The sequence below is a fragment of the Artemia franciscana genome, chromosome 1, assembly GCF_032884065.1.
Source record: "Artemia franciscana chromosome 1, ASM3288406v1, whole genome shotgun sequence".
Lineage (NCBI taxonomy): Eukaryota > Metazoa > Arthropoda > Branchiopoda > Anostraca > Artemiidae > Artemia > Artemia franciscana.
In genome coordinates this window covers 4608469-4865381 of record NC_088863.1, presented here as the reverse complement: position 1 = coordinate 4865381, position 256913 = coordinate 4608469, and the positions used below count along the sequence as shown (strand labels likewise).

At 35.6% G+C, this 256913-nt stretch overlaps 4 protein-coding genes and 1 long non-coding RNA gene across 7 annotated transcripts; 2 read left to right on the top strand and 3 right to left on the bottom strand.

Annotated features, from left to right (window-relative positions):
- Positions 1 to 25240: 25240 nt before the first annotated feature.
- LOC136024763 (uncharacterized) lies at positions 25241 to 50988 on the bottom strand. The gene is made up of 2 exons (XM_065700217.1): positions 50937 to 50988; positions 25241 to 33647 (listed from the first exon to the last, which is right to left on the bottom strand). The coding sequence occupies exon 2, from the start codon at positions 33604 to 33606 to the stop codon at positions 32467 to 32469; it is 1140 nt and encodes a 379-aa protein (XP_065556289.1). The 5' UTR covers positions 33607 to 33647; positions 50937 to 50988; the 3' UTR covers positions 25241 to 32466.
- On the top strand, positions 49040 to 66798 carry LOC136024771 (uncharacterized). The gene is made up of 3 exons (XR_010616906.1): positions 49040 to 49302; positions 63123 to 63327; positions 66631 to 66798. It is a non-coding gene; the product is annotated as an uncharacterized LOC136024771 (long non-coding RNA).
- A 670-nt stretch (positions 66799 to 67468) lies between these two features.
- On the bottom strand, positions 67469 to 105911 carry LOC136024749 (sprouty-related, EVH1 domain-containing protein 2-like). Of its 2 annotated transcripts, none has more exons than XM_065700207.1 (6): positions 105819 to 105911; positions 90187 to 90393; positions 84477 to 84687; positions 82686 to 82854; positions 73583 to 73641; positions 67469 to 68764 (listed from the first exon to the last, which is right to left on the bottom strand). In XM_065700207.1, exons 2-6 carry the CDS (start codon positions 90204 to 90206, stop codon positions 67919 to 67921), a joined length of 1305 nt encoding a protein of 434 aa, XP_065556279.1. In that variant the 5' UTR covers positions 90207 to 90393; positions 105819 to 105911; the 3' UTR covers positions 67469 to 67918. The 2 variants fall into 2 exon arrangements, with proteins under 2 accessions (XP_065556279.1, XP_065556270.1); XM_065700198.1 differs by lacking the exon at positions 105819 to 105911 and adding an exon at positions 105560 to 105741.
- Positions 105912 to 111796: 5885 nt separating this feature from the next.
- On the top strand, positions 111797 to 243918 carry LOC136024740 (tau-tubulin kinase homolog Asator-like). 2 transcript variants are annotated; one of them, XM_065700177.1, is made up of 19 exons: positions 111797 to 111882; positions 124654 to 124765; positions 127197 to 127344; positions 134021 to 134232; positions 139171 to 139612; positions 144367 to 144654; positions 150734 to 150912; positions 152411 to 152534; positions 156327 to 156471; positions 158854 to 159269; positions 164179 to 164347; positions 168812 to 168974; positions 184079 to 184201; positions 201501 to 202331; positions 205064 to 205335; positions 206401 to 206541; positions 222476 to 222565; positions 233268 to 233402; positions 238673 to 243918. In XM_065700177.1, exons 2-19 carry the CDS (start codon positions 124709 to 124711, stop codon positions 238728 to 238730), a joined length of 3993 nt encoding a protein of 1330 aa, XP_065556249.1. In that variant the 5' UTR covers positions 111797 to 111882; positions 124654 to 124708; the 3' UTR covers positions 238731 to 243918. The 2 variants fall into 2 exon arrangements, with proteins under 2 accessions (XP_065556249.1, XP_065556258.1); XM_065700186.1 differs by lacking the exon at positions 222476 to 222565.
- Positions 243919 to 251126: 7208 nt separating this feature from the next.
- On the bottom strand, positions 251127 to 252266 carry LOC136033702 (piggyBac transposable element-derived protein 3-like). The gene has a single exon (XM_065714557.1). The coding sequence runs from the start codon at positions 252264 to 252266 to the stop codon at positions 251127 to 251129; it is 1140 nt and encodes a 379-aa protein (XP_065570629.1).
- Between the last annotated feature and the right edge of the window lie 4647 nt (positions 252267 to 256913).

The window sequence follows — 256913 nt, the reverse complement described above, 5'->3', positions numbered from 1 at the left end:
GGGAGGAGGGAGGGTGTCAAGGTAATATGAAGTATATCGGGGCTTTTCGAAACTTATTTTAACTGGAAAATACTCAATGTCCACGGGGCGGGTGTATATTTATGGTTTTTCTAGCTTTTAGTTGAAAGCGCTAAAAAATAAGTCTTTCAGTAAAAATTATCATATAAAAGGGAGTTTTCATCATCTTTGTGTGAACAAATCCTTTTACTCTCCTATTGTTACCTGGCTACAAGCCTAAATAATTGGCTGTGTAGTTAAGATGGTAGTAGTTAAGCATGGGATGTTGGTTTACCAAGGTAGCAAGGTCTACCAAGCCCTAACGAGTTTACTTTGGACCAATGTTAGTCTCTAAGCTAAGGATGCTGTTTCACAAGAGCATATACCTAGTTATGGCTGATATTCACTTTTACCTAGGCTACAGGTACTCATGTGACCACTATGATAATCTAAACAATGTTGAACAAATTCACAAAGAGTAAGCAAATAGCAGTTAGTATTTTGAAAAAAAAATCGGATTAGCGACGCTTCTTGGCTACTAAGGTCCCCGTGAGTAGTATCCCGTCAATTGATACAAGCTGGCCAATATCATGATGCTTTAAGCGGGCCCATATCCCATCATTTGTACTAAACATATGGTGTTATCAAAACTTCTGGGTGATAAGAAAATTCTTGGTTAAAGTTCTAGGAGAGTCTAAAACATTTTCTGGGAACAATAAATGCATTTTTTGCTCTGAAACATTGCCATAAATACAAGCGGCCAGTACCCCATCATTCCGATCAGATACATCTCGACGTTATCTCAACTTCCAGGCGACAAGGAAATTCTTGCAAATGCATGTTAGATGCTATTTCTGAAACAATTCTGTTGATGCAAGAGCCATGTACTCCCATTGTAAGGTATCTCAGACAAATATTTTGAAAAAAAAAAAATGTTCGTCCAATTTACTTTCATTAGATGAAGTGCACTTAATCTAACAAGATGCCTAAACAGAATCTTAACAAGGAATCTAATATACAAGAGGTTTGTGATCTATATATTGTTTTTATATGCTTAGAGGATGGGAACTGTTTCATATATAGTTTCAGTTATATGAAATGAAATTCACATTCCCCTTTAGTTACCAAATTGTAGGTATATCATCTATAGATTAAAATCATCCTTCTAAACTAGCCATTCTTGAGCTATTGACTTTATTCCATGGAATATTTTGAACCTGGACATTCAGGGGACGCTAAAGAGCAAAATCAAATCTAAAGAAAGAGCATCTACTGAATTTTATATGTTTGTACATCGTACATAATCATTAGTTTTAAAACACACCTCTACCTACTAGTTATTCTTAAACTTTTGAATTCAGTCCATAGTTTATTTTTGAGCCCAAGCCTTAACATGAATGTTAGTAGAATATGTATTATGAGTACGACAGTATCCATCTCCCCTTAAAATGTTGCTATTGGTAGTAAAGGAGACGGATAGACACAGTATCGTGATAAACATGACATGGCTTCATACCCCTCGGAGAAGGGGATGGGTTGTCAAATTTTTAAGGGGGGATAATATTTTTTTTACTTTCAAAATAAATTAAAAATACTTGTAACAAAGAAAACTTACTTGTGGTATTTTAAAAAATACACAATGGATATGATATAAATAATTTCCGAGACCACACTGGCTAATCACGATAAAACATAAAATTCCGAAGAAAAGAAGAAAACGAGGACAATAAACAGCCAGAGAAAAATTTGAAAAACTATACACAAATTTCCGTCAAGACCACCGTTTGACCATCCCCAATGCAGAATAAAACCAATACAAATATAAAAACCAACCTTAAAACAAAAAACAAAACTAAGATATGATGACCCTTTCTTATTAACGGTGAAAGGGTAGCTGAATAAAAAAGCAAGTCTAAATGACATCTCAAAATTCCATTTTTCGCACAGCACTCTTAAAGGCTAATTGGTGTCCAGGTAAATTATTATCAGGTATTTTATATGATTGCACAACATTAATATGTGGATGTATGTGAAAACAATCAGAATTGATAATTTCGTCGTAAATGGGACTTAAAGAAGTTTCTCAAGTGTCTCCATTGAGTGCTACTTTTTGGTGTACGGACTTTTCTATCTTCATTACGTCCCTGAAAACTTGCATGACATCTTTAACAGGGACAATAATTGAGGTATTGTCAAGTAAGATGAAATGGTGTGGATTGTCATACAAATGTTGAGCCAACGCGGAATCAAAAATCTCAGGGCTTTGGCATAGCCCCATGGTCTTGTCTTTTCAGGACCTATGTTCTAATAACCTCTCCCCTAATTTCTGTTGGGTTCTTCCATTATAAAACTCGATAAATGTATCAAATTTTTTATCCGGATGTTTTGGCCGGTCCTAAATTTGACGGCCTTCCAAATATCCACAAAGATGGAGTTCCTTTATGCCCAATTGTGGCTTCTTATAGCTCTCCGACTGCCAGGTTGGGATCATGGTATCAACACTTTTTCGTCCCCTTATACAAACGCAAACTTCACACATTAAAAATTCAGTTCACCTTGTCGAAAAATTACAAGACCTTGATGTAAAAAAATGATATGATTCTGGTCAGTTTTGATGCCGTTTCTATGGATACATCTTGTGATATAAAAAAATGTAAACTGGCTCTTCAAAGCAAAATTAGAAGAAAATATTGACCAAATAGACTAAAAAAGACTGGATATAGAAACTATTGTGTGTCTTGTCCGTCTTTGCAATAGTACTTCCTTATATTTGCGATATAATAACCAATTTTTCACCCAAATCATGGGTCTGCCTATGGGTACGAACCTGCACCATTTTTGGCAACATTTTACATGGAATTCATTGAAACGTCTGCTTTGGAAAATTTTACTTCGAAACACCGGTTCCGGAGTTAATTTGTGAATGATGTTATTTCTGTGTGGGATCATGGAAAGGAGTCACTTATCTACTTCTTTACTCATCTAAATACTTTGACCTCTAACCTTCAGTTTATTTTAGAACTAGAAGGTAACCACAAACTTCCTTTTCTAGATGTTTTAATTTTTTTTAAGTCTCCTAGCCTTGAATTTTCTATTTACAGAAAACCTACGCATAACGACAGCTATATGCATTTTTCCTCCAACCCCTCTCCCTGCATAAAAGAGGAGTAGTTATTTCTTTGGTTGGGAGAGTTATAAGAATATGCTCGGAGCCTCACATAATATCCGAATTTAACTATATTAAGGACATTTTATTTTACAATGGGTACACCATAAAATTACTTGAAACCATTATGGACAAAGTACAAAAAAAGGCAGAAAAGAAGTCATCAGCTCCACAAATCCCAACAGATATCATCCCATTGATGGATGAGAAATAACTTTTCACTGTGCGACCCTAAATTTCGAAATTGAGCGACAAACTGAAAAGAATCTTTAAAAAACATAAACTTAACGTCCTCTTTAAACATTGATATATCTATATATAGATATATATATATATATAAACTAACTGTTGGGGTGGCGCTTCGCGCCACCCCAACACCTAGCTGGTGGGGGCGCTTCGCGCCCCCCAAGCCCCGCGCGCGCGTAAGTCGTTACGTACCATATTAGTTACGCGCCATTGTAGCTGTGTCCCTGTGTCCCACCTGTGAATATTGATATATATATATATATATATATATATATATATATATATATATATATATATATATATATACATTATATATATATATATATATATATATATATATATATATATATATATATATATATATATATATATATATATATATACATATATATATATATATATATATATATATATATATATATATATATATATATATATATATATATATATATATATATATATATATAACTACGTAAAACTTGCGAATGTACAACATTCTTCGATGTCCCATTGCCTTTGCATATAAATAGATTGTCAGGTTTACCGACTCTTGAACATGCAACATATAATTGTCCATGGGAAAAACAATCCGTATTCAGATCTATACCTCATGATTCTAATGATTGCCCTTGAGCTTTGTTGATGGTGATTGCTAATCGAACATCCCCTGTGTCGCCGTCGTCATTTATATATCCCCCTGTGCCCCCCGGCGTCCCTGTTGTAGTTGTGTCCCTGTGTCCCGGTCGTCATTTATATTCCCTGTGTCCCGGTCGTCATTTGTGACCCGGTGTCCCAGTCTGTAATTTCTCTTCGAGTATCCCGGTCGTCATTTATATTCCCGGTATCCCGGTGTCCCGGTCGTCATTTGTGTCCCGATGTCCCGGTCTGTATATACATTCGTTTTTGAATTGGTCTTTTTTTTAGTTTTTTACCTTTTTTAGTTTTTTTTAGTTATACCTCATGATTCTAATGATTTCCCTTGAGCTTTGTTGGTGGTGATTGCTAGTCGAACATTCCATGTGTCCCCGTCGTCTTACATATCCTCCTGTGCCCCCCGGCGTCCCCGTTGTAGTTGTGTTCCTGTGTCCCGGTCGTCATTTATATTCCCTGTGTCCCGGTATTAGTTTTGTTTTTCTCCTTTATTTTTCAGTTTTTTTTCTTTTTTTCTTTTTTTTTCGTTTTTAGTTTTTTAGTTTTTTAGATTTTTTAGTTTTTTTTTATTAATTTTTAGTTTTTTTTTCTTTTTATTTTTTTGTAGTTTTTACCTTTTTTATTTTTTTTAGTTTTTTTTTTGGCTTGAATACATTCGTTTTTGAATTGGTATATGATGAAATAATTCAGACGTCATATGTGGACAGACAGACAGGCAGACATAACACACAAACAACTTATTTTTATATATATAGATATACTAGCTGTTGGGGTGGCGCTTCGCGCCACCCCAACACCTAGTTGGTGGGGGCGCTTCGACCCCCCCAAGCCCCCCCCGCGCGCGTAAGTCGTTATGCGCCATATTAGTTACGCGCCATTGTAGTTGTGTCCCTGTGTCCCGGTTGTCATTTATATTCCCTGTGTCTCGGTCGTGATTTGTGTCCCGGTGTCCCAGTCTGTAATTTCTCTTTGAGTGTCCCGGTCGTCATTTATATTCCCTGTGTCCCGGTGTCGTAAGTCGTTATGCGCCATATTAGTTACGCGCCATTGTAGTTGTGTCCCTGTGTCCCGGGCATCATTTGTATTCCCTGTGTCTCGGTCGCGATTTGTGTCCTGGTGTCCCAGTCTGTAATTTCTCTTTGAGTGTTTCGGTCGTCATTTATATTTCCTGTGTCCCGGTCGTCATTATGAAAATTATATTCCCTGTGTTCCGGTCGTCATTTGTGTCCCGGTGTCCCAATCTGTAATATCTCTTTGATTTTCCCGGTCGTCATTTATATTCCCTGTGTCCCGGTCGTCAGTTGTATCCTGGTGTCCCGGTCTGTATATACATTCGTTTTTGAATTGGCTTATGATGAAATCATTTTTTTGTTTTTTTCCTTTTTTTGTTTTTAATTTTTTTTTTTTGGTTTTTACCTTTTTTAGCTTCTTTAGTTTTTTTCTTTTTTCTTTTTAGTTTTTTTTTGTAGTATTTACCTTTTTTAGTTTTTTTTTTTCAGTTTTCTTTTTCTCCTTTACTAATTTTTTTTTGTTTTTTTCCTTTTTTTCTTTCTAGTTTTTTTTTGGTTTTTACCTTTTTTTTAGCTTTTTTGGTTTTTTTCTTTTTCTTTTTAGTTTTTTTTCTTTTTACCTTTTTTTAGTTTTTTTTCTGTTTAGTTTTTTTTGTAGTTTTTACCTTTTTTAGTTTTTTTTCTTCTTTTGTATTAATGCTAAAGCCAAGGTTCAAACCTGGAACCTCTCTGACCTAGAACCTGGAACATAACGCTTTACCAACTCAGCTACTTCGGCTTGAATACATTTACCTTTTTTAGTTTTTTTTTATTTTTATTTTTTTTAGTTTTCTTTTTCTCCTTTATTTTTGCTAAAGCCAAGGTTCGAACCTGGAACCTCTCGGACCTAGAACCTGAAACATAACGCTTTACCAACTGAGCTACTTCGGCTTGAATACATTTGTTTTTGAATTGGTATATGATGAAATAATTCAGACGTCATATGCGGACAGTGACGTCACTCGACAGACACACAGATTTTTTTTAGTTTTTTTAGTTTGTTTAGTTTTTTTATTAGTTTTTAGTTTTTTTCTTTTTATTTTGCTAAAGCCAAGGTTCGAACCTGGAACCTCTCGGACCTAGAACCTGGAACATAACGCTTTACCAACTGAGCTACTTCGGCTTGAATACATTCGTTTTTGAATTGGTATATGATGAAATAATTCAGACGTCATATGCGGACAGTGACGTCACTCGACACACAGACACACAGACAACTTATCTATCTATATAAAAATAAGTTGTCTGTGGATGTGTCTGTCAGGTGACGTCATGTTTGTGTGTTGACTGACGTCATGAAGTTAGTTGTCGTCATTTTTGTTATGACGGTGACGTCATTAAAGATATATAAGACATGCGTTCACGTAGAAATCCATTAATGTTTAACTTTAAAATGACTGATGAACTTACAATGGCAACAGCCGAGGAAGATGCTCAAAGAGTCTATGCCAAAAAACTTGCTACTGATAGAGAAAGTCAGAAAAGAAAGCGTGCCGAGGAATCAAAAGAACAGCAAGGAAACAGGCTTGAGGCTGATAGAGAAAGAAAGAACAGAAACCGTGCCGAGGAACTACCAGAGCAACGCGAAAGCAGACTTGCTGCTAAAAGAGAAAGTGAAAAAAGAAGGCGTGCCGAGGAATTACCAGAGCAACATGAAACCAGACTTGCTGCTAAAACAGAAAGTGAAAAAAGAAGGCGTGCCGAGGAATCACAAGAACAGCAAGAAATCAGGCTTGCTGCTGATAATTAAGAAAAGAAAGCGTGCCGAGGAATCAGAGCAACCTGAAAGTTATCGCTTGGCATTCAGGTACAGCCCAGTCGATGATTATAGCTTGAGTAGATGTGTTCAAATCGGGACTATGTCTAAAATTTGTCCCTATTGCAAGGCCTTGAAATTCAATGGTGAAACAATGGGAATGTGTTGCGCCTCAGGAAAAGTTAAACTTCCTCTATTGGCTGCACCACCAGAGCCATTGAAGACTTTCCTTACTGGAACTACGTCAGAATCTAAGCGTTTTTTGAAACAAATCAGAAAATATAACTCATGTTTCAATGACGTCGTTTGGAGCCCAAATCGAAAATCCAGATCAATTTATGTCTACTTTCAAAGTGAAAGGGCAAATTTATCATAGAGCAGGGTCCCTTCTACCATTCTCAGGCGAGAATCATAAATTTTTACAATTGTACTTCATCAGTGATAGCAATTCTGAATTGAATGCACGTTGCGAAATTTCTCCCAACGTTGAAAGGACAATCGTTTCCCAGTTGCAACATCTTTTCCACGAAAATAATAATTTGGTGCGTCTGTTCAAAACAGCCATCGATTTGATGCCTACAAATACGCATAAAATTGTTATTTCCGCTGACAAAACGCCTCCTGGCCAACATGTGCGTAGATACAATGCTCCAACTATCGGCGAAGTGGCAATCATTATGGTCGGTGATCAGTTTTTACCTCGAGATATTATTCTTCATAAGCGAAACGCTCAGTTGTTAAGAATTGCTGAAACTCCTCGATGCTACGATGCCCTACAATATCCTATCATTTTTTGGGATGGAGCCGACGGCTATCACTTTAATATTAAATTGATGAATCCAGCCACTAACAAAGAAATGAATAAGAAATGCAGTGCAATGCATTATTATTCCTATAGACTAATGATTCGGCAGGATGAAGAAAATTATATTTTAAAATGCCGTGAATTGTTTCACCAATTCGTCGTTGATATGTATGCTAAAATTGAATCAGAACGTTTGCTATATATCCGCCTGAATCAGACCAAGCTCCGCTCTGAACAATACATTCATTTGCAAGATGCAGTTATAAATGACGGTAATACCACAAACGTTGGAAGATTAACAATTTTACCTTCGTCATATGCTGGCAGTCCCCGTCATATGCATGAATATGCTCAAGATGCTATTGCGTATGTTCGTCTCTATGGTCGTCCAGATTTATTTATTACATTTACATGTAATCAATCTTGGGACGAGATACTGCAGCTTTTACTTCAAGGACAATCGGCGGTTCATAGACATGACATTACGGCCCGTGTCTTCCGGCAAAAGTTGAAACCACTGATAAACTACATAGTAAAACTTGAAGTGTTTGGGTCAGTGCGATGCTGGATGTACTCAGTGGAATGGCAAAAACGAGGTTTGCCACACGCACATATACTAATCTGGCTACATAAAAAAATTACTTCGAACGAAATTGATGATGTGATTTCCGCTGAAATACCTGATGAAAATGTCGATAAGGGGTTACATGATATTATTGTAAAAAATATGATACATGGACCTTGCGGTGCACTGAACGAAAATTCACCATGCATGGCCAAAGGAAGGTGCATAAAGCAATATCCTCGACTTTTAGTATCCAACACAATTACTGGCAATGATGGTTACCCACAATATAGAAGAAGATCTACTGAAGATGGCGGTAAAACAGCAATAATAAAGAAGCGTAATGGTACCATCATCGAAGTAGATAACCGGTGGGTTGTTCCATATTCCCCATTATTATCAAAAACATTTAATGCACACATAAACGTTGAATACTGTAACTCCGTAAAGGCAATCAAATACATATGTAAATACGTCAACAAAGGCAGTGACATGGCAGTTTTTGGCTTGCAGCCCGAAGCGTAACGGTACCACCATCGAAGTAGATAACCAGTGGGTTGTTCCATATTCCCCATTATTATCAAAAACATTTAATGCACACATAAACTTTGAATACTGTAACTCCGTAAAGGCAATCAAATACATATGTAAATACGTCAACAAAGGCACTGACATGGCAGTTTTTGGCTTGCAGCCCGAAATCAAAGATATCGACGAAATCGTACAATATCAGGCTGGAAGATACATAAGCAGTAATGAAGCTGTTTGACGAATTCTTTCATTTCCGATACATGAACGTAGTCCAGCTGTTGTTCACTTAGCGGTACATTTACAGAATGGTCAACGTGTTTATTTCTCGGAAACCAACGTGCAACAAAGAGCCCTGAATCCACCGGAAACAAAGTTAACCGGTTTCTTTTCGCTTTGCAAAAATGATTCTTTTGCAAAAAAACTGCTGTATACTGAAGTGCCTTCGTATTACACGTGGAATACTAAAAATAAAGTATTTGAACGTCGAAAACGGGGTAAGTCAGTCGACGGCCAACCTACCATCTTCAAAGATACCACGATAGGAAGACTCTACACCGTTCACCCCAATCAACATGAATGCTTCTTTCTACGCCTGCTTTTGGTGAATGTACCCGGTCCGACATCCTTTGAGTATTTGAGAACTGTAAACGGTACTATACATGACACTTACCGTAGTGCATGCCAAGCTCTGAATTTGTTGGAGAATGACCAACACCGGGATAACTGCATCAATGACGCGTGCAAAACGTCAACCCCAAGTCAAATTCGTGCATTGTTTGGCATCATTTTAACAACTTGCTCTCCATCAGCTCCTACAGAGTTATGGGAAAAATATAAGTCAAAAATGTCCGAAGATATACTCCATCGAAAACAGTTAGAGACGTCAGATATGACTTTTGATTTTACATCAGAAATTTATAACTATACTTTAGTTATTATAGAAGATTTGTAGGTACGTATGGCAAACAAACCTCTTCAGGATTTGGGAATGCCTTCACCTAACCGTATCGCTGCTGTTTCGACATGTGTAGAATTGGATCGTGAACACAGTTACAGTACGAGTGATCTATTGTCGTATGTACAAAATAACATTTCCAAGTTAACGTCGGAACAAAAAGACATTTATGATACGATAATGCATTGTGTCGATAACAACGCTTGAGAAATTTTCTTTTTGGATGCGCCAGGAGGTACTGGTAAAACGTTTGTGATAAAACTGATTCTGGCATCAATTCGATCAAAAAATGATATAGCGTTGGCAATTGCGTCGTCCGGAATAGCCGCAACATTGCTGCCTGGTGGAAGAACTGCTCATTCCGCTTTGAAATTGCCTCTTAATTTGCATTCTACAGAAACTCCCACGTGCAATATTTCCAAATCATCTGGGATGAGTAAAGTATTGCAGCAATGCAAACTTATTATTTGGGATGAGAGCACAATGGCACACAAAAAATCGCTCGAGGCTCTGGATCAATGCTTGAAAGATTTGCGAGGGAAGTCGAAACCCTTTGGCAGCACATTAATATTGCTTGCGGGAGATTTCAGGCAAACATTACCTATAATACCTAGATCAACTCCTGCAGACGAAATGAATGCTTGCCTGAAAAATTCTAATTTATGGGCACACGTAAAAACATTAAAATCAACTACAAATATGCGTGTCCGATTGCAAAACGATAACTCTGGTCAAACATTTTCAGATCAATTGATGGCAATTGGAAACGGAAAGCTCCCAGTAGACTCAATTTCAGGACGTATACAACTACCTGCTGATTTCTGTAATTTAGTGATGTCCAAAAATGAATTGATTGAAAAAGTATTTCCGAATATTCTAAGAAATTATAAAAATAATAAATGGCTAAGTGAAAGAGCGATTCTCGCACCCAAAAATATAGACGTCCACGAAATCAACAATATTGTTTTGACCAAGATTCGAGACCAGGCAGTCCTTTACAAGTCAGTCAACACTGTTTTGGAACCAAATGAAGCGGTTAATTATCCATCTGAATTTTTTAATTCCGTGGATCTTTCAGGGTTTCCACCACACGTGCTACAAATAAAAATAGGCGTACCAATAATACTTTTAAGAAATATCATATCTAAATATCAGAAATATCAGAGAATATCAGAGAAATACCAGAAATAATTAAGAAATATCAGAAATATCAACCCAACAAAGCTTTGCAATGGCACGCGACTTGCCGTAGAAAAAAACAATGGAAAACGTAATAGAGGCCACAATCTTGACAGGGCCTTTTGAGGGTGATGCTGTTCTTATTCCTCGCATTCCCATGATTCCAACGGATCTGCCTTTTCAATTTAAAAGATTGCAATTCCCAATTCGATTAGCAGTTGCAATCACCATTAACAAAGCTCAAGGTCAATCATTAGAAAAATGTGGTATAGATCTTAATACTGATTGTTTTTCCCATGGACAATTGTACGTTGCATGTTCGAGGGTCGGTAAACCTGACAATCTATTTATATGCAGCGACAATTGGACAGCGGAGAATGTTGTATATTCGCAAGTTTTACGCAGTTAATTTGTATTGTATCTATCTATCTATCTATCTATCTATATAAAAACGAGTTGTGTGTATGCATGTTTGTTTGTTTGTAAAAAGAGCGTTTGCATATGACGTAATTATTAGTACATACGGCTTTGTATATGCACAGACAATGGGAAAGCCAAGAATGTTGTATATTCGCAATTTTTACGTAGTTTGAAACACATATATAAATCTATCTATATTCACAGGTGGGACATAGGGACACAACTACAATGGCGCGTAACTAATGGCGCGTAATGACTTACGCGCGCGGGGGGGCTTGGGGGGGGGCGCGAAGCGCTCCACCAACTAGGTGTTGGGGTGGCGCGAAGTGCCACCCCAACAGCTAGTCTATATAAAAAAATAAGTTGTCTGTGTGTCTGTCAAGTGACGTCATGTTTGTGTGTCGACTGACGTCATGTTTATCAACTGACGAAATTACAGACCGGGACATCGGGACACAAATGACGACCGGGACATCTATCTATCTATATATATATAAATAAGTTGTCTGTCTGTGTGTCTGTCTGTCTGTCAGGTGACGTCATGTTTCTGTGTCGACTGACGTCATGAAGTTAGTTGTCGTCATTTTTGCTATGACGGTGACGTCATTAACGGTATTTAAGACATTTGTTCACGGAAAAATGTTTAATTGTAAAATGACTGAAGAACCTACAATGGCAACAGCCGAGGAAGCTGCTCAAAGAGTTTATGCCAAAAAACTTGCTGCTGATAGAGAAAGTAAGAAAAGAAAGCGTTCCGAGGAATCACAAGAACAGCAAGAAAACAGGCTTGCAGCTGATAGAGAAAGTAAGAAAAGAAAGCGTGCCGGGGAATCACAAGAACAGCATGAAAACAGGCTTGCGGCTAAAGAACGCAAAACCGCGCAGTTAGATGAAAATCCACCTGGACAGCGAGAGTCAAAACATATCAAAACTGAAAATGATAGCGATGATGATTGGGTTTGGGATTTTGACTTGGATAAGGTCATCAATGCCTACCAGATTTAAGTTAAAAAAACAAAGGTTCGTCGATATGTACTTCATAGTGACGCTGAAAAATAAAGAAGAAAAAGAAAACTGAAAAAAGAAAAAAGGTAAAAAACTAAAAAAAAACTAAAAAGAAAAAACACTCAAAGAGAAATTACAGACCGGGACACAAATGACGACCGAGACAGAGGGAATATAAGTGACGACTGGGAACCTCAAAGAGAAATTACAGACTGGGACACCCGGACACAAATCACGACTGGGACACAGGGAATATAAATGACGACCGGGACACAGGGACACAACTACAACGGGGACGCCGGGGGCACAGGCGGGATATATAAATGACGACCGGGACACAGGGATTGTTTGAATAGAAATTACAGACCGGGACACCGGGACACAAATGACGACCGGGACACCGGGACACAGGGAATATAAATGACGACCGGGACACTCAAAGAGAAATTACAAACTGGGACACCGGGACACAAATGACGACCGGGACACAGGGAATATAAATGACGACCGGGACACAGGGACACATCATTAGAATAATGAGGTATAGATCTGAATACGGATTGTTTTTCCCATGGACAATTATATGTTGCATGTTCAAGAGTCAGTAAACCTGACAATCTATTTATATGCACAGACAATGGGACAGCGAAGAATGTTGTATATTCGCATGTTTTACGTAGTTAAAAACATATATTTATATCTATCTCTATTCACAGGTGGGACACAGGGACACAACTACAATGGCGCGTAACTAATATGGCGCGTAACGACTTACGCGCGCGGGGGGCTTGTTGGGGTGGCGCGAAGCGCCACCCCAACAGCTAGTCTATATATAAAATAAGTTGTCTGTGTGTCTGTCGAGTGATGTCATGTTTGTGTGTCGACTGACGTCATGTTTGTCAACTGACGAAATTACAGACCGGGACATCGGGACACAAATGACGACCGGGACATAGGGTAGGGAATATATAAAAATAAGCTGTCTGTGTGTCGAGTGACGTCATGTTTGTGTGTCGACTGACGTCATGTTTGTCCACTGAAGAAATTACAGACCGGGACATCGGGACACAAATGACGACCGGGACACCGGAACATAGGGAATATAAATGACGACCGGGACACTCAAAGAGAAAGCGACCGGGACACAAGGAATGTTCGATTAGCAATCACCATCAACAAAACACCAGGACACAAATGACGACCGGGACACAGGGAACATAAATGACGACCAGGATATTCAAAGAGAAATTACAGACCGGGACACCGGAACACAAATGACGACCGGGACACCGGGACACAGGGAATATAAATGACGACCGCGATACTCGAAGAGAAATTACAGACTGGGAAACCGGGACACAAATGACGACCGGGACACAGGGAAACAACTACAACGGGGACACATATGACGCCTGAATTATTTCATCATATACCAATTCAAAAACGAATGTATTCAAGCCAAAAAAAACTAAAGAAACTAAAAAAAGGTAAAAACTACAAAAAAACTAAAAAGAAAAAAAACTAAAAATTAATAAAAAACTAAAAAAGTTAAAAACTAAAAAAAAACTAAAAAAGAAAAAAAATAAAAAAAAGGAAAAAACTGAAAAATAAAGGAGAAAGAAAAATAAAAATAAAAATAAAAAAAACTGAAGAGGTAAAAACTACAAAAAAAACTAAAATAAAAAAGAAAAAACTAAAAAAACTAAAAAAAAGGTAAAAACCAAAAAAAACTAAAAAGAAAAAAAGGGGAAAAACACAAAAATTTATTTCATCATATACCAATTCAAAAACGAATGTATATACAGACCGGGACACCGGGACACAAATGACGACCGGGACACAGGGACACAACTACAACGGGGACGCCGGGGGGCACAGGGGGATATATAAATGACGACGGCGACACAGGGAATGTTCGATTAGCAATCACCATCAACAAAGCTCAAAGGCAATCATTAGAATCATGAGGTATAGATCTGAATACGGATTGTTTTTCCCAAGGACAATTATATGTTGCATGTTCAAGAGTCAGTAAACCTGACAATCTATTTATATGCACAGACAATGGATATATATATATATATATATACATATATATATATATATATATATATATATATATATATATATATATATATATATATATATATATATATATATATATATATATATATATATATATATATATATATATATATATATATATATATATATATATATATATATATTCACAGGTGGGACACAGGGACACAACTACAATAGCGCGTAACTAATATGGCGCGTAACAACTTACGCGCGCGGGGGGGGGCTTGGGGGGTGCGAAGGACCCCCACCAACTAGGTGTCGGGGTGGCGCAAAGCGCCACCCCAATAGCTGGTAGGGAATATAAATGACGACCGGGACACTCAAAGAGAAAGCGAACGGGACACAAGGAACGTTCGATTGGCAATCACCATCAACAAAGCACCGGACACAAATGACGACCGGGACACAGGGAATATAAATGACGACCAGGACACTCAAAGAGAAATTACAGACCGGGACACCGGAACACAAATGACGACCGGGACAAAAATGGCCACCAGGACAAAAATGGCGACCGGGACACAGGGAATATAAATGACGACCGCGACACTCAAAGAGAAATTACAGACTGGGACACCGGGACACAAATGACGACCGGAACACAGGGAAACAACTACAACGGGGACGCCGGGGGGCACAGGAGGATATATAAATGACGACGGGGACACAGGGAATGTTCGATTAGCAATCACCATCAACAAAGCTCACGGGCAATCATTAGAATAATGAGGTATAGATCTGAATACAGATGGGGGGAGCGCGAAGCCCCCACCAACTAGGTGTTTGGGTGGCGTGAAGCGCCACCCCAACAGCTAGTCTTCTATATATATACAAATGTAGTGTCCGTTATACGAGCTCAAAAAACTGAGGCTCTTTTTAAATTTTATTAAATTGCTTAAAATGTAAAAAACTGGTGATTGCACAAATATTTCAATACATTTTGAAAATGGATTAAAGCAATTCGAAAACCTTAAAACAGAATACCAAAAGTTTGAAGTTTGAAGCCGCCGGGACCCAGCACTGTCTGTGGTTAGAGCACAAGGGACAATTGGAATCCATATATAGAAGCCTGCCGCGTGCCATGCTTGGGCCCGGTGGCGAAGTCGCCGAGACCCAGCACTGTCTGAATTTAGAAGACAAGAGACAATGAGAATCCACCCAAAAGGACAGGTGGCACAGCCGCCGGGACCCAGCATTGTCTGTGGTTAAAACACAAGGGACGATGAGAATCCCTATATAAAAGCCTGCCGCGTCCCATGCTTGCGGTTAGAACACAAGGGACACTGTCTGTGGTTAGAACACAAGGGACAATGAGAATCCGTATATAGAAGCCTGTCGCGTGCCATTTTGGGACCCGGCGGCGAAACCGCCGTGACCCAGCTAGTGTTAAAATACAAATCCTATGCATACCCTCCGATTTCCTTGAACATATTCATAGTTCTAAAAATACCATTATCATTATTAATAGTAATCCGTCGAATCTGCAGAAGGGGCACTGGCTTTGCATCTTTCAACAAGCGAAGAATATAGAATTTTTTATAGTCTTGGTCTATCATATGTTTTCTACACACCTAACATTAAAAACTTCCTTGAAAGAAGTGGGAAATCAATTTTCAAAGTCGGAAGTGAGTGCAAGATTTGTCAACCAAAAGCTTTGGTTTTCATGCATTATTATATGTTATTTTTCGATGTCGTGAATATACTTACAATGAATTTCTCAACATTTATGTAAAAAATCCTCGACTGAATGACTTCATAGCAGAAAATACCCTCTCCTACCTATATAATATGGATTTCAGTGCCCTAAGGATACAATTTTTTGCTAATATTTGTAAATGTGTTTATTAATAAAACAAATTAATTTATAGTGATTCAGCATTGATTCGTAGTTGAAGGTGAAAACATCTGTCTAGAATTGGATATCATAAATTTCAACCAGTAAGCTTTTTCAGTGAATTTGAATCCTTGCGAAGCTGGATTTCGCAATAACTGGCAAAGGATTAAAGCTCGTGACCTTGAGTAAAATTATTACTCAGCATTTCAGTAAGTGAGAGATAATCCTATGGTCATAATTATCAAATCATATAGGCTCATCAATTATTTTTACTAATAAGCGAGCAAAGGGGGGGGAGGTTTTCTGTAGCAAGCGTCGTCGTACCTGTCGGGAGTGTGTCTCCCTTAAATTACGGGGAATAGATAGCAAGAGCCTATGCCTCACACTCGCTTATTGGCATTTCGAGCTTCTGAAATTTAGCCAACTACCATTCAGCTTTCGTGCGGTTAAGACGTGTTTTGCCATGTTTATATTTTTGACTCGGAATTGGATTAACAAACTTTTTGCATGAAAATGGACTCTGATTCGGATACGGACTGGTTTGTTCATGCCTCGGTTCTGAACTTTGTGCAGTATAATAATCAGAAAGGTGTCGAAGCTAAAGTGATCATAAAATTTGCTGTCAAATTTTTCGAGTCAAGGGATTTTGGCAAATCGGAGAAAATTCTAAGGGATTTGTTGCCGAAATTGACCGAGCCCTATCCATGGTGCATGAGTTCAAACGCAGCTCTGAATCATTTGAAAGACATGTTAGAACTTCTTCAAAATCAGAGTGCTTCTTATCAGTGCTTCTAATCAGAGTGGTTGAATATTTTATATTCAGAGTGCCTGTCTTTGTTATTTGTTCCCCAGCTGAAGTTCCCTGTATTCCTGCAGTTGCTTACTCCAGGATAGCTTCTAGGCTTAATGGAATTCAACAGAATCTTTAGCAAGTTAATGAGAAAATGTCAACTTACGATCTGAATTTCCCCAACCTCCCGAGCAGTGCTACTGGTAGTGACATAAGCAAAGTCACTGTTATTATCACGAATGTACCGCGTGATCCCGATAATGCATCTAAACGGAAGGAAAGAATTGACTGTATTTCTGGTCACGAGTGCATTGATACTGTGCGCGCCTCTTGTGGTAAATTGATTGTGAAGATCGATAGCGTGGGCACTGCTGACTTTTGCAAATCTGCGCGCTCGGTTTTTCGTGATTGTGAAGCAAAAATGGTGGAGAAAAGGTTTTTCGGTATAATGAAAGGCGTTGCATAAGATCTTGATTTTGCGCCTCTTAAAGCTTGCAGGGGTGTTCGAGATGCTATGAACATTGGGAGCTCAAATTGTGTGTAAACTCCGTTCGAAGACGAAATTTCTCTTTCCTTAGCCCTTACATCTGGACTGAAGATAGGCTATGAACTATTTCGAGTGTATGAATATCGGCGAATTCCTAGGTGCTGCAGGAAATGTCAATCACCTGACCACCTTGCTGTAAAATGTCCTGATCAAAACTACAAATGCTCACGGTGCTCTGGTCCCCATATGAACTTTGGTGACTCACCTTGCAGTAACACCCCCAATTGTGCAAATCGTAGTGGAAATCATGTTGCTTACAGTTTTCGTTGCTCCAAACTAAACGCTAATACTAATTCCAAAGTTCTGCGACCTTATCGCTTGCAATCATGACTGAGTATAAAGTCCCAGTGTGCTCTTTCAACATAAATGGGACAAAAGATAAAGTGTTAAGCCTTGATGAGAAACCAGCTAATCATGATGTTGTTCTCTTACAAGAACACTTGCTCTCAAGTTGCAGTTAAAATTTTCTAAGGCGAAGTTCTCAACATGTTGTGTTCACCATGAATGCCCGCCGTACCCGAGGCAGGCCTTCTGTCGGTCTTGCCTGTATAATTAAGCGATCTTCGCCTAGCTATTTGTCTCCTAGATGCTACCAATCCTCTGAACGCTATCTTGCAATCGGGCTTGCATACGTGATCCTAATCAACGTCTATTTGCCACATGATAGAAGATCCGTTTCTTCCTTCTCCAGTTATGCGAATACCTGCAACAAATTAAAGTCTCTCATATCTGGTATTGAGCGTCTGGGATACAAGTGGGTGTTTATAGGCGACTTAAACTGTGACATCACCGTTTCCTCGACACGAAAGGATGCGCTTTTTCTGTATCTACCGTCAGCATTTAAGGTCCTAACGAAAGACCTCAGTTTTACATATATCCACTGTAGTGGTTCTGTCTCAAATTTGGACCACTGTTTTTGCTATCATTCATTGCAAACTTCAGCAGTACATGTTGATGAAGATGAGAGAGATTATGATCATTTACCTATGTATTTTGATATTACGGTTACTTATGACGAATACTCGAACCAACCATCACTGTCGCATAAGTGGTTTGAAAAACGTGGTTGGTCTAGTGCAAACATGCCTCTTTACCTTGCTACACTTGGAGCTCTATTGTCCACCGTACCTGTCCCTTTCCATCTTCTTTGCACAAATGCGTACTCCAGTATTAACAATGCTCGTGCCGATTTGAATCGCTATTATCGTGACATTATCTTATGTATAAAGCAAGCTGAAGATTTGGCCGTCCCGCTGATCCGTGTCAGGCGGAATACCCAAAAACCAATGTGGAAGTGTGATCCTTTGCTGAAAAAAGTCAAGAATAAGGCCAAATTCTGGTTAAGAATCTGGTCTGCCTATGGTCTACCTTCTTGGGGTACTGTGTTTGATCTAAAACGAAAGACGAAACCCGAATATGAACGCCATTTTCGTGCCGTTCGTTACTCCGGTAAAACTTTTCCGAAAAGTAATAGTGAGTGGCGTAAAAGTGATAAATTCTTCCACGTTTCCGGATACAAGTTCTAGCGATATTATATCTTGTCCATCTTGGATCGAACATTATTCAAAAATATTTTCGAAAATTAATAATGCAGTGCATAAGCGTTTCTCACGTTTGCTCGAAAAAAAATTGCCGTTAAGTTTATGTCAGGGACATGTGATTACAGTTGAAAAGTGGGCTATCGTTAAAGGTATTAATGATTTAAAATCAAAATCTTTGGATATTGATGATATTAGTGTTTCGAACCTTGTTCCCAATTCTTTTGAACTGGTATCTCATCTCCAACTGTTTTTTCAAATGTGTTTTAGTAGTTAATGTGTGCCCGACTCGTTCTTATGCATGAAGTGACGTAGCATTACGTCACTTCTAAAAAAAAGGAAAAGACTCGATTTCTTGTAGTTCTTATAGGCCCATAACGGTAGCTTGTACTCTTAGCAAGCTTTTTGAACACATCCTACTACCTTATATCCCTAAGCTTGCTCTAAATGATGATAATCAATTTGGTTTTAGATCTGGGCTAGGCTGTCAGCATGCTCACCGTGCTTTGACTTCTTTATTAATCGATGCCCATCGCACTCGTCGCGTACTTCATTTCACAACCCTAGACTTGACTAAAGCATTTGACAGTGTTTGTCATACTCAAGTATGGACATTATTATGCCAGAGAGAAGTAAATCCGTCGGTAATTCACGTGCTTCGTTTTTGTACTCCCATTCTTACCTTCGCCTTAAGTCATTAGATAATTCTTATTTTTGTTATATCTCTGTTCGTTGCGGTGTAAGACAAGGGGGAGTTCTTTCTCCATATATTTTTAATGCTTGTAGTGAAAATGTATTATCAGAAACATCGACTATGTGCCAACTAGGACCATCTGATATATCATATCTAGCTTATGCGGATGACCTTCTTCTGATTAGTCAAACTGAGTGAACAGAGGAGCTTTGGCACAAACATGGTCTTGCCCGTTCAGGTAAGTCAGTTACTTCTGCTTTCCGTGAAATCGGCCTGTACCTAAATATTGACGAGTGCGATTTTCTCGTTGTCAACGGTAATAGTTGTTCATAATCACTATATTTCGTTGGCTTGGTATAACAGTTTGCGATTTTATGAATGCTCTACGGTCTCGCGCTGTCAAAGATATTAGTGACAAGCTGAGGCTCGGTTACTCTAAGATTGTAGCAAATCGTGGACACTGTAGGAGAAGAGCGCTAACTCGACTTTACTCAAATTTTTGTGATCATTCTGCACTCTTCTGTTCTGGTACTAGGCCACTTCTGTTGACTGGTGATATAAAACGTATTCGCATAAATTATTACCGGTACTGTGAATTTCTTTTATATCTACCTCGTTCTTACCGGAATACAAAACTGGTTAAAAAGTATTTTGCGACATATATTACTGGTGTTTTCCAAAAATTATCTGCCAAGCTAGCTATTGAAGTGCTTTATAGGCTAGGATGTTTTCATCACCTTATCCGTCTTTTTTCTGTATGTGATTAAATTTGTTTCTTGTTTTACCTTTGCTGTTTTTCTTTTGTATTTACTCCTCTTAACCTCTGTTTTGTGAAGTGGGTGATAAATAAATTATTATTATTATTATTATATGTGTACATTATAAAATCTTTTGTCTTCATCATTTAGGTTTCTTCTTCTTATTCGTCATTTAGGTCGTGCTCGTCGACAACGGTTAGTGGTGGCAGATCATTGAGATTCAACTTGTATTGATTTTGGTGTGCAAGGTCAGGGTCACTGATACTAATATAATTCATATTGTAAAATTCACGTGTTTCAATTTGCTTATTTGAAGTAATGTCACACACGATATTCTAATCTAATATTAAGAATCACTTTCTGTAACATCCAAATTAAATTCATTAGGTTTACAATCATAACTACCATTGTCCTCACAACGGTGACGTAAAAGCCATACTCTCTTGATGTTTTTACAATGAAAACGTGATCCAAATTCTTCTTCCCAAAACAATTTAAATCCATGACAATACCAATCCCTTAGAAATAAACTGAAATCACATTTAGGTTTCTTTCCAATCATACCAGGGTAAGTATTTTCCCATTGATCACAGGAATTAAAATAGTGACAATTGGAATATAGGTATCCTCTAGGATTAGAGTCATAAACTTCTTCAATACAGAAATTACAGTCCTTAAGTTATCAGTATATCCTCTATTTAATTTTCATGGATCGCATAATCGACACTTTTTGTTATAGTCACGAACTATATTCCAGTTCTCACACGACGAGCAGCTGCTCAGTGTACATAAACATAGTGGACGTGTTAAGAACATTCTTTCACTGTATTGACTCTCACACCACCAAATATGAACTGACTTGTGAGCAATCAGAATGTTCTTTTTAATTCTAGGGAGAGAGAGAGAGAGAGGAGTAATCGAGTGACATTAAAATCAATTATGTCTGTTTTGGACAGGATTTTTTAAATTGTCGTCTGTTTTCACGAAAAAACAGAGATTGAAAAAACAACACGGAAATTTGAATGTTTATAGATAGTGTTCAACAGCAAATCTGCAATATTATTTTGTTTAGTTTCAATTAGTACGTCAATAAATTGGGTAAATGCAGTTGGCCCATAGCATAAAAGCTTCATTCAATAATCCAAAGTTGGAGAGTCATTTTCCATGATAATATCAAGCGTTCTTTCAGCAAATATTTTACTTTGCACGGTTAACTTCTAAAATTAATCATTTAGATTCAAACACTTTTCCAATGTTACAAGATTCCGCATGATTTTCTGTTTTTTGAAATCCATCAATTTTTTGTTCGTGACGCTCCCACTGCCGATTATAGACTAAACTAACATAATCAAGTTTCCACTTTGTGTAAACTCTTAATGCCTATTGGTTCCTTAGAGAGAGAGGAGTAAACGGTCAACTAAAATATCTAACAAAAAACAAATAATTATAAAAAAATTTTGCTGTCAGAACTTTAATAGTAGAAACATATATTTTTAATATTTTTATGAGGTGAGTGAATCCATTATCCTCAATGTGCTTCTTGATTGCATTCAAGCCATGTTGTAGTCTAGATGTATTCATTTAAGCTGTGAAACATGATTGTTCTTCTGGTTGAAATTTACTCAAAGATGCGACATCCACAAATGTCTCATCCCATCCAAATGTCAGTCGACAATCCTTTCCAATTTTAACCCCGACATTGCGGGCTCTTGTCTTCACATCGTCACTTCAACTCCTTCAAGTTCCAATAGTATAAAACGACTCATTTTTTAAACATTAGAACGTTTTCTCAACTTGAAACAATATAAACTAATCAAATGTTTAGCCTAAAAGGTGTTTCTGTAACAAGTTCATTGGTATTGTTAACTGGGAATCTTTTCTGAAGATAGGTACTAACTTAAAAAAATGGATTGTAAATTTGGCTAAAATCCTTTATCCGCAAGAAGGCCTTACGAATATAGAGAAACAAATTCTAATAACTTGAAACATCTCGCAAAGCTAAGACAAGCATGCCTTCACAGACTCTTTCAATCCACAGCAATAAAAAAGGGTGCATAAAAGAGCTCGAAAACACCTTCTCTGATTTTAATTTGTACTAATTGGGGCTATTTTGGTAAGTTGCACAGCAGCAACTTCTAGCCTTTTACTGCAAATAAAAAAAAATGTCAAATTTATAAGAAATTATAATCGCTACTATCCAGAAAAAAGGCAACTGCAATAGTTGCAGATCGTTTTTATTTACTCTTACTTAGTCAAGCCTGCTCAATTTCAGTATCAATATTGCTTGTTCAGTTCAAACATACTTCCCCTTATACAGGAGAAAGTTTTCTGCAAATGTCCAAATTAAGCAGCATTGACTCATAATAGATCATTCTTGTTACTGTCCACCGACTTTACAGTGTAGAAAATTGGATTAAGTAAGGATTAGCTAAAGACAGCTGATTTGTTAATTCTAGAAAGTGGACGCTTCTAAAGGCAGAGGAAGATATGTGAAATCCTTTACAGGAAGTGTCTAAAGAGAGTTTTTGATATTCGTTCGACTGACCGTTTGTCAAAATTCTTTAAAAAGGAAGTTGCTCTATCTGACTTTGTAGTGCTGAGATGAAGCAAAGGTTGAGGAATGCAACAAAATGCTTTACAAAAGAAGTTGCGTGATCTGAGTTTGTAGTGCTGGGATGAAGCAAAGGTTGAGGAATTTTGAAAAGGTTGAGTCGCTATTTGAGCTTTTAGGCCTTAAAAGTAGGGAAACTGTAGGGGATAGGAGCGTAAAGCCACTTTCCCAAACCCGAATTCTACTGTACGTTTTCCAAAAAATGAGTTACAAAACTTTATTTAGTACCTTTCAATTCTCATTCAACCCAACACTTACTACTTACTCAAATTTTACAATCCTTGAGTCTGTACCTGATAAAATCTCCTTCCGTATTCGTGAGGAGTCGGTGTTTCTGAGAGGATAGGGCGGAACTGAAAATTCCAAAAAGCCTTTCTAAAAAGAAAAAGTCGTATGTCATATTGGACTCCACTGCCTGATTCCCTGCGGATCGTTCTTTATTGACCGTACAAAGAAAAACACTAAAGCTTTTTCGTGCGCGTAATATATTTTGAAATCGAAGAGCTGGTGATGAAATGCCATGGTATTTTCCATATTATTTCAACAGAGCCAATGGACTACAATTTTAAAAATCTGAACACCAAGTCTCTCCTTACCTAAAAAAATGTTGTAAGTACTGGTACAAACACTCTAATGAAATATAACCAAACGATGGGTAATTCAGAAGAGTGAGAACGGGTGCTAGTATCAACAAAAAACTACCGACACCATCTTGTGTTATGGTGACATCTGGCATATTTTTCAGTGTAATAATAAAAAAGACTAACTTAGTGAAATTGATAAAATTGAGATAATAAGAAGTATATGATCTCAGTTCCTAACAGAAAATAATTACAGAGCTGGAAGAAATGCCAAGTGTCGCCACACGCTAAATACCATTGATATTTTGTTTTTATCTACACTAGCACTAATTCCCATTCTTATAAGTCACCCATACTATTTTGGTAAGGCTTTCTATCTTTAAAAGGAATGCTCATTACTATTGGCAATCAACTGTAATTTCTTTATAAGTGTCAAATGACAGTACAGAAAAATAACAACGTGTAAAACTTTTAGAAAAAAAAATCTTTACCACGTCTCTCCCCAAACCTTTACCACGGAGCCTCATATCCCATACTATCCTGTGTTTGTATCAATATCTATTCCCTATGTGACTGTCCCTCATCTAGTTAATCATCTAGTGTTACTTCATCTAGTTAAAATCTATCAGAAAATGTATGAATATCCCATTCAGTTATTGCTAGCTTTCGGCTTTTTTAGCTTGCTTAGCAACATTAAAACTTAAAACGAACAGGAATTATTGCGTATATGAGGGGGTTTGCCTCCTCCTCAACACCTCGCTCTTTAAGCTAAAGTTTCAATTTTGTCCAAATTCTTTAAGAACGACAAGGGCAATCTAATCAGAATAATAAGCCTTTTTTAAAGTTATAAATTAAACTTGTATTGGAGAAGTATTGAAGAAGGGGCAACCCCCTCATATACGTAATAGCTTCTGTTCTTTTGGAGTTTTGATATTGCTCCTTACTTTCAGTCGAAAAAATTTGTTTTTCTTATTTAATTTCTGATCGTTTTTGAATAATGCAGGGAAATTTAGCTCCCTCTCCATGGCAAATTCCTTCTTCTCACGGTAAATCTCTTCATGGAAAGTTCTTCCCATGTAAAAGTTCAACCCTAGTAGAAAGTTGCTTCACAGGAAATTTGCTTTGCAGAATTTATCCTATGAAAAATACCCCATGGAGAATTTTTAAGGGGGTAAATCCCCCACTGCGTCAAGATAAGTCTATTGGAACCGCAAAAAATTTTCCACGTGACAGTTCACCTTAGCTTATCCACACGTAAAATTGAATCGGCAAAGAGAAATTAAGACGAAAGAAAAGAATTTCTTATAGGAATTCTGGCTACTTCCCTCAGGATAACATTTTCCTTGGAAAGTCCCCCCCTGAAACTTCCCTCTCCACGAAAAAATTATCCTCGTAGAAAATCCTCCCAGCAGAAAATTCACTCCCCCGCTCGAAATGTGTCTTTATACTTCCAATAACAAATATTAAATATAAACAATGGGCAAAATTCACAGCTTACAAACTTTTCTCCAGGGGCTGTGGGGGTCATGTTATCCCGAAAGGCATAGTTACTGGGCTTTTCAGCTATGCTGAACAAAAGAAGTATCTCAAAATTTTGATACGACGACTCTGAGGAAAAAAGGGGGATGGTTGCCGTTCAATCGTTCTGTTGTTTTGGATGAGAAAGAGCACAATATCACCAGCAAAATCATCATCAAAGACAATGCAGCTCTCATTCTACGAAGGCCCTTTAACAAAGGGACACGACTGAAACGTGTCTTGAATAAGAATCTTGAAGAGCACCGAGAGGATACAACCTTGTCGTACACCAGAACGGTCTAGGAATCATTCCATAAGGCCTCCAACATTGGTTCGTACAGCACCGAGCTGGTCTTTACATAAATAAACAACAATTCAAATGATTTCAACCAGGATGTCGTAATGTCATTGTATTTTCCATGGGGATTCCCTGCGTACAGAATTAAAAGTTTTTAAGAAGGCGATAAACGCTACAAAAATTTTCGTCTGCCATTCTGAGAATATTTCTGATTTTCCTATTCATAGTCATCGTTTAGTGTCTCTTGTTTCACAGAGGGGGGGGGCATTGTCTCCTGCTGGTGGCCATTGGGAACATCCCTGCAAATATCTTTATACAAAGAATTTGCCTTGGAGGCCTAGAAAGGAGTGACACTGTAATTAGTTTTGATACTTAGAGGAGTACATTTTTTAAGGGCTATTGTCATTCTAGTTAATTATTATTTGTTTTTGGCTAATACGGATTATTGACCATTATTACACAATCTGAACAAATCAGATAAAAACAACAAAATTGTGTAGTTCTGAACAAATTTTAATATTTCTTCCAAAATTTTTACCATGCAAATGACTAGCTATGATCAACGACAACACAAACTAAAAACAAATCACATAAATTACAGTCAATAAATTTCTGCTATTTCTACAACTGTTATCATTTCAAACAATAAATTCAATTGCAATTGATTAGAGATAAAAATAAACAAAAGAGACTAAAAAGTAAGAAAATAAGATTCGGACTGGATTTATGGAAAAATACATGATGATGGAAAGCTAATATAATTAATTATACGAAATATTACAGCAGATATGGGAAAGCGACAAATTCAAAGAATAATTATGCCAACTTATATAAAACTAAAAGGGAATGAGAAAAAAACATTTAATATAATATATATTAATATAACATAATTAAATTAATTAATATAATTAATATATTATATTAATTATTTATATTATATTAATATTAATTAATATAATATAAACACCTACATTATTACTAAAACAGCAGAACATCATGGGTTTTTAGCAAATTTAAATAGTTCTTCTAAAATGTTAACCATACTACTTACATAGATAAGCTAAATGAAATCACAAACAAAAAACAGTCAATAAATTCGCCCTACTTCTGCACCTGTACTCATTTCAAGCAATACAGTATACATTGTTTAGACCCATAGACGAAGTACATTAGTTTCTATCAATAGATTTTGTACTATTTCTAATGGATTTGTGCTCTTAAAAACAAAGTGCATTCGTTAGTGTCAATAGATTCGTGCTATTTCTGCATCTGCACTCATTTTAAACAATACATTAAGTATAACATTGATTAGAGGCAGGGACAAGGAAGAAGAACTAAAAAATCAGAAAATAAGAATTAGGCTGCTATCCTATTGCTCTGATAATCAGCAATAAAAGCATAAACATGGATAGCTGACGTACCTGATTTTATCAAATACAATAGACATGATAAAATATTTCTTACATTACACTGAATTTCCATTAATAAATCAAACGAAATGAAAAGGGGCATTATATTTCATATATGACAGTGGAAAATAAAATAAAGTTATTTTTTTTTTACTAGTAATGATGCAAGTCTGATGCGTTTTTAAATGATATTTAAATCAGAACGATTTTTTCATTAATTTACTTTTTGTATAGAATTTTTAGAAAATAGTAAAACAATAAATTCATACCAAAATCATTTGTATTCAAACAAGCGTCGAACTTTTATTATTACAATTGATTTTTTTTAATTTCAATATTTTATTTGAAATATTATACCCGTTTTCATTTTGTTTTATTCGTAACAATATTTATGATATTGATAATAAAAAAAAAACAGTCAGAGTGAAAATAAACTAAAGTCGAAAAAAAGAAAATATTTCTCTTCATAAAAATCTGCATTTATTACATGAGATCATGTAAACAGAAAATGTTTGAGAACCAAATTTGAGTAAAGTAAAAAAAAGAAAATAAAGAACAAAATATCAATATTACAGAAACCAAATAAATGACCTCTCTACAACACTACAATTCGAACACCAGAAGTATCATGACGTCCCAGTGAATTTCCAAACATTAGAATGGTCAATAGTTCAATTTTGAATTATGTCCAACAGCGTTACCACTATGATAAAGAAGAAGATGAATAAATTGCTTCTCAATAATAGGCTTCAGTGTTATCAGAATAATTTTAACTCTTTTAACTAATTTAACTCAGAATAATTTACGCTTTTATGCTCCAAAAACTCATACTTCAAGTACACTGAGGCTATTATTGAAAAAGTGCATCTTTTCCATAAGAATTGTTACGAGAAGGTTTAGAGATCGTGCAACAACTATTTAGGTTCTTGGGAAGCAAACAGCCCCTAAAAATCAGCATCACCATGATCGTGAAACAACTATCTAGGTTCTTAGGAAACGAACAGCCCCTAAAAAATTTTGTGTTGTGCCTGGTTTCACCAGTATGACAAACGAGATAATGAAATAGCTTGAAAAGCTTTATCAGCATCACCATGATCGTGAAACAACTATCTAGGTTCTTAGGAAACGAACAGTCCCTAAAAATTTTGTAGTATCCCTGGTTTCGCCAGTATGACAAACGAGATAATGAAATAATTTGAAAAGCTTTATCAGCATCACCATGATCGTGCAACAACTATTTAGGTCAAACGAGATGATGAAATAATTTGAAAAGCTTTACCAGCATCACCAGCATCACCATGGTCGTGCAAGAACTATTTAGGTTCTCGGGAAATAAATAGTCCCTAAAAAATGTTGTACTGTACCTGGCTTCACCAGTATGGCAAACGAGACAAAGAAATAATTTTTATGTTGTAGGTTAATTTGCCTAAAATAATAAAATTTATGTCGCCAATACAAAAGCTAAAATTATCGAAAGATAGAGCCAAAAAGTTCCATTCAGAATCTAAATACTTATACTAACATTTTTACGGTGCTTAGATAATTTCTGTGTTTTAGACCATAACGTAATTATGTCAGTCATCCCTTAAAAGTTCAAATTTATAAATGTAAAATAAAAGATAAACACATATGCTTAAAAGTAAAATTAACAGACAATCATTCAGAAAAATACACAAGGTAAAAAGAAAGTTAACTATTGACACATTAAACCTTTAGTTTTTTGCAGTCTGAATCCATGGAGGATTTAAAACAAGACAACGCTAGTTTCCTTCAGGTTTTCATGGAAGCCAGAGTGTTATACATCCAATAGATACATCAAAACTAAACTAGGATTAAAACACTATTTGAAATTCAGATGAACAGGCGCCTACAGGGGCTAGACAGGGTGCCCCCTTTGTAATACCTAAGATATGCAAAAAGATTTTTAAAACTTTTTGCAGCCAATTCTTGTGAATATCGTTCTGTTTGGTTTCCGGTAGTGACGATTACCGGATGAAAAGCTCTTATTAGAAATCGGTCTGTTGCCAGCTAACATTTTGGCATTAGACATATTGGCGTTCGTAAGTCTTATTGTATATGGGACTTATTTAAAGTAATTGGAAGCATTAATTGCAGCCTAACTTCGAAAATTTTCAATTTCAAAATCTCTTCTTTTTATCTGATTTGATTATACTTTATGCAAGTAGCTATTATTCAATTAGGAGCTATAGAAAGACACTAAATATAAGGTATTCTATTATAATCTATTTAGTGGTATTATTGAAGGATCTATTATCATTATTTATTATATTTTTATTTTTGTGGGGAATAGGAAGAGGATGAAGGATTGATATGTTGTAAATTATGATGTTATTACGACTTTTAGTTTATTAATTTCATCAATAAAATTTCTTTAATTTTATAATTAAAATTTTGAAATATTTGATTAATGAAATTAAGCAAAATTCGGTACACGTATTTTGGTAAAACATTAAAAATACAGTTTTCTTCAGTAGTCTATTTAGTGGTATTGTTGAAGGATGATGGTACTGTTATGATATTTGTTGTAGTAGAAAACATGTTATAACTTTATGAAATTAAGTTATTATTAATTCATTTTATCATTATAAGTCTTCTGTAAGTTGATCGTTTCATAAGCAAAAATGGACTGAAATAGAAAACAAAATGCGAGTGATGTAGATTGTTATTTGGTTGAGGGTACACCTTTTTTTTGTGTACTGGACCCCCTTTTCGGACCATCTGGAACCCGGTTTTTTTGGGCAGCCCGGAAGCGATTAAATACGGACTTATTGGTTATTTGTATTGTAAATATTTTGCTCATTGATTGACAAAAAAACTTTTCGATATCAGCCAATTAAATAATTAATCTTTAAAACGCCCATAATTAGTTTATCAATGACGACAGGGGCGAATCTCCAGCATTTTTATTGGGGGGAGAGGGGTCCATATCCGGATAGTCAAGGGGCATGAGCTATATAATAATTTTTTCCTCTAAATTATTGGGGGGCAACTGTCCAGCCCCTTGCCCCTCCAAACGACGCCCCTGAATGACTATAAAAGCCTAAAATTTTAAGACAACTAGGAGAAAAAAGAACATTTTTAAATTTGATAAAAAGGAAATCAACTAATTGATTTTCAGAATGTCCATACTTAATTTAGCAATAACATGTGAATCCCGAAATTTCTGAAGATCATAGCTGTAACAAGCACTACAAATGGCGGATTATAATTTCTTCTTTTTAATTTTGCTTCATAGCAGTATACTGTCTGTTGTGCACGTGATTTTCCTTCCCATAGAAACTATATTAACGCAATGTATGTCGGCTTTCATCAGCTGTCATTTCAGTCGTTTATTTTTTTGGGGTTATAAAGAAAATAAAACTGTACATTGAAAATAAAAAGATTAATATTTACAAAACAAAACAAAAAAATCTGAGGAGCTGAAAAACAAGTTCCCACCAACGATTGTAAAATCATCAAAAATAAATTTTGAGTTTTGTTAAAACTTTGTTTTGACAAAAGAATGCATGCACCTTTGTCTTGCATGCACCATGCACCATGGTGTCTCTGATACCAGCAAGGACATTTTTTTCTGGAAGGCCGTAAAAAAAAGGATATATTAACGTATAAAGACAAAAAAAAGCAAAAATGACAGAGCAATTTTTCAACTGAACTAGACATTTCTGCAAAACTTGATTAAAACCCTGTAGGCTATCGCAAATCTTTATAATTAGGAACAAAATCCAATAAGTGAAGAAGAGGAGTATCACGACAGAACATTGCCAGTTATTCATCCAGTTTGACCACATGAATTGTCTCGACCTTCGCAAGTAATGTCTTTTTGTCCCTAAATACTATCAGTACCCTATTTGAAAATCTACACTGATATTATCAGTTTGGCCACTTAATATCGCTCTTGTTTGATGATTTCCCGAAGGATTTACGGTACGCACTAAATTAGCAACATCATTTAGCACAAAAAACAATTGGACTACCAATATTCCTGAGATAAACAAATTACACTAAAACTTTAAAACCTCTTGTAAAAAGCAACAAAAAACATAAAATATATCACAAAAGAGATCAAAACAAAACACTAGCTCTGTTCAAAGGCATATCCATAATTTTTGTTCGGGGGGGGGGGGGCATTCTTTGGGGTGATTTTTACAAAAAAAACCTTAAAAAACGCATCAGAAATTTATTTATATGCATTTTTTACATTTATACGAGTCAGAAAAAACTCGGAAAGGAGGATCAAACCCGGTAACTCCCCTCCCCTGGTTACGGCCTTTACTCTACTCTTGGCACAAGTAATTTCCAAGAATATTTCACCAGAACCTTTTAATAAATTTTTAGTTCTGGTGCAAGTTTTGTTTCCCAATCAGCTTTTTTCAGCGCCCTAAAATTCCAAGAATATTGAAATATTTCCAAGAATATTTGACCAGAACCTTTAATGAATTTTTAGCTCTGGTGCAAGTTTTGTTTCCAAATCAGCTTTTTTCAGCGCCCTAAAATAGGCTGCTATAAAATTTAGGTGAGAGTATATTTAACAAAAATTATTAGAGTAAGTTTAAGGGTATTTAATAAGATAAATCATCTAAGGATGTGATTATTTTTCAGCAAACTACAGTTCTTCATCAAGAAACGGTTACCAGTATTATTCAAGTTCACAATTTTTTGGTAGCTTATTATAACAACTAGGGTACCCTCAGAACTTTTCTAGCGGTTGGACAAAGGTAGGAAATATTTTTTTTTGTTTGTCAGAAAAGTATTACATTTCCACCACATACTACAATACTACATACTACGTTTTTCAGGGGACAGAGGAAAACGCAAAACTTCCACCAAGTATTGTTAAATTTGGCACTTGTTTCATACTTCTAGTTTTCCAAAAATTTTCCAGGGAGGAGTTGAAGCTTGAAAACGAGATTCTAGAAAAGAACTACATGGTTTTAGAATTTTAAATCACATTGAAATGTTGTATGTTTTAACTTTCAAGAACAAACGGGTGGGGGACTATGCACGGGGTGTACCCCTGATAATAAGCTAAAATAATAGGAACAATATTATGTTTAACTAATAGAATAAATCATGAAAGAATTTGATTACATTTCAGAAAATTATATTATTCTGTTAAAACATCATAGCTGATACTACTGACATTTTCATAAAAGTTTAAAATTTATGAAAAATTGTATCCTATCACATATATTAACAGTAATCAGATCAAGCAACAAGTGTCCTAGAAATATTAGGAATTTCAATTATTTTCAGGCCTTCTCCATTAGAAACGATACTAAATAAAAGAATTGCTTAATTTGGTAAAATTTCCGTAACAGCTTAAAAACAATTCAAATGATTTATGAGTCAAGTCAATTAACTAACATAATCTTCCACTAAATCTGTTAACAGTAATCGATTAACTGATGAATGAGTCAATCAATCGAATGAAGTAATAAGATTATTTGATATAGTAAATCATGGAACAACTTCATTATTTGTCAGCATACTATAATATTCTGTCAAGAAATAATGGCTAATACTCCTCAAGTTTTCATCAAAATTCCAAAACTTATGAAAAAACAATTTTTCATTACATCTATTAACTGTAACCACGTCAAGAAACAAACAATCTGGAAATTCCAGTATTTCAACCACAGTTTGCAGGCCTTCCCCATTTGGAACTTTTAAAATTTGAATCTGTTCAGTACTATTTGTGAAATTCCCCTTACAGTCACAAAACACTTTACTAACTGAAAAAGAATCTCTACTTCTACGTAGCAGACCATTTAGGGTAAATTCATTTGAGTGGTAAATAATATCACTTGAATTCAACAAGGCTACCCATTGAGTACGACCCATTGACTGGAGTAAGCAATCCAGCTTGATAGCAACTTTATCCAAAGATGGGTCATTTATAGGACTGTTCCAAGGAATAATTTGAACTGAAATATCCAAACTGGTTTGTAGTAGAGAAATAGCTTCACCAAGTTTATCTGTCAACCCTTTTGTGTAGTAGAAAAAATGTTTAACTCCTATTGCAGAATGGTAAGCAAAGAACTCTATATTCATTTCTAGCTGGAAATCATGTTCTTTATTAGAATTTGAAATACAAATTCCCATGTTATTCCGGAGATATTCAAATTGTACTTCATGCACCGGCAGTTGAACAGATTCTCGTGATTCATCATCACTAATTTTAATAAAAGATATTTTATCAGGAATCTTGGCTGGCTTACATTTCACAAGAACAATTCGAAAATCTTCTTCCTCACTTTTAGCACTTAAAAAATCATACTGTATTGTAAAATTCGAAAGCAAAACACCGTCACTGTTAGGCAGGCTACACACCTTGGATGACATTAGACCGGTTGTTATACCAATAATGATAAACTCATTGTCAACTAAATATGCTGTCTTGACAAATAAGTTCCCAATATTCTGCCACAGTGAAAATGTATCAACGTCACACATGTGCGGCGTTACAGGGCTTGGTGCATAAAAACCAATAGATTCAAGCATTTCCGCTAACTGGTCATATCGATGTTTGTAAAATAGGAATGAAACAGCACATATGATCAAAACTCCTGCTAAAAGTAGACGATAATATTTTCTCATATTTGACGTTGTCTTGCTCAAACAGTACTTGAAAAGTCAACCTGAAACAAGAAAAGACGTCAATTCATCTGTTTATTCCCTGGCGTTAATATTTTGTAAAAAATGGGAGCCGGCGTTTACACCCCTCCCCCCGCGATAAAAATTTTCATACGCAAAATGTTGAAGTCAAAGAGAAAGCACAGAATAGGTACCTCAAAATGTCGATCAGATGTCCTAAGGGGTAACAAAAGGACCAGATATCAAAAATAGTTTTAGGAGAGGGGCTGGTTGGTCTCTAGTCACTTTCAACTTATAGAAAAAGGACTAGATCACTAAAAAACGTCCAGATTTTTCTCAATAGCAAATAATATCCGTCAGCAATTGACAAATTGCAAAATATAGAGCCCTTCCCTAAGGGCTGTGAGGGTGGGTGGGTCTTGTCATCCTCAGAGGCATATTTATTGGTATTTTCAAATATGATGAACCAGATAGCTATCTCAGAATTTTATTCGGATGTCTTTGGGGGGAAAGGGGAAGGAGAAAGAGAGCTAGTTGTCTTCCATTTTGTTTGGTCACTTTAAAAGACACTTGAGCTTTTAGTTTTTTTTCGAACGAGGCATTTTCGACGTAATACTTTAAACTAGGTATCCTTTTCCCAGACCACACTGCCTTTTTATGACGAACAAATAAACATTCATGGGGGATGAGACCAATCAAATATATAACTATAAATTCCAACATTTCTTTTGCAATTAGAAGACATAGAAGACTTTGCCACCTTCATTGGAAATTCATTTTACATTTAAGCAAGATTCAAAAAGAAAAATTACATCACAAAACTTTATTTTACCCTGTTTATTGAACTCTCTGAAAAAAAAATCTAGTGAATGAACCGGAAGTTAATAATTTTGTATTTTATAAATATGTTAGTTTTAATTTTAATACTATAGCATTTCTACTAAGGACGATCGCTGCATATGTGATCAAATATCTAGACTTTTGTGTCTATTTTCACTGTTTAAATAAACGGACTTTTCCCCATTTGAACGTTTATTTGTTCTTCATAGGAAGGCAGTATGATCTGGGAAAAAGAAACCTAGTTTGAGGTATTACGTTGAAAATGAGTCGCATGGGGAAATGAAAACAATCAAGTATTCAACTAAAGTAAGGAGCAACATTAAAACTTAGAACGAACAAAGATAACCCCGTATATGAGAGGGGTTGCTCCTTCCTCAACCCTCGCTCTTTATATTAAAGCATTAAAGTTCTTTAGGAATACATCTCATTCAAATTAAATGACCCTTGTGTTTGAACAATCTTTCTAAAAATAAGAGCCAAGAGCTCATATGGTACTCGTGACGAGGTCGGAAGAGCCAAGAGCTTCTTCCGGCCAAGTTTCATTGCGATCTCTCCACTCTAAGCGTTTTCCAAGATTTCCAGTTTCCCCCTCCAATTCCTCCCAATTGTCACCGGATCCGGTCAGGATTTGAAAAAAGAGCTCTGAGAGACGAGACCTTTCTAAATATCAAATTTCATTAAGATCTGATAACCCATTCGTAAGTTAAAAATACATCATTTTTCTAATTTTTCCGAATTAACCCCCCCCCCCCAACTACCCCAAAGAGAGCCAATCCGGTTTGGTTATGTCAATCACGTATCTAGGACTTGTGCTTATTCTTTCCACCAAGTATCATCACGATCTCTCCACTCTAAGCGTTTTACAAGATTTCCAGTTTCCTCCTCCAACTCCCCCCGATGTCATCGGATCTGGTCAGGATTTGAAACATGAGCTCTGAGCCACAAGGTCCTTCTAAATGTCAAATTTCATTAAGATCCAATTTCGTTCGTAAGTTAGAAATACCTCATTGTTATAATTAATTTTTTTTGAATTACCGAATTAGGTCCCCACACCAACTCCCCCAAAAGAGAACGGATTCGGTCCGTTTATGTCAATCACGTATCTAGGACTTGTGGTTAATCCTCCCACCAAGTTCCATCCCGATCTCTACACTCTAAGCGTTTTTAAGATTTCTGCCCCCCAAACTCCCCCCAGCGACACTGGGTCCGGTCGGAATTTAAAATAAGAGGTCTTAGTTATGAGGTCCTTCTAAATAGTAAATTTCATTAAGGTCCGATCAGTCGTTCGTAAGTTAAAGATACCTTATCTTTTCTAATTTTTCAGTACTACCCCCCTAAACTCTCACAAAGAGAGCTGATCCGTTCCAGTTATATCAATCACCCAATCTCTCCACTCTAAGCGTTTTCCAAGATTTCAGGTACCCCCCAAACTCTCCCCAATGTCACCGGATCCAGTCGGGATTTAAAATAAGATTTCTGAGACACAATATTCTTCTAAATATAAAAATTTCATTAAGATCCTATCGCTCATTTTTCTTATTTTTCCGAATTAACCGTCCCCCACCCCCTAGATGGTCAAATCTGGGGAACGACTATTTCTAATTTAATCTGGTCTGGTCCCTGATACGCCTGCCAAATTTCATCATCTTAGCTTATCTGGAAGTACCCAAACTAGCAAAACCGGAACAGACAGACCGACAGAAATTGCGATCGTTATATGTCACTTGGCCAATACCAAGTGCCATAAAAATTGTGACAAAAAGTCAAACTTGAGCATAAAGAGTATGGGTTGAGGAAGAGACAGCCCCCCATATACACAAAATAATTTCTTTGTTTTTTTTTTACCAAAGGAGCGTTCTCCTGATCTTCTAATACCAGTGATTTGATACAATATCCTCTGAGAATGATACTTCTGATAATCATACTTCTGGTTCTCTGATATGCTGAATCTGATGGTGTGATTTTAATTTAGATCACTTGACTGTTTCCAGCCCCCCCCCTTTCAAAAATTGGACAAGTTTTCTCAAGCTTTTAGCTTTTGATGGGTAACATTAAACTTAATGAATTAAAAGCAAACTTTCAGGATAAAAAGCCAATTTTGTATATACCTATTGTTATCAAAATTCTGGTTTAAAAAGTTTCGATCACCATTGAACCGAATCACCTCTTGCTCATAGTTTGTTACCACGAACTGTTTTATACCTCTTTGAGGCTGTATAAAACTTAATGACCTCTTAAGGTAAGGAAATTCTAGTAGTGAGGAAATTCAAAAGTTCCGTTATAAACTTAAGGCAATGCAGTACCTTAAAGGATCGTCCTGTCTCGTCCATTATAAACTTTTTTAGTTCGTGTGACCAAACTATTCATAATTGATTGGGTGGTCTTGTCATAACTTGTACAACTTGGATAAGAGATCCAAATAAATGACAGAAAACAAAAAGCCAACTCCTAATTTCCCAAAAATCTTGGGAAAATCATCTAACTTCTCACGTTCTATGCCGGAAATATTCACTTTGAAAGAAACTTGCACCATCACAAAATATGAATTCTGTTTTTTCGATTAAATGAAGTAGAATTTTCTTTTTAAAGTTCAGGAAAGGGCAATCCCTAAAAATGTTCCAGCAAACTGCTACTACTATTACTAACTAACGACCTGCTTTCCGTTTAGCCCTAGACGGTTGGCCGAATAGGACAATCTTCGGCAATCTGTCATCCATCATCCCTTAGAACGTGCGTTAACCATCTCAACCTTTCTTTCATTATATCCCTAGAAAGCGGGATTGAACCACAGTTCTCGTTCAGCCTACTTTTTGAAATACGATCAGTCAGAAACCTGCTTGAAAAACATTAAAATCAACTCAACAGAATTATCACTTGACCAACATGGCCACTTTGGGAATTCCCTGTTGTGTCATCCGCTTTGATTGACTAGAGCACAAACAAAAGTCTTATCAGTCACTGTCATATCAGTCTAACGTCGGCGGTTCTTGATGATAGCTTGTAAAATGGAAGAATTCACTAATATCCCCTTTGTTTTTGCGATGGTCATCTGATGCTGAAGCTCACAAAATGATTTTAACGGACCACATCCCCTTAAATAACTTAACTTAAATTGTCCTGTTAGTCGAATGATCACACCTTATTTCCAAAAATTTAAAAAAAAATGTCACTATTAACCCTTGCAAACTATTTGATTCTAATTGCAATCATAAACTTTGCTGTAGCCTAACTGTCGTAACGTAGCGTTATGAAAATTCCTTCGACCACCACACGTCGAACGCGTAGTTCTTTAGGACGAGCTGCTTGTTTAAGGCCTCCGCCAACAGAATTTCACCCACGACATAAAAGTCCATGATTTGAGAGGTAAAAAAAATCCTGACGGTGCGTAAATTAGAAAATTAAAATATTAATTCATTTAAATGCTGCAGTCAAATGCAAAATTTTTCAGACAGACATAAGAACCATCAGTTTCAGAACTGAATTAAATAAAATCAAAAAGTTTTATTTTTCAACTGAAAGTAAGAAGCAATAATAAAACACACAACCAACATATTACACCATATATGGGGAGCTATCCTCCTCAATCCACCTCCCCTCTGTCTTTCGACTAAATCCAAGTATCAAAGTAAACAAGAATCAAAATAACAATACCAAAGTTCCGTAGCTCAGAGTCATTTCCCCAAGGCTGGAGGGGGTGTCGACCCCAGAAGCACAGTTATTTGGCCTTTGAACTATTTTGACCAAAATGGCTATCTCTAAATTTTGACCAGATGCCCATTGAGAAGGAGGGGCATGGGCTAGGTGGCCATTGGACACTTTTGACTCTTAAAAAAGAGCTAGAAGTTTCATTTTCCAATCGAATGAGCCCCCTCCAAAGTAAATATGACCACCCCTTCCACAGAACCTTATATTCCAATAATGGATAACTTACATAAGGTACAATCCTTGCCCCTGGGACTAGAGAAGAATTCTCAAACCCTAAGTTACAGTAACTCGAATCTTAGACTATTTTGGGCAATTGGCTATTTTTTTATGGCTATTTTGGGCTATTTAAAATTTTTTATAAGATGCATTTGGAGAAAAAGTACCCGCCGATCATTTTTGATGACTCTTAAAACAGTAACTAGAACTTTCAATTTCCAATCAAACGAGCCATCTCTGAAGTTTAAAACCTTACAAAACTAGCCCCGGGCTCTGGGGAGATGTGTCGACCCCGAAGTTTTGTTATTTGATCTTTAAACTATTATGAACAAAATAACTATCTCAAAATTTAGATTGGATGCATTTGGGAAAAGAGCCTTGAGGGGTGGGTGGGGGGACTAGTTACCCTACGATCGCTTTTGACTCTTGAGAAGGGCACTAGAAATTCTTATTTACAATCGAATAAGTGTCCTCCGAAGTTTATATGACCACCCTTTCCATAAGAACCTTATATGCCCCCAGCGCACATTTAACAACAATTGCCCCGGATTCAGGGACGGGAGCGGTTTGTCCCTGGAGTTTTTCGTTATATTATCTTTGGTCTATTTTGAACAAAATGGCTGCATAAAAAATTCGACTGGACGCATTTAGGGAAAAGAAGGTCAGGAAGGAGGGGGGAATAGTCGCCATCGGATCACTTTTGACTCTTAAAAGAACTTTTAATTTCTAATTATTTGAGGCCCTTCCAAATCTTATACGACCATATCTTCCATAAGAACCTTATATGCCCCGCAACGTAAATTACAACCCTTTTCCTGGCTATGGGGGGGGTGTTGACAACAAAGTTTTTGTTATCTTATCGTTGGATTATTCCAAACAAACTTGCCAACTCAAAATTTTCATTTGATACATTTGGAGAAAAGAGGGAATTTATGTCAGGGGGTAGATACCCTCCGCTAACTTTTTACTCACAAAAAAGTAACTAGAACTTTTAATTTCCAATCAAATGAGCCACCTTTACAGTTTATACGACAAACCCTTACATAAAAACCTTATACACCTTCGGGGCATAAATTAAAACATTTGCCCCCGGGCTCTGGGGGTTGTGTCGACCCAGAGATTTCCAATATGATGTTTGAACTATTTTTAAAAATGGCTATATTTTAAAATGGCTAAGTTTCTCCAACATACAAATAGCAACTCGTATTACGGATTCTTATAGAAACAAACTGATATTTTTTTCCTTTAAAAAGACTGTGCCAATAAAAAACGAACAGAAATTAATTTAAAAAGCTTTTTCCACAAAAAAAGTCTTTCAAAGAAAACTAAAGAGCTCCATTAAGCCAGGAATGAGCAGAATTAATGTCAAAATCTTCCAAGAGTAAAACTACCACAAACCACTATCAATAAATAAATGAAACTCAAAACGAAGCAGAAATTACAATCAATAGCCAAGTCAAACTCAAAACGAGCAAAAATTAACGTTAGTAGGGCTGATAGCCCCCGCACTTTCTCAAGACCAGAACATAATTTGCGTTTTACTGAAACCAAACTACGTTTTAAACGTCTCCACTTTTCTTACTTTCATAAATAAAACATTATCAACATTTTAAGGAGTAAATATCAGTATATGACAATTAAACTGACAATCCATGGTCATTTGTCATTTTTTCGGGGGGTTTGTGTTTATTTTTTAATCAATTTGTAATTGGTCAGTACAATTTAACAGCAAATAGCAAGGGAGGGGTATGGGGTGATAGCTCCCATCACTTCCTAGATAGGCCTGGGACATGATTTGAAAAATGATCAGAAATTGAACAAAAAATGTAAGTTTTTGGAATGAGAGTAAGAAGTGAAAATAAAATCTAAAAGAAACAGAGATCTTTTCGTATATGGAAATGGGGCTATTCCTTCCTCAATCGCATTTTCTTAACGCTAAATTTCGGCATTTTCTTCCAAATCTTTAAGAACTAATCCTTGAATAAAAAGAGTGTTCAATTGGGATAATCAGTATTTTTAAAGCACTTTTAAACTTTAGTGTAATTTACGTGGTAACTTCGATTTATGGTGTAAGGTCTGCAAGTTGTCAAAGTTGCTTATTGTTACTTCCATACTTTGCTTACTTTGATACCTTGTTAACTTTGATCCTTTTTTTACTTTCATACTTTGGTACTTCGTTATTACTTTGATACTAGTTTTGATACCTTTATGAAAGTTTGATGTTGAAGAAAAACTTATTTTGAAACAAGGAGTTTTTTAAAAGCTTGAAACTTTTTGCAATTGAAAAATGAACAAAAATTAATTAAAAAAAAGTTTCCGATAGTTTTTCCCCAATTCTTTCCAAAAGAATTGGGGTTATGTACTTCTAATGAATGATGTTTTCACTACAAACAAGAGTATGGCTACTGCCTGTTTCCTTCACGGTAAAAGTATTATTCTCTTGCTTAAATAATCAGTTATCTTTCTTAGAATTATCATTATCTTACTTAAGTGGCTACAAAGTTCTGCAAAATTAGTTTACCTTATTTTTATTATAACAATTGGGAGAAAAGAGTTCAAACACAAGTGAGAATTGGAGTAAGGATTGGTTGTTAGACCATGGTCGTCTTCAGGAAGTATGGGTTATGAACTTCTAATGAATGGTGTCTTCACTACAAAGAAAAGTTTGGTTACTGCCTGTTTCTCTTATGGTAAAAGTATAAGGCCTACTGCGTACTTGGCGCTTTACTAATACGAATTATATTACAAACAAATTCTTTCATTTTACTACAACATTGAAAATAAAATGAAGATTGCAGTGAAACCAGACAAGGATTTACCAAAAGGCCCTTTAGGCCCTGCAGGTTTCACTATTCCCAAAGTCTTTTGGATTTCCCCAAAAATTTTGCAAAAACAGATTGACAAAAACGCTTGGGTCTAGAGGCTTCAAAGCTTAAATCCGGCCTGGTTAAAGCACCAACGACACAGAAGGTTTTAGACTTATACAGTGAAAAAAGAAGGCCAAATTCAAACTCTTCTTTGTAGATATTTTATTCGTTTCAAGCTCGATTTGCATATTCAATTTAAGTTTCACTCGTTCTAAGATTTATTTACTCATTTATATTAGTAACTATTGTTTGTTTATTTGCTATGATTGTTTATTTTATTTCTGTTCGTTTTCAGTCTCATTTATGCCTTAATAGCAAAATATTTTGTTTGTTTTAAGCTTGATTTGCATGTTCAACTTAATGTTTACTCGTTTTGAGATTTATATATTCATCTATATTAGTACCTGTTGCATGTTTTAGGCATTAGGCATAGGCATTAAGCATGTTTTGCTTGATAATGAAACTTTCAGCAGAAGTAGTTTGTTTTTTAACCACATCTAAAATACATTAGTAACTAGTATTACCATAATAGAGTGGGGCTGACACTCTCTCTTGGAATTAGTGAGAGCAGAAACGACTCATTCTGCAGTAACTACTATTAATTCTGCAAAAAACATAGCGATTTGCTGCCTGGAGGCAACTGAGTACAAAGTCACGTCAAATTCTTGGCTATGTTAAAATCAATAATCAGCCCCCCTCAAGGGAGAAGACATTGCAAAATACCCAATTGAAATACAGTTCCAGATGCTGTGTTTTCCTCTGCACTGCCTGTATTCTATGGTAACATATCGATACTCTATACTCACTTGTTTTTGTGGAGAATAATGCCCAGAAATTTGAAGATTAGTTTTGGGAGGAGACCAGTTTAACCAGAAATCTTTTTATTTACCTTCAAATGGAAATATGGGGTTTTATGTCTATTACTTATATAAAAAAAAATTATGTAGGAATGACCTGTAATCAATGAATATTTATACTTACAGTAACTAAAGCTTAAAATTTAATGCAATAAATACACTAAAAGAATCATTCTTTTGGTAACTTCGAAGATATAAAATTTGTTACGTTTAAGGTTACCCAACAGAAGTTACAAGCCAGAAGAATTTTGTTTAATTTATAAAAAAAAAAAGGGTAAAAACTTTTCCACCAACGTTTTTTGTTTGCAAATTTAACAGAGTTTCAATTTTGCCCTAGCTAATCCTGTTGTTCATTTTTTCAAATTCTTTCAACTTTTTCTTTATTCAACTTAAAAAATACAAAAACAATATTATGTCCCAACAGACATATAATGTCAAATACATTCAGTTGCTTTAGTCACTTGTACTGATGCATTCAATGCAGTCTGCAATACATTTGATTGCTCTATTTACTTGTTACTATGTAAAACAAAGTTACATGTTACAAGTAAAACTTGTTACTTGTAAAACAAGTAAATGCCAGAGAAATAGTGTTAATCTTCTCACAAATTTTTATGCTACTAATCTGGGATGCTACCAATCAATTTAAAAGTATTGATATGTGGAACTTAACAGCAAACAGTAGCTATTACCTTATCTTGGATAAGCCTGGGCTCAATTTGAAAAATGATCATAAATTAAAATTAAATAAAAGCTGTTTTTTTCAAAAGAAAGTTTTTTCAAAACAAAACAGAAAATGTTTTGTAAATGGGAGATATACATCAATCCACAATCCCCCACTATTTACACTTGAATAGAACTGTTTTCCCATTTTTTTAAGCAGTTGTTATAATTTAAGAGACAAATTTTCGGAATGTAATGAAGTAATGATGAAATTATGAAAATGATTTTTACAAGGCATGGGGTTTGGGGGATAAACCAGAGTTATACCAGACACACACTTCCCAAAACCATCCTAGCAAAATTTATGCTCTTATTTGAACCTTGATTATGAAGGATTATTCTATAGAGCCCAGGGTAATATCTGATCTCATTAGTTGAGGGAAGAAGGGGCAATGCAATTAGAACAGTTGTGACCATTTATTGTATATAGTTATTGTATACAGTTTATTGTATTTATTGTATACAGTTGTGACCAAGATTATTGTATATTGACCAGGGTTATGTCTGGCCCCAATAGGGGGAGATAAGAAAGGGCAATGCAATTACTATGGTTGTGACCATTTATTGTATATAGTTGTTGCATATAGTTTATTGTATTTATTGTATACAGTTGTGACCAAGATTATTGTATATAGCCCAGGTTATGTCTGACCCCAATAGGGGAGGGAAGAAAGGGAAATGCAATTTCTACACTTATGACCTTCGACAGTTATGACTACAGTTGTGACCATTGTATTTGAAAATAGTGCTTAATGAGGAGTTGAATGGATGTAACTCTTTTGTTATGATATTGTTTAGATCAGAAGAGGCCATGGACATAGACTGTTACCTCTGAAGTCTTATTTATATAGTTTTAAAGAACTTAGAAACACATGTCAAATTTCCAAAAAACATGTCAAGAAACCTTAAAACCCTAACTTAATCATTATAATTATGTCTTCAAACCAACCATTTCTAATGATACCAACAATTCAAAGCAGCACCAAGCCAAATGAGGCCAACAGAGCTGTGCTCACTCCTTTTTCACCCCAATATATTTGAAGATTCCCCCCCTGCTATGAGGTTCTAATTTCCTTTTCATCCCTTCTAATTTGTCTATAAGACACGGATTATTCGTTTTAACCTTTCTTTCAATATAACCCTAGAAAGTGGAGTAAAACCACATTTTTACTATAGCTTATTTATTGATATATGGTCAGTCAAACTAGTACCTAAGATAACCCCCCTCAAAAACATTAGTAAGTAAGTAATTGGACTAACAATGCTTCTTGACTACTAAGGTCCCTGGGTTGGTCCTGCAGTGTGTTGCTACAGAAGGGTTTGATCTCTGGGTCCTGTATTACTACACTAAGGTCAAACCAACTGCACCACTACAGGACAAAAAAAAGCTAAAAAAATTAAACAAGCTTCCTAGGCTTTTTGAACCATCTGTATATCAGAGCCACACTTGACAACTGGTCATTATTGTGGCTTCCAACATTCTAAACCTTTTCAACTGTGAAAAAAACACTATGTGCCATGGCTCTTCTACTTTTCACATGTTTGCTGCATCTGCTATGTTTACTAACAATACTACCCAAATAAGTAAAGCTATTGACTTGATTGATTTTCTCACTATAAAACTAATATCACCACTTCACCCTTGTTTATTTCTAGTGTAAACAATTTAGCCTTCTTAACATTAGTTTAATAAAGTTTACTAACAATACTACTCAAATAAGTAAAGCTATCCACTTGATTAATTTCCTCACTACGAAACTACTATCACCACTTCACCCTTGTTTATTTCTAGTGTAAACAATTTAGCCTTCTTAACATTAATTTCCAAGCCAATTCTTTTACTCTGAACTCTCCACAAATTTATTTATTCCACTGACATTTGTTCCCAGGACTCTCAGGTCATCTGCATAAAATAAGTCTTGAGGAGGTTATTAACCAATTTAAGCTTCTGATCCATTTGTGAGAGTTTCAGTCACCTATCTTGGTAATACTTTGATCCAACTTTTTTCTTAATGAAAACGCAATAATAGCAAAGAGGTGCCATTTGATTCCTCAGTCAACATTTTTCCTAAGTATGATGTTCATTGTCACTACAAAGACATCTTGACTGCCATGAACCCCTGTAACAGCACCAGCATAGTCTTATATAAAGTTGTTACCCAGTGTCTTTTCATTTATGTATATTCATGTTTGGATCTGAGGCTATTTTGTTGCTATCTGTAGCCCTTATTTTCAGGTGGAGGGTTGCTAGCCAAACCAACCCTAGGCCTGGAATCTGATTAGAGCTGGATTAATCTAAGATTAGCTAAGATTCATGGGGTGGGCTCCACCCACTTCAAACAGTTGCAGCTACCCTGATTAGAGTGTTTAGTTAAAGGAAACCCGATATCCAGAGGCATGTGGTCAGCAGACAATGTTTTCCATCCAAGCAGCTGAGTATATCTAACAATGGTTTAGACACCTATTTCGAATGTCCCTGCACTTACCCACAAAGATGAGCTTTGTCTTTGACCCTATGGAATCCAGCTGGAAGCAACCTTGCAGCTGAAGCAACGGTCTGACAGCCTGTCAGAGCAAGAAAAGCACAAAAGCTCACACTGGACCAAAGTGGATGGAGGAGACAGGCATCCACTCTCTACATCAGGCAGCACCTGGCAGGAGACTTAGTAAGAAAGTAGTTATGTTCATGTATCTCTTTGTTAATGAACATTTCTATTTCTAACTTAATATTAATGTGTCAATATCATAATGGCATTGTAATATAGTGAGAGCAGTACCCTCCCAAGGAGTTAGTTGCTCTGGAGCTCCATTCCACCATTTTACTTTCTAGTTGAAAAAGGTGAAAATTTTACTTGAATAGGCACTAGTTCCTCAATGTCAAACCTTGATCATATTGTCTCTGCTTTTCCCTTGAACCAAGCCACAGTCTTGCATGAAGGCTTTAGCTGTGATCACCTTCTGATCTGTATATATTGAGTGCATCAATACTACCAAAGCTTCTAGCTTCAAAAAATGGTTTGATATCCAAGATTGGAGCCGCATTAATTGTCAGGTATTTATGTTAGAGTGTGACTTGCTACTTAATAAAATCAAGGTTCCATTCCATCTCCTTAGCCCTAACTGTAGTTCTTATCTTAGGGAGTGTCAGATTGAAACTCAGATTACCAGTTATCTTGTAGAAATGAATCACACACTTTGATATGCAGAACTTATTACAGTTCCAACTAGATGTGTTTGCAAAAAAACAGAAGTGGCTGATTGGTCAAAAAATTCAAATCTTGTTTCAGCATGTGAATCAGCTAAGCTATGGCTCTGAATTTGGATGAATGTGATTAGCCACGTTCTGGTATAGAAAACAATTTGCATTTAAGATCAAAAAGAAAATTTGCAAGAGCTCTTAAGGACAACAAAATCATGCTAATACAAAACAAGAGCTAAGAGCTCATATGCCACTTGTGACGAGGCAAGAAGAGCCAAGAGCTCATATGGTATAAGCTCTAACAAATTTCTATGAATCAATTGATTGATTTAAAAGGAACGTCAGAGGCTTAATGCCGGTCAGGATTTAAAACAAGAGCTCTGAGTCATGATGTCCTTCTAAATATCAAAATTCATTAAGATCCAATCACCCACTCGTAAGTTATAAATACCTCATTTTTTCTAATTTTTCCTCTCCCTTTAGCCCCCCAGATGGTCGAATCTTCTAAAACGATTTTATCAAGTCAATCTGTGCAGGTCCCTGTCACACCTACCAATTTTCATAGTCCTAGCACGTCCAGAAGCACCTGACTCACCAAATCACTGAACACCTGCCCCCTAACTCCCCCAAAGAGAGCAAATCCAGTACAGTTCCGTCAATCACGTATCAAGGACATTCGCTTACTCTATCCACCAAGCTTCATCCCGATTCCTCCACTTCAAGTGTTTTCTAAGATTTCCCACTCCAACTACCCCCAATGTCAAAGATCTGGTTGGGATTTGAAATAAGAGCTCTGAGACATGAATTCCTTCTAAATATCAAATTTCAGTAAGGTCCAATCACCTATTCGTAAGATAAAAATACCCCAATTTTCCCGTTTTCCAAGAATTCCGGTTTCTCCCTCCAACTCCCCCAATGTCACAGGATCTGGTCGGAATTTAAAATTAGAGCTTTAAAGCACAAGATCCTTCTAAATATCAAATTTCATTAAGATCTGGTCACCCTTTCGTAAGTTACAAATACCTCTTTTTCAAAATTACCCCCCCCTCCCCAACTTCACCAAAGAGAGCAGATCCGGTCCGGTTATGTCAGTCATGTATCTTAGACAGGTTTTTATTCTTCCCATCCAGTTTCCTCCTGATCTCACCACTTTACGATTTTTTCTAAGATTTCCCCCCCCCCCAACTACGCTGGATCCAGTTGAGATTCAAAATAAGAGATCCGAGTTACGAGGTCCTTCTAAATATGAAGCTTCATGAAGATCCGATCACTCCTTTGTAAGTTAAAAATACATCATTTTTTTAATTTTTCAGAATTAACCCCCCCCCCCCCCTAATAGAGCAGATCTGTTCCAGTTATGTAAATCACGTATCTAAGACTTCTGCTTATTTTTCCCACCAAATTTTCATCCCGATCCCTCCAATCTAAGCGTTTTCCATGATTTTAGGTTCCCCCACCACAAACTCCCCCCAATGTCACCAGATCCGGTCGGGATTTAAAAAAAGAGCTTTGAGACACGATATCCTTCTAAATATCAAATTTCATTGAGAACTGATCACCCATTCGTAAGTTAAAAATACCTCATTTTTTCTAATTTTTCAGAATTAACCCCCTCCCCCCCAACTACCCCAAAGAGAGCGGATCCGTTCCAGTTATGTCAATCATGTATCTAGGACTTGTGTTTATTTTTACCACCAAGTTTCACCCCAATCCCTCCACTCTAAGTGTTTTCCAAGTTTTAGGTTTCCCCCTCCCAACTCCACCCCTCCAATGTCACCAGACCCAGTCGGGATTTAAAATAAGAGCTCTGAGACAGGATATCCTTCTAAATATGAAATTTCATTGAGATCCAATATCCTGTTTGTAAGTTAAAAATACCTCATTTTTTCTAATTTTTCATAATTAACCCCCCCCCCCCAACTACCCCAAAGAAGGCGAATCCTTCCCGGTTATGTCAATCATGTATCTAAGACTTGTGTTTATTTTTCCCATGAAGTTTCATCCCAATCCCTCCACTCTAAGCATTTTCCCAGATTTTAGGTTTCCCCCTCCCAACCCCCCCCCCCCAATGTCACCAGATCCGGTCCGGATTTAAAATAAGAGCTCTGAGACACGATATCCTTCCAAATATCAAATTTCATTAAGATCTGATCAACTGTTTGTAAGTTAAAAATACTTCCTTTTTTCTATTTTTTCCAAATTAATGGGCCCCCACTCCCCTCCCCAGATGGTCAAATCGGGAAAAAGACTATTTCTAATTTAATCTGGTCCAGTCCCTGATACGCCTGCTAAATTTCATTGTCCTAGCTTACTTGGAAGTGCCTAAAGTAGCAAAACTAGGACTGACAGACCAACAAAATTTGTGATTGCTATATGTCACTTTGTTAATACCAAGTGCCATAAAAATGTAGACAATATTCCAGCAGTCTACTTTCTCAATTACTCCTTCTGATGTAAAGTGCTCTTTAAGAGAGATAAAAAAACATCCACTGGTATTGATCTGGTCTCTGCTAAACATTTTGAAAATGCTAATGATTTGCTTGAGCAGCACCTCTTGCTGTTGTTTCAAATGTTAATTTGTTTAGGTGTGGTGCCAGAACAGTTTTGTATTGGCCAGATCACTCCTATTCCCAAGAAGGGAAAAAGATATCTTGAAGATTGTCAAGCATACTACCCTATAACCATTTTGTGTACCTTGTTCAAAATTTTTTAGCCTATTATTTGCAATAAAATTTCTTTTAAATGTTATGATCCTCCAAATCAGTTTGGTTTTCAAGTCAGGAGTGTGCTCTTATGCCCTTTTTAATGTTCTAGCTGATGTGGAAGGATCTGGTGATTTCCTTGTTCTTAGCAAACTTGACATATCTAGAGCATTTGATTCATGTATAATTGCCCAGATCTTGTCGGAAGCTATAAAAAGAGGATTTGATCCTTCTGTTATTAATTTCTCTGTTATATGTATAGTCATCTTAAAGCTAAAATAAAATATGTTTTGGATGTTTTCAATATATTTAAGGGTGTCAGGCAGGGTGGTTTAACTTCCCCTACTCTTTTTGATAACTCAGTTTCTGCTCTGTTGAGTGCATGTGTATTTATGGTGGAATTGATGTTTCTTCATTTACCAATGCTGATGAAATTTTGAATCGATTTTGATGATGATGATGATGATGACATTTTGAGTTGCACCTTTTTGGGAAGTAAGAGAACTTTTTTTAACTCCTGCATCAATATCAGCAAATCAGTCTGAATTTTAATGTTGATAAAACTATAGCAATTGCTTTCAATCTTAAGGGTAACTATGACATGCAACATTAACTTTCTGAAACATCTATTGTGCTTTCTGATAGCTTTATTTATCTTGGTATGCCCATTGGAAGAAGTATTAAGGAAACCATTAAGTTTGTAATTTAAAATCTTGCTAAAAAGACTCAAATTGCATATGCTTTGCTTGCATCTAATATCACAAATTTTAGTGAGTTTTGCCTTTTCAAACTTTACAACAGTCTAACTGTGCCCCATCTTCTTGCTATGTCCCTCATTTCAATTTTTTTTTCTGCTTTAAGTAAAAAAAAATGTTAACCCAATCTATTTTAATTCTTCTCTGGTACAAAAATTTCAATTGATTCTACCTGCAAGCATTATTAAAAGAGTGGGAGATTTCAAATAATCTGCTAGAAAACTCAAACACCAGTGATCACCACCTCTTCATATACTATGTAGTTATGTTTGTGTTTGTTGATTATAATCTCACTTTTTGCTGATTTGTTTATTTTCCCTTTTAATTTTTTTTCTCTTACTCTGCCACTAAGGCTCTGAACCCTCTTTTATTTTGTTGATGGGTCAGAAATGAATTGATTGAAAATATAGATTTTAATCTCCTAGCTACAAAATATGGAATTTTGTATTTTTAAAAGAAACATCATCATGAATGCATGTTTATTTGTATGTTCAAGGTCTCATGTCCTAGATTGAGCAGTACTTTAGAAGTTTATGCTTAATTTTGAAGTGTCTAAAATTAAGTTTTACTGTTGACTAAAATTTAAAGTAATCTATTTGATTCTCTTTCTAGGTTGCATAAGACATTTTACAGTTAATTAATGGTAAAATTCTAGTTTAGCTTCTTTTAGGGAAAGGGTTAGGTTAGGAAAATTTAACTTTCAGGGATGGGTATATAGACTAAAGTATGTCCCAGGAAGGTATTTTGGAGTATACACCACCACTCCTCTCTCTAGAGGTCAGTGACCTTTGAAAACCTTTGTGTAATGAAAGAAAAATCTAAAAAATACATTTTCTGCTTAAATGAAGTACAAGAAAACTGTTTTCAGCTTTACAACTTTGCTCAATCCCAATTTATGATGTTTCAAATATCTGTGAATACTTTTACTGAATTTAGAATAAACCATTCATATGCCTTAAAATTTGACTCAAATAACAGGAATTAATTTTCAAGACAAAAACCAGAGAAGAAGAAACTGAAAAAACTTAGCATTAAGGTAAAATGTTGTTTACTCAAAATTCCAATAAGTATGGATCAGTCAGAAATCAAAGACTTAGAAATCATGGAGAAGATTAACACAAAATCTATAAAATACATTCTCCAAGTGTGTTTATGGCCCCAGACTCATCCCAGAAAGATTCATTCTCCTAACCTAACCCCTTTTCAAGATAGCAAAAAGTAGCAAAACTAGAATCTTACCTAGATCAATCATTTTTGTAGTATTGTTTAACTTGGCCTACAATGGCTATTTTACTGTAGGCCTAGCCTGGCCTATCTTTTAGTTAGCAAATTTGGCTAATCGAGATAAGTTTATCTCAGTTTGTTTTAATTCTAAGCCTTTGAAATCGCAAATATTCATTAATTGGGATCGTTCATCAATATTTAAGAGGATTTTAACTCTACTGCCTTAATTGCCTTTCTAAAATTACCTGTAATAGTTTTATTGCTATATCGTTTTTTCATTCCTCGCCTTTTGAAGTCATAATATTTTGCCTCAAGATTTTTTCCGATTAGAGATGGCATTGAAGTAAAAATTTCGCTTTGATATGCTAGTATGGATTCTACTGTAAGAAACCAACATCTAAAAAACATATGAAATCAACATAAAAAACCAACATAAGAAATCGCAGCAGTGGTGCTGTAATTTCGTGCAAAATCCTGCGACATATGAAAAATGACACGAATCGTGCGACAAACGACGCAAAACCATCCGTTTTGCTGCAATGTCGGATGCGTTGAATAATTTCAACTTATACGACAAACCGCATACGTTGTTCAGACTAAAAAAAAAATAAATAAATCGTAACCAAAGTCATGGAGCTGATTGAAAAGCCAATTTTGGCCAACCGATATTATATTCCAAGGATCACGATGTGATCATGAAGGATCACTAGTTTTAGAACCTGATTTGAATTCTTTTAGAGTTTTTCGCACCGACGCAAAAGCCTGGTTTCTTTGGGAACCTCCATCTGATTCTTTCGTGCGTCAGTTTTGCCAGAAAAAAATCGTGTGGGGATTGAAGCAACATTGGGTACTATAAGTAACGAGTAACATCTCCAGCAAGATTACTACCAAAGTACCATCTAGCGTCTCATAAAAAATCAAGTCGTAATGATAGGATATGGAGATTCCTATATATTTTTTAATGAAGCAAACGGTTGATAATAAGACCTTCTGATTAACTGGCTTCAACTGACTGCTACTAGCTAGCTCCGGAATTTAATTGAATCTTACTTAAGAGTTCAGCGTTGGATGACTTTTCGGTAACAGAGACATGCCATTCTGAATGGGTTTTCAGCATTACGGAAGTTTCGATATTAGCTGTTAGTTTAAGAAACTTACGGTTAAACATATTCCTACTAGCATTTCGTCCCTTGAGAGGGGTTTTGTCGTAACTAAGGTTTTCAAAATTCGGATAAAAACAACTTTGAAATTTTCACCTTTGCCGGAACCTACACGGTACAACAGATTTTCTTCGCAAATATATCAAAAAAGAGAAAAAATAACTAGGAGGGTCTCCTGAATATGAGAAGGAAAAGCTGAAGTTTTCATTATTGAAACTTGAAATGAAATACAGATACGACAATCCGACCTTACCGAAATTTTAATAAACTTAGATACGACAAAATGGTGTGGGCTGCTTATTCTTTTCACCATGAAGATACGAAAAACGGGTTCTGATGCAGCAATACTATTTGAAAAAAAAAACCTGAGAAAAGTTCATTTTTTTTTAGTTTCTTTGCTGGCCACCGTTTTGCTTCAATAGAATCCTCCTCTGGACATGGATCTCGCGCAGACTGAGAGGCTTCCAAACGTTTCCCCCTTGGCCTTGAAGTACGTTCACTCTTGGTTTCAAAATACTTCTAGTCTTGATTGGAGATTGAACTTCAGGAGATACTTGACATCTTTGATTTTCGCATGAGGTAGATCAAAATTTTTGCCACAAAAATGTTGGGACACTTTTTAACCGAAGTACATTCTTGTAATATAGTAGCCATTTGTAAGTCTCCAGAGAAGGAAGTTTTGAACCAAACTCTCTTAGCGTTATCCTGACGGAACTCAAGTAGTTTTACCTTTGAATACGGTACCAACGAATGTTTTGTACAGCTTTGCTGGCTTTTGAAAGTCAAAGAACTTTGACTGGGTTACTTGCAGGACATTCAAAGGACGTGTCTTTCTTACTTTCAGTAACTTCCTCACCAGATCTAGTGGAGAAAACAAATCAAGGTGCTTTAGCCCTCACTCAATAATGCTATATACAGCATCAACCTCCTGTATAGTCAAATGATCTGGTTCACAATACTTCATAACCACTTTTTCTAAGCGTGGAAATTTTCTTAGAACATCTGGATGGCGAAGCTTATAACTGAGTTTCGGTTCTGAGACACGTAGGAGTCCGACCAAGAATTAACTAAGAAATATCAGGGTAAGTATCAAGAACTTTTTCTAGTATGGCAACTAGTCAATTAGTTATTTCGTTTGCTCTACGTCCAGCCTCAAACTCAGACCAAATGCAACAGCATACCTCATTGATTTTCTTACTGTTTCAGATTGTTTGAGAAACTTACTGTTTCATCATAAATCCATTTTTTTAATGTTATATCAAACAGTTCGTGGTAACGAACTGTAGTAAGGAGCGACCCGGCTCAATAGTAAACAAAACTCTAAAAAATGGAATTTTGATACCAATAGCTACATGCAAAAAATCTCATTTTGATGCTGATTTCAAATATATAACTTTCATCAAGATTAGTCTGACCTATCAAAAGTTACGAGCCTGAGAAAATTTGCCTCATTTTAGAGAATAGGGGAAAACACCCCCTAAAACTCATACAATCTTAACGAAAATCACACCATCAGATTCAGCGTATCAAAGAACCTTGTTTTAGAAGTTTCAAGCTCCTATCTACAAAAATGTGGAATTTCACATTTTTTGCCAGAAGACAAATCACGGATGCGTGTTTATTTGTTTTTTTTTGTGTTTTTTTTTCCCAGGGGTGATCGTATCGACCCAGTCGTCCTAGAATGTCGCAGGAGAGCTTATTCTAACGGAAATTAAAAGTTCTAGTGCCCTTTTAAGTGACAAAAAAAAACTGGAGGGCACCTAGGCCCGGTCCCACGCTCATTTTTTCCCAAAAGTCACCGGATCAAAATTCTGAGATAGCCATTTTTTTCACCATAGTCAAAAAACCTAATAACTATGTCTTTGGGGACGACTTACTACCCCGCAGTCTCCCTGGGAGGGGTTGCAAGTTACAAACTTTGACCTGTGTTTACATATAGTAATGGTAATTGGGAAGTGTACAGACGTTTTCAGGGGGATTTTTTTTTTGGTTTGGGAGGGAGAGTTGAGGTAGGGAGGTTACGCTGGAGGATCTTTTCATGGTAAAATTTCTCGTTAGGGAAGAGACTTTCAATGAAGGGGGCGCAGGATTTTTTTTTTGCATTATTTAAAAAAAAACAAGGAAAAAATAAATATGAGAAGTTTTTTCTACTGAAAGTGAGGAGCATCATTAAAAGTTACAACGAGGAGAAATTATTGTGCATATGAGGGGTTTACCTCCTCGTAATACCTCGCTCTTTACGCGGAAGTATTTTTAGTAATTTCAACTATGTATTCTACGGCCTTTGTGATTCAAGGGTCATTCTCAAGGAATTGGGACAGAATTTAAGCTTTAGTGTAAAGATCGAGGTATCGACAATGGGTGAACTCCCTCATATACGCAATAAAAATATACAAACATAGAAGTTCGTTACGTAAGTTAATTTGTAAATTACGTATATATTTTTTAATAATGAAAATATTCATGAAACAACTAAAAGTTCTAGTTGCCTTTTTAAGTAATCAAAAAATTAGAGGGGAGCTAGGCTTCCTCCCTCTCTCCATTTTTCTCAAAATCTTCCGATTAAATCTATGAGAAAGCCATTTAGCCAAAAAGAAAATTAATATGCAAATTTCGTTTTAATTATTTATGTGCGGAGAGCCAAGATCAAAACATGCATGAATTAAAAAACGTCCAGAAATTAAACATAAAACAATTTTTTTAAATGAAAGTAAGGAGCAACATTAAAACTTAAAACGAACAGAAATTACTCCGTATATAAAAGGGGCTTTTCTTCCTCAAGGCCCCGCTGTTTACGCTAAAGTTTTTTCCTTTTTTAAAAAGTAGAGCTACGAGAAAGAGTCAATCTTTAGCGTACAGAGCGGGGCGTAATTTTCATGGACGACGTAATTTTAGTGGAATTATGGCGAAAGTGAACTTGAAGGTTTTCTAGAACATTTAAATACTTACGATAGAAACCTGCAATTCACTCTAGAGACCGAAACAGATGGAAAAATACCTTTTTTAGATGTATTGATAATACGCAGTGTGAATAAACTTGATTTTACGGTTTACAGAAAACCTACGCATAATAATAGATACCTTCACTTCAAATCTAACCATCCTCCACAGGTTATAAGAGGTGTGGTAATATCTCTTGTGGATAGAGTTCTTAGTATCTGTTCAGAACCGTATGTTAAAAAAGAATTAAATTTTATTACAGACATACTTTTTGGCAACGGGTACCCAGTTTCTCTCATAAATACTGTTATTGCTCAAAGATTAAAGATGCATTCTTCTGAAGCCTTAAATCCCACACCAGTAAATGATTTCTCTCATAAATACTGTTATTGCAAAAAGATTAAAGATGCATTCTTCTGAAGCCTTAAATCCCACACCAGTAAATGATTCGAATAAACCCACAAGGACGATTTAGCTACCTTATATTTCGAAAATTACTTCAAAACTGAAAAAAGTTTGTTTAAAGAAGAATTTACGTGTTGTATTCACAAGCAATATAAGTATAATGAATCTTGTCAATTCTGGTAAGGATAAAACCCCAATTACTCGTCTACGATGGGTGTATCAAATACCATGTAGTTGTGGAAATTATTACATTGGTCGAACCCACCAAAATTTAGGAGCAAGATTACAGCAACACAAAGAAAGTATTGAAAAAGCGTTAATATCTAAAAATAACTCCATGTCTTTCGATTCAGCTTTAAGTAATCATATTTTTGAAAATCCAAACCATTATGTTCTATTTGACGAAACAATTCTAATTAGCAATGACCTAGGAATCAAACAAACTGTCCGTGAGGCAATCGAAATCAAAGGAAACTTAAATAATAATACATCCCTAAATAGAGACTTGGGTGAATACACACTCAACCCTATGTACACAAAATTAATTATAGAAAATAATCTAATTCAAAAAAGCTTTAGGTTTAATAGAGAGTAGAAGGGGTTTGTATAAGAATTATCTGAGCGATAGGTCGTATGAAAACAAAAGGAATGTAAAGAAAGTGGAGAAAGCATTAAAATATGAACTAAGGAGATGTGAAATGGAGGCGATGGATAAAATTGCTGAGGATCTGGAAGATGCGGCTAGACGGCATAATAGTAAAATATTATACTGGCATGTTAATAAATTGAAAGGGAGTAGCCGATCCGGACTAGTCCCAGTTAAAGATAGAAATGGGGTCACAATTAGTGATAAGGAAAAAGTTAAAGAAAGATGGGTGGAACATTTTGAGAATGTGCTAAACCGAGATACAGTTGCAGGAAAAGATATAGATGAAAATGAAAAAGTTTGTGATACCTTGGATGTGAAGGAAGATTTGTTTAGTGAGGAAGAATTAGCGACAGTACTAGAAGGATTAAAAAATAATAAGGCCCCAGGTGCTGATAGTATGATTAATGAGTTCCTTAAATATGGTGGCTCTGAGGTTAGGAATAAGCTACTGAAGATTATGAACATGATTTTTGAAAAAGGGGAAGTACCCAATGATTTTAGGAAAACCTTAATTAAACCACTGTATAAGAAAGGTGACAAGAGTGAATGTCGGAATTATCGAGGCATTAGTCTGGTCTCTGTAGGTAGCAAATTACTGAGTAATATGATACTTTTTAGACTGAGACATGCTGTAGACAAAGTTTTAAGGGAAGAACAATGCGGTTTTAGAAAAGGTAGAGGATGTGTCGACCATGTTTTCACTCTTAGGTTAATAATTGAGAAGTCCCTTCGTTGTCAAACACCTTTGGTCCTTAGTTTTATCGATTATGAGCAAGCTTTCGATTCTGTTGATAGAACAGCGTTAACAAAGGTCTTATCGTTATATGGTATACCAGAAAAATACATTAAAGTGATTTGCGCTATGTACGAGAATAATACTGCTGCGGTTAAGGTAGGAAATGAGGTTAGCAACTGGTTTTGTATTAAATCAGGAGTTAAGCAGGGTTGTGTTCTATCCCCCTTTATATGGATCATTTTGATGGACTTCGTCTTAAGGAGCACAGGAAAGGCAATTGGAGACCATGGAATCAAATGGGGAGGAAGAAAGCTCCTGGACTTAGATTATGCTGATGATTTAAGCATATTAGATGAAAGTGTGAGCAAAATGAATGAATTTTTAGAGGTTTTACGAGTTCAGGGTGCTAAAATAGGCTTGAAAATTAATGTTAAGAAGACTAAGTCACTAAGGTTAGGAATAAGTGAAGATGAACAGGTGACCTTAGGTAACGAAAAGATTGATCAGGTTGGGAGCTTCAGTTACCTTGGTAGTGTTATTAGAAAAGATGGTGGGAGCAGTGAAGATGTTAAAAGTAGAATAGCTAAAGCTCAGGGTGTTTTTTCACAGTTAAAAAAAGTTTGGAAGAATAGAAAGATAAGCCTACAAACCAAGATTAGAATATTGGAAGCTACAGTGATGACAGTGGTCAAATATGGCTCTGAAGCATGGACACTCCGAAAAGCAGATGAAAATTTACTAGATGTTTTCCAGAGAAATTGCCTACGGATTGTTCTGGGTACCCGGCTGACTGACCGTATTTCAAACAGTAGGTTGTACGAAAAGTGTGGTTCAATCCCGCTTTCTGGGGCCATAATGAAAGAAAGGTTGAGATGGCTAGGCCACGTTCTACGGATGAAGGATGACAGATTACCGAAGATTGTCCTTTTTGGCCAACCGTCTGGGGCTACACGGAAAGCAGGTCGTCCTTGTCTGGGTTGGGAGGATGTCATAAATAAGGATTTAAAGGAAATGGGAACTTCCTGGGAGGGTGTAAAGAGGGAGGCTTTAAATAGATTAGGTTGGAGGAGGAGCGTGCGTAGCTGTGTTGGCCTCAGGCGGCTTGGTGCTGCAGTGAGTTATTAGTAGTAGTAGTAGTAATATCAAAAGAACTATCAGATTAGCTGCAGAGAAGGCAAATATCAAACAGTTCGTGGTAACGTAAGGAGCGACCCGGCTCAATAGTAAACGAAACTCTAAATAACGGAATTTTGATACTAAAATATACATCAAAAGAATCGGATTTTCATACTGATTTTAAATATATAAGTTTCATCAAATTTGGTCTTTGTCATCAAAAGTTACGAGCCTGAGAATATTTGTCTTATTTTAGAAAATAGGGGAAAACACCCCCTAAAAGTCACACCATCTTAACGAAAATCACACCATCGCATTCGGCGTATCAGAGAACCCTATAGCAAAATTTTCAAGCTGCTATCTACAAAAATGTGGAATTTCGTATTTTTTGCCCGAAGACAAATCACGGGTGCGTGTTTATTTTTTTATTTATTTTTTTTTCTTTTCCCCAGGGGTCATCGTGTCGACCAAGTGGTCCTAGAATGTTGCAAGAGGGCTCATTCTAACGGAAATGAAAAGTTCTAGTGCCCTTTTTAAGTGACCAAAAAAATTGGAGGGCACCTAGGCCCCCTCTCACGCTCATTTTTTCTCCTAAGTCAACAGATCAAAATTTTGAGATAGCCATTTTGTTCCGCATAGTCAAAAACCATAATAACTATGTCTTTGGGAATGACTTACTCTCCCACAGTCCCTGGGGGAGGGGCTGCAAGTTACAAACTTCGACCAGTGTTTACATATAATAATGGTTATTGGGAAGTGTACAGTCGTTTTCAGGGTATTTTTTTTGGTTTTGGGGGTGGGGTTGAGGAGAGGGGGCTATGTGGGAGGATCTTTCCCTGGTGAAATATGTCATGGGGGAACAGAAATTCAATGAAAAGGGCGCAGGATTTTCTAAAATTACTATAAAAAAAACAATGAAAAAATAAACATGGAAAAGTTTTTTCAATTGAAAGCAAGGAGTAGCATTGAAACTTAAAACGAACAGAGATTATTACGCATATGAGGGGTTCTAAAAATACTTTAGCATAAAGAGCGAGGTATTTAGGAGGAGATAAATACCTCGCTCTTTATGCTATAGTATTTTTAGTAATTTTAACTATTTATTCTACGGCCTTTCTGATTCAGGGGTCATTCTTAAAGAATCGGCACAAAACTTACGATTTAGTGTAAAGAGCGAGGTATTAACGAGGGTACAAACCCCCTCATATACATAATAAAAATTTAAGAATATAAAAGTTTGTTACGTAAGTTAATTCTTAAGTTACGTATATTTTTTACTAATAAAAAAATTCGTTAAAAATTAAAATTTATAGTTGCCTTCTTGTGTAACCGAAAAATTGCATGGCAACTAGGCCTCATTCCCCATCCCTTATTTCTCAAAATCGTCTGATCAGAACTAAGAGAAAGCCATTTAGCCAAAAAAGGAATTAAAATGTAAATTTCATTTGAATAATTTATGTGTGGAGAGCCAAAATCAAACATGCATTAATTCAAAAACGTTCAGAAATTACATAAAAAAAAACTAGTTTTTCTAACTGAAAGTAAGGAGCGACATTAAAACTTGAAACGAACAGAAATTACTCCGTATATGAAATGTGTTGTCCCCTCCGCAATCCTTCGCTCTTTACGCTAAAGTTTGACTCTTACCACAATTCTGGTTTTTAAAACAATTAAAAGCTTTAGCATAAAGAGCGAGGGATTGTGGAGGGGACAACCCATTTCATATACGGAGTAATTTCTGTTCGTTTTAAATTTCAATGTCGCTCCTTACTTTCAGTTAAAAAAAAACTAGTTTTTTTATTTAATTTCTGAACTCTTTTGAATTAATGCATGTTTTGATTTTGGCTCTCCGCACATAAATAATTAAAACAAAATTTGTATGTTAGTTTTTTTTGGTTAAATGGCTTTCTCATAGTTTTAATCGAAAGATTTTGAGAAAAAAGGAGTGGGGGAGGAGGCCTAGTTGCCCTCCAATTTTTTTAATACTTAAAAAGGCAACTGCAACTTTTCATTTTTCGTGAACGTTTTCACTTAGTAAAACATATACGTAACTTACGAATTAACCTTCGTAACGAAATTCTACATTTGTATATTTTTATTACGTATGTGGGGGGGTTCACCCCCTCGTCAATATCTCGCTCTTTACACTAAAACTTGAAATTTGTCCAAATTCCTTAAGAATGACCCCTGAATCACAAAGGCTGAAGAATAAATAGTTGAAATTAATAAAAACACTTTAGCATAAAGAGCGAGGTATTACGAGGAGGTGAACCCTTATATGCGTAATAATATCTGTTCGTTTTAAGTTTTAATGCTGCTCCTTACTTTCCGTTGAAAACTTTTTATTATTTATTTTTGCATTGTTTTTTAAATAATGTTAGAAAGTCCTGTGCCCTCTTCATTGAAATTCTCATTCCCCCATGACAAAATACTCCATGGAAAGATCCCCCCATGTAACCCCCCTCCTCATCTTCTCCTCAACCACCCCTCAAACCAAAAAAAAAAATCCCCCTGAAAACGTCTGTATACTTCCCAATAGCCATTAGTATATGTAAACAACGGTCAAAGTTTGCAACTTGCAGCCCCTCCCATGGGGAGTGTGGGGGAGTAAGATGTCCCCAAAGACATAGTTATTAGGTTTTTCGACTATGTTAATTGGAATGGCTATCTCAGAATTTTAATCCGGTGACTTTGGGAAAAAAATGAGCGTGGGAAGGGGCCTAGGCGCCCTCCAATTTTTTTGGTCTCTTAAAAGGAGCACTGGAACTTTTAATTTCCGTTAGAATGAGCCCTCTCGTAACATTCTAGGACAACTGGGTCGATAGGATCACCCCTGGGAAAAAAAAAAAAACAAATAAACACACATCCGTGATCTGTCTTCTGGCAAAAAATGCGAAATTCCGCATTTTTGTAGATAGGAGCTTGAAACTTCTACAGTAGGGTTCTCTGATACGCTGAATCTGGTGGTGTGATTTTCGTTAAGATTGTATTACTTTTAGGGGGTGTTTCCTCCTGTTTTATAAAATAAGGAAATTTTCTTAGGCTCGTAACTTTCGTTGAGTAAGACTAAACTTGATAAAACTTATATATTTAAAGTCATCATTAAAACGAGATGTAACTATTGGTATCAAAATTCCGGTTTTTAGAGTTTTTGTTACTATTGAGCCGGGTCGCTCCTTACTACAGTTCGTTACCACAAACTGTTTGATAATATTATGTTTTCTCAGGGCCAAAATTATTTATAGTTAGGTAGGTTAGGCCTGATTAGTTAGGTGAGGTCAAAAAGTGCTTAAATTTGCCCCCGATAGAAGCGATTATTATATTCGCAAAGAACATAAAAAAGGCATCGAGTGGTATGTTCACTTTATTTGTAAGTCCTTAATATGAACTGTGACAAATTTACCGACAGGCTGCTGCGTTACCAGGAAGCATTACCAAAATACGATCATAGCCAAGATTTATTCTGACCACTGATACGCAACAAAAATCATAACAAATCAGGTATTTGATAATATTAAATTATATTCTATATATGTACAATATATAATATAAGATATAATATATTCTTGGCACAAAATATTAGTCAATTCCACAAAAATAAGGTACTAGATTCCTGTAACTATTGTGTAACTTGTAATGATGTCAATAAGGCCTGTTTGTGACTCATTGTGAAACTTTTACCAAATCTTTTCTTCTTCAAAAGTGTACGTCGACGGAGTTACGACAAAAATACCCATGTAGTTTTCCCATATGAGATACGACAAAACCGCTCTTAACAAAACGGCAAAATGTGAGATACGATAAACGAGAAATCTAAAATTGAGGTACTTCTAGTTGAGATACAATAAAATGGTCGACGGAATCGGATAAAGCAAAAAATTTCACATTAGACGGCAGTCCACTTCCCGAAAAAGTTGCAGATGTGACAAAACCGCTCTCAGGGGACGATTTACATTTGAAATGCCAGGTGATACGGCAAAATGCCTGCTCCCGAATGTTTTAGCCTGTCTTTATTCGCTGTTTTGGTCAAAAGATTTTTCTTCTTCGAGGGTAAGTCCTTGGAGCCGGACTAGGTGTACACGATTTTACGAAGTCTATTTGGCATGATAAAACAAAACCATGTTTGGCTTGGGTGATTACTTCTTGTTCACCATTATGAGATCTCTAGCACTGGGATTTAAATCTGAAGGCAGAGAAACTCTGAGTTTTCGTTGGCAAATTTATTAGAATTGCAGAGACTGATTTTTGGTGCTAGACTTCAAGTTTTGATAGTAGATTGAGTCTAAATTGAGATTTTTGAGACCCTTAGTGCAATGCTTCTTAGAACTCCAAATATATATTTATTTCGCCATATGAGGATTGAATTCCAGGTCTACTCCATGTGGATTCCATGGTTTGGAATCCACAAGGCAGGGATGGGAAAATAGTGTCAGAGAGGCCCAGGGCCACCATTTCTGTATATAAATTTATTACATTTTTTTTTTATTTAACTGCAGCTAATAACAATGCAGTTTCTTAAGTGGGATACTTTTCATTTCTGAATTTCTTGTGATTTATCTTTGCCACTGAATAGAAAATAGGAATTCAAGGGGGAATCGCGGTCAAATTGTTTGAGACATTTTACGCTATAAGGCTTATTGCTGCCTCTAATTGTTCTTTAAGTGTTTTGTTAGGACGGCAGAAACATAATTATCAGTTACCAGAAAACCGTCTCCTAACAATAAGTGGAAATAAAACAAATGGGTCGGAAAGCTTGAAACTAAACTTGAAAATCTCAGGGTTCCTTTTCGGATCCAACAGGACCTTAAGATAGGGAGAAAGCATATGTAAAGGACAAATCCTTGTTCAGGGGAGGAGTTAGGAGATTTGAACACCCTTACAAAATATTTGTGCGACTCTACCCCCCCCCCCCCCTTTCAAAAGTAATAAACACCCCTTCCTGGACAAAAATTCAAGATACAGCCCTAGCTAAGAAAATGCTAAACGTAAGAAGTATTAACTGTCTTGCGATCTTTATCAATATTATAAGCATGCGATGTAGTCATCTTGCTTTACCACATTATCTAGTTGTTTAATTTTGTGCTTGAAATGATACAGCTATGATTAGATTTGCCAAAGGAATTCTCTAACAATTTTGGATAATACTACGTATGGACGGCGGAAACATAATTGTCGGGAAACGTATGAGCTAAGAATTTTGTTCGAATGACGGTAAAAAAAACCTATAGCTTACAACGAGACTTTATGATTTCAGGAGTGATAATTTGCCCCTATGTGTCAAAGTAGAATTTGCATTGCTAATTAATCAACTTGCCTTATAAAGGCAAAGAATGTAAACTAATTCTTATTAGTGGCAACCAATAAATAATCTTAAATTATTTTGATAACATCACAAAAAATAGTGATGAAGATATCCTTTTTTGAGGAAGAATTTGAATCTGATCCATTCTGAGACCACGTCGCAAACTTGAAGAACCATTAGATCAGACAGTTAGAAGCTCTTTTTTGGACACAAGGATCTTTCTAGTAAAAAAAAAGTCTCGTTAATAAATAGATGAAATACCTTTATGGTGCAAGTTCTCAAGTACCACTTTAGTTGCCTAATCTGAGTTAAAGGCCATCTCTGCAAGGTAAGACTATCTAAAAGCACAATTGTCCTGCCTATTTGATATATAATTCCTTTTGCTATTAAAAATATCAATTACATTAGAATTTTTGTTTTAGTGGTTAGATGAGATGCCACAAGGAACTATATTTAATACCAATTACTTCACAAAGGGTTCAAATTGGGTATTCAAAGTATTCAAATGGGACCATTTGTGTTTCAGGTTAAAAGAAATAAAATATAAATTAATTATCTGGGAATATTACAAAATAGAAGAACAAGTATCGAATTGAATAACCATTACAAATCAAACATTTAAACAATTAGTACTATAATTGCACCAGCATAATTGAAATGGCTTCTCTAATTTTGAAGAAAATAGAAAGTTCTATATAGATGGTTTTCGAAAATGTTCGATTTTCAATTGAAATAATCCGCTGTTTAAAACCCTTTCTACTTATTAAAAGTCTTACAGTATTCCGTGTTGGTGGCCAACAGATCGAAATGATCATCTTAAGTGAAGAAAACAAATGGTCATACAAGTAGCCAAATAGCAAAAAGTGGTACTTTTCCTTGCTGTATGAATGTCATTCTTTTCCAAAATCACTTTCAAACTTGAGCACCAGATTATCATTCCTGCTGAATACTTCACGGATATGAATCTTGGGGTAGGTAATAGGCTTTAAAAACCAAAACCAACATTTCCCATTTATCAGCAGAATCCTAGCTCATAACGTACTGCCGAAATTGCTCAGCTCTTTTTGTATTAGTTGTCAATGACATGACAGTGACTTAATAACAAAAACGATACTTTTCCTTGGTGGATAAACACAAACTTTTTTCCAGGAACATCTTTGAAACGGGAGCACGAGATTCTCATCCATGCTGAAGAAGCTTAAATTGGGAATATTTGAAGGATATGATTTTTGGGATAGGGAAGAGGCTCTTGAAATCAAGAGCAACATATGCCCATTTTCCGGCAGAATTCTAGCTCATGACTCACCATTGTCTAGTTCTTTTTGTATTGTTTCTTAATGACTACCCTGGGGGAAGAGATTATTTGGTCAAGACAATGATTAATTAGTAATACTTTAATTTGGTGGGTAAATATAGTCAAAAATATATTATTTTTGAAAAAGTAACACGAGATTCTCATATATGCAGAATTATCTTGAATTAAGAATCTTTTCCAAATAGGAGAGGCTTTAAAAGTGCAAATGAATTATTTGTCAGATTTTCCAGCTGAATCAAACAGTTCGTGGTAATGAACTGTAGTAAGGAGCGACCCGGCAAACTCTAAAAACAAAATTTTGATGCTAAAAGATACATCAAAAGAATCGGATTTTCATGCTGATTTTAAATATATAAGTTTTATCAAATTTAGTCTTTGTCATCAAAAGTTACGAGCCTGAGAATATTTGCCTCATTTTGGAAAATAGGGGGAAACACACCCTAAAAGTCATAGAATTTTAACGAAAATCACACCATCGCATTCAGCGTATCAGAGAACCCTTCAACAAAAGTTTCAAGCTCCTATCTACAAAAATGTGGAATTTCGTATTTTTTGCCAGAAGACAGATCACGGGTGCGTGTTCATTTGTTTTCTTCTTTTTTTCCAGGGGTCATCGTATCGACCAAGTGGTCCAAGAATGTCGCAAGAGGGCTCATTCTAACGGAAATGAAAAGTTCTAGTACCCTTTTTAAGTGACCAAAAAATTGGAGGGCACCTAGGCCCCCTCCCACGCTCATTTTTTCCCAAAGTCAACAGATCAAATTTTGAGATAGCCATTTTGTTCCGCATAGTCGAAAACCATAATAACTTTGTCTTTGGGGATGACTTACTCCCCCACAGTCCCTGGGGGAGGGGCTGCAAGTTACAAACTTTGACCAGTGTTTACATACAGTAAGGGTTATTGGGAAGCGTACAGACGTCTTCAGTGGGATTTTATTGGTTTGGGGATGGGGTTGAAGGGAGGGGGCTATGTGGAAGGATCTTTCCTTGGAGGAATATGTCATGGGGGAAGAGAAATTGAATGAAAAGGGCGCGGTATTTTCTAGCATTACTATAAAAAAAGAACAATGAAAAAGTTTTTTCAATTGAAAGTAAGGAGTAGCATTAAAACTTAAAACAAACAGAGATTATTACGCATATGAGGGGTTCTAAAAATACTTTAGCATAAAGAACGAGGTGTTTAGGAGAAGACAAATACCTCGCTCTTTATGCTTAAGTATTTTTAGTAATTTTAACTATTTATTCTACGGCCTTTCTGATTCAGGGGTTATTCTTAAAGAATTGGGACAAAACTTAAGATTTAGCGTAAAGAGCGAGATATTAACGAGGGGACAAACCCCCTCATATACATTATAAGAATATAAAAGTTTGTTACGTAAGTTAATTCTCAAATTACGTATATTTTTTACTAATAAAAACGTTCGTTAAAAATTAAAAGTTTTAGTTTGCCTTTTTAAGTAACCGAAAAATTGGAGGGCAACAGGGCTCCTTCCCCACCCCTTATTTCTCAAAATCGTCTGATCAAAACTAAGAGAAAGCCATTTAGCCAAAAAAGGAATTAATATGCAAATTTCATTTTAATAATTTACGTGCGAAGAGCCAAAATCAAACATGCATTACTTCAAAAACGTTCAGAAATTAAATAAAAAAACTAGTTTTTTTAACTGAAAGTAAGGAGCGACATTAAAACTTAAAACGAACAGAAATTACTCCGTATATGAAATGGGTTCTCCCCTCAGCAATCCCTCGCTCTGTACGCTTAAGTTTGACTCTTTGCCACAGTTCTACTTTTTAAAACAATTAAAAATTTAGCGTAAAGAGCGAGGGATTGCGGTGGGGACAACCCATTTCATATACGGAGTAATTTCTGTTTGTTTTAAGTTTTAATGTCGCTCCTTACTTTCGGTTAAAAAAAACTAGTATTTTTTATTTAATTCCAAGTCAGAAATGCATAGATCTTATTGAGCTATTTCTCCGTTTTTTTTTATCATGACAGTGATCAGTTAGCAATTCTTTTACTTGCTGGTAAATGTAGAATTTTTCTTTCCAGAAAAAATCTTTGAAAATGAAACAAGATATTCTTATTAATGCAGTTATCTTAGATTAAGAATATTTTACAAATAGGAGAAGCTCTTAAAGCGATAACACTTTTTGTAAAAGTGTAGAACTACATGTAAAAAATGCGTAGCTCTGTTTGTGCCATTTCTCCATTCTTAAAATTTGCGATGCCAGGTACTTTTAAGTGTCTGAGTTGCCACTAGTCTTATAATTGCTTCATCGCGAGGTTTTAAATAACTACCAAAACTTCTTTTCAAGGGAGTCACCAGAGAAACTTTCGGAGAAAACATGCCCTGGAATATGGTTCAAGTACAACGTCAAACGAAGCTGCACTTCAACTACTCTGTTCTCGGCTGTGTTGTTACTATATTTAAAATACATGCAACCTCTTGGTTTTTCTTCATAATAATCATTTTTTAATACAAACTGTTAAAGTTAAACCCATTAGTAGCGATTGATACTTCTGTTCGATCAATAGCGATTTAAGGTCAAAATTCTTAGATTTAACTAAAAGAATGGTAAAAAAAGGGGGTAAAGAATACAGCATTAGAATTTACAGTCCCTACCGGCGGTGCTGATATCCGTTTCTTGGCCCTTCAGCCAGGAAGTTGGGGGCAAACCATCCTGTACTTTCGCAAACCCTTCCTGTTTACCTTCCCCAGATTTCTCCAGGTATCCATTTAGAGTGCACTCCAAAAATATTGCCTTTTTTCAAGATACGTTCAAATTCCTGACCAACCCTAGAATAAAAGACTTCACACTTTGTTGAAAAGTGACTGGTACCAAAAACCTTGAGACGGTGCTACAACTTTTTAACAGTAATAGATAAAGACTAAATTCCCTACTCACCGAAATCAATCAATACTGCAAAGTTAAAATCCAATACAGAGAGAATCTACAGCAAAACTGGTTCTGTATGAAACTCTTAAGTTCAACCAGTGTGCGAAGTTCTACGGCGTAGTGTGAAAGCACCATTAGAAGTTGACGTCATTCCTGAGGGTTTAAATGTCATTCCAGAGGATTTACCAGCAAGCCAAATGGGAAAGAGAAGAGAATATTTAATAAAAATTAAATATGAGACTCCGGAGAAATTAAATATGACAGATATTCCGTTTATTAGACTGAAAAGACAAAAAAGAAGGAAAATATTCCACAAAGTGGAATATTATTGCGACACAAAACAAAACAAAAAAGAAATTGCGACAAATTGAAACTTCTATAAAGAACGAGAAAAAAAAAAGAAAAATAAAAGATCTCGTTTGTGAGTACACACCAATTCGTAGATTTATTAGTGAACTGGAATAACTTTTCAGATACATAACTTCACACAATTCTAATCAAGGATATGAAGTACCTTGAGCCCTAGTAGGTAATTCAGACCCTTGGTTAAGCAGACTATATAAAAAAGGGAGAAAAAATAAAGCTTCTTCAAGATCCTTAACTAAATATACAAAAAAAGCTGGAAGTCAAATTTCCAGTGGATTTGTCTTGCATCTAAGGCAGTTCATTTTGGAATAGCAAAGATTCCAAATAAAAGATTCTTGATTTAATTGGCTACATGTTCAGGACCACAAATCCTACAATAAACACCACACTTGTGGCATGCACGAAGAGGCAAATAACACCAAAGACATGGCACAAATAGAGATAACAAGGTTAACACCACTAAGCGACAACGATTTGAATTATCTAGCCGCCGCGGGTATTTCGCACTGTTCTGGCACAAGCACGGATTGGCACTATAGTCACTATCCGGATCTGGATAGCAGTGATACATTATACAATCAGCACAACCAATACACGATATTGTATCAATGGCATCTCGCACCGGATCCGGTCCGCTATCACAAGCTCCACGTCCATTCTCTTCTTCATTATAATAAGCTAAACAATTTTTACACTTGAGGCGAGGCGGGCTTTTTAGCTCCAGAGCTTTTCTACTACTCTGAGATTTCTTATAGGTAGACTTTGGAAGCCTAGGAGGGGGTGGTGTAGGAGCAAGAACTTTTTTTATGGAGCTCCGACGAGTAGAAGCTGGATCAGACAACACCGGGTAGCTATAATCATGGCTGGGTTCAACCACAGCTTCTTTTGAGAATTGCACATATGAATAGATCTCACTCCTCTTTGGGTCAGTCTCCCAAGAACGTCCAACCTCCCAAATATTGTGGTAATTTTTATCACTTTCTAACTCCTTTTGGCCAGCAAACTCAATTTCACACAGACTCGTTTCCTGTACAGTTGGAGTTCCAGGGGCTGACAGGTCAGGACTTGAAAGAATGGTCGTCGACGAAAGACCTACGGGAGATATGGCTTCAGGAATGGCTGAGTAGTTTCGCTGATCTCGATGCTTTGGTACAGTACTTCCTCCCTCCAATGGAAGGTTCAAAGACTAAAAAAGAAACAGATGTATTTTTCTTAGCATTAACATTGGATTCCAATACCATACTCCAAAAATAGAAAAAAATACATACTGACCCTGTACTATGATCTAGTTTATTTCTACATTAGTTATCTAGAAAGATATATCAATATTTGATTATTATCAACATGACCTGAAAATCACAGTAAATACACTGTAAAATTCAACTTTCCATATCCCCTTTTCATTTTTATACTCTTTCGACTGATCAAGCTTATGCTACTGAGCTGTTTTCACAAAAAGAAACCGAACAGTTTTTTTGTTTGTTTATTCATTTTCGTTCTCCAAATTTTTCTTCTCTGATACTTACGTAAAAAAAAGAAAAAAAAAAGTAAAGTTAAATAAAAAAGTGAAGATTGAAAAAAAAAAACTATTTAAAATGCATATAGAGAGCAACATTAGAACTTAAAACAAAGCAAAATTACCCTAGCCGGCATGCAACAGATCACCATCTACTGAGAACTTTCAAGTGGTTGCTTGCACTGTCAATATTTTTGATGTTTTGTTGAGAACATGAAACCAGTTCTATTTTTTTCGATTGATATAACATTTGTATTTGCGAATTGCGCATTTTTTAAAACGTAATAAATATCCCGCAAAACAAAAACAGTCACTTAAACGTTACAAACTAAGGTTGGAGGAGATGACCCCGCCCCTTTCTTATTAGGATGTCGCTCTGTACTTGTATTTGAAAAAAAAAGAAAGAAAAAATACAAATTATTTTCTACTTTTCATGTAGAAATACATTTTTACTTCTTCTTTTCATGTAATTATAGATTTTTGTGTCTCCGGCAAATAGTATAAAATACTTATTTTATTCTTGTTTATATTTATTTATTTAAATCTTTATTAAAACATTCGGATTATAAAATATTGTTAAAGTGCACCTAAGTAGGACTTACCATGTCTTAATAAGTATTATTTGGAAAAAAGACTGCAAGCAATAATTTTTTTAATTTTGTTACTATGAGGCATCTCCTCTTTTGTTGGAATCCCCAAGTTGAACGTAAACTCATAAACGAGTAGAAATATCCCATTCCTAAGAAACCTGAACAATCGAATCTTGCATATGTGAAAGCAACTCAAAAAACAAAGAAACACTTTTTTTTTGTTCTTTTAACTGGCTTAAAACTTCAAAAACAAATGATTGAAGTGAACAAATTGATTAAATTAAATAATAGATTAATTATATGAACAAATAAGAACACCAGAGTTAAATTTTTGTTAAGCACACAAAAATACAGGACGAGCAAAGCAAATATGTTGTGAGGACAACCGCCTCCTTTCTTCAGCGCTACAAGAGAAATTAGAGGAAAACGCAAAAATCTAAATGAACGAACTAGAATAAAACAAAACTGACAAAACAAACACAGGAGAAAATCAACAGAAAAAAACTAATAAAAACCAAAATTGGAAAAGATTGATAAGCTAAAAACCAAACAACACGGAGAACATACAAGCATAAAAAACAAATAGAATCCAAAATTAGCAAAAATAAGAGTGAGTCAATTCCAAGAGTGAGTCACACACAAATCTACGATTAACAAAATTCAACGCTACTGGCACAATACTAATATGTATGTAAAATATGTAAAATAATATGTAAAAATTATATGAAAAAATAAAAAAATATATAAATTAATTAAATTTAATATAAAAAATAAATATAAAAAAATAATATGTAAAATACTCATATGTGCATTGTCTTCTAATTTCTTTTACAGCACTGAAGAAAGGACGCGCTTGCCCCCGAAATGTTCGCTTTGTTTGTCAGTATTTTGGCTGGCCTTAAAAAGGCCATTCTTGATCTTCGTTTCTTTAATTTTGTTTTTGTTATAGCAGACCAATATGGTTTACAAGATTACCTTTGGCTTAAAATTTCATTCAAAAGAGTCAATAAAGTTTTGCACTCATTATACTGGCAGAAAATCCTATATAGGAACAAAAGGGAAGCACAACTGGGGGTCAAAGACGGTGTTATTATGTTTCTTTTTGTGACATACTTAAGAAATGGTTTGATAGGTAAAAAAAATTGAAAAATATAAGAACAAACCAATGGGATTAAAGCCGACTTTTTAACATGGCAAAATAAGACAATAATTTTTCTTTTTCTCTTTGGTCAAGATGTTAGGAGGAATCTAAAAATTGTCTTGAGAGGAGGCGACTATTTTTGACTTAGAATAGTTGGAACAAACCAATCAAAACCAGCTTAAGATCAAATTTCTCGAAACTCAATTAAGCACCAGTTACCAATGCCTTTTTTGTACCTTTTTTTACCCTATATTATAGTTCAAAGCTGGCCAAAAGAATTTACGACTAGAAAGCAAGTTGATTTTCGCAATTTTTGAAGAGCATGAACTGTAATTACATATTTTATCTTCTGATTTCATATTTACCACCTATTATAAACATTCTCTAGTAAGCATAAAACAAAACACAAGAATTTGTTGAACCCTTTCTTTATTCTAAGAAAGGTGCATCCCCATTCTTTGCTTTAAAATGAGATAGTCACTTTGAATCATTGTTTTTAGTACCGACTAGAAACATAAAAATGTTGCACCATAGGATACAAAGAAAAAGAAATAATAAGATGATCATGCTTGCTTGTATATATACAACAATTTCATTGAAAAATCTATTATCTGGATACAGCAAATAACGAAAAGCTATCAACCGCACCGACGTAGCCAGACTCGGTTCAGCTACCCCATATCTACCGGTAACCATTTGATTACAAGCCCAAATTGAAACTCTCAGCAAAAACTTTGTATACTTGTAAAAATACTGCTAATATTTCTCCATAAACAGCAACCAATAAAGGCACTAAAGACAGTACGTACGGGAATAAAAAGGCATTAAATAGACCGGCCAACACAACACGGCTATAGGGAGCCTAAACTCGTACATAGGCGCTCCCTGTGAGCATTTTATGAAAGTTGTGTTAGTACACTGCTAGTTCTTTCTAGAAAAGTGACAGGAAGCTCAGGGCTAAAGTGTGCATTATGATTGAATATATATTGCGCGCAATACATAAGTCATCTATAGAAACGCGGCCGGATAGCTTTCGTCATCACTCCAATAGCGCCATTGACTAGTCCCTTCACATTATCAATGTATGAGCATTACATCACCTTTACTCCTGTTCAATCCCTTGGGTAAGCCACTCGTCTTGTTAGTATCCACCAGGAAGATACTCTTATCTACGTTACTTGTATAAACTGATCTTTAGCCTCGATCTTGAGTATTTCCGAACCCCTGACTCTGAAGTGCTGCAATATCGTTTCACTGTGACCCCTGATTGGTTGGTTGTTTAGATAGATTTGTCTTGACTATGACAAACACACCAGTAACTTCCATGGTTGCTCTATTCTACAGCTCCAAGAAGGATTTCCGTGCGATTCTCTAGCTCTGAGGACATTCAAAATATATACAGACGTCATGTCTCCTTGTTATCACATATTCTGTTCCAGTTCTACTGCAATGAACAACCTCCATATGTGTGTGTAGGCCTTGCTTCGTTCGGGTTGATGACGGGTTCTCCAGCCCTCGTAGTTCCAGAGAATGGTCTCAATGAGTTCTCCAACTCTGGGCATTTAGAATATCTGACTACGTCACGTTTCCTTCGTATCTTATGTGCTGTTTATACTTACTAAGGCAAATAATCTCCATAGTGTGTAGCTGACATTGATTCACTAGGGGTGATAATGGGGCCCTCTGCATTCATAGTTGTCCCTCGCCAATTTTCTCAGGCTAATGTTATGGACCTTCAGCCCTCGTTTTACTCGGGCTATCGGCACTCGGACAGATTATACGCTCCATTGCTCGCGGATATGTATCCTTTGACTTTACGAAACTCCTAACAGTTTTTGTTTTTCTTCCAACGAAATTTACTATCGTAGTTCTTATTAAAATAGATTGAATGTAACTGCCGTTTTTTACATTTGAACACCCTGAAAACAGTCAAAAGGCATTTTAACCCAAACAATATCAATGAAGAGACTGATACGATCCTTGTCCTTTTCGCTGACCTGAACAGAGGAGTTAAATCAAAGCTTTTATAAATAAACTTTTTGAGGTATAAGACTTGTTCCAAAACGACAGATTCTGCTGATCCTCATAAATAGAAGACAAATGCAGACCAATACCTATGATAATACAAAAAAAAAAAAAAAAAAAAAAAAAAAAAAAAAAAAAAAAAAAAAAAAAAAAAAAAAAAAAACGGCAAAAATGGTAATGGGAAGGAAGTGTGATACACTGATGCATATTTGCTTAAGCCTTTCAAGTTTACCATCGCACAATAAACAAGATTTTTCTGTCTCTAAAATATTCATAAATTGAAAGTATGTTTTGTTGACTTTCAAAAAGCATAAGCAACATGTCTTCTAACCTGATTACATAGGAAACAATTACCCACAGGTCCAATGTGTCTGCCCAGAATAAATTACGACGGCCCTCTTTTTGTCATTTTTACTCTTCCCCAGGAATGATCTGCCAATACACCTAGGTAGGTCAAACCTGTGTATTGTCATATATGTCTTGTAACATAGGATCACAGACCAAGGAATTAAAAAAAAAAGAAAAAAAAAGAAGGCCAGCTGATTCGATACAATCAGATTTGTTATGAATCTCAATTTATCTCGTTCAATATGTTTATCCCTTAGAGAAGGATATCTTAGAATGGACACTTTCTGATACGGTCAGAACACCATCTCCCCCTCGCATACAGAAATGCCTTTTATGTATAATACCAATGTGGGTTCAAACAGACAAAAAAAGAGAGAAGTTTACCATGAAGACTTCATCCTCCCCATCGTCTACTTGTTTCAACGGTGACGTTTCACACAATCCTGAAAAGGAATAGACCAATTAGAATTATTCTTTATGTAATAAGAGAAGAAGGTTTCACCAAAGAAGAAGAATAAAAAGGTTTCACATAGCCCTGAAAAGGAATAGAGTAATTAGAATTCTTCTTTATCTAAGAAAAGAAGAAACAGGTTTTACACAATCCTGACAAGGAATAGAGTAATTAGATTTCTTCTTTATCCAGACTGGATGAATCTAATCGACAATAAAGACAATCTATTTACAACATTAAACATGATAAAGTGGTTAGATGAGGACATTATCCAACGAACAAATATTTGGACGTCACCTACAGCCTTGATTAATAGTACTGAAACTTCATCATCTTTCATTACAACTACCGTGACAGTTGTGCTATGACATAAGGTTGTAATTTGTATTAATAGCTGTTTTCAATAACTAAATTAAAAAATAAGATTAAATATTTCATGAAAGAAAAAATATTTAAGATATTAATTATATTAGATATATATTATATGTTAAAGTTTTTTTTAATAAATTAGATAAAAGAGATATTAATAAATCTATATATATATATATATATATATATATATATATATATATATATATATATATATATATATATATATATATATATATATATATATATATATATATATATAAATAAGTTGTCTGTGTGTGTGTGTGTGTCGAGTGATGTCATGTTTGTGTGTCGACTGACGTCATGTTTGTTGATTGATGAAATTACACACCGGGACATCGGGACACAAATGACGACCGGGACACCGGGACATCTTATATATATAAAAATAAGTTGTCTGTGTGTCGAGTGACGTCATGTTTGCGCGTCGACTGACGTCATGTTTGTTGATTGACGAAATTACACACCGGGACATCGGGGAACAAATGACGACCGGAACACCGGGACATAGGGAATATAAATGACGACCGGGACACTCAAAGAGAAAGCGACCAGGACACAAGGAATGTTCGATTAGCAATCACCATCAACAAAGCACCGGGACACAAATGACGACCGGGACACAGGGAATATAAATGACTACCAGGACACTCAAAGAGAAATTACAGACCGGGACACCGGAACACAAATGACGACCGGGACACCGGGACACAGGGAATATAAATGACGACCGCGACACTCAAAGAGAAATTACAGACTGGGACACCGGGACACAAATGACGACCGGGACACAGGGAAACAACAACAACGGGGACGCCGGGGGGCACAGGGGGATATATAAATGACGACAGGGACACAGGGAATGTTCGATTAGCAATCACCATCAACAAAGCTCAAGAGCAATCATTAGAATAATGAGGTATAGATCTGAATACAGATTGTTTTTCCCATAGACAATTATATGTTGCATGTTCAAGAGTCAGTAAACCTGACAATCTATTTATATGCACAGACAATGGGACAGCCAGGAATGTTGTACATTCGCAAGTTTTACGTAGTTAAAAATATATATATACCTATCTATATTCACAGGTGGGACACAGGGACACAACTACAATGGCGCGTAACTAATATGGCACGTAACGACTTGCGCGCGCGGGGGGCTTGGGGGGGGGGGGGGGCGCAAAGCGCCTCCCCAACAGCTAGTTATATTATATTATATATTAAATATATTAAGAAAAAATATTTCATGAAAAGCAAAGAGTGAAGTTAAACTTGAAACGAAACAATGAACAATGAAGTAGAACATAAAACTAACATGAGACGTGACAAAACGAGCGCAGTGTTGAAGCTTCTCAAACTCCTTCTCAAATGTGCTAAGTATGCTTTACTCTAAAACTAAATATATAGTTTAAATTGTAAGTTTCATTTAGTTAATTGATAGCCGATTCAAATGAAAGGAATGGATTTACAAGAATGAGGAGAATGATGAAAGCAAACATGGACAAAAGGAATAAAACAGTGAACCAATATTAAGAAAAATCATTCTTATTCGTCCTGTTTAATTATTTGGAGACGCTAATGCATAGTATCCATGCAATTCTAGGTCCAGCGGCATCTCGCCATGGGATAAATTATTGCATATTACATTAATAAAACTATACAAACTGTTACAAATATATTGGTACAGAAAAAAAAAATCCCTGAAAGTTCCAGCAGTATTATCTATTTTCTTTTGGAATGCTGATATACGGCTGGCCTTGGACTTGGACAACAAAATTATTACAATAAAGTAGACTTAAAGCAAAGGGTCAAAAATAGATGCCACCAAGTGATAAACAGCAGCAGCAGAGCCAAATGCAAAAAAAAAAAAAAAAAAAAAAAAAAAAAAAAATTCAACATATTATCAATGTGTAACACCAATAGAGTTTGACTAATTATATTTTTGGCTACAGTCGTTCATCTATGTCCAGAATTTAACATCCTCCCCCCACAGAACTAATAAGCCCAATGAATAGTATAGCAGTGACCATTTTTAGGCAGAAAACAGGACATGCCCAAATAAGGAAAAAGTAGTTCAGACACGTTATTTGAACTCCCCTTTTGTGATTTTTGTAACACAGATGGCGATAAATGCCACACCTTAATCGCTATAGCAAATTTGATAGACAGCAGTCATATTTGAAGGAGGCATGTATTTTCCTTAAGTTGTGATTTAGGTTATGCAGACGCTCGACGGTTGGTCAGAAAACTGTCCAACTGCTGATAAATTTTATTTCCCTCCTGTGATGTTTGTGGAGTAGATGAGAATGAATGCCATGTTCTAAAGCATTATAACTAATGCGATAGATAACAGTCCTATTTGAAGAAGACATACATTAGATAATAATAATAATAAAGATCCTCCTGAGCCATTGCTGGCACATAAGCCGTCGAGTCGACGTTTCAGTTGCTGAGTATTTTTTACATGGACAAGTAGCAAGCTTGTCGCCTAACTTCGCTGCAGTGGGTAACGAACTCGGGTGCTCCATATTGCCAAGCAGAGCATCAATCCATTGTGCTACAACCGGTTATGCATTAGATACTTACAGCTTTTTCTTTAAGGTTTGAAGTTGCCTTATTGATCTTTACTTCTTCTCCCTTGTATGGCACTGTCTGTAGTTACAACAACTTGGAAAATCTAAAGTGGGTTGCAACCTAGTAAAAAGTAAACTACCGCTCAAACTAAGCGAAAAAAAAAATCTTAATAAATTTCCCCAAAGGTAAAAGACTCAGCGCTTTCATACTGATTTACGAATGGTGGCTATTATCCATATTAAACTTATAAAGAAAAAGTAATGAGAGAAACAAATTTATTGGAATTTAAAGAAGGAACTTCAAACTTTCGAAAACTGTGACAGTTTGGAATAAAAGGTATGGTATTTGAATTGCTATGAGTTTGAAGTGTGATTGCTAATCACAATTGAAACTCAAAATCTAAAAAATTGAAGAAAATCTGACGACAGCTTGGGCAGCACTGAAGCATCCTTTTATTTGAATTAGCAGAGCAATGGAACATCGTAGACAGTAGTTGAAGGGCTCATTTGAAAGCTAGTGCTTATATCTTCGGACTTTTTGTAGATTTGTGTTAACTGTTTTTTTTTCCAAATAAGTTGCCGGTCATCGGTTACCCTCGCTTGCACACTGTTTTTGTTTTGTTTTTCGGATTGATATTTGCCAAGTGTCGGATGTTTTGTGGGTGGGTTCCCGTCTAGTGGTGAGTCGTGAATTTATTTATATTTATTTTATGCATTTGTTCTTATTTCTTTTTTTTGTCAAATAGGTGTGCTATATTGTTATACCGGGTCTATGTCAATTGACCTTGTGTCTCCGGCTTGACCCTTTTTTTATATTGTGTGTGTTGTGCAGAAGTTTAAATAAAAATCTTGAATCGTGAATCTAAAGTAAAACACAAATTTTTCATAAAAGACTACTTTTTAACTCTCAAAAAAAGACTTATTGTCCTCTAAATGGCGGCAGATCTCAATGAAAAGCTGGCCATTGAAATCACCATGATCGAAAACCCTAAACCATAGGCGTTCACCCTCATTTTTTGAAAATTCGAGAAAAGGATTTTAGCCTGTGTATCAGAAGCGCGTCTCATCTGTTCCTTTTCAGCACTAATATATATAATTTAATATCTCGGTATTGCTCCTGCATCTTGTTCAGCGTAGAGAGAGCCCAACCCCTTGATTCGTCTCACAAAATTTGTTTCGACTACATCAATGGCATCATGAACAGATGCAGCAGCTAACCAGTTCTCAGCACCGCCGAAAAGGACGCAAATGTAAATCCGCAATTGTGTTTTTTGGCTGGTGTTGGGCTTTGATCACACGAAACGATATAATCACACTAAGATATGTAAATATGGCTGCAATAATAACACTTAAATCGTGGTTTTATGAAGTTTTAATAGCATCAATAAAGCAATTCCCTTTTTCTTTTCTACGATTTTTCGTTTTTGACATAGTTGAATTGTTTTACGAAGGGTCAAAAGTGATTAAAGGGCAACTAGCCCCCCTCCCATGCCTAATATTCACCAAACACATCTAATCAAAAATTTTGACATAGCCAATTTGTTCAACGTAATTGAAAGGTCCAGAAATTATGTCTTTGAGGATGACGGCCCCGCCCCCCACAACCATCAGGGCAAGGGTTGTAAGTTATGCCCTGGGGCATATACGGTTTACATAAAAATGGTGATCGTATAAACTTTGGAGGGGGCTCATTGGATTGGTGATCAGAAGTTCTAGTGTCCTTTTTAAGATTTTGAGTGATCAAAGGGTGAATACCAGCCAGTCCATTTCTGGACTGAAAACAAAATACATTTGAAATGTTTTCACTTTTTTTAATTTCCTAAACAGAAAATTATCAAAAATTAAAAAAATATATCAGTATATGTCAATTAAACTGAAGATCCACGGTCACTTGTTTTTAATATTTCTCTTTTCGGTAAAGCACAAATTGTGTGCTGGCCTTTAGAAGGCATGGGGTTTATCAGCCCAACTCATGTTAATTTTTGCTCGTTTTGAGTTTGGCTCGGCTATTTATTGTAATCTCTGTTCGTTTTGAGTTTATATTTTTTTTTATTGATAGTGATTTGTGTGATTTTACGCTTGGAAGATTATTTGACTTTATTTGTGCTTATTCTTGGCTTAATGGAACTCTTTAGTTTTCTTTGAAAAACTTGTTTCGTGGAAAACGTTTTATAAATTAATCTTAGAAAAAACAAAGTAGTTTTAAAATGTTCAGGTATTTCTCTAGTTTGAATTAAAACATTAAATTACTGCTCAGGTAATCGTAATCAGGTCATCGTAAATATTTTTTGCATTTTACATAATAACTTTAGCGATTCTGAACTGAACTTAAAAAACTTTCAACATTCTTTTCATTTCAAGACATTGTACTTAAAAGAAAATAAATTGGGCAGTAATGTTTTTCTAACAATGATTTCTGCTAAACTTCAAACTTTTGGTTTCCTTTTTTATGGTTTTTGAAATATTGTAATCGCTTGTCAAAATATATGCAAATATTTTTCAATTACCAGTTTTGCTCTTTAAGCAATTTAACATAAACTTCTCCATATAATGAAAATCTTAAAGTTTTCCAACTAAATGACGTCATTAAAATGCCGATATATATAAAAATGACGTCAATTATATTAGTCGGGGTAATGTCTATATTAGTTGTGGGCAACGTCTATATTGGTCGGAGGGCATATAATTTTTTCTTCTTCTAAAAATAAGGCTTTTAACTAACTTTCTCAAACTTCTGACCCGTCTAGATCGTTTTTTACGCTGGAATATCCCAAGGATACCAATTTTCCCGAAAAAATATGGAGCCGCTTTCGAGAGAAAATTACATAAAAAAACTAGTTTTTTTAACTGAAAGTAAGGAGCGACATTAAAACTTAAAACGAACAGAAATTACTCCGTATATGAAATGGGTTGTCCCCTCCGCAATCCCTCGCTCTTTACGCTAAAGCTTTTAATTGTTTTAAAAAGCAGAATTGTGGCATTTTTGCGGAGAATTAATGCAGGTTTGATTTTGGCTCTCCACACATAAATTATTAAAATGAAATTTGCATATTAATTCCTTTTTTGGCTAAATGGCTTTCTCTTAGTTTTGATCAGACGATTTTGAGAAATAAGGGATGGGGAAGGAGGCCTAGTTGCCATGCAATTTTTCGGTTACATAAAAAGGCAACTATAAATTTTAATTTTTAACGAATTTTTTTATTAGTAAAAAATATAGGTAACTTAAGAATTAACTTACGTAACAAACTTTTATATTCTTTATTTTTTATTATGTATATGAGGGGGTTTGTACCCTCGTTAATACATCGTTCTTTACACTAAATCGTAAGTTTTGTCCCAATTCTTTAAGAATGACCCCTGAATCAGAAAGGCCGTAGAATAAATAGTTGAAATTACTAAAAATACTATAGCATAAAGAGCGAGGTATTTATCTCCTCCTAAAAACCTCGCTCTTTATGCTAAAGTTTTTTAGAACCCCTCATATGCGTAATAATCTCTGTTCGTTTTAAGTTTCAATGCTACTCTTTACTTTCAATTGAAAAAACTTTTCCATGTTTATTTTTTCATTGTTTTTTTTTTTATAGTAATTTTAGAAAATCCTGCGCCCTTTTCATTGAATTTCTGTTCCCCCATGACATATTTCTCCAAGGAAAGATCCTCCCACATAGCCCCCTCCCCTCAACCCCACCCCCAAAACCAAAAAAATCCCCTGAAAACGACTTGTACACTTCCCAATAACCCTTATTATATGTAAACACTTGTCGAAGTTTGTAACTTGCAGCCCCTCCCCCAGGGACTGTGGGGGAGTAAGTCATTCCCAAAGACATAGTTCTAATGGTTTTTGACTATGCGGAACAAAATGGCTATCTCAAAATTTTGATCTGTTGACTTCGGAGAAAAAATGAGCGTGGGAGGGGACCTAGGTGCCCTCCAATTTTTTTGGTCACTTAAAAAGGGCACTAGAACTTTTCATTTCCGTTAGAATGAGCCCTCTTGCGACATTCTAGGACCACTTGGTCGATACGATGACCCCTGGAAAAAAAACAAAAAAAAACAAACAAACAAACAAATAAACACGCACCCGTGATTTGTCTTCTGGCAAAAAATACGAAATTCCACATTTTTGTAGATAGGAGCTTGAAAATTTTGCTATAGGGTTTTTTGATACGCCGAATGCGATGGTGTGATTTTCGTTAAGATTCTGAGACCTTTAGGGGGCGTTTTCCCCTATTTTCTAAAATAAGGCAATTTTTTCAGGCTCGTAACTTTTGATAACAAAGACTAAATTTGATGAAACTTATATATTTAAAATCAGCATGAATCTGATTCTTTTGATGTATATTTTAGCATCAAAATTCCGTTTTTTAGAGTTTCATTTACTATTGAGCCGGGTCGCTCCTTACTACAGTTCGTTACCACGAACTGTTTGATAAATAACCACATGCCACATGCCACCAGGCATGTACGCAAGGTTTTACCCTGAGAATAGCATGCATTTAGGAGTGAGACACAATTTCATAAAATGGGATTTATATGGAAAATAGCTGATATTGTAGCCTATGAGCACGAAATTAAATTAAAATTGTTTTGTGAAACATACGAAAAAAATATATTTCATTTTTTACAATATTATATATATGTATAACATTGCATATATATTAGGGCCGTAAGACTTGGGTTAATCTCAAGAGGCAAGGTTTGTCAAAAGAGCCGAGTTGTCAGTCTTAAAATTATTAGGGTCATCTATCTTAAAATATCAAAAAAACCACACCACCAGTCAACTACACGAAGAACTCCTTTAGCCCAGACAGTTTAATAAAACATAACCTAATAATCTTCTGTTCAAGTTGCGACTTCAATAAGTGACGGTAGAGTAACTTATGTAGAAAATAAATATTTTAATAGTTTCTTCGTCATGAACAACAGAATATACCCATGCTTGATACTGCTGTGCAAGAATGTATTTGTCCACACGTATGGGCAAACACATTTTGTTGACGCATTGGCAATGACAGTGTGGACAACCAGAACTGGCAATCCTTTACCCTTTCGTCTCTTTCAGAATTAGGAGGATTAACAAATTCGTTAATGAGTGCTTGAAACTCTCAGGAAGTGGCATATAGCTACATTTTAGCGCCAATCTAATATGGCTAAATTTTGCACAATGATATATATGAACAAGTTCTAAACGAGTCAAAAAGAGTTAAACAGATGTACTTTTAAGCAAATATTTAAGCTTTTTGGCGTGAATTAAAACTAGAAACGATTATTCTCTGTCACTAATGTTAGCTGGTGCATAGAAATATTTCTATGGAGCCAACAGAGCCATGACAAAAAATGGAATAAGTAGAAAAATGAATTACGACAACGGGGAGCTTTGCCCCTCCCCTAGATTTTGAAAATACCCGTGTATTTTCACTGAACAAATTTGACGAATACCCACACATCGGCTCCCTCCTAGTTGTTGAAAAGCAGTTATTTGGGAGAGATGTGCCAACTAAAATATAGTTAAATGGCACTGGATATCCTGGCAGTATTCTATATAGATTTAATGCTAGGTAAGAACAGTCAAAAGTATTCCAGTTGATAAAAAAAAAAAAAAAAAAACTACAGTAGAGAGCTCGCATGATATAAAGAACCTACTAATACAGAGACAAATCTTTCAAGTCAAAACTAAAAAGGACTGACCATATCCGAAAACAGGAGAAAGTGAGGGAAGGGGATTCTCCACGACTGATCCTAAACGCCCCAAGCCAGGAAAAATTGATAGATGGCAGCCTAATATTAGTAACTAGTGCGACTTGGATCTCTCCACCGGTGTGCGCAAATGCAAAACCGAAACCCAAATATTCTGCTTTTTATTCAGCCTAACCTATTGATTCCTTAATGTCATTTCTTTTTCGTCAGTTAATTTGAACACTTCCAAGGTTTCAGCGCATCCAACATGCTATGCTGATGCATACAGTTCTAGCCTTCACTAACATATGCAACCCATCGAACCCGATAGTATAAGGGCATACTTTAATAAAGGTATATCTTATTTGTAATCTGTTCAAAAGCAATTTTATACCTTCAACAAGTTCATCGATAGCAATTCGTACTCCTTTATCAAACGCCCTTCCATCAGCTGCCGTAGTGAAAGCAAGACCAAATTTTTCATTCCCATTGCGCCAATGGTGAAATGTAGGCATTACTTTGTTATACTCGAAATCTTTCTTAATAGCACAACTGAGAATGACCTAGAAAAAAAAATCGAGCGCATTTAATCAACCAACTATCAAATTACTAACACCACCCTAGATCTGGATGGAATAAATACTCTTTCACATTGATTTTATTTCCCTTTCCATAGAGTTCTGTTCCAGATGATTTTAGCCTTTTTAGTGAGTATCTAGTCAGTATTTAGTGAGATAATAATATAAGTGCTACTAACGATGGCTTTTTAGCAGCTTGTATATCGTATTCAGAAGCACCAGCAGCATATGCGTATATTGGTTCGTCTTTAGGGAGGAGGGGGAGAAGAATAAGAGGATATTTCTATGGGGAAAGGGGGAAGAAAAATCAGTATTACTCAACATGTTGACTTTCCATTAGCTTTGTTTGTTTGTTCTCTTTGCCATTTTAGTCCTTCTGCAACGCATGTATCCCAGTGTTTATAATAATGCTCTCCAAATTTTGAATACTATCATTCTTTCAAGGTTTAACGCTTATCTACAAACACACTGGGGAAAACTTTCCACTGAGAAAAAACGACAATTTTTTCAACTTTGACCCACTACGCAAAGGAAAAATGTACTAGATACCACCCCCCCCCCCCCGCATTTTTAATGATCAGACATGGATACAAACATGTTTTTTGCGTCAAAATTCAATTTTTAAGTTCAATCTATTGTTTTGATTGTTGGTGTTATGTTTTGTGCAGGCCACCAATAATCATATGTGAAGATTCTATTCTTGTTTATCATGTATCATGAGAATTATAATCTCTACCCAAATCGACATTTAAAGTTAACAATTGATGGACGACTCTGGTCGTCCATCACGAAGCTGTAAGACTTCAAGCCTAAATTTAAGGACAAACTCGACTGGTTTCATTTTATTAGTATATTTTCTACATGGAAGAATAAATGAAATTTTTATACAAAAGAATCAAGTGCAATTGACTGAACGGTTATAACTTTTTTTTTAAATCGCACTCTATTTTTCACATAGTTCTAATATAGCACTTACCTTCCTACAAAAGTAAACCTGAAATAAAGTACTGAAAAACAAACTTACAATGCCACCATTGGTTGGTTGCAGAAGGAAGCGGCAGGAAGGGGGCGACAAAGACTCCACGTAGTGGACCAGCCCACATAAGACAGAGAGCCGGTGACGAACAACTTTTAATAGCATATTATAAAGCCAGGCGCGTGTTTCTGTGATTCTGTGCACTAAAACGTCAGGCGAACGTTTAACGCTAGACACCTGAGACTTTCCACAATAATCATGGAGCTATGAGCATTTTTGTAAACAAGTCTCCCAAAAAAATACAAAAAAAAACAAAACAGAAAACTTGACTTCAGATGATCTTACGAATCCATCAATGACCTTGATCAGATAACCTTTAAATTTTAGAACCATACAAGTTTCTGTAGATTATAAAACCCAAGATATACTTTATTGACAAGAACATTTTAGAAAAAAACGACTATGAATGACATCATGCGAGGGTTTGAGACCCGAGCTGCCTTCTGCATCATTCCAAACGTCCACAAGAAGACGACAAGACAACTTCAAAGCAGGTTTTATTAAGTATATACAAAAGTAGCTTTAGTAAAATCAAAACGGTTACTTTCTTAGTCTAGCATCATAAACTTACCGTTTGGTCAGAGATCCTTCTTCCGAGTATTCTATACTCAAGAGCTATAGGAGTGAATTCAGACTCCGAGCTTTTTGAATTCCTTGAAACCTTCGATTTATATCGTCGAACTGAGACTGTTGATAGACCACCTCGATCCAGTGGCACCCAGCCCCCAGAGCTATCATCCCTCGTCATTACTTGTGCACGGACACGAACAAGTGAGTTAACACTGAAAAGCAATACAAATGATTAGAAAATATATAAGGATTGCGCTGACAGCTAACAATACAAATGACAACAATGACAACACACTAAAAAACAATACAATTGATTAGAAAATATATAAGGATTGCACTGACAATATAGAAGGTTTCACAGAACAACAAATCTTGCATATTCAAATCACATTTTTAGTTTTAAACGTCATTAACTGGTAGCTCCCCCCCCCCCCCCCCAAAAAAAAAACAAATCCAAATACAGTCTTAGGAAAAATAGATGACAGAATCAATTCATTTTTTAACCAAATTATGTTCTTGGTTGTTGATTCTTGAAGAAGTAAAAGATTTTTGGTATCTGGCTACCGTTTAGACGCAAAATGGTAATTATGAAAAGGAAATAATATATGCAGGGCAGCGTTCTCCCAGCTAAATAATGTGTGGTGGTGCTCCAAGTACTCCCAAAAGCTCAAGCTACGACTATCGAATAGCAATGTTTATAAAAAAAAAAAACTCTTATATGGTTGTGAATCACGGAACGTGCCAAAAACTGTCGAAAAAGGACTGTTTGGATTTAAAAACAGTCTCTGAACCATACTTTTAGTACACTGGACTGAAAGAATACCGAGTATTCAGGTTAAAGCCCAGACTAAGCAGCCTTTAATCACTATTGAAATTCATATGAGACATTGGAGGTACTGGGGAGAACGAAAATGACAAGAACGAAAGAGGGCAGACTCCCATACAGTGTGTGATGCTAGAAACAACCTGGTCTGCAAAGAGGTAGGCAGCGTATAAATCAGTCTTTTCGTAAAAAAAAAAAGCATTAAGATGATCCAAATAAACAAGAATAAAGCATATCCATGTTGGAATTCTGATTTCGCCAAACACAACATATTTCCTTGCTTCCTATCTTACCTACATAGTACTAATCCCTTTCATTAATCTAATCCCTTAATCCCACACATATCTAGCAAACAAAACAAGAAACTTTGACTAAAGCTTTTCTATTTGTTACTTTAAATGCCTTTTCACACTTTATAAACATTCAGGACTAAAAACATCTAGCAATATGAATATATTTCAACTGTTAATCTAAGCAGGAAAACCAGAGCAAAATATCCCTCCTTCCCTCATGCTAAACTTATCTAAGGCTTTATCTACAACACTTCATTAAATATCATCATTATTAAGCAATTTACTTCCTAACAGAATCAAATCTATTACCTTAATAATTATTGCATTCATTTTTATTACCTTTCTTATGTAAAGAAAGGTTTCTCTAAGGTTCCCTAAATCATCAGATACTTTCCCTTTTCCGAAAATCATATTCATAATTATCAATGTCTAATCTATCAGACATATCCGGGTTGCAGCGATAGCTAGCAACTTAGTAAGAAATTATACATTAAAAACTCATTATCATATTATGAAAGGGACAGTAATATATTTGTCACTCCATTTAATATCTACTCTAGCAGTTCATTAGTAAATTGCTCTTTTCCCCTTCCAGATTATTTAATATTCGAGTGATAATTTCTAATTATTTTTTTTTTGGCTGATCATGGTCTGACACTATTATTAGCACTATTACCATTACTCTACAGCTCATCCTCAAAGTAGACAGAGCCAAGAAACTGACATGACGTTGTACTGCTGTGCTACCCTTGGGGAGTTTTACGCTGCAACAATTTACCCTTTTTTCTTTTAATAAAAACAATATATGTAGTTCTATTCCGCTTTGTAGGCCTATAATGAGAGAGAGGTTGAAATGGCCGAGACACCTTCTACAGGTGAAAGATGACATATTACCAAAGATCGTCCTTACGATATATGTGGTTCTATCCCTGTTTCTAGGGCTATGAGAGAAAGGTTGAGATGGCTGGGACACTTTCTGCAGATGAAAGATGACATATTGCTAAAGACCGTCCTTTTCAGTCATCCATCTAGGGCCAAATAAAAAGCAAATCGTCTCCCAATGGGTTAAGAGAAGGTCGTAAAAATGACTTAATGAAAACCGAAACTCGTCGGGAGGGTTTAAAGAGGCTTCCTATAGATTGGAAAAGAGGAGCGTGTGTAGCTATGTCGGCCCCAGTTGGCTTTGTGCTGCCTTCAGTTTTCAGTGGTGATAGTAGTATTCCTACCTGGGATCTTGTCTATTTGTTCCTTCAGCTATGTCTAAAACTTGTCGATCTGTCTAATTCTGTGACTTTACACAAATCCACTCCTATGGCCTGACTGATACCTTGGAATTTTTAGCCGTAAAATTTGCAACTAGACTGCTATTAATAACTCCTTTCAGAGCTAAACAAGGTCTAGGATCTTCTTTTTTTAATCAAACATCTTCCTCCCTGCCAATATGTGACATCCTTCCAATCTAAATAAAGAATATCTTTATCCAGAATTTGATTCCAATGATGATACTATGTGCAAGCATCTCCATAACAATCCAAACATGAAGAATACCTCCAGGTTTTTAACATTGGGGATTAGTTTTCAAAATTCTTCACATGTCTAGGCCATAAGGTTTAATTTGTCATGCAATCATCTTTCAACCTTGTTACACTCTATCTCCTTACAAAGCCTGGTCATATTAGACAATTTTTGGAAAGCATTAGAGCCTTTAGAAAGCAAAAGATGGTCTGCTACTTAAAACTCCTTAAATACATTTGAGTTTTAATGCATTCCTTTACCAATTCCACTCAATGAAAAACAAGAGAGGAAGCTCCTCAGAAAGTGAAGGTCCAAATAGACCCTATGATATCATCCAAAGCCTTAGCAAACTGAAGACATTCTACAGCCATTTAATGTGCCCAGTTCAGATTTCCAATTTTGATAGTAGTTTTACGCTATTGCCAAGTTAGATACATCTCTTCCCCTAAGAGATTTTGACTTCTTGACATTTCTAAGGTGTAATAAAGAAGGATAGCTGCACAGAAGAGGAGGGGAGAGGAGGAAGCAGTACTTCTGAAATTGGAAATTAAACAGTCAAGTACAATAAAAACATGCCTGGACACAAAGCAAGGGGAGTAGATTGTTTCCTTAAAGAAGGGTCTAACAATCTTGGCCCTCTGGAAAAATATTTTATTCATAATAAATTTTACTAATTGTGATGAAATCAAATGTACTTTTCTCATGATTTGATCTTACCCTTCCCCCCTTATAAAAACCCTCTGGTACCCCTCCCAAAGAGTCAGCTCCAAGTTAAAGGAATCAAACTACAATTTTTTCATAATAATCATATTTAACCTTCTTAATAAGCACATTTAGGCCTACAATAACACTATATCATGGTTGGGGTGGTGGCTGCAACCTAATAAATGAGGATTACAATATGGTCGAGACATCAGACAACTAGTTGGCCATATTCCAGTTTTGAGTCTCCCTTTAGTTTGATTCCTACTAGTTTTTCTTTTCCACGCATCTTTCACTGTTAACAGAGCTATAATTAATAGCTCCTTTGACAATTAATTCCATTTACAAAGCCTCAACAAGTAATTTTTAATCAAAATTATATAAAAAACAAGTTTTTTAATTGAAAGTAGGAGCGACATTAAAACTTAAAACGAACAGAAATTACTTTGTATATGAAAGGGGCTGCTCCCTCCTCAACGTCCCGCTCTTTACGCTAAAGTTTGACTCTTTCTCTCAACTCTACTTTTTAAAACAGTAAAAAACTTTAGCGTAAAGAGCGGGACGTTGAGGAGGGAGCAGCCCCTTTCATATGCAAAATAATTTCTGTTCGTTTTAAGTTTTAATGTCGCTCTTTACTTTCAGTTAAGAAACTTGTTTTTTTATTTAATTTCCGAACATTTTTGAATTAATGCATGTTTTGATTTTGGCTCTCTGCAGATGAATAATTAAACGAAATTCGCATATTTATTATTTTTGGCTAAATGGCTTTCTCATAGTTTTGACCGAATAATTTTGAGAAAAAAAAGGAGCAGGGGAGGAGGCTTAGCTGTCCTCTAATGTTTTGGTTACTTAAAAAGGCAACTAGAACTTTTAATTTTTAAGAATGTTTTTGTTAGTAAAAGATATACGTAACTTACTAATTAGCTTACGTAACGAACTTCTGTATTCACATGTTTTTATTACGTATATGAGGGGGTTCATCCCCTCGTCAATACCTCACTCTTTACACTAAAGCTAAAATTTTGTACCAATTCCTTAAGAATGACCCCTGAATCACAAAGGCCATAGAATAAATAGTTGAAATTACTAAAAATACTTTAGCGTAAAGAGCGATGTATTAGGAGGGGGTGAACCCCTCATATGCGTAATAATTCCTGTTTGTTTTAAGTTTTAATGCTGCTCCTTACTTTCAGGTGATCATTGTTTGTTTTTTTTTCATTGTTATTTTTTTTTTTTTAATAATGCTAGAAAATCCTGCACTCCATAAAATCCTGAAAATTTTCATGAAGGGAGTTTGCCCAACATATCCCCCTGAAAATGTCTGTACACTTCCCAATAACCATTACTATATGTAAACACTGGTCAAAGTTTATAACTTGTAGCCCCTCCCACGGGGACTGTGGGGAAATAAGTCATCCCCAAAGACATAGTTATTAGGTTTTTCGACTATGCTGAATAAAATGGCTATCTCAGAATTTTGATCCGTTGACTTTGGGAAAAAATGAGCGTGGGAGGGGGCCTAGATGCCCTCCAATTTTTTGGGTCACTTAAAAAGGGGGCCATATATATATATATATATATATATATATATATATATATATATATATATATATATATATATATATATATATATATATATATATAAAGGCACTAGTTCCAAGATGTTTTTCCTACTTTACCTTCCTAGAAAAATTACGTGAGTCCCTTAACTATAATGGTAAAAAAGCTTTATGTTTCAAGCGTCAAAACATATTATTCTAATGCAGATTTTTGGACTGAATTTGAATAGAGAACAGTAATTTGTCCATTACCTAAGTATATATGAAGTTTTTGTTCAAGTCGTTTTTCAAATTTTTATCTAGGAAAACTTCGTCTGCTAACTTTCTAGTTTCTTATCTTATCTAGTTTTGTCTGCTAACTTTAAAAACATAATTTTAATTTTTATTACATCATTAGCTTGACTTGTACAATGAGTTATGTAATCCTTTTTAAAATTTTCTGTAATTCAGCAAAAAAAAAGCACAAAAAAAAAGAATGAGACAGAATCTTTGAAATAAAAACCAAAACTGCATTAAGAATTTCCCTTAATCATTAGAAATAATGGTCTGTAAAGGTTTCAAAATGCTTTAATGCCCTTCCCCCTATCAATGGAAGCATGACAAATATTTTTTGTGTTTTTTTAATGATATGTACAAGTCTTGCTTCATGCTGTATGCATAAATAAAACAAGTTTTAGCCATTCCTTTTGAGATATATGTTTATTAGCAATTTTTTTTTACTGAATGTCTGTAATTATTTGCCAATGCTAAATAAAAGGAGATGATTATGTAACTATAAACGAAAATAATAATTGAAAAAACAGAAAGGCAAAAACTTACTCTTCGCCTTCCTGGTGCATTCTCTTTGCACCAGCAGATGGCTTTAAGCCAAAAAATGCACCACAAATATACACTTCTGGATGCACTTTGAAATGATTGATGATGCTGTAATATTTCCATTCTCAGGAGATTCTTTCAACCAAAAATCACAATTCATAGCACTCAGTCACAAACAATTAATTTTCCAAACGATGCTACATCATTATCCTGGAATAGAAAACACAAGTTAGTACCACCAATAAAAACCTTAAGAAAATCAAAAAAATAAAAAATAAATATGATCATAAAAAAATCGTCTACAACTTTGTATGTATCTACTCAATAAAAACTAGCACACAATGGCAGCTATGAGGAATCCCACCACATTTTAGCTGTGGGTACAGTTCCTTACATTCAAATCTCAAGAAAATTTTCAGGTCAATCTTGGAGAGGGTGAATTTCCACATTTCCACTGTGTACAGGTATAGGAGGGGGAGGTAGGTTTCCAAAATAATTTTCCAGAGAGAGAAGTTCAGTCAGAGTGAGAAATTTCAATCAAAGCAATAAAGGCATCTTACCAAACTTGTTTAGGGACACATTCTTATTATTCCTCTTAATTTCACATGTCCCAAAATTTGTCTATTTGACAGGCTAAGTAACCCAGGACCATCCAAAATAAATATAAAAGTCTTTCTATCCACAATGTGCCTAGCCTACTGTTTTTGATGACAATAAATATCAACTAAGACACCATGGCTTAGCAAATTGTTGACACAGTTATGAGCATCTCTAAGATTTGCTGCAGAAAATATCCAGTTCTGAAGTCATGTAGGCAATCTAATTTATCATCAATTGCATTTTTCATGATTGCAGGATTCCCAGCTCCCTCAAGGGTTTGTCAACTTCTGGAATGATGCCAATGGATTTAGAAATGGATTGGTAGGAATAATTAATAACAATGTTTCTACTCCCACCTTTGTGAGTTGGTGTAACATTTGTGTATTGCCAGTCTCGAGGAGCTTGTTTGGTATCAAGAGATTTCTGGAAATTTTGTCAGGGGAGGGGCAAGCTTTGCATGGCCATTTTTCAAGGTTAAAGGGTGAACCCTATTGGTCTCTACTGAACGTTGACCCATACTAGTATGAAATACAGGTTGAAATAAGAGTGGTGAAAATACAGGGAAAATAAATAATTGTGGCTACATATTTGCACATCAGGGGGGGGGGGGGGGTTTGAAGGTGGAGGTAAAGTATAGTGGAAACACCTTAAAAATGTATTAATTAAAAATTTTCTGTATATTTTGAAGTAGACTACGAATTGTTGTCTTAACATGTTTCTTTTCAATAACCAAAATTTTAGGCTTATACCAAATCATTGAATAATAGAACTAGCCTAATTCACTTTCTTCCTAACTAAATTATATAAAAAAGAAAAAGATTTCCCAAAATATACAAATCATAGACATATAAAAGCTATGTCCAAATTTGAAGGCAAGCATTGTGAAGTAGAATAGGCCTGATTCATTAGTGGTTTTAAGCCTCATAATCTGGGGGGAGGGGGCAAGGTATCTTAACAATAGTGTCAAAGTATAAAATAAAAGAAACTGGAGAAAGGCAGCATCCCCCCCCCCTGCAGAGGCATGATTGTGATGATCAAAATTATGTAAAATTGAAACCCACACATCCTGTTATCAAAGATGTATGGGAAGAATTGTATATATCAGAGAAAAGCTAAAAATCTAAGCTATACATCAATACGGTTATTACTAAAAATTGTTTAAGATAAAACACTTAAAGTTATTAGCTTATCAACTTACCTACAAGGACCTCTTTTTGGAAATACCAATTATTTTATTTTGATGCATACATCCTTTTAATGTTTCCGTTTTATTCACAAACTAACAGAAAGCTGACTTTTCTGATTCTAAAAACATAACTTCTATTACTTGATATTTATTCTATATATCACAAACACTAAATTTATTCTTTTCTTTTAAATTTGTTGTCAAAACAGACCAAATTTGTGATTTATGCTGACAAATTATTGGTGTAAATTTGACCAAAAAGGTGGGGTTCTTGTTTACTGCCTTCACATTGCATCATGCTGTAGTAAAATAGGGGTGGTCCAAAGACCCATTGCTATTTTTCTGGGATGCCAAAGAAAAGCAGTGTTTCACAAAAAGAGATCTTTTACTGTAGGATGTAGGGACAACTTCTGTTTAGGCTAAGTTTAAGGTGGATCTCCGAGATTTGAAGCAAATTCTATTTCCTATAGCATTGAAATACGCAACGAGATTTTCTCCTTTCTCATTGGCTTAATTGCTCTCTTGAGGGTTGTACCAGAATATTTAAATACTGTTGAATATTACGACCGGATTTAAAGGGAATTTAAATTTTTTTCACATGTCTAATTGGTAACAGCTGACCATTGAAATTTGGTTGGTAACAAGTCAGATAACAGTTTAGCATTTGAATTTTCACAATGGGCAGAGAAAAAGTAAGAACAAATAAAGGATTAAATAAAGAACAATTAAATAAAGAACATTGGTAAGTTCTATCCCAACGTTATTGTAGATTATATCACTTTTATTCATGTACAAGTTACATTTTCAAACAGTTCGTGGTAACGAACTGTAGTAAGGAGCGAAGGGGCTCAATAGTAACCAAAACTCTAAAAAACGAAGTTTTGATACAAATAGTTACATCAAAAGAATTGCATTTTAATGCTGATTTTAAATATATAAGTTTCATCAAGTTTAGTCTTACCGGTTAAAAGTTACGAGCCTGAGAAAATGTGCCTTATTTTAGAAAATATGCGGAAATACCCTCTAAAAGTCACATAATCTCAACAAAATCACACCATCAGAGTCAGCGTATCCGAGAACCCTACTGTAGAAGTTTCAAGCCCCTATCATAAAAAAGGTGGAATTTTGTATTTTTGCCAGAAGACAGATAACGGGTGCGTATTTTTTGTTTTTTCTTTGTTGTTTTTTTCCTCAGGGGTGATTGTATCGACCTAGTTGTCCTAGAATGTCGCAAGAGGGTTCATTCCAACGTAAATTAAAAGTTCTAATGTCCTTTTTAAGTGACGGAAAAACTGGAGGGCACCGAGGCCCCCTCCAACGCACATTTTTTTCCAAGGTCACCGGATCAAAATTTTGAGATAACATTCTGTTTAACTCAGTCAAAAACCTAATAAATATGTCTTTGGGGATGACTAAATCCACCTCAGTTCCCGGGGGAGGGGCGGCAACTTATAAACTTAGACCATTGTTTACACATAGTAGTTGTTCATTATGAAGTGTACGGACGTTTTCAGGGGGACTTTTTTGTGTTGGGGTTAGGGTGGTTTGGGGGGGGGGCAGGTTACGTGGGAGGATCTTTCCATGGAGGAATTTTTCATGAGGGAAGAGAATTTCCATGAAGGGGTCGCAGGATTTTCTAGCATCATTTATAAAAAGACAATGAGAAAGTATTTTTTTTCAACTGGAAGTAATGATCAACATTAAAACTTAAAATATTACTTAAATAAGGGGGTTTGTCTCTTCCTCAATACCTTGCTCTTTACGCTAAAGTATTTTTAGTAACTTCAATTAGTTATTCTACGGCCTTTGTGATTCAAGGGTCATTCTGAAAGATTTGGGACAAAATTCAAGCTTTAGCGTAAAGAACGAGGTATTGACGAGGGGGCAAACTCCCTCATATACGTAATAAAAATACACACATATATAAGTTCGTTACATAAGCTAATTCGTAAGGTACGTATGTTTATTACTAACAAAAACGTTTGTAAAAAAAATCTAGTTGTATTTTTAAGTAGCCAAACATTTGGAGGTAACTAGGCCTCCTTTCCCACCCCCCTTTTTTTTAGCGAAATCGTCCGATCAAAACTATGAGAAAGCCATTTAGCTTGTAATTAACATAAAATTGCTTCTCCAAACTAAACATCCTTATGATATATGGGTGGATTATAGCAAAATATATCGTGCAAAGAGTACATTCCGGCAGAATATGCTTCAATCTTTTGAGGATGCCAACTCCACGTGCAACTTTGGTGGAGATAATGTCGCTATGATGCTTCCACGATAGATTTGAATCAATATGGAAGCCGAGGTACCGCAGTGATTTAACTTGTAAAATAGACTTTTCACCTAATAGAACTTTACTACTTACATCAACAGAATCACCCACTCTACAGAATGTCAGTAAGAATTTTTCTTTACCTTCACACACAGCAAACTTATACTTGTAAACATCTCTAATCTTTTGAGAGTAATCTGAGCTTTTACTATTAAATCATCTGCGGATTTTGCAATTACTGTTAGCAATATATGTATCCTTTAGATAAACGCGCATCTTGTTCACATAAACTGAATAAAGTAAAGGGCCCAGCACAGACATTTTGCTATTTATAATGTTAGATATTGTCGTATGAGTGTCTACACCTGGTAACGACTTTACCCCATGAAATACAAGGCTATCAAGCATGGACTCCTGACCATAATTATCAAAATTTTTTTCTATTCGACCGATTCTCTCCTCCAAATTTTCAATTTGAAATCTCAGACTAACAAGAGCCTGCTCAATTTTGCAAACTTTCGATTAAACTCGAGCGTGATTGAATCATAAACCTGGCTGATTATCAGTTCAGTACCTTCTTTGTTCAATGAATTTGGGTCATTGGGTCATTGGACGGTTAATTCGAAAAAATGAGGTATTTTTAAGTTACGAAGGAGTGATCAAATCTTAATGAAATCTCATATTTAGAAGGATCTTGCAACTCAGATCTTTTATTTTAGATCTGGCTGAATCCAGTTTCATTGGGAGGAGTTGTGGGGGGGACCGGAAATCTTGGAAAACGCTTAGAGTGGAAAGGTCACGATGAAATTTGGTGGGAAGAATAAGCACACATCCAAGATACGTGACTGACATAACTGGACCGGATCCGCACTCTTTGGGAGAGTTGGGGGGAGGGTAATTCTGAAAAATTAGAAAAATGAGGTATTTGTAATTTATGAACTGGTGATCAGATCTTAATGAAACTTGATATTTAGAAGGATCTTGTGCTTCAGCACTCTTATTACGAATCCCGACCAGATCCGGTGACAGTAGGCGGAGTTGGAGGGGGAAACCGAAAATCTTGGAAAATGATTAGAGTGAAGAGATCTGGATGAAACTTGGTGGGTAGAATAAGCAAATATCGTAGATACGTGATTGACGTAACCGGACTGGATTCGATCTCTTTGGGGGAGTTAGGGGGGTCTAGTGCTTTGGCGAGTTCGGTGCTTCTGGACGTGCTACGACAATAAAGATTGGCAGGCACGTCAGGGACCTGCACAAACTGACTTGATAAAGTTGTTTCCCCGATTTGACCATTTGGGGGGCTGAAGGGAGAGGAAAAATTAAAAAAATGAGGTATGTTTAACTTACCAGTGGGTGATCAGATCTTAATGAAATTTGATATTTAGAAGGACCTGGTGTCTTAGAGCTCTTATTTTAAATCCCGACCGGCATTAATTATCTGATTTTCCTTTTCAATCAATCCATTGATTCTTAGAATTTTGCTAGAGCTCATACCATATGAGCTCTTGGCTCTTCCGACCTCGTCATTAGTGCCATATGAGCTCTTAAATCTTGTTTTTTTCAGGAAGAAAAACTTGCCCGAACAAGAAAGTTTACCAGAACAAGAAAAATCTCCTGTGTCTCCAAATTGTTCCAGGCTTTCCGAAACTCCGAATCCGGCTTTAACTATTATAGATGATTCTACGGTTAGTAAAAATGCGGCATCTGGTAGCTCTTGCGATTTGGTTCGACAGGAGAACACTTTGGAATCGATTTGTCTGGAATTCCTGATGCAAATTGTATAGTCAACTTGCGTCATCTGCTTAGTGAGTTTATAGAAGCAATAAAACATCAGTTCAATGGCAAGGACGGGGAATCAAAGCTTCGCGTTAAAGAAATTAAAAACACTGGACTCCAAACAAAGCTCTTCATTATCTGCCAAGACTGTGGCTGGAAAAAGCGAGTAGAAAGTGAGCCGGAAGCCCCCCTCACTACTGTAAAAGGATACCTAACAAATTTCAGTGAACAGATATTAGGTAACAAAAAAGAGAAGATCAGCAATTTACGAGGCAACGTGAACGTGAAAGCTGTATGGGGTATCATGGGGACCGGAGGAGGCTACGCATCTTTGAACGAATTATTAAGTGTATTTGGAATAAAAAATATGAATCCAAAACGTTTATGAATTTAGAACGCTTAGTTGGTAACGCATGGATGGATTCACTATCAGATGTCTTAGAAGAAAATGGTCGTGAATCCCTGAAATTAGCCATTCATAAGGACAGGTTTATCAACGATTTTTTCTGGACTAAGGTCATCTGTGATGGTGGCTGGAATAAACGCAGCAAAGGACACGATTATACTGCAAAAGGTTGTGTTGGGGTAATCATTGATGCCTTTACGAAAAAATTATTATACGTAGGAATAAGAAATAAATATTGTTACCTCTGCTTCAGCTCAAAGAAGGCAAACCAGAAAGTGAAAGATCATGTTTGCTTTATGCACTACAATGGTCCCTCAAAGAGCATGGAAACCGACATTCTTGTTGAAGGTTTTCGCCAAAGTGAAGCCATGCATAACCTTCAGTATTTACAATACATCGGAGACGGCGATTCTAGTGTTTTTTTACAAGCTAAGACAAAGTGTTTCATACAGATCATATATCCAAAAATAAGAATGTGCCAATCACGTGACCAAGAACTATACGAAATACCTCCATAATGTTGTGAAGACAAAAAAAGGGATGCACAGCAAATTTCTTTCAAATGACAATATTCTAAAGCTAACCAAAAATCTACGAGGTGCAATAAAAAAGAACTCGGCTGATGGTGGGTCTGCCGAAAGTCTAAGACAACTCTTACGAAGAGGCCCAGAGCATGTGTTTGGTAATCATAAACAGTGTGATTCTGGCTGTGCCAAAAAGAATGGGGTCTTAGAAACTGTGGAGAACCACAATAATAACCTTCCGAAAACTATTTTGGAGGATGTAAAAGCTGGCGTGGAAAATATTTGTAAAAAAGCGGACTTATTAAGAAACGATGCAACGACCAATCTTGCCGAAAATATATGTCTGTTGCAGTGAAATTCGTCGCCGGAAAACAAATAAGCCGCTCGAAACGTTGGTCATACCATGCTAGGATAAGTGGAGCAAGCCTATCCTACTCCTTGGGCCCGAAATGGCAATCTTCTACATGGAAAAAAACATTTGGCTACAGTCCTTGCAAAATAACAAAAGAATACACGGTGAAAACTTCTAATCTTCGGAAACGGACAAAAACAAATCAGAAAAGATATTACGAAACCATGGGTGGGAGATATCTGGCCAAAAAGAAAGAGAATCAGAGTTTGCCTAAAGGCAATCAAAATTACGGACCAAATTGCAACAAGCCTGATATGAATCCAGAGGATTTTGAAATCGCAAAGGCTGATTACGTTGCAAAAAATATGAATCTGGATGGAGCCAAACTGCAGGAGATCTACGTAAACACAAAGGGGCAAAATGATAACTGGATATTTGAAAGGAGCAAAAGGATTACTGCCACTTATTTTCATAGAATAGCTTCTCGCAAAAAAAAATACTCCAACCGCACCCATAGTCAAGAATATCCGAATTAATTCTAATTTCAAATGTATTCCAATGCTTAGGGGAATTCAACTGGAGGCTATTGCACTGACGGCGTACGAGCAGAGAGAGGGAGTATCATTAATAAAAGGAGATCAAATGGGACTACTCATTCATCCAAATATCCAGTTTCTTGGAGCTTCTCTTGATGGTCGCTTAGAAAACGGCACACCAGTTGAAGTGAAGACTGTCCATAATACTCCCAGAGGAATGACCATAAGGGAAGTGGCATCCCAAAAAGGATTGGTAAAGAACTTTTTCCTACGGTCACACAATTCAAAATTGGAGTTAAAGAAAAATCATAAATACTATGCTCAAATTCAAGGTCAGCTAGAAATCACCAATCAAGAAGAATGTCACTTGGTGGTATATCACCATGAGCATGATGTGGAAATTTTAACTATTCCGAGATCAAAAGAGTATGTTTTGTCCATATTACCAAAGCTTCAGGAGTTTTGGAGCGATTGTTTACTTCCGGAGATATTAGACTCGCGATTGATTAGGAACATGCCACTTAGAGAGCCTGCCTTAGTCCGGGCTGCAGAAAATCGCAGAATGAAACGGACTTTGGAGCCAGAAGACAGTGGATGTGAGAAAATTACTTGGTCCGACACTGAAAGTGAATATTGAAAGTGAATTTTCCATTGACATGTGAAGAGCATTGACATGCGAATAGTATAGAGATTGTTTAGGGGTCATAATGTATTAGTAGCAGTATTGTTAACCTTAACCTATTAGGGTTGTTTGAATAGTAGACTATTATAGGTTAACTATTAGTGTTGGTGAAATGCATATAAATATTAGTAAGTAAATTCTATTTGAGAAATTTCAGCATTCTGTCGAGGTCCAAACCATGTTGATAAATAAACTCTAATTACGTTGAGATTTAGTTGCTACTTTAGGCACTTCCAGGTAAGATAGGACAGCTAAATTTGGCAGGCGTATCAGGGAGCGGACCAGATTAAATTGGAAATAGTCATTTTCCCGATCTGACCATCTGGAGGGGGTGGGGGCCGGTTAATTCGAAAAAATAATATTTTTTCGGGGGCCGGTAATATTTCAGAAAAATTTCGGTTAGTAGAAAAATGAAATATTTTTAACTTACGAACGGGTGACGGGATCTTAACGAAATTTGATATTTGGAAAGATGTTGCGTCTCAGAGCTCTTATTTCAAATCCCAACTGGATCCGGTGACATTGGGGGAATTGAGGGGGGAACCTAAAATCTTGGAAAACGCTTAGAGTCGAGGGATCAGGATGAAACCTGATGGGAAAAGTAAGCACAAGTCCTAGATACGCGATTGACATAACTAGAACGGATCCGCTCTCTTTGGGTGAGTTGAAGGGGGAGGGGTTGATTCTGAAAAAATAGAAAAAATGAGGTATTTTTAACTTAGGAAAGAGTCATCAGACCCCAATGAAATTTGATGTTTGGAAGGATATCGTGTCTCATAGCTCTTATTTTAAATTCCAACCGGAGCCGGTGACATTGGGGGAGAGATGGGAGGGGGAACCTAAAATCATGGAAAACGCTTAGAGTGGAGGGATCGGGATGAAACCTGGTGGTAAAAATAATCGTAAGTCCTAGATATGAGATTGACATAACTGGAACGGATCTGCTCTCTTCGGGGGAGTTGGGAGGAGGATGGTTAATTCTGAAAAATTAAAAAAATAAGGTATTTTCGAGTGACGAAGGAGAGATTGGATCTTATAGAAATTTGATATTTGGAAGGATATCACGTCTCAGAGCTCTTAGTTTAAATCCCGACCGGATCTGGTGAAGAGGAAGTTGGGGGGGGGACCTAAAATCTTGGAAAATGCTTAGAGTACAGGGGTCGGGATGAAACTTGGTGGTAAAACTAAGTACAAGTCCTAGAAACGGGATTGACATAACTGGAACAGATCTGTTCTCTTTGGGGGAGTTCGGGAGGGAGGGTTAATTCTAAAAAATAGAAAAAATTAGGTATTTTAACTTATGAAAGAGTGATCGTACCTTTATGAAATTTCATATTTAGAAGGACCTCGAAACTCAGATCTCTCATTTTAAATCCCTACCAGATTCAGTGTCATTAGGGGGGGGGGACCGGCATTACTGGTACGGATCCGTTCTCTTTGAGGGAGCTAGAAGTTGTTAATTTGGAAAAATTAGAAAAATTGAGGTGTTTTTAACTTAAGAATGGGTGACCAGACCTTAATAAAATTTTATAATTAGAAGAAACTCAGGTCTCAGAGCTCTTCTTTCAAATCCCGACCAGATCTTTTGACATTGGGAGGGAATTGGAGGGGGAAACTGGAAATCTTGGAAAACGCTTATAAACGGCGTAGATACGTAATTGACGTAACTGGACTGGATCTGTTTTCTTTGAGGGAGTTAGGTGGTGTGGTTCAGTGCTTTGGTGAGTTTAGTGCTTCTGGACGTGCTAGGACGATACAAATTGGTAGGCATGTCAGGGAGCTGCACTAATTGACTTGTTACAGTTGTTTTCCCCGATTCGACTATCTGGAGGGCTGAAGAGAGAGGAAAAATTTGAAAAATTGACGTATTTTTAACTTACGAGTGGGTGATCGGATCTTAATGAATTCTGATATTTAGAAGTACCTTGTATCTCAAAGCTCTTATTTTAAATCCCGACCAGCATTAAGCCTCTGATTTTCCTTTTAAAGCAATCTATTGATTCTTAGAATTTTACTAGAGCTCATATCATATGAGCTCTTGGCTCTTCTTGACCTTGTCACAAGTGCCATATGAGCTTTTAGCTCTTGTTTTTGATGAATACTATATAAATATAAGTAGTTTCAAAAATTTATTAAATACCCCTAAGGGGTTTCCTTCCTCCCTTACCTGTATTTATGACCCCAGGGCAAGGGTGCCTAATGTTTATTATGTACCTTCAGGAACATATCACTTTAAATGACATTAATTTAATAAGTATATGCATTACTCCGTAAAGCAAAGTATATGATTACCCCGGTTCCAAACCGGGGTAATCAGTCATTTATGAACGAGCTTATAAATCATCAACTATATGAGATGATGGGGAAAAACCAAAATATTCTAAGATAAGGCACTATTAGGAATAAAATGAGATCCCGTGGAACTAAAATGGACGAATATCCTACAACTTTAGATTTTAAAAAATAATGTTCGTATATTTTATAGGCCTACAATCGGCGTTTCTTTACTTTCAAGAGCCAATAATGTCTAAAATAATGTGTTTTAAAGAATAACGTTCTTTTAAAAAATAATATTCATACATTTTATAGGCCTACAATCGATGTTTCTTTACTTTTAAAGGCCAATAATGTTTAAAATAATGTGTTTTTAAGAATAATGTTCTTTTTAAAAACAATGTTTATACATTTTATAGGCCTACAATCAGTGTTTCTTTACTTTTAAAGGCCAATAATGTTTAAAATAATGTGTTTTTTAGAATAATTTGCTTTTTTTAAAATAATGTTCATACATTTTATAAGTCTACAATCGGTGTTTCTTTACTTTTAAAGGCCAATAATGTTTAAAATGATGTGTTTTTAAGAATAATATTCTTTTTAAAAATAATGTTCATACATTTTAAAGGCCTACAATCGGTGTTTCTTTACTTGTAAAGCCAAACTGTTATCTGCTTTGTAACCTAACAAATTCCAATTCGTATGGTGTTAAAATGATATTGCCTCAAGGTGTTGTTGCCAATTATACATGTTTTCAACTTCCTTTTAAATCTGGTCTTAATGCTAAAGAGATGTCAACATTCTTAATGATATTCTGGCAAACCCCTGAAGGAGTGCTTAAGCCAATGAGAAAGGAGGAGATCTTGAATACTAAGAATTATTGCTAAAAATCATCTTTTATAACTACAAACTTAACAATCTTTGGGATTATTTGTCGGTATAAGATCTACAAAACGACACAAAAATCAAGGCTATATGATTAGTACAACCCTTTTAAACAGTAAAGGAAGAATATCTTAAATGGCAAATTTTAAAGGAAACTGATGATAATAAAAAAAAAATTCACGGCCAAAATTTTTGAAATCTTGTGGCAAATGGAGAGGCTACTTTACAATTCTCTACGTCTTCTAAAAGTGATTTTATTTCTACTTTTAAAAATTAGAGGTGTCCCCACTAATTAATTTTTTATGAAGCTCTAATGAAAAAAAATGCAAATTTGTTCGGCCTATTCATGTCAAAGCTTTCAATGAAGCCACAGTAATTTTTTCATCAAAGAATCTGCTCGTGTCTGTTGTTAATACGCATTTCACTGCTATTGGAAAATAGCATTGGCTTCAAACCTCGGAGATCCACCTTAAATGTTAAAACATGTTTTCCTAGATTGTAGTCAATCAATCATAACTAGGGTAAAAGACCTTTTGGTAAAATTGGTGCAAACAGTATTACTGGCTTTCATATAAAGTGAATATACCACTCAATGCCTTCTTTAATGCTGTTTACAAATATAATAATCGCTTCTACTGCAAATTCAGATTTAAACACTTTTTGACCTCTTAAAAATGACCTATATATGGGGTCATTCCAAAATTTGGGCTATATATTTGCACATCAGGGGGGTGGGGGTAAAGCATAGCATATATTAAATATGCAAACTAACCATTGCTGTATTTTTTTATGTGTTTGTGCACATCAAATTTTAATGAGAAGAGAAATCACCAGTGCAACAGCACAAACAGCAATGGTTAGTTTATGCATTTAATGCCCTCTTCTTCTTGTTGCTGCCCTCACAAAGCACCATGCTGTAGTAAAATAGGGGTGGTCAAAAAATCCATTGCTATTTTTCTGGAATGCCAAAGAAAAGCAGTGTTTCCCAAAAAGAGATCTTTTACTGTAGGATGTAGGGACAACTTTTGTTTAGGCTAAGTTTAAATGTTAAAACATGTTTTCCATGTTTGTAGTCAATCAATCCTAACTAGGGTAAAAGACCTCATTTTGAGAAAGACCACTTTTCTTTGGCATCCCAGAAAAATATATAGACAGGTTTCTGGACCACCTCTATTTCACTACAACATGATGCAAAGTGAGGGTAGTAACAAGAGCCCTGCCTTTTTGGTAAATTTTTCACCAATAATTTGTCAGCATAGATTGAAAATATGGTCTCTGTTCTGACAAGTAAATGAAAAGAAAGAAAAATATTGACTATTTGTGATTTGTTGAATAAATCTTAAGCAATGAAAGTTACATTTTTAGAATCAGAAAAATATCAGTTTTCTGCTAATATGTGAATAAAACTGAAACACTGAAAGGGTATATACATCAAAATAGGATAATTGGTACTTCCAAAAGAGGTCCTAGTAAAATAGGTCCTAGTAAAATTATGACAGTTCATATAACTGACTTATCAATAAAGTGAACATACCACTTGATGCCTTGTTTATGTTCTTTATTATTATAGGCCTATAATAATTCTCAATTATTATAGGCCTATAATAATTGCTTCTACTGCAGATTCAAATTTAAGCACTTTCTGAGCTCTTAAAAACAACAAATTTTCAATTAAAGTATGAGTTATCACTTGATTTTGACATATATTTTCTCAATGCTGTTTTCTTGGTCATTTTTGACAAAATAATACTATATTCTGGTAAAATTATAGCAGTTCATATAACTAGCTAACCAATAAAGTGAATATACTACTTGATGCCTTCTTTTATGTTCTGTATAAATTTAATAATTGCTTCTACTGTAAATCCAAATTTAAGCACTTTTTGAGCTCTTAAAAATGACAAATTTTCTAAAAATTATAACAGTTCATATAACTAACTTATCAATAAAGTGATCATACCACTCAATGCCTTTCTTATCTTCTTTGTGAATATAATAATTGTTTCTACTGCAAATTCAAATTTAAGCACTTGTTGAGCTCTTGAGAATGACAAATTTTCAATTAAAGTATGAGTTATTGCTAATTTTCTGCAAAATAATGCTATATTTTCTTAGTGCCATTTTTTTCCATCATCTTCAAAAAAATTAGGTAGTTAATTGCCTTCTTGCTATCTCAGAAACAGTTTAGGTTAGGAAAAATGAAACATTCAGGGATTAATCTACAGACTAAGGTATGTCCTGGGAAGGTATTTTAAGGCAACTACCTCTACTCCTTCTCCCTCTAGAGGGCTGTGACCCTTGATGACCTTTGAAAATATGTGTTATAAAAGTGAAACCTTGCAAAATAGATCTTCTGCTTAATTGAAGTACAACAAAATTGTTTTCAGCTTCATAACTTTGCTTAATTCCATTTTATAAGGTTTTAAAGATATGCAAATATATTTAATTGAAGTACAACAAAATTGTTTTCAGCTTCATAACTTTGCTTAATTTCATTTTATAAGGTTTTAAAGATATGCAAATATATTTCCTAAATTTTGAAAAAAAAATGATATGGCTCAGAATTCTACTGAAATAACAGGAATTGCATTTACAAAACTAAAGGCAGAGAAAAAGCAACTAGTAACTGAAAATTAAGATAAAATGTCGTTTTGTCAAAATTTCAATAGTTATAGACCTGTCATGTAGGCAAATTTCAGGGCCCTCTAGAGAGAGAAGGAGTGGAGGTGGGTACTTTAAAATACTTTCCTGGGACACATTTTAGCCTGTAGACCCATCCCTGAAAGTTTCTTTTTCCTACCCTAAACCCTTTCTGAGATGGCAAGAAGTCAATTAACTAGAATTTTACAAAAAAATAATGCTACATTTCTCAGTGTTAAAATTATTTATAATAAGGATAGGTTAGGTTAAAAAGTGCTTAAATTTGAACTTATGGTAGAAGTGATTACTATATTTGTAAAGAACATAGAAAAAGGCATTGAGCAGAATGTTCACTTTATTGGTAGGTCAGTTATATGAACTGTCATAAATTTACTGAGGTCTTTGTAAGTGATTCAATAAACTAGCCTAATAATTTCAAGAATTTGATCTCAGATAATTTTAATAATGAGCATATTGATGCCTAGCTTGCAGGAACTACCTGGGAGGGTTAAAGAGAGAGGCTTTCAACATATTGGGATGGAGGATGAGTAAGTGTAGCTGTGTTGGGCTCCAGCAGCTTGGTGCTGAGGAGAGTTGTTAGCAGTAGGCTAGTAGATGCATAGCTTAAAATTTTAGCTATTCATTGATATATACAATTCTTCTCAATTCCGATTTGGTAACAAGGTGTGCGAGTTTTAATATTAGATATTTTTGTTCAATTGGATACTGGTTTTTTTACCCTATTCCAGTTTCATAAATCAGACAACCCTAACTATCTAGTACTATATAGATCATATCCATTATAAGGAGCATACTGTCAACATTTATAGCCTATGCTAGCATGTAGGCTTAGATACACACGTTTAGGCCTATCCAAGATTAGGTACGCCCTATTGCCTGAGTAACTGGGGTAGGCTACTAGCCTACCAAAGAATATTTTCATTTAAAAACTGAAAAAATGCCAAATTTATTTTGCCCCTAGAATTTGAAAATTGGAATGACCATAAATGATAACCTAGGTTTACTTATCAATGATAGTAGGCTAAGGCCTATGATTTGTAGGGTGGCCTAGTATACAGAAATATAAGATGTTTGTTTGTTACAGAGGTCTCAAATGGCAAACCCTATTACAGACCAGGACCTAACAAGTCTTGGTCAAGCCCAGCATAATGAACAAAGGTCCTCCCATAGATCTAGGGATAAGGAATAGGCCTAGCAAAGCATAACCTAGACTTACAACTTAGTTACTCTTTGCTATCCAAAATTGTCAATACTCCAGGTTAAGACAAGCAAATGAAATATCATTTGAACAAAATATCTGGGTGGTAGCCACTTTAGGCCATATCTTTTCCACTTCAGTCCTTAACCCATCCTCCTACAAATTGTCTTTCATTCATCCATTTTGCAAAACTGAGTTTGCAAAGAACACAATTAAATAAAGAAATAAATGAAATTGTCTTAAGAAAAAAGGTTTGAAGATTAAAGATAAAACAAACCCAAGCTTTCTAGATCTTTTGAGGCAAGATATATAGCTTAAGACACGAACTATTTAAAAGATTTCCTATTTTCATCCGCCTTCATTCAGAAAGCCTGGCAGGCAAAGGAAGTCCGCATTGGCGTAAAAAGACTTTTTTCCCGCTAAGGACTGACACAGTCATAGGGTACGTCTCCATTTGTCGATCTCCTACAGAAAGAAACAAAAAAATAGACCTTACACAAAATTCTCGAACACCTTTTAAATATATGGTAATTTAGCCGTTCTTCAAATTTTAAAACATTATTCGACTACTTGCAATTCAATAATGTAATTGTTATTCTTGGAAAAAACGCCAATTTTCTTTCAATAACATTCGATATAATGAAAATCCAATATCAGTTGGGAAATTCAAAGTATTTTCTAACTCATTTTCATACTGGTCTATGCTTCATCTTCACAAAACCATATTGGGAAGTTTCCAATTTGTCAAAAGAGCTCAGATTCTACAAAATATTAATCTGGAGTCTGTGCTGTTAGTAATTAAGTATGTACATAGTACATTTCTATGTGCTTAAATATGCCTTTCAAGAACATTCAAATAACAAGTGCATTTAACACAAAGCCATTGGTTCACACATATGCCTTTTCAAACAAAAAGGCACATTTCTGTGTGATCTGTAAAGCCATTAAAGTCGGTGTGAAACTCCGACTTTAATGTCGCTAAAGTCGCTGAAGTTGGTGTAGCGAAGAGCCTAGTTTAAAAATGTTGATGATGGATTGTACTGAGTTGTTAAATTTAGTTATGAGATGCTAGCCAGTCATGTATCACAAAAACTCTTGCTCATGGTAAATTTCATTTGATTTCAAAAGGAGCAGACAAAAGGTTAAGCTTACAAATGTTTTCAACCCCGTTTTTATTTTCTGCGTTTCAACTGATGTCAGGGACCAACTTGATATTACAGGTTTAACATTTTTACTGCATCCTTCATCAATGAGCCATTTTGTGTAACAGAGAGATGAAGAAAAAACGAATCTGTGTCACCAGAGTACACTTTTTAAAGACTATTGTGAAATTTGAAAAGAAAAACAAAATGGTAGATTTATTGTAACTAAATGACACAATATTCGAATATGCATAGCGATTATTTATGCGGCTATAATGAAGAAATAGTTGTCAAAGAATATATATTTATTTATATATAATAAAATCATAAGAAAGAAAAAAAAAATACTAAGCTTACTGCATGAGAAAATAGTTTCTTGCAAATAGTTTAAGCTGTCTTGTTTATTTGTAAGTGTTGCGACAAATGAAGTTTAAAAAAAAGGAAAGTAAAGAGCGATGTTGAAGCCTCAAGATAGTAGAAATAAACTCATTTAATAATTCAAATCTATAACAAAAAGTAACCACGATGAACAAACAAATAATTTTTATAAGAATATAAATTAAAATAAATGGTCTTGTTGAACTAAATAAGCACAACCTTAAATTTACAGATATTAAATGAACTTTCAATCAAATTTAAAACAAGCTGAAATTACTTCTAGTAGTACTCTTGCCACCCTCTTAAATTATCTAAGACCTGGAATTTACTAAAAACCATTTGGTTTCAAACATTGTATTTTTTGTAACATTAAAAGCAACAATAGTAAGTCACACAAAAAAGTAGGTTTGACAATCCTTGTCACAAATCCTCCAAAATACCTGAACAAAAATAAAATGAAATAAAGTGTATGCTAAGAAACTATTTAACTCTATAAAGAAAGTGCATTTGTGCTTAGCAGACGACAATATGTTTTTTTGAACAGCGTATTTCTAAATTTTAAACCAGAAAAAAGAAGAAAGTCAATGCTAATCTAGTATACGGGGAAATGTTTCTGATAGTAATGAAATTTGTGAATGTCCCTTAAGTTGTGCTATTTCAGAAGGACGCTTTAAATTTCAAAAGTTCCCATTTTGGGTGAGTTTCCCACAAAAGCAGAAAAATTGATGTTTAAATTTCAATTTAAGAAAGAAAATTCGTTATTTTGAAGCAGCTCTTTAATTTTTAAAAATAATATTTGGATCTGTGAAAAACAATTAATGTACAGAAAAAAAGAAACTGCTCGAAACGTAAATTGATCAAACAGTTCGTGGTACAAAACTGCTAGTAAGGAGCGCCTCGGCTCGAACCAAACTTTAAAAAAACGGGATTGTAATATCAATAGATAAAATAGATCAATAGATCAAAAGAATGAATTAATTATGCTGATTCCAAATATATAAGATTCGTTGAGTTTAGTGTTGCGCATCAGAAGTTACAAACCTGAGAAAATTTGCATGATTTCTGGGTTAGGGTAAACAGCCCCTAAAATTCAAATCTTGATGAAAATCATATCGTTAGATTATCTATCGGGAGAATCTTCCTTGTGGAGGGAAATTTCTGGGGGTTAACATTCCAGGAGAAATGATACATTGGAGGGATTTGACAGAATTACTATGCGAAATTCTTTTTTTTAATTTTATTATATTTTCTTGAGCATATTTTTCATGTGCAGATGATCCAGAGGAATTATCCAAGGGCTTTTTCCGCGCGTTTTGATTTGTAGGGAATAATTTTTATGGAAGGGAGCATTTCTGAAGTGATCGAGAAATCCATTAGAGATTAAAGTCTTATTCAAATGAAAGAATGCTAAGGAGAATTTTTGTGGCTGAATCGTCCGCAAACAATTTTACAGGGAAAGGGAATTCTCAGCGAGTATGGAAATGTCTGAAGGAAATTTGACTGGGGGGGGGACAATTTACGTTGGATGAAATTTCTACGGAGGAGTTGCTTGTAAGGGGGACGGATTTATTTCATAAAGGGCGAGCCAGATTTTCTGGCATTATTTGAAAAACGAATATAAACTATTCGATGTATGATGGGTTGCCCCTTCCACAACACCTTGCTCTTTACGCTAAAGTTTGACTGTTTGAAATTTTTTTAAGAGCTTCTACTGAAACACGGGGGCTGTTTTATGAAATACGAAGCTTTTTCAAAAGTTCTAACAACTTTAACTTAAAGAGGAAGGTATTGGGGAGGGGGCAACCCATCATATAAGGAATAAATCTGCCAAGATTTATATGCAAATTTCATTTTTAATTTTTCATGTACGGTGAGCCAAATTCAAACCTGCATGGGTTGACAAACGTTCATAAATTAAATAAAAACACAAGTTTGCTTAACTGAAAGTAAGGACTGACATTAAAACTTAAAACGAACAGAAATTATTCCGTATATGAAAGGGGCTGTCCGCTCTTCAACACCTGGCTCTTTACGCTAAAGTTTGTATTGTTTTAAAAAGTAGAGTTGTGACAAAGAGTCAAACTTTACTGTAAAGAATGAGGCGTTGAGGAGGGGACAGCCCGTTTCATATACGGAATAATTTCCGTTTGTTCTAAGTTTTAATGTCGCTCCTTACTTTCAGCTAGGAAAAGTTGGTTCCATCCAACCCTCTTAGCTTCCTAATTACAATAATTCTGGAAATACTACATGGTTCTTCCTTTGGGTAGGAAATATTGTTTCTTTAGTTTATTCGTCTAGTTCATAATTTCGTCTGGAAGAGAAGACTCTTCCTTTGAGCACAGCTATGGACCTCACGGCCACCGATTATTTGAATATTTTCTTGGACGGTATATTCATTGAATGATTTTGAAAACCTGATCATCGGTTTTCGATTCCAATATGTTTCATTCTTCTGTGTTCTATTTTCCATTGCCTGTTATTTGTTCTTCAGATCAGGCATATAAAACCTTCTAATTTATGTTGAAGGTTCTTTGTCTAAGCTTGATTGCTTTTTTTTATTGCTTGTATTTGTCTTAGTCTTTCTTGAAACAGAAAGTTTATATGAGCAGTTTTTCTGCCGGTAGATGAGGGCTTTTTATCATAGTGAACCTAGTACAGACTGGTTTTTCCATTTTCTACTTAGTGTCGTCATCCAGCTTAACATTTTACTGTCACCGAGTTCCTGGGGTATAGGTCGAAACTGCATATTTTGTTTTGCTAGTCCTCCTCCTTGGCTGTTTTACTCCATCACATATACTTCGACAAGACTGTCCCAATTCTCTTGTAGGGCTTTCCTGATGAAAGTGTAAAAATTTTTCCACCAGCCAAGACAATTTGTTTTCTTGTCAATTAAAATGTGGCTGTTTTTGTCTTAACCCTCCTTGAAACATACAAATCAGGTCAGTAGCTTTTTTGACGGTAAGGAAGGGTTCTTTACCATTGCTATCATAGCATAGCTGAGTTACTTTCTCCTTTTTATTTGGATCCATCCAAAAAGCCGTTATGTTGTAAAAATTGTTCCTTTACTTTTGCTACATTAATCTTCTTCGAGTGTATTGTTGGATGAAGTACATTTTCTAAGACTAAATCAGTTTTTCTCGTTCGTCGTTCCCGGCCAATACGTTCAAATTTCTCCAACAGTAAGACAGTTTTAGTTCCTGGGTTTCATGATATCGTATATTATCCTGTTTTATTTTGAATTTGAAAAGAACATTTTCTAAACAATTAGAATTTTACGCTCGTATATGTAAAAGACATATTCTATTATTACCTGTCATTTCTTGGACAATTTTAATATTTAGTGAAATTATCGATGATGCCTATTGCCAAAAATAATGATGGTAGGTTGGAGGCGAAATTCATAATTCAAAATCTAGGAGGGGGAGGGTAATTTTGTGTTTTTCTTTCGATTGTCTCCTATGAGACGATCACAAAAATATGTGATTTTGGTATTTTCAACTTAAAAATCAAAAAAATATTGCCCTTTCATCTATATTTTAAAAAATATCTCGGGGTACTATGGAACTAAAAAAACTTAGGGGACAGTAGCCTAATTCTTATTAGTAGTAATTAATATTCGTTTTATGATTCAATCATTCATACAAAAGAGTATCCCTTTTTATGTTTGACTTGATGATTTATTTTAATTTTTATTCGCTTAGGATTTTATTTATTTATCTTAAATTACCTTAAATTAAAGCTTGGAGCAATCTAATGATTTCTCCTTGAAGTTGACAATTTTAGTTGTATTTATGATTCTTAGTGACCAGATGCACTGTGCTTATCCATAGTTTCCCATATGAGTCTACACCCCCTGGAAGAGCAGTCCGAATCGAGTCTTCGCTTGAACATGTCCACAATGTTCAGAGTTTATTCCAACTGTTGATGATTCTTGTGAAAAAGAATTGAGTCTGGATCAACAAAGGGAAATAATGCTGGGAGTGTATTAGCCCTTATTAACTTATAGGGTAAAATGTCATCACTTATTTTTTTCCCATAAAAAAAAGTTGTGAGTTTCAGCTTTGCTAGTCTTACAGGGAAGGAAAGTTCCAGCATGCCGGATATCACTTTAGTGGAACGTCTCTGCACATCTCCTAACACTTTTATGTCTTTTTTTAAAGTAAAGGGAGGCTAGAGACATTCCGAATTTAAGCTTAGGACGCATAAATCCCTTATACAGAAGACTGGTGACTTTAGGGAAAAGTGGAAAGAGAATGCTTAATTATTTATTGATAATAATTTCTGTTTGTTTTAAGTTCGGATCATTATAGGACTTTACGTTCTCTTGTTGCAAGTTTAATATGGTTCTTTTTTCTTACATTTTTTTATCTTCTTTAAACACTTCCTTTTTAAATAAATAGACTTGAAAAACCCATGTATCATTGCTAGAGCTTCACAGCCTACTAAAACAGAAAAACGAGAGACTTCGAAAACAATCCTAAAGATATTACCGTGCAAAAGATAATATCTGTACCCTAAGAATGAACTTCATTATCGTATTGGACCTACTGAGAACCAAAACATATTAGGAATCTAGAATAATAATTTATGTTGGTTTTTCAGGTTCATAGTAGTATATTTTATCACTGGGGATTGATTTTAGTTTGACACTATCAGGATATTTCTCACTTTGATCACACTTCGTCTTTGGGCAAAAGTACAGAAGAGACATCTTATAAACAGGCAATTAAATATAATTTAAGAAAAGATTATTCAAGGCTAAAGATTCCCCTGTTCTGACCTCTTTTAAAGGAGCATCATTAGATATTCTGAAACAACTTGGTAGATATTTAATGGCGATTATCAATTGTTTACTTGAATTATATTATAGTTTTGGAAGCCTTTGGACAGTCTTGAGTTGAGGGCTAGTTGTCTCTTTAGGCTATCCTTTGGCCTAGCCTAGATTGTTTGGTCTAGGTAGCCTAGTCTATATTATACTGCAGAAATCAGATGAGAAAAGGTAACTGTAAAGGTATAGAGTAGGGGATATTGAGAAGGAAACATGCTAACTTAGTAATATGCAGAACAGTTGTAGCCTAGCTAACACATTTTGACTGCAGCTTCACTATACTTCACTCCCAGTTTCCCTAATGTGCAGAAATAGGGTAAAAGACTTCTTTTCAGGAAAGATCACTTTTATTTGGATTCCAGAAAAATAGCAATGTGTTTTTGCCCCATTTTGCTACAGCATTATGCAATGTGAGGGCAGTAACAAGAACCCCACCTTCTTGGTCAAATTTTAACCAATAATTTGTCAGCATCAATAAAAATTTTAGTCTATTTTGACAAGGAATAAACAAAATTATATTTAATATTTGAGGTTTATAGAATAAATAGCCTATTAAGCAATCAAAGTTGCATTTTTAGAATCAGAAGAAAGTTAGCTTTCTGTTAATATGTGAATAAAACTGGGTAAATTTATCACAGTTCATATAATTGATTTACCAATATAGTGAACATACTACTCAATGCCTTTTTTTATGCTCTATATGAATGTAATAATTGCTTCTATTGCAAATTCAAATTTAAGCACATTTTGGCCTAACCTAACAATAAATAATTTTGGCACTGAGAAATATAGTATTATTTTGTCAAAAACAACCAAGAAAGCAGCACTGAAAAAATGTAGTATTTGTTTGTCAAAAACAACTGATAACTCATGGTTTAATTGGAAATTTGTCATATTTAAGAGTTCAAAAAGTGCTTAAATCTGAATTTGAAATAGAAGCAATTATTATATTCATAAAGAGCATAAAAAAGGCATAAAATGGTATGTTCACTTTATTGGTAAGTCAATTATTTGAACTGTGATACATTTACCTAAAACTGAAACACTAAATTTATATATAGCCTACATCATAATAGGATAATTGGTATTTCCAAAAAGAGGTCCTTGTAGGTAAGTTAATAAACTAATAATTTCAAATATTTGATCTTAAACAGTTTTAATAATAACTGAATTGATGTATAGCTTAGATTACTAGCTTTTCTATTATATATATAATTCCTCCCAATTCCTCTTTGGTAACAAGATGTGAGGGTTTTAGTTGCACATAAGTTTGGTAAATTTCGCCCTATAGCCTGAATTTATAGACTACAGACTACTTTTAAAGACAGTAAAATCCATGCTTTTTCCTCAATAAATCTGTACACCTTACCACTTTGAAAGAAAGGAGGAATAGTATTTGCTCCTGTTTTACTGGATCTGCCCTCTCTAATATGTAACACCAAGAACATTTTCCCTGGTTTTCACAACCCTGCTAAACCTAATCTTTTCTTTTGAGCCCCCTCAGTAATCTCAACTTTCTGGCCACCCCATTATGTTACCTACAGGTTCTCTGTCACAGAGCACCTTAACAATCTTTGATGCTTATTCAAAACTCAATAGGACTCAGTTGTCTCTTTTTTTTATTTCTTGTATATTGTCTTCTTATATTGCCATTCTTGTATTTTTTTGCTCCTTTGTAATTATAGACTGCATATACACCCTATAGACTACAGACTATTTCCCATACATTCTGCCACCTGTCACTTGTTTTTCTGGCTAATTATAGACTACATATACGCCCTATAGACTACATACTATTTCCCATACGTTCTGCCACCTGTCACTTGTTTTTCTGGCTAATTATAGACTACATATACGCCCTATAGACTACAGACTATTTCCCATACATTCTGCCACCTGTCACTTGTTTTTCTGGCTCTTTATTTTCTGGCTAATTATAGACTACACATACGCCCTATAGACTACAGACTATTTCCCATACATTCTGCCACCTGTCACTTGTTTTTCTGGCTCTTTATTTTCCGGCTGATTATAGACTACATATACGCCCTATAGACTACAGACTATTTCCCATACATTCTGCCACATGTCACTTGTTTTTCTGGCTCCTGTTTCATCACAGTTGACCAATTTCCAGATATACCTACATGAGTTGAAACAAGAGAGACTTATTAATAGAATACATGGAAAATATATAATTTGGGCTATGTATTTGCTTGCTAGGAGTTGGGGGGGGGGGGTAGGAGTAAAGTATAATGGAATTGCAGTCAAAATGTGTTAACTAGGCCTAAAATTGTTCAGTATATCATGAAGTAAGAATTGTTTTCTTAACATGTTTCCTTCTTAATAGCCCCTACTCTAGACTTTTGACAAATAAACTAGGCTGTACAATTAAATTCCTCATTCAATGTTCTTTCCAAATATAGTGATCATTGCTTTTACAATTGCACCCCTCACCCTAATAAGGTTGGGTTCCCTGTGCTACAATAAACCCACTACTAAAACTCACTGCTGCACCAAGCTGTTTATGGCCAACATAGTTGTGCCTGTTTTTCTCCACCCCAATCTTCAAAGTTTCTCTCTATACTCCCTCCCATGAAAATTTTTAACAACTATCACAAGCTAAAAAGAATAGGTTAACTGAATTCACATTTCAAGTACAAAATATCAAAAACAAATCATAAGCATAATCTAAGTCAAACATCAGCAGAGAAACAATTGATAAAAAAAAAGGCTTGGGTCAAAGAAGAAATTAAAAGTTAGAGTTTAGACTACATTAGAAAGGAGCAAAACAAAGAAAAATACAAGAATGACAATATAAGAGGACAATTTATAAGAAATAAAAAAAATGAGACAACAGAGTCCTATTGAGTTTTGAATAGGCCTCAAAAATTGTTAAGGTGCTCTGTGACAGAGAATCTGTGGGTAACATCATGGGTTGGCCAGAAAGTTGAGATTACTGAGGGGGCTCCAAAGGGAAGATGGGGTTTAGCAGGGTTGTGAAAACCAGGGAAAATGTTCTTGGTGTTACATATTAGAGAGGGCAGATCCAGTAAAACAGGAGCAAATACTATTCCTCCTTTCTTTCAAAGTGCTAAGGTGTGCAGATTTATTGAGGAAAAAGCATGGATTTTACTGTCTTTAAAAATGATGCTTAATAAATGCTTCTGGACCAACTTAACTTTGGTAACACATGTCATCAGACATGTGTATTCCAATAATGATCTGACAAAAGACAGGTAAACATGGAGGGATTGCACCCTTAGGCAATCAAATTTATTCAAGGATAGCAATGAATTTGTTTGTTTAACAGTACTGAATTTGAAACATGTATATCTCTCTTAAGGTTATTCAAACTATGACCCAAAGGAGTTTAACTTGTTTCACTGACATGTTTGGTGAGATGAAGTCTAGAAAAATGGGAGTGGACTTTAGGAAGTATATGATCATTATGTTCAATTTAAAAGTACAGTACTTAATTTAATGTTTACAATTAGATTCTTTGTGTCATCCAAAACTTGGATCAGGATTCCAAAGGGGCCACTATGACATACTTCAAGGATCAACATGTTGTCCATGTATTTCCATCTTTTATGGAATAGCCTACATTTTTAAAATATGGGGAGGCTAGAGGCTTTCCAACTTCAAGGATTCATTTAGCCAAAATGAATATCTTGGTAAGTGGTAAAATTGTATTCAAGAAGCCAAGCCTCAGCCCATTGACAAGCAGTCTAGATTGTTTTGTAGAAGGGGGTGATCTTCATATGACAAGGATGGTCTGAGAAGCTTCAAGTTGTCAGTGTTGAGTGTTAATTTACTGAAAAGTCTTTCAGAGACTAGCCTGTAATCAATATATTTTTGTTGTTTAGAAGATGATTGTGCAGTAGGCAAAATAGCTCCAAAATAATTACAACTTGTTTACTGTTACCAGTGGATGTTTATGTCATATTCCTAGTAAAAAGGTCTGGATTGCTGAGAATTACTAGATCAAGAGTATTGGAGAATATCTACCATAGAAACCCAATTCATCAATCCATTGAATTTCAGGAAGATTAAAATCCCGCAGATGGACAAGATCTGAATTTGCAAAGTCAGACATCATCAGAGATAGCATAGCAGGAAAAGCAGATCCAGAGTCTAAACACTGGGAGCATTGGGGCTTCTTTTAACCATATTCAAAACTATTACCTTAATTTTTACTTAGGAGCAAATTAGTTGCAAGAACTGTGATGCTCCATAGTTGATAATGGCAATAGATCTGGTCATTGGTTCAAGGTCAAGCAACAAACCATCAGGACTAGAGAGTGCTGGAGAGATGCAATTTAAGCCCACTTGGTAACAGTGATCACATGGTAAGTGTGGTTCAAGAACCATTCTCCAGCAATTTAGAGTTGGCACTGCTGCACAACAGCAACTTTAGATTGGGTGTGCAAGATGGTTGAATATGACAAGCCACATCATTCTCCAAGCTGACTCTCTATTGTGTTCCAAGAGTGTTATGGTATTGAGGGCTGGGAGGGGTTTTCCCACTGGAATCTCCATGGTTTGGCCTCCTATTTTTTGTTGAGCCTCTTTTTGAATTCCTCAGGAAGGTTGTGGAAATTGTCTCTTGGCTTAGTTGATTCCGATTGTTCACCAATCACTGGCTGAAAAAATCTAATTAGACCTTGGCATTAACAGTAGATTTGAACAGTTTTTTGGGAAGTCCTTGTGTGTTTGTCTTTGATTGGGAGAGAAGGTGAACAGCTTCTGGTCCACTTACTAGATGTACCTGTAGGTGAGCATCATGTCATTACGCCTACACTGAAAAACAAGTGTTGGGAGGCTAGCAGATTCTAATCTACTGCAGTAGGGCTGACTGTGTCAACTGTTGATACATTTGGTGGCTCTCCTTTAGATACCTTCAACAAGCTGGATGTCACTCTTGTAGAGAGGACCAGCAAGAAATATTCCAAAATTCGGGACTGGCCTGACCAGAGCTTTGTATAGTTTCAGAAAACTGTGGAGGATCAACTACTGACAGGTCTTTTCAGGAGTCCCAAATTTGTGTTTGCTTCCAAAACTGCTTAGGCAGTGTGTTTATGGAATTTTAAACTTAACAACTTCTAGAGCTAGGAAGCAAGACTGTCAATGATGTTTAGCAATTGTACATAGCGTACTGGTGCTGCAGATTACCACAGTTTAAATGAAGAGTGACGCACTTTGAGATGTTGAAGGACAGAAGCCACTTATCTGCCCATGCTTGAATTTTGTTAAGATTGGCTTGTAGGCTACTGCTGTCTGTGCCAAATAGCTTGGAGTTGTCAGCATAAAGATTCAGGTGGTTTTTTGTTTCAGCTACTAGTTCATTGATGTAGATGAGGAATAAGGTTGGTCCAAGAATGCTTTCTTGAGGGACACCACTCAGAACTTGGCAAGGTGTTGAATAGACCTTCTCTCCATCTGCGGTAAAGAGCTGAACCTTTTGCATTCTGCCACAAAGTAAGTCCATTAGCCAGTCAGCAAGCTCTATGTTAATGCCCACAGCTGTGAGTTTGGAGTGTAAACAACTACAAGCAACTATTGATAAATGACTATTGAGGATCTTTGGTTGTGTATTTTAATCCAAATAGACTCATTCCAATCAAGAGTCAGAGAGTTAAGGTGATTGACACTAACCTGTAATTCTATCTCTTACACATAAGCACACTCCTCTGTAGAACGCTCTATAAGGTTCAATAAGAGTTGGTAACCATTGATTTCAATTTCTTCAGGTGATAAGGCTGACAAGGTGTTTTTTTCACATAACTTCTGTAATTGCTGCAACACCTAATTATTTCATAATCAAATGAAAGAACAGTTCAGGAAGTTTGTTAGGGAGGCTATCTACATTGGAGTGGTTGCTCCTTACTTTTAGTTGAAAAAATTTGTTTTTTATGGCACTTGGTATTAACCAAGTGACATATAGCAGTCGCCAATTCTGTCTGTCTGTTGGTCCTGGTTTTGCTACTTTAGGCACTTCCAGGTAAGCTAGGACGATGAAATTTGGCAAGCGTATCAGGGACCAGACCAGATTAAATTAGAAATAGTCGTTTTTCCGATTTGACCATCTGGGGGGGGGAGTGGGGGCCCGGTTAATTTGCAAAAAATAGAAAAAATGAAGTATTTTTAACTTATCAGCAGGTGATTGGATCTTAATGAATTTTGATGTTTGGAATGATATTTTGTCTCAGAGCTCTTATTTTAAATCTCGACCGGATCTGATGACATTGGGGGGAGTTGGAGGGGGAAAATCTAAAGTCCCGGTTTTTGCTACTTTAGGTACTTCCAGGTAAGCTAGGACAATGAAATTTGGCAAGCGTATCAGGGACCAGACTAGATTAAATTAGAAATAGTTGTTTCCCCGATTTGACCATCTGGGGGGGGGGAGTAGGGGCCGGTTAATTCGGAAAAAATGGAAAAAATGAAGTATTTTTAACTTATGAGCGGGTGATTGGATCTTAATGAAATTTGATGTTTGGAATGATATTGTGTCTCAGAGCTCTTATTTTAAATCCCGACTGGGTCTGATGACATTGGGGGGAGTTGGAGGGGGAAACCTAAAATCTTGGAAAACACTTAGAGTAGAGGGATTGGGATGAAACTTGATGGGAAAAATAAGCGCAAGTCCCAGATACATGATTGACATAATCGGAACTGATTTGCTCTCTTTGGGGTAGTTGAGGGGGGGGGGGAGTAATTCTTAAAAATTAGAAAAATGAGGTATTTTCAACTTACAAACGGGTGAGTGGATCTCAATGAAATTTGATGTTTAGAAAGATATCGTGTCTTAGAGCTCTTATTTTAAATCCCGACCGGATCTGATGATGGGGGCGGGGAGTTGGGAGGGGGAAACCTAAAACTTGGAAAACACTTAGAGTTGAGGGATCGGGATGAAACATGGTGGGAAAAATAAAGACAAGTCTTAGATAGATGATTGACATAAACGAAACGGATCCGCTCTCTTTTGGGTAGTTGGGGGGGGGGTATTTCTGAAAAAATAAAAAAAATAAGGTATTTTTAACTTATGAACGGGTGATCAGTTCTCAATGAAATTTGATATTTAGAAGGATATCGTGGCTCAGAGCTCTTATTTTGAACCCGACCGGATCTGGTGACATTGGGGGGGGGGGGAGTTGGGAGGGAGAAACCTAAAAATTGGAAAACACTTAGAGTGGAGGGATCAGGATGAAACTTGGTGAAAAAAAAAAAACACGAGTCCTAGATACATGATTGACATAACCACAACGGATCCGCTCTCTTTGGGGTAGTTGGGGGGGGGGGGTTAATTCTGAAAAATTAGAAAAAATGAGGTATTTTTAACTTACGAACGGGTGATTGGATCTCCATGAAATTTTATTTTTAGAAGGATATCGTGTCTCAAAGCTCTTATTTTAAATCCTGACGGGATCTGGTGACATTGGGGGAAGTTTGGGGTGGGAAGACCTAAAATGATGGGAAACGCTTAGATTGGAGGGATTGGGATGTAACTTGGTTGGAAAAATAAGCAGTAGTCTTGCATACGTGATTTACATAATTAGAACGGATCCGCTCAATTGCGGGGGGGGGGGGGGGTAATTCTGAAAAATAAGAAAAATGACGTATTTTTAACTTACGAAGGAGTGATCGGATCTTCATGAAACTTCATATTTAGAAGGACCTCGTAACTCCGATATCTTATTTTAAATCTCAACCGGATCAAGCGTAATTGGGGGGGGGGGGGGGCAGTTGGGGGGGACCGGAAATCTTAGAAAATACTTAAAGCGGTGAGATCAGGATGAAACTAGATGGGAAGAATAGAAACCTGTCTAAGATACGTGACTGACATAACTGGACCGGATCTGCTCTCTTTGGTGGAATTGGGGGGGGGGGGGGTAATTTTGAAAATTGAGTATTTGTAACTTACGAAAGGGTGACCAGATCTTAATGAAATTTGATATTTAGAAGGATCTTGTGCTTTAAAGTTGTAATTTCAAATTCCGACCAGATCCTCTGACATTCGGGGGAGTTGGAGGGGGGAACCGGAATTCTTGGAAAACATGAAAATTGGAGTATTTATATCTTACGAATAGATGATCGGATCGTAATGAAATTTGATTTTTAGAAGGAATTCATGTCTCAGAGCTCTTATTTCAAATCCCGACCAGATCTTTTGACATTGTGGGGATTTGGAGGGGGAAATCTTGGAAAAACACTTGGAGTGTAGGAATCGGGATGAAGCTTGGTGGATAGAATAAACATATGTCCTTGATACGTGATTGACAGAATCGTACTGGACTCGCTCTCTTTGGGGGAGTTGGGGGGAGGGGTTCAGTGATTTGGCGAGTTTGGTGCTTCTGGACGTGCTAGGGCGATGAAAATTGGTAGGCGTGTCAGGGAGCTGCACAATTTGACTTGATAAAGTCGTTTTCCCAGATTCGACCATCTGGGGGGCAAAAGGGAGAGGAAAAATTAGAAAAAATTAGGTATTTATAACTTACGAGTGGGTGATAGGATCTTAATGAATTTTGATATTTAGAAGGACTTTGTGACTCAGAGCTCTTATTTTAAATCTTGACCGGTATTAAGCCTCTTATTTTCCTTTTTAAATCAATCTATTTATTCATAGAATTTTGTTAGAGCTCATACCATATGATCTCTTGGCTCTTAGCTCTTCTCGCCTCGTCACGAGTGCCATATGAGCGCTTAGCTCTTATTTTATATTTAATTTTTAGTAAAGTTTTTCTACCATCTGAATCAAACACTTGCACATAATCTATAAAACTGAGGACTAAAAGGTCTGATTGCTTAGAAAATTCTTAATGATTAAACTGAGAGTGATCATTTGGTGAATGCATCCTCTCCCCTTCCTGAACCTATGCTGCTCTTCTTTAAAAAAGTTATCTACTGCATCTCCTTAGTCAATAAGTATCATTATACAAAGTCTATTTATACAGATGAATAATACCCTCTGGCTACAAAGGTCCTTGCCTGGTGATAGCTGGGATCAAGCTCCAGGCTATGCCTGTGTTACCCATGTATTGCCTGTGCTACTAGTGGAGACTAGTTTGCTATGCCACCATATTAATTTACCTTAATTTGTTTTTCATAGCAAAATTAAGGTTTATGCCAAATAAAGCTTGCTCCATTTCTTTTGGAAGTGGGTTTACAAAAAAATATCATTATTATTATTCTAATGATGACAAAACTTTTGCAATGTTTTATGGCTCAATGGCAATTAGAATAAAGTTTCACCAATTCTTTGTTGGTTTTATTAGTGGAAGTATTTCCTATATGCCATCAAAAGAAGATGTTGATCACTGCCTACGAGTATAATGTATACCAAAGAACAAGGATATACACAAAATGTTGGCTGACTCTTTTGTGGATTAAAAGTATACCCACGAGTTCTCTTTCCATATGGCCCACTGTATGCTTTAGAAATGGCCTATATAAAGTAGGGTTTCTTAAGAGAAATTGTAGGTTACAATTCTGATTTAATGTCTTCCAAGAAGTGGAAACCAAAGCAGAACCAAAGCTCAGTTTAGTTTGCTTGGATTCTTGAAACAAAAGAGGTCAAGTGTCAGAAGGAGTGTTATACTTTATCTTAAAATGTTGCTTTTCTAGAGGGGTATCAGCCCCCCCTCCATTACTGGGAAATCAATATGTGTATATATCTGTAAACCACTAGATTTATTTGGTTTCTGTCAGCAAGGTAGGTTCTTATGGCATTTGGTATTTACCAAGTGACATATAGCAATTGCGATTTCTGTCCGTTGGTCTGTCTGTCTGTTGGTCTTGGTTTTACTAGTTTGGGCACTTCCAGATAAGCTAGAACGATGAGAGCTGGCGAGCGTATCAGGGACCAGACCAAATTAAGGTAGAAATTGTCGTTTCCCAAATTCGACCATCTGGGGGGGGGGAGTGGAGGGACAGTTGATTTGGAAAAATTAGAAAAAAGAGGAATTTTTAACTTATGAAAGGGTGGTCGGATCCTAATGAAATTTGATATTTAGAAGGATCTCTTGTCTCAGAGCTCTTATTTTAAATCCCAATCCCAACCGCATCTGGTGATATTGGGGGAGTTGGAGGGGGAAACCAGAAATCTTGGATAATGCTTAGAGTGGAGAGATACGGATGAAACTTGGTGGGAAAAATAAGCACAAGTCCTAGATACGTGATTGGCATAACCGGACCAGATCCGTTCTCTTTGGGGGAGTTGGGGGTGATGGTTAATTTGGTTAATATGAAAAATTGGAAAAAATGAGGTATTTTTAACTTATAAACGGGCTATTGGATCTTAATGAAATGTGATATTTAGAAGGACCTCGTAACTCAGAGCTTTTATGCTAAATCCCGACCCGGTCTGGTGATATTGGGGGGAGCTGGAGGGGGAAACCAGAAATCTTTGATGACACTTAGAGTGGAGATATTGGGATGAATCTTAATGGAAAGAATAAGCACAAGTCCTAGATACATGATTGACATAACCGGACCAGATCCGCTATCTTTGGGGGACTTGGGGGTGGGGTGGGGTAATTTTGTTAATTCAGGAAAGTTAGAAAAATGAGGTATTTTTAACTTACAAATGAGTGATTGGATCTTAATGAAATTTGGTATTTAAAAGGACCTCGTGTCTCATAGCGTTTATTTTAAATCTGACCGGATCCGGTGATATTGGGGGGGGGGGTTGGAGGGGGAAAACGGAAATCTTGGAAAACGCTTAGAGTGGAGAGATTGGGATGAAACTTGGTGGGAAGAATAAGCACAAGTCCTAGATACGTAATTGACATAACCGGATCGGATCCACTCTCTTTAGGGGAGTTGGGGGGGGGGGGGGGAGATTTCCAGTGCTTTGGAGAGTTTGGTGCTTCTGGACGAAAATTGGTACCCGTGTCAGGGACGTCCATAAATTGACTTGATAACAGTCGTTTCCTCGATTCGACCATCTGGGAGGGGACTACAGGGAAAGGAAATCGCGAAAATGTATGTATGTTTATCTTACAAATGGGTGATCAGATCTTAATGAAACTTGATATATAGAAAGATCTTATGTCTCAGATGCTCCATTTTCAATTCGGATTGTATCTGGGGACATGGGGGGGGGGGTGGGTGAAGGGTGAAAACGGAAATTGGAAATCTTGGAAAACTCTTAGAGTGGAGAGATTGGGATGAAACTTGATGGGAAGAATAAGCAGAACTTCCAGATACATGATTGACATAACGGGCCAGATTCGCTCTCTTTTTGGGAGTTGGGGGGATTTCTAGTACTTTGGTGAGCTCGAGAATAAGTACAAGTTATAGATATATGATTGACATAAGCAGACCAGATCTGATCTCTTTGGGGGAGTTGAAGGGATTTCTAGTGCTTTGGCGAGTTCAATGCTTCTTGACGCGCTAGGACAATCAAATCGATCACTTTAGTACCGAGTCCAATTTTAGGTTCCGACCTTGTCACAAGTGCCATACGAGCTCTTGGTTCTTGTTCAGTATGCTGGCTGATACTGATATGCCCTTTTAGATTGTGTTTTTTTTTTGGATACCGTGTATTGGCCTTATTGGCATAGAAAGACATTTTTTCATTAAAAATAATATGAGTCTGAATGTTTTGGCTTCATGTCTGGAAGCCTTTACCAACAGGGAAAAAAAAAGGAAAGAAACTAGCCTAAAATAAACAAAGCACACAAAGAAAAGAGAAAAAGCAACTCAAGGAAAAATATATATCTTTATAATGTCTAGCAAAAAGGTTTTTAATTGTATCACTTTGTTATCTGTTTTTTATCAATAGATTTGCCAGATTCATTCCACAATTTATTTGACATCTCATCTTTTTACCCCAGTTATTCTACCTCTAGTTAAACTAGTCATCATTTTATAGCTGGTTAACGTTTGACTATAAGAACAGGGATGTCAATTCAAAAAACTTGTGCTATTGCCCAGAACTCACTTGAATCAAATTTCAGTCAGTAATTAAATCTTGATGATTTAAAGAACCTTTTTATTTCTTTTGTCTCGTAGTTTATTTCTTTGTTTTGTAGGTATGTATGTTATAATTTATATGCAAGTACCCATAAGTGCCTGCAAAATAAATAAGTACCAAAATCAACACCTCCTATGCAGACACGTATGCGAGTTTTGTCTTCTGCCCCCCCCCCTCAAAAAAGAACAAATTACTTGTCAATTCGAATAAGTGTTCAGAAATCTAGGAAAAATTAGGATTTCATGGGGCAGGACTGAGTCCTTATGCTAATTCTCTGAATATCTTTCTACTCTTAGGTCTTAGTGGCAAGTGGGGACTTACTGAACCTAATTGATTGGAACGTTTTCTTTGCGGAAGTATTCTGAATTGGCTGTTGACTTGCTACTCTTTTTGCTTATAGCTATGTCCTGCGGAATATAAGGCTCTGATATCACTCTATATATCTGAATGCCAGGAATAAGAGAAGAACCCTATTATGGATTGACCAAAGCACCCCTTCTCTCCATATCACCTACAATTTTGATTATGTTAACCTATTTTTGTACCTAAATTCATTATTTTATGACTGATTTAGATTAGTTTTGTTGGGTGGGGGCTAATATTTGAAAACAAATATTTGGCTTTTTATTCTTCAATTTGCCCAAGAGACAGGGTTCTTTAAAGCAATATTGGGGAGGGGGTATTCCCACCTCTGCTATGTGTATGGGTATATCCATTATCAGTTGCACTGTCTGTCTGCCTATGTTGTGCCTGATCTATGGATTAATCAATTTTTTATTAATTCCAGGCCAATGTGACAGTCTACACCCTGCCACAGACTAGTCAGTAAACTTTTCAAGGCCATGACCACAGAAGACCTTCTGCAACCTGGGCATGTTGTAAAAGAAAGATGGAAAGTAGTAAGACTCTAGTTCTTTTTATAGCACTAAGTTAAAAAGAAAGAAAGAAAATCAACTTTCAAAATGGGTTCTGTCACGAGAGTAGTTCATGAAAATTTGAAAAAGAAAATGTTACACATATTGCTAGAAAGTCTGATATCCCTTATTAGCTAACTAGAAAGCTAAGCTAGCTAGAAAGCTAGATGACTAGAAAGCTAACAAAAAAAAAAATCCAATAAAGGATAATGTAAACTGTGAAGAAAATTAAGCTAGTCAATTTTGTATAGGTCATGCTGGTCATTTTGACTAGTCAATTTTCAATTTTGTATAGGTTAATTATACTAACCGGTTTTCATTTTTGTATAGTCAATACTGTGTATCAGGGTATGATAGTTTCTCAGGACATAATTGGAAGAAGGCGTTTAAGCTCACTTGCAGCATTGAATTATCAGGCACGAGTTGCTGAAATAAGCAGTGTTTTGATTGCCCTTTGCTGTTTCATTATTAAGTTTGTTTGAATAAAATTTGTCAGAAATGGCAGATAGTTCAAGTTCAAGTAAGAATGATCACAACAAAAGACAGGTCGAAGTATTGTTTAATTAAACGATTGGTTAGTTGCCTAATGCCTTATAGTCTATTGTTGCAGCTGAGATTAAACACCATTGAATTATAGAATATGTCCAGAGATCCACCTCAAAACCCCAAGAATAAAAAAGAATTAAAATAGAAAAGTTATTCAACAAAAATTTAAAACACAAGGAACTATAATTGGAATTTTTTAACCATTATTTAAAATTATTAAATCTTGAATAACAATTGATTAATAATAATAATTAGTGATTAATAATTAAATATTTAAAATTATGATTAATATTTAAAACCATTTGAAAATTATTTTAAAAATCTTAAATAAATGCTATGTATTATTTGTTATGTATAGATAATCAATTATGAATAATTATTTATTAGTGGCAATTATAATTTATTATCCTGGCAGTATTCTACATAACTTTAATGCTAGGTAAGAAGAGTCATAAGTATTCCAGTTGATAATATAAAAAAAAACTAGTATAGAGAGCATGAAATAAAGAACCTACTAATATAAAGAAAAATCTTTTCTAAAAAGGACCGACCATATCCGAAAACATGAGAAAGTGAGGTAAGGGGATTCTCCACGACTGATCCTAAACGCCCAAGCCAGGAATGTATAGCCATGCCATGCCGCCCCAAGTCATGTTATGTATAGATAATCAAGTGTGAATAATTATTTATTAGTAGCAATTATAATTTATGAATAATTCATCATCTAAAACTAAGTTAATATTTAAAGTTATTGAAAAACTATAAAAAAGAAAGTATTCACTTTGAAAAGAAGAAAAATTTCTTTTCCTTCAATTTTTGTAAGCTTTGAAGCAATTTAATATAATTAGTATACCTTTTGTGATTAGAAGTAACTCTAAAAACTCTGAATTGTTTGCTTTACCAATCTTTTTTGGGAATGAGAAACGAAAACTTTATTCCAAGTACCTTAATTGGTGGAAGTTAATCTAAAAATTTAGAGCCCCTCCTCTCCACAGCATCCCGAAATAAATTCTTGAAAGTGGAATTGCTGGTCTTAGGAAAAACGGTCCCTTTCTAGAAAAAAAAAAAATACTGAATACTTTATAGAAAGTTGTTGAATTTGGCAAATTAATCTTTTAAAGACTCTCAGAAATTGAAAATTGAGCTCTTTTCTTAAAGTTGTATTAACTTGGCTTTATTCAGACTTTATCCGTGACAAAAAGAGAAGAACTCAGAGCCTTGTTTCTTAAAATTGTTTGTCTGTATATTCTCATACATCTTGGGTGTTTAATATTACTAAGCTCCTCCTATTAACGTAGCTTTACTACTTTCTTTAAATTTCAATGAAAATTTATTCAGAAAACAATTGTTCCCGTAATTCTTTCCACACAGATCGGACAAATGTACATGAACTTATATCAAGGGAGCAGGGGCGGGGGGAAGGGATCTGTTAAAACAGTAAAATATTCGTAAATTCTGTGAAATAAGGAAATATGGAGAAAACCATCAAAGCCCTGAGATTTAAGGCCTTGACTATGCGTACAGGCCGTCCTATGTAGTTGCCTGATCTAAAAATATGCAATAATTTGCTTTCAGATTTTGGCTATATATATATATATATATATATTTCATTGCTGTTAAAGCCATATAAAAACCTAATACAAATAAGCAGATGCAAATAAATAAATAACTTTCTATTTAACTGTAAAATACTTGTAAAATGTATGAAATAGGGAAATAAAAAACTTTCTATTTTCGAGCATTTAAGCCCAGTTAAATAAAATTGACACTATATATCTAGTAGACGTTACTTCGAGAACATTATTGTTTGTTATATTTCTTTTTGTACATTAATTGATTTATTAATTATCTTAATAATCCTGTTTTCTAGATTCGGAAAATCGGTGGAGGCGGATTCGGGGAAATCTATGAAGGTCAAGATCTTGTAACAAGGGAACATGTTGCTCTGAAACTCGAGTCGGCCAAACAACCAAAGCAGGTGTTGAAAATGGAGGTAGCAGTCTTAAAAAGGCTCCAAGGTAAATTAAGAAGCAAATTAATGGGTGAAAAGTTGAAAGTTGTTGAATTACTTTGATGGTTAAAGTGAAGGTTTGAAGCACTACACGTTGGACATGGATTCCTTCTCTTACCCTCTTTCTGTAGGTAGTATTAACAATCGTTTCACCACAAAGGTATTGTATAAGATAATACTCGTGAAGAGATAATTGACTTATTTATTTATAAAAATTCCATTTTAGCCATACTTTTGGTTAAGCCAGTTGGAAAAAGCCATTATATTTCTTTAGTATTAAAAGCTAGGATGCGCCTAGCCTTAATATTTAGCTAAGGAATGTTCTGCGGATGACAGATTGCCAAAGATTGTTCGTGTCGGCCAACTGTTTATGGCCAAATGAATTGCAGATCGTACTCAAATGGGGTGGGTGAATTTCGTAAGGAAAGATTCTTGGGGGGGGGGGAGCAAAGAGGTATGCTTGAAATAGATTAGGATGGAGGAGGAGCGTGCGTAGCTGTGTTGGCCTCAGGCGGCTTGGTGCTACAGTGATATACTAGTAGTAGTACTAAACCAGTGTTCAAATAAATTAAAATTGGAGCGAACATGATTTTGGGTGCTTTAATATGACTCTTTTAGATATCAATTTTTCAGTAGTGAAGGGTTTGTAGTGCAATAAAGTTATTTTACCCTTATCAGAGGCAGTGGAACAGTACTGCCTAAGTAAAGAGACATGTGTGTCCAATATATTAGTTATTTCTCCTTCCCTTTTTTCACCTGCCACTTTTTATAAAAGAGGCGACATCGAAGAAACTCGAGAGGATGCTCGTTCGATTGCAAGTTGAAAGATCTAGGGCTCTTTTTAAAGGTCAGAAGTAATTGGAGGTCAACCCACCACCCTCCCATTCTCTTTTATTCCTACCCAGTCCCACGTAATGCCCATGATATTATATCAACATTTTTAGGTTGTGCTTTTGTTCAGAATAGATGAGCGGTCTAACAAATATGCCCCAAGAATGCCATGATCCACCCAGCTTCTGAGGCAAGGGTCGTAAGGGTCGTAACGCTTCTGAGGCAAGGATCAGCTTCTGAGGCAAGGGTCGTAAATGATGCAAACTGTTAATTGTTTATACGTAGGTCTTATAGTGGAACAAAGGGGGTTTTTATCTGGGGTGGGCCATTGGCTATGGATTTTCAGATATCGTTTTTTTGCTTTAAGGATCACATATTCTGCTCTGGAGGGGTTTTAGGAGGACTGGAAACGGGTTGAGAATTTTTTATTCTTAATTAATCCGAGTTTCAGCGTCAATAAACAAAAAAAAGGACCAAAAATCAAAAATGCTTAAAATAACGATACAATTCAAAAGGCAAAAATGCAGAAATTAAACTCTCAGGATGTTAAATTATTCATTAATTAACTGTCTTTTTATTAAATTCGTCAAATATGCTTATATAATATAGTACAGTTTATTTGACACAAAAAAACCTCAGGACTTGTCCACAAAAAAGAGAACAACATGCAGATACAATTAAAAGATTCAATTTAAACTTTTGAACAATAAGATAAAAACAAGAAAAAACATCATACAGAAACACAAATACAAATAAACAAATTCATCATATAACACCCTCACGGTTGGCCATGCCTAACCGTGCCAAATTCATAATACTAATGTATCAACCACTCCCAGCAATATTTCCACCTGAGGTTTATCCCCCTCATCCATCCAAAAACCTTCTTTTGGAAAAACTATTAAAAAGTTTCTTCATATCTGGAGGTATAGTAGCGAACGGGGGACAAGGTAGAACATGCTGAGAAACAGCCTTTTGAGGGCGGAATCTGGGTGTTGAGTGTCTTTTGGGAAAAATGTTTCTAACGCGAGGGTTTGCTAGCAGTGCGAGTGCAAAGGTCATTACATTTTTTGAAAGATGAGACACAAAATACCTCTCATGCACGCTAGCGTTTCTAACCCAGCCTTTTTTTTAGAAGAAAAGGATATAGAACTTTAATTTTTTGTTAATTATTAGTAGGGCTCTGTTTTGGATAGATTCTATTTTAAGCGATTTTTACCTCGAAAGACCAGGGTACCTAATCGGACAAGTATGTTCTAGACAAGGGCCGACAAATGAAGTATAAATCCTTTGAAAATGCATAGGAGGGATGCAAAATTTATTTAGGAGCTTAAAGAGGAAGATAGGTGCATTAGCTTTATGGATGATATTATAACATGGATAGAAATTTTGTTTGAAGGCACAGGCCTCCCAAACAATGGGGACCGAAAAAGGGCTAAAAATGATTTTTTCGACCAGTTTAAAACTTATATTCTTAATTCTTTGGGCCAAGGAGGCCCCGATGCAGAAGGACAAATTTGGACCCCCCCCCCCAAAAAAAAAAAAATACTGGACACAACAAATGGCTGGAACAGGACCGAAAATTATTTTTTCCAGCCACTTCGTATGAAAAAGTTGGTCGTACAAACTCAGGAGCGGGCTTATTTGATCGGAAATTGACAGCTCTAGTTACCTTTTTAAGAGCCCCTAGAAATCGCGGGTAAATAACCTTCCCTCATGACCTTTTCTGCTACCTAGCCTCCCTTAACCTCCAATTTTGAGATAGCCATTTTGTCCAGAATAGTCGAGCAGTCCAATATATATGTGCGACTGGCTTGAGACTTACAGGAATTGTGCGTTGGTCTAAAAGAATCACATGTTTTTTTGTGGCCTGGTATGGAAACAGGTCGAACACTTTTTATTCCTGATTACTCCAAATTACAGCTGTAGATCCTTGGACGAACAGGAACCTAAAGCATACAGCACAAATTGGTTTGGGGGCAAGGGTCCCCCGAAAAAGATCCCAGATGGGCTAAAAAAAGTTCTTTTCCGTCCAGCTCGAAACTGATATCCTTTATTTCTTAGACAAGGGAAACCCCAAAGAAGAACGAAAATTTGATAAAAAACTATTGGATCCCTGCAATATTGGGACCAACAAAGTGTGCGAAAAGGACCGAAAACTGTTCTCCCCCGCCGCTTTGTATGAAAGAGAATATTACAAGAATTTACGAGCAGGCTTATTTGATTGGGAACTGACATTTGCAGTTCTCTTTTAAAGGTTCAAAAGTGATTAGGGGGGGGGGGAATTAGCCTTCCTCCGATGCTGTTTTCTGCTACCTAGCTCCCTATAACCCCCTAGACATTGAATTAAAATTTGAGATAGTCATTTTTGCTCAGAGAAGTCTCCAGGGCTGACAGAATTGTCTCCGTGGTTGATATTTCCCCCACAGCCCAAAAGACAATGGCTTTAGATTGTGTAAGTTAACCAATGTCGAGAGATAGGTTTCAGCAGAAAAGGCAGTCACGTTTGATTTTGGTTGTCTGCTTAGCTAGGAGCTCTTAGAGATCGCTTGATAGACCAAGATTCCCAAGATTTCTCAAGGGTATCAAACAGTTCGTGGTAACGAACTGTAGTAAGGAGCGACCCGGCTCAATAGTAACCAAAACTCTAAAAAAATGAATTTTGATATCAATAGCTACATCAAAAGAATTGCATTTTAATGCTGATTTTAAATATATAAGTTTCATCAAGTTTAGTCTTACCCATCAAAAGTTACGAGCCTGAGAAAATTTGCCTTATTTAGGAAAATAGGGGCAAACACCCCCTAAAAGTCGTAGGATCTTAACGAAAATGACACCATCAGATTCAGCGTATCAGAGAACCATACTGTAGAAGTTTCAAGCTCCTATCTACAAAAATGTGGAATTTTGTATTTTTTTGCCAGAAGACAAATCACGGGTGCGTGTTTATTTGTTTTTTTTTTTTTTTTTTTTTTTCTTTTCCCCAGGGGTCATCGTATCGACCAAGTGGTCCTAGAATGTCGCAAGATGGCTCATTCTAACGGAAATGAAAAGTTCTAGTGCCCTTTTTAAGTGACCAAAAATATTGGAGGGCATCTAGGCCCCCTCCCATGCTCATTTTTTTCCCAAAGTCAACGGATCAAAATTTTGAGATAGCCATTATGTTCAGCATAGTCGAAAACCATAATAACTATGTCTTTGGGGATGATTTACTCCCCCGCAATCCCTGGGGGAGGGGCTGCAATTTACAAACTTTGACCATTGTTTACATATAGTAATGGTTATTGGGAAGTGTACAGACGTTTTTAGGGGGATTTTATTTTGTTTGGGGGTGGGGCTGAGGAGAGGGGGCTATGTTGGAGGATTTTTCCTTGGAGGAATCTGTCATGGGGGAAGAAAAATTCAATGACAAGGGCGCAGAATTCTCTAGCATTACTATAAGAAAACAATGAAAAATAAACATGAAAACGTTTTTTCAAATGAAAGGAAGAAGTAGCATTGAAACTTAAAACGAACAGAGATTATTACGCATATGAGGGGTTCTAAAAATACTTTAGCATAAAGAGCGAGGTATTTAGGAGGAGATAAATACCTTGCTCTTTATGCTAAAGTATTTTTTAGTAATTTCAACTATTTATTCTGCGGCCTTTCTGATTCAGGGGTCATTCTTAAAGAATTGGGACAAAACTTACGATTTAGTGTAAAGAGCGAGGTATTAACGAGGGTAAAAATCCCCTCGTATACATAATAAAAATATAAGGTTATGAAAGTTTGTTACGTAAGTTAATTCTTAAGTTACGTATATTTTTTACTAATAAAAACGTTCGTTGAAAATTAAAAGTTCTAGTTGCCTTTTTAAGTAACCGAAAAATTGGAGGGCAACTAGGCCTCCTTCTCCACCCCTTATTTCTCAAAATCGTCTGATCAAAACTAATAGAAAGCCATTTAGCCAAAAAAAGAATTAATATACAAATTTCATTTTAATAATTTATGTGCGGAGAGCCAAAACCATTCATGCATTAATTCAAAAACGTTCAGAAATTAAATAAAAAAAAACTAATTTTTTTAGCTGAAAGTAAGGCGCGACATTAAAACTTAAAACGAACAGAAATTACTCCGTATATGAAATGAGTCGTCCCCTCCGCAATCCCTCGCTCTTTACGCTAAAGTTTGACTCTTTGCCACAATTCTACTTTTTAAAAAAATTTAAAGCTTTAGCGTAAAGAGCGAGGGATTGCCAAGGGGACAACTCTTTTCATATACGGAGTAATTTCTGTTCGTTTTAAGTTTTAATGTCGCTCCTTACTTTCAGCTAAAAAAATTAGTTTTTTTTTTATTTAATACTTTTAGGAACGTTACGCATACTTGAGTAAATTAAAAGACGATACATGCACCCGAATTCTTAAAGTATCTGCAATGTCTCGGGGTTGGTTTGAAGGATTGAATTAAAACTTTCAGGCAGTGTTGAAAGAAGGAGGGGGGGGGGGGCAAAATATACCATAAATGTTCACTTCGGGGAGGGGATAGGGGTAAATCAGAACATGCTATTTATATCCGGGTTATCAAAATAACATATCTGCACTTTCTCCGCACTGGTGTGTAGCGTTGATTGAAGCTTTCAGGTACTGTTGGAGAAAGGAAGGGGAAGAATGGTGTAGGCAGACTTCAGATTTTTTGCTAGTGAACAATTCGTTATTTGATACACCAAAATTTTTTAGAAACTTAAAGTCTATACACGGTTAAGTAGCAAGATAAATCAAAAGAGACCAGTCAGCTTATAAAAATGGCGTATCTGAAATATTTAGGGAGCAGCACGGGTTATCAAGTTGAAACTCTGAGGGGTGTTGAGTTGGAGAGCAAGTGGACATTGAATTATGACTTAGGGAGAGAGAGTAGAACTAAAGGAAAAGACAATGGGCATCTTGGTTATAAAATTACCATATCTGTAATGTTTCGGCAACAGCGCGAGGAATATAATTTCAAGTAGTCTTGGAGAAGGAAAAGAGAGGGGCAAGGGACCTCCAAGCTATGGATCGGTGAGCGGGGCTAAACATATTTGGCTCCAGTAAATCTAAATGTTTTTCAATTATAATCGGCTATGGGAATTAAAACCTCTTCACGGTTAAGTAGTGAGGTACATCAGAAGACGCTCCCTTTTGTAAGGTTATCAAAATATTATATTTTTGGTACCTTGAAATTGCCTTCTTTAGATCAGACTTTCAGGTATCTTTTTTTTTGGGGGGGGGGGGGCATGAGGATCTTGAATTTTGCTTTGATGAGAGAGAAGGACTAATTATCTTTTATCTAGAAGTTGTTAAACCGCTTTGGCTCTTTAAGGTCCTGTGAGCCTAGAATATATTTACGCGAAGTAGCAACGCAAATTGAAAGAATCTATATAGGACCAGGTTAAGAAAATAAAGTATCCGTAATATCCCAAGGATGGCTTAGCAGAACGATTTGGAACCTTCAGAGAATATTGGGGTGCTAGGGGTTCTCAGGTGGACCTTAGATTTTATATTAAGGGGAGAGGGTAGAGCTATATATATGTTGACACTATATATGTCCATGGTATTTAACTAGCACATCTGTAATATATCAGAAACGGCTTGGGGATGTAGTTGAAGCTTTCAGGTAGTGTGTGTGGGGGAAAGAGGAAGGCATGGGGAGTATATATTTTGTGCTGGGGCGGGTAGTTCTGACATAGTTCTGGCAAAATTTCTATTGATGTAGTGACCTGTTTTTTTATTTAGTTCATAAATTTTTTCTAAGGTTCAGTAGGATTTCCAAAAATTCAAGTTGTTCTGCAAAAGCTCAGAGCTAAATAAACTATTTAATTGTGTTTATTGTCCTAGGCAAAGAACATGTTTGCCGTTTTCTCGGGTGTGGCCGCAACGATCGTTTCAACTATGTGGTAATGCAACTTCAAGGAAAGAATCTAGCAGAGCTTAGGCGAGCACAACCTCGTGGTGCTTTCTCGCTTTCCACAACTCTACGTTTGGGATTTCAAATTTTAAGAGCTATTGAGTCCATTCATGAAGTGGGGTTTTTACATAGAGATGTCAAGGTAAGTGAATCTATTTGATGGTAATTTTCTTTTTTGATGTTCCCAAATTTGCCTGAACTTTTATTTTTTACAGTAAGCATAGATTTGTACAATTCATCAAGTTTAAGCGCATGCGTATTTAGAGTAAAATAGGTCCAAAAGTTAACAAAAATGTGAACTACCACATTCTGAAGACTGCACAGATATGCAGGGATTGAAGACTTTCCTGCAGCGGAAGCTGCACCTGCGTTGGCACAAGAAGGTGCTGAATCCTATGGTTATGTTCCAGTGCAACCAACTGAGAAAACTCAGCAAAGTCTCCACCCTAATTTTTTGATCGTAATTCCCGTAATTTATAGAATTTTAGATTATTTGAAGACTTATTGGTCTTTTCTTGTTTTTATTAACTTATGTCTGTATTGACTTATTGTCTTTTCTCTTGCTAAGTTGAAAGTAAAACAGTTCAAAATAGGGATGATACCTTTTTATTGACAGTGAATAGATATAAAATTATTTAACTGGATATAAAAAGGTATCATCCCTATTTTGAACTGTTTTACTTTCGTCATGGAAAGGCAGTGTGGTCTTTGAAGTTATTTGCTGAGTTGAAATAAACTAGCGAAAGAAACCGGTTTACAGTGCGTCAATGCATGAACAACTTGAGCGGTAAGGGGCATATCATACAAGTACCATGTATTCTAATAAAAAATTCGAGAGTCCTCTACATATAAAATTCGTCCAAAAAAATGCTCGTTAAAAAAACTATTTAAGATAACTTATTGAGATAAGCATTTCTAATTGCCTTTTTGAGTTAATGATTCCTGACCAATGGTGCTAAAAAAGGAATCAAGGTTGAGGTTAATTTTTTTAGCACTTGAATAATTTGGGTGGGAGTGAAAGAAATACTCTTTAATAATCGGTCCGGAGGGCTGGATAGATTCTAGAAAATCCACAATCGTATTTACGAGGAGAGGATCTCTCCACCTCCACCTATTAAATTTTTTTTTTTTTAGAAAAAAAAATGCTGAAGTTTGAAAAAAATTGTTTTTTTTTAATCCAAACCTTGTTTCATTTGATCCTAGATTAGTCTTTTGTCTGGCTTAAATTTTAGACTTTGCGACCCCGTGTCTCCTAAATAGGGTTAAGTTGATTTTATAGTTATTTTAACTGCTAATTAATTTCATTGTTTTCACGAAGTAGAGAAATAACAGCAACAAAAGATACAACATTAGTCCAACACACAATAAAAATGTACCATAGCAATGGAAAGTCAAATGTTCTGGCTTTATGTGCACTCATAGATAGGTTATTATGCAAAACGGCTTGGGTGGGGGCTACAGAATACTTTATCTTCATTCAGCCTTATTATTTATCATACGTGGATGCGAATTATTAAGACACGAGGTTTATTGTCTGAAATCTAGAAATCATTTTGAAGAATAAGGCTGAAGATAGCAGGACAATTTTCTGAAAATATAGTTTTCTGCTATGCAGTTCCTGCACAGTGAATCACTTCCAACGGACACTGTAATTTCTGTAGCCTAAGCCCAAAATCTCCAATATATGCCCTTGTTTGGATCTTACCTTATTTCATCGTATTAAGTAAGCTAAAGCCTAAGAGGGTGTAACTGTAACCTCCCTTACTAGTAAACAGTAGGCTAGATTTAATTGCTTTGTACTTTTGCCTCACTAGTAACTCTTTGGCTAGGTTACGTTTCACTGTAAAGATATTGTTACTAGGCTTGCAATTGCCAAACTATAGTGAATTGTACATAAATACAAGCTCTGTCTAAAAGAGTCGAATAGTGAAGGTCTGGTCCTGGGTTGCACAGATCTGATATCTAACTGCCATGAAATTTATAAACTTCATGCCCGTTGACTTAATATAAATAAACGAAGTAAATAAATAATAAATTTTAATATAAATAAATAAACTTAATATAAACGAAGATCACACTGTCTTTCCATCATACAAAACAGGAGGAGATAATGATATTTTATTCAGTATGAAATCATTTTATACATCAGCTCTATTTGCAAGTATTTATATCAAACATCATGAAAATTGGGCACTTAGCTTGTATTTTCTTGAGTATTTGTTCTTGGGGGTATTTCATGGAGAATTCCATATTATGCCATAATTATATCCAGTAGAGTTGTTAGCTAGGTGAAATCCATAAAAGTCAAGAAACTTAATGTCGTAATAGTTGGTTTACTTGGTTGGTTTTGAATGAAAATATACTATATTAAAATGAGCTAAATAAAAAAAAAACTTTATCCCGCAATCATGCCTTATCCAGGGAAGTGTAGGGGGTTTGAACAGCTCATATCCGGCTCGTTAATTTGTATAAAAAAAAAAAAAAAAAAAAAAAATGTATGTCAACAAATTTTTGATACGTTTTAAATTTTTTTATGGAGAGATATGGTGAAGGTGAACTTAACGATTTTCTAGACCGTCTAGACAAAGACGATAGAAACCTGCAAAAAAATGGTTAAAATACTATTTCTATATTTGTTGATTATGCGTAGCATAGATAAGCTTGTTTTTACAGTTTACAGAAAACCTTCGAAAAATAATAGAGACCTTCACTTCAAGTCTAATCATCCGCCACAGGTAAGAGGGGCGTGATAATACTTAATATGGATCAATCGCTTAATATCTGTTCATGGTCATATATTCAAAAAGAGTTGGATTGTGTTAAACGTATACTTTTTGAAAATGCTTAATATTTTAATCTAAAAATTTAATCTAAAAATTTTGAATCTAAGTAACATTTTAATATTAATATTTTACTCGGTCAAAGATCGAATAGACATTCTCTTGCAGCCGCAAATCTCACGGTGATGAATGGCTACGATGCGGCACCAAACTCCTAGAGTTTAAACTGGCGTTTCCGATATCCATTTCTAGGCCCTTCAGCCAGGAAGTGTAATGGGGGTTGAGGCCAGCCATCCTGTGCTTTCGCACATCCCTTCTGATTACCTCCCCCAGATTTCGACAGGTACCCATTTAGAGCTGGTTCGACTCTGGCTGAGCTTACAGAGTCACGCCACTGACTCCCATCCCAAACCAAATAACTAGCCACATCAGGAATCAGACCCTCGCCCTTTGGACAAAGGATGCCAAATCCAGTGCGCCAACCACTCGCCTAGGATGACTAGTCTCATACCTGTAGATGATTTGAATAAACCGTAAGCACGGTTTACCTCTATTACATTGCAAAAATTACGTCAACACTGATGTAATTTAAGAGTAGACTGAAGAATCACCTTCTGAGTAGAAAATAAATAAATAATTTAAATGGGATGGCTTATTGATTTGTTTTTTTTGTTTTTTTTTGTTTTTTTTTGTTTTTCTCTTCTTATTCTTTGTTTTCCTCTTGTTTTCTTTTTCCCACTTTTTTTGTTTCATTCTGTTTCTTTTTTCTTTTCTTTTTTTTTCTTTTTTTTTGTTAATGTTGTTGGTATTGGTGCTCATTAATGTTTATCAGCCACTACTAACAAGTCTCTGACTTTCTAAAGTGGCTGATGTGGTTTTTTTTTTGTATATTGATGATATGTATAATAAAAGTGTCTCTCTCTCTCACTGAAAATAGTCTGTTTAATAAATAATTTATCTGTTATTTTAGCTAGTATTTAATTGTTATGAATCTTCTCAAATAGGGTAAATAGGGTAAGATAAAACCTTCTCAAATAGGGTAAAGATAAAACCCTAGCTACTCGTCGAGGGGCACATCAAACACGGTCAGTTGTGGAAAATGTTAGGTGGGTAGAATTCTCCAATTTTAAGAACACGGTTACAGCAGCACAAAGAAAGAATTAAGCGCTAATTTCTAATAATAGTTCGTCATCTTTTGATTCAGCTTTCTGTACCCACACTATTTAAAACCCCAATCATTCCGTACTCTTTGACTAAACAATTCTAATTAGCAATGATCTAGGAATCCAACAAATTGTCTGCGAAGGAATTGAAATCAAACGGAATTTAAATAATAATACATCCCTGCATAGAGACTTTGGTCAACCCGAGGTTCACAAAATTCATCATAAAAAATTATTTAACATAGAATAGAATTAGAACCAAATCAAAATGAGCCTGGTTTCGAAAGAAACACAAGATTAGCAGCACAAGGGGCAAATATTGCCATAAGGAGTAATTCTAATTTTTATTTAATTCAATTAGTATGAAGGAACAATTTTTTTTGGCAGTCTTGGCTGAACCTATGTGAGGTGAGGAAGCTGACACTCTTCAAAAATTTGCTTTTGGATTTTAGTTCAAAAATTTACTTCATTGATGAGATTCGTTGAATAATTATGTTTTCTTTTTATTTGTTTATATTGTATTTCTCTAATGACGGCTGTTACATGTATAGCCGAAACATCAGCTTACGTTATATTCACTGCTTTATTCACTGTTTTCATAAATTTCTCGCTATCTCTTGTTTTGTTAGGTTAACCAAGTACGTAATTTACTACAAAATCTTGGCATTTAAGAAAATCTTGAAAAAAAACCTAAAAAAACTTGATCAGAAAAGATTTAGCTAAGGCAAAAGCCACATGAACAAAGCTCGTGGACTAAATTGTCTGTTGGGTCTAATTTTGCCAGTATCTCACATTGCCAGCGTACTTTAAATTTAGTGGGTTTTTCAACTTACCAAAACCAGCTAGGACAGGTTACGGAGAAATAGAAAGATTAGTTATGGAAAATGTTGTAACTCAAATACTCCTGGTTCTTGAAGGCAATGAAGAAGTATGCTTGAAGCTGCATGACAATAAATAAAATAAATTAGTTTTTTCATAATTTAATCTTGAATCAATATTACTTCATGGGCTGGTTTTCATGGGAGCGCCAACAAAGGAAGATATATTTTTGTTAATTTTTTTAATAAAATATATAATATTTTTATTGGCTCCTAATTTGATATGTTTCCTTATACTTAACACGTTTAAATTTTGTAGCCGTCAAACTTTGCCATGGGACGTTTACCTCATACCTCACGTCGAGTGTATATGCTCGACTTTGGCTTAGCCCGTCAGTACACAACAGCATCGGGCGATGTTCGACCACCTCGTCCTGCGGCTGGTTTTCGAGGTACTGTCCGTTATGCCTCAATAAATGCCCATAGGAACAAAGAAATGGGAAGACATGATGACCTATGGTCGTTATTTTATATGCTTGTAGAGTTCGTCAATGGACAATTACCTTGGAGGAAGATTAAGGATAAAGAACAAGTTGGACTGATGAAAGAGCGATATGATCATCGACTTTTGTTGAAGCATCTGCCTTCTGATTTTCGACAGTTTTTAGAACACGTCCAGTCCCTACAATACTCTGAAAAGCCGGATTATAATATGCTTGCTGGCGTCTTTGAACGTTGTATGAAGAGGAGAGGCGTTAAAGGTGAGGTTTGATTTTAGATTAAAAGTATGGTTCAGCATGCCAGTATTACTTACCTGCTAAGCACAATTATTCGTCACCGAGTTTTTCAAAACATAAATGCCGTTAAAGATCAGTAAAATTTCTACCATGAAACGCCGTGGATAAGGGACACAGTCATTTTTCGCTTGCTATCTCCCAAGGTTAGGAGACACAAAATTAGGTGATATTTATTTTACTTACCCAACTAGGCAGGGTTACATACGCAGGGCTGTTAATAGGGGCCCATGATGAAAAAGGAAGCTTTTAAGTCTTGTTTTGGTTGGAAAAGTATGGCTAATATAGTTCTATCTGATCACTTTATGACAAAATAGTGCAAGGCATTAATCATACCTTTAGTCTCTTTATACATCCTGTTTAAAATCTATTTTATAGAGATTTTCAAAATCTATTTTCAATATTTACGATGACTCATGTAACTAAATCCCATCTCAGATGAGGTAAATGTAAAGAATGTGGCATTGGACTTCAGAGTCCCTACCGGTGGTCCCGATCTCCGTTTCATGGCCCTTCAGCCAGGAACCACTCGGAGATATAGGATACCAAGCAACGTTGTCTCACCTGCGTTTCTTTTATGTATAAAAAGGAACGTAGGTATTTATCTCCTGATGACGGTTATTTTATATGTGATAGAAATATCCGTAATTTTTTGTCATTGTTTTTCACTGTCTAATAAAAAGATCTATCCCTTTTTGAACTGTTATTTGTGCGTATAAACAAGAAGATGTATCGATGAACTAGAAATAAGCCTAATAGCTAAGTATTTGTTATAATTGAACAAAGAGGATGAGTCGATTAAAGTTAATAAAACAGGTAAAACCAAAAAGATTAAGAAAACCCCCAAATAATAACTAAACACGAAGCCTTAAACTAAATAATGGCAATAAAGTAACTAAACCTAAAACAGTAACTAAACACTAAACCTAAAACTTAATAGTCGTAAGAAAGTAACTAAACATAAGTAGTAACTAAACACTAAACATGAAACTAAGTAATCGTGATAAACTAACTAAGCCTAAAGTTGTAACCAGAACACTAACTGCAGCTTTGCTTTTAGCTTTCTATAGGCTGAGGGGACTGAAATCTCTGCACCATCCCACCCTTGCAGAAATGGGAGTAAACTTTGGGGTCTTTCTGTTTCAGTATCTGGGTCAGGGTATGATTGAACAATTTAGTTTTATTACTTATTTTACCAGTTAAAGTCATGAACCCTGTTTTCTTACTTAAGCTTGTTCCTTCGTCAAAAATGTGAGATGTATTTACATACGAACGATATACGAAAAGCAAAATATTTGTTTGTAGTTTTCCTCAAATAGAGCGGAAAATCTTGCGTAAAAGTTCGTATCTGAGTCGGTCCTTATACTGCAAAGATTGTGGATTTCTACACCTTGACGTTTGTGATGCTTTTATACAGTTTGTCTTTTTAGAAAGTCAGGATCTTATATGTGAGTCATGTACCAAATTTCGCCGACACTCGCAGAGCTGTGTGAATTTGGTAGAGATTGCATTGTGTCTTCTAACTGTAAAAACTACGTACTTCCCGTGTATTCCCATTGACAAGATGAAAAAATAGCTCTATTACCCTCGTGCAATATCCTCAAGTACCCCCAAAGCTCCCTATACACATGAATATCCCAATACTGTTCACTCCCGTCCTCCCTCCTGGTAAATTCTATCCACTTCCCCACGCCAAATCAAAACGGTACTCCCATTAACAAAGTCATCCTCCATGCCCAGTGAAACTCATACAGCCCCCTCCCCCATGTAAGGGTTCCAGCAGCTTTGTCAGCACAGGTTCAGCTGAATCTTTAAAGTTCAATGGTCCCTACCCCATTGACATTTTACAAAATCCTAAATGATCAGATTCAGAATCGATTCTTCTTCCACCTGCTATTGCCAAACTTTGTCTTTGCCTTATTGGCTACAGCTATTATGCTTCACTCTACTACTAAGGCCAAGGGTATGAAGGTAAAAGTTTCAGGGAATACTTAGAGAGATGCTGAACTAAATCAAAACACGCTATGGGTATGTCAATTTTCAAAAAATGTACCGGTAATATCTCAGGAACATTTTAGAGCAGTAAGTTGAAACTTTCAGTGTCCTATATGCATAGTCGGAACTATATGCATGCTACTGGCAAATTCTCTAATAAACTTTACGTTCATCATTTCTTTGCAAGAATTAGCGCCTCTTTCTGTTAAACTGTTGCCAATATGTCATATGCTAAAATATAACTTTCTACCATAATTTTTTGACAGCCATAAGGAGCCTCCCTTGACACTCGCCTGTTCCTGGCTATGGTTGGAAGTAGCAGGGTAAATCTACCTGATGAATGGAGATATATTGATCATATGGCCCACTAGAAGCCAAGCTTCTTGGGCTTAGTAACCGCTGTACGTTTGTCATAGTTGTTTTTTAGTATTAATAAAATGATTAATTGATTGATATGTCTAACAAATAAAATCAAATACAAATCTAGACATATATTTGTTCTAGAAATATGTCTGGTATGTCTGTTCCAGAAGTTTGGAAGAAAAATATAAAAAGTGTGCATTTGAGATTCTTGATTGCATTTCTAGTGAGACGTAAATAGCGACGAAGACCACACTGCCTTTCCATCACAAACACACATTTCCTTAAATAGGGACTTAGGAGAATATTCACTAAATTCTCTATACACAAATTTAATCAAAAATGACCTTACGAAATATTATAAAAACCAATAGATATTAACACAGAACCTGTCATTAATAGACCTACAAGATCAGCAGCCAAAAAAGCAAGATTGACATTAAAAACCTGTTTTTAAATCATTCTCTTTCATTTCATTGAATTGCCTCGTTTCATCACAATTTATTTATCAGTCTTGGCTGAACTTCTTTGAGGTAAGGATGCTGGGACTGTTCTGAAAAATTTTTCATTATAGTTTTATCCTGTTGTAAGTTTTTCTGCTTATATATCTTTGTATTGCTGAGGACAGCCCTTGGACATAGGGCCGAAATATTCATTCTAATTTGTTTCCCACAGTCTTGAGAAATTCCCTATTGTTCTTCTTGTTTTTGGTGTTTGTGATTTCTAGTGAAGAGGTAATCAATTTTTTCTTATAATTTACCTAGGAAGGCTGTGAATACTTCACGTGCTGCCTTTCTTTATACTCTTTCCAATTGTAAAAATCGTTTCGGTCCACTTCGTACCCTGAAAAGGGGCCTCAAAGGGGAACTTATTTCTCTCACCGCATAGAAAAGGAACTATTGCTAGAAATGGGTTTAAAAGTTATTAAATATAAAATATTTGTTCATAAATCAATTAGTAGAAAGTAAAGCATTTCAAAGACACTGATTTATCACAATCTAGTTTCACAAAAATTTGAATCTTTAAATATTATCTAAAATGTCAAACTTTTTCCTGACATCTGTCGAGACGATCGCGTTTTCTGGGAGATAAACTTTGCAGTTACCTAACAATAGCAAACGGAAAAAAGTTTGCGAGAAGTTTCACATTGCTTTCAATATTCTTTTTTTTAATTTAGTTTTATATATTTTTTCAAGTTTTAATAATTTAATTCTTCTTTCTTTTTTGTTCTATATACTTTTCAGTTAAAACATTCTGTAATTTAGCTTCTTTTCATAATTTTTGTAGAAGGAAGGCAATCGGTTGTTTTTCATTATATTTTCCTTTTGCAATTGTTATGCTACGGTAAAATTTATTGCGCAGAAAACATGCCCTTAAAAAACAGCCGTTCGAAAATACAGACTTTTATAAATTTAGATGCTTATTGGCCCCAATAAGGGCTCAAATGAATTTTCTCCTGGAAGCGATTATATATTGGAAATAGTCTAGAAAAGGCATCAAGTAATGTACACTTTCTTCCTAGCAAAATAAATGGGAACAAACCTCCAGTTTTCACTTTGAATTTAGTGAATAGTTCTCATCTTTTCCCCTGAAAAAAGCAATTGTAAATTGCTTAATTCCTATAAATTCCTAATTACAAACTCTTAATTGCTTCATAAGTTGTTTTAACCTCTTTCAGGTGCATTTATGATTTTATTTTTGTCACTTTTTTCATCATTTGACGATTGCTGTATTTATCAATATTTGTCATTTACTACACGCTTTCCCTAAATTTGTCTTTAACCAACCATCTTTCTTATTTTGCGTTATTGAGTTTTTTTCACATATTTCATAGTTTTTGTCTTAGGGTATTTAGTTTGACGGACCTTTGCTGTTCGCATTTTATCAATTTATTTTATTATTGTATTTCTTGAAATTTGAATTTGTGGAATTTTAATCTCTTTCAGGTGCATTTATGATTTTATTTTTGTCACATTTTTTTTTTATCATTTGAAGATTGTTGTATTTTATCGATTTTTGTCATTTATTGCACGCTTTCCCTAGATTTGTCTTTAACCAACCATCTTTCTTATTTTGCGTATATTAAATTTGTCACATATTTCACAGTTTTTGTCTTAGGGCTTTTAGTTATTCGAACCTTTGTTGTTCACATTTTATCAAATTATTTTATTATTGTATTTCTTGAAATTTGTGCATTGTGTTAGTTTTTTTTCACGATAAATACATGATGAACAGTTGTCACTTGTGAATCACTTCGAGAATAAAACATAGCCTCCTCTTGCTTTTCATTCTAAATATTTTTAAACCGCTAAAAATAGTTTTTTGAATTTTAAAATAACTGAAAGTAAAGTGCTATTATTTTGTAGACTCTGATCCTTTTGATTGGGAAAAAATTAATCAGGATCCATCCGCTGTAACGACATCGACAATGTCTACAACACAACCAAGCAAAGGAAATGCCCAACTAGGTGCTACCCATATTATCAGTGAGCAGATGAATGACGACCATGTAGCCATCACCGCACAAGATAACCAAAACGAGGAAAAGGGAACGGGAACATCCCCAATGGAAGTAGCTTTACCTGTTCAACTGATCGAAGAATTGACACCTCAGAAGACTGCTAGTCCATCAAAAACTCAGCCACCAGCGTTGGGTAAGATTTTATTTACAGGTTGTCTTAAAAGATCGACTTTTGTGTTTCGAACTCGAGTCTTGTAAGTGAGGCTTGTAAGTCGTTCTGTTTTTTGTTTAGCAGGTCGTGTTTTGCTGCTGTTTATATGGGTTGTTATTATGGATTTATTTTGAGTCTCGGGCTATGCAAAAATGTGATATTAAATTCCTGCTTCTCACCACATAACACCGAGCTTTGTTGTTTCAAATGATTTTGTCAAACAGTATGTCCCTAAATCACTATGTGCAGGACTAGTCACGTCTGTCCCTAAAAAGAATAATGACCCAACGATATGGATTCATATAGACCTATAACCATATGCCCTATTCTTAGCAAGTTACTGGAAAAAAATAATGTGCCCTTTTCTACGAAAGAAGTGTGATTTTAGAGAAGTGTGAGGAGCAATATTAAAACTCGAAACGAACAGAAACTATTCCGTATATGAAGAGGTAGCCCCCCTCCTCAAGACCTTGCTCTTTACGCTAAAGTTTGACTGTTTGTCCCAATTTCCAAGAACAACTCCTGAAACACAAGGGCGGTTTAATTAGAATATGAAGTTTTTTTTTTAAGTGCCAAAAACTTAATCGTGAATACCAAGGTCTTGAATAAGGGGGCAGCCCCTTCATATACGGAATCATTTCTATTCGTTTTGAGTTTCAATTTTGCTCGTTACTTTCAGTTGAAAAAAAACTTGTGTGAAGTATATCTGATAATATGTGTGAAGTGTGAAGTATGGTTAGGGGTATAAAATGCGTATTCTATGGTTTTGTATATAGTGAAACGACATAAAATGATGAAAAAAAGTCTGTACATATGCGTAGTTGACAAATCTAAACCTTATTACAGTACAGGTCGAAGGAAAATCTACTTACCCCATTTTACATTCACAATCATTAGTTGCTTTATTAAGCTGTGGTACTAGTGGTTTATTCGCGCATGCCTCTGGAATTGGTATCAGAACTCGATAGTCCCGATCCGTTCTCGTGATGGATTGACAAACCCTATTCTGGTGAAGTGTGGAGTAAAGCAAGGCTCAGTCTTAAGTCCATTCATGTTCGAAAATGCACTTAGAACAGCGACAAGGAATATCCCACCACATATTATTGATAGTCATATCAATAATAATAATATTGAATATATCGATAATGCATATGTATTGATAGTAGTCACATGTCGTATGCAGATGACATACTTCTTCTCATTGAAAACCTGTCCTCGGCCTTGCTATTGAACACCACAGATCTGTAGGAAACTAATCTCTCTTTTCCTTTTTGTATCTTATAAGGAAGAAATTTTACTGACTAATTATCTGCTAAATATCTCAGCGCATTGAATTGATTTCAGCAACTCAGCTGATTTCCGCTTTATGAACTGATTGGAGAAACTAATCTCTCTTTTCCTTTTTGTATCTTATAAGGAAGAAATTGTACTGACTAATTATCTGCTAAATATCTCAGCGCATTGAATTGATTTCAGCAACTCAGCTGATTTCCGCTTTATGAACTGATTAGAGAAACTAATCTCTCTTTTCCTTTTTGTATCTTATAAGGAAGAAATTGTACTGACTAATTATCTGCTAAATATCTCAGCGCATTGAATTGATTTCAGCAACTCAGCTGATTTCCGCTTTATGAACTGATTGGAGAAACTAATCTCTCTTTTCCTTTTTGTATCTTATAAGGAAGAAATTGTACTGACTAATTATCTGCTAAATATCTCAGCGCATTGAATTGATTTCAGCAACTCAGCTGATTTCCGCTTTATGAACTGATTGGAGAAACTAATCTCTCTTTTCCTTTTTGTATCTTATAAGGAAGAAATTGTACTGACTAATTATCTGCTAAATATCTCAGCGCATTGAATTGATTTCAGCAACTCAGCTGATTTCCGCTTTATGAACTAATTGGAGAAACTAATCTCTCTTTTCCTTTTTGTATCTTATAAGGAAGAAATTTTACTGACTAATTATCTGCTAAATATCTCAGCGCATTGAATTGATTTCAGCAACTCAGCTGATTTCCGCTTTATGAACTGATTGGAGAAACTAATCTCTCTTTTCCTTTTTGTATCTTATAAGGAAGAAATTGTACTGACTAATTATCTGCTAAATATCTCAGCGCATTGAATTGATTTCAGCAACTCAGCTGATTTCCGCTTTATGAACTGATTAGAGAAACTAATCTCTCTTTTCCTTTTTGTATCTTATAAGGAAGAAATTGTACTGACTAATTATCTGCTAAATATCTCAGCGCATTGAATTGATTTCAGCAACTCAGCTGATTTCCGCTTTATGAACTGATTGGAGAAACTAATCTCTCTTTTCCTTTTTGTATCTTATAAGGAAGAAATTTTACTGACTAATTATCTGCTAAATATCTCAGCGCATTGAATTGATTTCAGCAACTCAGCTGATTTCCGCTTTATGAACTGATTGGAGAAACTAATCTCTCTTTTCCTTTTTGTATCTTATAAGGAAGAAATTGTACTGACTAATTATCTGCTAAATATCTCAGCGCATTGAATTGATTTCAGCAACTCAGCTGATTTCCGCTTTATGAACTGATTAGAGAAACTAATCTCTCTTTTCCTTTTTGTATCTTATAAGGAAGAAATTGTACTGACTAATTATCTGCTAAGTATTTCAGCGCATTGAATTGATTTCAGCAACTCAGCTGATTTCCGCTTTATGAACTGATTGGAGGAACTAATCTCTCTTTTCCTTTTTGTATCTTATAAGGAAGAAATTGTACTGACTAATTATCTGCTAAATATCTCAGCGCATTGAATTGATTTCAGCAACTCAGCTGATTTCCGCTTTATGAACTGATTAGAGAAACTAATCTCTCTTTTCCTTTTTGTATCTTATAAGGAAGAAATTGTACTGACTAATTATCTGCTAAGTATTTCAGCGCATTGAATTGATTTCAGCAACTCAGCTGATTTCCGCTTTATGAACTGATTGGAGAAACTAATCTCTCTTTTCCTTTTTGTATCTTATAAGGAAGAAATTGTACTGACTAATTATCTGCTAAATATCTCAGCGCATTGAATTGATTTCAGCAACTCAGCTGATTTCCGCTTTATGAACTGATTAGAGAAACTAATCTCTCTTTTCCTTTTTGTATCTTATAAGGAAGAAATTGTACTGACTAATTATCTGCTAAGTATTTCAGCGCATTGAATTGATTTCAGCAACTCAGCTGATTTCCGCTTTATGAACTGATTTGGGTTGGAGAATTCAGAAAAAAAAAATATTAAACAAATAGGTTTCTTTGGTCTTGGGATTGGAGGGCTAGAGTAGTTAAGAAAAGTATTGTAAGTACGATTAGGTCGCTAAAGAACTTCAACTTCTTCGCATACAGGCAACGGTCTACTTAACTCAGATACGGATCTACTGAGTCTCTGCCTTTGGCTGGGAGTAAGTGTTGGGATGTTAAAGTTTTGATCTGTGCCAAACGAAGCTTTGAAAGGGTACTTTCCGGAATAAAGTGTACCCGACACCTAAACTTTTAACGCTGTGCATATTCCTTTGAACGGTACTCTCTCAGAGTGGCGAATATGGTCCAACAGTTTCACGGTACTTTTAAAAATGGAACACATAAGTCTTGCTGTTTTGGAACACAAGTCCACTGGGCTCAAAATGTAGTTTCTCAGAAATAATTAATAATTACTTAATAGAATATTAATATTTAATAAAATTATTGATTAATAAAATAATTCATTGATTGATAAAATAATCAGTGAATTAGGAAAGAGTATAAAAAAAGAACTCAAATGATGTATCCGCTTTCATAGTTGCTAAATTATGTGGAAACGTAAATGTTTACCATAAATCTACCTGAATAGAATTTATTTAAACTGTTTAAGTTTGGATAGCCATAGTTGCAATTGTTCCCCATTCCCATAGGCCTATCTTACACATAAACTATCTGTAACATAATCATAAGCAACATATAAATAATTAGCAGAGTATACCACTACGCATTTAAGTATTACCAATGGATCAAATGTGAAGTATTCTTCAAAAGGCCTACCTTGACATATGTCAATGGATATCAAATTCCTAAAACGAATAGTTGAAAAGGGGGACGTTCGCACAAAGTTTTTTCAGAACACAAAAGAAGAGAGAGAGCAGCTCTGGGCGTCAGTATTTCTACTGCAATGAACAGTGAAAGTCATAATCCCGATCATTAAGAAAAATATTGAAGTTATTTCAGTTATTGAAGTTATTCAACTCTGCCAGTTCGGCAGAGTTGTACCGGATTTCCGACTTAAAGAAAAAGTTGTACCAGAAAGAAGTACAGGTCGAAGGAGAATGTACTTAATCTGGTTCAATTGTACCACCCATCGCAATACTGTTGGGGGTGCAATACGGGGTCGAGGGCAAATCGTCTAAAGTTTCCCGTATCTTCCTCTAGATTTCTCCAGGTACTCATTTGGCGATGGGCGACTCTGACTGGGCTCAAGGAGTAACGCTGCTGACCCTGTTCCAAACCAAATCACCAAACCAATAACTTCAAAATAACAAAAAAAAATTCGTTTGTATGCATTTCTGTTACATTTTTACAAGCCAGACAAAAATTGAGGTGGGGGTTCATTTTTCTTCGTTTTCAGCATTAGCAAGCAAATTATTATGTTCGGGTGCATAAATGCACCCGAAATGAAACATCCTTTACCTATTTTGATTTTAATTGATCCCCCTGGAGGAGGTAACCTTTAGTTAGCTTATTCAACCACTTATTAACGCCCCGAAATATCAATGTGTGGAGACATGAAAGCTTCGATCGGCACCTTCCTGACAGTACCTCGGCACCAATTTTGGTTAAAAACTGTTAATATAATTCAAAATTGTAATATTTAATCAACCTTTACAGTTCAAAGCATCCTATCATTTGGTTTGTTTCCTTGAGGCAATGACACATCAAAGCAAATATACTGAAGAAAATTTACTGAATTTGGTTCAACTTTACCACCCATCGCAACACTGTCGGAAGTGCAATACGGGGTAGAAGGCAAATCATCTGAAGTTTCCCCTGTTTTCCTCTAGATTCCTCCAGGCACTCAGTTGGAGCTGGGTCGACTCTGACTGAGCTCATGGAGTCGCGGCGCTGACCCCCGTTCCAAACCAAATCACCAAACTTCAAAATAGCATCAACAATTTGTTTGTATGCATTTCCGTTACATTTTCACAAGCTGGACAACATTGGGATGGGGGTTCAAACCCGGTACCCCCCCTGGATACAGGCTTGGTTTCAGTCATGTTTTACCTAAGACCCTATTAATTTTTTACTTTTCGGAAATCAAGCTGAGGCCCAACAAAAATGACTAGCCTTTGGATGGAGTAGGAAGATATAAGACAAGTTTCAAAGAAAGTCGGAATTTCGAATTTTCTTTCGAAATTAAGCGAAATTCTGAATATTGAAGAGGGTGTCAGAGGAGCATACGCAGCTTTGTTGGCATATGACTTGGATGACTTGACAGATGAGTTGATACATCAATGAGATGTGAATAGTACTGGTTGTGGGAAGCCCAAAGCGATTAAGTTGTAAGTCTAAAGTGTTTTTGCGTCTGGACACTTAGCAAAGTGCAGTTTTCATCTCATAATTGGCAGATTTTAAATTTTTAAGCAACTCCAACGTGCATCTTATTTCCAATTACAGTGCTCAACTATTTCAAAGAAACCGCAATGACTTAAAATCAAATATAAAGTGCTTTTGACATGTTTATTGACATATTATGGCATTCTTTAATGACAAATGCTTTAATGACAAATGCAAACCAAAAATGCTTTTTAACAATTTGATCCTGGAAATATGATATAAGTTCTAGTTATGTACATATATGTTTATCCTATGCCATGGAAAGTTCCCTATTATTTGTCATACAGGCATATGTGCAGGAAGAAAGGGGGGCTTCGGATCACTACCTGAGTTAGTTTTTTATTCGTCTTGATTATCCAAATAGGCCTTAAAATATGTTTTTTGATTGTTTCCTGAGCTTTTTATTTATAATGAAAAATTTGTTTGTTGTAACTTATGATATTCATAACTGTCATGCTTAGGTGCTATAAGCAAGTTAGCGGAAAGTTTGGTGAGTGATAAAACACCGAAGAAAAGACGAACTGATATCGATCATAAAACAGTGGCAGCTGTCTCGGAAGAGAATCTTGAACCAAAGAAGCTTCCAGATAATGAAAATGAAGAAAAACAAGATCAGGATGCAAGAGAAGAAGAGGACCAGGTACGCATGCACAAATCATATTGACCTGTATGCTTCAGCTAATTTAAACAGCATAGGCAGACGTGCTGTTTACCTTCTCGGGCCGATAGGCTCGTGAAGCTTTGTGTTTCTTTTTGGTCGATTAAATAAAAAACAACAACAAGTTCTTTCAACTGAAAGTAAAAAGCAATATTGAAACTCAAAACGAACAGAAATGATTCCGTATGTGAAGGGGCTGCCCCCCTATTCAAGACCTTGGTATTCCTGATAAAGCTTTTGACACTTTAAAAAAAAATTATATTCTAATTAAACCGCCCTTTTGTTTCAGGAGTTGTTCTTAAAAATTGGGACGAACGGTCAAACTTTAGCGTCAAGAGCAAGGTCTTGAGGAGGGGGACTACCTCTTCGTATACGGAACAATTTCTGTTCATTTTGAGTTTAATATTGCTCCTTTCTTTTAGTTTGAAAACTTTTTTTATTCAGTTTCTTATTGTTTTTAAATAATAGCGGTAAATCTTGCTCACCCTCCATGAAAAATTCCCTTCCCCTACGGGAAACTCCTCCAAGGAAGTTTCTTCCGCTTAGTATACATACCATCTTAAAATCCCCTTCGGGCAATTCCATCCTCGCTGACAATTCCCCCCCCCTCCGTGAAATTTCTTGCGGACTATTCAGAAACTACAACACCCCCAATTGCAATTGAACGAATGAAGGATATCCTACTAAAGCCAAAACAACACTATAAAAGAGGGAAAGAAATGAAGAGAAGGGAAAATAATGAAAGAGACGCTATAAAAATCATATGGAATCAAAACATTGTTTAAAACATCTTTTAAGGTACCAAACGAGTGGCAACTTTGAACTGACCCAGGTAAACCATTATGACTCGCAATGGCAAACTGATGCACATGTAAGGATATTTAGAAAATTAGGGGTCCACCAAGAAAATTAGGGGTCCACCAAAGGATATTTAGAAAATTAGGGGTCCACCAAGATGGCAGGAGACAGCCTGCTGACAGGATTATGAATTTGTGAAGCAGATCATGCATTTTTTTTCCTTCCGTAAACCTTCCACAGAACTCAGTATTCTATGCTGATTCTGAGATGGAACTCAACCTCCACCCTAAATCACCCCTGTCCCTTTGCCCAAGAAAGTCTTTTAGGGTACGATGGCAATGACTTGCTAGTATAAACTAGCCATGTTGTAATGTTTTGAGCAATTGTTTAATTTTTTGACATGTTTTTTTTACACTTATTGCGTTTTGATTTTGAAGTATGGATTTTTGCTTGAGGAGATGCAATATACCAAGATCCACCTTTTACCTTGAGCTATGGAAATCGGACCGTCTGAAGAAAATTCTCTCGGGGTAAAACGACGAAGACTTGCATAGATAGGCTATGTTTCATTGTTCTGGGCTATGTCTAAATGTTTATGACTATATTTCAATATTATTTGCCTGCCTTTAATTGTCTCCGTCTATCATATTTTTATCAATTAGTGTGATTTTGTCATTTACAGGTCGTTCCAGTATCATCAGCGAGAGAGGTTGTCAAAAATGGTGGGACTACTTTTGCAAATGATCGTCCCTGTCCTGTCGTCGACACGGAGGTTAGCATGCATTCAGTCGAATGCTCCAGACCGGGTAATTAATGACAATTCTCATATACTTAATTTGTTTCAATTGTATTATCATTATTCGCATTGTAAAAAAAACGTAATAATTATTTATTTTGTGCATTTTGTTCTTTTTTTTTTACTGAGACTGGATGAAAAATTTACGTGTTTTATGTGCACTTTATGATTAAGGATTTATTACGAATCAGCTGTTTATTTTTTATTTTTTTTTATTTTCATTTTTGAATTTTCATTTTGATTTTCATTTTTGATTTTTCATTTTGATTCTCATTTTTGATCAACTCTTTAGGAATAACTTGGATGATTTTACTATAAGTATTTGAGTCCAGTAATTTCTAAAAGCAGGCCCAAATACGAAACCAGTGGAAAGTAGCTCGAATCGGCGTAAAATAATACCGAAATTGGCAGCTTACATAAATAGAGACTTTTTTTTTCAAAATGACCATCACAACATCTAGAGGAGTTAAATCCATATTTCAAAGTAAAAAAATCTATAAAGAAAGAAAGAATAACATTTTTACAGAAAGAGGGGAAATAGGGAGTGATTTAAGTTTTAGATGTTTACATTGAACATAATTTCACTGAATCATTAGCTATATAAATAGAATCATTTATAATAATATAAACGTTTAAAAATTTCATTTTTATTATATAAATAAAGACATTATTTATATTATGATTATTAAAGTAAATCCTATTTCTACCAACAATATCCATTAAGCTTCAAACTTTTGGTTTTCTTTTTTAAGGTTTTTGAATTCTTGTAACCCCTTGTTAAATTATATACAAATATTTCGGTAGTTACCAGTTTTTTGCTTTTTAAGCAATTTAATGTCTTTTCATACTGTCTCTTTTCAAAGATTTTTGATCATTAAAGTAATTCTAATTTCTAATAACGATTGTGGTTTTCTTTTTTCAGGTTTTTAAATTGTTGTAATCCCTTGTTAAAATATATACAAATATTTTTGCAATTACCATTTTTTGCTCTTTACGGAATTTAATGTCTTTTCATACTGCAGTCTGTTCAAAAATATCTGATTATTGAAGCTAGTCTGATTTCTAACAACGATATGTACTAAGCTTTAAACTGTTGGTTTTCTTTTTTAGGGATTTTGAATTGTCGTAATTCCTTGTCAAAAGAGAGAAGCATCACTTGTAATAATTGCAAATTTTCGCTTTTTGGGCTCTCTTTCTGACTCTATAGCTGGTTTCAAAAAGATTTTATTTTTTAAAGTTTTTAAATTGTTGTATTTCCTTGTTAAAATATATACAGATATTTTTGCAATTACCAGTTTTTTGCTCATTACACTATTTAATGTCCTTTCATACTTTTCATACTGAAACCATACTTTACCACACGTTGCTTCCAAAATTTTGATTTTAGTTTGCAGACTTATCTTCTTATTCTTCCAAGCTTTTTTCAATTATGAAAAACGCTCTTAGCCTTGGCTATTCTACTTTTAACATCTTCACTGTATCTACCATCCTTGCGGATAAATTTACCCAGGTAAATGAAGCTGTCCACTTATCGGACTCCTTGTAACCCAACATCACCTCTTTAGCGACAGAAGAGGGATGCTGCCATCTGTAAACTCCACGGAAACGTTCATTTTTCAAGAATTTAAATGAGAAAAATCGGTACTCCTGAATAGTATGGATTCATCAGCTTAGATATGTTTAGCAATCCCAAAGCAAAATGTACTGAGGCATTTGATCTGAGTCATTGACCGGCCTTCAGTTGCTAATTCGGAGGCCTTCATCTTCTTCTCAGGAAGTACGCCTCTGCAAACTTCTTCATTTTTTTTCTCCGAAACCGTTGCCACTTGCGATTTAAGGATTTCCTTTTGTCATTTCTAAGCTATGGACCAGATTTGACATCAATTTAGGTTGATTATTGTAAGATTAGGATAATGTGGAAGAATATCTTCTTTTCTACAATGATGTTCTTTCTCTGTGGTGATATACATCACAAGAAGTAGAACTTCGTAGATAATTCCTGTATATAGGGTTCAGGATGATAGTTTTAAAGGTTTTCTTTTCGATAGGCTTTGTTCTTTGTTGAGTTGGTATGATGACTAATATCCAGACAAAGCAACCAAAAGTTACTATTAAAATCTGACTTAGAAGGTGACAGTGCTGAGATAACTGGACGTGCATGAGACAAGGGTCCTCTTCAGTCCCCAATGTTCGGTCTGGGATACTCTTCTCTTACGGAAGAGCGGTAGAAAACGAAACATGCCTGGTTGCTCCTTGAAAATTAAGCGAGAGTTCTTCGGCCAGCCCTAATCAAGTCAAAGATCGTCATATGTGGAGGCTAACTATCGTTACCCCACACACCTCTAGGCTGGCAACTAAGTAATAGTAATCTGGCGTGACCGTGGGCTAAATCCCCTAGAAGAATTTCTGGAATGTGCAGGGAAAGAACTACTTGTGAGGCTAGGTGAGGTAGTCAAAGTCTGTGATTTTCGAGAAATTAATTCTTTTTAAAGTGAGTTTGAAATTTGTTTTTTGTAAGCGTGAGAACCTGCGTATAAATCAGCTCTTCTCTAAAAGTTTTATGTTTAGCACTCCTAAAGAGGTTTGAATAGTGGATTAATACTCTTTCAAAAGTTAATCTCAAATATCTCTTTTGAAAAGCTTTTTTCTGATCAGATAGTTTTCGTGAAACGCTAGATTGTCCAACTAGACACACGTACTGAACTTGAAGGCGTTCAAAGCAACTAATAGTCTCAACGGGGTGTGATTCATGTTAGGGCCAGACCCACTGGGTTGTTCGTCCTAGAAAACATTACTGTTGGCTGTATGTTGAAGAAGACAGGTAAGGTCAAGTTGATTTTTTACCATCTTGTTTTTACATCCACATAAACCATCTTGTTGTTGCACAAAACATTTTGAATACAAAAATAAGGATATTACGAAAGCTGTCGCAAACCATTCAAAGGTATGAGCAAAAATGCAAACTCCATCTATTATTGTTACACGCACCAACTGATTTTAAATATTCTGTAATAATATTGCAAACACTGCACCGTTGTCTTTTTCTACTAGTTGGGAATCCATTTTGTCAGTGTGTCAAAGCAATCTGTGGTCACCGAGTGAGAGTTTCTTGATAGCTGTGTCATCTCAAGGTCTGGTCCCATTATCTTACCCACAAACTCATCGAATCTTCCCGTTCGTGACTCGCTCTTTTGGACCTTAACATTTGAGTTTACATTAAAGACTTTTGGATTATAGGATAATTAACATCCAAATCGGGGCGTTCTTGGTCAAGTTACTAAGGAATACATCGTACCTTGGCTGAAATTTAGCTATGGGTGATGCAGAGCCTCAACCCATGGTGGAAGGGACATTCAACGCTTGACACCGATGTAGTTTACTGTTGTGCAGTTTCCACTTACATTTCTACATTTGCGTAGCCACAAATAAAATGAACCTTGATTCTGCAAATTGAACAGAAAAGAAAAAACTCACTAAAATTCTAGGAAGCCCTAGGAAATGAGCGAAATGTGTATACTTTTTTTTCATTGGTTGACTATTTTACAGTAACCAATCATAAATGATTTGGATAATACATAAGTTCTTGTATAAAGGTGTAAAAGGTCAATTATAAGAAATTTAAAGTAAGGGGGCGGGGGCGGGGGCGACAGAAAAAGAAGAGTCCCTGAATGACTGTACAAATTAAATGAGAAAATAAAGATGTAAAAGCCGTTTATTTTAGATATATCAAAACTTTTTAGATATATCAAAGATGTAATTGCTGAATTACCTTAAAAGGAAATCAACTATTAAATTATTACAGGTGGTGCTGCTGTGTCGAATTCAGTACATATCGTCCCAAATGTTATTAGAAGTGCAACCCAGGGTGATATCCCTCCAATTACGAAAATTCATCCTTCTACCAGGGAAAGAACCAAGGATCGAGACAGAGCGAGAAATGTTAGGAGGTAAGAACCTATGTTTAGGACTGTGCACTGCCTGGAACTGCCTCTCTTGGGGGTGTTTTTTCAATGCAATATATTCTTTTACCTAAGATTTGCGAAACAATGCAATATAATTGAACCATTCCACAGCATTTTCAAGTTATGCCACGATTTTATTCGCCATACAGGCTCCAAAATGCAAATGTAATACAACAAACTTCAAAATATGACTTAAAATATTCTTTATAAGTGTATTAGTGACCACTTTTTTGATTTTGTTTTGTAAATTGAAAAAGTAACCAACAAATATGCTTCATTTCAAGCTCCAATGAGACAAAATTTACTAACTCTTTGAGTCAAAAAGTTCCATTATTTGTATCATTTCCAACGCCCAAGTCACGGTGTCTATTATTATCATAAATATTTGAAGCTAAACTTCTCCCCTCCCCCCTTCTGGTGAGACCCTCTGTTTTCACCACCTTCTGAAAATGTTTTCATAAATTTCAAGCTATTTTGTTACAAGCTCAACCTTGCCTAGTCCTTCTTATTCAACCTTTCTAACACCCTTGTCGGATATTTTGTTAATTCATTCTAGGAATACGGTATATATCCACCAGTGTTTTCACTATCTCCGAGTTCTTTGGGAATTTTACAAGTTTCACCATAATAAAATAAAAAGAAAATCGGGTGGAAATTTCTAAATTTATTTTCCTGAATTATAAGAATTTTATTTCGAACTTTTATCAAATATTTTTTTTTATTCAAATACTTCTTTATAAATTTCGAAATAATTTTTAAAATCCTAAATTTATATTATTTGGTGAGAATTTCCAAAGTAAAATTCTAAATTTCCCCAAAATCCGAGGGCTCTCTAAAATTTCTCAGAAAGTCAAGATTGCAAATTCGCAAAATTTAAAAACGGAATACCAAGCGTTAATATTCGTTAACGTTAAGTTTTAGGGTGATTTTGGCGAGCCCAGTTTTCTTTCTAAGAAATTTGGCGCAACTCGGAAAAATGTGGGGATAGTGGAAGCAATGTTGTCAGTCTAGAAAATGTATACAAGCCACTGAAGCTGTTCTTTTATAATTCAAACACTTAGATTTGTATCGTTTGGAATCTCAAAATTCATTAAAAAAAAAAGAAAAATTACAAAAAAAGGAAAATTTGCCAAAGGCCTTATTAAGGCCATTTTCGAAACTACAAAGCAAATTATTTATCAATGGATTCCCCTAAAAAGCAAAAAATAAAACAAAAACAAGCCAAAAAAAGTCGGCATATCTCGCTCTTTTTTTGTACGCTCTTTGGATCCCACCATGGACGCTCCAGTAAGATATTCTACCGTTACCCAGTATATACACAGCAAAATAATAATCCTAAAACGTATGCTACTAGTGCCATTTACTGATCAAAAGCCTGCCATTTTCTTTTATCCAGCATTTAAATAAAAAGAAAGTTTTTACTGTAAATATGCTGCTTTAATAACTTCCTCCTAGAAACATAAACTGAGATGACACCCTCTTTAAGACATAGGATGCTTCAGCATCCCTGGACAAACATACCTTCAACAAAGCCTGACATTGACTACGATAATGCCCTTGATTATTTTCTTTTAGCCATTTTCTTTATATTCTTTTCTAGCCATTTTCTTTTATCCAGTATTTAAATAAAAAAAAAGTTTTTAATTGTAAATATGTTGCTATAATAACATCATCCTAGAAACATAAATTGAGCTGGCGCCCCCTTTAAGACATAGGATGCTTTAGCATCCCTGGACAAACATACCTACAACAAACCCTGACATTGACTATGATAATGCCCTAGATTATTTTAAGTAACTATTGAAAACAGACCTTCGAATCTGCCACCCAAGACAATTCTGTTATACAGACGTTTGAGTTTGTTCATAACGGGATGCTTTTAGTCCTTTAATAATATCAAAGATAATTTCTTATACCACATTGGCCTGCCATAACATAAGGAAAGAAAAAGATAAAGAATGGGGTTTTTTAAAGGCCAAATGGAAGTACTTAAGTTGTTCGTTAGTATCCGTCGATGACAGTTCACATTTGTTTGGATTTTGTGCAAATTGTGGATATTGGCGAATAACTCACTTTATTATTGTTGTGTATTTGATTTTAATTCTTTAATTTTTCGTCTTTTATTTAATTTTTGCCGTTTTTTTTTAATTGGTTTTGTTGTACTTTCTGCGCTTGTTTTTTTGTTTTTGTTTTTTTCCTTGATCATATTATTTTGTTCGCGCTGAAGAAGAGAGGCCATTGTTCTCTCATTATATTCATTTTTCGTGTTTTCTTCGGTATTTTCATTTGGCCTTTAAAAACCGCATTTTGATTGTTTTCTTTCTTTATCTCAATAATATCCGATTGTTAAAAGAGCTGATCTTTCAGGTTTCACAGCCTCCATTCTTCTAGTCCTGGCTCCCGACGTGGAATTCGTGATCGTCACGCCGATGTATCTTATACTCAATGCGCTGTGATGGAAGATGAAAACAATTCTGGGTTGGCAAAAGGCACCGGGGGCTTAACTCTGGCATCGCAATGGAAGTCTCAATTTGATGACTCTGAACAAACTGATGATGAGCAATACGGCGAGAACTTACAGAGCCCTGAACATAAAAACACGAATGTAGATGGTGCTAGTCATATTGTTCTTACTGGACCAGAAGTTGCGGAACTTAGAAGGTTGGTTAGAGACCTGGCTAACTCGGACGACCCCTTTGGCATGTATAAAAAAGGAGAAGAGTCTAAGGATGCTAATAAAGAAGAAGCCAAGGGGAAGGAGGAAGGAAAAAACAGTACTGAAGGTAATGATAGCTTGCGTAAAAGGAGAAAAGATAAAATGAAAAAGGGAGAAGACTCTAAGGATGCTTATAAAGTAGAATCCAAAAGGAAGGAGGAAGGAAAAATAGTGCTCATGGTAATGACAGCTCGCGTACAAGAAAAAAAAAGAAAAAAGGTTTTATTTATATCTATCTCTTAATTACAGTTTCTTCTATCAATGTGTCATTTTTTTTTCTTTTACATGGTTTCTTTACAATTTTTAGTTGGCTCACTCTTTTTGTTATGCGAGAAATTTGGTTTAAGAAAATCTGTTTGTTTTTGTCGTCCAGAAGTAGAAGTTTTTACTTTATTTTATTTACTATGCGTTTTGATATTTTATTCAAAATTAATATAATTACTTATGTAGGTCTAGTTGATTGCTTTTATTTGGGTTCGTGGTTTGATCCACTGTTTCACAAGTTTTTAAATTAATTTCGCTACATGTATTCATTTTTATTTATTTTTGCCATAATCTATGGATTTATGATTTAAACATTCCCTGTGTCTGCTTATTTCAACCAACATGTTTCTTTACACCCAAATCCTAACTCTTTCAGTTGCGAGTTGGCGTACAAGAAAAACATATTGACACATTGATAGAAGAAACTGTAATTAAGAGATAGATATAAATAAAACCTTCTTTTGGCGCCCTCAACCTAAAATAGATCGATTTAAATATTGCCAATGAATGTTTCTGAGAGCTTTTTCTGGTCGTTGATGTTTTGACGCTTGGACTAAAACAGAAAGGAGAAAATTCATAAAGTTATGTGCCTTCTATAAGAAGTAAAGTGATATATTAATCTTGGTTAGTATTTTGACTTTTAAAAATTTGGGGTGCAAAAACATTACGGTCTAAAATGTGTGTTGCTTTCTGGAAAGCACAAAAATAATTCAAAGTTAAGGGGTTTTGAGAGAAGCAACTGCCCCACTCTAGTTACAGCTGAGATTTATTCGTTGTCGATTTTAGTTTTATCCATAGTAATTTTTGCTGGTTTTAAGTACGAATATTTCTTTTCATTGGAGTATTCCTTCGTCTTAGGCTTGATTTCTTCATTCACGGTTAATTTTTATTTTATTTGTAAGTTTGTGTTGTTGTGGTTCATATTATCTTTGATTTTGTGAGATGTCTATAGCTGTTACCTGTGCCGAAAGGACAAGATATGTTTCAGATCTATCCATTGATTAAGCCACAATAATGACATTACTTCTTCTTAGGGAATCATCTATCCTTGTTAAAGAATTGAAAAATATATGCCTATTTTGAAAATTTCTTAAAAACCTATTGGATGTATTTTTCGATCTAAAAAAACGAAAGGTGAATTTTAAATGTAAATCGTTAGATAAATAAAGGTGAATATCAAACTATAGCAGGATTGTCGTTTTGCATTGAAACAGTAAAAGCGTAGGGATAAATTTCAAATATACACATTCTTAAGCTGTTTGCTAAAATATATTTTTAACCTATTTTTATGCCGATTTTTCACCTACGTTTCTTTGTTTTAAATTTGGTGTCCGATACTACCAACAACTGCATATAGAGTTTTTTTTCATTAAAAAGATAAATCCTGATTGTTTCTATTTTTTTTTTTCAAATATCAATAATCCTATTGATTCCCAAAGACTTTCAAAGGACTGTTTTGCCATATTAAGTAATTTGTTCCTTTTTTTGGCTTTTGCTTTAAAATTGACTTTTAATTCATATTTTTTTTTATTTGATACTCACAATTACCAAAAATCCCATAACTGTGTATGGAGGTTTTTCATTAGAAATGAAATGCTTGATTTTTACTAAATTTTTAAGATATATATGGCAATGTAAGTTTAACCATATATTATATGACTCTGGATTACCGTACCCTGCTCCCTTAAAAAGTGATATAATATTGTGATTTCAAAGATCCTGTTTTAAAGGTCGTAGTTTTCCCTCGGTCCTTTAGGAAGTAGATTATGTCTATCTGATTAGCAAAAAATATAATAAATTATGGACTTTATTTAAACTATCATTACCTGAAAAAGCAGCATAATAAACATAAAACATATGTGCTTTAAGTTTTAATATCACTGTTTACTTTCCACACAATTTTCTTCTTTTTTCACTTATCTGATTTAACAGTTAATTTATTGAAATATTATGCGTGGCATGGCTTTTTGTTTATATGTGTTTTTTTATATTTATTATTTTATTTATATGGTTTTTTATTACTATTAATAAAGCTCCCTTTTGTGTGGTCTTACAGAAATGTTCTATGTCCATTAACTGCTTTATGTCTGATAAATGTATTCCAAAGTATGTAACTCTTTATGGTCTGGACTCAAGTCCTTTATCTCGGATCTTTTCGCCAACTCTCCAATAAAGATCCAGCAACTTTGATCCGAGCTGTGATTTTCCTACCCTGTAAGTTTCAAGCCTATAAGACATATAAAATTGCTTCATATGTTCACACCCTTTTGGCCAAATTATTGTCATATATAAAGTTTCGTATATGTGCCCTGGAATGACGAAAAAAAAAAATCATTTTTAGACTTAAGTCCTTTTGATTGTCATTAGCTGACAATATCGTGGGTTGTGTGCACCCCCAGACAGAAACTTTTTGCATGATTCTGCTTCAAAAAAAGGGTGCAACATGCTACTTTTCCTACTAAAAATCTGTGAAAAATGTGAGAATGTGAAAAATGTGAAAAATGGGTAATTTGAATAAAATAGGGAATATGCCAGAGCGGCTTGGATCATATCGGCCGAGACCTTTCTTTGCAAAATACTATGCTGAAATTCTGATTCAATGCCTTCCGAGTTATACGGGGCACGTAGGGTGCTGGAGGTAGGCGGAGTCGAAGGCTTCATTTGTACTTTCTGTCATACGTATCCAGATTTACTTTAACATAATGCTTTTAACGTCATAATGTTTGGTGGCTTTATTCCCACCATTATTAGTAAAACGTATCTGTGAAGGGTCAACTACAAAAGTGGGAGGCCTTACCCTTAGGCTTATGTGAATCCTGTCCACCTTTAAGTTTATTTTATTTTTCTTCAATAAAAATAATTCTTTAAATTTTGAGTAAAATCTCAAAATGTTGTTTCGATTTCATTGAAGGTATTTGAGGTCACACCGGAGTTATAGAGGATTAAAGAGGAGAGACTAGAAGGAAGAAGAGTGTGGATATTTGGGAAGTCACGAGCTTAGTTCGTACTTACGTGTTATATCCAACGCTAGACTGTAGTTTTAACATGGAAGAGGGCGGTTTGAGGAGGAAGTGGAGGAGGCTGAAGGATTGGGTAGTCACTAACATCGTTCGTACTTCCTTGTTGCACATGTCTATACCACAAGCTTTTAGTTTCAATATGGACGTGGATGGTTTGAAGAGGAAGAGGATTCCTGTCTGAAGGAGGAGGGCAGGGGATTGGGGAGTCACGAACTTAATTCTTACGTCTTTGTTATATCTGTCTGAATCCATCCCAAGGTTGTATTTCTAATATTATGCGTCATGCCAACTTTATCTGAAAAAGGTGTCCAATAAGAAGCAATTTTGTAGTTCGGGTCTCTTGCCCATAGAGCTGCCTGATACAATCATGTCCCCCTTCAGGTCCATTTTTTTCTTTCTTCGGATTATTCCAAGTAAAATAACTTTTACAAAACTCTAAATCTGATGGCAAGAGAGTGCCATGTTTGTGTCCTGGAAGGGCGGCATAATGGGCTTGGGAGATGGGTTTTTACCCTCCTATCCCTTTTAGGGATCAAATAAGGCTCTAGAATCTTGAATTTAAGATCGAAGGGGAACCATACGAAGTTTTCTGTGACCCTCCCCATCTATAAAAAGAAACTGGAAAAAAATAAATAAATGGGAGACAGATTAGTTTTGGCTAAATCAGCTTTTGACGTTGACCATCGCCCACATATAACTAACGTACAGTAATTTATATAGAAACTATAGAGCTGATTAATAAATGAAGATTATGGTAAACCCGTCGTAAACTTATTGATCGGGTTGTTTTGGTTCATAAATCTGTCTTTCTGTTTGATAGTAAGTCTAGACACAATTTAAAGATCCGTTTCTCAGGTTGTATAAATCAGTTTCCCAGGCAAACTGAATGCAGCAGTGTTCCAATTGCTGCTATGGGAAAGCCAAATAACCAATTTTTCTAATGAGAAACTCCGTATAAATCAGTTTCTGTTTCAGGCTGTATTTAGTTTTTCAGAAATCAATGTCCCTGGTTGTATTTTCCAGGCTGTAGGGTTTGTATGTGTGTTGCTTATTGTTGAAAAATAATACTGATTATCTTCTTTTCTTTTTCAAGTTAGAAAAACTCATTTTTCTTTTTCAAGTTAGAAAAACTCATTTTACAATTATGATTTTGCATTTGTCTGCTCTTGTAAAACATCCTTAGATCTTGGAGCTTATCATATTGCACTAATGTATCTGATTTTCCGGTACGTTTTGGTTTCAATAGATTTGGCTATATTTGGCTCTATCAATAGTGTGTAAAACTACACGGTATGATTTACAGTCTGAGAGACCATTTTACCATTTACTGAAATTGCCAGAAAAGTTTTAAATTTTTCTGCTTTTGCATGACCGTTTATTTAATCTTGGGATCGTCTTTATGTTGGACGTAAACAAAGGGCTAGATTTGGAAAAAGGAAAGTCTGTGTTTTAATACTTGATGGCTTATTTTTATTATGCTTTGTGGCAAATTTTTTGGCCATGCTAAGGCATTCTTTGGGGTTGCCCAATTCTTGGGGAATCCTAGATTCAACACTTTCTAAGAAAATTCAAATCCTGTATTACACCTTCCTGTTACACCTTCTTGCTACTTTCAGTCTTTCAGTCGTCTTCCTTCTTCTTCCAACTTCTTCTTACTTTCAGTAGGTATTAATACTATTAGATTTTTTATAGGTTTGGAATTGACCAATCAGAATGTGTGCAGCAGACAGACAGCAGCTGTGATCGAGTCTTCCAGTGTAGCCGCTTTGAATGTTGAGTGTAACATATTAGTTAGTCCAGTAGAATCTCCTGCACCGTTGCAACGAGTGTGGAGCAACCCACAACTTTCTAGTCATATCAGGTCAGTAGTTTGGTTTAGTAATATTTGTAAATATAAACCAACATTTTTGTTGTAGACCAAATTTTGGTCATGTGGAGAGGGATACTGATTAAAACAAGTTTTTTTTTGCAAGATTCACTCAATTTTGTTTCGTTTTCACTTTCTTGTTAAGAAATTGCACAAAGAGTCTTTACAAGTCATACTTATTGCGTTATGAACTGAACTGGTTTCTCAAAACCCGATAAGGAGGAATCCCCATGCTCCCAATGAAAGTATCTGGCGGACTCTGCAACCCGTTCTTTCATGGAAAAATGTGTGCCGAAACTTAAAACTTAAGAAAACACATCAAAATTTAGATTCATTTTGTTACGTTTTTACGAGTTGGACAAACATTTTTCTTGGGGGAGGGGGTTGGAAACCCCCAACCCTCCCCTTGATACGGCCTTGGTACATTGACAGTGAAAATTTTAAAAATACATCAACATTTTTTGTTTCTTTATGAGTTGGATAAAAATTTTGACACTGGCGGACTGTGCAACCCGTTCTTTAATGGAAAAATTTGTGCCGATGCAACTGGTTTGGGCTAACCCTCAACTCCTCAGGCAAATTAGGGTAATATTGGGTTTTAGTCATTTTATAGTATAATTTAAGTGAAATTGATGAAAATAATAAAAAGCATTAAGTATGTAAACTTTGAAGAAGTTGGATCGAAATGGGTGGGGGATTAAGTTGTGCATTATAAGATTATGTTGATATCACAAGTTGTTTTATTTATATAAAAAATAACAAAAACATTTTTGAAGTTTATAAATATTTGAAGACTTGTACACTTCTGCTTTTTTTATGACCGCTCAAGTGTTTTTTATGACATGAAGAAAGAAAATGATCAAAAATGGGCTTTTTAAAGACCAAATGAAATTACTGAAGATACACACAAAGCGAATATTTCAAGAGAACAACCGCCTCTCTTCTTCAATGCGAATAAAATAATATAATCAAAGAAAATGCTGATGAAAAAACCAAAAAACAAAAGCGAAGTCAACACAACCAAAAACCAATGAAAAAACAGCCAAAACATTAAAAAATAAATAAAATTCAATAAAAGACCAAAAATTAGAAGAATTAAAATAGATTACCCGAAAACCGTAAATGAGTTATTTGCCAACATGTGCGATTTGTACAAAATCCAAAAATGACCATGATAATCAAGTTGACTGAAGAGTTCTCATGACAATGCTGAATTTTTAATGTATATATATATAAAAAAAAAAGATTAAGCGAAAACATACAAATATATTTGGTTTTCATTATAATACAAATGAGACTACGGTGTTATTTTATTTGTTTTTTAATTAAACCAATAATAAAAATTTAGAAATTGAAATTTAACAATTTTTTATTATTTGTCAATTAGATTATTGAGCTCTGATCCTTGGTTCCAAATGAATATATCTCCTGATTAAAAAAAAAAAAATTGTTAAATTTTTTTTTCATCGTCCCAAGTTTATGCTCAATGATTGTTAAAGTTTGTGTTTAAAAAATATAAGAATTAAAATCAAATACGTGACAGGCATAAATGAGTCATTCGCCAATATCCGCGATTTGCACAAAATCCAAAGAATTTCTGAATTACCATCGGCGGTTACTAACGAACAACTGAGAAATAAAAGAAAAATGTCATTCACTCAAACAAACCATCAAGCAATTAAATAAATTGGAGAACTAGGTCACCTGATTTCTATTTTTAATCATTGCATTTCTTGCCGATACCATTTGAGACTTAAGAGCTGTTGACGTGTTTGATTATGTGATTGGGAAGGTGGTCCAAGGTCTATTTCAGACGGACTGGAGGGGGGCTAGAATTAGTCTTGAAGGCACTCGTGCGTAATGAATTTGTTATTCTAAAAGAATGTTCCAACACTCTGTCTAATAGAGAAATTCTTTTTTCACAGCAGGAGAATGATTAGAGGAATAATTTGAGTAACAATCACTATGTGTGGGTCTTCTATAGACCCCAAACTCGAAACATATATCATTTCAGTAGACCAGGACATTTAAGAAAGGAAGACGCCTGGCTACCTCTGATTCCTAGGTAAATTCAAGTTTTGAATCCAAGGAGTTAAGCAAGTGAAGGAAAGACCCCAAAGATTCGTCACCATGCTCCCACAAATAAAAAATATCATCTTTAAAACGAACCCAGGTAAACGAACCCAGGTTTGTAAACCTGAATTTTGATTTTGTTTTAAAGATGATATTTTTTATTTGTGGGAGCATGGTGACGTATCTCTGGGGTCTTTCCTTCACTTGCTTGACTCCTTGGATTCAAAACTTAAATCTATTCAGAAGTCAGAGGTAGACAGGCGTCTTCCTTATAGAAAATATTGGTTTAAGTAGGAATTTTTTGTGTTTTTTCGTCTTCATTTGATTTTAAATCTAGATTTTTATTAGATTTTGACTGGACTTGTAAAAGAAAAGAAGATTTCAGCTGATAAGGTGGAAATACCTTGTTCGCTTTTGTTTTGGCAGAGGAAACAAGGTGAAAGCCGTGTAAGTAGGGCAATGAAAGGGGCTAGCCAAGCCAAATAAAACCGAATCTAAAGTTGATGACAAAATAACAATTACTTGGTCTGTTGGAATTATTGAAAATCTACACATTCCATTTCGAATGGTAAAAATACATGTCTCGATTTCTGACGCTTTTACATGAGCATATTAGGAAGTGGTATTTATTCTGGAGCTTGTCAGTTAATTAAAAGAAAGTTAATTAGATTTAAAAGTCTAATAAATAAAAGATAAGTTTAAGTGATGTTAAAAGTAAAATCAGTTGATTAAAACAAAATCTAAATGTCTTGTATAATTTGTTTTATAGTGCTATCATCATAAACAGTCAATAACTGCCTACATCTCTCGTCTGTAGAGGTGCAAATCCTACGCTTCTGAAACTGGTCCGTAGGATGTCCAAGTAACTCTCCCCCCCCCGAACTCCCGAATAAAGGTCCGTTGCTAAATTTAATGGGGATATGAAAAGTTTGACTCATAAATTATTAATATATTTAACTTATAAAACTTATTTGTTAATATATATTAAATTAAAACTAAATTTTATAGTCTCATGAAATATTAATTTAAGTGCTAAAAACATAATCCTAACAAATAGAGCTCCTGAGGCAAAAACTATGTATTTAAGCTCTTGACAGGTGCTCATAAATGTGACGTCACTCACGTGAATATTTTTTTTTCGAAATTAAGGCTCTTAGTGAATTTGATCAAACTCGTGACCTATATACGTCGTTTTTTTTAGCCCAGAAAATCCCAGGATCGTAATTTTCCAAAAATTGGGAGCGATTTTATCCCTGGGAGCCTTGGATAACTTGTCACTGAAAAGGTGTCCCTAACTTTTTACACTTTAAAAAACTAGTTCAATGGCAAATGAGGAGATATTTAATAAGGATTTTTTATTTTAATTATTGTCTATTAAAGTTCTGTATGGTTCAACCTACAACTGTACGCTTTATGAATCACACCTGCTACAGGCATATGAGCAAAATGATATGAGGTTGCGGTGAAATGCATTGACTTGCCAATTGTCAATGGCATAAAAACAATTGTCAAACCATTAACGGACCAAACAATTTTTTTACTAGGATGAATATTGCTGACTTAAAGTATAAAGATCGTATTGCCATTGTCAACACCATGGTTGCCAACACGGTCAGTTCCTAAAGTGCTGCAATTGGCCAAATTTACGTACTATGCACCGATTTTCAGTGCTATAGTCTAAAAATTGACTATAATAGTACTAATAAGAACACTTTTTTGCTATTACAGCAACCCTGATCATGTACTATAGTGCTACAGGTACAACAATAGCGCTAAAACAGCACTTTCATTGTACAGGTGGTAATCTTGGTCACGACTGATTATGTCATCCCACGCTAGACATGGCTCTAAATTGAGAATTCTCTTAATGCGCTTCGTGCAGCTAAAGGTACTCTGGTTGGGGTCTACTAAATATAGATAAAAATAACTCAAAAACGGTCATGAGATTAAAATAAATCTATTTAATATTTAAAATATTAAATATTTTAAAAAAATATTTTTTTAAAACCACATTTACAATAATTTTTTTTAATAATAAAATTACTTCATGGCAACAGTTATAAAATACTGAATTTAAAGAAAGTTGACAAGTCTTGTTGAAAAAAAATTGAATTTTTAATTTAAATGACGTTGTTTCGCCAGAATATATTTTGGAATTTTGTAACATCATTTTTGGGTTATCTTTTCTTCTTTCCTTATTTGATGTTCATGGTCGTCCTCGAACTTAGAAAACTACTCTGTCTATGAAACAAGAAAACTGATCTGTCTATTTTTAATTCGTGTGTTGATGCTATTTCCAATAATCCATACTGTTTCTAGTCTGGTTATTATGCCAGGTATTATGCAAGGCTATTACGAAAGGGATAAATAGTTCTGTTTTTTTAGACCGGATCTCGAGCCTCCTACATTACAGCAAGCAGAAATAGAAAATTATGTTTATTCTATGGATATTGTTCGTGGTGTTGCCATGAGGCGTAGCGTCAGTGCCGAAGAAAATAAAGAGAAGGCTGGTGAAGAAGTACTGACTGAAAGAAGACCAAGTCTTCCAGTAAGTATTCTAATATCCAGTATAAGTATCCAGTAGTTTTATAAATACGCGCGTTGCGCCCAACCTCCTTCCCTAAAATACAAAGCTTATTTTTTTGGGTGTAGGCGCTTCCTCCCACAGGATTCTTCCCTACAGAAAATCCTCTTCCCCTGTGCATATTTCTCCCCCTGATAATCCCTCCCCCCATATTTACTCTGGATAATTTGGCTGTTCATTATAAGGGAAATTGAAAGTTTCAATCTCCTGTTTAACTCAGTGGCAATGTTGTAGCGTTGCTTATAGTAAAGAGCCAAAAGGGTTCAACGTGTCATTATTTAATTATTACTTATTTATTTACTTACTAGCTGTTGGGGTGGCGCTTCGCGCCACCCCATCACCTAGTTGGTGGGGGCGCTTCGCGCCCTCCCCAAGCCCCCCCGCGCGCGTAAGTCGTTACGCGCCATTGTTGTTGTGTCCCTGTGTCCCACCTGTGAATATAGATAGATGTGTCCCCGTCGTCATTTATATACCCCCTTGTGCCCCCAGGCGTCCCCGCTGTAGTTGTATATTCCCTGTGTCCCGGTCGTCATTTGTGTCCCGGTGTCCCGGTCTGTAGTGTCATCTTATAATGACGTCATATACAAAGCCTTATATACTTATAATGACGTCATATGCAAACCCACGAACAAACAAACATACCTACAAACAAGTTATTTTTATGTATATAAATATTGTTTCTTTTTTAGTTTTTCTTTTTTTTAGTTTTGCAGCTTTTTTTATTTTTTTAGCTTTTTTTTCTTTTCAGTTTTTTACCTTTTTTTTATTTTTTTGCTTTTTTTTAAAGTTTTTTCTTTTTAGGTTTTTTCTTTTTTTAGCTTTTTTCGCGCCATATTAGTTACGCACCATTGTAGTTGTGACCCTGTGTCCCACCTGTGAATATAGATAGATATATATATATATTTTTAACTACGTAAAACTTGCGAATATACAACATTCTTTGCTGTCCCATTGTCTGTCCATATAAATAAATTGTCAGGTTTACCAACTCTTGAACATGCAACATAATAATTGTCCATGGGATAACAATCCGTATTCAGATCTATACCGCATTTTTCTAACGATTGCCCTTGAGCTTTATTGATGGTGATGGCTAATCGAACATTCCCTGTGTCCCGGTCGTCATTTATATATCCCCCCTGTGCCCCCCGGCGTCCCCGTTGTAGTTGTGTCCCTGTGTCCCGGTCGTTATTTCTATTCCCTGTGTCCCGGTCGATATTTGTGTCCCGGTGTCCCAGTCTGTAATTTCTCTTTGAGTGTCCCGTTCGTCATTTATATTCCCTGTTTCCCGGTCGTCCTTTGTGTCCCGTTGTCCCGGTCTGTAATTTCGTCAGTCGACAAACATGACGTCAGTCGACAAACAACTTCATGACGGAATAATGCTCAATCCTCATAATGACGTCAGTCGACAAACATGACATCAGTCGACACACAAACATGACGTCAGTCAACAGACATACAACTTATTTTTATATATATAGATATAGATAAAGTTTCTTTTTTATTTTTAATTTTTTTTAGTTTTGCAGCTTTTTTTAGTTTTTTTAGCTTTTTTTTCTTTTTAGTTTTTTAACTTTTTATGGCACTTGGTATTAACCAAGTGACATATAGCAATCGCAAATTCTGTCGTTCAATGTTTATTCTAACATTGACAGTTGGAAAAATCTTCACGTGCCAAGCATGCTAAAGCTCAACAATTTATAATAAACCTCAAAGTTTTAAGTATCTGTTTTAAGGTTTTCGAATTACTTTAATCTATTGTCAAAATATTTTGAAATATTTATGCAATTCCCAGTTTTTACATTTTTAATTTCAGTTTTCTTTTTCTTCTTTATTTTTCAGACGTAAATACATATCGCCGAACCTTTGTTTTTTTAACTAAAATCTGGTAGGCATTGATAACCTTATCCAAGTCAAAATCCCAAACCCAATCATCATCGCTATCATTTTCAGTTTTGATACGTTTTGACTCTCGCTGTCCAGGTTGATCTTCATCTAATTGCGCGGTTTTGCGTTCTTTAGCCGCAAGCCTTTTGGCATTAGCTCTTTGAGCAGCTTCCTCGGCTGTTTCTTCTGTTGTAGGATTTGGTAACATTCTATCTTTTTCAATGTTTTTCAATTTGTCAGTGTTCATTCTAACATTGACTGTTAGAAAAAATTTTACGTGCCAAGCATGCTAACACTCAACAATTTATAATAAACCTCAAAATTATAAATATCTGTTATAAGGTTTTCGAATTACTTTAATCTATTGTCAAAATATATAGAAATATTTATGCAATTCCCAGTTTCTATATTTTTAGTTTCAGTTTGCTTTTCAATTTAGTTTCATTTTTATATATAGATAAGATATAATCTGGCGTAACGGACAGACAACTTATTTTTATATAATCTGGCGTAACGGACAGACAACTTATTTTTATATATATAGATTTACTTATTTATTTTACTTACTTACTTTATTTATTTATTTTTTTTTATTTTACTTACTTAATTACTTACTAACTTATTACTTACTTATTTATTTCCCAGAGGCACATCATTTGGAAGGGGATGTCGTATAAACTTCGGAGGGGTCTCATTCGATTGCAAATTAAAAGTTTTAGTGCACTTTTTAAGAGTAAAAAGTATTTGGAGGGCTGTTTTTCCCCAAACGCATCTGATCAAAATTTTGGGATAGACATTTTGTTCAAAATACACCAAAGGTCAAACAGTCATAACTCTGGGTTTGATAACCCCCCTGCCAGCCCACGGGGCAGGGGCTGTAAGTTATACAAGTTGTCCAACGTTAAGATATAAGGTTTTAACGGAAGGGTGATTGTATAAACTGTGGAGAGGTTTCATTCACTTAGAAATCGAAAGCTCCAGTGCCCTTTTAAATATTCAAAAGTGATCGGAGGGCAACCCCCTGCCCTCCCACGCCCTTTTCACTGTAGTTAGGGAGGAGGCAGGTGCCTTAAAGGGAGCATTTTAATTTCAAAACGGCCTAATTCTCATTGAGCTTTCCGGTAAATACAGAATTAGTTCTAGGACGTGGCTGGGGGGGGGGTGTTGGTAGAGGTAGAACTTGATATGTAATCCCTCTTAATTTCTGGGAATATTTCTGGTCTATGCTGTTATTATGAAATTAAAGAGTAACATCAAATCTCAAAATTAGCAGAGTTTATTCTGTATAGGAGGGGGGGGGGGGTAGAGACTTCAAGTCATGCTAATGTATATCTTGTAACAAAATGTCTTTTGATTTACTACTACCAAGCTTCAGAAAAAAAATTACCGAGGGAAATTCAGATTTCTTTTTTTTTAGTTTAAGATGCCTATAATTTGTCTAATTTTTTTTCAAAACAAATTTCAAACACACTAAAAAGACGCATTGTTTTTCGTTAAAACGTTTTTTTTTCCAAATCTGTCTTGGAATGCATAATGGTCGGAATTGAGTCCATTAAAGCTACTCAATATTGCGGCAAATAAAATTATGTACTAATTTGTACATGTGTTATGTGTTAATTTCAGAAGTCTTTGTAGCTAGTATTTTAGTAATTTAGGTGCACCTTCCTGTATATAATGATAAAATGACAGTGGTATAATTTCATCGAATTCCTGGGGAGGGGGGCAAAGTTGGAGTCAATTTTCCCAAATCAAGTGAAAATGACAGTAAACACTGAAAAATGGGCCATATAGCACCATAAAGGCAAGAAATACTAAAGAAAACTGACTTGTTTCTGTGGATGCATTAAATAAAAAAACAATTTTTTTAACTGAAAGTAAGGAGCAACATTAAAACTTAAAACGAACAGAAATTACTCCGTATATGAAAGGGGCTTTTCCTCCTTAACGCCCCGCTCTTTACGCTAAAGTTTCTTACTGTTTTAAAAATAGAGTTAAGAGAAAGAGTCAAACTTTAGCGTAAAAAGCAAGGCGTTGAGGAGGAAAAGCCCCTTTCATATACGGAGTAATTTCTGTTCGTTTTAAGTTTTAATGTTGCTCCTTACTTTCATTTAAAAAAACTTTTTTTTTATTTAGTTTCTGGACATTTTTGAATTAATGCAGATTTTGATCTTGGCTCTCCGCACATAAATAATTAAAACGAAATTTTCATATTAATTAATTGCAATTAATCGGAAGATTTTGAGAAAAAAGGAGCGAGGGAGGAGGCCTAGTTGCCTTCCAAGTTTTTGACTACTTAAAAAAGCAACTAAAACTTTAATTTTTTTTTACAAACGTTTTTATTGGTAAAAAATATACGTAACTTACGAATTAACTTACATAACGAACTTCTATATTCGTGTGTTTTTATTGCGTATATGAGGGGGTTCAATCCTCGCCGATACATCGCTCTTTACAGTAAAGCCTAGATTTTGTCCCAATTCCTTAAGAATGACCTCTGAATCACAAAGGCCGTAGAATAAATAGTTGAAATTACTAAAAATTACTTTACCGTAAAGAGTGAGGTATAACGAGGGGGTAAACCCCTCATATGCGTAATAATTTTGTTCGTTTTAAGTTTTAATGCTGCTCCTTACTTTCAGTACAAAAAACTTTTCATATGTATATTTTCATTGTTTTTCCAAATAATGCTAGAAAATCCTGCGCCCCTTCATTGAAATTCTCTTCCCCCATGAGAAGTTTCTCCATGGAAATATCCTCCCACGTACTCCTCCCTCAAGTCTCCCCCTAAACCAAAAAAAAAATCCCCCTGAAAACGTCTGTACACTTCCTAGTAACCATTGCTATATGTAAACACAGGTCAAAGTTGGCAACTTGCAGCCCCTCCCGCGGGGACTGCGGGGGAGTAAGTCGTCCCCAAAGACATAGTTATTAGGTTTTTCGACTATGGTGAATAAAATGGCTATATCAGAATTTTGATCCGCTGACTTTTGGGAAAAAATGAGCGTGGGAGGGGGCCTAGGGGCCCTCCAATTTTTTGGTCACTTAAAAGGGCACTAGAACTTTTAATTTCCGTTAGAATGAGCCCTCTCGCGACATTCTAGGACTACTCAGTCGATAGGATCACCCCTGGGAAGAAAAACAACAAAAAAACAAATAAACACATCCGTGATCTGTCTTCTGGCAAAAAATGTGAAATTCCACATTTTTGTAGATAGGAGCTTGAAACTTCTACAGTAAGGTTCTCAGATACGCTGAATCTGATTGTGTGTATTTCGTTAAGATGGTATGACTTTTAGGGGGTGTTTCCCCCTTTTTTCTAAAATGAGGCAATTTTTCTCAGGCTCGTAACTTTCGATGGGTATAACTGATCCTGATGAAACTTATATATTTAAAATCAGCATTAAAATGTGATTCTTTTGATGTAACTATTGGTATCAAAATGCCATTTTTTAGAGTTTCGGTTACTATTGAGCCGGGTCGCTCCTTACTACAGTTCGTTTCCACGAACTGTTTGATGAATTATGCAGGTTTATCTTAGTTCTAAAAAGATTTTAGAAGAAACTAAATTTCAGCTGAGGGGTGGAGGAAAAATGGGGTCCAGGGGCAAACTTTGGTCTGGGAATAGCAGTTGCCTTCCTGGCCCATATCAAATTACGCCCCTGATTCATAATAACCTATATTTAATAACGCCAGTTTCAAAGAGGAACTGACAAGACGCCAAGAAGTAATAAATGAGAAACCAGATATTCCCCTAAAAATTATCATTTTCCCTGAAAAAAAAAAGAATCCAACTTTAAAAGGTAATTTGAAATGGAAATTGGTTAACCTGAAAACTATTTACAAGGATTACATTTTCTATTAACAGTTCAACTAGAAAAATTTGACATTTTTGCGGAAGTTGACATAGCCTCTTTTTATGGTTTTGATTCCTACAACTTGTTTGACGATTTTTAAGCAAAATTCTCATCTATTCTCAACAGGTAATGCATTATTGTCTGTTTCAAAATATTCCCCCTTCTCCCGAAAAAGATGCCCTCCCGAAAAAAGTACTGCACAGTAGATGAAATTAACAATCCATCATTGAGGTTAACTTGTCTTTTTCTACATACTCTGTAAGTCTAACACAATCTAAGAAAACAAATTTGGAGTGAACGAGTCTCTACAATATCATTTTTTTTATCATTAAGTTTTTCAAAGCTGAATTCAAACGTATCCATGTGTGCTTGCTGGACAGAGAACTCTTGTAACGTCCAAAAAGTACAACCACTTACGAAAATATTGCTGAGGATCACCAAACGGGGCTAGATGACCGTCGAATTAAAGCGAGAGAGATTGCTGAGGCTATAATATGTTCAAAGAGGGTGTTTGCCACGTCTTGAATCAAGATTTAGCCGTAAGAAAGCTATTTGTACATTCGTTGCCACGTTTGGTTGCGTTAGACTATAACATGTACGGATGAGCGTTTCCTACGCTCTTTTGACATAGTTTAGGTGCAGTAAATTGTAATATTGGAGTAGATTTTTTTCTATGAGTTAAACTTGAATACACCACTTTACACACTAAACAAAAATACAGTCAAAACAATGGGCTGCAAAGGAGAGATTGGGTCCAAATATGCAGAAACTACTTTTTTCGCCTGGAAAAGTGATGGCGATGTTTTTTTTAGGATAGCCAGGGAGTTTAGGAGAATATTAATCGATTACTTTGAATTTCTTTGTTCACCCAGATAATGTGCAGTCTCACCCCCCCAGTAGCCGCCATTACGTAAATCTATTAATTTAATATTACAGTTTAGTACGCTTTACAATCAGAATAAATCATAAGAATAAATCCTTAATCTCCAGATCCTGCCCTAAGTGACTCCTTTTTGTTCCCTAGTCTAAAAACTATGCTCGGTGGACAAAGATTTTAGTCATCGTCAAATTGGGAAACCATACCTTTGGTATGCAGTTGGAATGTAATTGTTTTGCAGAAAAAGATGCCAAGTTCTTTTTGGACGGGTTAAAAAGATGGGAGCATCTGGAACAACTGTTTGGACTTGCAATGAGACTATGTAGAGCAATGAAATACGTTCAAAGATAAAATATTTTGTATCTGTGTAATGCTAGTGTCTGTGACACATAGTTTCTTTTGGTTTACCCCGCTACTTGTACTTGTACTTGGAACACGTTCGATCCTTGTCCAAGCCCATCATGGCATCCAGAATTTGCCGACAAGCGTCCCTCCATCGTTCTCTTTGAAGTGCGACTGGCTCGATCAACTGAATCCATTGTCTATTCCAGCGATACCCGTACTTGTTGAAACCTCCCAATGACTCGAGGTCGACTCTAACTGTAGACAACCATGACTTTTTTTTGTCCTCCAGACTTCTTCTTACAGTGCCTAAGGGGTTGGCATTTCAAGCACTGTCTGCTGAAGGAGTCATCCAGTCGGTGCAGTGTATGCCCGAACCACCGTAGACGTCTCGCTTTGACAACATCAGAGACAAGTGCTATATCACCACATTTTCTTCTGATGACATCATTAGAGACGCAGTCAGAGAGACGCAGGCTAAAAATACAGCGCAGACGCTTGTGGTGGAAGATGTTCAGGTCATTAGCTTCCCCAGATCTGAAGGGCCACCTTTTGCAACCATATAGAAGTACAGAGAGGACCAACGCCTTATATATCCGGAGCTTTGTTTGAAGGAAGATTTCATCACGTAACCAGAGACACTTCCGAAGCGGAATGAATTCTGCCTAGACTGCGGAGATGTGGCTTTGTATTTAATTTAGAGCTTAGAACTTGGGATTTATTAGGGAGCCTAGATATTCGAAATTCTGGACCTCCTCGATTGGGATACCATTTAATGTGATCGGAGTTTCATCTAGCCCAGAGGTGCGCATTGATTTTGTTTTTGATTGGCTGATCTTTAGTCCGGTAGCAAGGGATCTAGCAGCAATGTCGTCTATTATGAGCTGTGCTTCTGTTACAGACTCGGCCAAGATATCTACATCATTAGCGCAATCAAGGTCTGTTATTGATAGTGTTGGACCGATTGCCACACTTTTGTATTTTTCAAAGATCTTCATGATCTGGTCGATGACAAAGTTAAGTAAAATGGGTGATAGGGCACAATCCTATCGCACTCCTTCGTCAATTGATAGTCCTTTAGAGATTTCCCCGCCTGTTCTTACAAATGCCCTCGTTCCCATGTAATGAGCCTTAATTAAACGGACAATTTTTCCCGGCACTCCATCATCCCTCATCGCATCCCAGATAGCGTTTATCTTCACCGAGTCAAATACCGTCACAAAGTCAATAAAGACTTGTATTTTTTCCTGCTGGTGTATAAGGCGGAGTTCCAGGATCTGTCTCAGGTTAAAAATGTGATCGCAGCATCCCATACCAGGCCTGAATCCTGCTTGATTTGGCCTCGTCCGTTCGTTTCTAATATTTTTGAACCTATTTAATACTATTACTGTAAAAACTTTTGCAGAAATCGGTGTCTGGGAAATTCCTCTATAATTTATGCAATCGGCTCGATCCCCTTTCTTAAATACAGGAGTTATTACAGAGGTCCTCTACTCTTCAGGGATGTATTCATTTGATCCAGACATCCGTGAGTAAGTTGTGAAGCTTATTGATAGCCGCTTCTGGAAGGACCTTGAGAAGTTCAGCTGGTAATTCGTCGATGCCAGGGCTTTCATTATTTTTTAATAGTTTTGTGGCATGGATAATTTTTTCTCTGCTTGGAGGGGCAATATTGCAATCTTCATACACGGATGGTGACTCAAAACGGTTGTGGGATGGAATGGGTTGGCGGTGGTCATTTGCTGGTGGGTGAAGGAGCTCACGGAAGTAAGTACGCCATCGTTCGATACGATCTTCTTTGCTCGTGAGGAGCTTGTTGTCCTTACTAATTCGCCTAGGAGCTGGGTAGAGTTTCCGTGAATCATTGCTTGCAGCAGCTTTTTCCATTTCACAGGCTACATTAGACCAATATGCTTGTTTATCTGCCTTAGCAGATGTGTGACAATCTTTGCGGAGTATCTATCGGTAATTTGTTTCTTCTTGAAAGAGAGTTCTATTGTCTTCTGTGAAATCCATCTTTTGTGTTTTTTGTCCCTTACTCCGAGAAATTCTGTAGCACCCTCTTTCACTTGATTTCGGAACTTGTTCCAACGCTTTTCTATATTTAGCGATGGGTTAAAATTTTTTTGCTCCGTCATGGCTCTTGTCTTGGTCTCGGAAATTGCTTGATTGGTCTTAAATTCTTGATCATTATCTTGCAACGCCGTAAAACGTTTTGTAAGTTCGAGCATAAAGGTCTCTTTAATTTCTGGGAGTTTGAGTTTATGTCTAGTATGCGTCTAGATGCAGAAATTTTTTTGGAGCTGAGTCTGAATCTAACTTTTGATTTTAGTAAAAAATGCTCGGATTCCCTTTTTGATCCAGTGTCCGCCCCTCTGTATGCTCTCGAGTCTGCAATCATAGACTTCCAGCGACTAGAAACGAGCAAATAGTCAATTTGGGCACGGGTTCTACCATCTCGGGATCTCCGAGTGTAAGTGTGACACGGTTTGAGTTTAAACCATGTATTAGCCACACTGAAATTATTCAGCATAGCAAACATGAGAAGTATAACTCTATTAATACAACGGTCGCCCAAACCGTGGTTGCATATGGCCCATTCAGAATTGTTTAATCTCGTGCCAATCCTGGCATTGAAGTCACCACCGATTACGAGGATGTCCTTGCGAGGAATTTATTTCAGAGTCAGTTGGAGGTGGGCATAGATTTTGTTTTTCAAGTGGTCAGGGGCGTCACGAATAGGGGCATATACAGATAGTATTGTCAGGTTATTACTCTGATCCTTTAAACGGGTCATCACAATTCTGTCAGACACTGCTTCATAGTCCATGAGTCCCACTCCTGCGAGGCCGGATCCGTCCATTGTAGCAGAAATGAACAGAATCGCCTTTTTACATGAAGGGGTTATTAGGTTAATTGTCTTTCGTCCATTCAGTCTTGTCTCTGAAACACAGAATATGTCTAGGTTATATAGATACAATTCTTCAGCTACGAGGGCTTGCGTTAGTGAACATTTGCTGGAACATAAGTTCTAGCAGCCCATATTCAGGCCTTGCCTCCTTGATAAGATGGTAGCTAGCTCACTTTTTGACGAAGTCGCCAGCCTTGGCGCATTGCTTAAAGTCAGGAATGCTGTAGCCAAATTCGCTCTCATATTATACATATTGGATATAGTTCTGGATGTTTCTTGGATATGATTAACCGCAAGGGCTCCAGTCCCACGGTTACCCTGAGCACGTTGGCCGTCACTTAACCGCATATAGATTCCATGATGAAGGATTCCATGAGCCGCTTGTACTGTGAAACCGTAGTTAAAAAGTATTTAGGCCCTATCCCTCGATACGAAATTTGGAATCCCCCTGCCGCTCGCCCTTCCTTTTCCAGCACTGCCTGGATGTTTCAGTTCCGCCCCTGAGCCATTCCTGGGACATTAAAGATATTGTTGTTTTAATAACTGGGATGCACTCAATGCCTTTCGATTTAGCTCTACCCTCTCCCTCGAGTCTTAATTCAATATTCGCTTCCCTTTTCCGCTTCAGCACTCCCTGAAAGTTTCAAATTTAGACCCCAAGCTGCCTTGGGAAATTGCAAATACATCATTTTGACAAAAAAATTGAAAAAAAATTGCCTGGTAAATTTGCCTTGCTGCTTAACTATGCATAGATTAGAAGTCCCATATGAGGTTATAATGCAATTATTATTGTGGACCTGATAATTTTCTAAAATCTCAAACAAAAGAATGTTGATATTCTCTTGCTCTAGTCTTCGTCCTTCCTTTCTCCAATATTACCTGAACATTTCAACTTCATTCCTTAAGCCATTGCTGAGATAATGCAGATATGTTATTTTGATGACCTGGCTGCACATTGTATTCTGTGCTTTCACCCCTAATTCAAAATTTGAGGTCCACTTTGAGTCCTCCCAGCATTTCTTGAAAGTTTCAACTCGATCCCACAGCCAATCTTGAGATATTGTAGGTAATCTGGTACTGGAGGGTCGCTGGCTCCACCCGATATATATATATATATATATATATATATATATATATATATATATATATATATATATATATATATATATATATATATATATATATATATATATATATATATATATATATATATATTAAAATTTAGAATTGTATACTATATTTATGTTTTGCAGCATATATGCATCCATACTTAAGGAATATTATATTTGTTCTGAATTTGATAATTATTTGCGTGACGCCGGTTTTCTGAAAAATATGTTTTTGTGCAGTTTTTTATTGTGCATGATTTTTGGTTACCTGCCAGTCTTTTCTGCTAAAATGTAGGTGTTGGAGGGGGGGAATAGGAGGTGTTACGTTTCCAATTTATTGCTCGAGTTACTTAGAGTTTTGAGTTCCTTGAATGTTTTCTAATATGTAAAGGTCATAACATGTGCATTTCTATAAAATAACTATTGCGATCACTTATGGAACTGATTTGTTATTATTTCCCTTGAATACGACAGGAATTTTTTTTTGTGGAATACCATTATTCTTATTTATTTGTTATGATCATATATTCTTTCTCAACTTGCAATAATCTCAAATATGACAATCGGTAAATGAGTATGATCAATGCCGCACTCAGTTAGATAAGAGTATTTTCGATTTTGCATTCACCCCTCTCCAAATTCTTCAACTAACTCTTTTTTTATATTTTCATTGGAACAAATCGAAAAAAGAGAAAAATACTCAGAGTTTGAAAAATACGATTTTTGGTATTTTCATTCAACAACTAAAGAATTAACAAATATATTGTACTAGGCATTCTCAAGAAGTTCCAGGGAAGGGGGAGGAAAAAATCTTCCTGAGTGTAGAGGACTCGGGACACAAAATTTTTCCTCAGCCTAGAGGACTTAGGGTACATTATTGCAAGTTGAATTAAAAACAAGTTCAAGCCATGGCTAATTGGAGAAAAAGCCAAGACAGTTAGTCTGAGTGAGAGGCAAATCCCCCCCCCCCAAAAAAAAGGTATAAACCTTTTTCAGGATTGTAAGAGATGCTCCTGAGCCTAGAGCACTCAGCCACATTGGACTTTGTTTGATTCTTGTAAAGGTATAGACCACCCATGTGATTGTTCTTATCTCAGAAACAAGGTATTTTGGATGTACAGCCTAAGCGTTGTAGTTGCATAAGGAGCATGATCGGCCCCCTTTTCCCTTCAATACGGCGGGTGTCGCAAAACCGGCTGCCTTTCAAACAGTTCGTGGTAACGAACTGTAGTAAGGAGTGACCCGGCTCACTAGTAACTGAAACTCTAAAAAATGGAATTTCGACACCAATAGCTATATCAAAAGTGTCGTATTTTTTACGCTGATTCTGAATATACAAGTTTCATCAAGTTTAGTTTTACCCATCGCCTGAGAAAATTTGCCTTATTTTTGAAAATAGGGAAACACCCCCTAAAAGTCAAAGTATCTTAACGAAAATCACACCATCAAATTCAGCGTATCAGAGAACCCTACTATAGAAGTTTCAAGCTCCTATCTACAAAATGTGGAATTTCACATTTTTTGTCAGAAGACAGATCACGGATGTGTGTTTATTTGTTTTTTTGTTGTTTTTTTCCCCAGGGGTTTCCCAGGTTTTCACGATAAAGGGGGTCGGGGGAAGGGGTTACATGGATTTATCATGAAGGAAGAAAATTTACATGAAGGGGACGCAGGATTTTCTTGCATTATTAAAAAAAGAACAATGAGAAAATAAAAAAAAATTTTCAGGTGGAAGTAAGGAGCAGCATTAAAACCTAAAACGAACAGAAATTATTATGTATATAAAGGGGTTTGTCTCCTCCACAATACCTCACTCTTTTTTAAAATACGCTAAAGTATTTTTTTAGTAATTTCAACTATTTATTCTACACCCTTTGTGATTCAGGGGTCATTCTTAAAGCATTGAGACCAAATTGAAGCTTTGGCGTAAAGGGCGAAGTTTTGACGAGGGGGAGAACCCCCTTGTATACCTAATAAAAATATACAAATATAGAATTTCGCTACGTAAGTTAATTCGTAAGTTAAGTATATTTATTACTAATAAAAACGCTCGTAAAAAAAGTTCTTATTGCCTTTGTAATTAACCAAAAATAGGAGTGCAACTAGGCCTCCTCCCCCACTCCTTTTTTCAAAATCAAAATCGTCCGATCAAAACTATAAGAAAGCCATTTAGCAAAAAAAAAAAAAAAAATATGCAAATTTCATTTTAATTATTCTTGTGAATTGAGCCAAAATCGGAACATGCATCAATTAAAAAACATTCAGAAATTAATAAAAAAAAACAGTTTTTAACTGCAAGTAAGGAGCGACATTGAAACTTAAAACGAACAGAAATTATTCCATATATGAAAGGGGTCGTTCCCTCCTCAACGCCTTGCTCTTGACGCTAAGTTTTTTATTGTTTTAAAAAGTAGATTTGTGAGAAAGAGTCAAACTTTAGCGAGGGGTCGAGGAGGGGACGACCCCTTTCATATACGAAATAATTTCTGTTTGTCTTAAGTTTTAATGTTGCTCCTTACTTGCAGTCGAAAAACTTGTTGTTGTTTTTTTTTTAATTTAATCGCTTATAGAGAAGACCGCGTCTTCTGATAAATGCGACACCTACAGAACGAAAAAAGACTTAAAGAAGTGGGAAATGCGATAATACAAGCCAGCGAAAACGTAGATTTCAATAGAAATATTTCGGTCAAGACCTCCGCTTGACCGTCTTCAGTGCACAATATTAAAAAAAATACTGATAAAATCCAAAGATAATATAAAAAATTAAACATTAAAACAAACACAAAAATTATAATATGAAGACACTCAAAGTAACGGTTAAAGTGGTTCGACGCCAACCAAACTTCATATCCAGGAGAAATGCCGTTCAAGTATTATTCTTCATATTTCGCAAGAAAAGAATGAACAGCCCCCCCCCCAAAAAAAAAGTTTGAAAATTTTTTAATAACAGTTCAGGTAGCAGCTTCATAAAATTGATTAAAAATAAATTGGCGAATGTTGGTTTGCCAATTTGAAACAATGCTTCTGCAATCTGTGCACAATGTATCTAAAACATCATTTGAAGTTTTAAGTTTCTTTTTGTGAAATTGAATCAAAATGGTGAAGAAAAAGTGCACTTTTTAAAAGAAGAAAACTTATTCGAAAGCCAATATTCGAATATATTTCAGGATTTTTTTTGCCAGTTTCCTATAAACTAAATTAGTTTTATGTCTTTTGTATGCTATGACCAAAAAAAATGGTTCAGATTACATATCGTTTTCATTAAAGTACAAAGCATTAAGCCTTCAAGGTTTTGGAGCGGGTGATAGCCCCATTCTTATGTTTGTGGTAATAAGAGAGTATATAATTTATAAAAAAGTCTGTATCCAGGGGGGTCAGGGGGTTTGAACCCCCCGAAATGTTTGTCCGACTCGTAAAAACGTAACAAAAATGATTATAAATAGATTTTTGATGCGCTTTTTAAAGTTTTTTACTCCTCCCCCCCAAAAAAAAAACATGCTGGATACATTCTTACATACAAATTTATGTATTTGTGGTAGTTTATATTATTTTAAGTTTTACTTCACTGTGCATTTTAATTTCTGTTTGTTTTGGGGTTCATTTATAAATTTCCCGACACCCGAACAAGTGCGAATTTTAATATATGTTTGTTTTATGGCTCGTTTTTAAGTTCCCTCTTTATCTTTAAATGCGGGCAGGGGCGTCTTTTTTTTTTGGGGGGGGGGGGTCAGTTGCCCCCAATAATTATATAGGGGGGAATTATTATATAGCCCATGCTCCTTGACTATCCGGATGTGGATCCCTCTTACATACGCAACAAAAATGCAGGAGCTACGCCCCTGAATGAAGTATCGCAAAATCAGTTGCCTTTTGCTTGTACAGCAAACAATGTGTTGTGATAGATGCGACACTCGAACAAAAAGATTAGATTATACCGACACATCCATCAAATTACTGTGGACAAACAATAGAAATGATGGAAAAGTAATTCCATAACCAAGTTCCCCTCAGCAGGTAATTCATCAAATCTTTGATTTTATGGATGACTGAATAAAACCGGAAAAATGATTAGTGAATTCATTTTGTAGACAATGTCCATTTCGGATCGTGAACCAATTCAACACATCTCAGGTCGATTGGAAATTCGCGTCGTTGAAAGGGGTGGAAACAAGCCAGTAGAGCCCCCAGGCGGTGAGGTATCGACTCTACCGGTAAGTATTGGTTTTGTGACAAATAGCCTGATTTCCGTTTTTAGATAGCCTGTTTCTTCCCAGAATTAATTTGTTTTGTGGCTCTGATAAATATTTATCATTCAAAGCTAAGGAAAGGAGGATTTGTTAGGTGATGATTTTTTGTACGATTGGATTCTTGTGGACAGGAGTGATAAATGAAGAGGGGCTTAATGATCGGCATAGAAAATACATTCGTCTTTGATTGGTATCTTTGGCTTTTAATGAATTATTTTGACTATTCGAAGCTTCAAGATTAGATATCAGGATTTTTATGTTTTTCTTTTTTTGTAAGAAAAGCTTGAATTGGAAATGGTTGTAAGGGGCTGAGGTACCATTAATAAATTTAAAAGGGATCTATGAGAAATATCTTTTAGTATACTGAGATAAGATTAAACTCAATATGACGAGTCTCTGCCGCCTCCAAAATATCGGAAACTGCGTTTATGGAAGCCATATCATCCAGATATGGCTTCTTTCAGATTTCTGCTTTCTGCTTTCAGAACTTCTGCTTTTTACACGTCTGTTTTCTATAGGAAAATTTGGAGAAAAAAAATATTATGTAGCCCATGCCCCTTGACTATCCGGATATGGACTCCTCTTGCCTCTCAATAAAAATACTAGAGATTTGCCTCAGTATTGATAGCTGTATTTGGAATATCAAAGGTTCTTCGACATTATGGAGTGTTCAACTTTCAAAAAAAAAAAAAAAGAAAAAAAAAAAAAAAAAAAAAAACTGAGAGAAAAGTACCAATAAGTTCTTGAATAATGCATTATCAAGTTCTTTTTTTTTGTGCGTGTGTTTGTGGGTGTGTGGGTTTGTGAAGGAAAAGCCTGGCCTGAAGCATTATTAAAGTAAAATCAGGATTTTTAGACGCGTTGGTAAAGGGGTCAGTCGATGATCAACAATTGTGTTTTTAAATCAGGCTATGTTTTTTTTGGAACAAGATTGCCAGCTTTTGCTATCAGTTTTTGTCTAAGTTATGCATGATGTGATTATCTGGAAGTAGTATTTGCAATAGGCTGTGCAATAGCTCACTTCTCTAAAAGCTTATGCTCTTATGCTCAAATTGGTTAAGTAATCTTTCTAGCGGGATCTGTGACTCAAACAAGGTTGAATGCTGACCAATGGTCTGCGTTGCGCAAGTACCGATATTCTGATTCAGTGCCTTCAGCAGGGAGTGCAATGCGTGGTTGGGGGCAAATCATCCGACGCTATTTTGTTTATTTAAAGTTTTAATGTAGTTCCTTACTTTTAGTTGAAAAAATTGTTTTTATGGCACTCGGTATTTACCAAGTGACATATAGTGATCGCAATTTCTGTCGGTCTCTCGGTCTGTCTGACCCGGTTTTGCTAGTTTGGGCACTTCTAGGTAAGCTAGGACGATGAAATTTGGCAGGCGTATCAGGGACCAGATTAGATTAAATTAGAGATAGTCATTTCCCCGATTCGACCATCTGGGGGGGGGAGAGTGGGGGGATGGTTAATTCGGAAAAAGGAGAAAATATGAGGTATTTTTAACTTACGAATGGGTGATTGGATCTTAATGAAATTTGATATTTAGAAGGATATCGTTTCTCAGAGCTCTTATTCTAAATCCTGACTGGATCCAGTGACATTGGGGAAGTTGAGGGGGAAACCAGAAATCTTGGAAAACGCTTAGAGTGGAGGGATCAGGATGAAACTTGGTGGGAAAAATAAGCACAAGTCCTAGATACGTGATTGACATAAACAGAACGGATTCACTCTCTTTAGGGAGAAGAGGGGGGTTAATTCGGAAAAATTAGAAAAAAATCAGGTATTTTTAACTTACGAACGAGTGATCGGATCTTAATGAAATTTGATATTTAGAAGGATCTCGTAACTTGGAGCTTTTATTTTAAATCCCGACCAGATCTGGTGATATTGGGAGAGTAGGAGGGGGAAACTGGAAATCTTGGAAAACGCTTAGAGTGTAGAGATCGAGATGAAGCTTGGTGGGAAGAAAAAGCACATGTCCTAGATACGTTATTGACATAACATGACCGGATCTGCTCTCTTTGGGGGAGTTTTGGGGGGTTTGCTAGTTTGGGCACTTCCAGATAAGCTAGGACGAATAAAGTTGGCAGGTGTATGAGGGACCAGACTAGATTAAATCATAAATAGTCTCTTCCCAGATTCAACCATCTGGGGGGATGGCGAGCGAACTAGATAGTTGAGAAGAATTTTATTGCCGATAAAACAAATCATTCTTCTTCTTAAGTATGGCTTGTGGTCTCAGATTCGAATCTCGGACCACTCCAATTTTTACATGAAGAAGATCCAAAACTAGATACGTGATCAATATAGCGATCGCTGAAATTTGGCAGGCTTATCAGGGACCCTACCAGATTAAATTATAAATTGTTGCTTCCCTGATTTGACCATCTGGGGGGGGGGAGTGGAAGGACGGTTAATTCGGAAAAATTAGAAAAAAATTAAGTATTTTTAACTTACGAACGGGTTATTTGATCTTAATGAAATTTGATATTTAGAAGGACCTCGTGTCTCAGAGCTCTTATTTTAAATCCTGACCGGATCCGGTAATATTGAGGGGAGTTGAAAGGGGAAACTGGAAATCTTGGAATCGCTTTAAGCGGAGGGACCGTAATGAAACTTGGTGGGAAGAAGCTCTTGGCTCTTGGCTCTTCTGACCTCGGCACAAGTGCCATATGAACTCTTGGCTCTTGTTTCTTTTTGATTTCATAATAGTTTTACTGTATTAAAATAAACGACACAGTAATTACACATGATTCTGATTATTGGATAATTCCTCTAGGCTTTGTCTGTTTTGACGGGCGTTTTCAGGCTGAAAAATCTCTTCTTAGCTAATTTATCTACTATGGGTTGCCTCTCCGTAGTCACATAATATTTGTAGGCGTGGATATTCAATGAATCCGATGTAATAGGCTTGAGACTGTCTGTGCAGGTTTTTAACTCTTACTGATAGAAGAGCATCGCCAAGTGCTGTGACAAAGATTAGGCCCAGGATTGTGCAAAGCCTCCCTTCATACTAGAGGTCCCAGGGACTTCTTGCTGTCCGGCTCTAAACCGTCTTAAGTAATTCGGTGTAGCACTGAGAAGATATGCTGGTCCCTGTCCTACATTCGTATTCAGGACCATTGCTTTTCCTGAGGCCAAAATAATTTGAATGATTTAAAGAACATGAAAATTGGATCTTGGAATATTTTAACCTTAAAAAATAACTATCCTATTGACATTTTGACTTACGAATTGAGACAATTCGAGTTGGACTTATTAGGAGATTAAATAAAAAAAAACTAGTTTTTTTTAACTGAAAGTAAGGAGCGACATTAAAACTTAAAACGAACAGAAATTACTCCGTATATGAAATGGGTTGTCCCCTCGGCAATCCCTCGCTCTTTACGCTAAAGCTTTTAATTGTTTTAAAAAGTAGAATTGTGGCAAAGAGTCAAACTTCAGCGTAAAGAGCGAAGGATTGCGGAGGGGACAACCCATATCATATATGGAGTAATTTCTGTTCGTTTTAAGTTTTAATGTCGCTGCTTACTTTCAGTTAAAAAAACTAGTTTTTTTATTTAATTTCTGAACGTTTTTGAATTAACGCATGTTTGATTTTGGCTCTCCGCACATAAATTATTGAAATGAAATCTGTATATTAATTTTTTTTTGGCTAAATGGCTTTCTCTTAGTTTTGATCAGACGATTTTGAGAAATAAGGGGTGGGGAAGGAGGCCTAGCTGCCCTCCAATTTTTCGGTTACTTAAAAAGGCTACTAGAACTTTTAATTTTTAACGAACGTTTTTATTAGTAAAAAATATGCGTAACTTAAGAATTAACTTACGTAACAAAATTTTATATTCTTCTGTTTTTATTATGTGTACGAGGGGGTTTGTACCCTCGTACCCTCGTTAATACCTCGCTCTTTACACTAAATCGTAAGTTTTGTCCCAATTCTTTAAGAATGACCCCTGAATCAAAAAGGCCGTAGAATAAATAGTTGAAATTACTAAAAATACTTTAGCATAAAGAGCGAAGTATTTATCTCCTCCTAAATACCTCGCTCTTTATGCTAAAGTATTTTTAGAACCCCTCATATGCGTAATAATCTCTGTTCGTTTTAAATTTCAATGCTATTCCTTACTTTCAATTGAAAAAACGTTTTCATGTTTATTTTTTCATTGTTTTTTTTTTTTATAGTAATGCTAGAAAATCCTGCGCCCTTTTCATTGGATTTTTCTTCCCCCATGACGTATTCCTCCAAGGAAAGATCCTCCTACATAGCCCCCTCCCATCTACCCCAACCCCCCAAACCAAAAAAATCCCCCTGAAAACGCCAGTACACTTCCCAATAACCATTACTATATGTAAACACTGGTCAAAGTTTGTATCTTGCAGCCCCTCCCCCAGGGATTGTGGGGGAGTAAGTCATTCCCAAAGACATAGTTATTATGGTTTTCGACTATGCGAAACAAAATGGCTGTCTCAAAATTTTAATCCGTTGACTTTTGGAAAAAAATGAGCGTGGGAGGGGGCCTAGGTGCCCTCCAATTTTTTGATCACTTAAAAAGGGCACTAGAACTTTTAATTTCCGTAAGAATGAGCCCTCTTGCGACACTCTAGGACCACTTGGTCGATACGATGACCCCTGAAAAAAAAAAAACAAATAAAAAAAAAAAAAAAAAAAAAAAAAAAAACACGCACCCGTGATTTGTCTTCTGGCAAAATATACGAAATTCCACATTTTTTTAGATAGGAGCTTTATTTTTTTTAGCTTAATTTTTGCTATAGGGTTCTCTGATACGCCGAATGCGATGGTGTGATTTTCGTTAAGATTCTATTACTTTTAGGGGATGTTTCCCCCTATTTTCCAAAATAAAGCAAATTTTCTCAGGCTCGTAACTTTTGATGACAAAGACTAAATTAATTGAAACTTATATATTTAGGATCAGCGTGAAAATTCGATCCTTTTGATGTATCTTTTAGCATCAAAATCCGTTTTTTAGAGTTTCGTTTACTATTGAGCCGGGTCGCTCCTTACTACAGTTCGTTACCACGAACTGTTTGATTCAGAAACTCATATCCCAGGGATAGGAAGCATGACATTAGGTGATAAAGAATTTGTTTACTCAGACAGGAAGAATTGGGTGTATAGCCAGGGAATAGGGCTCATGATGAGTAAGGAAGCTTCTAAGTCTTGTTTAGGCTGGTAAGGTATCGATAATATGAAAAGTAATCGCTCTTTTTAAGAATAAAAACTTCAGGATATCAGTTATAGTAGTATATGCCCCTGTAGGGCCGACTGACGGAGATACTAGTGATTCAGATGAATTTTACTTACAGTTACAGAAGCAAATAGACAGGGTCCCAAGAAGAATTATTGTGTTTTTATTAGGAGATTTTAACGCCCAAGTCGGTAGAAATAGGGATAGATGGTATCCTAGGCTAGGCAAATTTGGTGTACGAAAAGAAAACAACAATGGCTACAGACTGTTTCAATGTTTTAGACTGTTGCAACAATCTAGCTATAACAAATACGTTGTTTGGTTATAAAATGGCCCATAAGTTAACATGGTATTCACGTGATGGTGAATACCATTTTGAATACCATGATGGTGAAACCTTATTGATTATCTTATTGTAAACCGAAGACTGGCAGGATCAATACAAGATTCTATGCCATATAGGAGTGCTGTTATTGATGTTAAAAGTAAAGATCACCATCTGGTAGTATCTAGGGTTAATTCAAAGTCGAAATTTCGGAAGAGTAACTACCTCCCGGGTAGTTATGATATTAGTAGACTCCAGGATGAGAATTCGAGAGAAATTTTCCAGGAACTGTTGTGTACTAAACTAGAGAGTTTAAAATTTGACAATGTTGAAGATGGATGAAATTATTTTAGGAAAAAAATTTGTTAAGTTGACGATGCTGTCCTTGGAAGAAAATTAGGACTGCAGCTTGGAATAATAGTAAAAAGGCTTTATGTTTAATAGTGAAGAGAAGGGGCTTGTACAGGAATTATCTGAGTGATAAATAGGAAAACAAAAGGTTTACAAAGAAAGTGTAAAAAGCATTAAAATATAAACTAAGGAGTGTAAAGTGGATGCCATGGATTAAATTACCGAGGATCTGGAAGATGCAGTTTTATAGTATATTAGTAAAATATTGTACTGGCGTGTTAATAAATTGAGAGAGAGCAGTCAATCCTGACCTGTCCCAGTCAAAGATGAGAACGGGTCCACAATTAGTGATAAGGAAAGAGTTGAAGAGAGATTGGCTGAACATTCTGAGAATGTGCTAAACCGGGATAGAGTTGCACGAAAAGATATTAAGGAAAAAGAAAAAGTTTGTGATGCCTTGGTTGTGAAGGAAGATTTGTTTTGTGAGGGAGAACTATCGACGGTACTAAAAGGATTAAAAAACATTAAGGCTCCTGGTGCTGATAGCGTGGTAAATGAGTCTGTTAAATATGGCGGCTCTGAGGTTAGAAATAAGTTACTAAAGATTATGGATACAATTTTTGAAAAAAGGGAAGTACTTAGCCGATTTTAGGAAAACCTTAATTAAACCACTGTATAAAAAAGGTGATAAGAGTGAGGATGGTAATTATCAAGGCATTAGTCTGGTCTCTGTAGGTAGTAAATTACTTAGTTATAAGATACTTTTTAGAATGAGAGATAGACAAAGTTTTAAGAGGAGAACAGTGCGGTTTTAGAAAAGGTAGAGGATGTGTCGACGAAGGCTAGTAATTGAGAAGTGCCTGAGTTATCAAATACCTTCAATTCTTTTGATAGAAGAGCTTTAGTAAAGGTTTTATCCTTGTATGGTATCTCCCCGTGTATGGATCATTTTGATGGTTTTGTCCTAAGAAGCACAGGAAAGGCAATGGGAGACCATGGAATCAAATATGGAGGAAAAAATCTCCTGGTTTTAGATTATACTGATGAGTTAAGCATCCTAGATCAAAATATAATCAAAATGAATGAACTTTCAGGGGGGTTTTGCGAGTTCAGGGTGTTAGAATAGGATTGAAAATAAATGTTAAGAAGACTATGTCACTAAGGCTAGAAATAAGTGAAGATGAAAAGGCGACGTCGGGTAACGAAAAGATTGATCAGGTGGGCAGCTTCATTTACCTTGGTTGTATTATTAGTAAAGATGGTGGGAGCAGTGAAGATGTTGAAAGTAGAATAACCAAGGCTGAGGGTGTGAGAAAACACCCTGAGCCTTGGTTATTATATGGGGTGTTTTTTCACAGTTAACAAAATTTCGTAAGAATAGAAAGATAAGTCTTTCAAAACAAGATTAGAATTTAGGAAGATACAGTGAAGACAGTGGTCAAATATTGCTGGAAAGCATTGATGCTCCAAAAAGTGGATGAAGATTTGCTAGATGCTTTCCAGAGAAATTGTCTACGGATTGTTATGGGTATTTGGCTGACTGATCGTATCTCAAACAGTAGGCTTAACGAAAAGTATGGTTCAATCCCGCTTTCTAGGGCTATACTGAGAGAAAGGTTGAAATGGCTAGAACACCTGCTGAGGATGAAGGATGACATATTGCCAAATATTGTCCTTTTCGGCCAACCGTATAGGGCTAAATGGAAAGCAGGCCGTCCGTGGTTGGGGTGGGAGGATGTCATAAAGAAAGATTCAAAGAAAATGGGAGCCTCCTGTGAGGGCGTACAGAGAGAGGCTTTGAATAGATTGGGATGGAGGAGGAGCGTGCGTTGCTGTGTTTGCCTCAGGTGGTTTCGTGCTGCGGTGAGTTGTTCGTAATAGCAGTAGTAGAATTGAATATTATAAATATGTTAATTACAAATACTAAATTATTGAAAACATCATAGTCGGCCCGGAAATATTACGGTGTTTGCCAATTTTTCATGTGAAGATGTTCTGGCGGAATTATCCGGGGGCTATTTTCCGCACGTTTGATTCCTGGGAAATAATTTCCACGGAAGAGGGCATTTCTGGAGTGATCGAGAAACCGATTAGAATTAAAGTCTTATTCAAACGAAAGAATGCTAAGCAGAATTTTTCAGGCTGAATTGTCCACAACCAATTTTTCAGGGAGGGGGGATTCTCACGAGGATGGAACTGTCTAAAGGGAATTTGAAGGGGGGAATATTTGCCTTACGTTGGATGAAATTGCTCCGAAGGAGATCTCCGTGAGAGGAAGGGTTGCCCCCTCCATATATGAAGGGTGTCTCCTACCAAATACCTTGCTCTTTACGCTAAAGTTTGACTGTTTCTCCCAATTTTTAAGAGCGTTCACTTAAACACGGGAGTTTTTTAATTAAAATAAGAAGTTTTTTTTTAATTGCTAACAGCTTTAGCGCAAAGAATAAGGTAATTATGAGGGGGGAACCCTTCATATAAGGAATAAATCTTCCAAAGTCAATCTGCAAATTTCGTTTTAATGTAGAGTGAGCCAAATTCGAACCTCATTAGTTGAAAAATGTTCAGAAATCAGATAAAAAAAATCACACCTTTTTTTTTACTGAAAGTAAGGACCAATATTAAAACCTAAAACGAACAGAAATTATTCCGTATATGAAGAAAGTTTGTCCCCTCCTCAACGCCTCACTAAAAGTTTTTAGTGCTTTAGAAAGTAGCATTCTAACAAAGAGTCAAACTTTAGTGTTAAGAGCGAGGCTTTACGATGGTGCTTTGACTTTCACATACAGAATAATTTCTGTTCGGTTTAAGTTTTGGTGTCATTTCTTACTTTCAGTTAAAAAAAACTTGTTTTTTCCATTTAATTCGAAAAAGAAAAGCCTTTTGCCTATTGCTTACGCATAGCATTTGTTATTGGAAAGTAAACAGACATTTTTTCGGAAGGCGAATTTTCTCTGAGGGAATTTTCGTGGTGGGATGTGGGGGATGCCTTCTTTTAAATACTTCGTTCTTTATTCTGAAGTATGATTTTATATCTCAATCCTTTAAGAACAAAAAGTGAAAGACAATGTTCGTTATATTAGAATAAGATAGCTCTTTGAACATTCGAAACAACGTTAGCGTGAAGAGCAAGGTATTGTGGAGGGGTATCCTCCCTATATCGTAACAAGTTCTGTTCATTTAAGTTTTAGTGTTGATCCTTACTTTCAGTTGAAAAAACCTGCTTTTTATGGCACTTGGTATTAACCAAGTGACATATAGCAATCGCAAATTCTGTCGGTCGGTCTGTCGGTCCCGGTTTTGCTACTTTAGGCACTTCCAGGTAAGCTAGGACGATGAAATTTGGCAGGTGTATCAGGGACCGGACCAGATTAAATTAGAAATAGTCTTTTTCCCGATTTGACCATCTGGGGGGGGGGAGTGGGGGGCCCGTTAATTCGGAAAAAAATAGAAAAATTGAAGTATTTTTAACTTACGAACGGTTGATCAGATCTTAATGAAATTTGATGTTTGGAAGGATATCGTGTCTTAGAGCTCTTATTTCAAATCCTGACCGGATCTGGTGACATTGGGGGGAGTTGGAGGGGGGAACCCTAAAATCTTGGAAAACACTTAGAGTAGAGGGATTGGGATGAAACTTAGTGGGAAAAATAAGCACAAGTCCTAGATACATGATTGAAATAACCGGAACGGATCCGCTCTATTGGCGGGGGGGGGGGGGGTTAATTCTGGAAAATTAGAAAAAATGACGTATTTTTAACTTACGAAGGAGTGATCGGATCTTCATCAAACTTCATATTTAGAAGGACATCGTAACCCAGATCTATTATTTTAAATTTCAACCGGATCCAGTGTCTTTGGGGCGGGGGCAGTTGGGGGGGGGACCTGGAATCTTAGAAAATACTTAAAGCGGAGAGATCAGGATGAAACTAGATGGGAAGAATAAAAACCTGTCTAAGATACGTAACTGACATAATCGGACCGGATCTGCTCTCTTTGGTGGAGTTGGGGGGGGGGGGTTAATTTTGAAAATTGAGGTATTTGTAACTTACGAAAGGGTGACCAGATCTTAATGAAATTTGATATTTAGAAGGATCTTGTGCTTTAAAGCTCTAATTTTAAATTCCGACCAGATCCTGTGACATTGGGAGGAATTAGAAGGGGAAACCGGAATTCTTGGAAAACGTGAAAATTGGGGTATTTTTATCTTACGAATAGGTGATCGGATCTTAATGAAATTTGATATTTAGAAGGAATTCATGTCTCAGAGCTCTTTTTTCAAATCCCGACTAGATCTTTTGACATTGGGGAGAGTTGGAGGGGGAAATCTTGGAAAACACTTGGAGTGGAGGAATCGGGATGAAGCTTGGTGGATGGAATAAGCAAATAAGCAATGATACGTGATTGAGGTAACCGTACTGGATTTGCTCTCTTTGGGGGAGTTGGGGGGTAGGGTTCAGTGATTTGGCGAGTTTGGTGCTTCTGGACGTGCTAGGACGATGAAAATTGGTAGGCGTGTCAGGGAGCTGCACAAATTGACTTGATAAAGTTGTTTTCCTAGATTTGACCATCTGGGGGGCTAAAGGGAGAGGAAAAATTAGAAAAAATGAGTTATTTATAATTTATGAGTGGGTGATCGGATCTGAATGAATTTTGATACTTAGAAGGGCATCGTGACTCAGAGCTCTTATTTTAAATCCTGACCGGCATTAAGCCTCTGATTTTCCTTTTTAATCAATCTTTTGATTCTTAGAATTGTGTTAGAGCTCATACCATATGAGCTCTTGGCTCTTGTTTTGTTTAATCACTCAATGGCGCATACAATTCTCAGCGGAAAACATTGAAATGCCGTTGATTTTGAATAGCCGAAAATAGCCAGTAGTTTATTTTTAATATCTGGAGGCCAATCCCATTTAATTTCAAACCTAGATTTTTGTTGTAAACATTTATGTCATCGAAGCTTGTTTTTATATTATTCAATGTTTGAAAAAAATTGTGCAAAATATTCTTTAATTACAATTTTTGTTATTGAACTTTGGCAAAGCGAAGAGTTAATTTATTTGAGCATTAAAAACAATAGGACATATCAAAATCATAATAACAAATATAGAAAGGGAAAGCATCGATCTATTGTTTAATCAAATTATCGCCAAAAACTTCCAATTTAAAGCGAAACATCTCATCGTAAAACTCATCTAATAACGGACTTAAAGCAAAACAGTGGCTTTGAATGCGTGAGCTAATGTCCTATAGGCAGTTAGATTGCCTCTGCATCGCCTTTGTCAACGTGGCGTTAATCAGCGATGCAAGGATAAAATGTAACGTAAATTACGCAAATAAGGTGCAAAATTTTCCTGGAGTTCTGACTATAACTGAAGGGGTCACAAAAAGGCTTTGGGTGAAAATATGTAATCACCCAAAACTTTTAAACTGTGGGCTCACCTTGGGCTCTTAAAATCGTCTAGAAATTCTATAAAATTGAAAACGGTTTCTTAGTGTTCCAAGTAGATTATACTTAGATAAGTGAGGCTAAATCTGTTAAAAAAAAAACAACCAGAGACATTTACTATATAAATTTTCATATCACTTATCAAAATTCATACGCTATTTACGAAAAGGAATCATTCTGAAAAAAAAAATTGTAAATGAAAACTGAAAAACAGTCTATTATTGATATGTATGCAAAAGTTAGGTAGAATGATATATCAAACAGTTCGTGGTATCCAACTGTAGTAAGGAGCAACCCGGCTCAATAGTTACTGAAACTCTAAAAAAAACTGAATTTTAATACCAATAGTTACATCAAAAGAATTGCATTTTTATGCTGATTTTAAATATATAAGTCTCATCGAGTAAAAGTCTTACCCATCGAAAGTTACAAGCCTGAGAAAATTTGCCTTATTTTCGAGAATAGGGGGAAACACCCCCTAAAAATCATTGAATCGCACCTTAACGAAAAATCACACCATCAAATTCAGCGTATCAGAGAACCCTACTGTAGAAGTTTTTAAGCTCCTATCTACAAAAATATGGAATTTTGTAATTTTTGCCGGAAGACATAACGGATGCATGTTTATTTGTTTTTTTCCAGGGGTGATCGTATCGACCCAGTGGTCCTACAATGTCGTGGGAGGGCTCGTTCCAACGGAAATTAAAAGCTCTAGTGCCCTTTTTAAGTGAACCAAAAAATCGGAGGGCACCTAGGCCCCCTCCCACGCTCATATTTTTCTGAGATCAAAATTATGAGATGCCATTTTGTTCAGCATAGTCGAAAAACCTAATAATTATGTCTTTTGGGACGACTTTATCCCCCACAGTCCCCGGGGGAGGGGCTGCAAGTTACAAACTTTGACCGTTGTTTACATATTGTAATGGTTATTGGGAAGTGTACAGACGTTTTCAGGGGGACTTTTTCGTGTTGAGGGGGGGGAATATGGTTTTATTTTTATATATATTTTTATTTATATTATTTTAGTTTTAGTTTCCAGTTTTTTTTTGCTTTTTTTTCTACGCTGGAGACGCTTTGTTCTATACGGGTGAAATATTCGTTTGTTTTTTTTCTCTTCGTTTCCTTTTACTGGCTGTAGATCCATTTGTCATTTTCATGTTCATATCTTTCTTTTTTCATGGCTTGCCAGTTGGGCTTTAGATCTCTTATATGTCGAATTGCAAATTTCTTGTCTTTTATTTGTTTTTAAGGGCGCTTTGTGCCATATTGGGGTTTTACAATGATTCTACTGTACCATGAAACAAATTACTGATCCTATGCATTAACATGCTATATTACTTTTTTTTCTTGAGGGTTTCATTGGTCCTAAAAGATTGGAAAAATTATTTTTTTGTCGCCTATCATCGAGGAAAATGTCAGTTCAAAGACTCCCAGCCCTAACCTTATTATACAAAATCACACCTACATCCTCCCATACTCTGTAACATCATGCGTAGTTTCTCAGTAATGCGTCATCCATCTTGGCTTGTTGACTTTATATTTTCTCCTTTTTTTGTCGCCACTTTCTTCTCCGTGTTTAATTTTCGTCTAGCTGGCTATCACTCACAGAAGTTTCCTAAAAAGCTTTTTGTTTGCTATGAAGATATTACTGAAGGGATATTTGGATTTCTTATACTGGAGTTGAATTAAATTCGTCGTTAAAAATCAATGATGGAGTGCGAGAAATTTAAATGTAGAATTTTTTTTTATGTATAATTTGAAGTTACAATGATCGTTCTGTGAAGTTTTGGTCAGGTTATAGTGGGAATGTTCATCTTTTGAAGATTTGAGGAGATTTAATGTGAATTTAAGGTCTTTAAAATGTGGTGATGGATCTTTGAGTAAAACTTCGGTTTTTCTACAAAGCTAAAATATACTTTGTCTTTTGCCTAACAACAATTTAATGTATGGCTTTGTTTATATGATGTTTCAAAAGAAAATTTTAGAAGGAAATGGAATAAAGTCCTAGTTGAGGGACTTATTGCTATTTTGGGAAGAAGTTGAGTTAGGTGAATGAAATTTCCTGGAATGAATCCAAGGCCGAGCAACTACCACTATTTTTCCTTATTTCTTGGGCTTGGGATATTGTATAGATGGCAGGTCTATACCGATCTAAGTTTGACAAAAACAAGACTTTAATTTTCGGTCTATTTCTCATTGCCTCTAGTTTTTGAAAATACAATTCCTGGTATTTCGGCAAAATTTGAAACCATGTCAAAAGTTTTTCCCCAAATTAAAAAAAATCGAAATATTTGAAACCTTATAAATTAGGATGGAGAAAATATATGAGGCTGAAAACGCTTTTCTTGTGCCTTATTTGAGTAGTAGATCTCTCAAAAAGTAGTCTATCTCTCAAGTTTCAACTTTTATAACATAAAGATTGTAAAAAAAACCATCGAATATCAGCGCCCTTTGGAGGGGGCTTTACTGAGACCAACTTATCAAACATACTATACATCACTCATTGTCGATACTGACCAAAGCATCACGCTCGTTATTCTTTGCCTGGAGCCTTAATTCAGCCTCATTCTGTCACACACGAACGAACTTTCCAAGTCCTTGATTGGTTTTATTTTATTTAAAAGTTAAGCTCTTAGGGCGTTCAAAGCCGGAGGTATATCAGAACATATTCTCATGCCCTAACCTTTCAGTTTGCCGACGAATTTTAAAACGGTGTGTACATCATGCTCTGACGCAAACGGCATTTTAACTGGGGGAACTTGTTTTCTAGAAGACGATGGGCGCCTAGAAATACTTTCGGGTTTGGGGTTACTCCTGTATGACCGAGAAAGTACAGTATTCTCCGATACCGAAAGTTTAGTTTCAATTAGATCTTTCACTTTCCTTTCGAGAGTCTCTCCCGGCCGTTCTTTTTCCAGGCCGTGTAATACAAGGTTAAGTTCCTGATCCTTAACTTCCAGCTGTAGAAATCTCTGATTGGCTCAGCCCAGTTGTAGGCTTTGCTCACCCAATTTAATCTCAAGTTCAGCAATTTTCTCGTCTTTTTGAGTGAGTTGAGTGCATAGCGACGGGGTATCGCTAGTCAGACCACGGTCTTGGTCTGAAAGTGATTGATTAGAATGGAACTAACTGAATGGAATTTTGCCTCTGTTTTTGCGGTTAGCTCCTTGACAGCTTGGTTACGGAAGCTGTCGAGATTTGATCATGTGTTTTATCTGGTTGAATTGAAACTTATTTATCAGTTAACTCAGAATTATGTTAATTGTTAATTCAGAATTTAGCTGCTAATCAGAATTTACCAAAATCAGTAGATCAGAAAATCGCTGAACTTAATAGTTTTAAGATATAATCTATTCTTTGATTTAGCAAATATTTTTTTTTAGTTTGCTTCGGCAGCCGCGTTTAAAAATTTTGTCACTCGGATGAATGTTCGGTTTGCTTGTGTATGGGAGCAAAGTTAAAAAGTATGATTCTTTAACCGGAAAAATTGTATCTAGTATAAACGGATAAACATCCTTTGGATTTAATGGTGGAGTTTAACAGTGCATATTTGTTTTAGATGTTTACTCAAATGCGTCTTATTTTCCTAAAAATTTGCAGGAAAACCACAGAATTTTGTTTTCAATCGGACTTAGTAGCTGTAATTCACAACGTAACGTTGTCTGGTTATATTAGATCGGCTTAATTTTTCTTTTTTTGTTGGAACTGTTTATTTTTTTCCATGTGAAACACGTGACCGCGACAGTCTTAAAGCTGCAACTTACTCCCAAACCAGTTATGTCGTTGAACTTCAGGGTCTTAAGATATTATTCACCCAGCCAGAATAATGATATTACGTAAGACTTTTATCCCAGTGAATGATCTAAACTTGTTTAAAGACAATGTACATTTTCCTATTTTCGCACGTCTCCAACTTATTTTCTTCGTATTTTTCAGACTAAGAACCAAATTATAAAGAAGATATCACCATTTGTTCAGTAGTTGGATAAGGTTCAATCTTAACTATGGAATTATAACAGAAGTGTTCTACAGGGTGTCCAGAAAGTATGGGTGCATACAAATTTTATTTGATGATTCAATTAAAAAAAAAAACAACTGAAAGTAAGGGGCAACATTAAAACTTAAAACGAAAGGAAATTATTCCGCGTATGGAAGGGATAGCTTCCTCCTAAACATCTTGCTCTTGATGCTGAAGTTTTTTGTACACTTGTCCCAGTGTACAATTTCCTCTTGAAAGTTCACCCCCTCGCAAACTTGCCTCTTCACCAACTCGATTCTTTCTTATTTAGACAGAGCTGGAGGGATTCGATTTGGGAATTATAAATAACATTAAACAAATAAAATATCAAAACTTGTATGTACCCTGTCTTTGTGGACACCATATATTATATCGAAGTATTAAAACCTTAAGACTGCAGATAAATAACAAACCTAAACCTTCACACGAAACATAAGCATTTGAGTTTGAATATTTTTGGAATTAGAGGGGAAAAGGCCAAGTTCTTTGGCCGAAGGCCCTTGAAATAGTAAAATTAAACTGCTACAGACGACTATACTAAGGGAGAAAGAGAGATGAACTTGTTCTAGCATTTACAAATATTCTTAAAAAAAATTAGGGTCGAAAATTTGAGACTCAATTGAGAAGAAACGGTGCTGCCATAGTTGCATTGTATCACAAAATCACAACTGCACTGCCACCCGCCAGTGCAGCAGCCACAACTGCCAGTGCAGTTGTGATGTTTTTGCCAATATATGTTTTACCCTAATTAAAAAAATTTGGGTTGAAAATTAGGCTAAATTGTGAAAAAACAAGCCAGTGTAGTTGTGACGTTTTTGCCAATGCATGTTTTACTCTGATGGTATTTTTATAAAGTAATTTTTTCCCTTAGGTCTAACAACAATTTACAAAGAGGGTTAAATTGCTGTTGAGCTAAAATTTTGAGATATTTGATCGATTTAGAACCACCAAATAGCTATCTAGTCTCCCATTTTGAAAGGCCGTAATAATGCATGCAGCTAATATAAATAAACAAAATCTTTTTTTCTGAAAAACCCCTCTTGAAAAATTAAAAAAATTTCTCCTGAAACTCATTTTTGCCCCCTTTTTTCGGAAAGTATTGTTGGGGTAAAATGTGCTGTAACTAGTATTATTAATGTAGTGCATTTACGGTCTATCCGACAGCGGGCGGGGTGAAATTTGCAGCTCGTCTCATATTTAAAAAAGTATCAAATAGTCCGTGGGTAGCAAACTGTCGGTAAAGAGCGATCCTTGTCAATAGAAAGCTTAACTCTTAGAAAAGGATAGTTACCCAAAGGTTTACAAAATATCTGCTTTTTATGCTGAATTTAAATATATAAAACCCAATAAGTTTGGGTGTACCCATCAAATTCTTCTAACATCAGAAAATCTTACACAATTTCCCTAATAAAGGGCTAAAAATTCCCCCAAAATTGACGTGATCTTACAGAAAACCATACCGCTAAATTTTAAATAACTGACAACCTTATTACAGAGGCTTCAAGCTGCTATCTACAAAAGTATGGAAATTCGTATTTTTACCTCTAAGGATGGTCAAACAAATACACTTTTGTCACGGGGGTCATTTCAAGCTAGTGGATCTAAATTATCAGAGCAGAGTTCAGCTTTCCATAAAGGTTTTTTTTATCTCCTGTCTTCTTTTAATGGTTAAATGTTAGTCTTTTTGTCGCTAGTCGCATACATAACAGAAAAATGCTTAACTTGAGTAAGATTGGGGCGTGATCTTCTAGCTTAAGAATCAGGAAGGGTTAAACTGAGCCCCTGCCCCCCGGTAAAAATGTTACATATGTTATTATTTTTGGGCCACCTAGGTATATTGATTAGGCCTTTTAATGTAATTGAATTTCAGTAAAAACTAAAATTTGCTTGAACATTTCTTTTATTATGTTTGTAGGAACTGGCTGGAGGATCCCGTAAAAACAATCAAGAACAAATCTGGACAGCATGCACTAAAGTGGAGCAAAGAGTCTTTGATGTTCCAACTGCTCCAATATCTCCAGAAAGCTATCTCATTGGACCTGGTGACTCAAATATAGATCCCAAAAATCAAGAAGAAGCTAGATCCTTGCCCGGACCTGAATCGACTGTTTATTTTGATGTTGAAGAATCAAGCAGAACTGCCTTTCAAAGTTTTACCAAAGGTCAAGATCAAGAAGAATCTGTATATAGCCAGCCCAAAAAGGGCCGATCCCCATTTGGTCTCCCCAGTCCTCCTATTGAGGACACGCCCCTTTCCCTCCCAACGATTGATAAGCCAGAAGTACCCACCCGTAAGTTAGGGCAGATCGAGCCACCAAGAATCAAGACTGTTGAACTGATTCGAGACAGTTTAGATAGTGATGATTCAAGCTCAAGTAAAGAAACAAATAGTGTTCGAATCAAAGAAAGAAGGGAGACGGTCGTTCAATTACCCCAAGCTCCAACTAAATCTTTAGTGCAAAGTATTGCTAGCAGTGAGAAACGTGGATCTGTTGACTCTGGAGATCGTATAGCTTCTCCTCTTACCGGGATTCATGTACTCTCGGAAAGGATAGATGAGGAACAAAGGAAAATATCAGTGATTAATTTGCAAGATTTAGGAGCGGCATTTAGTGTTAGTAGCGTGCTTAGGAGTTCATCACCTATGCCATCTAGTAGGAGGAGCCCGCCTGTGGAGTCCAAGGCTGAAGAAGCTAGCACGAAATCGAAATCTTCTAGTGCAAAGAAAATAGAAGTTTTTGAGCAAGTAGGTTTTTTAATATGCTTTTAACATTGAAAATTAGAAAGCAAAACTTGTGTTAAAAACAAGCAGAAATTTGCTTGTGTAAGACTTCGGACTTGAATAAATTTAGACTACTACAAGTAATGGTGCTGTGGCTGCTTAGTAGTAAATGATTTTATAGACCGGACTGGCTTGCATGTCGAAAAAACATCAAGCTGCTAAATTTAATTTAAACTTAAGCAATATATTTAGCTTTTAGTAAAGCGTGAATCTCGATCTAGACTTTAGTATTTAGCAAATTAAAAAGAAAAATGTGAAGAAAAAAAACGAAAGATTTTTCCAACCATTGAAAAAAGGATAAAAATGGAGATGTTTCGGTCAAGGCCTCTGCTCGGCCTTCCTCATTGAACAAAATTAAAAAAAAAATTATTTAAATAAAAAAAATAAACGAATAGAAGTCCCAAGGACAAAATACAAACAATACGAACATCGTCAAATAAACACTAAAGTTGCCTCTTTAAGTAACCAAAAATTGGAGGGCAGCTAGGCCTCCTCCCCCACCCCCCTTTTTTATCAAAATCGTCCGATCAAAACTATGACAAATCCATTTAGACAAAAAAATTAATATTGAAATTTCGTTTTAATTATTCATGTGCGGTGAGCCAAAAACAAAACATGCAGTAATTCAAAAACGTTCAGAAATTAAATAAAAAAAAAGTTTTTTTTAACTGCAAGTAAGGAGCAACATTAAAACTTAAAACGAAGAGAAATTATTCCGTATATGAAAGGGGTTGCCCCCTTCTCAACGCCTCGCTCTTTACGCTAAAGCTTTTATTGTTTTAAAAAGTAGAGTTGTGAGAAAGAGTCAAACTTTAGCGTAAAGGCGAGGCGTTGAGAAGGTGGCAACCCCTTTCATATACGGAATAATTTCTGTTCGTCTTAAGTTTAATATTGCTCCTTACTTGCAGTTAAAAAAACCTTTTTTTTTATTTGATTTTTTTTTTACCAAGAGTAATGGTCAAGCCGCGTTATAGGTACACTAATTGATAAAAAAAAAAAAAAAAACAGATTTTCGAATGATCCGTGTTTCTCACTGATTTTAACATCACACTTGTACTACTGGACGGAAGACAAAAAGAGTTGAAATGTGGTTGGAAAAGCCTAATACTGATTTGCTCTCAAATTTTTTCTACTTATCCTCTGTCTTTGTATCTTTTTTTCAGACGCAACTTATAGATAGAAATATGTTGTTCCAAGCTCCCATCTTTTTTATTCTTAGTAGAAATATGTCTTAGCTCTTGACTCTGATTGGTCATCTACAAACATTATGCTAATAACTTGAACCTAGCTCAACTGAACAAATAATTACCGGGATGCGTTACTTACGTTAACGCGAATCTATCGATAAATGTGACTTTAGGGGGCTTAAACATTAGGGAGAAAGATGATCAACCGTCTTTTTGGTTGCAAACATACCCATGTAGCTGCACGGATGGTTAGTTAGAAATTACAGATTTTACAGAAATTAAATTAATTTCCTTGAAAAATGAATGGTTTTATCTGAAGCATGCCTCTGTAAAGATATTTAAGCATCTCAGAGTTGAAATCAAAGGATTTAACCTCTCAGGTAATACCCAATTAGCGCCCACAAACTTTTCAACCTTATTCTCTTCCACGTTGCATTTGGAATTAAACGGAATGTTAGTCTCCGTTCGGCTTTTTTATACGGTTTATTTCTTTCATTATGTATTTATCCCTGTTTTTTATCCCTGTTTTCTGTTTATTTTCAAACTAGTTCTCTAGAGTTATTTTTTCTCTATATAACTAACTAACTTACTCTACGTAACTAACTATCTCTATAGTTAGTTTAGTTTTTATCTAGTCAGTTTTATTTCAAGTTAGTTCTCTCTAAGGTTTCAGTGTTTGTAACTTTTGATAGAGTGTTTTCAAGAAAAAGAAAAAAAAAGCTTCGATAAAACCTACTTCTGTGTTTTTTAATTCCAACTTTGTCTTATCTTAAATATTTTTATTTGGTTCCTTTGGGCCACCCCCCCCCCCCGGAGATCTTTGCACTCTCGGTGTGTATACGAACTAGAAAATTCATTCACTGATGTGCACGCTTTAGACTTATTTAATTTTAATTTATTAATCAAGTTCAACTGTTTATTATAGAATTAGTATTCTATGGTGCAAAATCATGAGATAAAATAAAAATAAAATAAATTAAAGTTAAATTAATTTTATCCATAAAACTAAATAAAACGATAATATTAAAATAAAATAAATTAAAATAATAAAATAAAATTATATGATTAATTAAAATATCAAATTAAATCTCATTTCAATATCAATTCAATCTCATTAAAATCAATAGCACCACAAAATTAATTTATAAATTCAATAATAAAAATTAACATTAAACGAATCGAAATTAATCTTAAAATAGTAATGTTAAAAACAAGTTTTTGTAGGTATAGTTCGTTGTTTCTAAGATACTGACTTGTTACACTTCTCCTGTAGGAAATCATAAGCTCCATCATGGAGTATGTCGGTTAAGTATAATTGAGCACAGTATAACTTGCGCTGACAATGACATTTTTCTATCATTTTTCTATGGCATTTTTCTAATGACATTTTTCTATGACATTATTCGATAAAGGTGTATTTTACTTTTTTACTTCATTTGTTTTAAGGGTTTGTTGATCAAACCAAAGGTAAGTAAAGACAAGAATACTACAACTGCTTTCAATTTCTAGATACGTCCTACAACCCCTCCACCAGCTTTCAAAACCCCAGAGCCTGATAATACTCCCCCAGAGAACGTCAGCGGTCGAGTGCGAACATATTCCGAAGAAGAGAGGAACCAGGCAGCTCAAGTCTTGTCCCAGTTTCTATGTCAAAAATCTGCAGATCCTGGTGGAGATAGTGAATGTTCTCGCAGGTCTTCCCGAACGTATGATGGTGCAAATAAGAAACACTTGTCGCTGGAAAAACAAAACAGTGGAGATGAGGAGGCTGAAGCTCAGGGGTAACATTTATGTATTCTTTTTTAATATACGGAGATGTGAATGATTATGTAGGTCTTCCTGAACAAATGATGGTGCAAATATATATATATATATATATATATATATATATATATATATATATATATATATATATATATATATATATATATATATATACTAAACTAAGTTTTTTGGCAAAAAAAAACTAACACATTTTAAGTCTTTGTGCGCTTCCTTTTTCGAGACAATATTTAGGTGTCCCTACAAAAAACATTACCACTGGTGCTTATGTTCAATTTTTTACTCATCTAGCACGAGAGAGAGTATGTGAGAGAGAGCGTGAGAGACAGAGACAGAGGGGGGAGGAGTGAGAGGGAAAGAGTTAGCAACACACCACGAAATGTGTTAGGCGAAGCCGGCTATTTAGGTTTGCCAATTTATTTGCTCAAAATATTTAAGAAGGCAACCTATACATTGGCGTATGGGTAAAGTTAATTGTTTCTTTGCTATTAATAAAATCTTAGAATTCTTAGCTTCATTGAAACTTGTGAGGGGCCAGCGTGAAGTGTGTATAGTGTGAAAATCACACATGGTCCAGAATAGTTGTAAAAAAAAAAAAACAACTGAAATTTAGTTATCTAGAAATGATTTTTTTCCTATATATTCACTCCCCCCTGTCTTATCGTAGGAAAAACTTTTTCGTTAAAACCTCTTTAAGACACGACTTTTGTATTAGACAAGGTCTGGTTTTTTCTAGTATATTGGTCTGGTTTCATCTGGATTGACTGATTTGGATAATAATAGACATTAAGAGGCTTTCTCTAATTAGAAATCAAAGCTAGATTCCTTTGTTTCTTTTCTGAACTAGTTTATCGTTTTCATGAGATTATTCAAAGTGCAACTTGGGCAATTGATTGTTTTTTTTTTTCACTGAATAATCGTAATTTTTAAAATTATAACTGTTACCGACAATAGATAAATTAGTGACTAATTAGTAACCAATTATAGGATTGGAACGTTCTGCGGCCCAAGATTTTCTATAAGTGGCTCTCTGGTTCTCTGTTACAATTTTTGTTTTCTTTCAGAAACGACGCTACGCCCCTTCGGCGACGACAAGGGGTCGAAAAATATGTTGCCGACGCCACTGATCTTAATTTGCAGTTTACAAGACGGCGCTCACGTTACTCTACTGTTGAAATCCCTCCTAGAGCTCAATCTCGATCAAGGTAATTCTAATTTTATTTGGGAGGTGATGCTTGGTTAAGACGTTTTCGCTACCCCAGACATAAAAAAAGATATAAATTTAACATAATTTTTTTGGGGGGAATTTAAACGAAAAGGTAATGCTCATTTCCACACGGCTGTCACAAGCTCTGACATAATTTGACATAAATTTGATTAATACGTAAAAAAAGGCCTTAAAATTTTGGGTAATTATACACTAAAGTACAAGATTGACATCTTCATATTAATAACATAAAATAACAAGATTGCCATGTCAAATTCGAATTGAAGACTATGGTTAAAAACAAAAAAAGAAAATATGTTTATAATTTACGCCCCTTTTTAAAAATGTTTGTTTTTATTATCCCCGTACTAGCATAATATTTGTAGGCATGAATATATAATGAGTCGGAGGTAATTGGCTTGGGACTGTCTGTGCAGGATTTTGACTCTTGTTGATAGAAGAGCATTGCCAAGTGCTGAAAACATTGTTGTGACCAAGATGGGCCCAGGATTGCACAAAGCCTCCATTCATACCGGAGGTCCCAAGGACTTCTTGCTGTCCGGTTCTAAGCCGGCTTAAGCGCTTCGGTGTAGACTTGAGAAGATATGTTGATCCCCGCACTGCACTGGTATCCGGGATCATTGATTTTTCTGAGGCCAAAATAATTTCAATGATTTGAAGAACATGAAAATCGGAACATGGAATATTACAACGGTTAAAAATGACTATCGTATCGACATTTTGACTGACGAATTCAGATGATTCGAACTGGACTTATTAGGAGTTTCAGAATCTCATATCCCGGAGGTAGGAAACATGAAATTAGGTGATATAGAATTTGTTTACTCCGGCAGGAAGGATGTGGTACGTAGACAGGGAGTAGGGCTCATTATGAATAAGGAAGCTGCTAAGTCTTGTTCAGGCTGGGAAGGTATTAATAATAGATTACTAGTTGCTCATTTTATGACTAAAGAGTTCAGGGTATCAGTTATAGTAGCATATGCCCCTGTTGAACCGACTGACGGAGATAATAGTGACACAGATGAATCTTACTTACTTGGTATCCCAGCCTAGGTAAATTTGGTGTAGGAAAAAAAACAGTAAAGAAAACAAGAGCCAAGAGCTCATATGGCACTTGTGACGAGGCAAGAAAAGCTAAGAGCCAAGAGGTCATATGGTATGAGGTCTAACAAAATTCCAAGAATCAATTGATTGATTTAAAAGGAAAATCAGAGGCTTAATGCCGGTCAGGATTTAAAATAAGAGCTCTGAGTCACGATGTCCTTCTAAATATCAAAATTCATTAAGATCCGATCACCCACTCGTAAGTTATAAATACCTAATTTTTTCTAATTTTTCCTCTCCCTTTAGCCTCCCAGATGGTCGAATCTGGGAAAACGACTTTGTCAAGTCAATTTGTGCAGCTCCCTGACACACCTGCCAACTTTCATCGTCCTAGCACGTCCAGAAGCACTAAACTCGCCAAATCATTGAACCCCTCCCCCCAACTTCCCCAAAGAAAGCGAATCCGGTACGGTTACGTCAATCACGTATCAAGGACATTTGCTTATTCTATCCACCAAGCTTCATCCCGATTCCTCCACTCCAAGTGTTTTCCAAGATTTCCCCCTCCAACTCCCCCAATGTCAAAAGATCTGGTCGGGATTTGAAATAAGAGCTCTGAGACATGAATTCCTTCTAAATATCAAATTTCATTCAGATCCGATCACCTATTCGTAAGATAAAAATGCCCCAATTTTCACGTTTTCCAAGAATTCCGGTTTCCCCCTCCAACTCCCCCCAATGTCACAGGATCTGGTCGGAATTTGAAATTAAAGCTTTAAAGCACAAGATCCTTCTAAATATCAAATTTCATTAAGATCTGGTCACCCTTTCGTAAGTTACAAATACCTCATTTTTCCAAATTACCCCCCCCCCCCCCCAACTCCACCAAAGAGAGCAGATCCGGTCCGGTTATGTCAGTCACGTATCTTAGACATGTTTTTATTCTTCCCATCCAGTTTCATCCTGATCTCTCCGCTTTAAGTATTTTCTAAGATTTCCGGTCCCCCCCCCCCCAATGACGCTGGATCCGGTTGAGATTTAAAATAAGAGATCTGAGTTACGAGGTCCTTCTAAATATGAAGTTTCATGAAGATCTGATCACTCCTTCGTAAGTTAAAAATACGTAATTTTTCTAATTTTTCAGAATTACCCCCCTCCCCCATAGAGCAGATCCGTTCCAATTATGTAAATCACGTATCTAAGACATCTGCTTATTTTTCCCACCAAGTTTCATCCTGATCCCTCCAATCTAAGCGTTTTCTATGATTTTGGGTTCCCAGAATTACCCCCCTCCCCATCCAACTACCCCAAAGAGAGTGGATCCGTTCCGGTTATGTCAATCATATTTCTAGGACTTGTGCCTATTTTTCCCACCAACTTTCAGCCCGATCCCTCCACTCTAAGTGTTTTCCAAGATTTTAGGTTTCCCCCTCCCAACTCCCCCCCCCCCAATGTCACCAGATTCGGTCGGGATTTAAAATAACAGCTCTGAGACACGATATCCTTCTAAACATCAAATTTCATTAAGATATGATCAACCGTTCGTAAGTTAGAAATACTTCATTTTTTCTATTTTTTCCGAATTAACGCCCCCCCCCCCACTCCCCCTCCTGATGGTCAAATCGGGAAAACGAATATTTCTAATTTAATTTAGTCCGTTCCCTGATACTCCTGCCAAATTTCACTGTCCTAGCTTACCTGGAAGTGCCTAAAGTAGCAAAACCGGGACCGACAGACAGACAGAAAGACAGACCGACAGAATTTGCGATTGCTATATGTCACTTGGTTAATACCAAGTGCCATAAAAAGCCAGTAAAAAAAACAGAAAAGAAAAATAGTTCGGAAGAATAGGAAGACAAGTCTGCAAACCAAGATTAGAATATTGGAAGGTACAGTTATGACAGTTGCCAAATATGGCTCTGAAGCATGGACGCTCTGAAAAGCGGATGAAGATTTACTAGATGTTTTCCAGAGAAATTGCCTACGGGTTTTTCTGGGTACCGATCTGACTGATCGTATTTCAAACACTAGGCTGTACGAAAAGTGTGGTACAATCCCGCTTTCTGGGGCTATAATGAAATAAAGGTTGAGATGGCTAAAGCACGTTCTGCGGATGCAGAATGACAGATTACCGAAGATTGTCCTTTTCGGCCGACCGTCTAGGGCTAACCGGAAAGCAGGTCCTCTTCGTCTGGGATGGGAAGATGTCATAAAGAAAGGTTTAAAGGAAATGGGAACTTCTTGGGAGGGTGTAAAGAGGGAGGCTTTGAATAGATTGGGATGGAGGATGAGCGTGCGTAGCTGTGTTGCCCTCAGGCGGCTTCCTGCTGTGGTGAGTTTTTAGTAGTAGTAGTATGTTTTTATTATGGCCAATTTTCAGATTCAAAAGTTTTAATTATTCAATAAAATAAAAGATTGACATTTTTATATTAACAATATAAAATAACAAGAATGCTATGCGATATGGGCAGTACATATAGTTAATGGGACAGTTGGCTGGAGGTCAAATTGTTCAGTGGGAAGTTTTGTCTGTGTATATTTATATCAGGTACATACTTTGGAAGGGGGTTATCCTTGTCCCTTCTCCAAAATTATTAGGCTCGACGACTTTTCTCACGTTTCTCTGTATTATTTTCGAATAATTCCCCTGTTTTTTTTTGGTTTTGATTAACCTGTCCTTTCACCAAAGTTGGGGGGGGGACATTAGCCTCCTAACCGTTTTTGCTCTCCCCCTTCCAGATTTTCAAAAATGCCATTCATCAAAATCCAAAGTTCAGAGACAAATCCCAGCTCAAACGTTTTGTGTGTATGTGTGCGTGTTTGCGTGTGCGTTTTCATATGCATTTGTCTGTGTATGTATTTGCTTTAGAAAAATACTTTTTAAATGCCATTTTTGGTGATTAATAAAAACTTCTGATCCTTTGCTTAGTACTTTGCTAAGATTCTTTTGCCAATTTAACATTTGTAAACTTTTTCCCCTGTATTTACCATGTTTTTTACCATATTTATCATTTTTTCTAACCATTGTTACCACATATTTACCATATAGGGTATAACCAAATACGGAAAATGAGGGACCAGTGGCATAGAAGGAAAACAAAAGTAATGTTAATTCTATCCTTATAATTAAATAAAAAAAACAAGTTTTTTTAACTGAAAGTAAGGAGCGACATTAAAACTTAAAACGAACAGAAATTACTTCGTATATGAAAGAGGCTGCTTCCTCATCAACGCCCCGCTCTTTACGCTAGAGTTTGACTCTGTCTCTCAATTCTTCTTTTTAAAACAGTAAAAACTTTAGCGTAAAGAGCGGGGCGTTGATGAGGAAGCAGCCTCTTTCATATGCGAAGTAATTTCTGTTCGTTTTAAGTTTTAATGTCGCTCCTTACTGTAAAGGCTCCTCTTCTCATCTTCTCTCTCTGCGTTCTCTTCTTTAGAACATTACGGTAGCGTTGGCCTACAGTATAGGGTTCGACCGGTGGAGGATATCTAGTATCTCTAACTCTCATAAAGTGTAATAAAAATGTTTATTTATACATATAATACAACGTTGAGGACAGAATCCGAATCTCGACTGACTCGGCTAATTTGCAACTCTAACTTATATTTTATAAAACACGGAACATGGTACAGGAAACTGACATCCCTAAATAATCAGTTTACTTAGAATTTGAAATATTAATAGTTTAACCAGAATATGAATATTTGACAGAAACACGGAAAATCCCACTTCCGCTTTTCCGCTTCCGCTGTTTACAGATTTTCCCCCGGGTTTTCAAAATCATTTTTTTTTTTCAAAAAAAAATAAAAATGATTTTCGATCCTCAAACAAAGGTACACTTAATAAGAACACACACAAATTAAATTACTGATACTAAAACTGAACAATAAGACGCAAGAAAATATTGTTCCAATTGACACTTTTAACTTTCATCGCACTTTATATTGTCACGCTAAGTTCGCATTAAATTCGCATATCTACACCTAGTAGAAAAAATTTGTAGAAAAACATTTGAACGTAACAAAAAAAAACCTTGTCTTCATGAAGATTAACTTGAAGATTTTTACCAAAGCCTTAATTTTTTTTTCAAAAATTATTCAGTTCTTTTACTATTCATAATATATCAAAATGAAGTTAATACGCCGTTTGAGAAAAGTCGCTACAATGCTTTCCTTCACCACATTTATTTTTCTATTATTCCTATTTGAAAGGAAGTGTTTCTTCTGTCTTATTAATCATCGCGAATTCTATCTACATCCTTCCCTCTATCTACCTGTCTATATCAATCCCTTACTAGTCTCTATATTAGCCCTACTCTATTTATCTCTTAGTACTCTATATAATAGCCTGGAGGCTTATTGCTTCTTTTCCTGTTACTTCTCCTAAAACTACTTGACTCTCCACTCGATCCTACTTCAACCTCTATCTCCCCTTTATCTAAGTCTAAACTAGCCTGACTATGCTCTATTTGAATCTCCTGTTGTTCACTAGAAATGGAGCTATCCTCCTTATCCCTGAAGTTACTGCTGGAGTCTCCACTGGACGCTGGTATACAGATGATCTTGAATCAACTCTACTAAGTCCACGATTCTCTAACTCTAATTCTACCATTTTTGATTCCTCTGACATTAATGTACTTGTTATTATTGGTTGGTCAAGAACTACCAAAATTTGAACTACCAAAAGTTTCTGAACCGGACGTTGACGTAAGCTATAAGGATTAGAGTTATTATCATCCTCTTGATTCCCATCGCAGGGGAATCAATTCCCCTATTTTGGTAAAATTAATCTTTATCAGCTGTGATTGTGCTGAATTGTGGCGTAGAGACTATCGGCTCAAAGCTGTTTTGGTTCGTGCACAATTGTGTTATTGATATATGCTAAGAAACTTTTCATCATTTGACTTCGGAAGTAATGAATTGTTGCTGTTTGCATCGTCAAAGATTCCAGTTTCAAGTTCCAGGTTCCCGCTCCAGATTCCAGTTTTAGAAAAAGAAGTGAAGGACGTGAAGAGCAATTTACGATTGTAAGTCATGCATTTTAAGTTCGCACGCGAGTAGGAAATCTGTTAGGAGTGTTTAGTAACGATTTTGCCTTGTTTTTGACAATCACAGCTGATAAAGATGAATTTTACCAAAATTGGAAGGTAAAGAAACTTGCGATGGGAATCTAGAGGATGATAATAACTCTAATCCTTTCCGGCGAAAACCGCTGCCACCACTTTGTAAAGGCTCCTCTTCTCTCTCTGCGTTCTCTTCTTTAGAACATTACGGTAGCGTTGGCCTACGGTATAGGGTTCGACCGGTGGAGGATATCTAGTATCTCTAACTCTCATAAAGTGTAATAAAAATGTTTATTTATACATATAATACAACGTTGAGGACAGAATCCGAATCTCGACTGACTCGGCTAATTTGCAACTCTAACTTATATTTTATAAAACACGGAACATGGTACATGAAACTGACATCCCTAAATAATCAGTTTACTTAGAATTTGAAATATTAATAGTTTAACCAGAATATGAATATTTGACAGAAACACGGAAAATCCCACTTCCGCTGTTTACATTACTTTCAGTTAAAAAAACTTGTTTTTTTTATTTAATTTCTGAACGTTTTTGAATCAATGCATGTTTTGATTTTGGCTCTCCGCAGAGGAATAATTAAAACGAAATTTGCATTTTTTTTTTTTTGGCTAAATGGCTTTCTCATAATTTTGATCGAATGATTTTGAGGAAAAAAGAGTGGGGGAGAAAGCCTAGTTGCCCTCCGATTTTTTGGCTAATTAAAAAGGCAACTAGAACTTTTAATTTTTTACGAATATTTTTATTAGTAAAAGATTTACGTAACTTATAAATTAGCTTACGTAAAGAACTTTTGTATTCTCATATTTTTTACATATATGAGGGGGTTCGCCCCCTTGTCAGATCCTCGCTCTTTACACTAAAGCTTAAATTTTGTCCCAATTCATTAAGAATGACCCCAGAATCACAAAAGCCGTAGAATAAATAGTTGAAATTACTAAAAATACTTTAGCGTAAAGAGCGAGGTATTAGGAGGAGGTGAGCCCCTCAAATGGGTAATAATTTCTGTTTGTTTTAAGTTACTTCCAGCTGAAAGAACTTTTTCATATTTATTTTTTCATTGTTTTTTTAATAATGCTAGTAAATCCTGCGCTCCCTTCATGGAGATTTTCTTCCCCCATGACAAATTATCGATGGAAAGTTCCCCCAGCATATCCCCCTCTTCTCAACCCCTCCTCCAACCAAAAAAATCCTCCTGAAAACGCCTGTACACTTCCCAATAACCATTACTATATGTAAGCATTGGTCAAAGTTTGTAACTTGTTGCCCCTCCAATGGGGACTGTGGGGAAGTAAGTCGTCCCCAAAGACATAGTTATAAGGTTTTTCGACTACGCTGAATAAAATGGCTCTCTCAGAATGTTGATCCGTTGACTTTGGTAAAATAATTAGCGTGGGAGGGGGCCTAGGTGCCCTCCAATTTTTTTTGTCACTTAAAAAGGGAACTAGAACTTTTCATTTCCGTTAGAATGAGCCCTCTTGCAACATTCTAGGACAACTGGGTCGATACGATCACCCCTGGGAAAAAAAAACAACAAAAAAACAAATAAACACGCATCCGTGATCTGCCTTCTGCCAAAAAATAGAAAATTCCACATTTTTGTAGATAGGATCTTGAAACTTCTACAGTAGGGTTCTCTGATACGCTGAATCTGATGGTGTGATTTTCGTTAAGATTCTATGACTTCTAGGGGGCGTTTCCCCCTATTTTCTAAAATAACGCAAATTTTCTCAGGCTTGTAACTTTTGATGGGTAAGACTAAACTTGATGAACCTTATATATTTAAAATCAGCATTAAAATGCGATTCTTTTGATGTAGGTATTGGTATCAAAATTCCATTTTTTAGAGTTTTGGTTACTATTGAGCCGGTTCGCTCCTTACTACAGTTCGTTACCATGAACTGTTTGATTATATAATTATAATCAAGCAGTTCGTGGTAACGAACTGTAGTAAGGAGCGACCCGGCTCAATAGTAACCGAAACTCCAAAAAAATGGAATTTTGACACAAATCGTTACATCAAAAGAATTGCATTTTAATGCTGATTTTAAATGTATAAGTTTCATCAAGTTTAGTCTTACCGATCAAAATTTACGAGCCTGAGAAAATTTGCCTTATTTTGGAAAATTGGAGAAAACACCCCCTAAAAGTCATACGAAAATCATTCGTTAAGATTTAACGAAAATCACACCGTCAGATTCAGCGTATCAGAGAACCATACTGTAGAAGTTTCAAGCTCCTATCTACAAAAAAGTGGAATTCTGTATTTTTCGCCAGAAGACAAATCACGGATGCGTGTTTATTTGTTCTTTTTTTTGTTTTTTTCCCAGGGGTGATCGTATCGACTCAGTGGTCCTAGAATGTCGCGAGAGGGCTCATTCTAACGGAAATTAAAAGTTCTAGTGCCCTTTTTAAGTGCCAAAATAATTGGAGGGCAACAAGGCCCCCTCCCACGCTCATTTTTCCCCAAAGTCACCAGATCAAAATTCTGAGATAGCCATTTTATTGATCATAGTCGAAAAACCTAATAACTATGTCTTTGGGGACGACATACTCCCCCACAGTCCCTGTTTACTGTTTTAAAAAGTAGAGTTAAGAGAAACAGTCAAACTTTAGCGTAAAGAGCGGGGCGTTGAGGAGGAAAAGCCCCTTTCATACACGGAGTAATTTCTGTTCGTTTTAAGTTTTAATGTCGCTCCTTACTTTCAGTTAAAAAACTTGTTTTTTTTTATTTAATTAGCATTAAAGGAATGAAAATTTTTATTTCCGTAGATGATACATGTTTCAAATCTGAGCTATTTAGGTTTGTAGAGTTATAGAGTCTATAAATTTACTTATAGAAGTATTAAAGATTAAAATTTTTTTTTTGAGGGTCCTTTTATCCAGCTATCCTTTTAAATCGTTTTTTATCCAGGAATCTTGGAATTTATTCTGAAGACTTACAGATTTAATCCATCGTACTGTTTTTTGTTTTGTTTTTTTTGTTGTTGTGTTTTTTAAGTTAATGCCACTGAGAGGAGTGGAAAGGGGATGAAAAAAAAATATTTATCTCCAATTTTCCCTATGGGTTCCCTATTTCCCTATGGGTAAATTATTGAAACAAATAATTTACCCATAGGAGTCACCAGTGAACATATTTGTGGAGGCGCATAATAAGGAATAAACTTTAAAACAAAATTCTAGATATTTCAAGTATTTTAAAATTTGCCTTACATTTCCAGTTTCTGATCAATATTATCTTCTGATTCTTCTTCCTCACTTGTTCAAGTCGAACATGTTGACATATAACTTACTGACATGTAACTTGTTGACATATCTTAGAAGAATATGACGGAAGAAAGAGAAATACAGAAAGCATTAAAACATGAGTTCAAAATTAAAATATGGTCGAGAGACCCAAGTAAAGATAGCAATATGATAATGCAAACTCCACCACACTTTCCGTAAATTTGGAAGGGGTCTCATTGGATTTCCTACGAGGGAATTATTCATCATCAAATATTAAAGGGGATTTCGCCCCTGTGCTCGCGATCTTGAGAAATACGTTTTAACAGATCAAAATTGTTTACCGGAAGAAAATAAATAGTGAAAAGGTTACATGGCCTAGAATGCAGGGAAAGGAAAATTTAAAATGACATACACGTATAGGATAACACGAAAAACATATTAAAAAAGAATAAACATTGTATAAAGGAAAAAGATTTTACCAATATTACCTTTCATTACCTGCCGTAAACCGAGGTGTCATATGCAATAAACATTACCAACTTATGTTGTCAACATGACCCAGAGACATCCACCGAAGGGGGACATAAAAAAAAATCATATTCTGTAACGATATCTTAGGGTTTTTGATAGTATGTATTACTTAAATAAAAACATCGCATATTCCCTTTCGTACGAAAAAGAATCATCAAAAATGTATGCATTCTATATAACAAAAATACCTAAAATTGCACGACATGGGAACCATAAAAAATAAAAAAAAGAAATGCAAAATGGCACCGTCCATAAAAGGTATGAAAATCGAAAGCGAGGTAGACAAACATGGAAACGGGACATTTTTTTTTTATCGACATTGATTAAGAACTAATTGCACAAAACTTCCTGAAAAAGAAGTTTTTCAAAAAAAGTAGAGTCGTACTAAACTTAAGACCAGCAAAAATAAATTCCTATAGTTATTCAAACCCAAAACGACCGCGAGTTACAATAAAAAATCAAGTCAAAGTCTAGACGAGCAAAACCTACCGTAAATAGGGCTGACGTCCCATGTGTCTTCTAAAAATCAGAACGTAATTTAAACTTTACTGAAAACAAGATGTATTTTAAACATTTTCTCTTTTTTAAATTTAATAAATCCAAAACTATTAAGAATTTTAGGAATGAGTATTAGTGCATATTAAACTGTTATTCCATATTCATTTATTCTTTTCAGTGATCTTGGTTAATATGGTGTTTTTTTTTTATGGTGTGTTTTTCTTATAGTTTTTCTTATGATATGAAATGCATACCTCGAAAAGAAAATTGTTTCCGGAAAAGTACAACTTGCGTCTTTAGAAGGCACAAGGAGTGTTATCCCTATTCGTTTTTGCTGTAGGATTTGTTAGTTATAGGTTTGACTTGGCTGTTTATTGTAATTCCCCTTTGTTTTGGATTTCATTTATTTTTTTGATCGTAATTTATGGTCGTTATAATTTCTGCTCATCTTTTGTTTATTGTATCTTTTTACTTCTCTTTTTATGCTTCACTTTATCTTTTTACTGTATCTTTTTACTGTTTTACTTTATCTTTTTACTGCTTTTATGTAAAATTATTTATAAATAATTTGAAAGATTGCATTTGGAAAATAGAGATAAAAATAACATACGATTCAAGTTACAATTTAATTCCTTGCGACCCGTGGGATTGAACCGTGAAACCCATGCTTGTGAAACTTAGGTTTCTCCACTGCGTAATCACAAGGAACAATGGGTGATGATTCTTTTAGAAACATCTTCAATACTTCTGACAGTAGAATTTTAATGGTTGATGTACGGCTGCTTTTTAGGGCAGCCTGTTCAGGTGTGAGGGTTTATTTACATCAATGGACAGTTCGAAACATGAATGTTTTGATATAACAGAAGCAGAGGCAGTTTTAAGGCGCTTGCCCCAGGCGCGGTATTTTTAGGGGCACACAATTTCAAATAAACAGTCTAACGCTTATAATCATTTTAATCCTTAACATGCATTTAAGCTGTCTGAAAACTTATTTTCGGAGATTATTTTATAATGAATACCGAATAGATTCTATAGTGCTATAATAAAACAATTGTGAGAATATGTGCAATTAATGGCCTTTTAAAACATTTGGAGTAAAATAATTCCTACAATAATTCAAAGTTTAAGCGACCAGAAATTATTAAATTTTCAGTTTAATTCCTTTTGTTCTTTCCAAGGCCTATTCAAGACACATAATATCAATAAAACGTAAACGACACAGTAGGCTTTAGACTTTTACGGCTGGGGGAGGGAGAAGGGGCAGTAGCCAAACTACTGTCTGTGTTGAACAATCCCTCGCTCTTTACGCTAAAGCTTTTAATTGTTTTAAAAAGCAGAATTGTGGCAAAGAGTCAAACTTTAGCGTAAAGAGCGAGGGATTGCGGAGGGGACAACCCATTTCATATACGGAGTAATTTCTGTTCGTTTTAAGTTTTAATGTCGCTCCTTACTTTCAGTTAAAAAAACTAGTTTTTTTTTTATGTAATTTCTGAATGTTTTTGAATTAATGCATGTTTGATTTCGGCTCTCCACACATAAATTATTAAAATGAAATTTGCATATTAATTCCTTTTTTGGCTAAACGGCTTTCTCTTAGTTTTGATCAGACGATTTTGAGAAATAAGGGATGGGGAAGGAGGCCTAGTTGCCATGCAATTTTTCGGTTACATAAAAAGGCAACTATAAATTTTAATTTTTAACGAATTTTTTTATTAGTAAAAAATATACGTAACTTAAGAATTAACTTACGTAACAAACTTTTATATTCTTTAATTTTTATTATGTATATGAGGGGGTTTGTACCCTCGTTAATACCTCGTTCTTTACACTAAATCGTAAGTTTTGTCCCAATTCTTTAAGAATAACCCCTGAATCAGAAAGGCCGTAGAATAAATAGTTGAAATTACTAAAAATACTATAGCATGAAGAGCGAGGTATTTATCTCCTCCTAAATACCTCGCTCTTTATGCTAAAGTATTTTTAGAACCCATCATATGCGTAATAATCTCTGTTCGTTTTAAGTTTCAATGCTACTCTTTACTTTCAATTGAAAAAAACTTTTCCATGTTTATTTTTTCATTGTTTTTTATAGTAATTTTAGAAAATCCTGCGCCCTTTTCATTGAATTTCTGTTCCCCCATGACATATTTCTCCAAGGAAAGATCCTCCCACATAGCCCCCTCCCCTCAAACCCACCCCCAAAACCAAAAAAAAATCCCCTGAAAACGACTGTACACTTCCCAATATCCATTATTATATGTAAACACTGGTCGAAGTTTGTAACTTGCAGCCCCTCCCCCAGAGACTGTGGGGGAGTAAGTCATTCCCAAAGACATAGTTATTATAGTTTTTGGCTATGCGGAACAAAATGGCTATCTCAAAATTTTGATCTGTTGACTTTGAAGAAAAAATGAGCGTGGGAGGGGGCCTAGGTGCCCTCCAATTTTTTTGGTCACTTAAAAGGGCACTAGAACTTTTCATTTCCATTAGAATGAGCCCTCTTGCGACATTCTAGGACCACTTGGTCGATACGATGACCCCTGGGGAAAAAATAAAAATAAAATAAACACGCACCCGTGATTTGTCTTCTGGCAAAAAATACGAAATTCCACATTTTTGTAAATAAGAGCTTGAAAATTTTGCTATAGGGTTCTCTGGTACGCCCAATTCGATGGCGTGATTTTCGTTAGGATTCTGTGACTTTTGAGGGGTGTTTTCCCCTATTTTCTAAAATAAGGCAAATTTTTCAGGCTCGTAACTTTTGATGACAAAGACTAAATTTGATGAAACTTATATATTTAAAATCAGCATAAAAATCTGATTCTTTTTATGTATATTTTAGCATCAAAATTCCGTTTTTTAGAGTTTCGTTTACTATTGAGCCGGGTCGCTCCTTACTACAGTTCGTTACCACGAACTGTTTGATATTGATAAGTGGGAGTACCTAGTCTTTAATGCAAAGTCTATGCCCATTTGAAATCCGCGTTCTAACTTCTCCATCCATTGTGTCTCTGATTTGCGGCGGTCAAGCATTCATATTTATTGGAATCTACTAGCTTTTAGGATCAATATTGTACGGCATATTAAAGAAAACTTAAAGCGGGTGATGGTAAAATAGTAGCTAATCGTGGTCATTATTATCGAAAAGCGCTTGCATTGCTATACACTAGTTTTTGCGACCATTTAATACTTTTCCTATCTGGTACTTCACCTATCCTGAAAAAAAGACAAGATCTGGCTGAATTGTGTATATTATATTTCCGCTATTGTAAGTTTCTGTTTCATTTACCCCGGTCTTATAGGAAAAAGAAAATAATTCGGTATTTCGGGGCTTCTGACATTATTACTCATTTGGGGAAGTTAGGCTCAAAATTGGAAAAGGAATTTTTTTTTCTCTGGGCCCCTTCCACCTCTTAGTTCGTTTATTTTCCCTTTAGTTTTCACCTGTTTTCGCTTTATAGTTGTGTTATCTCTTAGCATCTCTGCTATCTCTTTATCTCTTTCGTTAGTTGAGTTATGGTTGTGGTATATATGTTTTATCGCTCGTATAGTTGTGTTATTTTCAAATTATACTCCATAATAGAGAGGCTCCGAACACCCAGCATTGTATATTAAGCTCTGAATTTGACATTTTTTTCTAACGTGACCAGATTCGTCCTGCGCCCTGCACCCTTTTCATTGAATTTTTCTTCCCCCATGACATATTTCTCCAAGGAAAGATCCTCCCACATAGCTCCCTCCCCTCAACCCTACCCCCAAAACCAAAAAAATCCCCCTGAAAACGTCTGTACACTTCCCAATAACCATTATTCTATGTAAACACTGGTCGAAGTTTGTAACTTGCAGCCCCTCCCCCAGGGACTGTGGGGGAGTAAATCATCCCCAAAGACATAGTTGTTATGGTTTTCGACTATGCTGAACAAAATGGCTATCTCAAAATTTTGATCCGTTGACTTTGGGAAACAAATGAGCGTGGGAGGGGGCCTAGATGCCCTCCCATTTTTTTAGTCACTTAAAAAGGGCACTAGAACTTTTCATTTCCGTTAGAATGAGCCCTCTTGCGACATTCTAGGACCACCGGGTCGATACCATGACCCCTGAGGAAAAGAAAAAAAAAACAAATAAACACGCACCCGTGATTTGTCTTCTGGCAAAAATTACAAAATTCCACATTTTTGTAGATAGGAGCTTGAAACTTCTACAGTAGGGTTCTCTGATACGCTGAATCTGATGGTGTCATTTTCGTTAAGATCCTACGACTTTTAGGGGGTGTTTTCCCATATTTTCCTAAATAAGGCAAATTTTCTCAGGCTCGTAACCTTTGATGGGTAAGACTAAACTTGATAAAACTTATATATTTAAAATCAGCATTAAAATGTGATTCTTTTGATGTAGCTATTGATATCAAAATTCTATTTTTTAGAGTTTTGGTTACTATTGAACCGGATCGCTCCTTACTACAGTTCGTTACCACGAACTGTTTGAGAACTGGTTTTGTTGGAATAAAACGATGGGCCTGTTTAAATTTTCTCGGCTTCTTAACGGAAAATTTCAAGTTTTCTGTTTTTGGAAATTTAAAAACTATTGGAGCAAAGAAATGAAACATCGGTCCTTGAGAAGCCTTGTTCTATTGAGAACTATTGTAAAAAATAGAGGTGTCAGAGCTTTTGTCCCAACCCACACTTTGTGACGTGAATGCCTGAAATGAAGACTAGCCTTCATGACTCATGCAAATGCCGAACTCTGGAAGAGGCTCTGTGATAGTCCTTGCTTTTTTCTGTGAAGTAAGCAGCAGTAGGGGTATGGACCATTCAAGTCACATAAAACGAAACGAATTTTCTGATAAAACAAAATGTCTATTGCGATAAAAAAAAAAAAAAAAAAAAAAAAAAAAAAAAAAAAAAAAAAAAAAAAAAAAAAAAAAAAAAAAAAAAACTGTTACAACTTGCTACGCAATGACGGGGGAATACTATTTTTCGGATAAAAATGTTGTCCCTCTCAATATTCTTTTTTTCTGACAGAATACTACATTATATTCTTGTGGAGGACCAAACGTACGTTTAAAATGATCTGATTTAATGTGCAACAGTCAATAGTAGTTTGTTTGCTATAATCATGCTGATATTTCAAAAAAAAGGTTGGGGCACTGGCGAATGTTTCCCCAGGGTCTACTAGAAGGTAAATCTTATCCTGGTTTTTCAGCATTATTTGATATATTTTAGTAACACAATTTGATTTCCAGCAACGTGTTTCGTTTTGGAATGTTAAATGTGCTCCTTTTTCATTTTCTCTGTTTTTCGTTTAATGGGCTACTCGATTTGGCAAGTATAAAGCTCATATATCTTACTAAAAATGAAAATAATTGTACATTGCTCGTAAATTTGATTTTAAACGTGCTATTAATATCACCTTGGTTCTCAGGATTAGTTCTATAATTATGCATGGTATATTGTACCCATTTGCTTTCACCATATTATTTTAATTTTGTTTGCTTTGTTCGCTTTTTATTTTTTGTTTGCACAGGCAGTGGCGGCGGAGTCCTGAATTCCACCGGCTCTCAGTCCCAAGCTATGATGGGCTTATTTCGTACCAGAGGACAGCCAGCCCCTTTTGGTGAGATACATCTTCTCCCTTCTCCTGTTTCCTTCCTCTCTACTTGCTTTCTATTGGTAACTTTTGACACCTTACAAGGGTTAAGGACCCTCTTGATAATATCGATTATATCCTTCAAACTTTTCAGATTATTTTTCTGGGGGTTTGGGGAAGAGGTTCAAACCAACAAAAGTGCATTCTCATGTTTTATATTTCTGAGGTGGATTACTAAGACTAATTTGGGGGGATTTCCCCTTATGTGGGGACAGGTATTCGAATTTTGACGAGGTTGATCATCAGTTCCCATTTTCAGTTAATTGAACGTAACAGGATTCCTCTTTTTTTTACGTCCCTCCCTAGCTAGTCCTCCTTCCCTAGTACTTAGAAATATAATAATCCAATGGGGAAATGACTGCTTCCTTACTGACACTACTAAAACTAAGTGCTTGAATGAAGGTGTACTCTTACATCATTGTCCAGCCGCAAGAGAAAATAAGCCAAAAACCCACGCAACATCCACAGAACTGCCGAGAGTGGGCAAAGTCGCGATTAGTACGTGCAAATTTCGAACAAAAGAAATATTTAACCATAGAAGTTATCTCAACAGTATATTTATTATTTATTAGTGGATTTGATATGACTATGAGCACAACAGCACCTGAGAAACTTTCTCAAAATTTTCTTGTTGGTGTGTCAATCAAGAGATTCTTAGTTTTGCTTCTATCTTTTACTTTAGTTTTATTTACTTTTGCTTCATTTAGGTTCATTTCCCTTCATATGCCTCTTGTTGTACCTTATCTAATCCGAATTTATGTCCTTCAGCAGTATATCCAGGAGTTTTGAGAGAGAAGGAGGGCGGGTGTTAATTTTTGCTTCTTTTTTTTTTTTGAAGATTCATAGAATTTTCTGTGAAGTTATTCAAAGTTACTGAAACTTATTTACAATTTAGGTTTCCAACTTTATAACTTTGAAACATACATTTGTGTTACCGTTAACTTTCTTTTTCGACAGATTTGCATAAATTTAAGTTAAAAATATGTAAAAGTAAGCTGCTCTCACGCCTGTCAGGGAGGGTGGGGAGTGGGTTGTGAGAGTGGGTGGATCGGATGGATCTACCACTAACTTCCTTTTGGTTGTTCGATATGTTTTTAAATTATTGTGGCTGTTAATTACTGTTCCTCTTCTTTTTCTTGTACCCACTTCTCTTTTGGTTGTTTGGTATGTTTTTTATTTCATTGTGACAGTTACTTACTGTTCCTCTTCTTTTTCTTGTACCCACTTCTCTTTTGGTTGTTTGGTATGTTTTTATTTCATTGTGACTGTTACTTACTGTTCCTCTTCTTTTTCTTGTACCCACTTCTCTTTTGGTTGTTTGGTATGTTTTTTATTTCATTGTGACAGTTACTTACTGTTCCTCTTCTTTTTCTTGTACCCACTTCTCTTTTGGTTGTTTGATATGTTTAAGTTCATTGTAACTGTTCTTACTGTTCCTCTTCTTTTCCTTGTATCCACTTTTCTTACGAAAACTAGGATAGCACTTGCCTCTTTCAGTTTATTCGCCTGTGATTTAGCTTCATGTTTTTCTCTTTTGTGTATTATTTGTTTACCACGTCAAAACAATTCGTAGTACAATTTGTGATGATGCTACTGTTTAATCCTCATAAAAATGGATGTTCTACTTAAATAACGATATTGCATTTGAAAAAGAATATTTTCTTAAAACTTATAAGACTTGGTAGAAAACAAAACGAATAGATAATAAAAAACTAAACTCGGTTGGTCAGATTGAAACTTGGCTTAAATTGTGTATTTCAAGTTTTATGAATAAACGGAAACCTCCACCCGGAATGTTTGTCCTGCTCCCAAAAGCGGAAAAGAAATGAATATAATGTTTTTGATGTGTTTTCTAAAGTTTAAAGTTTAGGCGGTTTTTTTTTTGGGGGGGGGGGAACGGAGGTATATTTTTGAAGGAGCCTTTAAGTTCTTAGGGGGATGGGGCTGTGACCACAGGCTCCCCAGGACATGCACCTGAAGCCATTGCTAAAATTGTACTGGAATGTTATTAAAGTGCCAAGACAAAGAAAACATGGTATTTGAATATTAGAATTCATGTGCCAAGTTTTTCCTATTAATTACAAACCTTAACCCTGATCAGAGAATGTCAGATTTCTTATTTCTTATAATCAAAACCTAGTTTACATTTTAAACCCTCAAATTGGCACCATATTTACCCTCCAAAAGTGTTGAGCTTGGTAAAGGCTGCTCTGAATTCCAAATACTTGTCTTTGTCCGACTTAATGGTCTTATTTAATAGGTTTAGAAGGAACTAGCTGACGGAACTGTCAGTTTTCTCCGAATGGACTTAGCCGGGGCTAGGAGGATGGGGCTTCATTTGTGTTGGTATTACGGTTGAAGAGGTGTTGGTTTACCGCATCGGTCCATCTATTTCGGGGGCTGTCTTAAGGCCAGTGTCAACCATTTTCCGAGGAACTGAAATCCTTAATGATTGGCGGGATAACTTGGTGGGATGTGGAGTAGGTGGTCGTATCACCTCAAAGAACAGTGTTCTGCGTGAGTAGAGAGATTCGCCAGCTTGATGGTCATTAGGATCTCAGTGTTATGGATATTATCACACAATTGGAAAATGCCAACCCGACACAAGTGTTTAGTTTAAAAGAGTTGGGTGTTTTAACGCCACCGCGGTTTTCCGCCACCGTATGTTTTCCGCCACCCAGGAAATCTTGCATCATCAAGAGGATTAGTTGGGTCAGAATAGATAGGTTAGGTTAGTTTATGTCTATGTGTATGTTTTCGTCTGAATCTGTGTCTATGTATATTTCTATGTGTATGTCTATGTCTGTTCTTATGTCTATGTCTATATCTATGTCTATTCTGACCTACCTGAATTAAAAGATGGCGTAAAACATATGGTGGCGGAAAACCGTGGTTGCGTTAAAACACTGCTACCGTTTAAATGGCATCGACATTTGTTAGCTGTCACGTCTCAGAAAAGTGCAGCATGATGTTTGAGGCTATGTCGTTGAAAATTTGTTTTTTTTTTTTTGGGGGGGGGGCAACTATTTTTTATTTACTTTACAACTTGGTAGGGCGACCAAATAAACTATCGAAATAATACCCCTATATTCCTGTAATAATATCCCTATAGTATGAAAATGACGGAAAGTTTGACAAATCTGAAAAAAAACAATAAAGGGATACCCTAATAATGTAAATGTTTAGAAAAGGCTAAGGAAATTTGTATGATTTAGAAGAAAAAAAATGCCCATACTTGGCTTCCTATACGTTGAAAGAATTGTTACGTTTCTAATGAAAGCCTTGCTATTGAAAAAAAAATGCTTTGCTTCATTTCTAATCAGTTAACGAGACCTGGTAAGAGAGACATAACATAGGGTACTTATTTTAGTACCATAACTTCTATTAGTAACATAGGGTACGTAACATACGAACCACACTCAAGGATTTCGCTCTTTAAGATCTGACAAAACCGGTTTGCCTCTCTGCAATTGGTTATGATTTGCTTATTTTGAATGAGAAAAACTAGGATATCGGTATATTTTAATTAAATATTTTGCCTATAGAGATGGTTAGGGGCTAGGTTAGATTAAGTTAAGTATTTAATATAATGCGTTCATCGCGGTCTGCTTTCCATGATTCTTTGCCGTAGTTTCCATAATTTTGTTAATGAAGCATTATATTTTCATCATATTTTGTTATATTTCATTAGGATTAATCTGCCTTCACTTCTTGGGTGTGTTCAGTTTAATTAACAAGTACCTAAAATAGTATCCAAATATTAAATCAAATATTCAAACACATTTAAATAATTAGTCAAAATTCTCTCCCTATAGCATCAGAAAAATTTAAAATTAAAGTAATCAGAATTAGGATCCAAAGTCGTAAAAGTTTAGAAAACGTAAAAAAAAAAAGTTTTCTACGACTTAGATGAAAATAAAAAGAAACGCTACAACAGAATGCTTATCTTCCTTCAGTCAGTTGACTAAACTTGGAAAGACATGTTAGATCTCTAATCAGTTCACTACTTTACGACCTGGTGGGGGAATCATAGAAACTCTTAACACCTTAGCGATAAAAGACCTATGTAGTGGGGAAAAATAGAACAACGATAATCGTTCGCTTATGAGTCTATTATAAGACAGAACCGGGAAAGTTGCGGACTATTCAAGACACATGAAAAGCCTTTTATCTTTTGTATTTCTTGAGGGGGAAAAGACAGCTATTTCAAATAAGGGGAAACTAGAATAACAGAAAGAAATGTAGCAGGATAAGCAGTTTAAAATGATGAAAAGAAAGGAATGTTGTTTCTATGACACTTTTCTAAGATGTTAGTGTTATCCAGAAAAAGCAAATATAAAATGTTTCTATTGTACTAATAAATGCAAATCAATGAATGATTAATGAATGCAAATATTTAAGATGGAAAGTCATATATTAGTGACAAGTCTGACAAGTTTGTTGTACTTAATTTAGAAAGTAGGTCGTAGTTCCGGATTTTTTTTTGTCTTTTATTTATTTATTTATTTTTTTTAATAAGCCAACTTTTTAGTCGGTGTTTGTTTATATTGTTTGTATTTGATGAAATTCCTTTGAATGCATTAGTGGGAATATAAGACACAGCGAACAATATTTTACATTGTATGTCTGTCTCTCCCTAGTTTGTCTGTGTAACATAACTTAATTTAAATTAAAGCAGTTAAACCCTGTAGTTTAAAACGGCAAAAAATAAGAATGTAGTTTCAGAGACAATTTTCTAAGATAAAATACTGGTGTAAGTATCAATTATTTAATTTAATAGAAGCCCACTTAATAACCCCATGAAGAAAAAGTAGCGCACTGAAAAAAAAAGAAAGCCAAACAGCTTCTGAAGGTAAAATAAATATAACGTATTCACAAGAAGCGACATCTTATCACCCAATCGTCAAGAGGGATGCCAAAGGCTCGTCGAAAACCTCATGTCGATGTTTCTCTCCTGACTGCATCCCTTGCCCGCGTGATAATCCTATGAAGACTTAATAACCATATGAAGAAAAAGTAGAACACGAAAAAAAAAGAAAACCAAACAGCTTTTGAAGATACAATAAATATAATGTATTCGCAAGAAGCGACATCTTATCACCCAATCGTCAAGAGGGGTGCCAAAGGCTCGTCGAAAACCCTATGTCGATGTTTCTCTCCTGACTGCATCCCTTGCCCGCGTGATAATCCTATGAAGACTTAATAACCATATGAAGAAAAAGTAGAGCACGAAAAAAAAAGAGAAAACCAAACAGCTTTTGAAGATACAATAAATATAATGTATTCGCAAGAAGCGACATCTTATCACCCAATCGTCAAGAGGGGTGCCAAAGGCTCGTCGAAAACCCTATGTCGATATTTCTCTCCTTATTGCATCCTTAATCAGAGATAAACGAAATTTGGGTTATCGACTTGATATTTACTCAAAAATAGCTTGCCAGCCGCACGTTAATGGGATTCCAAAGAAAGAAAATTCAAGAAAAATTCCTGTGGAAAATTCTCTTCTGCAGAAAACTTACCCTCTGCTGAAAATTCCCCCCGATAAATTCTATCTTGTGGAAAATCCCCAGTGTGGTCGCATTTTTAAATTTCGAAGTATTTGAAAAATTCTCGTTTGGACAGCTTATCCCGGAAAACTCCTCGGCCGAACCTATCCCAGGAATCCCCCGTCTCTCTCTCTCTCGGAAAATTCCCCCTCAGAAAGGCCCCTGTTGAAAATTCCTCCCCGACAATTATCCCAGCGGTGAATTTCCACACATGTAAAATAACAATCGTATTTTTGAATTTAAAAGTATTTGAGAAATTAGGCTAGGATAATTAAATTGCCCGCCGGGCGTTGTTGGATAAATAATGTCCGGAAATGTGAATAATGTGGACGGAAGCACGTGTCAAGTATTTGTTTTCGGGGGTCTGTAATTTCAGTCAGCGCGAAAAGTATTAAGAGGACAGGAGGGCGGGGGCGAAAAAATTTTATATCTAAAACTTTTGCATGAGTATGCTTAAAAACTTCTTAAAGTTTATTGGCGATCAGATCTATAGTGTAGTAGTGCACACAGGACACACAGAGACATATATACATTCGGTTTTGTACGAATGAATGAATGAACTGTATTTCCCACTAAAACCACATAATATCATAGTGGAGCAATAAAAGGAGTGATAACAACAAAAAAAGTATCAAATAAGAAACGCACAAATATGTACGATCAGAACAACAAATGGACACTAATACCGCAAAGCATCAGAAAGTTTAATTTCCGTGAAATTCATAAAACATAAAAGGTAACGTATATAACATACAACATATAATGTTAAATCATATGTTGACCATAAAGACCACAGTCAAACGCTTTACTTACATCCAAACCTGCAATAACAATTGATTTCTTCAATCAATTGCGCTCCATAAGGATATTACACATAAAATGGTGCACACATTCTCTACTGCTGCCCTTTTTGAACCCAAACTGGTTGCTGGTTGTGTAAAACACTCGGTTTATCTCATCAATAACTAGTACAGGGTGGGCCAAAAGTCGCTGACCCATTTTAATTTTAAATAACTTTTACTTTAACAGTTATATGCATGAAATTTTAGTATCATAAAGTCAAGGCGATGGAAATTGATTTTCGATCACGTACGTATACCGTGCGTATACCGTATCACGTTATGTACCGTACGTTGTACGGTAATGAATTTCTCCATAATTGATTTCCAGGATGTGAAAAAATAAATATATTGAGAAAATATAAAATATTAAGAAATAAAAAAGATATTGAAAAAAATAAAGGGTCGGTGACTTTTGGCCCACCCTGTAGCCTATTTCAAAATTTTACAGAGAACCCAAGCAACAGTAATTGGCCTGTGCAAACTACACTGAGATGGGTGTAGACAAATATGCCTACATATGTGTAGACAAACATTTTTCGTTGAGGAAATATATAAAGATGAGGAACTTTTTGTTTTTATTAGTTAGTGCCACCAGGGAGACAATAAATACTGAGTAGTGCAACTACAGAGAAAACTGACTCGAAACATGATTGTTAAATTTAAGTTTGAAAGCCACCAAGCTCATGTAACAAGACTAAGGCCAGAATTAACATGCTCAACCATGAGTAATTAGTAATAAGCCTTAAGCTTCATAAATCATATTTGTACGAGATCCCAAGACACTTGAAATGTAAATTGATATATATTTTTAATATAAAGTGCCACAAACTGAAGACTCGTTTTAGGGATAAAAATGATAAGTGTTAGTATTTGATTCATATGTTACTATTAAATACTTTTTTTTGTTATTTTTTATGGTTCTTAATCACTATATTTTAAATAATTATGTATCTGTTGTACTAATTTCATATTATTAAGATTATTAAATTAATTTATTTAAAATTAATTAATAAATAATTAATTTAAAATTAATTATTAATTAATTAAAAATTATTAAATTATTAAAATTAATTAATAATATTAATTTAAAATTAATATTAAATAATTATTTAATAATTAAATAATTTGTTTTTCTTATATTAAATAAGAAAAACAAGTTTTTAATTGTTTTTTATTGTTTTAAAAAGTATAACTGTGACAAAGAGTCAAACTAAGTGAGCTATAGTTGTGGAAAAAGTTACTTGCAAAAGCCCTCGGGGTTTTTTGCTTTTTTTTCTGAGAATCCATTAATTACCTTATTACTAAACGAAAACGAGGGAAAACAAGTGTATATTGTATGATTCCTCCCTTTTATTGCCAGATGAATCGATTCTCATTTTATTGATCTTCGGTGTAATAACATAGAAACATAGAGAGTTTATTTGCTCAAGTTTTTACCGAATGACCACGGATATATACAGTGGGTAAAAGAGTCGAGATATTTGGTGTCCTTGACTCAAGCTTAAGTAGTAGCGTGATACATCACAAAAATAAATTGCGGAACAAATATCTCAAAACTTAACAAAATGTGCTTCAAAAATAAAGGAGTGAAAATAAAGTACTGGTATCGACACACAGGTGTACAACAGTAATCTCTTTTTTTCGGTAATTAAATAAAGAAAAACAAGTTTTTTTTATTGTTTTTTATTGTTTTAAAGAGTATAACTGTGACAAAGAGTCAAACTTAAGCGTAAAGAGTTGAGGAGGGGACAGCCCCTTTTATATACGGAATAATTTCTGTTCGTTTTAAGTTTTAATGTCGCTCCTTACTTGCAGTTAAAAAAATTTTTTATTTAAATTCTGAATGTTTTTGAATTAATGCATGTTTTGATTTTGGTAAACCACACATGAATAACGAAATTAGTATATTATTTTTTTTTTTGCTAAATGGCGTTCCCTTAGTTTTGATCGGACAATTTTAGGCCTAGCTACCCTCCAATTTTTTGGTTACTTAAAAAGGCAACTAAAACTTTTAGATTTTTTTACGAAAGCTTTATTGGTAAAAAATCTAAGTACCTTATGAATTGACTTACGTAACGAACTTCTATATTCGTATATTTTTATTACGTATATGAGGGTGTTTGCCCCCTTGTTAATGCCTCGCACTAAATTCACACTAAAGCTTAACTTTTGTCCCAATTCTTTAAGAGTGACCCCAGAATCACAAAGGCCGTAGAATAAATAGTAAAAATTACTGAAAGTACTTTAGCGTAAAGAGCGAGGTATTTAGGAGGAGATGAACCCCTCATGTGTGTAATATTTTCTGTTCGTTTTAAGTTTTAATGCTGCTCCTTACTTTCAGTTGAAAATACTTTTTCATAAATATTTTTCATTGTTTTTTTTAAATAACACTAGAAAATCCTGCGCCCCTTAATGGAATTTCTCTTCCCCCATGACAAATTCCTCCAAGGAAAGATCCTTCCACGTAGTTCCCTCCCCTCAACCTCCCCCAACCAAACAAATTCCCCTGAAAACGTCTGTACACTTCCCAATAACCATTACTGTATGTAAACACTGGTCAAAGTTTGAAACTTGTAGCCCTCCCCCGGGACTGTGGGGGAGTAAGTCGGCCCTAAAGACATAGTTATTATGTTTTTCGACTATGTTGAACGGAATAGCTATCTCAAATTTTTTATCCGTTGAATTCAGGAAAATATAAGCGTGGGAGGGGGGCCTTGGTGCCCTCCAATTATTTGGTCACTTAAAAAGGACACTAGAACTTTTAATCTCCGTTAGAATCAGCCCTCTTGCGATATTCTATCACTGGGGCGATACGATCACCCCTGATAATAATAATTAAAAAAAAAAAAAAAAAAAAAAAAAAAAAAAAAAAAAAAAAAAAAAAAAAAAAAAAAAAAAAAAAAAAAAAAAAAAAAAAAGCACGCACCTGTGATCGGTCTTCCGGCAAAAAATATGAAGTTCCATATTTTTGTAGATAGGAGCTTGAAACTTCTAAAGTACGGCTCTTTTATATGCTGAATGCGATGGTGTGATTTTTTTTATTATTCTATGACTTTTAGATGCTGTTTTCCAAAATAGGGCATATTTTCTCAGGCCCGTATCTTTTGATGGGCAAGACTAAATTTGATGAAACTTGTATTCTTAAATCAACATAAAAATCTGTTTTTTTACACTTTCGTTTACTATTGAGCCGGGTCGCTCCTTACTACAGTTCGCTACCACGAACTGTTTGATAATATCGCAGATATAAAATCCGTCACGACTTGAAAAAATATGCAAAAAAAAAAATAAAGCTATGAACTTAAAGCACTCCTTTTGACACGGAAGTATATGACAGTAGTCTCTGTGGCTCTTTTTGGTAATAATGTCGTAAATCATAACAATAAATAAAAAAAGAAAACACTCTAGTTGAATTTGACTGTTTGTTGGCTGTTTGCCATTTCGATTTCACCTTTTCAATTGGTTAAATAATTGAATGTACAGTCAAAGGAAGAGAATAAGCTGTTACTTTTACTGAACCTGCAAGAAACTTTATAGTCCTTAGAACATGGTAATAAATGTAGCACAGGTTGAGGATTTTAGGGGGGTATTAGGGGATTGCGTATAAAAGGGAGGGGGCTCAAAAGATTACCTTGAGTCCACATTTCCAAGGGATCCTCTGCATTTATCTTGGGGAGTCCCTCTGCCCGAACCTGCGTGGAAGTCTCGTTGTAGGTTAGAAAGGTGATATCATTTTTCGGCACAACAGTCAAGCTCATTTGTATCGTAAAGCATTTACGATATAGCTTTATTTATCTTGCTATTATCTATTTATCCTGCATTTATCTTGGGGAGTCCCTCTGCCTAAACCTGCGTGCAAGTATCGTTGTAGGTTAGAAAGGTAATATCATTTTTTGGCATAACAGTCAAGCTTAGTTGTATCGTAAAGAATTCAGAATTGAATCGACTACTATGTAAATCAGGATAAAGTCGATAATTCGAACCGAAATAGATAAGGATTTATAAAAAAAAGAGAAGATGGATAGGAGAAAGAATGTACAAGAATACAGGAAATTTTGAAATTTGTAAATTGATATAAGCTCTCCTCAATGAGAATTGGTACAGGATTTCGTCTTTCAAGCCACAAAATCTTCCCCGGGTTTAAGAGAAGGCCGGAGTACAACGACAATATATTTGGATTCGGGTAGTTTAACGTTGTGATTATCTCATTATAGCTATTGACGCAATATGAAGTTAAAATAAGTCTAACCTTTTCATTAAATAATCATCTTTTTTTTATAGGACCCGCACATCAGCTACTGAATTAGGACGTTGGACCCCTGATACAATGGATATTCATGTGCAAGGATATGCTACTCTTCCCAGGATCTCTTCACCCCTTACGCCTCCTCCCGTCTTAAGGGATCTTGATGCAAGGTTAGTTGTTGTAATCCTTGAAATCATTGTTGCGAGGTGAGAGAGGAGTGTGTCTCTTAATTTCTAGTGCCAAGGAACCGCAAAGCTTGATATACAGAATAAGCCAGAATTGATTATTATTTTGGCGAAATTGGACACCTAAATATTCGGAAAGACTCTCTCTCGGGAAAACAGTCTTGGAGGGAGGGGAGTCATAAACGGCACACGCTTTAAGAGGATTCACACTTTCATAGGGGTGAAAGTTATTTTCAGAGCGATTTTCAAGAGTTTATATTGTAATAAATTGCAACAGATGCCTAAAAATATATTTATTTTTCCTGTATACTTAAAAGAAAACGTTAAAATTACGAAGGACTTAGGAATTTCTGGTGTTTTCATTCGCCAGAAACGCCTCAATGCATTCAGAGGTCATTACTGCGACCATCCATCTTGACAAATTTATATTTTTATATTTGAACATTCTTGTTTCCATGAAATTCTGTGTCGACTGGAATTTGTTTTACTCTTTTGAGTCCATGGTTTTGTATCCAAAATATAAATAAGGAAGAAATCCTGTATTTTCATCTCCCTCAGAAAAAGTGATAAGCGGAAACCATGGATCTTGAATACCCGACAACCGTGGCGCATTTTTTTAAATTTTGACGTAGGAAAGGAATAAGAAGTTAGAAAAAACTGGAATGGAAAGATTGACGAAATTTAATACTTTTGAGACAGTACGGGTATACAGAACGAATTCTCTGGGTAAAAAGAGGAAATTAATTTTGAGATGGCATGTAAGACGTTGACAAATAAAAATATAAGCCGTTTTTCGGCCATTCATTTGTTAGCTAGTAATTTTCTACTTGCTCATGGAAACAAAAATGTTAGCCGAAAAAAATTGTTGGCTTCAGTTCGTGCAAACGTATTAATTGGACAGGAAATAAAAAACACATATATAAGCTTATGAGGGGAAATCATTATAGCTTACTGAACTTGTCTGTTTATATACATTTGTAGGAAGTCACTAAAGAATAGTATTAACTGTAAGAAATATTAGGAGTCATAAATTGTTTATTCAAGGTCTATAGGGCAGAAACCAGTCATCCCGAGCTTTACTGCATTGCTAGTTTTTGTTTTCGATTACTTCAGTTACTTCAGTTTTGATTACTTCAGTTTTTTATTAGCTTCAATTTCTTCAGTTTTTGATTAATTCAAATTCTGCAGCAATTTTCTTCACCAATGATTAGATTTGTTAAAGGAAATCGCTAATACTACTACTACTAACTACTCACTGAAGCATGAAGCCACTCGACGCCAACACATCTGCAAACTATCTTCCTCCACCCAGGTCTGTTCAATGCTTCACTCTTTACCCCTCCCACGAAGTTCCAAATTCCTTTGACTGTCCGAATTCCCAATTCCTTTGACAGTCTGAATTTTGAATTCCTTTGACAGTCTGAATTCTGAATTCCTTTGACAGTTTGTATTCCGAATTCCTTCCGATTCGAACCCTCTTCCCATGCATTGGGGGACGACCCTAGATGATCCCACCCGTTCGGGGACTTTTTTTGTTTGACTCCTGATGGATGGCTAAGATGGATTCATCCTCAGAGCGTGTCCTAGCCATCTCAGCCTTTCTTTCTTTATAGCCCTTGAAATTGGGATAGAACCACATTTTTCATGCAGTTTCTTCCAGTTATTCAAACGGATGCCTAGAACTATCCTTAGACAGTTCCTATGGAAAATATTTAATAAACCTTCATCTTCCTTTCGAAGCATTGACATTTGGGAACCGTACTTGACCTGTGTCATTATTGTAACTTCCAATATTCTAATTTTAGTTCCCAGACTTCCAAACTTTTTTCAACCATAAAAAACACGCTGGGCCTCGGCTATTCTACTTTTTAAAGCTTCGCTGCGTCCACCATCTTTTCTAATAATCCTACCCAGGTAAGTTGGGCTATCCACTTGATTTGTCTTATTGCTTCCTAACATCACCTTATTGCCTTCATTTATTCTTAGTCTAAGCGATTAAGTCTTCTTAACATTAATTATCAAATCTGATTTTGAACTCTGAACCCTAAAACCCTCAACAATGTGCTAATTTTGCTAACATGTTCATCTAAAATGCTCAAATCATCTGCGTAATCGAAGGCTAGGAGAGTTTTTCCTAAAATATAAGCTAAAATGTTTTAGTTTTGTGTTTTGTTTTAAGGTTTTTTTTTTTTACATATTTATCAGTTTATTCTGCACTGAGGACGGTCAAGCGGAGGTCGACCGAAATATTTGTATAATTTTCAATTTTTTCACTGGCTGTTTATTTTCCTCGTTCTTCTTTTCTTCCCGATTTTGTGTGTTGTCATGATTAGCCAGTGTGGTCTCAGAAATTATTTACTATACTCACTATACACCAATTATTTTCTTCTTGCCCCAACTACTCACCCTCGATTCAGTAACATGCTCTTACTCGTCCTTTGTTAAATTCACCCCCCCCCCCCAAAAAAAAAAATTCCCTTCAACACGTGTCTCCTTTAAACCGTGCAGTCGTTCAAGGAATCACAGAGACTTATTTAATGCGGCCAAATCTGTGGCCCCTGATCTTGTAAAATTTCAACTTTACCACCACATTATCTACGCCTCATCCATCATTCCATTCTTCTTCCACTCTGCACTCTTGAGAAGTCTTCCATACCTGTCATGAGCGAGAAACGGGAGACTTCTAAGAGCTTCTAGATAAGCTGATTTAAGTTGTCACCCTTGTGTAATCTTCACAATACATTTCTAATACCTAATCATATTTAGTAGCCAAAAACCTCTTAGCCAAAACAAATCCTAAATATCCTCTAACTTCTAAACAGTAAATGTTTCTGTATACATCTCGTCATCTTACACCTAATTGTACTTCATGTTTTGAAAGAAGAAATAACTGCAATGAGGGGATGGAGTCAAAACCGTGCTTTTTCCCCGGGAACCGGAAACCCTAGCTACGCCTCTGCAGACAATAGTGCCCCTAAAGTTATTTTACTTTCTTCCAAAATATGAAAAAATATCTGATGACTCTATTAGTCTTGATTACAATATGTTTCCTTCTAATTAAAGGCTATCAGAATATTTGATGTTTATTTCTCTAAATTTTATGAATGAAGCTACTTGACTGTCGATTACCATCTATTTATCTTCGCATTTTGATTTATTTTATACATCGTATGTTAGCGTATTTTGAACCTTCAGATAATAAGCCCTACTTTCTTTAAAAAAAAAATCAAGAAAAATCTGGAAATAAATCCCGAACTTTATAGGGGATATTTTTTTTTATTTTTTTAACTCAAAAAATGAAAAAGATGTTCCCAGATTACTGTAATTTCGCATTAGAACAAAGCATTATTTTATTCTTCTGTTTGTTGGCGGCCAATATACAAATTATTCTTCTAGTCTTTTTTAAAGGATGTTATAACAAAAGAGACGTAAAGAGCAGGGAGGGGTTAAATTATTCGTAAAATTTATGTGGAAAAATCGTCCTCAGAATCCTGCTACATAAATTAATAGAAACAACTGCAGATTCATATTCTAGTGAGTTTGATTTATGGAAAACACACAGGTCTTTTACTTCAGTTTAATCTTAGCTTCCCTTAAAAAGGAGCCTTTTTAAATTTCAAAAAATACTATTCAGCATATTTTTGATGAATGACAAAAATGCTTTCTGACATACTTTGAGATCAAGCCCAAGCTTATCCCTGTCTTATTAATGGCTTTTGTGAAAGTTGAAACGGAAATCTGAAATCGCTCTGCTTTTTAGTTTGACTATGAATTATTGTTCCTTTCCTAAAAAAGATTCAGCTTTAAAAATAAAATTTCAAATTTAATAACTTTTTAAGCTGAAACTTAACAAAACTTCAGAAACAAATTCTATCCCCCCTTTTCTCTCTCCAGAAAATTTTAAGGCCAAATTAAAAAAAAAAAACATTTATTAACAAAATTTTATATTTACTTAAATGTGACTTTTCTTACTTAGCCTCTGAAAAATTATTATTTATCTTTTATTAATATGCCGTTAAGAATGGGGATGAATATATGGGGAAAACGAAAACTTCGGTATTAAGTTTTCTTATACTTGCTGCCGATTGGGTCCTCCACTATATTTTTCTACGCACGGGGCGAGTGACCTCCCCCCCCTAAAACCTCCTCTGTATTTAAGCTGATACAGCGAAAATTTTCTAAAATTTCTACGCACGGGGCGAGTGACCTCTCCCCCTAAAACCTCCTCTGCATTTAAGCTGATACAGCGAATAGAAGAAATATTGTAAAGAATTTTAGAGCTACCAAATTCATCAGTTGTAATGATTCGTTTCTTATCAAGTAATTGAATAGACTGATTACTTCCATTTGGTAAAACTACTCTTAACATTTATTCCTAAGCTAAATTAAATCCCGTTTGGACTAAAAAAGCCTCTGGAGAAGAGACTCTTAAGGGGAACAAAAGAATTGTTCCCTTATATGCGTAAATGGTAATTTTTTTATCCTAATATTAGAAGTAAAAGCTAGTCACTCAATATTGTCTCAGAATATATAGTGTTTTTGTATTTTATCGTTTTGCAGTTGTAACATGTTGATTTATCGCAGTGGTTTAGAAATCATAATTCCAAAATCTATCTCGGAAACAAAAGTCAAAAAGGCTTCTTATTATGTGCCAAACAAAACATGGCGAATTGCAGGTCTATTCCTATAGTGAATGGCTTCAGTGGTGTACTGTTCGATGCTTTTTATTCTATACTATTCTTTCTGCTACTGTTTACTATCTAGTGGTTTCTTTTTATGCTGTTCTTTCTGTTATATAGTTCTTAGCGAATTTGGGAATTTTTGTATAATTTTTCGGTTAAATCAGGAAAAATTGGGAAAATTTTGCAGTTAGATAAACCGAATGCACAGGGAATTTTAGTCCTTAAATTAAGATTTTTGGAATTTTGGAATGTAGACCAACCTATGTTTTTCATGTGAGATTACGGCGTTGGTAATTGGCGAGAGTAACTATTACTCGGCGGGATTAACTCAAATACTTCTGTATATGCTTTTAGAGAGGCACACCCGCCTATAGTCTCGGACAGGCGACCCTTTTTATAGAGCTCATACATTTACGCTAACACAAAAATAATTACAAATTGGTTGATTGACAAGTCTCGTGGACTTGCAGTCGAACAAGCGTGAAAAAAAGTAGGGATCGTGAACAATGAAAAAGTACTTTTAATCGTTGCGTTATGTCCTTTCTAATAATAGTTTTCATTTCTCTTTTTTAGAACAAGGCGATACCGGCCGCTATATAATAGGGACTATGCTTGGAGTCCAAGAAGGTAGACAATTGAAATCGCTCTCTAGTCATGAATTTCTCAAATTGGAAGTTTTTATGTTTTAATCTCGTTTGAATCTACTGTACTCTTTTGGTAATAGGGCAGCTTCATACTGTTTTTGGTAGCTCTTTCACTGTATTACCGATTAATTTCTATTGTACTAAAACGCTAACAGTGCTTTTATTTCTTTCAGTTACTATAAAATTTTTAACGAGAAACATTAGAAGAGAATTTAACCTTTCCTATCGATGCTTTCTTTTAGTTTCTTTACTGCGCAAGAGGAATTTCAGTAACTTCCTGTGTTTTACTTTTTTATTTCAAGAGATAAGGCCCCGCCCCTTTTTTATTGTTGCTGCTGTATCACTAAAGTTTTATTCTTCAAAGTTTCCTCATGCAGTCAAATAGCAAGTTTCTTTCCTGTTTTTAAGTGATAAAATGGTTGAATTTACGTGAGTTACCCTTGAAGATTTTTTTTTAAAGTAATTGTCGTATTGGCCAGTTCCGGAAAATTCCAATGTTTTCAAGCTGATTTTTTTTTTCCTTCCGTTTTTTAGACTATAGTTTCCAGGTTCAAGAATAGCAAGTAATTATTTTACTATATATATATTGATATAGTAATTATTATTACTATAATATTACTTTATATTTTATATTACTATATATTATTGCTATAATATTATTACTATATATATATTTATTTATATAGTAATAATATTACTATATATATATTTTGATACCAAGAAAGAAAACAAAAGAATTTTAATGTTCCTAAGTTGATTTTTTTTTTCACTTCCAATTTTTAAACCACAAGTGGCAGGCTAAAGAATAGCCAGTAGTCATACTTTTACTATATTGCAGTGTTAAGTGAAAAAGACGTATGCTATAAAAACCGATTTGGAGGTAGTTAGTACTTCAATGAAGCCAAGCATCATATCTAATGGAGATACGTTTCATTAATAATTTTTAATAATTCCTAATCCCGGTGAGGATTTTCCAATAAGAAATAAGGTTGCTTGCCCTCTTAAGCCAAAAAAAATGTATTTCAAGAAATTTAAGCCTTTTATATCGGGAATTACAATGAAGCCATATACCATTGAATGTAATCTTATCATATATCAATTTTGGGTCGCTTATAAGTGAGGTACTACTACTACTAACAGCTCACCGCAGCACCAAGCCACCTGGGGCCAACACAGCTAAGCACGCTCCTTCTCCATCACAATTTATTCAAAGCCTCCATCTTTACACCTTTCCAGGAAGTTTCTACTTCCTTTTAATCTTTCCTTAGGACATCCTTCCACCCCAACCGATGATGACCTGCTTTCTGTTTGGCCCTATTGGTGCTTATAGTACCTTACTATAAGTGGGGTATGGGTATTATATTCGGGAAGGAGTATTTTTAGTTTTAACCCTTGTCATTGATTCTCAGGAATAAGGTCGGCTGAATCGTTGATATTTCTTTTTAGTTTATGAAAACAAGATAGCAGTAGACATTGAGAGACGTCCTTTACGCTAAGCAAGCATGTGTAGTTCAGTATTTAAAGACTTTTTTGTAATTTCGTTTAAAACTCCATCACTCATACTTACTAATTGTACAACAAGAAGAAGATAGTAATTTGTATTTAAAACTAGTTCATATCACAAGGAAGTTTTAGGGGTAGAAGGGGACTGGAGTAGATAATGTATTTTACTTGTAGGAAATATGACTTTTTTTTAAGGGTAGGTATTGGCGAAAATATCTCCCTCCCTCGGGAAACATCACACTTTTAATACTCATTATCTCTTAAATGTTTATTTTGTCAGCTAATATTCCCCTGTTTAGAAGGAATATATTTTTCATTAATTCTGCTCATTAAAGGCATCTTCGAAATGCTGCTGTGAAAATGTGATATTTGGTTTCTGATGCTGGACCCAATTAGGAGGGGCTAGGAACTTATTATGCTTCATTATGTATGCTTCATTTCTAAATCATCCATGCAGGTGTCCTTTTCTGAAAGCTTATGCTGCTTCTTTTTTTAAGAGGACTGAGAAGTTAAACGGGGGATTTATTCCTGCTCATTTAAGGGATTTTTAAATGTTTTATTTTTACGAGAGTATAGCAGTCAAGCAAGGGTCTCAATTCCTGCTCTTTTAGGGCATTTCCAAAATGCCGCTGTAAAAATGTGATAATTAAAAATCCGATTTTAGACCCAATCACGGGGAAAGGCTTTTGTAAAATTGAATTAACAACTTAACCATGGCCGAACAGTTTCGAACAGTTAATCAGTTTCAAACTAAGGTTTAAATGAAAAAAAAAAAAAAAATCGCGAATTGTTTGCCTCTCTTTTTCAGAAGAACAGTTTTCAATTTCCAGGTTTAATTTGGTTGTGAATCTTTTGTAGTTTTGGGAAAATTGCCCATTTAGTTTCAATGTTTTTGTTAATTTCAGTTAAATTTATTTTTTGGTTAACACCCTCCTCTTTCTGCTACATAATGCTTTTAGTTCCTGTGCATTTTATATCTTACTTGAAACAAGTAACTCAAGTTGAACTAATCGTTTTTGTTCCTTACTTGTCCTCTCATTTGCGTCTTATTTCTTTTTATCTCGCTATGTTTATGAGTGCTGTCAGCGCAGAGTGGTAAGGCTTAATACAGTTTTTTTTTAATTTGATTAAAATCAAAGTGCTACTGTCCTGTTTATTCATTGGCTTCTGTCAAGCACTGATTTGCCATTCAAAAATCACACGTAAAAAAAAAAAATTGGAAAAATAGTTTTTTGGTAACGAGTCCAAATCTGAAAGCATTTATGGAATCAGTTTAACGAAAAAGTTGAAAAAATAAAATAATAATAATAATTAAGATAATAATAATATTTAAATAATAATATTTAAATATATAATATAATAATAATTGATAATAATTAAAGTATAATATAATATAATATATATAATATAATATATATACAATTATATAATAATGATTAAAATAAAAAAAAATAATAATGGCTACATCAAGTTTTCATCTTAGACTCCTAATCATTTTGTGTTTTCATTGGGTGACAGTGAAAGAGCTTATTTGGAAACCCCGGCTTTTTTTCTAGTCTTTGTTCTGTTATCTAGTCGTTTTTCTAGTTGATTGATATTCGACAATTTTGCCTAAAACGCAGGGCTGTTAATGCGTTGTTTTGAACTTACCCTTATTTCTTTCTTATCTTTTAAGCTATATATGCCCCATTTAGCACGCGGTTTGTTAGTTATTATTCACATTTACGCTCACTTGAACTGGGAAGGACGGGCACTAGCTTTCAGGCTACATCTTGATCTCGTGGGGGTATACATTGAGGTTTTTTAGAAGAGTAAAAAAAAATACTCTTCATAATTTTTAACACATGTGGTTTATATACCACATCTATTAATTTATGCACAAAAATCAAAACCAAAAAAGTCTTATGTGAGATTCTTTACTATTTGTTTTATGGACTTAGTTGAACTCAAGGCTGACTAGTTCATATATCAGAGGCATGCTCATAGCCGTATCCAGAGGAGGGGGCTAGAGGGAAGCCTTCGGCATGCTACCTAGAAGCTGTAAGCTCCAAAGTTTTTCACCGATTGACATTTAGTTAATTCAGGTTTCCGTAAAAAACTACTTGGATAATTAATTGAATAAGTTCATAAAATACCAGTAAGAGTGCAGAAAATACGGTTGCAGGGTTTAGCTAATTTTTTTTAGCTATTTTAGCTAATTTTAGCTAAGATTTTGAGAACTACGTAAATAATTCTCTTGAAATTTCAATTTTCAACTTACACTTTTTAGGTTTTTAGCTATTGGTGTGCTATATATTTTTATCGGAAATTTAAATTTGTTTATTGGTTTCTCAGTTTGTTAATTATTTAACTAAGCAATCGGTTAATTATTGATTTCTCATGGGAAAAATGCTTGAATAAATCCCGTAATGATGTGACATGTACTCAACTTTGAATACCAGTAGAGGGAATCTTTACGCAATTACTTCCATTTTGGTAGTTCTAGTTAAAACCCAGCTATGGTGGGCTTTCAAATTATTACCATAGGACCATTTTTTTCTTTGAGAATATTTATTGAATCTAAAGTTGTTCTGAAATTCTGAATTCCGAAATTGATTAGTTATTTTTGACTAAATTGGAAAACAGAGTCAATCTATTACTAACCCTAGATTGACTTATATAACCTACTGGCATGTTTTCCAAGTTAATACCCCCATTTTAGGGGAAAGGAGGGCGTTGCCTGTAAAAATTAGCCATTTATGTGATACTTAAGCATCCTTTTCTGCCTTTTATGAGTCGTTTATGCAAGTTCCGGCTATTCAGCGCTCCATTTCCTGAAATTTACATACTCGATCGCCTTTCATTACAGAACCAAAATGCTTCAGTAATTTAGAAGAGAAACTAATTTTAAATCAGAATTGGCTCGATTTTGTATTTTAGGAGGAAAGGTACCCTTAAAATGTGGATATCTGAACAATATTTAACTAAGAGGTATGAAATGAAGTTTAAACAAAAGCATTTACAAAGGTGGATCCAAGGGGTGACTTTCGGGACACATGTCACCCACAGAAGAATTAAAGTTCTATTAATTACATAGTTGGGGGGGGGAGGTTGGGGATACCATCGAAGTAGCCTAAGTTTTGTTGGTGCATCACATATATTAATTCTGTATCCGGGCTGAAGACAGATTGTTTTCTTGTAAACCTGTATTGAATATTTTCTAATGTTATACCAAACCATATCGTGTGTTTATAAAGTAGGATTAATTGCCATGGAGAGGATCTCGATTTTGATTTTCACTTTTAAAGGGTTTTTTACCACCACCTCTCCTCCCGAAGCTACTGCTAGCTATGGAACCTTGAACTGTATTTTAGCATATTTGGTCCTGTTCCCAGTTATTTATCTAGTCATGTAGTTCCTTGAAATGTAGTTTTTTCTCTTTAATGTAGTCTTTTTAATTTATTTTGAAGAGTATACTCGCTATAGATCTTATAATATCCCTTGTGAATTATATTGGGTTGTGCAAAAAACTTTTTGAATTTGATACCCGAAAATGTTTTTCGTGGAAAAAGGAGTGTCTATTTGTGTTCTAATCTCTGTTATTTTGAAAAACCTCATTGTTTGTTTATGTCCTTTTTTGCCACGTATAGTAAATACATTGATTTGCAATAAATTATTTGCTTCATCGTCTAATTTTTTTTTATTGAGTTCCTTAGTTTTCTTTTTGTATAGTAAGCAAATCTCGCCATCCAGTGACTTAAGTGACTAATAGTAAATCTTGTGAGGTTAATTCACTGTGAGCTGACGAAAGACACATTCACAGTCAAATTCACCTAAATTCTGAAATTAGTTAGGGTTTGTAGTGAATTTAAATTTCTTTGAACTTTTTGAAACCTAAAAATATTGGCTGTATAATATCTGAAAAAAAATGTATATAATAAATAAACTACTAAAAAATAAACGGAAAAATAAATAATGACAGATGACACTGTCTTTCCCTCATCAAACAGTCCGTGGTAACGAACTGTAGTAAGGAGCGACCCGACTCAATAGTGAACAAAACTTTCAAAAATGGAATTTTGATTCTAATAGATATATCAAAAGAATTGGATTTTTATGCTGATTTTAAATATATAAATTTTATCAAATTTAGTCTTACTCATCAAAAGTTACGAGCCTGAGAAAATTCGCCTTATTTTAGAAAATAGGGGGAAACACCCCCTAAAAGTCATAGGATCTTAACGAAAATAACACCATTGCATTCAGCATATCAGAAAGTATGTTGTCGAAATTTCAAGCTCCAACTGTCTACTGTCGTAGACAGTTCTACTTTCGAAGTTTCAAGCTCCTATCTACGGAAATGTGGAACTTCGTTTTTTTTTGCCAGAAGACCGATCACGGGTGCGTGTTTATTTGTTTGTTTGTTTTTTCCCGGGGGCGATCATATCGACCAAGTAGGCCTAGAATGTCGTGAGAGGGTTCATTCTAACGGAAATTAAAAGTTCTAGTGCCCTTTTTAAGTGACCGAAATAATTGGAGGGCACCTAGGCCCCCTCCCATGCTCATTTTCCTCCAAAGTCAACGGATCAAAATTTTAGATAGTCATTTTGTTCAACATAGTTGAAAAACATAATAACTATGTCTTACTCCTCCACAGTCCTCGGGGAGGGGATGCAAGTTACAAACTTTGATCAGTGTTTACATACAGTAATGGTTATTGGAGCTGTTCCCTCCTCAACGCCCCGCTCTTTACGCTAAAGATGTTTACTGTTTTATAAAGTAGAATTGAGAGAAAGAGTCAAACTCTAGCGTAAAGAGTAGGGCGTTGAGGAGGGAACAGCCCCTTTCATACACGGAGTAATTCCTGTTCGTTATAAGTTTTAATATCGCTCTTTATTTTCAGTTAAAAAAACTTGTTTTTTTTATTTAATACAAAATATAAGACGATATTGAGAAATTTTTGAAGACAGTGGATAAATTCATTTAATTTATCCGCTGTCTTCAGAAAATTTATCAGTTAGCTTATCTTCTGACAGTTTGTATAAAGAAAAAAAGTCTAGCCAGTTCTAAAAAAAAGTTCAACACAGTTGTAAAAAAAAAATCTAAGGATTGAAATATAAACACAGGGTTTACTTGGATAATAAATTAAATAAAAAATACAAGTTTTTTTTAAATGAAAGTAAGGAGCAACATTAAAACTTAAAACGAACAGAAATTACCCCGTATATGAAAGGGGCTTTTTCTGCTCAACGCCTCGCTGTTTACGCCAAAGTTTGACTCTTTCTCTTAGCTCTATTTTTAAAACAGTAAGAAACTTTAGCGTAAGAGCGGGGCGTTGAGGAGGAAAAGCCCCTTTTCATATACGGTGTAATTTCTGTTCGTTTTAAGTTTTAATGTTGCTCCTTACTTTCATTTTCAAAAACTTGTTTTTTTTTTAATTTAACTTCTGGACGTTTTTGAATTAATGTATGTTTTGATCTTGGCTCTCCGCACATAAATAATTAAAACGAAATTTGCATATTAATTAATTGCAATTAGTTGGAAGATTTTGAGAAAAAGGAGCGAGGGAGGAGGCCTAGTTGCCCTCCAATTTTTGGATTACTTAAAAAAGCAACTAGAACCTTTAATTTTTTACAAACGTTTCATGGGTAAAAAATATACGTAACTTACGAATTAACTTCGTAACGAACTTTTATATTCGTATGTTTTATTGCGTTTATGAGGGGTTCCAGCCGTCGTCGATACCTCGCTCTTTACACTAAAAGTTGAAATCTTGTCCCAATTCCTTAAGAATGACCTCTGAATCACAAAGGCCGTAGAATAAATAGTTGAAATTACTAAAAATACTTTAGCGTAAAGAGTGAGGTATAAAGAGGAGGTAAACCCCTCATATGCGTAATAATTTTTGTTCGTTTTAAGTTTTAATGCTGCTCCTTACTTTCAGTAGAAAAAACCTCATATTTTTTTCTTGTTTTTTCAAATAATGCTAGAAAATCCTGTGCCCCCTTCATTGAAATTCTCTTCCCCCATGAGAAGTTTCTCCATGGAAATTTCCTCCCACGTAACCCCCCCCCCCCTCAACTCTTCCCCCTAAACCAAAAAATCCCCCTGAAAACGTCAATACACTTCCCAGTAATCATTACTATATGTAAACACAGGTCAAAGTTTGTAACTTGCAGCCCCTCCCACGGGAACTGCAGGGGAGTAAGTCGTCCCTAAAGACATAGTTATTAAGTTTTTCGACTATGGTGAATAAAATGGCTATCTCAGAATTTTGATCCGGTGACTAGAGAAAAAATGAGCGTGGGAGGGGGCCTAGGTGCCCTCCAATTTTTTGGTCACTTAAAAAATGCACTAGATATTTTAATTTCCGTTAGAATGAGCCCTTTCGCGACATTCTAGGACCGCTCAGTCGATACGATCACCCCTGGGAAAAAAAAAAACAAATAAACACGCATCCGTGATCTGTCTTCTGGCAAAAAATGCGAAATTCCACATTTTTGTAGATAGGAGCTTGAAACTTCTACAATAAAGTTCTCTGATACGCTGAATCTGACGGTGCGATTTTCGTTAAGATTGTATGACTTTTAGGGGGTGTTTCCCCCTTTTTTCTAAAATGAGGCAAATTTTCTCAGGCTCGTAACTTTTGATAGGTAAAACTGATCTTGATGAAACTTATATATTTAAAATCAGCATTAAAATGCGATTCTTTTGATGTAATTATTGGTATCAAAATTCCATTTTTTAGAGTTTCGGTTACTATTGAGCCGGGTCGCTCCTAGCCGGGTCGCTAAATTTATGCATTGTATATGCATAATACAATAAATTGTATATTTATTGTAGCTTGTCCTTATTTGTGTCAAGTCCCGCCCAACAATGCTTACATCAAATCATGATGCCGTATTTATGTTTTTACTAAGCCCTAGAGCATAAATTCGCTATTGGGAAGTTTGAAACGATGTATTAACGCGACTAAAAGTAGGCCTACACCCTGATGTGTTAAACTTAAGATGTGTAAAGGACTGTTCTGGCTAATGATTAAAAAGCACAATTCCTCGTATTATACTTGGTCAACGCCTAAATTTTATCCCTCTGTCTTGGTAAATTTTTTTATCCCATCTCAGTGTGCTAAAAGATAATAGAATCAAAAAATGTATGTGTTAAAAACTGTACATAGGCTTGACGCAAGCAGTAGCGAGGCTACAACTGCTTTATGTGTCTGTTAAAGAATGAAAAGGACAAAAATTCTTACATTCATTTTGTCCGAGACGAGCTCGTGGAATGGGGAAACAATTGGGGCGTGTAATTTTTTTGATATGATATGAGAGAAGGATTGCCCCTGACTTTTAGGATGTCATTTCGGTCTCTTCATCTAGGGGTGAATAGGGCCCTATTGTTTCTTGGCTTTTTTTATTCTGCTCATGCAATAAAAGGGCAGCTGTCCAAATTCCAACAACCTTAAACTTATCAGGTGAACTTTCTTTTTTTATTCGCTGGGACAACATGTTGAGAAGTTTAAAACATTCAACGTACAGGTTTTTTCATGCCTGAATGTCCTCAATGGCTTTTGCATTTTACAAAACTGGAATGATGTATGGACGGATGATAGATGGACTTATCTATTAACAAATGAACTAACATCATTTTTATACAATCCTAAAAAAAACTTATGCCAGATTTGCCTTTCACTCAATCAGACTGTCTGTCTTGGCTTTTTCTACAATTAGCCATGGCTTGATGCCCACAACTACTTTTTTTCTCCGCTGTTAATTCTTCTTCTTCTTCGGACTTTGGTTTCTGACTCTGGTCATGTGGTATAATAGTAATTTTTTTCCAGTTTAATTATTTCAAGTGTGAACGAACATGGAAGATTATTGTGTACAGCACAAAAAAAAGTACATGAGCCTTAACGGTCCTTCCGATTTTATTACGTACATTTTCACAACGCTTGAATATCATTCAGTATAGGCCTTTACTTTTGGCTATATTCGCGTAATGCTATTAAATAGTTACAAGACTTGTGTGCTAGTACTATAACATCTAAATATATTATAAAAATGTATTTCTCACTGTCTTACTGTTTTCTGTAAATATCCCTGTAATCTAAGGGTTTTTATTTAAAAATCCAGCAATAGCCAAAGATTTCGATCTATTTTATTTATTGGTAAAGACTCTAGGGAAGTACAGGTGATTAATGCTCTGCTTGACAGTATGGGGACGGGGTTTGATTCCCGCTGCCGTAAGGTTGGGCTGTAAGCCTGCCTGCTCCTGTAAAAACAACTGAAACATGAATCTGAAGCCCTGTGCGCCATCAATGGCTCTGGAGAATCTTTATCCTATCCCGACCGTAAAGTTCTTGATCTGTCGACAACGTGGTAACTGCTACCTGGGCGTGATGAATATAGGTTGTTTCCAAACAACAAGAAATTAAAGAACCAACCCTTGTGGAACTGCAAATAATATTTTACCAGCTTGTGATAAATAATCGTAAACCTTCACATATTGAAAAATTTAGAAGCAGAAAAGCATTTTGATGGATTTCAATTAATTATATGATAAGTTTAGACTGAAGAAGGTAATGCCAAACACCAAAAACAAGAAGAACAATAGGAAATTTCTTAAGACAGTGGGGAACAAATTAAAATAAATATTTCATTCCTATGTCCAAGGGCCGTCCTCAGCAATAGCGTCTTCGTCGCTATTTAAGAAGGTAATGGCTAATTACATCAGCAGGCCTAAGTCTAGAAACATTTAAACAGATATATTGATGTATTTAGATGTAGATCTAGAAACATTGATTCTACCAGCAACCTTAATAAAATCTAAAAATATTGGATCTAGAAAATCTAGAATTGAAACTAAGAAATGTCGTGTATGTTTCACAATCATTGTTCATTCCATGTAAGTGATAATGGTTAGATAGTCTTATGCTTGCTCCGTTGTCTTTATCTTCCTAAAACCCAACTGAATATCACTTGTTAAGTTATTTTCTAAAATTTCATAAATCGTGTAACACAGAAGAATTACCCGGCGAATCTAGCATTAACAGGCTATGTAGATATATGCCTTTGTTTGTTGAATATATTATTAACACAACTTTTCAATATGGGTGCTACTTTTTCAGCTTAAAAATGTTAGGAAAACATATTTAACAGAAACAATCATTAACTAGGGAACTGAGTAGAAACTACTGGAAATGTTTCTTCCAGAAGTTTTTTGTCATTTTTTTTTATGATTGGGTTTAATTTTTTATCTTTAAAATCGTGAATTGAAAATTATATAAAACTTTATCCCCCCTACTATTTACGAAGAAAGTATGCTAAAGGGGGATGGAGGTCTGACTGTAAGAAAAATACCCACCGCTGTCATGTCAGTTTCTTAAGTCTTTCAACCATATCACTTCCATTTATATTTGGTAATCTATAATAATTAAGCTCTGATTACTCATGTACAGAAAAATACATCCTGTGGAGTATTTATTTATACTTATCAGGATATAGCTTAGACGTAGCCCGTATCCTTAAAGACGTTCAGCACATAAAAGACCTACTTTCAGGTAAAAGAGAGGTCACGCTACCAAGGTATGTAATCTGGTAAATGTGCTGCATAACACACTTTTCCTTTTCCAGCTTAATAAAAGAATACAAAAGAGAGCACACTAGGTCTGTCGTCAAGCACATGCCAGAACAAGAGGCTACAAAAATGTCTTTCTGCTTATTTCTGTCAACTTGTGGAAAAGCCTTTCTGAGTCATTGTTGCACATGCACGTAGAAGATAAATTTAAAAACAAATTCAAGTTAGTTAGAAACTAATTTTAAATACCTTAAAAATTAAGAAACTAAATAATTAATGAAAAATTAATCAAATTAATTCAATAAACAAATCATAGGCATTTTCTGCCGACAAATCTAATGTAGAACAGCCTTTCTGAGAGAGTCATTGCTGCACTTTTTGTGGATGCATGTAGAAGAATCAAATTTAAAATATTCAAACTAGATATAAATAATTTTTGACATATCATAATTAAAATAAAGACAAATTAATCAACTGAGAACAATTTGATTAGTTAAGAAATAAATCAGAGGTGTTCTACACCGAAAAATCTGACGTAGAATGTCCTTTATGACGGAGTTAGTACTGTACATATGCTGACGCATTAATAAGATTCGATGGCTAGAAAACCTTGCTTAGAAAACACCCTTCCGAAGTTCTGTCAAAAGTAAAATATGGTAACCGTAATATGTATTTGACATGCTATTTATTTATTTGCATAATCTTGGAAGACCACTTATTATTTGTCAAAAAAAGAGATAATAAGAATGCCGAATGCTTGCAGCAATTTGATGCTGTCATTAGACTATCGTGACGGCAACGGCTATTTACAATCTTAAAGGAAAAATTACTAGTTTAATCAGAAGTCGTCTGCTCCAATGGCGTCAGTTGGGAGGGGGGCTATGTCCCTTCTAGATATTTTAATTTTCCTCTTGATTTCGAAAAATACCTCGTTTGCGAGTATTTTCATCGAAAAATCTCTTTTTGGGTATTATCGCTGGAAAAAAAAAGAATTTGCCTCCCGTAGATGCCTGAAAATTACAATTGCCCCCTCCCTGAATTCTTGTAAATGGACACCCCTGATCTGTTGTCAGAGCTTCTGACCCAGAACCTGGTAGATAAGTTGAACTGTCGGTTAAGAAAAAGCTTGAATTTGAAATAAATCCAACATTTTATTCCTCCTGTAGTCATTAACCCTTTCAGACCTGAACCAAGAAGGAGCTGCGTAAAAATTCTGAAAATAGCAGAGAGTGATCCTGGAGGTTCAACTAGAACAGGTTTATTTTTTTTAAATTTTTATTTCATTCCATATCCAAAATGTTAATGGTCACGTCAGGTGTATACAGATACTATTTTAGGTGAAAATTTGTGAAACAGTTGCGATCTGAGTTCAAACACAGTCGAACTTTGCACTTCGAACACATGATTCGACTGGTTCCACCCCTAACGCACTTCTCATAGCGACACCTTCCCTTTTCAGTCGTATCCGGAAAATGCGAGGTCTGGTCAAACCTCAGTGATTCCGAAGGCATCCCGTCTCGCGAGGTAGTCGTATTGCGCTTGGTCACTGATAAGAATGGTCTTCCAACTCGAGGACTTTGAGATACGCCAGTAAGAACCAACCCACGAGCAATGTCCATTTTGAAGTACAGCAGAGACATGTGCTGAACATTGCACTGTCGGCGGTGTATCAGCCGGGCGTTGTTCACAGCCATGTCAAAGAAGTAGTACACAATCCTCATATACCATTTCTTAGAGCGAATGTCAGTCCTGTAAAGCTCCAGGAACATGTCAGCAAGATCTACGCCCCCCATTGATTTGTTGTAGTCACGGACGATTCGGGGGCGATCAACTTCGACGTATTTCCGTGTTGTGCCATCCCATCTCTGACACTTATCAATTGGGGTGACTGCACAGTATGAAGAAGCCAAATGGACTGGTTTGTTGTCATACCATTTTACTACCGATACTTCTGAATGTCTTTCAAAACGGAAGTCCACTGACCCTCGTCCTTTCTTCTTCATGTTGACGTCGGTATCTAGAACAGCGCCCCTCATTCTGTTGCTGCGTTTCGCACCACATGACTCGATGCCATATTCAACCCGGAGCTTGTGAATGAGATCGATGCCAGTATAGAAGTTATCAAAGAACAACTTGAAGTTCATGAACCTTGGCAGATTTTCTACAAGCCGAAGGACAACGTCAGTACCTTGGCCAAGTTCAGAAATTTCAACAGCTCCTTTTCCTGTATATATCTCTATGTCATACACTATTCCGCTGATGCCGGCTCTCGTGAAAACTACACCCCACGAGTGGGGCTTGTCCTTTAAGTACTGTCGAAATCCAATTCTTCCTTTGAATGGGATCATCTGTTCGTCAATACTTTGGATCTCTTCAGGGTCTATTTTTTTCAGATTCTCCCTGAATGCGTCGTATAGTCTTCTGATCTTGAACAGTTTATCATGACCAACCTCCCTTTTCGGTATCATTAAGGTGTCATCGCAAATGTGGAAAAAAGAGCCACCGGGGAATATCGTATTCCATTCTCCCAGTACATTCTAATAGCTGGAAGTTTGAGAATGCTCATAAGCATTTGAACTCCAAGAAATCTGCGCAGCTCTTCAAGGGAAAGTTTCAGAGCAAGATTCTGCTTTCTCATGGCATTCAGATTCGTTTGGTCCACAATGTTTGAAAGAATGTCTTCTGTGATAAACATTCGGAAGAGATCAAGGGGCGTTTGTACCTCGTCATAGTGTGGCATAGAACCCTTCCATGTAATATTTCGAGGTTCGGGCTCCGTTTTTATCCACTTGTATTGCTTTGCCTCCTTCGCTACCTTCTTTTTTGCTACTGGTTTTGCCGTGACCGGAGGAGCATCAGTTGGAGTTACTAGACCGGCCACTGCTTGGGAAGGAGCATTTTTTTGAGCTCTTGTAAGGACAAAGGGTTCAGCAGGTGCAGTAACTGTTGCTGACTGTATTGCAGAAGAAGCTGACACTGGTGCTGATGATGTGCTTGAAGAACTGTTTGACGCTGTTGTATCATTCTAGCCCAGGAGAGGCAAATCGAATTGATCCGTGTCATCGCCATTGTCTAACTTGAACCTGCCAAGCATTGCTAAAGGGATGTCGTCTGTGTGGTCGATATCCTCTTCATCTCTTCCGTCTTCATTGCCATAACAGTTAAGAGAACGTAAAGGCTGAAATTCTTGATCTGGATTGTCTGGTGCCCAGTTTGGGCCGTCGTCGTCGGAAGAGATATCGAGATCTGAATCACAATCAGGTATGAATAAAAGCCTTGCTGCTTCTTCTGCAGTCATTTTCTTGGTAACTCTTCTACTTCTTTCCTTGATCAGTCTCTCTTCCAAGGGATTGGGACCACGACCTCTCGTGGAGTCAGAGCTCGTGCTTGGATCAGCTGAAAAGAAATTCAAGGTAAGTGCATCACTTAATAATAACAATAATAATAGTATATTGCAATAAAATAGGCCATTGGCCTCAACACTTGCCTGAGGCATCCCACAAAATAGCTTTTTTACCCTTGTTTCAGTAAAAAGGAGGAACAGAAAGAAAATGTGCCTATTCCCGATCATAAAAAGGACTTGCTGCCTCGTTTGCTGTACAAATCTGCCTAGGTATGGTTTGGCACTGAATGCCTGATGTGACCATTTGGTAACCGATCGTTAACAACCTTGTTTGCGGCTAAACTACAGCTCAGAATTAGACTAGTGATATCTCATTCGAAAGAACGCATTCTTAGCTACAAAATAGAATCATAATCAGGCTCTGAACTTACCAGAAACGTCCAGGTCATCGAGGTCGAAATCTGCACCTTTCCTCTTTTTCGACATTTTATGTTTTGTCTAAACTTGGACGCTCGCTCGACCGCTCGGGTAAAGCCTCGAGGGACAATAAATTCAAACGCGACAGAGTCAAGCAAGCGCTATCTAGTGGAAAAGAAATCACGGTTGTGAATTTGTCGAGTCGAGAGAAAAAAAATAGGAGGTGAGCGGTATCCGTATGGTGACCACAGGCATGAAAGGGTTAAGATCTCATTTATGCATTTGAAGTCCCTCATTTCCCTTTTCTTTTGCTTATCTAACAGTTCCTGGTCACAGACTGTGAGCAAGGAGAGACCTGTACCCTGTATGGATCAACAGAATTAGCCTCTTATAGAATTAGCCTCTTAAAGTTAAAATTCTTTAACTTTAAAGCTACCTGCCAAAAGTTATGAGCATGAGAAATTTAATCTGATTTTCGAAAAAGGACAAAACACCCCACAAACATTAGTGACCTTGATGAAAATTACACCAACGAATTCAGCATATGAGAAAACTCCACTGCAAAGGTTTCAAACCTCTATCTACACAATTCACAATTTTGTATCTTTTTTGCTTCTTCTAGACGAATGATTGTTAAATTAAAATATTGGCATTCTCAGTTCAAATGTTGCAATTGGTAGAATAAAGCACTTGCAATTACTCGTTAACCACATTTGTTGCACTCATGCATGCTTTAAGCATAACACTATAAAACTTTGGCGCTAATATCGAAATGTCCAGGATGGAGCAGCCCCCAGCCCTCTCAGCTATGGAATAGCCCCCGTTTGTTTTAATTTCACCTGTATTTCTTTTGAATTATTCTTACTTAATTTCAAATCGAACTTTTTTAGGAAGTACTTTTTCGACATTAAATTATATTTTAGAGCGGGCTTTATCGTTTTGGACTCATTGGCTTAATTCTAAAAGAAAGTTGACTCCAAAAGTCTACAAAGCCCTTGTGTAGTCAAAATTCAAGGTCAAGGTCATTTGGTGGTGCAGTTGTACTAGATTAAGCAAGATTGTAGATTCAGCAAAACTAGGTTTGGTAAACAAAAGGATTCGGCATATTTTCCTCTAATTTGTGCATCTGCACAACTTTTGTCTATAATACAATTTTGGCACAACTTTGCCAAACAAATTCAGAAGATTTTTTCTAACATCCAGTGATTTTTTTTTCACTGTTCATCGTTCGTGCCAAATTTTGAAAAAAAGCGGTCCATTTAATTTTGTCCTTAAGATAAGCCTATTGAATTATACCCGGGAAAGATAAATTTAGGAAAGAAGAGGAAATGCGATTTTGTATTTTAAAGTGAGTACCATTCGAAGCTAGATTGGTAGGAATGCAGTAAGTGGAAAGCGTAGCACGCACACAAGTTTATGGTATGTGGGCTATTTTTCCATAGGTACAAAAAAATCATATCATGAGAAAGCGCGGTTGTCAAGTGGACATCTCAAATAATTTTAGCTAGTTTTTCCATCCTCGGATGTCGCAAAATATTCCAGAAATGTTTATGAATACGTCAAAAGTTAAGTTAACTGAAAATTTTCTCGACCCAGAAATGAAGTTCAAAAGCCTGACTCGTTGATAAAGAGTATTCTTTAAGGTTGAAAGCGGAGTGAGCCCCAGGATCAATCTCTTTTCATAAGAAATGTCTCAGGTTTTTAGTAGTGCAAGGGTTTGTGACGCTTAACATGGCTTTAAAACTGCAAATTTCAGCAACAAACTGAATAGCTGAACCAAAAATTTTAAAAAAACCTTCTGACAAGGAGTAACTCGACAACTATATGTAATATGGGTATAACTCAAGTATTGACGAGCAGAAAATTTGGCCAAAGCAGACATCGAGTAGATCTCTGGAGTCAAAAGGAAAAGGTTAGTATTATAGACCCGTACAATGACATCAGGGAATGACAATTCAGCAGAAAAAATAGCTAATGAATAGGAATGATTTCTAAATCTAGTAAATAATGTAACCATTTTTCCGAAAATTTCAAAAAATTCGTTGTGTCTTGATATGCATATATTTACTGTCCAAATTTGAATATGAAGAATATCTAAAAAATATAAAATAAAGCGGTTAAATTTCTTTGCGTTCATAAACGGTAAAAACTTCAGAAGTTGGAACCAGGACAAAAATTGAGAAACAAAGGATAGGGCCAGTAATTTTTTTTAGTGATTTGACTTTTTACTCTTGCTAGATGTCTGTGGGACTTCCTCAATATTTCTTTAAGAAATTGAAAACTGAAAGAAATATAGTATTTAAGTCTAAATGTCAGTTTAACTAGTAAGTTACAGTTCAACCAATTTCCATGTGACATCTGACAGCTGAAAGCCATTTCACCACAAATTTTAGGGTGACAGTTTCTCAATATAGTAAAAAGTCTATGCTTACCTTTATATCTGGAGACTGGTAATGAAGTGTCACTGAACTGGTTGTGGTAGGTCAAAAGACATTTTGCTATATTTTTTATTATTCGAAATTTATAACCCACGCCCAAAATCTATGTTGGACTCATCTATTATCAAACTTCCTTTTCCTATTTTTATGTAAAAAGGTTTTTTAATACATTCCATCCTCTTTGATGCATGTACATAGAACCTAGCTCGACTAGGAAGGGGGCCTGATACATGAAACGTAAGAAAAGGCAAAATTTTTGGGAAAACATAATAATAAGGTAAATAATAATAAGGAAACCAAAGGCCAAAAGGAAACTGGCGTTTAGCCCCTCGAAAATGTCCCCTACCAGAAAATACCCCCAGGAAATTTCCCCCACGGAAAATACCTCCGAAAAATCACCCCGGGGAAAATTCCTCTGCAAAAAATTCCCCCTGTTAATTCCCTGAATAGAAAAATCCTCCAAGCGCAGAATTGAGCAGCCCCAGGGAAAGTACAAAATAGGCACCTCAAAACATAGAACTAGAACTCTTGATTTCTGATCGAACGAGCATCCTCCGAAGTTTTTACGACCGTGAGGTGGATATGGGCATGAGGAGGGGGCACTCCCCCTCCTACAAGGTACAAGTTCTGCTCATTTTGGGGTGTATTATTACTTTTTTCTTTCATAATAACAGCGTAGACCAGAAATATTCCCAGAAATCAAGAGGAATCGAAAACTAATTCCTCTGAAAGAAAATTGATATGCGTCTTTTACCTTTTTAGCCCACTCCCCTCCCCCTTGAAAAAATACCCCCCCCCAAAAAACAAAAAACAAAACAGTCCTTGCTACGGCTCTTGGGATTTTATATATATTTCCACATTCACCCTCCCATTGTTTCTCCTTTAGAACTATTTGTGTATTTATCTGAAGTCTCACT

Coding starts and splice junctions, on each gene's coding strand:
- LOC136024763 (XM_065700217.1), bottom strand. CDS start 33,606: ATGAGAAAATATTATCGTCTACTTTTAGCAGGAGTTTTGATCATATGT.
- LOC136024740 (XM_065700177.1), top strand. CDS start 124,709: ATGACCACAGAAGACCTTCTGCAACCTGGGCATGTTGTAAAAGAAAGA. Junction 168,975..184,078: donor AAAGAAGACCAAGTCTTCCA/GTAAGTATTCTA, acceptor TTCATTTTGTAG/ACAATGTCCATTTCGGATCG. Junction 222,566..233,267: donor AGGACAGCCAGCCCCTTTTG/GTGAGATACATC, acceptor TTTTTTTTATAG/GACCCGCACATCAGCTACTG.
- LOC136033702 (XM_065714557.1), bottom strand. CDS start 252,266: ATGATACCGAAAAGGGAGGTTGGTCATGATAAACTGTTCAAGATCAGA.
- LOC136024749 (XM_065700207.1), bottom strand. CDS start 90,206: ATGCACCAGGAAGGCGAAGA. Junction 84,688..90,186: donor ATGCACCAGGAAGGCGAAGA/GTAAGTTTTTGC, acceptor ATTGCTTTTCAG/TGTTAACTCACTTGTTCGTG. Junction 82,855..84,476: donor GAAGGATCTCTGACCAAACG/GTAAGTTTATGA, acceptor TTTTTTTTCTAG/GTCATTCTCAGTTGTGCTAT.